The sequence below is a fragment of the Pezoporus occidentalis genome, unplaced genomic scaffold (assembly GCF_034315485.1).
Source record: "Pezoporus occidentalis ecotype Australia unplaced genomic scaffold, CSIRO_AGI_Poc_V1 ctg339, whole genome shotgun sequence".
NCBI lineage: Eukaryota > Metazoa > Chordata > Aves > Psittaciformes > Psittacidae > Pezoporus > Pezoporus occidentalis.
In genome coordinates, this window is record NW_026915366.1 from 44,000 (window position 1) to 293,643 (window position 249,644).

Here is a 249,644-nt window from a genome sequence, read left to right on the forward strand (position 1 = left end):
TATTACTAAAATAAATAAATACATTTTAAGGTTCTTTAGTAGGTTGGTTTTTTTTTTTACTATTGACATCTATTTAGCTTTTGCCTATTATTTTAATTTAAATGGCAATATACCAGCAGGTCACTGCTCTGCTACACTGAATGCCATTTCCTGCTTTATTTTCCCCATACCTTCAGTAAATCCTGGAACATGGCATTTTAATCCCCCAATGAATTTCCAATTCAGTGTCCCTGTCAATCTAATATTTATCTCATACAAGGCTTATCTTTGAAAACATGAAAAAAAAGATGAAAGAGAAAAAGACATTAGAATTCTTTTTAATATATTATGCTATGCCATACCAAGTGTAAGGCTTATAATTTTACTGCTGTCCTTACCGATGAAACAGAATCATGTCTTCAGCTCTTCTTGTTTCATGAAAGTTTCCACAGCTATCTGCCTTAGGGATTTTATTCAATTTTATTTAAAAAAATGTTAAGCTTTCACTAATGATTTTTCAGTTTCTAAGTTTTCTCTGCCAGCTGCAGCAGCAATATCAAGTCTTAGAGAGTTTCCTAGTTAAGGTCTGCCAAAGGTTTGCTGGGCTGGTTTGCTGCTATGTGACCCCAATTCAGCAAAACACTTAAATATAGTTACTAACTTTCTCTATTCACACAGACATATTGACAGACTAACTTAATGTCTGAAGTTAGAGACCTAAATCCCAGCATAAATTAAAAATTCCAGCATAAATTTAGCTCTGTATTTGCAATATTCTTCTAGCAAAATGTGCTGCATTTCAAAAGAAAATTGAAGTGTCAAGAATGCCACTCTCCTTTACTTTTTGTGAAGCACATTTTAAGGGAGGAATTTGGTTTTTCCTTTGAGAAAATTTCCACAGCACAGGTACAAACTTTGGACATTGATGTGTGAAACTGGTGTAGGATTTCAGTTTACAACTGCTTATGCTCTTATAGATAATCTGTTCTTGACACACACATGAGGCTGGCTCATATTTTCCTTCGGGAAATAATTGAAATTCAAAATAATGCACTTTGCTTGTTTATTCCTGTGTCGATGGAATGCAGACTTGCAAACTTTTGAGCAATTCACAAAGCATTATCTCTTTGGGCAATTAATGGCAAGTAAAACCAATAGTTGATATCCCAAAATTGTTTCCTACTCATGTTTTGGTGTCGCTTAAGGAATATGTGGTAAAGCGTAACACTGCTTGTTGTTACAATTTATATTGTGGTAGTGCTACATAATTCTTATGAATAAAGGCCTAGCTATATCAAAAGTGTATTCTAGTTGCCATGCAGCACTTACTTCCCCTAAAGAGCTACAGCTGAAAGAAAAAAATACAGATATCCACTTCCTTGAATTAGTAAGACTGGAAAGCACTGACCTTTGCAGGCATTTTGGCACCTCCAAAAGTGGAGCAATTGCCTCTGGCATTATCACTAAGTTTGCAAGTGAAAGAAGATTCCTTACTTCAGTCACACAGATTTTCTACCGGGCCAGTTAAAAGAAATTATTAATTAATAATTAAATAATACACTAGTCTTCAGCCTGGAATTAGGGTTGCTGCCATCAATGGAAAGCTCACATCACTCAGCATGTGAATTTTATAATTTCTTCCATATTTTGCATACAAAGTGTATTTCTGTGATTATATTGCAATTTTTTTGTGGAATTATCATAGGATCAAGAAAGATCTTGAATAAAAATACTATTTTAATTTATTATTCAAAGGGATTTGTCTCAGTGTGGATGAACAAGTCTTAGAAACACTGAATCACAGAACAATTGAGGTTGGAAGGGACCTCTAGAACTCATCTTTTTTAACCCTCCTGCTCAGGCAGGGCAACCTACATCCAGTTGCTTAGGACCATGTCCAGATTGCTTTTGAGTATCTCCAATGAGGGAGACCCCACGGCCTCTCTGGGCAACCTGTGCCAGTGCTTAGCCACCTTCACAGTAAAAAAAGTGTTTCTTGATGTGCAGATGACAGATCCTGAGTTTCGGTTTGTGTCTATTGCCCCTTGTCCTAACACTGAACACCAGTGAAAAGACCCTGGCTCCTTTCCTTCAGGTATTTACAGACATTGATGACATCACCCTGAGCCTTCTCTTCTTGAGGCTGAACAGTACTACCTTCCTCAGCTTTTCCTTACAGGAGAGAAGCTCCAATTCCTTCATCATCTTCATGGCCCTTCACTGGATTCTCTCCAGTATGCCCATGCCTCTTGTACTGAGGAACCCATAACTGGACTCAGCACTTCAGGTGGGGCCACACCAGTGCTGAATAAAGAGGAAGAATGACCTCTCTTCACCTGCTGGCAATACTTTGCCTAATACAGCACAGGATATCATTAGTCTTCTTTACGGCAAGGGTACACTGCTGGATCATGTTCAATTTGCTGTCTACCAAAACCCAGGAACCAGGACTTAGCCAGATGTCCTTTGACTTTACTAGACTGTAAAATAGATCTTTGTTTTTAAAACAAGTCATAAGCAGTTGTAATATTATTCAGTATTGCAGATGTTAAATTACATTGGACTTCTTACACAGTTAAAATGTGTATGTTACAATTTCTGAATAAACAAATGCTAAAAAGAGAAAGGAGAAAAAAACTACTCTAAGGAAAGTCAGAAACAGCTGCAACATCACGTGATCTAATCAGTGACATGGACCAATCTTATAAATTGACTGAATGAATTTATCATGTAGTGCACTTGCGATGTTCAGCCTCCAGGCTGTCTTCTACTATACAGTCTATCTTTAGATGAGAGACTTTTACTCACCCAGAAATAGCAGTAGAAGAAATTAATTTTCATTAGTAGCTTTTGTGGAGAACCTAAGCAGAATCGTCTATGTCAGATCTCACTTACTTCTTGCTTTCTCACTTTTCAGCAAGCCAAAGTCCACTTAAAAAAAAAAAAAAAAAAGAAAAAAAGCTTGTATTTCCATGTAATGGGGTGAATATTGACCAGTTATTTTCATAATGTCCACATATGATTCTCCTATTAAAACAGAAAAAAATAAATGTTCTCCATCTGTAAATGTGGTTTTAGTCTTTGACCTTCAGCACAATACTCTCTCTTTGACAGTTTAAAGCTGTTTAGAACATAGCATCGAAATTAGAAGCACACCTCCAGGGCAGGGTGTCAGATCAAAAGAAAGCAACTTAAGGTGAAGTCACACAACACTTAAATATATAGCAACACTAGATACACGAGTAATCAGTTTTGCACATCCAGTTGTGAAATAAGGCACCTGCACAAATAGTGGCTTTCATTATTGTCAATTTAAAGATGGCTCTACCTATATAGACACTTCTGGGCAGCTATACTGGTTGCTACTCAATTCTATACATGCTAAACTAACACCCTAAAGCTGGTCCTATACAGCCCTCAAAGGTTTGGTTTTGGGTTTTTGAGCCTAGCAGTAATTATCTATTGCAATTCACAGTTAGATCTTTAAGGCCTCTGGTGTTAGCCCATACTTTCACTCTCATGGTCATCACTGTTATCCCATCCTTGTAATTTTTAGAGTTCCTTTTGTAGTTCCTGTTTTTCTTTATACTGCCTTTAAAAGGTGACTTGCTGATGACATAACTAATGTTTGATTAGCCTGCTTTAATCATATACACATCGTTGCTCAAGGGTCAATGCACAGCTCACCTCACAAACATAGAAGACAATTAGATGATACAGACATTCATATTACTCTGGTAAGCATTAAGAGTTACAGAAATATGGCATGCATGTTATTAATATTTCTCTCCAGTGCAGACAAGCTACCGCACTTTGAAGTCAAGGTTCAGCTCAAAATTAGAAGCTGCTTGTCAGTGGCTGAGCATAATTTACTCACCCTGAGAAACAGGTTATATTATGATTCATTACTAACACATCTCCACACTTGGCAGTTCAGGGTTGACTCCTGGTTTTAAATACAGGCAAAGATAGTGCATATCTACTGTCAAAACAGTGTCATCATACCCTATAATTTTCTTCTTAAGCTGTCTGGGGTCAGAAACAGTTTTCTGAATATCTTCAACATGTTGCAAGACCTTTAGAGGTACTATGAATCAATATCTCACCAGCAGGTATCTTTAGTTGTCTCATATTCAGTGCTCTCGAATTGTTCAGTATTTCTGCATAAATTGTTCTTAATGAATGCATTGAATAAGCTGTATTTTTGGCCTAAAACTTTTAGTAGAATTTATTTTACATGTATGAAAAATTAATTTTCACTGTTTATAAACTGAGCTCACAACAACCATAGAAAAAGAACTTGCCAATTACACCTGGAATTATCTGTGAGCCTCAAGGAATAAATCTTAAGTTACTTTGTTAAAGAATCTTTATACCAGATAACTGAGTTTCAATCACCAAAATGTAGGTATCTGGTGTCATTTGAGATGATCCAGTGTACTGGAAATATCTGCATGGTATTGGCAGATCTGACACAAAACTTCTAAGAGATTTTTGACTTTTTCAAGCTCCATCTGAAAACGATATGGGCAGCTTTTGGCCATCGCAAGTGGGACCAGATGAATGTGTTTAAAAAAATTAATTTAACCACTGTATTTAAACAATGAATTTACACTCCAAATAATCTGACCAGTCACAAAGTGTCTTCTTTAGACAGTGAGTTGAATTACTCTCAAGACCCTGTTGACTGATCCACTTTTCCTTCCAGAGCATTATTATTAGTCACAGGGATAAACAAATGCAATTCTGTGGTTTCTGATTTATAGATAGTTCAGGTTGTGAACATCTCCTCCTAACCTTTAAAGGACTGTGTCATCACACACCATAATTCGTTTCTTCAACAGGTCTCAAAGAGTTCTCAGTGGAATGTATTTCAACACTGCATTATGTACTTATATTGCTATTTAAGCATTCGCAGAGAGGATGGCAAAACACTGCACACCACTGTGAGACTGCCACCTTAGGATTTGAATATTCAGAAATAGAAAATGCTGCATAACAAGAACTATGATCATTGAACAGAATAATCTCTCTATGTATCTAAATGTGGTAACAAAGACTAACTTCACAGCAAGACTGTGAAAGATCTATAAAGTCATTAATCAAAAAACAGATCCCATCTAAAAGGACTCAGACTTGGGAGGAACACTATAATACTATGAGTTGTAATCTCAAAGGGATATTTACTTTTTATTTGAACAACATGATGATGAACAGTATTGACAAAAAACAACATATTGCAGAAAAAGAAAAAACAGTTGAAAGAAACCAAATCACAGCTTTGCAAAGAGTTTTGAGTTGACAAAACTGTGTGAAAGTACAAACTGTGAAATGAGTTCTGGCTTCCTAAACCCTAAAACTTCAGTCAAATTTTACTACCTATGTCTGCTTCAGTCATCTATTTTCTTCATAATATTAACCATAAGGTGCATTTTCTCATCATTTGTTGGAAAGTCATTTATTAACTTGCAGTTTACTAGAATTTTCAATACACTGAATATTCTGGATTTTATTTAGTAGTTATTTGACCCAGCCCTCTGCCACCAAAAATCAAGCTTAACTACAGAACAAGGTGTTAAGCCCTGCCAAAATGTTACCTTCCACATGTATACTACAATAACACAAGACAATGTTGACATACATAAGAAGAAAGAACACTTACCTGCATAATGGGGACAGTTGTTCAACCTTCAACCATTTACTTCATGGTCTAAAAGGTCCTTACTTGATCTTTTGGTGAGCAAGCAGGGAATAATCAACACTGTATTATTGTCGATGCCAGACCACAGTTCCAGGGTTGTCCTCTGGTGTTACTGTGCAGAATAGAAGTCCGTTTAGATGACTGTAGTGATCCTGACCAGAACACCATTGTATATGGTCAATGTAGTGATCCACATAGCAGTTAACCTTAGTAGGTCTGTGCTGCACCTTGAGGTTGCATTGTGCTACACAAATCCCTTGGCTGCACAATAACCTCAGCCATTGCCTTAACACAGAGGAGCCTGCGGGCAGCTCCCATGTGGTACCACAAATTATGCCACATCCATAGTCTTGCCTTTAACTAAAAGTGCAGCAAGATGTTCTTATGTGAACATCTTTTATGAAGAGAGCTGTTTTCTTCTAAGAAAATTATGCAATAGCTCAAATGACAAAAAAAAAAAAAAAAAGAGAGAAACCTCCCTTCATGCAGAGGATCTGCATTGTCCCATGGGAAAATCCAGCTGGGGTCCATTTGAAGCTGCATGAGTCCAGGGTGACCAGCATATGAAGGGAAGTAAGACTTACTTGCTATCTGTATTCTCCTTCTTAATCTGTCTCAGTAAAGCAGTTTTATCAAGCCATTTTTGTCAGGCCTTTCTTACTGAGATCCAGCATGAGCTGTGCACCCTCTCTCTCCTCACCACCAGCGCAGAACATTGATATGATGTCTCACCAGTGCAGATCACATAGGCTCTAAAATTAGTAGGCATAATTTATTTGTTTCATCAGGCACCTTGTATTAAAGCAGCACACGTACTACGTTAGTGTTGCAGAATGGCTCTAAGAGCAAGGCCATGGATCCTTAGAGGCCTTGTGCGAGCAAAGCAAGGTGTAGGCCTCACAGGTAACTGGATACCGGATGTGGGAGGAGATGTGAAGGAAGCTGTGTAGAACTAACCAATACTGTCCTGACTAGTAGGCGTGGCTAAACACCACGCGGATTTAAGCGAAGGGCACCACAAATAAAGTAGGAGTCTGCTTATCACCCGTATTGGGTTGGCATGTCTTGCTTCTCCTCGCCGCTTACACGTTAGAGTACTACAATATTTTTCAAATACTCAGAATGAGTGAATTTTGAGTAACTTTCCATCTCCTCTCTGCATTAGGTTTCTCTAATGTTATGTGCAGCATCTGGGAGCATTATGCAAGGATCTGTCTAAAGGTTAATGGAAGAATATGCTTACAACCCAGCAGTCAGGGTCTGCAAAGTTCAATATGAGATACTTCTTAAATTAACAAAGAAAGATTTTTCCATGGGATAATTAGACTGCTGATGTTACTCACTTCGAAGTGGCACTTAAATAATTGTGATGACATCTGCTAAGTGCATTTTGAGACCGTACTTTATAATTAATTACTTATTTTTATGAATCATGCATCCATCTGAGAGTATACTTGTTACCAGTAAGATGGTGGTGATGGAAATTTAATAGCATTTTTTAATTTTTTAGTACCTTATGGGGTTGAGATTTTTGTCCATCTTTGGTGGACATTATATCTGAGTTATTTCAGACAGGCGCCCTGACTGCCTTGGTTCCCTGAGCTATATCTATGCCTGATAAATCAATGAATGTTCAGACACTGGAAACAGGCTTAAGTTGACAGAGATGCAAACACTGCAAAGCTGTATCAACTTCTCTTCTGGACAAAGGAAGTCTTATGTGCAAAATCACTCCTGAGTATATGTGAAAAAGGACAGAATTATGGTACATTCTGCCTGTGTACCTAGTGCTTCTAGTGCAGTTTCAAATACCATATTGTTTTCAGAGTAAAATGTGTGTATATATTTTTGTCTATTTACATTTGTGTTTTCTTATTTTTAAAACAATAATTCTTTTAAATCCATGAATGTGTAAAACTTGTCTTAAAATTAATATAATTTTTTTATCATATGTGTGCTTTTTGCAGATCAGAGAATGTTTTGTTAACAGAATTATTATCAGTAAGCTATCAGTACTGAGTAATAGTATTTTATATTGAAGGTTATCATATGTAACCAGAGTTTTCAGCTATATAGCTCTTGAAAAAAATATTATTAGAACTTTCCACCTAAGGGGCATCAATAGGAGAAATTTCTGGCTTTGCCTAACGGACAAATAGCTGTGTTTGGTGTGGTGACATGGCTCTTTTTCACCTTTAAGTCGTATATAGGTCTCCTGTATTTCTCCCTTTTCTACAAGTCTAATTTTTTTCTAGATGTAGCCTTCCAGAATAGCCTACTTTTTGCATTTTATCTTCTTGGATGCAAGTGGTCTAAATGGAAAAAGTACTGTTCTGGAGTTCCTACCCTAGAGTCCTTGGTTGTTGAACAGGAATTTGAAAGATTACTTTGCCTTCATCCGTCATAGGCAGGGTTATGTCTGAACAGCAAACTCCATAGTATCTGGAGCTGAGGCACATGTATTTTGACAAATGCCAAGGAGCTACTTTACAAATATAAAATAGAAATCTAAGGCAGTTGCAGTTATTACAATATAACAATAAATAAATACCAATGTGATTACTAGTATCTTACTCTGGTCCTCCTCTATCTAGTAGCAGGACAGAAGAGGTGAATACTTCTTGGAAGTTTGTAGCAATGTGACAAAGGGAAATGGATAAAAGTTGCAACAAGAGAAATTTTGATTAGACTTTTTTGCCCCCAGAAGAGTGGTTATGCATTCACACAGACAGCCAAGGTATTCTCTGGGATCTCCAGATTTGGAGATAACCAAAGCTCAACTGGACAATTTGAATTTAGAATTGAACTTGTCTAGGGATGTTAAAGATAACAGGAAGGGATTCTATAGATACATAGCGAATAAAAAGTAGACTAGGGACAACGTAGGCCCCCCCAGGAAGCTCTCGGAAGAACTGGCTACACAGGATTTGGGGAAGGCTGAGGTTCTGAATGACTTCTTTGCCTCAGCCTTCACTGGCAAAGGCTCTGACCGCACCACCCAAGTCTTGGAAGGTAGACGCAGGGACTGTGAGAAATAAGACCTTGGGCCCAGTGGAAGAGAGGATCTGGTCCGAGACCATCTTAAAATCCTGAACATGCACAAGTCCATGGGACCTGATGAAATCCATCTGCAGGTCCTAAAGGAGCTGGCAAATGAAGTTGCAAAGCCACTGGCCATCATATTTGAAAAATCATGGCAGTCAGGTGAAGTTCCCAACAACTGGAAAAAGGAAAATATAACCCCCATTTTCAAGAAGGGGAAAATGAATGACCCGGGGAACTGCACAGCAGTCAGTCTCACCTCTGTGCCTGGCAAAATCTTGGAGCAGATTCTCCTGGAAGGCATGCAAAGGCACATGAAAAAAAAACAAGGCGCTTGGTGACAGCCAGCATGGCTTCACTAAGGGGAAATCCTGCCTGACCAATTTGGTGGCCTTCTATGATGGGGCTATGGAACTGATGGACAGGGGTAGAGCAGTTGATGTCATCTACCTGGACTTGTGCAAAGCCTTCAACACTGACCCACACAACATCCTTATCTCTAAATTGGAGGGACATCAATTTGATGGATGGACCACTCGGTGGACAAAGAAATGGCTGGATGGCTGCACGCAAAGAGTTGTGGTCAATGGCTCAGTGTCTGCCTGGAGACCAGTAGCGAGTGGTGTCCCTCAGGGATCGGTGTTGGGACCGGTCTTGTTTAACATCTTTGTCGCTGACATGGACAGTGGGATTGAGTGTGCCCTCTTGCCGATGACACCAAGCTGTGTGGTTCGGTTGATAACGCTGGAGGGAAGAAATGCCATCCAGAGGGACCTTGACACACTTGTGAGGTGGGCTGATGCCAACCTCATGAAGTTTAACCATGCCAAGTGCAAGGTCCTACACCTGGGTCGGAGCAATCCCAGGCACAGCTACAGGTTGGGCAGAGAAAATATTCAGAGCAGCCCTGCGGAGAAGGACTTGGGGGTGCTGGTTGATGAGAAAATGAACATGAGCCGGCTTCAGTGTGCGCTTGCAGCCCAGAAAGCCAACCGTATCATGGGCTGCATCAAAAGGAGCATGACCAGCAGGTCAAAGGAGGTGATCCTGCCCCCTTAATTCGCTCTTGTGCGACCTCACAAGTTCTGGTGTCCTCCACATAAAAAGGACATGGAACTGTTGGAACAAGTCCAGAGGAGGGCCACGAGGATGATCAGGGGACTGGAGCACCTCCCGTATGAAGACAGGCTGAGGAAGTTGGAGCTGTTCAGCCTGAGGAAGAGGAGGCTGCGTGTAGACATCATAGCAGCCTTTCAGTATCTGAAGGGGGCCTATAGGGATGCTGGGCAGGGACTCTTCATTAGGGACTGTAGTGACAGGAGAAATGGTAGCAGGTTAAAACTTAAACAGGGGAAGTTTAGTTTGGATATAAGAAGGAATTTCTTTACTGTAAGGGTGGTGAGGCACTGGAATGGGTTGCCCAGGGAGGTTGTGAATGCTCCATCCCTGGCAGTGTTCAAGGCCAGGTTGTACAAAACCTTAGGTGAGATGGTTTTGTGTGAAGTGTCGCTCCCCAAGGCAGGGGTGTTGGAACTAGATGATCTTAAGGTCCTTTCCAACCCTAACTATTCTATGATTCTATGATTCTATGAACAGGTTTTGACCAACCTGCTCTAGCTGACTCTGCTTCAAGTGGGAGGATGTGCTAGATGATCTCCAGAAATCCCCTAGAAATTAAATCAATCTATGATTTTATGAAACACTCTCTGTCCTTCACCATTTTTCCCTAAAAGATCCACAATCTGACTATTGAATTTTAATTTAAATGATTACTCCGGAAAATATAGGAATGCTATGTCATATTTTAACATGTTTTATTAGCTTTGAAAGGGCCTCACCCTAGAATTTACGGTGGTAAAGCTGACAGTGGTTTAAAAGTGCAGTAGAGGTTATTTGTATTATTTTAATTTAAATGCTCTAAAGGCCTCCTATAACATATAATTATGTTTGCATAGATGTAGCACAGATTTTTCCATTCCTGAAATTATATTTTAAATGAAATCTAACGATTTGGAAATGTCACTCATTTTGGCAGCATATTGCACAACACAGAAGATTTAATGCCATACCAAAGCAAGTTGTAATTGAACTGTCCAGAAATTTATTTTGGTTGCATGAAAAGGGATAATAGATCGTGTGTTCACTCTTCCTATAATACAATTTATTGTTCATTCTTCTACTGCCTTGTATTTATCAGCAGCAGCTAATATAAGCTTATAAACAAATCATCAGTAACTTAATTTATACACATATTTTTAGGATGTACAAGAATGAAAGTTTCATGGTGTTTAGTTAACAGGGGAAGCTGCACTGCCAAGTGCTATGGAAATTGAAGTCACCAAAACAATGTTCAAGGCTCTTGTAGATCTATTCAGTGCTACAAATGTTTAGATTTTCTTCTTTTTAATTAATTAATTAGTGCTGCTTTTTATATGATTTGTTATGTATCTCTGATGTGCACCAGAATCCTAAATCCTGGCACTGCTAATAAGCATAAAAAAGTCTCCTCTGAGGCATAGTACCACTTTGGATTGAATGCAAAATAGCTGACACTTTGATAGTGATATTACCTTACCCAATTACGTTGACTGAAATAACTGCACAAATGTTACAAATCCACAGGAATTATGTGGGAAATAATATTTATTTGAAATCAAACTGGATAAAAACTAGCAGATAAAAACAGTTTAAAAAGGTGATAACTCTTAGGAGTTAACTATTAACCATTTTGGTTGGTGAGCAAAGGATATCTCAAGTAGAAAGTTTGTCTTCTGTAGCATGGGGTAAAATCTGTTAATGTAAGTGGAGGTGTTATTTTTGGCATTGTCCAGTAATGACAGCTGTATTCCAACTTCTTAACCGAGTGACTATATGAAGATGCAAGTACTCAGTGGCAGCTCACCTCCATTCAACTGAATGGGCATGGAAAGTATATGTCATCCAAGCAGAAACTTCAGCTTCTTTGCCTTTGCTTCTGCTCTGAGGCAGGGGGCCCATGAGTATTTCCTTTGACTCACATTTCCACCATTCTTCAATTTCTCAGTTCTGCTACAACTGTTGGATGATGCATTCCTTGCAAAATCCTTAGTTATAGCAGGAGCCTCATGAACTTCAACAATAAGGAATCAGGGCTATATCTAACACAGGCAATATTAGAAAAATGAAAATTATTTAACTTCTGAAATTGGAAACTACTTCTGTGAAGATAATGTTAGCAAGGGTGGTCAGTGCTACAAAGCAGACTCTATATGGAGAAAGACCATCAGTGAAGCAGAACTCTGCACCTGGGGGTGGGAGGGAAATAATCTGGGATACAATAAAAATATAGAGAATATGAAAGATGAAGATAATACTAAGGTTTTTTCAACACAAGTAGTAGGTGGCAGTTAATGAAAAGGTCATGCAATAAGCATTGTATTTGCTTTTTTGTTTGTTTGTTTTTTAAATAGGGAATGATTAAATTGCAGAACTCATAGCCACAGGATATCACCCAAAAGTATATATACATTTAAATGGGATGGAACATTCATAAAAGATGGGACTCAGCAATATCTCTGAAGTCTGATGGTCCAGAGAAACCTCTGGATTGAAAATTCACTAAAACGTAATTTGTTCAAAACCAGGAAGATTTATTGAGCACCAAATATCACATAGTTCTTATATTCTTTCCATAAATATTTGCTGCTGAGCAGTATCTGAGGTACGATACTGATTTATTCTGCATGGACAATTGATCTACATATACAGATCAAAGGCTTTAGCTATAGAATATCACTAGAGAATGTAGCCAGAGAAAGCTTGAGCCACAAAGATTTTAGTTCAGTGCCACAGAGCCATACTTCATGTTTGTAGCTCTGGGATCAAAAAAAAAACATTTATTTTCCTCATTTTACTTAAAACAGAAACATACAGTTCTCTGGTTTCCTTTAGAGTTGAGCCTGTTGGTTAGCTTTGAACTTAAGGATATTTGCCATGGGTGTGATATTATAACATATTGGATCGTTGATGTCTAACTGTCCTTCAGTTACAGCAGTAGTATGGTTGCTTTTATTCCATTCCAAATCTGGTTTGGTCTTTTTTTCTCATTTTCAATTGAGTATCATATTAAAAAAAATGCCATTTCTTCTTCCCTTTGACTGTTCACTACCACTGCCAATTCTCACTATGGTGACCTAAGAAATTTCCAATATTCTGAAATTATTCTACTCAAATAAAACAGGAAATGTGTTCTTATCAAGCTTAAGACAAAATAATTCAATATTAAATGTCAGTCATTTAAAACAGATTTGTATGTTCCATTTCATCAACTTGAATTATGCTTTTAAATGATTCTCAACACTTAGTAAATATGCCATTCTGACCATATCGAATTATATACATAAACAATACTGGCAATGAATCTGTCACCATTTGTTTTCAAAGTTATAGAATCATAGAATCGTTAGGGTTGGAAAGGACCTTAAGATCATCTAGTTCAATCCCCCCTGCAGTGGGCAGGGACACCTTACACTAAATCATATCACCCAAGGCCTCGTCCAACCTGGCCTTGAAGACTGCCAAGGTCGGAGCATCCACAACCTCCCTGGGCAACCTATTCCAGTGCCTCACCACCCTAACAGGAAAGAATTTCCTCCTTATATCCAACCTAAACTTCCCCTGTTTAAGTTTTAACCCATTACCCCTTGTCCTGTCACTACAGTGTCTAATGAAGAGTCCCTCCCCAGCATCCTTATAGGCCCCCCTTCAGATACTGGGAGGCTGCTAGGAGGTCTCCATGCAGCCTTCTCTTCTCCAGGCTGAACAGTCCCAACTTCTGCAGCCTGTCTTCGTATGGGAGGTGCTCCAGTGCCCTGATCATCCTCGTGGCCCTTCTCTGGACTTGTTCCAACAGTTCCATGTCCTTTTTATGTTGAGGACACCAGAACTGCACACAATACTCCAGGTGAGGTCTCACAAGAGCAGAGTAGAGGGGCAGGATCAGCTCCTTCGACCTGCTGGTCACTCTCCTTTTGATGCAGCCCATGATACGGTTGGCTTTCTGGGCTGCAAGCGCACACTGAAGCCGGCTCATGTTCATTTTCTCATCAACCAGCACCCCCAAGTCCTTCTCCGCAGGGCTGTTCTGAATCTTTTCTCTGCCCAACCTGTAGCTATGCCTGGGATTGCTCCGACCCAGGTGTAGGACCTTGCACTTGTCACGGTTAAACTGCATAAGGTTGGCATCAGCCCACCTCACAAGTGTGTCAAGGTCCCTCTGGATGGCATCCCTTCCCTCCAGCATATCAACCAAACCACATCGGCAAACTTGCTGAGGGTGCACTCAATCCCACTGTCCATGTCAGCGACAAAGATGTTAAACAAGACCAGTCCCAACACTGATCCCCGAGGGACACCACTCGCTACTGGTCTCCAGGCAGACACTGAGCCATTGACCACAACTCTTTGCGTGCAGCCATCCAGCCAGTTCTTTATCCACCGAGTGGTCCATCCATCAAATTGATGTCGCTCCAATTTAGAGATAAGGATGTCGTGTGGGACAGTGTTGAAGGCTTTGCACAAGTCCAGGTAGTTGACATCAACTGCTCTACCCCTGTCCATCAGTTCCATAGCCCCATCATAGAAGGCCACCAAATTGGTCAGGCAGGATTTCCCCTTAGTGAAGCCGTGCTGGCTGTCACCAAGCGCCTTGTTTTTTTTTCATGTGCCTTTGCATGCCTTCCAGGAGAATCTGCTCCAAGATTTTGCCAGGCACAGAGGTGAGACTGACTGCTGTGTAGTTCCCCAGGTCATCCATTTTTCCCTTCTTGAAAATGGGGGTTATATTTTCCTTTTTCCAGTTGTTGGGAACTTCACCTGACTGCCATGATTTCTCAAATATGATGGCCAGTGGCTTTGCAACTTCATTTGCCAGCTCCTTCAGGACCAGCGGATGGATCTCATCAGGACCAATGGACTTGTGCACATTCAGATTTTTAAGATGATCTCGATCCAGTTCCTCTCCTACAATGGGCCCAAGGTCTTCATTCTTACAGTCCGTGCATCTGCCTTCCAAGACTTGGGTGGTGTGGTCAGAGCCTTTGCCAGTGAAGACTGAGGCAAAGAAGTCATTCAGAACCTCAGCCTTCTCCAAATCCTGTGTAACCAGTTCTCCTGGGGCTTACATTCTCCCTAGTCTGTTTTTTATTTGCTATGTACTTTTAGAATCCCTTCATGTTATCTTTAATGCCTCTAGCTCAGTTTAATTCTAACTGAGCCTTAGCTTTCCTAACCTGGTCCCTAGCTTCCGGACAACATCCCTGTACTCTTCCCACGCCACCTGTCCTTGCTTCCACTTATTATAAGCCTCTTTTTCCAATTGAATTTTCCTCAGGAGCTCCTTATCCATCCAAGGAGGTCTCCTGGCCCTCCTGCTGCACTTCCTTCCAGTTGGGATGCAAGACTCCTGAGCTTGCAGCAGGTGATCCTTGAATATCAGCCCTCTAGGGCTATATCCCATGGAACCTTCCTAAGCAGGTTCCTGAAGAGGCCAAAGTCTGCTCAGGTGACACCTGCTGTGATCTTGGAAAAGTCAGTTAAATAATTCCTTGCACTTCATTCTGCCAGTCAATTAATTATTTGAAAGATCCCTGATTGTCTTCTTATTGTGAGTCTGGCACAAAATGCAGTGGGTAAAGCCCGTTGTGCTTTCTGAGCTGTCCTCCACAGTTTTTTGGAACTTAATGTGTTCTTCATCTAAGAAGAGCCTTAGATGACTGCTTTGATTAATACAAGGTTGTCAGACAACCTCATTTGTCATTCAGGATTATTTTTTTATTCAGGCTCCAGTTTTGCTCATCCTACTTCTTCACAAAGCAACAATGCAGCTAATTAATCCCTGCTTCAATGGAGGTGCTGTTTCTTGTGGTTTTTTGCTTATGTTTCTTGCGTTTTTTTCCTATGTTTCTTGCCATAATGAAAAGGAGGACTCCATAAGCAAGGAGATATGAAGTCATTTATCTCTCTAAAACCTGTCACTGCAAATAATAAATATTTGTGTATAAAGCATACATTTGTGGATTACATTAAAGTAAAATAGAATAAAACCAGGCTTGCTTTCAAAATGGTGACTGAAAAAAAAAACATCAAACTTTATTTTAAGGAACATAAGAGTTTCAGTCTTGCAGTGTGATATGAATTTCATTACATCTTATTCAATCGTTGAATTTAGCTTATTATATTGCAACAACTTATATATTAATAAATAAATTATATTCCCAAGAAACGTGTAGCTAAACCCTTTTGTACAAAAGTCATGCTACCAATCGGAATTTAATGCGGCAGCTTGACACAAAACAGTGATGTGATTAGAAGTGTAAGCTAGGCAAAGCATGGAATGGCAATGATGGTTTTCTGCAGGCAAGAAAAGGAAGGGCCAAAACACATGGACTATTGTGGGAGAAGTGAAGAAGCAGTACATGGAATAACAGGAGAACACACTGGGTGTCAGACTTGGAGGCAGAAAGAGTAGAAATCACTCATTAGGAATAATGCATTCTGTTCAAATTCTATTAAGAAGTTTTCCTATTTCTTTCTGTATGTTTGTTGCTTTCTTCTATTCTCTGCTTAAAATACATTTTCATAACTATTTCTTGTTTGCTTTATTTTTAGAGAATGGGCAGTAGGTAGAAATTTCCTTACATCCATATTTCTGAGTTACTGCTTCAGGTTTAAGTGTTCAGCCATGAGCTCTATAGTTTGAAAATTTGCTGCTTTCATATTGTTCTTTAAAGAAAATCTCACTATTGAAAAGAGAGATACTTTCAAAAATTAGCCAAGGGCATTCACTGAAAGGAGTTGCTGTTTAATATGTCTTTATAAATAGCATTAATCACAGTGTTTCTCTTCTCTAGAGACCAGCTGTTGAGTCTGTTTAAGAAATATACACCTATTATACAAGAAGCTGAATAAATAAATGTTGCTACTTAATGTGGAAATATAAAAATGTAAATATATAGAGTGGTTTTTATAAATGTATTTTGAATATATTCAATATGTTCACTGAATTTGAAATACATATTTGTATTTCAAGTCTGTATATCAAACATATATGAAATATGTGTGTGTGTATATATGTTTAAAAATACATCTCAAATCTGGTGTATAAGGAAAGGATTGAACTGACATTACCACAGCAGGGTTTTTAGCCTGTCACAGGACTTGTACATGTTAAAGAGAAGCAAGCCTCAAAAAGATATTCAAAATCATTCCTCTAGGGCTCACTAGATGCTCACTCTACAGCTGGTCTTCCAGGAGAAAGCGCTACTTAATATTAGTTATAATGGATGAATAAAAGTATGAATATTTTTATGCCACTGGTAGAGCACTGGCATCCTAGAAAGTAGGCTGAACTCAGCTGTTAGACAGACTTATCCAATGACTGTGCTTAAAGAGGTAAAATAAATTGCAATGTAAGTTATGTGAGCAATTCCCACAAGTTTTCTTCAGTACCTTCTCTACTTTCTTAACACATTACCACTAATAATACTGAGGTGACATCTTCAGTAGCCTAAGAGCAACATTTATTTTGTTTCATAAGTAGAGGTTAGCTGCCTGTGTCACTAAAACGTATTTCACTGGAACCTGCATGACTGTTCTATAGGAATTCACTCAAATGCGTTGGCAGGTCTTATTTAGGCAGCAGTAGGGTCCGTCCCCATGGGAACTTCCTAACCCTCAATAAAGTCTTACTGTGCTTTAGTTTTCCCCTTTGCTAAGCATGGATGGCACATGTCAGCACTGAGCCCAGCACCGTGACATGCCAGGACAAGATGTACTGACAGAAGTCGATTGCACTGTCAGAGTTTGTGATATTTGCCTCATTGTGATTAGAATTATTTCACTCTTACAATTTAAATCCTTATTTTTAAAGCTTTTAATACTTGTTTCTGACTTAATTGTTAACATGTGACTATATGAGGCGTTGAAACATCTGAGCTCACACTTTCTCCTGTTAAACCACTACTGCATGTATGTACCACTCTTGCATATAGCAGAGATTTCTGAAAATAGATGCTATCCTGCCATCTATAGCTTCTCCAGAAATCTTAAAGCTGACAAAGCAAAGATTAGAGGAGCTCTGGAAAGATATGAAAAATCTCTGAAAATCACAGATTTTGCCACAGCAGAATCATTTCTATGTTACACAGCCATGTGACTGTTCTCCTAAGAAGGAGGTTAAATGGAAATTAAGAGACTGATGTGAATGGGCTCTTTCCTGGCTTTCAGGAATCAATGTATTTACAGCAGAATCAATTCCTGATTTGGGATTCAGAGGTCACGTGTATACCAGCATCAGAAAATATTCCAGGTCACTGGATCTCTATATGGTGTCAGTAGACAATCAGCTACCAGATTTTAGCAGACTTTTGGTCCCGGTTAAGTAACAGATCTTCCAAAGAATTCATGAGTATTTGAAAGAAGTGCAACTCTGCCATCTCCCCTCCAATTTTTGAGGCTATACTTTTAATTGTTGCTTGCTAACAGCCTCAGTGCCTGAGGATGGTACTTGGCAGATGTAATTTGTTAGTATAGGTATAGCCAGGGTTCTGTAAAGAGTTGCCAGAAGTATGGCAGATTTCAGATTTATCTGAACCACTGTGTTTCTTTAAGCTTATAGGGATTGTAGTACACACGGTCAATAATTAAATGCAGGAAAACTTGAAATATGTTTTGAAAGCATTATACTGATTTATTTTCAAATCTATATATGTTGATTATACACCAGAGGAACACAGCTCTAAAGTAAAACAAAGTAAAGTGTAACACAGCGCAAAGTAAAATTCTGCAGCGAATGTTATAGCATTGAAGTACATATCTTTAAAAACCTGAGCATGATATGTGGGATAAGATTTTTATTGTACTTTAGCCAATGAATTATTTCCAACACAAACACAAAGCAATAATAAAACCAGCAATACGCTTACCAATACTTACAACTTTAATTTTCTGGTAAAGGAATATAAGACCATTAGTGAGCTCTGAGCATTATCTCTCTGGAGTAAAATAAAATGGCTTAATATTTTTGAAGCTGCTTAAGGCATAGAGCTACTGTATTTTACCAGATTTAAGTATTTTCACTTCATTGTGCTGAAGAAATAATCCCTAAAGTATTTATCATGCATAGATATATAACAATTGATATTTTTGTTTAATAGTGCATAGAATATAAGGATAATGGATTTTTTGAAAGTAAGCTTCAGCCGCTTCAGGGACCTGAGCAAGCAATATATAGCTAAAGTGTTTGAATGGCCTCTCAAAATTAGTTTCCTGGTTTACACAAAATGTAATATGCAAAGACATGTTCCACCAATCTTATCTTTCCATTTCAAAAGCTTGCCATCAATATTGGTAGCTTAACTTTTGTACATTAGAGTCCTTTTTCACTCATAAACACCTCAAAAAAAACCTTACTAACTGTGATAGTACAGCAAAAGTGGAAAGGGCAGAAACAGAAGAAAGCATCTTGAAATACTGGCACAGAAGAAAAAGCAATTACAATGGGGAAGCAACTTAAAATTCATATTCAGTACTGGGAATGCAGGTGAATCAAAGACCTGAAAAAACCGACCCCACTGGTCTATCTCTTCATGAAGATGAGAGAAGTCACAAAAAGCAATAGCATGAGTTCATGTTTTGAAGTTGCTAGCTGCGACACATTTAACTACCTTCATTAAGTCAGGAAGAATAAGTTATGAGACAAACTCCACATAAGTTTGGAGATCATTGCATTCCTAACAAGAATAAAGTTTTTGAAAGATCCTACTTTAATTTCATAATGGGGAAAAGGTAAGAAACATCTGAAATGCTTACAACAGATTTTTGTTTTCTTGAGTTCAACATCCTGTTTTGATGAACCTTTAGGACCTGCTTGGGGTCAGGTATTAATGGGACTCAGTAGCCTAAGAGTGACATTAGAAGAGGTTGATATAAGTTCACTATACCACTGTGAATTAGAACCCAGAGCAATTCATTCAGTTTGGATTGTATGTTCCGGCAAGGTAAAAAGGAAGAGTGTGCTGCAGAACAGAAAATCAGGCTCCCACACACCCATTTACTCCAGGAAGTGCACAAAATACTAACAGCTTGGTGTTTTTGGCAAGAGACAATTAATAGATATGCAATAAAAAACTGTTTCACTGTCCTACCTCTAAATAGAACTGCTGTAAGGAAGATTGTTAAAATGTTCAGACTTGAACAGCATAGAAAGAAGCAAAGCACAAGTTTTCTGCATAGAAGAAGTAGCACTGCCCAGAACAGCAGCAGGCTACATAAAGATAGCAGCAGCTGCAATCAAGGGAAGTTCCCATCACCAGGAATGGTTTTAGATGCATCAGCGTCAACAGCACTTGTTCACAGAATTTATTTGTGAAACTTAAAAGAAGAAATATAAAAATCTTAAACTCTCTGTGACAATGCATTTTGGAAATGTCAGATCCGTGCTGCAAATTTTTCATAGGTTTCTTTATGCTTACGAAATAATTATACCCTCCTTCTGGATTATCATGCCTATTATCTTACATTAGTTTAGTTTAAGGACCAGAAAAAGCAGCTGTTGAACAAGCAGGCCAGTGTGTAATGCTGATATCTACTAGACATGGCTTGCAACTTTGATAATGACAGGAAATAAATCATAATGAGATTGTTAAGAGTTTAAATATTTTGCAGTACAGAACGGTTTTAAGCAAAGTACAATGGCTGTGTCCATATCAGCAAGTGAGAAGCAGACTCATAAGGAAAATCTTAGCGCGTTCACCCCATAACACTTCCAAAGTGCTCCTATATAAAAGTATTACAACTGGTACATAAATTTTGGAGAAAAAATGAGTTTAGGCCAGCTGATACAGACTATGATTGCTGGATAATTAATCTTGCATGCTATTTATATAATATTGACTGTGAAAGATATTGTCAAACATCTAGCTGTGATCAGGCATTTGTATGGATAATAAATAGATGGCAGTACATGTATACGCTGCATGTATGAATAGAAAAGTGTAGGCTTTCGTCTGTCTTCCGTGAGAGGTACCTGTGACTGGGAGGTGCTTTTGCATTACTAAAGCTATTTTCTACTGTTTGATACAGAATAACTTAACTCTGTGCTTCTGAACAAGAGGCTGGGGCTGTCTTCCCTGCTGTGCAGCAGCTGGTAATAGAGCAAGTGTGCAAGTGTGCCGGTGCACTCACTGTGTGAGCAGCTGCCCACTACTAACAAGAGCATCTTTGTTTTATTAATAACAGCTTAATGACTAAAGAGGGTTCTGAGAAATTCTGGTTGTGATCTGTGTTTTCCCCCAGCTCAATCCACTATCAGAGAAGGGAGATTACAATGGTCCATCCAACCTACCTTTAGATATCTCAAAGCAACCCCCTAGAGTCTCTGCCAACACCAGACAAATTTATCAACTTCTAATGAGTCTCAGACCTTTGGCATTTACTGTGTCTTATTCTCCTTTAGCTATCAAGAAGGCTTAGATAGGCCTGGAATAGACACTAAGCTTTTAGATGGCTGAAGTAGATATTCTCCATATCTACTCAGTTATTCTGTTACAGTAGGCTTAAGAGTTTTACAAGTCACAGACACTACTTCATCTGTTAAGAGATAATTTTGTTAGCTTTCTGATATATTTTACATAGAGAGGAGCTGATGCATCCAAGATTGAATTTCACCTATGCCCTAAACATGTTAGAGCTGATTTTGTAGGCAGTTTTCTCTGAGATCCAGCCCTCAGTATATCAGCGCAGATGTCTAAAAAGGTTAGTACTTGCAATCACTTCAGTAACTGATTCATATAAATTTGCATGTTATGTGTGTTGGGATAGAAGAAACAATACTAAGAAAGTGCAGAACCCTTGGATTGTTGGTTTGCTCTCCAGCAGGAAAAAAGAACTGCAAAGAACCTCAAACATGTTACTAACTGTCAGGCAGTTATCTTTGTTTGCTGCAGGGTTGGATTACAGGTCAGAAATGTAAAGGTTGCTTTTTCTATTCCTGCTCCAGGTGTACAAAGCTGCCATAAACCCAGCTGACTTTATGTTGAAGGATTATCTTAAAATAGTCTTATAGGAGCTTCTGTACAAGATGTTTATGACTTTTATAGGTCATGTGGACAAGAGAAAAGGAGATAAGTATAGCACCCCTTTAACTTTAGCTAATGTCATACCTATAATGCATTAAGGTCAGCTGGCTTCCTGAAAGTGATTTTTTCAGATAATATGTGAACTATATGAATAGTTTTCCAGTTAAATTATCATTTCAATATCTGTAACAAGGTTTGGATACACTTTTTTTTATCCCTCTGTTTAACATTAGGGAAATTGCCACATGTGTAATTTCAAAAAATGCATAAGCCATTCACTATTAATGGACTTCTTATCCTAAGTCAATTAAGAGCTTATAGAAAGTTCTGTCTGCCAAGACTTTTTCTCCCAAGTCTGTCTGCCTTTTCTTTAAGTTTCAAGAGCAGAATTTCCCCATGTGATGTATATTAAAACATTCCTGTGTATAGGATTGGAAGCTTCTATACACTACCATAACAGAAATAACAACAAAAAAACCCACAACTTAATATCCAGAGTGGTCTGTTACATTGTGGAAAGTCTCTGTACTTAGAGCCAAATAAAAGTTTGTAACTCTGATTATAAAAGATAAAATTAAGCTCCTCCTACATTTTTAATGACAGAGGTATTCATTCCCTTAGTGCAAACATGGCCCCTAACAGGACTTAGCTTGTGTGGGCATCCTTGAAGACAGCTGTCAAGCCAGGAGGCATCTCCAGCAAGGGTCCAGGTCCCCACACCATAACGATGGAAACTATTGCTGCTGAGCAAAGGGTCACAGGAACAGTTCTCATCCATGGGATTCCCAGATGAGGATTCCTGGGAAGAAGGGAAAAGGGAGCTTTTTACTCAGTTGCTGCAGACCTCACAGTCTGCATTGCAGTGGATGGATTTTCTTTGATGAATGTTATCAACAGCAGGACCCCTGCTGAAGATTTTCCTCAGATCTGTGCACCTGCAGTATAACTTCATTACGCAGCATAGGAGATAACCTTCATATATTACAAAGCTAGCAAAAATGTATGAAGTAAACCTATTGTACGCACCCAGTATGTGATTTGCGAACTCTCAGATCTTGATCAACTCAAAGCAAATGTTTACTAGAACATGCAGAGGCACTTTCCCACAGCAAGAGGTCTTTCCATTCCAAGTTTCAGCAGTTGCAGTTGATACCAGCAGCAGCGGGAGTGGTTCTGTTAAAACAAAAACAAACAAACAAAAAAAAACCCAACAACAAAAAAGTAACTGGATTGTTTGTTTTGGTTTTTAGTGTGAGAGAACCATATTTTACTTCTTTTTCACAGTGTTCTACAAATTGGTTAATTTAGGTTCAAAGAGAAATAACAACAAGCCTGTGAGAAGATATTAGGTCTAGGAAACTGTTCCTCAAAGTTTAGAGTTTAGGAAAGTGACAGGCAAGTGAAATATGTGCTTTGAGACTATGTTGCAGTTACTGCTTTCTGCAATGAAAAACTGATTTTGAGCAAACCTTTGTGAAATACATTACAAATTCTGAAAGCGTTAAGAAATCTGTGGATTTTACTTCTTTTATTTAATTTTCAAATAATCTGAATTTATTTAAATATTTTGATATTGATTGACTTACAGAATACGCCTGCACTTTGAGGATACAAATACAAAGGGGTTAGATTTTTCGGTTTATTCAAGGCACACTGGGGAATCTGTGCACAGAAGGTCAGATATTACAGATGTTGTTTACTTCAGCTTCTGTGTACCAAAGGGGAAAAGTAAACTCCCTGCAAATCTTCTCAGACACAAAAATATATGTTTTTGCTACACTAGAGAACAGGCTGAAATTAGAGAGAAACAGAAATGGTTTTTAGTTAGGTGACCACTTTTAAATGTTTTTAACTGATTCTAAGTCTACCAAATGAAATAGATTTAAAATTAATGCAGTCTGCAGCTAGAGGCCTAAAGATTTTGTCACTGACTGATACTATGTTCATCATTAAGCATCTCTACTTGTAATAATACTGAGAAAAATGTTATTATGCTGCCAAAAACAATTAAGTATTATTATCATCATCAGAAGCAGAGGCAACCTCCCATGTGAAAAGGAAAAAGAAGAAACCCCCAACCCCCTGGTGTTTTCTACTTCCTTTGTCCCATGCAAACGTGACAGTGTTTTTTAAAAGGTATTCTGCCATAGTGAAAGATTGCAAGGCTCAGAGACTGCACACACATTTTTAGTGCCAGTTTTACTCATAGCTAAAATTATAGTTGTGATCCTACCTGAATATATCAAGGTGCCATGTATTCCAGAAGGATGGAGAGAAAGTCCTTGGAGGGGCTGCAATTCTCATTGTCAACTGCCCTGACCAGGTAATGGGAGCTAGATGGGTTAGTATCTCCATCCTAAATACCTGCCTAAATTACAAAAGCAATCTTGCTTAGGGTTATTTTTTGGCTATACTAGCTAATATAAAATAATGGTGGGATTTTTTTATGATAGCTAGGTTGTTTTAATCCTGCATAATTTAGTGAGATTTCTGTAAGAAACATTATTTTCAGTTTATTCAAATTAACGTACCATTTCAGTTTAGGCAGGATGTGGAAAATGGAATAATGGTGACTCGTTGTTAGATTTTAAATCTAAATTGTAATTCACACTGAACTGTGATAATGTCAGCAGATGAACACAGAGGCCCAAAAGTATTTTTCAACAATAACACTGGAATTTCAAAGTAGGAGCAGTCTGTTCCTGCTTTTCTTTTTTTTTTTCCTCTCAAGGAAAGGTTGTCTTCAGAATAAATAGAAAACTCATAAGAAATTCTAATACTAATGCAAAGTGCATAACCTATAACATTATGCCTACACTGGGTTTCCAAAAAAAGCTCCCGAAAGGTTTTTTATGTCCAGCGTTAGCACTTACTCAGAATAGTAATAGCACAAATTAGACACAAGACTTCTCAGTTCAAAACACAATTTGCAGATTCAAACAAAGATACTACCAATGGTACACACAAAAGGGCTTGCCAGTTAGAGGCTACTTTTGAAGATCTGGTCCATTTCACAATCTGATCATAGTGAACTGGCTTGATAGATTTTGGTAGAATGGTCCAATATTATTGGTTTCTAATATTGAAGGAAAATATTAGATTCCCCCAAAACTTTTTAAAGAAAATAACAGTTGATCATTGGCTTCAGTTTTTACTTTTTATGTCTTAGTGATCTCAGTGTGGCAAAAGTTGGATCTTTCAACAAATGAGAACACCCTCAAATACAAAGAAATGGGTTAGGGAATCAAAACTTGTCAACTTCAGTTATAGTTTGCTTTGAAGGTCTTGGATTTACATGACCCTGAAATACAAGCAGGGCAAAACCTCATGAATCAGGTTACCATACTAGGTGTGCTGGAACTAGGTTTGGGCTGTCATTTTATGATACAACAGAAATACACTTGACTATGCTAGATGTCCTTACATTAAAGGAAAAACTGGGGTTTTTGGGTTTGTCTTTTAACAAAAGCATTTGACCTCTCTTTAAGAAAACTGTCTTGATGCTGAATCTTAAACCTTCTTTAAGGATACAGAGGCCCCTGTTTTGCTGTGAAGAATACACTTTTGAGATCAAAGATGTCTTTAGTATATCAGAATTTTTTTTAGTTTTAAACTAAACAAATGCTTTTGAACGTATCAAATCACTTGGCACAGGTTGGCAACTCTTTCAGGTAAAATATTTGCCTAATAGATTAATTATGAAAGCACTAATTATTCTATATTTCTGTAAGGCAAAATGTTCCTTTCTGGAAAAGCTTCAAAATTCTGACCATTTCTGTCAGGTACTAAAAATTAACATAAAATGTACTGAATCCTTAGCAAACTTTGATGGTTTAATTCTTTCTGCTACGAAATGGGATATTTTATTTCAGGAGTAATCTTTGATGTTGGCAGTTACACAAATAAATTGGGAAAATCGCAATGACAGGAAAAGTGTTGATGAATTACTAAATTGCATGAATAGATTCATAAAATTGCAGATGACTCACTACAAATAAATGTATGGATCATGTAAATTCCTGCTAAATTAACCCAGACAGACCTGTTGCCTAATTGGTACCCTATAGCTACTGCACAGATGTATGGAGAAGTAGTTTTTCAGGCACAGTTCCTCAAGAGGTGACTCATCATTTTTTCAGAGTGGTGATATATGTTTCATTCTGTACCAATTTTTTTTTTAAATTATAACAAAACACATGCTGCAGATAATACAGAACAAAGTAGCAAGATTATGAAAAATCTTTTTCTCTTGGGTGGTTAAAATTCATAGCCAAACACACTGACCTGGCTTCCAGCTTTTTCATTAACCTGCCCAATTCTTAGAACCCTTAAGTAACAGAATCAGTCCCTCTCTTTCTGTGAAACACTTGGAAAACTGGGGGTAACCTATGGTCAAATGTAATAACAGTGAAAGGACAGAAGGCAGCCCTGTCCTCTCTGGAATTCTCTTCCTAGTCAAGAGGGAAGCACAAACCTGGCTTTTAGGTAATCATTCAATTTCAGACAAGCTTAGAGGTTTACTAATGTATTTAATATTTATCAAAGTTCTTTGAAATGAGATGCTATTGAACATGTGTTAGTTCTCACTGGTGTGCTGTTAACCACATGGAATTGTTCTTGTGGATCTTCCTTCCTACCTTAGGGGAAAGCCCTAAGCAAATTGTAAGATCTTTTGATACTTTCTCATGAGAGAGCTGGAATAAAAAACAGACATCTAAATTAGAGCTGTAGTTTGAATCCATTTCTGAAGTGAATCTTTTGATTTATCATGCCTGGGTCAGCACTCTGGAGTGGTCTAAATGTGCTTAAAATACTTTTAGGTATTCATCCAGGTGATGATGTGTTGGTTGGAAATAAACTGAAAGGTGCTCTCCAACTGCTAGAGTGTTCAGGTCCGGACAGCAGATAAAAATTACTCTCCTTGAAACACGTATTGTGTAGGCATAAGGTCCTCACACCTGTTCTCTATTTCTGCACCATATTTTTGGAACATGCTAATTACATCACTGCGTGTGTAGTCATAGCTGGTAAATTTAAGGAGTGATGGAATATTTGGGAATATTTTGGGTTGGCTGGTTTGTTTTTTTTTTTATTTACAGCACCTCAAAACTTCCATTTCCTGGGACTCAAACAGTTTTTTTTAAAGATTCAATTTATGAAGGATTTAGTAGCAATACTGGCTTTGGAGATTCTCTGTTCTATCCTCTCCCCTAGTAGCTCATTCCCCTTTGCTAGGTAATTTTTAACATTCAGGGATGTGGTCTACAGCAATACAAACAAAACTGCTGTGGCACAATCACATGCACGATGGATATGGAGGTTTTGTAATCAAGAGCTATCATCAGATTGCTCTCATTGTGGAACTGTGGACTCATATCATGGCTACTTAAATAGGCTTTGTCATCTTTGTGTTTTTTTTTCTTTTTCTGATTAGGTACATATGTACATATATATATATACTTTTCTTTTCAGATTAGGTACATATATAGGATACACATTGCTCCTTTCCTTTTGAATCATATGACTTGCCCAGTAAGTCATCCTATTTAGCATTATTTTGTAACTCCTAAATTTTAAACAGCCTGAGCTAATGTCTTTTCACTTTACATAATCTGTTATTGATTTTTTTCCCTATTCTCTCACAAGCATAAAATTGCAGACATTGACTCAGAACAGATTAATTTCTGTACTAGTTAATGTAGCCAGTACCATGACCCAATTCCATTAACTATGTCCTGAGGTTAGTTTAATTCCTCAAAAATCCTAGTTTATTTGTCCCAGTAGCAATCCTTTAATAAAATTAAGCCTGATTGTACAGAGGGAAATAGAGATGATAAGTGGTTTGCCCACTGACACTTAAGAAGTCAATGATGCCTTTCTGAGTGAGGAGATTTCTTCATTACTCTTCTTTAGCTCCCTTTGCCTTGCAATGTTATTTTCTGGAACCACTGTTGGAATTTTAGAATCATGTTTAAATATGTCATTATAGATGAAAATATAATGTACTGCTGTCTATGAGTGGCAAATGACACATGTTGTCTTATACATGACAGACAAAAAAAGTCAGGTCCAAATTCAATTTGATTACTTTTATTACTGTGTATTACTACCTGAATTGGAACTTCTTTTCTCATTCTTCTTTGTAGGTGTATAAAACTGAACTTCATTTTGTCATTTTGAAAAAGTCCAAGCTACATATGGTTGCAGTCTCTGAGTAGATCTTCTTGAACTACTTATTAACCCAGATTATTTCCATAGTTCTATAGTTTCTTAAAAATAATTGTCCTGGGTTCAGCAATAGCAGTCATTCTTTCTCCTTCTTAGTAGCTGGTGCAGCGCTGTGTTTTTGACTTTTGGCCTGGGAACAGCGCTGATAACACCAATGTTTTTAGTTACTGCTCAAATGTTTAGTCTGACCAAGGACTTTGTGAGTCTCATGCTCTGCCAGGGAGGAGGGGAAGCTGGGAGGAAGCAGAGACAGGACACCTGAACCAAACTAGCCAAAGAGGTATTCCATACCACAGAACGTCATGCCCGGGATGTAAACTGCGAGTTACCTGGAAGGGCTAGTTCACTGCTCGGTCAGGCTGGCTATCTGTCAGAGGGGTGGTATTGTATCACAGTATCACAGTATCACAGTATGCTAGAGATTGGAAGGGACCTCGAAAGATCATCTAGTCCAATCCCCCTGCCGGAGCAGGAACACCTAGATAAGGTTACACAGGAATGTGTCCAGGCGGGTTTTGAATGTCTCCAGGGAAGGAGACTCCACAACCTCCCTGGGCAGCGGGTTCCAGTGTTCTGTCACCCTCTCTGAGAAGAAGTTTCTTCTCAAGTTTAAGTGGAACCTCTTGTGTTCCAGTTTGTACCCATTACCCCTTGTCCTATCATTGTTTGCCACTGAGTAGAGCCTGGCTCCATCCTCGTGACACTCCCCCTTTATATATTTATAGACACTTATAAGGTCACCCCTCAGTCTCCTCTTCTCCAAACTATAGAGACCCAGCTCCCTCAGTCTTTCCTCATAAGGGAGATGCTCCACTCCCATAATCATCTTTGTTGCCCTGCGCTGGACTCTCTCCAGCAGGTCCCTGTCCTTCTTGAACTGAGGGGCCCAGAAATGGGCACAATATTCCATATGGGGTCTCACCAGGGCAGAGTAGAGGGGAAGGAGGACCTCTCTCGACCTACTAACCACCCCCTTCTAATACACCCCAGGATGCCATTGGCCTTCTTGGCCACAAGGGCACAGTGTTGGCTCATGGTCATCCTGTCATCCACTAGGACCCCCAGCTCCCTCTCCCCTACACTGCTCTCTAACAGGTCGTTCCCCAACCTATACTGGAACCTGGGGTTGTTCCTGCCCAGATGCAGGACTCTACACTTTCCCTTGTTATATTTCATCAAGTTATTCCCTGCCCAACTCTCCAGCCTGTCCAGGTCTCACTGGATGGCAGCACAGTCTTCTGGCGTGTCAGCCACTCCTCCCAGCTTAGTGTCATCAGCAAACTTGCTGATAGTACACTCAATTCCCTCATCTAAATCATTGATGAATATATTAAATAATACCGGTCCTAGTACTGACCCTTGAGGCACTCCACTAGTTACAGGCCTCCAACTAGACTCAGCCCCATAGACTACAACTCTCTGGCTTCTCTCCTTCAGCCAGTTTGCAGTCCACCTCACTACCTGATCATCCAGTCCACACTTCCTCAATTTAGCCGTGAGGATGCTGTGGGAGACTGTGTCAAATGCTTTGCTGAAGTCAAGGTAGACCACATCCACCGCTCTGCCATCATCCATCCACCGCGTTATTTCCTCATAAAAGGCTAAGGGATTGGTCAAACATGATTTCCCCCTGGTGAAGCCATGTTGACTGCCCCTCATAACCCTCTTATCCTTGATATGCCTTAAGATGGCACCAAGGACAAGGTGTTCCATCACTTTCCCAGGGATGGAGGTGAGGCTGACCGGCCTATAGTTACCCGGGTCCTCCTTCTTGCCCTTTTTGAAGACTGGAGTGACATTTGCCTTCCTCCAGTCCTCAGGCACCTCTCCCGTTTCCCAAGACTTGGTAAAGATGATGGAGAGTGGTCTAGCAATGACTTCCGCCAGTTCCCTCAGCACCCGCGGGTGCATCCCATCTGGACCCATGGATTTATGGATGTCCAGATTGCTCAACTGATCTCTAACCCATTCCTCATCGACTAAGGCAAATCGCTCCGTCGACCTGACTTCATCTAAGGTCTCAGGGGTACAGAGCTCTTCAGGACTGCCTGCAGCAGAGTAGACAGAGACAAAGAAGGCATTCAGTAACTCTGCCATCTCTGCATCTTCTGTCACCAGGGCACCCATCCCGTTCATCAGTGGGCCTACATTGCCTCTGGTGTTAGTTTTGTCTGCCATATATTTGAAAAAGCTCTTTTTGCTGTCCTTGACCCTTCTTGCCAGGTTTAATTCTAAGGATGCCTTAGTCCTCCTAGCTGCCTTCCTACATCCTCTAGCAGCAGCCTTATATTCCTCCCAAGTGGCCTGCCCCTCCTTCCATGACCTGTAAACTCTCCTCTTCCACTTGAGCATACCCAGCAATTCCCTATTTAGCCACGCAGGTCTCTTGGCCCTCTTCCTTGACTTCCTACGTGTCGGGATGCTCCGATCTTGAGCACGGAAAAAGCAGTCCTTGAATATCAACCAACTATCTTGGGCCCCTTTACCTTCAAGCAGCCTTGCCCATGGGATTTCCCCTAGCAATTGCTTGAAAAGGCCAAAGTTTGCCATGCTAAAGTCCAGGGTTGCAATTCTACTTGGTATTCTACTAGTCCTACCACACAAGATCCTGAACTTCACCATCTCGTGGTCGCTGCAACCAAGGCAGCCCTCAACCCTTACTGCTTCAACCAGATCCTCCTTGTTAGTGAGGATGAGATCCAGCAGTGCTCCTCTCCTGGTCGGCTCATCCACCATTTGCAGGAGGAAGTTATCATCCATACACTGGAGGAACCTCCTGGACTGCGGCTGGGTTGCCGAGTGGTCCTTCCAGTAAACATCAGGGAAGTTAAAATCCCCGACGACGACCACAGCCTGTGACTGTGAGGCCGCTCTCAGCTGCCTGTAGAAGGCCTCATCAACTTCCTCACCCTGATCCGTATTCTCTTCCCTTATTATTTCCCTTATTATTATTGGTGGTAGCAGTAGTGGTTTGTGTTATACCTTAGTTACTAAACTGTTCTTATCTCAACCAGTGGGAGTTACATTCTTTCGATTCTCCTCCCCATCCCTCCTGGAGTGGGGGTGGGGGGAAAGGGAGGGGAGTGTACGACTGAGCTTAAACCATGACAATAATAATACTTCATTTTTAATTCAGAGTCCTCTTTCTTGATGCTGCTTTTCTCTGGTCATAATAAAGAGTAGTATCTTCAGGGCCAAACCCACATTTGAGCTTTTGAAGAACGCTTTCTTTTCTATTTCTATCACAGTGGTAATGCAGGTAAAAATATCACTGCATTAATTTTTAAATATTGCAGTAGAAGACTAAAGCCTTTTCTTAATCTATAAAACCTAAATGAGAATAGCTTACTTTCAGAGGAGAAGAAATAAAATTAAATAGAATTAAGAATTCTAGAATCAAGTAAATAAACAAAAAGTGCTGCCAATTTTTTTGCAGCAGGATTTTTTTCCCTTCTTGCTATGTAAATAGCAATCTATACAACTGCCTTTCATTTTTCAGTAAATAAATTCTAACTCAATGCCCCCTTGTTTATATTATTACCTTTTGCCCAAAGTATTTTCTTTCATAAAACATTAACAATCTCTTTTGTAATACACCCTCAGTGAATGGAGAATTCTTCAGCTCTGTGATTTCCTGTTTACAGTGTATGGCCTATCCATATATATCGAATTGTACTGAATTTCAGATCCCCTAAACCCATACATTCTGATTGGTGTCAAAAGTAGAAGGAGGCTAACAGCTGGTAAGAGGATACAAAAGTAGATGATGATTACAAGAAAAATTAGAAAAATCCAACATCATGAGTGATCAATTAAAGTATACATAAAACATCCGATACTAATTATACGCAGGATGTTTTAACTAAATGATTGTCTCTTGCTTTGCAAAACCCGTCTCTGAGTGTACAAAGAAAAGACCACTGACTTGATCAGAATAGTAACAGCATTTTTACACAAAGTATGACATTTACAGCTAGATCTTTGTCTCACTGAAGCTCACTGCAAACTACCTTGGATGTATATGTTAAGAATTCAGAGTAAACAGGTCACATCTAAGAGGAAGAGTAGCAATTGAATCAATGGCTGGTGTTATATACTGTTTTTCAGTGTATTAAAACAAAATTGATAAGAAAAACTGAAGGAACTGAATGGAATAAACCTGTTACTTAAGATGACAGTTTTGTAAAGAAAATCACAGAAAGGTGTGGGGAGAGATGTAGGGGTGGAGTGGAGTGGAGAAAAGCAAGTACCAGGATTATAGTCACAGTTCTTTACATTGATTAAATTTAGAACCTCTGCTGTGATACGCACTTAAAATCGTATCTAATCCCTGCCCCTACTATTTAAATCCTACCTGGGATCTAGAAAGCCCATATGGTTTTACATTCCTCATACAAGATATTTGTGTAGTGGCAGCCTATTAGATACAGGTCTTGCACCTGAAATGGTAAAGTCTGAGAACATAATTTTATATGAAATACTCTGAATTTAAGAGGGCTCCTTCTTCCCCTGAAACTCTTCTAATAGTTATTTTAACTTTGTATAGTTTTGGTTGATTACCTTCACTAGGGTACTAAGATCATTTGGGACATAGTGGGCCATATACTGTTTTTAAGACAACTAAACCAGATGTCATTTTGCTTGCATACAAATTTATTTTGGTAGCTCCACACACGCAACCCCAATTAGTATTATTACAAGACATTTTAATGACTCGCATTGGTGTCCAGCTTTTTGGTCTCTACCTTGTTTTAGAGAAAAAGCCTGCCTTCCAGAACAAAAGCCTCAGGACTGAAATGGGTCATCTATGCGTGCATGTGTGAGTGAAACAGAGTGAATATCCTGCACACTTCTTCAGAAATACTGATCCAGCAGGGGTTTATTTCCTCTTGTGTATGGTGGAAAGGGTGGTTATCCCCTTGAACTTTGTTCCCTCTTTGTACATTTTATCCCCTAAACAGAGCTATAGGGTTTCAATTTATATCTCTTTGAGCTTTGTTGGCTCCTCAATAAATTCAGAGATCCTCTCCTCTAGTGAAGAAGAAGAAAACTGTTTCTTGGCCAAGGACATTTAAAAGGGGTTCCTCTGATTACTCATCACCATCAACAAAGAGCTTCCCACAGATTGATCTCTGCTCTTTGCCCCTCTCAAATTTTCAGCAAATCCTTAAGGGTTGGCCTACATTGCCTTCATACTCCACCATTTAACTGCATTAAAACACAAGCAATTTATTTTGGCTTAACAGAACACTCATCATATGCAGAGCCATGTATTTATTAGTAGTTGAATTAGTGCCTTGGCAGCCTAATACAGAAAAGACATATGTTAATCCAGTTACAACAATTCTAATACAAGCATTCCAAATTATCCAATTATTCGTAACCCCTATTAATTTTATTATTTTACTTATATGCTGACTTTCTGCAATCTAACCCTATTTCCTAATGTTACACTCATACTTTCAAAGACCTTCAGGATCCTAATTCTGACACTGCCAGCCTCACTTGAGAAGAGAAAGGGTTTGCAGTGAGTCACCAGTGACCTAAGGTCTCTGCTAGAACTTGCTTTTCTCTCTGCTTTTGGGTCTGCTGAGGGTTATTTTTATACAGGCCTGTTTGACTGCCCTGCCTCTTCTTGTTTACCTCAGGTTAGTTATACAACGACCACTTTTTCATTGCTATACTTACTTAGACCATACAACTGAAGAGTCAGTGTTAAGCTAAAACAAAACCAAGCTAGGCAATAGCCTCCTAACTCCTACACCATTTTGCTCTTACAGACCCGTAATAGCCCAAGAAAAGTGCTAAAAACTCCTGTAGCTGTTAAGTTTATTAAAAAGCTTGTGATCAGCTGCTTACAGCACAAGGGTGTATAAAAAATCCTGATTGCTTTTGTTTAGATTCACTTAATGTTTGAATTTAAATCATCTGTAATGACAGAAAATGAGCTTAACTGCCACATTATTTGATTATATGAGTATGACTGAATAATGTAGAAACCTAAAATTACAAATAACTTGGTAAAGGTAGCCAAATGTCTTTGGAAAAGTCATTTGGCATGAATATTTGGTACATTTCTTCCTGTTTCTTACTTCTGTATTCTAACTGAATAGAAATTTAGAGTTTAAAAGGTAGAGAAAAATGGATTAAAAAAATAATAATTTGTGGTACCAGAGCAAATAGCAAATTTTTGCACTGTTACTGAAAGTTGAGCAGAAAAGGGATATTACCACTGCAATGAACTTTTTCTTCTATTTCCTGTTTTATTTTACTTGGGGAACAATTAATTATAGACTCTTCTAGCATTTTTCAGGCAAAAAATCCCAGCAGTAAAATTCTTACTTTCTTCTAATTGTCCACTTCTACTTTTTTTTCTTTTTTTTTTTTTTTAACAAAGAATGTCTCTTTCAAATGCAGCTGCAGCCACTTACCTTTGAAAATGAGAATTGATTCAGAGGTATAGTATAGTATAGTATAGTACAGTATAGTATAGTATAGTAATGCAGCTACATGAACAATCAAAGAAATCTATTGCACCCTTGATTCTGCTCATGAATTACCCACAAATGAATCCATAAATCCATAAAAACAATGTCCATCAGTACTGAAATTATTCAATATACAAGGATATGGATTTTTTGGCAGAAGTAGGCCATGAATTATGTACTCATAAGTTTCTGATTTATTTATTGGTCACCCAAACCACATGATTATAGCTTACCAATGCTTTGACTTACAATCAAGTTTACTTTCTTTGTGAAATACATTTTCTTTCTTAATTAAATGAATCTTGGTTACTTGCCTACATTCGTATGATTGGATAGATTTTGGTTAACTACTGTTGAAACAAATAATGAATCTAAGCAAACAAACTGTGATATGACAAATAGCTCACAATTAGGCTTATACATTGGCTACCAAATGTAATGAGCAGAAACCAGAGTGAAAGGGAAAGCTGAAAGAAGCATCATATGCTATCACAGTGAGGCAGGCACTTCCCAAGAAGGACGAATTTCTATATCCTAGTGCCTGTTCTCAGAACTGGCAATTACTTTGGTGCCAAGCAATCACTCGATAAAGCTGAGCAGTGGCAGTAGGTTTCCAGAACTCAGCTCTTACCCCTCTCACAAGCTGAGATTTTTTTTTGTGCTTTCTTTGGCCACAAAAGACTGTACTCCCTCTTGCATATTGTCATAGCTTCCAGACAACATCTTGGCACGCTGCCTGTAGAGAACCAGCGCACACAAAATACTACAGTTTGCAGAACACCAGCTCCTCCATTTGGTAATACAAGGCAGATTTCAAGTACAGAGAAGTAAAAAAAAAAAAAAAAAAAAAAAAAAAAGAAGTGCTTAAGAACAAGTATTTTACCAGCAGCTGCAAGAAACAGTACTAAAATCCTGCCTGGTTCCACAGTGCTGTTCAGCCACTTGCTTGCCACTTACTACTCGCTTCTTTGCCTCAGTTGGTGATGAGCGCTGGAAGTCTACGTTGTTGTCATCAAAACTGTTTGCTTTTGAAGAATACACACTGATCAGTCCAATATCCCTCTATAAACACCAGCTGGGAATACATCTTTCAGACGTCCAGTTGTTCAGATACCCATTTTTCATCATCTTTCACAATAACCTCCTCAAGGCAGTAATGACAAATTGCTCTCTTGAATAGCCTAGGATGCTGAATTCCTGGCTGATGCAGGCAATACCCATTCCTGCAATAGTGACAGCCAAAACAGTACTGGTTTTCCCTAGTCAATCCTTGACTAGGTGTACCTGTGCCTCAATAAGGGGGTCAGGAACCAGAAAAGACAGTTCACCAAAGCTTCTTTACTGTCTTTCCCACCCACTACTCAAGCAAGTACTGCTGTACAAATATGAGATACTTCGTTTCAATCCCCCTTTCTCAGTGAACAGTTGTTCGCAGTAAGTTTCTGTTTGTTTGATTGAAGTAGAGCAGCTTCTTGCTTTTATTTGATGTTACAGATAATTTTACTGCCTCTTTCCATTTTGCTACTGCCTTATGTAGAGTTAGTTTCTTACCCTATGCAATGAAATGAGGAGGGACAGTGAACTACTGCATATTGGATGCACATTACAGATTCATGACAACAAGGAAGTGTTTGTCTTTTGAAACAAAATAACCTACCTGTGAAATATTAGTGATTTATCACTGTACTTTTTAAGCAGCCTCTGGCACATCTAGTCCTCTGATGGGCTATCGAGTTGCTACTCCTCGTAATTTGCCCCTTACATAAGCTTAATACACAATAAAAGAGGCAAGTGGAGAGCAGATTGAGGCAGGGGTCTAATACTGATTGTCAGTGTACTAGCGTCTTCCTTATTCCTTCTCCTAAATCGAGGGATACTGGTAGCTAAATGTCAGCATCCTCATTGAGACAAGCAGCAGTTTCTTCGTGCCATGTGTCATTTTTACCTTGCTGTGTATGTGATTTCCAAGTCAGAAACTTGTAACTTATATTCCTTAGAAAAAAGTATGCCTTATTTCCACATAGCTTTGACCTCTTCCCACAACACAAAATTAAACGAAAGAGCATTTATTTTGGTATTAAAATATTAATTATAATGAAGCTCACAAAACAAGTTTTACAAAAGGGCCCCTTTTCCTGATGAATACAGCAAATATTAACATATACAAACTAAAACTGGAACATCTGCAAATCTTGGAGTTCATATTAAGACAATGACTTGGCTTCAATAGTTGTGTGAATTTCTTTGTACAGACAGAGTAATGTTTGCAATGTCAACATAAGACATACCTATATTTCCTGGAAAATCTAGTTATACTCTTTCATCCACTTCTCTTTAGGGAGCCTTTAACCTTGACATCTATTAAGCTTAGCAAAATAAATTACTTATTGTTTTAGTGGTAATAGTCTTCTCTTTCCATTCTTTAAGTCAAGTATTATCTCTGGATGTGTGTTTGTAAGAATGCAAGCATGTGTATGAAAACAGAAGAAAATAAAAACAGGTCTGTAATATGATGTCTTCCAAATTCAGCAGTTCGTATCTGTTTTCATAAATGCTAATGTTATTCTAGTCTTTTGTGCAATTTGCAATTTTCCTGCTGCCAGCCAAGTCAGATCTTAATGAAACTCCTTGGGCATTATCCAGAGTAATGTGCGAATGTAATCAGTTTGTCTTAAAATTATGGTATATTATTGAAAACATTCAATGTTGTCTTGACTTACTGTCTCTTTGTATGATTATTTATTTGATATTTTGTAGATTTTTACAAAAATGTCAAAGACTAGAAGTTTTCAAGCAATTGCCTTATTCCAGATTATAGGGTTTAATGCAATCCAGAGAAATAAAATCTGTCATCAATTAAATATCTACTTTATAGCTAGCTTCTGTTTGTCATATTTCAGGAACAGTGAAAGCAAAACTTTCTGCAGGATCAGGGATGCAGTAAAATCGAAAAATTACCAACTGAAGAAAGGGAAAAATGCATATGAGCTTTTCACCAGCAACAAGCTGAAGAAGGTATCAATTCCTAAAAAGCTCATAGGTTTCTTAAGCTATAAATCTATTTGCCCCTTGAAATAAATAAATTTATTAGATGAGACTGTCAAAAATTAGCTTAGATCAAATTATGTACAAAATAATGAGTTTATTTTCCCCTAATCCTTACTCGAATCATATGCTCCCACTTACTTTCAGTACAGCAATACCATAGGAAAATATAATTTTGTGAAGGGTACTCATTAGAAAAAGAACCAAGCATTAATATTTCGTTAGTTGATGTTATCCAGTTTTCAGTAAATTCCGTAAATAATTTACATAATTGTCAGTGTTAAGACAAGCTTCTTAGGCAGTTAAATATTGTGTGCAAAACTTATTATACCAAATTGAAAAGGATTTTTAAGTTTAAAAAGTACAGTTTCTAGAGGAACAGAAACATTCTAAAAAATACGGGCTTTCTATTCAACTTATCTCTGTAAGTCATTTACCATATATATTCCCCATATATTAGCATACTGCTATGCTGTTTGTTTTGTATTTATACTAACTTGCATCTCCACTTTTTTGAATCCCCACTTATACACCATGTTTATGAAAGGACATCATGAAGAAGAACCATGAAAAAAAATAAATTTGGATGTGATAACAAGTTTGTAATCACAGCAAATCTATTACCCATGGTACCAAATATCCATCAGGACAGCTACTGTCATTTGTTGGTTCCTGGCAACTCCCAGCCCATGGAGCCTGGGGCAATCCATATCCAAACAGATTCCAGCTCACCTGGGTGGTTTTCCTTTCACTGATGGTCTTTAACCTTAAGCAGAAAGACTTGCATCGCTTACAGTGCCAGCACACCCTGCACACACGTAAGTTTGTATGGTTAGGTTAGGCTGTGGGCAACTCATCTCCTCTAACCTATCATCCTGCCATCATGTCACACAGATTTTTACAGGCATGGAGTGAGATTAATGGCACAGGATGGAATGGGGCAAATTAGCTTGAGGACAAGCTTCACCTCTTTAGGAGAATGACGCTGACTCCTTGCTGCATGGCAAACTCTAAGCCTCTGCACAAGGCAAAGAAAACAACTTGGGCACAGAGAGAGGGCCACAGGCAACCCTGGAGAACAAATGAAACCAGTAGACAGAGACAGCATGTAGTATTTATTTATGGCAAGATGTGGTTTTATGGGGAAGTCAGGTATTTTTGGACAGGGAAAGGAGTTCATACTATGGTAAAGTACAGCAATGGCAGGCAGTGTTTTGTGTGGAGTTACCTCCAAATAGAAGACAATGCATGGTTATCTTGTGATTTACTCTTGTGCTATCTTTACCAAAGCTTTTGAAAAAAAAAAAAAAAGGTAGAGAAAAAACATAGAATTATAGAAGAATCATAGAATGGTTTGGGTTGGAAGGGATGTTAAAGTTCTAACCCCTCTGCCAGGGGCAGGAATACCTTCCACTAAACCAGGTTAGTCTTTAAAACTAACTTCAGAAAAAGTTTGGCCAGCTCCACTCATCCTTTTTGTTACACATTTGTGTGTGATAGCTTCTCATCCTTCCATGCCAAGGCAAAGGCTTCAAGGTGGAGTACAGGTGTATTTTCAAATTACAGTTAGATAAGAAAACAGAAGGGTATGTGTGTGAAACACTGACCTTCTTAAATAAACTAATGGGAAAAGTTATGAGCTCTGCCCTCAGAGAAGAAAAATATGCCTGCTCATACAGTAGTATGCTAATGACCTGACTGAACCTCTTCTTAAGATCAGCCTTAGCACTGCTGCCACAGACCTACACAAAACTCCCCCCCAGAATTGGTGTCTCAGACCGTGGGCCATGATTTGGAACTTGAACGGAAGGTGAAGAGTAAATCTGATGTCAGTGTTCAGGGATGGGGGCTTTTCCTGCCAAAAGAAGGTTGCCCCGTGTTGTCTAGTATCAAGGGTACCAACACTGCTCGAGGGATGACAAATCGCTCTTGGTTTTCACTCAGATCTATGGCAGAGGCCCGCGGGAAGTGAGGGGGTTTGCCGCTTTGGTGTAGCGGCACGCCTAGCCCCACAGCTTCCCGTCACTCCGCCCGCCTTCCCCTGGCAGAAGTTCCCCAGTTCTAAGCTTTCCCTGGAGGAAAGCTGGGGGAGGCCGGAGCCCAAACCCGCCCTTGCCTCGGGCCACCGCCCCGCAGGGAAGCGGGCACCGGGAGGGCACCGGGAGGGAACCCCGCGGGGCGGCGCGGGCGGACCAAGCGGAGCCGAGCCGTACCTGGGAGGAGAGGGGCAGCGCTCGCAGCAGCACCCAGAGCCCGGCTGTCGGGATGCGGCCTCAGAGGGGGGGGAGCGAGAGCAGTGGTGCCTTCCCCCCGGAGAAGAGCGAAGTTAAATAGCAAGCGCGACTCCACCGCCTTTCTCTCCCTGCCTGGCTCCCAGCCGCAGGGGAGTCCCCCACGTCCCACCCTCCGCTCGCTCTGCCGGTGCCACCGCCCCTCTCGGGCCGCGGGGGAGAGCGCGGAGGGTAGCGGTGTGAGCCTGCTCCGCGCAGCCGGGACGCCGGCGCTGCCGGCTGGGGTGGGCGCTGGGCAGCCGGTGCCCAAGGCACCGCGTCCCGCCGAGCTGCCCGTCTGAGAGGACTACGCCAGCTGCATGGGAGGAGATGAGCGTGGCGGGGAAGCAGCCACTTCCAGCACCGTTCGAGCGCCCCGGCAGTCTTCTCGTCCCCACCTGGGCAAGTACCCGCTCTCCCCTCAGCCCGTCCCGGTGCCAACTCCCGCTGCTGGGCTGGGGGTGCATAGCGTCTCGCCGGCGGCGCTGTGCCTGGAGGGCGGGAGGGATGCGCTTGAGGGAGGGGAGCGGGGCGCAGGTCGGCTGAGGCCGGGCTGTTGTGGTGCGCTGCTAGCTCCGCACGGCACCGAGGGGCTCTCGGGCGGACGAGGCGGTCCCCTCCCAGCGCTTAGCTCCCTCAGTCCGTCCCCGGCTGCAGGGCCAGGAGCCGGGCTGGCACCGGCGGCCCGGGAGCGGTGGGGCGGGATTAGTCCCTGCGCTGGGGGGGGGGGGGGGGGTTGTACCTGCTGCAATCGCGGCTTGCAGCCCACCGTGACAGGTTGCAGCCTGAGGGGTCGGGTTTACCCATCGGGGGAGAGCATTGAATCTCTCGGTTTGTCACCCAACTGCGAGCCTGTGTTGACAAGAAAAATGAGCTACCGAGACGTATGTAGCACCTCATGGACTTTCAAGAGAAGCCCGTGAGGGAGTTGGAAAATAACTTGCTACTTCACGGAAGCGTATTTGGAACATCATTTATGAATGATGCCCTCTGACGGCAGTTCTCAGCTGTCCCTGATTTATTTGAAGTGTAGTGGGTATGCTCTGCGTACCTTTCAAAATCATTGCACTCTGTGGCTTAATGTGCTGCTCTTTTTGGCATGTGAAGTTGTTTTGTTGGAGCATAATCACAGTGTTTTTCAGTCACTGTCTAAAAAGTTATTCATTGCATTTATATAAAATAGTTTACCAGTGCTAAAACAACCCTTTAATTTATTCTTTTGTCCTTTGAGCTATTTCTGTCACTGCAGCCTTGCAATTTTTCAAGGAAAACTGTGTTATTTTCCTTATGTTTTATCCCGTGTTGTTCAGAAGGCATCTCCTTTCAGCTGCATGCAAGATGACTTTAAATATGTGTTCCCCCTCACAGTGAATTCCTAACTGCTTTGAGCCTCTGTAATCGTAAAGCTGAGAGCAAATATTTGGAAGATGCAAGTGTAGGAGCAAAGGGTAGAGGATACCTGGCATCATCAGTGTGTATGACAACTGCATGGATGTCTGTGTAAACAAATTATTGTCCTTTTGCACTTTATGCACTGTGTATCTGCATCTCTCTTTTGACTGTGTGTGAAGAGATGCAATCATTTAACGTTTGGGTTTTTAGAATGTCTATAATTCTAAAGGAAGTAATTGAATTAAACCTACTGCAGAATCCTGTGTTTTAAAGCTGTTCCACAGCTCTTAATTTGTAAGACCTGTTCCTGAACTGCAAAAATAATCTGTGCAGCAATTACCTAAAATATTAACAGCTGAGTAGGTTGTATGGCAGTTCAGAAATTTTCAGCATTAAAAGTGAGGGGTAATCACTATGATTAGGTGAAATTTATGACTGGTATTCTCGTAGTTGTGTTAAATGTACACGTTTAAGGCCAATAGGATATGCTGTTCCTGCTGGTGCTCATGGGACTTCTGCCTGGGTCCAAACTAGAAGCTGAATGAACGGTGAACTGACCTTTTGGACAAGAGTGATAGGAGCTAAAGGCTTGTGGCTGTATAGTTTGCCTGGACCCTAAATAGGAATAGTGTCATGAAACTGAAGTTTTGGTAGGCTGGCTGTTTCCAATAAACACAGAAAAAAATCAGCTTCACTTTCCAGAGTATTTTAAGTAGAGGTGTACAATTGAAAGAAGACATGAATATATAGTCTTAAAAAAAAAAAAGCTGTATAGACTTTAAGTTAAACAGGGACGTCTTATGGCAGACATTTATTTAGGTGAGTTCTGCCTGGCTCTGCAGAGATACCACATACTCAATCTCTGCACAGAATTATGCTTCAGACATCATAAAAAATAAGGACTTGTTTTACAATTAACAGTGTGATAAGTGCTTGACTTGCATCTTCTTGAGTTAATTAACAGTATTGGAATCTAGGTCTGTCTGCCTTATAAAATAAAAAAGTATATTTTAGTATTGGTGTATTGACAGTGTCTGTGCCCATTTTTGTCAGAAATAAGATATAACAACACCAGTTATTATTTAACTTCACATATTGCATACTGGGTTCAATTAATTGTTTGAGATTGTGGTAGCTAGGCAGTCTTAATACTTAAATGTACCAGTAATTTTTTAATTTTTTCTTCCTCTTCAAAAGGATGACAAATAAAACACTGCTCCTTGGAAAGTAACTCTTAAATTCAAGACAACATGCTACATTTGAAATCCAATACTATAGTGTTTTGTAGGCTTGTATTTTTAACACTAACAACTCTTTTAAGAATGTTTCTCGTAATGTATCTATAAACTTCTTGAAGTGCAGTTGTTTGTGTTCTGCTCTACAGAACTGAAGTTTCAGTCAGACCGTGTCTCTTATGTTTTGCCAGTCTCACCAGTCTCTGTGTCATTTCTGTTACTTGTTTTCTTTGAGATCAGATGCATAGTCTTATTGAGCTGATTTCAGAAAGGAGCATGTGCTTCCTCTATCTGTAGTGAGATTCTTGTTCTGAATTCTCATATCATTTTTCCTCCTCTTTGCCCTTACAGATGCTCAAGAGGTCAAATCTCTTAGGAGTTGTTACTTGCTATGTCGGAGTGCCTGTGACATGATTTTACATGGATTTTATGGTCTCAATCTAGTATGCATTAGGTACTGTGGTTTTCATTGTGTTGCTAGAAGCATGAAAGAGAATGGTAGCCTTACAGTCACTCTTACTGTTGATATGCCAGGATTATAAATGAAGAAATAAAAGCGAATAGCTCTTTCCTATGTATAAATAAACCTTGCCACAAATTATGTGGTAGTTTGGTTTTCATTTTTTTTTTTTTTTTTTTTCCTCCCAGCAGAAACCCAAAGGAAAACGACGATATAAAACTTTTTTGGGTAGTGCTCTTTTATGGAGTTACCCAACTTGTGTACTCAATAGGAGGAGGAAATGCAGTACATGCAGATTTTCGGTTCCTTTCTTCCTCTTCCTCCCCCCCCATGTCTATGTAACTTAAATACTTGGATAGAGACACTAATGCAACTATTTTCTTTTGTTTGTTTTTGGAAAGCAAGTCCCGGGACATTGCTGGATTTTTTTTAAACCAGTACAGAAGCTTCCTGGAAGTGAACACTAGGTGTCGTGTTACCACAAACATCCGTGTCCGGCCTTTTCCCTGCCTGTTTTTTTAGGGTCAACCTTTAATCTTGCCATTTTCCTCAGACAGAGGACCACCGCTGATATTCCACACCAGTATTTTGGTAGGCTTGGACTGCATTTGGTCATACTGTATGTGGCTGTAAGAACCTTCAACTTTCCTATGTTTTTTTTCTTGAAAGTTAGATCAGCACTAAGGTGGCATGGATTTCAAGATTATTGCCAAGCTTTGTCTACAAGACAAATTCCACAAGACAGATCAATAGGATATACTTATTAATTGAAGCTTTTCCTCCCACACACTCACCTTCTATTAAAATTTCTTACTAGGCAAAAGCTGAGTTCAGAAACTTTTGTTGTGAAGAGGTTTTGTCTCCTGATTTGGGGACAGAAAACACAAGAAAACAGATGGCGGAGCTCCATGACAAGGAGGGGGTGTCCATGTATGCTGTTATGTGAATCCTAATAATTACTGTCCAGGGTAAATTCTGTGGCCTTCCCACTAATTGGGGAAGATATTCTCCCCTCCCCCCCCTAAAAAGTCTGAAAAATTAATAATTTCAAGATTCTATTAAAGAAACTTACCAGCACTTAATAAATAGCAGAGCATTCAAGTGGCTTCCCTACTGTCACAAAACTAATCTGAGTCCTGCTTCTACCTGTATATATATCCATGAAACAATTATTAAACTGACAAAAACCATTCAAGCTTATGGCATTAACATCTTAATGGAAATAAGACTTGTAACAACCTGCTGCTCTGAAACCCAGTGTCTGATCTCAGAAAAAGAACAGCACATTGGTACTCTTTTTACACCTTAGATCTGTGGTTTCTATTGTAAGCAATTTTTTTCCTGATGTTTTAAACATTTTATGAGATGAATATAAATAGAATCACTTTCACTTGGGAGTGCAGAGAGTGCTGAGAGTAGAAATGCTAGCAGAGCTCAGCAGAAGGAACAGGGCATGACCATATTCCTACAGCACTGACATCTAATGCTACTTGTCAGTGGCATCACAATAATAGAGACAGCAAACACAAATCAGGCTCATTCAGATTGAAAGGGACCTTGGGAGGTCTGTGAGCCTAACCTTCCCTGAAAGCAGCGACCATGTTGAACTTGGTCTGAGTTGCTTGGTTTTTGTTTTTTTTTCCCGTTGGATCTTTAAAACCTCCCAGGATGGAGACTGCACAACTTCCCTGGACAGCCAGTTCCCTTGCTGGGTTGTTTTCGTGGTGAAGCAGGGGGCTGCTGTTAGCTCCCCCCAAAGCCACTTTGGTTTCTTTAGGTTCAAGCAAGGCCAGCTTAGCCTCTCCTTACAGGGGAAGTGCTCCAAGCCCCTGATCATTTTGGTGGGCATTGATTGGACTTGCTCCCATTTGTCAATGCATTTCTTGTATTGCAGGGCCTGTAATTGGACGCAGTCTAATGAATGCCAAGTAAAGGGAAAGGATTACATGGATTGCATCTCTGTTGTTGCTTATGCTGTTAGCCTTCATGGCTATTAGTGTGCACTGGCAACGCTGTACAGCCTTCTGTCCACCAGCACAGGAGCATCCATGGTCCTTTCCATTACTACTCTCTTCCCTTCACACTCCTCTGCTCCCATTATCTCAGAGAAAAATCCTAAGTTTTTAAAAAGCAGATGGCTAGTAAAAGTGGCTCTTCTTTTCCTCCATTAGTTAAGAATGAATGCATAACTTCAGGGGAATTTATCAGATCATTGTAGTTGCTTTTTTGTGTGATGTTTCATGTAATTCCTTTCCCCATACCCCCAAAAGCAGGGGAAGGTTATTACTGACTTTCATCTGAAGTGAAGATTAATTTACTATAAAAACGGCACGTTAAAGTAAAGCAGAATCATAGAATCATAGAATCGTTAGGGTTGGAAAGGACCTTAAGATCATCTAGTTCCAACCCCCCTGCCATGGGCAGGGACACCTCACACTAAACCGTCTCAGCCAAGGCTTTGTCCAACCCAGCATTAAACACTGCCAGGGATGGAGCATTCACAACTTGCCTGGGCAACCCATTCCAGTGCCTCATCACCCTTACAGTAAAGAACTTCTTCCTTATATCCAATCTAAACTTCTCCTGTTTAAGTTTTAACCCATTACCCCTTGTCCTATCACTACAGTCCCTAATGAAGAAAGTACTTGGAACAATTCGGTGGATTTGCCCTCCATATGACTGACAAAGCTGACAGTCAAAACCAACAGAGGCCCAAGATTGTGCTTCACTCTAGACACCCTTTGTCAGCGACATTCACATAATACAGATATGATCTAAATTTTTTTTGGTATTTTTTCTTGAAAAATGGCAGGCTCATTCTACCAATTTGAACTCCTGTGTACCTGCTTGTCTGAACTTTCTGTCTGAAGAACAGTGTGATTCCAGTGAGGGCTCTCTTGCTGGAACTCTTCTGCCACTATTTATGTACATCAGCAGGCAAATTTCTGTAATGAAATTTGCAAACTCTCTGAAGGATATAACCTTGAAGAGCTGGAACCCTTTAGCACAATTTAATCAATATTATCTCATTTATCATCTCCTTGTGAAGTTCAGGTTGTAGAAGAAACAAAATGCATTTGTAGTATTTAGAGAAGTTCTGAGCAAGAAAATCAATGCAAAAGCTCAGTTGTTTTGTACTGTATTTTAACAGGCACAGTGTGTGGTCTACTGTATGACACTATAAAGCCATTAGCCTTATAATGCTTCCCTCCACAACATCAAACTTGCATAACTGTTCTATGCCTATTGCTTTGGGATTTTTATCTTTGCCCAGTTATATGAGACTTCTGATTCACTGCGCGAATAAAAACTGAGGAGAAACTTCCCCCTTGCAAAGGCAAGTTCCGTGTAACGTGATCTGTTGTGCAAAGTGCATCCAGAACAGCTTTTTTCAGAGGCGATTATCATCCACACTGTAAACATATTTCCCAGACTCTGATCAGCCAAATTCCATAGCCCTTCTTTGATCTAAAGCTATACCGACTTCTGCACTTAGGGTGATGTGTAGCAGAGAAGCTTTGACTGATTTGTTGAGGACCACAGGAGCAGTCTTATCCAGACAGAGACAGAATCATAGCCTTTCAGTGACAAATCTTCATCATCAGCTCTCAGTGATTCTGTCTTGCCACAAAATGGCATTTTGGTGGATGTACCTTTTGATACGAATTCCCTTTTATTTTTTATTCCCTTTTTCCCCAGCTTTGCAGAGGCTCATCAACAAAAGCAGAGTTCAAATGGGGCTGAGTATAACTCAGTGTATGTTTTGTGAGGGGCTGTTTCACATAGCCAGTGGAAAAACATGCACTATGCATGCTGGTGGACAAAGCTTCCACAGTACAATTATTGTGGTTCATACTAACAGTTTTTAACGTCTAACGCTGGATGAACTGTAAATAGTAGTATACTGAATTGAGAGTACATTGTGAAATGAGTGAGTGCATTATTGTTCCTGCTTTACCAGTGGAGAAGCTGAAAGGAAGAGGTTTTAGTTAAAGTTCTGGGTTTCTTTTTTGTAGATTTGTATGGAGTAAGTTGACTTCCGGTACTTCAACATTTTCTGACGACACAATGAAACTTCCTCAAATGTTATATAGAGAAAGTTTTTTTTTGTATCTCAGTGAGACTTTTTTTTTTAAGGATGCATGCATATTTGAAAACTGTTTGTCACAAGCATGTGTTGCCTTTGTCCTCTTCAGCAAACCTCTTCAATGAACAGGTTGAAGAGATAGATTTTTCATTTGTTTCACTGGCTGCAGCTAAGACATAGATACTGCAAGGAATTCGTAGGCACATCTTTCCCTACAAATCCTGTCTTAGCAGTATTAAGTCATGTTTTTAGAAAGACTTAAGGAATTAATCATAGGTGACGTTGTGTTAATAAAATGCAAATTTCTTCTATTCTGGTAAAATGTTCTACTCTCTTCAAGCAAGGATTACAATCTAATTTTATATGAGGTGTCTTTTCCTCCCTTATTTTTTCAACATATCCCCTGTCTTATGCCTCATTTTTTGTAAACGTAGCATTCAGATGTTGTCCTGCCACCCCTCATGAGCCCTGATGGAATGACAGTTTAAGGATATACAGTAATGTGTACTGTGTGCTTATTTCCAGAATACAGTTGAAGCATTAAGTAAGCATATGTTGCCAGTTCAGTCTGACAGTCTTGCTTTGTGATGTAGCTATAGCTTTTTATAAATCTTTTCCTTTTCTAGTTTTGAATTGTCAGTGTAGTTATCAGTTGCATCAACACACTGGTTTATGCAACTATTTATTGTACTATTCATTGAAAAGATGAATTAATTATTAAGGCATCTGGTGCGTCATATGGTGCATATGCTGGATGTGCTAAACAGAATAGTCTTTTTTTTAAATAGTAAGAGAAAACATTACGTTAATAAAAGGATTAGATTTTGTAGTGTTCTTTGAAGAGTAACTTTACTGTACTAAACCTCCAAGTCGGTTATTCAGGATTTTGTGATCATTAAGGAAATATTTGATTCTACTGGAACACATGTGCATGCCTCTGTGTTTATACTCATAATCTGTGAAAACTAGAGTAGGGAAGAAAGACGCTGTTTTCTGAAAAGACCTTTATTATACATGGGTTAGTTATATGATACTTTTAAGTGATAATCACAGAATAGTTATGGTTAGTACATATAGTTACCATTCATAAGGCAAGAAATTTGTATTTTTATTGTCTAAACAAATCATGTATCCTCCAATGTTATCAAACATTCAGTGGAGATCTCAGTCTTCAGATATCATATAGGTAATAGATACCTTCCAACCACTGTATTTAACTCCACACAAACCTCCCACTTCCTTGGTATACTTAAGACTAACTTCACATTCATTTTACATTAGAAAATTACAGAAATCCACTACGGCCAAAATTCCCAGCTTTTGGGCGAAATTGGATATGGGCCAGTTTATTCACTGTTTAAAGTTATACCTGTTTGTTCCCAGTCAAGTGAAATTCAATCTGTATCACCCTTTTTACTTCTAAAGTTTCAGAAGGTAAGGCATAAATCTACCCAACGTACCTTCCATTTGCAAAAAAAACCAACCAAACAAAAAAATTATATGTTTTAAATACTTTATTTTTTTTTTTGTCTTAAATGTGACGTTAAAGAAAACATGAGATTGTGACAACTCAATTTAAGCAATCCAGGTTGGAGATGTAGAAGAATGTGTTAGTCTTGAGGGACTTTCAAAAGTAGCACAATCTTTTCAGAAAACATACTGAATCCAACAAGAAAGTGTCTTCTTTAAGCATATCTATTTTAGGAATATGTAGCTGCTCCTAAAGGTAGGTGTTCTGTGAAGCAAGTCTGAAGTCTGAATTATCAAAATGCTACTACAACAACCTACTGGTGAGAATTAATGAACTTAAATTTCTTATATCTGATTTGCATGCACAACCCCAAATAGCTTTCTGTTGTTTATGACAGTCAGACAATATAAAATGTAGCTTGGAAAAATGCTTCCTTCTCCTGACTTTTTCTACCTGTAATTGAACCTTTAGAGTAAGAAAACAAAAACTAGATTTCTAATCCCTACCAAGGGCAATCTTGGAGCAATTGGAACCATCTGTGACTACTACCCTCAAGAATATTTCTTTCATATGTCAGGATAAGAGGAAAGAACAGGTAATCTTTTACTGACTTCCAGTCAGGAAAAAAGCCAAACCAACTACAATTAACAATCTGACTATATTTTTTGTCACTATCAATGAAGAAAAAAACCCAGACTTTCTCATTAGCTGAACATGTAGTCATTTGACAGTTTCTCACGCCAGTTGACAAGAAGTAAACAAAAATTAAGAGAGGGGATTTTTTTTAAGAAAACAGTAACATTACAGTGTAGTTATTAAGGGGAATGTATGTGAAAGTGAGTAGGCAGGCAAGTGTTACCTAGACTTCAGGGAAGACTGGCTTTTTTTCTTGGTTACTTGTGGCTGTATATAAGTAGGGAAAGTCCATACTTAAATCTCTGCTAGCTCTGTTTCTTCTTTTCAGCTTTCAGCAGTTTGACAGACTTTTATGAATGTCAGGAAGGTTAACTAATGTCTATTTGCTGTAGTTTTCTTAGCTAAATATAATTAAATGTAGCAAACTTGCTTGAGTTGACTCTGTAATTCTCTAATTTCTAGTGTCATTTTAATCTGACCAGGGTCAATCTAATTCTGTTCCACAAAAACATCTTGCTTCATCAATTTATAACACAAAATGAAGTTAATCTTTTAAAATTTATAAAAATTCCCTTCTATTAGTCCAATATGTGATTCATTATCAAGTGCCACGAAAGAAGTGCCAAGTGTGCTTATTGTGTATTTTTTAAAGCAATTAATGTTAGGGCTCTCTGCTCTGGGAGAGCTATAAAAATATATTTGTATTTTAAAACTTAGCTCCAGACTGTGCTACCTTACCGAAGTTACAAATTAGCCCAGCATATCTAGCAGAAGTAAGATAAATAAACCTAAAACAAACCCACCAACTTATTGCCATGGTTTAATGGCAGTGAAGTGTGAGATGAACATAATGTAGTTCTATAATACTGTTTTGGATGGAATTTGTAAGTGGTAAAAAGTAGATTGTCTTATAGAGCATGATTATTTTTCAAGTACTTTTGTGAAACTTTGGCAAACTGAGGCCAGATGAGAATATTATCAATATAAATTGAAAAACTCCTTGGGAGGAGTGAATTTTATTTAGGTGTAAGAATAGTGCTTCTCTGTGACTGACTTGTCTGACTATAGTCTCTGCTTTTATTTGTGGTGATGATGTTTCATTAGGAGAGCTTCTGCTCACTGAGAGCTAATTCTCTATCTTGTATTTAATTGGATGTGACTTAAAAGAACAATCCAAGTAGTAGTCTATGTACTCTATATTTCCGCAAGAAATACCAAGAAGTATTTTCTTTCTTAAATATAATGGAAAATTACTGTGTAGAATAAAGATTTAGATACATTAATTGTAAATTGCAATCTTTTGATATTTACAGATCAAATATCTCATGGAACTGATTTCATATTCTGATGTGAAATTAAGGTGTTTTCACTAATGAGCTCTACAAATACTTTTTTGACTGTTTCAGTTAACTGGAATATAACAACTTGTCTTAATTTTTAATTATTTTTTTTTTTTGTCTTAATCATTCTTTCAGTCTCTCCACTGCTGATATGGGGTAAGCGGTGATTTAAAGGTACAGCCACACCTCAGGGACTGGGAGTTTCATTGAATGTGGTTGAGTAACTGCTGCAGAAGCAGAATAATAGTCCATTCAGACTGTACCCTTCTGAAGATGATTTTTGGTATACTTTCCCTTGTGTAGACGGGAATTACTGGCTACCACTGGTACTAAGAAAGCTGTGGCTTAGTTCCAAGCACTAAAATTCATATTTGATCATATTGTTAAACTGTTAGCATTTCCAGCATATTGTTAAACTGTTAGCATTTCCAGCACTGTTCCCAGGCTGAAAGTCAAAACACAACGCTGCACCAGCTACCAAGAAGGAGAAAAATTGACTGCTACTGCTAAACCCAGGACATCCTTAGCTTTACTTATTCCTAGGCAAAAGAGCAGTCTTCTGGACCATATCCGGACTGTCACTTGGGACTATTCCTGCAGGCATCGAAGTTGTGGTTCATGTCTTCAAGGAGAGCAGAAGCACTTAGATTCACTAATAAGAGTTCTGCCAGCTGACCTGCGGGAACTCAGCTGCTTTATTTGCTTGTATAGATGCTACTGCTTAGACTTGTCCACTGTAGCTGTCCTGTTTGTTATTTTATACTAACCTGATGTGGTCAGGCGTGTTTGAGAGTTGCTGACCCTTTTGTTCAGGGGAATTTACCACCAGTGAACTGAAAAAATGACTTGCATAAAACAGTGATGGAAAATATTCCATTCCAAAGAATCTTTATTTCCTCCTAGGACATGTGCATTGATATTTTTCTTTGGATTAGGGACATCGTTTTCAGGTGAAGCTCATTATTATCCATATTTATTGCCATGTAGTCTGTACTGTGGTTTGGAGTGCACCAAAGATATATTCTATGCTGGTAAGGAGCAAAGCTGAATATGAGAAGATTTGTGTGGTAGGACAGAGGGACTGAACAATTTAAATTATATGGATCTCTACAGTTTTATTTTGGATTAACTGTAACCTGATCCTGTGGACTGAATGCCTGTTAGTGGCTCTCTAAGTTTGCCCTGGAGCATACCTCCACCTCATGTGCCGAGACTACACTACAAAGCAGACCACAGCATGAAAAATGGGAATGACTGGGAGAGAGTTGCTTCAAAAATCTACTCCTAGTGTGAACTAAAATGCTGATACACAAGCTTCCAAGCTGAATTTCTTTCAGATGGAGCTAAATTGAAATGCGTTTCAAAGATGCACCTGATTAACTGCAGCAACTAGTGAGGGTTCAGTCCATGAAACCATGTTATAGCAAGTACAAAATAAAGCTTCCCCAAAACACCCATGCTGTAGGAGTGTGGAGTCCTTTACAAAAGCAATTTAACTCTGCAGATCTACTTCTGTGGTAATGCATTGCTATTCTGTCTGGATATAGGCTCAGTAAATTAAATTCAATGTTTTTATATTCCAGGTGTGATTAAAAGATGCAGCCTTCTTATTATCTTTGTCCTCATTATCTGCACTCTTTCTCTATCTCTCTCTCCAGTAGCGTACAAATGAGGAGAGTACCTATCTCTTTCTGCCTTCCCCTGCTAAGCCCTCACTTTCCTTAGAATATTTAGGCCCTAGTGTAATAAGTAGCACTGTAGATCAGGCTGAAAGAATAAATGGTGACAGCTCTTTCTCTTCCTCCTTCTTCCCACTCCTTCCCCAGTTCCTCAGATTTGAGAGGGTGTGATTTGATTACTCTCAAACGTGCTATGAGAGCTAAGATGGAAAATACTCCCTCACTGCAAATTCCCTTAGTTACACAAAGCAAGGAATTCTGTAGAGGAAAGAACTTCTGCTGCTTGTTTTGCTTCTCTTCTTCATGGACTGCAGAGTACTCATCATTACTTGGTTCTTTTAAGAAATGAGGCAAAGCAGGTTAGTGAAAAATACTCCAGGCCATAGGCATGGGTAGTCTTTGAGCCATGCAAAATACCCTCTTTTTTTGCTAGGGAAAATTATTCTTCCTACTAATTCATCAGGAGAAGCTAGAAAATAAACTAAAGATTGGGGTGAGATTAGAGTTAAAGAAAAAGACTCCACAAACCTTTTGAAAAGAATATTTCAGGTGCTTTAATTCTGGTTTAAAGCATCCTTGAAAAAGAGATAACACCCACAGCCTAGCAGTAATAGAGGGCTTTTACTGCCTACAAAAGCAGTATAACACAAGTTCCCAGTGCGCTAATCACTTAATTTCTGGTTATTCTTAGTTTCTGTTACAGGTTGTCGGGTCTTGTTCTTCGTATCTTGGGTATTTTAGGTCTTAGTCTGCCAACAATTTGATTATAATGTTAGTGAAGGGAAATATCCACTGAATGGTAGGTGAAAGGACATCTCTAATTTGATCAAGTTTAAGGAGAATATACATTTCTTCTTCATGCATTGGCTGTATCTGTTTATGTACATTCTTCTTTATTTTGTCAAGTTTAGTATTGTACTTTGGTTAGTATTTTGCTCTGCTATTCTTGTTTGTGTACTGTGGGACCGTACTCCTAGTGGGTAAGGACACTGCCCCTGCTGCCTCACAGCCACCCTGAGCTCCCCACTTACCTTCCCTGGTGGAGCAGCCCACTCTTGCTGCTCCCTGGCACCTGGAGATGCAAGTTGACCAAGATCAGATTGAGTTGGTTAATTGGCGTTTCTTCACTCCTTTGACTTTACTCCTTAGAGGCTGCTGTTACTTCACGTGATCTTTGCAGTAAGATATTTGTTTTTTGCAGCAGCATTCTGTGTATGGGAAGACTGTCAATACATCTTCTGTAGTATAAGCAGCATCAATCTTCTCACTTTGAATCATACATTTTCTTTGCTATTGACTTTTTCTAGTTGTAAAAATGTAAAAATTGTTTATGGAATTCAAACTGTGGCCTGGTCAATATGCTAAATTGAGCAGGATTACTCTAGATTTATCTCATGAAGTACTCGTAATTACACATCCTGGAGCATGAAATAGATGATTGACTTATGTTTGGCTTGTAGTTTTCTCTAATCCTCCAATTTCTTTTATGAAAAAAAAAAGTTACAATATTTTTATATCTGTTTCTGTTAAAACGGTTTTGTATGCTTGACTCTGCTGTTTTATTTAGCATCCAGATTTACTGCCTTTTTGATAGCAGAATCCCTTTATATAATTGCAAAATGAACACTATTCTGTGGCTAATCATCATATTCTGGGTATTATTAACAGGTTCAAAACTGAAGTGATCATGACAAAGTTTAAACACTTAATCATTAATTCTTTTTATAGCAGCGATAACCAGTTAAAATGTGAGTTGGAGCTACTTGTGTGATTTCTGTCTAGCATGTTCTATGAAGAGTATTCAGAGGTATAGGCACCAAACAAGCCCACAGATTTCTTATCACTCATTCGCTTGTTATATGTGAGAGGAATGGGATTATTAATTGCTGTTTAGTTTATTTCATGAATTGTATGGGAGAATTATTCTGTTTAAATTGCTGCTTAATTTTCCTGCAGCAAAGTACACTGGGAAATTTATGATTCAGGAATTGGAAACCTTTCAGGAGTCACATGCCATATAGCATGCTATGTACACCCACATATATGTGTATGAGTATATTTTATGTTTTTTCTGCTTTGCCAGGGTGGAGCTAAGTTTCAGTCTGATCTGGGAGAGTCTGCCTCCTAAAAGTAAGATATCTGAAATGTGTAGATAGTATGTGAGGTTATGATTCCCAGATACAACGTTCAAGTTTAGAATCTCTATCCTTAGCAATTATTAACATTTCTACAAAACATTTCTGCGAAAAGAAAAAAAACTGCTTGTACACTATTTCAGAGACATGTTTGTTTCCAAAGTACTGTGTCATCATTTACATTCACATGCCAGGATAAAACCTGAAAAAATGCATATCTTTATGTAGGGCTGCTTTAACATCCTGATGAATTTAACTAAACTTTCAATTTTGTAATGCAAATTAAGAGGTGCAGTAAAGCAAAGAAATTTGTCTGGAAGGTGCAAGATGATCTCTGCAAGCGGGGAGACTCTTACAACCTGGGGAAGAAAAAAAAAATCAGTCTGTATAATGAAAGGGTCTTGAAAAGGGTGAAAGGGTCTTGAAAGGGTCTTGAAAAGGGTGCGCTACACTCTGGGTTTGTTGGCAGATTCTGGCACAGGTTCATGATGTTGCTCATATGAAAACTGGATACTCTCTGTTCAGTATCTAATTTAGATGACTCTTTGGTTCTACAAAGAGTATTGGTAGTGAAATCTTAAAACCATCACAGAGTCACTGAACAGTTTGAATCACCCAGTTCCAAACCCCTGCCACAGGCAGGGACACCTTCCACTAGACCAGACTCACAATTTGCGTTAATGACTAAAGTTTAATTATTTCTTTTTTCGTATTCATACTTACAATAATGATCACACCACATGGATCTTTACACTGTTGTGGCAGCAAGTTTTTAGATCTGCTGAATCTCATTAATATAAATGCAATTTCTGGGGATGCGTTAACTTCAGTGAGGGTGCACAGTATATAAATCTGTATGAATTTTTGTAACTAAATTGTCAGAGTAACTAAAAGGTCTGTAACTAAAAGGTCCGAGTCTTGTTTTCCTTTGTGCATGAGTGTGCATATGCATATTTTGTTTCTTTTCTGCCCACCTTACCCCTCAGTAGTACAGAGACAGATTGTGCTTTGCATTTATGAAGAATTTCAGAGAACATGTTTTCATGTTCCATGAAGCATATGTAATGCATATGAATGCAATCATTTGTAATGCATATGAAGGCTGAATGTAAATACCTTAAAGAGCAGTTTATTTTCTGGGCTCAGTTTTCTAGAATAGGAGTAAACAACACTTAACAAATTCTGAAAAGCTACTTTTAAAAAAAAAAGTTGTGCAATTCGGATTTTTACCTGAAATTACGTATAATTTCAAAAAGGAAAAAAAATCCTCATCTTTTACTGTTGCAAATGATAATTAATGCTTAGTTTGTTTGGAGGTTTTCTTTTATTGGATATGGATTTTCCAAAGCTCATTGGTTCCACAGAGTGAAATACAAACTGAAAAGTTAAATTGTATGATCATTATATTCCATTAATTTGTAACCAAAATAGACAAACCTCTCATTCTTCCTGCTTCGAAGGACAGTTTTAAATGTTCTACAAAGTGCTTCTCTTCTGTAAATCCTAGATGAGAAGGCTAATTTTTTCAGGATAATTTTAGTATGTTTTTCTGTACCAGGAAAAAAGTGCTGTTAGATTTGGATGGGGACACTGGGTTTTAGAGATTCGACTTTTTAGCTGTAGACATCTACTAGTTAGATGTTAGACATGAGATCTCGCATCCCAGATGGCTGAGGGTAGCTATGGCAGTAGCTTAACATCAGGTTTGGTGACCTGTTCATTTAAATGTACCCTCATAACCTGAAGTGGTATATATAAGTGGTTTTTCTTACTGTTTGGCATTCCTCAACCTTTGCATAACAACTGTTGATTTTTTTTTTTCTAAACTCACTGTTTATGAGGTGGGCTCATACTCCAAGAATCACTATTTTTTTTTTTTTTTAACATAATTTTAATTTTTAAATTTGGTTGAAAGAGTTTGGAAAATGAAACAGTTGTTGATTTGCTTTCATTCCTTCATTCACCCTTTCAGTAAAATGTCTTGCACTCTTATGCTCTTAAGATTGTGTCATCTTTTCTCTCAAAGCCATGATTTTGGCTTTGATCCCTGATGTGAACCTGAAATTACAGTTTGTTTGGTTTTTTTATATGTTTGGGCTAGACTCTAGCCAAAATAAGCTATTCCTTGTGTTTATAAACATAAGAGAAATATTTATTAGTGTTCAAAAACTCTGAACTGCAAACAGTGGAGGCTAGTGTTTGTTAACTACTTCTTCCTCTGGGAACCTCTTCCTTGCTGGGGATTAGCAAAGCTTGACTCTCAGTGACTCCATACTCTCAAGTGTTAGATGAAGTCACTGGGCACCAGAAAATGGAGCTTTACACAAATAAATATGTGTTCCTGCATTCCAGGAAGTCTGGTTGGCCAGTGTCCAAGAGTGCCCATTTATTAATGTCACACTTAGCACCTTCCCAACTACATTAAAAACATTTTAAATTCAATATACATTTTGACTCTTACATTTGAAAATAGTAATTCTATATGTATATATTCATAGGGTGTCCTATTCTGCAGCAAGTTAAACATTTTCAGATATAGGTATCATGGGAAGACAAAGCAAGTTTTTGGGTTTTGTTTTTCAGTTTGTTTTACCTAATAAGTTTCATTTGGTCCGTTAGTGTTGTGCAGACAATGTCACAAATAATTTCTATTTTAGCTATTGCATGGGCCTACTTTGCAATGTAATTTATAATAATTGGATTATTGAATGACTATAATAGTTATCAAGAATTGAAGTAATAGATATAGGCAGAGTAATTTCATGCATTTCAGATGAGATTATATTACATTTAGGATAGGTCATAAATGACTCCATGACTTCACCAGTTTTAATTAACTTTAATACCTAAGACGAAAAAAGAACCTTGGTAAATAGTCAAACCTTGTAACTTCAGTTGTTATTTTACAACTAGAGGTTATCTATGCAAAAGATTATATCTTTTAATTTTTTTTACATATTTCCTTTTCATGATCTTTTCAAAATGTTATTCTGGGCTGTCCTTGAAACAGAAGTGAGTGCTTTGCTGGACAGAGATCAGTTCTTTGCCGATCTGCCAATGACTTTTCTGTCTGGGAGATGACTTGTGCTGAAGATTTGATGTATGCATTTTGATGTTTTGCCTGTGAAAGCTATTTAATGTGTGGCTTGAGATCTATGTAATAAAACTGATGATTTTTAGGGTTAAATAACAGGTCTTGTATTCCCTCTCCTAAACCATGGAAAATTGGCCAAAGGTAGTGCTTGCAAAGTAGACCGTGCAGTGCTTGTCACTGCTGTAGTACTAGTTACTGCTCATGCTAATATCTTTCCCTCTAAATTAACATGTGCATGCTACTAAGCTTAATATTTTCACAGTTCTTTGTTTCTTTTAGACTTCTGTGTCATTTACTTAAATCACTAACGTACTCAAGAAAACTCCTCCCAACATGGCAGAAGTCTTCGGAGATGATCATTTTAAGTCCAACATGTCTCTGTACTGCAATGGCTGTACCATGCTGTCAGAGGTTATCCTAATTGTGCTGAAACAGTTTAATTTTCACAACTAACAATTTATTTTAAATAGAACTTCCTTTAAGATTGAGAGAAAGGATATCTGGATTCCAGTATGGCATTTCACAAAGCCTCTGTGCCTTCAAAACCAGCAGCAACACATTGTGGTGGTGGCAGTTGAGCATCTGAACCCTGAGGGCTGAGCTGGGATGTTCCTGTCCAAGACTCATGAGCCCCATTTGGGCCCAGCGCAGCAACCTCTGTCCCAACCTGGGCCATGCTGGCATCAGCTGGTGCCAGCTTTACTTCTGACTTATTCTTTGGGTTTCTTGTCTTGGCCTTGGCTTGCACCTTTGCCTGATGCTGCTCCCCAACACCTGCTGCCCACTGTGAGGGAGCTGGCTGTGGCACTTGGCCACCTGCCACTGCTGCAGTAGTCACTCAAGGTTGCGTTTAGTCCTGTACCAGCTGGTGGTTTTCCTCAGATAAGGTATAGAGTGGGAATGGCAAGCAAGTGGTATTGATTTTGTTTACATGTATAGAAAATAGATGCAAAAAATGCAGCTGAAGGGATGTTATTTTCTGCCCCAAAGTGCATTATATACTCTGAAGTCATGAATTTCAAACAGTAAGAAAATAAGTGAAGGTTTATAATGCAGAGCTTTATTAAATAGACTGCCATTTGAGTAATCTTTCAGGAAGCTGTTTGCTGTAGCACTTCTCATGTTCATTATTCCTGACTAAATAAAAGAATGCAGATTGTAATAACAAGTAATTTTTGTAACCTAATCAAACCATTTCAATTTTGGAATGTGTTTCTTTTGGAATTTATGGACAACCCATTACCATTTTGGCAAGATGGATTTATTATTTCTGGCTCCTCTGATAGGTGTCATGTTTCAAGTGATAATGAGTCTGTAACTTCACTTGGCAATTTGTTTAATGATCTGATGACTGTAATTTTTTCCTCTGCTAGGGATGGTAATGTACCCTACAGGAGCTTGAAGTGATGCCTCTTGTTCTGTCATTAAGAACAAATGAAATTAATCGATTCTGATTTTCTTTCAAATCTGTAATGGTACGTTATAAAATAGTTGTCAACTCCACCATAAAAATTTTCTTTCTAATGCCTCTGTGCCGTCCAGTAAAGGTCTGATAAAATGACAATAGTAGTTGGAGATGAGGAGTCAAATTAGGAATATTTCATCTTTATGTTTCCATAGAGAAGCTACATTCCTGGTTGCAAGCCTCCTGTGTTCTGAAGCAAGATTGACCAAAATCTAAGGGAAAGCACCCTCTACGGTTTTTGTTTGGTTGGTTTTGTTTGTTTAGGTTTTTGTTTGTTTGTTGGTTGTTCGTTTGGTTTTCCTTATTTAAATAATGGAAGTTGTGGAAATTGTATTCATTAAAATTTACAAATAACAGAGCATGTCTGTTTTGATTATTTCAAGTTGTTTTTGTAGGCAGTAACACGTTGAATTGAAAGTTCACAAGTTCGTCATGAAGTAGGTTGGGAGATGGAAAATTTGGATGAGAAAATTTAGGGCAAGTATAGGGTAGCGTTTGGTTTTTATGGGATCCCAAAGTTAGCATCATAACAAAAAACTGTGCTATAGTGTGTAATATTACTATTTTTAGCAGGAAATTAATTCTGAAACCTAGTAATGTCAGTGATAATGTTGTATTATTAACTACTCTCTCAGTGAGGGGTAGTCGTATGAACAGCAATTACAGTACAGGCTTGTATGCTTTTTTCAGTCTTCTTTTTTAAGTCTTGTTATTCAAAGAGCATCCACATTTACACTGGAAAGACAGATGTTCCTTAACCATAACCACCATAACAGATGTAGTGCAGAAATCTTGAATCTGAAGCCACAACTGTTCCATGTGGTTGCAGTGCCTGACTAGCTAGTAGTATAGAGGTCCCAAAAAAGTCTCGCCAAATACTAAAATAGTTATTTTATCCTGTGTGGAGGAGCTACACAGTCCTTATTTTAAAGTTAATTAATATTTTGAAATCAGTTATGTATAACTATGACTAATGTTTCCTGTAATTAATAATACAACTTTATGCTGAGCATGCATGTTTTTCAGAACCCCTGTGATCAATGAAACTTGATTGAACACTCAACCGAACTATCGTGCTCTTGTCAGGCTCATAAGGCTTTAATACTAAAATACAGAGGAGAAAGTAGGAAACTAGCTATAATAGAGGAGAACTTGAAGCTGCTCCTCAGAACTTTTGCAATAAGTGACAAATAAAGGGATTGTATAATTTTTGAAGGCTACACTTTCTATTAGCAGGGCTCTGCAGTCCTGATGTTATTACAAGCTGAAGACTACACTTAGCACTGAGCATGTACGAGCATCTGTAGCACAAATAAGTGTCAACTAGAGGCTCTGTGATGACACTAATTTATGGATTTCAGGATTACTGTCCCACATGTTGCATGTAAAAGAGGCTACAGAGCAAGGAATACGGTTAAGTAGGTGCAGGTGTATGAAAGGCATCTGAGAAGTCCTGTGATACTCCTCCAGTGAAGGTGATGAGAGACCAAGAAAGCTTTCTGAGCTGGGTGTTTGTATAGACCCCTACTCTCCTTTCTTCCAAGCTATTTACTTTTTAAATAGTGTCATAGGATCTTATTATCTATATTAAAATTCAAATCAGAGGAATACGTTTATCTTTTTCCTGTTCAGTATAATGTAGCAGATGCTGTTTTCTCATCTGATTGAGGAGAGAGACTTTTCTTGGGTTCCTGGCTCTAGGAGAGGGCTAGCAGCTCAGCAGTTTCAGCTTAGTGTATGCATGTACCTGTGTATCCACCCTTGAACAGACCCTATCCACCCTCTTGCGCAGACCTTGTTCCTCAGTGTTGCACTTCGTGCTTTCAGCTACATCGTATGCTGGGTTTGCAGCTGCCTGGCAAAACCTAACTTGTCATTTTGCACTGATGAGAGATTGTGGGGTCCCCAGGGTTCAAGAGTTGTTTCATGGCAGGACACTGCTAGGCTCAACTTTCTTATATTAGGTTGTTTGCAGACTTAACAGCAGTCATCTTTGTAAATCCAGGTATATGTGTGTGCTTTCTTTGAGCGTACCAAGCGTATGTTTAAATAGACTAGCACATTTGCTCCAAGTGTGTTGGCCTTTGGAAGCCAGGGTATTGTATGATGTTACTGAACTACCAGGAATCATTGTACTAGTGTTCTTTTAAGCTTTTTTTTTTTTTTTTTCAAACTTAGATGTGGCTGGTTTAATCATTTAAAAATCATTGTCTCTGTGTGTGTATGTGTGTGCTGGGGGTGGTGTTGGGGCATAATTACAGAAGAGGAAAAAGGTGAAGAAACCTCTTTCATTTTGGAAATAATGTGGAAAAATCAAACTACCGTTATGTAAAGACAAAAAAGAATCCGTCTCATATTTTACTTTTCAGTTATACAGTGGAATTTTCAACATTGATATGAAATGCACTAGCACAATTTTGAAATAGCGCCTTCTTTTAGCTAAGAGCAAAGCTGAAGTTGTTAAGTTCTTATGTCTAATCTACATGACTATTCTGTCATTATATATAGTCTATTGACTTAAGGAAGAATTGAAATTGCTACAGAATGAGGTCTTTGTATCAGAATGTTACCAGTAAAAATCTACAGGATAAATGTTTCTTAGGATTTATTTCTCTTTAAGAATGACATATTTTGGGGACTAATCAGCTAGTGTCATCTTAAAATGCCTGATTCATTTGAAATATGACTCATTTTGAGTCTTAATTCAGATTAAATGCAAGTTTGGGGATATACACTTGAGTCTCTCATTTAAGCTTTTAAAGATCAAAGTGTTGCTGTCTAGCTTCAAAGTGTGTTACTAAAACCCTACATAAACAATTAAAGCTAACTCAGTGTCTTTGGAGAGAGACTCCTTAACATGTATGCAACATAGTAACTAACACTTTTAATATTAGAAGTATTTTAAGGATGGTTGCAGTGCTTATATTTTGTGCTTGCAGAATAGTTGCAAGATTTACTAATGCAGTTAGGTAACAAATACTGAAAGAGACAAAGTGAAGATTAATATGTAAGAATAATTTATTAGGAATAAAGTCAGTCAACTGAATCAAGATATAACCTTTTTCTTTTGTTTTCTATTCCTTGTGAGATGCTGGGTAATTGCTTATGCTGTAGGCTATCTGAAAGAAGGAGGGCATTTTTTTTAAGCTGTTTCCCGGGAGCTGTTTTCATTTCATAATACGCATAGCTGAGTTTGACTTGATTAAATTGAGTAAATGTATATCCATAGATTAACTTTATTATCACGTCAGGGAATAAGAGTAGGCTGCTACTCACACAGTCATTTGGGAACTCTACTCAGAATCATTTTTACAAAAATAATATCTGTTAAAGTAACATTTATATAAGCCCTACATGTATATTCTATTTAAATGTTTTGAGACATGATTATGACACTTTATTCCTTTCTGTTTGTCATGTAATCTTAATTTCAAGAAAATTATATCTGATTTAAGGTGATATGCATTGAGCTGCTTCTGTTTCACTATCAGATACTCCTCAGTTGACAGTGCTCATTGAAAACTTCCTTGGCGAGCTATGTCATTGTCTCCTTGCAGGAGTCCTCTTGTGCCATTAGGACTGCCTTTATTGTTATCTCTCACCTTGACCATGTACATCTATAGATTTTTCACCTGTTGTTTAAGAAATATGCTGTAGACTGATTGTATTAGGTGTCTGGGGATGCTTCTCTGTGATACAGAGGTTCATTGGCACTATCACTAGGCACTGTCACATTGGCACTATCACTATTCTGTTCATGGCCCCACCAGCAGCCTATGTTCTCCTGGTCTTGTTATGCACAAACACTAAGAAGCAGCAAGGAGGTAAGATGTAAATGTCTCCAGAAAAGCTCTAAACAATGCAAAAAACTGTTAATTCACATCAATCCACATTACTTTGAGAAAATGTCATTAATATGGGCATTGTGGTAGTTTGGATTAATGTTATGAAAGACACAATCTTTGTGATACTGTGGTGCTGTGAAATGACTCAAACTCAAAGGTGTGTGGAGTGCATGCTGGGACTTCTTTTATTTACTGGAACTTGTTTGTCATGAAATTGCCTGTGTCATGGTTTAAGGCTGCCACTGTCATGTATGCAGCATGTATAAGGCAGTATCACATAGGTATGGTTTTCTTACTAGCACAGAACTTGTGCAGTAGTGCTGGGCTTGCTGGCCTTCAGCCTGTGCATGGCAGAGGCAGCAAGAATGAGTGGCTGTGCAAGAAGCCCAGGGTGATGGCCAGGCTTACCTTTTCTTTGTCTGACTGCTAGGAACATGTACAGTTTCTGTAATTGCAGAGTCTTATAGAATGGTGTGTTTTGCTTTTTTCATTTTTCTTGCATCTTTCATTGAAACACTGATTGTAGTAAGTGTGTGCTATACTGGGATATGTAGTACTGAGATAAGAGTACATATACACTGTTAGCATCCTTTAGGATTAGCTTTTCTATAGTGATATTAACATAAAAGACCTTTTTATTTTTGTCCCCAAAACAAAATTAAAGACAGAATAAACATTGAACATCATATCTTTTACTTATGAAATCTCTACTCGTAAAATTGGATTTATAGCCCTCTGGAACTTGTGATCAGGATTAATGTGGAGAACAAATTTTTAGCTGCCATTACAAGCATCAAAAAAAAGATTTTTATGTTTAACCATTGGTGCCCTCCTCTCAAGCATTTTGTATGTCTTATCAGAACATGTGACTGATACACAGTAGCCATGAATACCTGATTAAAAGAGATGAGCAGTGGGAAAATTTATGCACAATCTGTGCAATCTTGATTTAAATATAATTGAGTGAATTGACTTTTGTAAAAGTGGAATAGACCATGAAAGTAAGTGCCTCTTGTACAATTGAAAATTCCGGTACTTCTGGCATATAATTTTTGCCAAATGATTTGGGATAGTGCACATCCAATTTCTCACTCTGAACAGTTATGTCAGTCAGCTGCTTACCAGTCTTGTGTGTCTGAAAATCATGCAAAACAAATTTAAAAATCAGACCTGATAATAGTTGTGTAAGGTTCATGAGTCTTTCTACTTACAAGGAAGTGAGAGCGTTGTCTGCTTGGTGAAGGTATAGCCTGGGTACTTCAGAGGACTGTGAATTAACTGCTTTATTCAGCACAGAGTTTTTTTCTTAACAAAGTTAAATTTTAACACAGAGCTGTGTTAGTGCTTGCGCTGCATGCTTCAACTTGCTTGTGATAGGTCCTTCTGGAGCAAGGCAGAGAAAGTTCATGTCTGACTGCCCAGTAGCTGGCAGTCCTCCTTTCTTTCCTTGTCAAAGTGTCTATACAGCCTGCAAACAGTGCTCTGCTTCACAAGCCTGTTGTGTGTAGTGTTTCCAAGACTGTAGAACACTTAGATGTTGTGTGAAAGGGGTTTATAAAGTACTGTACATGAGGGATTGCTGACGTGTAGTGTCACGTTTGTACTTTCTCCACATATTTTAGGAACAGTGTCTTTCTTACTGACTTTTCTATCTCTTTGCCCTTTTAATCATTTTTTTCTAATAGTGAACTGTTCTTCTGATGTTGCATAGACAGAAAAATAACTGAGTGTGCCAGGTATGAGTCTTAATCAGCTTAAAATAGAAAATATTAATTTTTGATGGGTGAGTCTTACTTTTCCAAAAGATGAAAAAGTATGAATGTTTCAATTTCTGTCATGCTATATTATTGTGGCTGTCACTCAGGCTGTCCTTGCTAATCCAATGAAAGGCTAATGTGTTATGATTAAGTACAATACTTCTGGCAATCCTTTGAGGCCATAGTATGATTATAAGTAAATTAGTTATTAAAATATTCTATTTTAATAAAAAGGCATTCCATTTCATTTAGAAAGAAATACCAAATCTCAGTAGTGAAGAATGCTTTAAAGAGATTTTCTTTTATATCTAAATTAGTTTTTGAAAGAGAAAATCACAATACTTTTTGGGAGAACAGAGCAATAAAATCTTAGTGAAACTTGTTTAGTTAATAGGCATCTCAAAGGATTATGAGGTATATCTAGATGCTTGTAACAACATTTTTATAGAATCATAGAATCCACCAGATAGGAAAAGACCTTTAAGAACATCAAGTCCAACCTCCACCCCAATTTTTGTATTGTTTAATAGTGATAAAATAGGAAAATACACATTTTATAGAAGGGAATATATATTCATGCTGTTAATGTTTTCTATATGAAACATTTTGGGATAAATTGATAACAATTTGGTTTTGAAAAATAGACTTAAAAATGCATATCCTAGAATAGAATCATAGAATCATAGAATAGTTAGGGTTGGAAAAGACCTTAAGATCATTTAGTTCCAGCCCTCCTGCCATGGGCAGGGACATCTCACACAAAACCATGCCATCCAAGGCTTTGTCCAACCTGGCCTTGAACACCGCCAGGGATGGAGCATTTACAACCTCCCTGGGCAACCCATTCCAGTGCCTCATCACCCTTACAGTAAAGAACTTCTTCCTTATATCCAATCTAAACTTCCCCTGTTTAAGTTTTAACCTGTTACTCCTTGTCCTGTCAACTACAGTCCCTAATGAAGAGTTTCTCCCCAGCATCCCTATAGGCCCCCTTCAGATACTGGAAGGCTGCTATGAGGTCTCCAGGCAGCCTTCTCTTCTCCAGGCTGAACAGCCCCAACTTCCTCAGCCTGTCTTCATACAGGAGTTATGCTCCAGTCCCCTGATCATCCTCGTGGCCCTCCTCTAATCTATCCTAATTCATTGCTTTTCTAGTCTTCCATCAACAATGTTCTTATGGAAGAAAGAGATAGAAGAAAGGCTAAGTATCATCAGTCATTCTGGGTTCCTAATTGACAGAGATCCTGGATGGCTACTTAATAACTAAAAAGGGGAAAAATATACAGAGTTAAAGTGAAAGCTGATAACATCTGCAACTTGCTACCTGGGAGAGATCTTAGTTTCACTGGAGTTAGGATTGTTCCTCCTAATGATAGTGAGTTTTGTTCATCCCTGTTAGCGCACCCATGAGGACAATTCTGCAAAGTTAGAACAGATACTCCCACTCTGTCATAGTCACTGTCAAGGGTTAGATTTGGACTCCTTAAAGTTTGTAAACAGAGGTATTCAGCATGAGTCAAAAAGCTGTTATGAAGTCCTGTATTTTACACCAGCTTTTCGCAGTGTGTCAGAGAATTTTCCCAATTAATGCACACCAAAATAGTGCCTTACAACACATTCTTGATGCCAGGAATAATTTCTCATGATATTTTGGTTGTAGAAACTAGTGCTTTTTTACATTTTTCAGATGTGTTCTGTTTCTAAACTATTCAGTTCACGCCAGCAAGTAGCTTTTGCAGTTTTTTGCAAGATTTTTTTTGCTTTTCCTCAAAAAAAAAACAACAACCTGAAAAATCAATCTCCCCCCTCCCCCCCCCTTTTTTTTTTTTCAGTCTGGCTCTGTTAGGAGAATGACATGACAAACAGCTGTGTTCTGTCACTTTGTGTCAATTTTGTTCCTTCTTCTTCCTGGAAAGGAAAGCCTTTGTCATTTTAGGGAGGGCTGTTGACAATTTTTCTTTCATTAATGATGAATTAAAATTAGTCGTGGTAGGTCCTGTGTTAAGTTATATGAAGCTTCATAAAAATATTAAACTTTTGGCTAGAACAGAAGGTGTGGAGGGGTTTTTGTTTGCTCAGTTCTGTTTGACTGATATAAAACTTTGGCAACTCAATGACTCTAATGAGAAAAAATTTCAGGAGTATCTTTTTTCACAAGGCAGGTTTTGGGTTGTTTTTTCTTTCAGCTTGGACAACTGCAGAAGCACTTATGTTGTTAAATGGTGTCTAAAGAGGATATTTTAGTTTTATTTATGTAGTTTCTATTAAGCTTCTGTTTTTTGTAGAAGAAAGGGAAAGCATGGTTAACATTCTACAACTTAAATATTTTCCTTTTCTTTTACAATTACAGTTTCATGAGAAAAAGATTTTTTGCCAAGGTACTCACAAACATCACTGAATTTGATTTCAGAATGGCACTTTGGATGTGCTCAGTTGTCCTTTAAAAATCTGAAACACGCAAAATGCTTTTGCTTGTGAATGTCGGACAAGCACTTTATTATTTAGTCTGGGTTGTTTTTTTTTTATTTAAATGCTCATTTTAAGTTCATTTAAGTCTATTAAAACATAACATTGGTGCAAATTGTAGATTTAGATTAAATCTTTGAAACATTTTACATTTCTACCTAGCAACTTAAAAGAATGAATATTGCTAATGTTAGCAATTTTGTTTAGTTGTGTGGTGTTCTTTTTTCTTTTGTAATATATGCATATTATTTTGTCTGCTTCCTATCGACAGTAGTTCTGTTACTACACCATGAGCAACAAAGTTAAAGACAGGATGGAACACGAAATGTTCTAGTTTTTACAAATCATTATGCTTAACATCAGGATTAGATATCTGAAGATGATGATGCTTAACAAACTGGACATTACACACTTGGTCTGAAGCCAGCACACCATCAGTATATATCTTCCTGTTGACTCCAATAACCACTGAATTTAGATTTTCAGAAAACATAGGTATATACAGATGTTTTCAAAACGGTTTCTGACATCTTGAACAGGGAGGAGCTTTGGCCATCTGGCTAGGTGTGGAGGTTTCATATAGGAAATTTGGCTACTCTGTATCTGCATCAGATCCATTGGAGCATTAAACATTTCAGTGCATTTTTGTGTATCAAATGTCAGGAAGAATTCATTAATGTATACTGCTGTGAAATCTCCAGAGGTCTCTATAAACCCATTAATATGTCATTACACATTACATTTAAAGATGCTTGTGGCTTTATCTAATTCTCTAAATGTAATAATTTGGGATTTTTTTTTTCTTAAATGATGAAGATTTATGCATGTGGCAGAGACTTGCTAATTTGCATTTGTCATTTGCCCAGTCTATAATTCAGACACAAAATTCGACATTTTCGTTCTTTCTAAGAAAAGATTTTACCAAAGTGCTCTGCTTTTAAGACTTCTGTTACTGAATTTTCAACATTTTGTGAGACGGATCATATATGCTGACTGCAGAATATAATCTTAGGTAATTAAAATCAAGAAGTAAATTCTCACATATTACTCCGCTGTTTTTCAGAGTTTTTAAGTCAATCTGAAGCTATTTTAGATTGCATTGAGAAATCTGAGTTACGGATATGTATGCTTATTGCATAAAGAAATTGTTAAAAATGAAAGTAGTCCAGATATCTAGAAACTCAGTACTTAAGTATGAGTTAGAGTGACTTCTGATGACAAGATTTTTGCATCCAGATACAAAATGAATGTGTATTCATATCTATTTGCATGTATTGAGTTATACAGCAACATCTTCATGTTGTTTGTTCAGCTCTGTTTTTGTTTACATTTTGTCTTTTTTCCTTTTATTTTTTTACATATAGTTTCTTTATGTGCAAAAGGTATAAACATCTGTTCTTCACTATCAAATGATCAGAATGTATCAAATGATGCATTCACACATTAGAAATTAAATTGTACCATAGAAAGGAAAATGGCTGATGATACAATTATAGAAGTTTATTTTTTTAATCTTATTGACCTGCAAACTAAACCCTCTGAGAAGACAAAGGAAAAGAATAGAAGATGGTGTAGAGTCTGAGGAATTAGAAGTGTTGTAGAAAAAAAGGTGTGTCAGGAGCTCATTGTAGAAATTTGAAGCCCATGGGAGCCAATGGGTAGACATTCTGGTGGCCTCTTTCAGGCTGGCTGATGTTCAGGTTCTCTTATTTCTTAGAGTTGGGTTGAGAAGGCACTTCTGGAGATACTCTATTTCAATCTCTTGTTCAGAGTAGAGTCAGCTGAAGGAGCCGAATACTGAGTGTGTGCAAGGCTGTACACTCCACAGCTTTTCTGATTAACCTCTTTCTGTGCTTGACCACTCTCAAAGAAGGCTCTCAGTGTGACCAGAAGTAGGGCAGAGGAATTTAAGACTTGACTTGATACTCGTCTTATATCCAGTAAGCCTTTTCCTTACTTGCTATGTCCAGTTGTAATTTAAGTAGAGCGCTAAGGTGTGGTTTGTCACACTGCTGCATGCTTTTTGCTCTTTTCCCTGAAACACAATGATGGTTTCTCTTCCATGTATCATTAGAATCCCTTGGCCTTACTGCAGCTGTCCTTTTAAATCCTTATGGGAGTGACTGTGTTATAGATTAGCTCAGGGTCTTGTGCTTGATTTCATGTCCACAGTGATTTCAATAATGTGAAACTAGTCAAATATTCTTGGTCATTGACAGAGGAGAGCAGCTATGCTAGGAAAAACCTTCTTGTACATTATGAATAATATAGGAAAATGTATGGAGATGGTTTTGTGCTGCTGGATAGAGTGTCTTGTTGCTAGTGCTTTGGCCGAGCAGATCAGAAGGGGAGGCTGCACAGAAGTCTGAGTGGCTAAGTCTATGGAGGAAAAAAAAAAGGACTGTAAAGAATAAGGGCAAAATGTTTATACTTCTCCAATGAAAAAGGAGTTTGGAAGGCTTTAATGTTACTTGGAAGTCAGAATGAAAGGAAAACAAGAACCTTTAAATGCAGTGTTTCTAACATGCTTGGGGGAAGGAATGTGGGTGCCAAGAACCTCAAAAAGAAAGAGGGCTGCAATGATCATACTATATAATTATTTTAGTTAAGATAGAAGAGGAAAAGACAGAAACTTGCATGATATTTTTTTTATGTCTTCAAGCATTATTCATATCCCTGGGGTCTCCTATAAAATCTCTGGAAGAAGAAGGATAATGGAAAGTGACAGGAGGGTAGTTCTTCATATTCATTTCACAACTTTCACACTGTAAGGAACCTCACAAAGGTACCAGCTTTCAAAGCTCCATTATTTTTCAAGAGCAACTAATCACAAAGGTGAGTGGTATCAAAAAAGAGCATACCTGTGACATACCTACTTGTAAGCCTGTTGCCTGGACAGGAGGTTGAAATGCTACAGGTTAGGGTGAAATACTACAGGTTATGGTGAAATTCAGCTAACCTTGCTCATACAAATATTCTATATATGTTCAGAATTTCAGGCAAATGTGTTTGGGATTTTTTTGAAAACCAGAATAAGAAAAACACCTTTTTTTTTGTTCCTTTCAGCATGGGAAAACCCTTCTATTAAGAGGGCTGCAATGGAACCTGTTAAATCTGTGTGTCACCTTGTAACTGAGCATCGTGTGGGATTGTTGTGAATGTATGTAGGATTGAAGAAGCTGAGAGAGCAGCCTCAAAGGGGCACTGAGCATGACCACAAGGAATATGCATTTTTGATCTGTTCTTAGCTTTTGAATCTGAATCTCTGAGGATTTTCTGCCTGTATTTAAAATGAAATTTCAGCACGATTTTGAAATAATGCAGTAATTGAAATCTAGAAATATTTTTTTTGTGTCAGTTGTTGAATGATATTGTCCAAAGTAATTCCTATGGGCTTGATTAATGTAGTTTTTAGCTTTTTAGGTAAAATATATTCTCAAAGTCTGTTTAATATTTTCTTTCACCACTTTTATCCTGGGTGAAAATTTCACTGTATGCCTAGCTTGGGACTCTTGATCTGTGTCCAGTATTTTCAAGTGATCCTAATAGAAATGTCTTATTTAATGTATAAATTTTGTTTCCATTTGCATTTCTCTTCTGAAAACAGTCAGAGAGAAGAGTAAAATTAGTCTGTTAATAATCTAGGATTTCTAAATGTAATAAACTGAATAAGATACAGTCATGTACTATTTCTTCAACTATTCTTGGCTGCAAAGTGAGACTGAGAGTATGTAATGGCATATGTTTAACACTGTACTGTAGTACCTGAAAGGGAAGCTGTGGCTAATAGGAACATACAGGGAATAGTAATATAGATATAAATATGTAGAGAAAATAAGCACAATGTTATGAGAGAGAGAAAATAAGCATAATGTTCTAAAATAAAGAGTTAAACTGTTATGCTGTACTTTTCCTTTCCAAAGAATTTTTATTCTCTTATATTGTATAGATCCCTTGTTTATAAATACAAAAGATGTTAATGAACATATACAGGAAAAATAATATTAATTTTAAAATAAATTCTAAATGCAAACTTAAATATGCAAAATTATCAAATGGTATAACACAAAATTCATAGAATGGTGAATACTAATTCCTGGAATCTCAGAAATAAGCTCAGACACATATAAAATTGGAAATGAAGAGGATGACTGCACTATGAACAGGTGCATCATTTCATAATGACTGAATGAAGTTCTTATTCAGTATGCAGTTAAAAGCAAGTACCAAATGTGTGTGGGTTTGTACGACATAGTTGGGAGTAGATACGATAATGAAATTATTGACTTCAGGAAATGTTTCTTTCTGTCTGGAACTGTCTACAATAGATTAGTCCTGACGGACTAGTAGCTGGACTATATTTGGGTAAACCTGATTAGAGCCAACTGTAGTAAGGGGAAAGATTTTTGCTCTTTTGAAGAAATAATTAAAAATACACTGCAAAGTTGATTATAAATACACACTTGCTCTACATGCAGAAGGAATATAGGGAAAAACTTGTAAGTGAAAAGTCAGTAATTCAGCAGATAAGATTATTATCACTGATTTTGAGGAAAGTGTTTATTTGAATTTTCATCTGGATGTCTGATAAAAATATGAAGATGAGCATGGTAGAGAGAAAGAAAAATGATAGGGAAAAGTAGATAAGTAACTGGGGATAGATAGAACTATCAATTAAAAAAAAAAAATTGTGCCATTTATGTGGTGGTTTCTTCCAGGTGAAAAATTGTTTTATCTAAATAATTCTTAATCTGAGTCTGTGTGAGCATAGCTTGCACATCCGTGTTTTTCAAGTTAAGATTCTTGTTTCCACCAGTTCAGAACTGTGGGTTCAATATGTTACTGACCATAGGTTTTCTTCAGTTTTCTCTTGGGATCAAATGACTCTGTAATTGAAGGTAAGGAAGGGCATTACAAAGGTTGAAATTGATCTGGCTTTAGGGGTGGAATAGTCTTTCACATTTATTTGTGAATGTTAAAACAACATATTCCAGCATCTTGGTGTACTCAGCAAAGCTGGTCTGGACTCTACTTCTGAAGAATTTTTGATGGAAAGGAAGGCAACTTAATGAAGAGATACCTGATTGAGCTGTACCAGGTATTTTAGACCCAAAGCAATACAGATTCAGTAGTGTCCTTCAACCAGTTATCCTTAACTGAGAAATGTAGTACTTCAGGCATTTTGGAGCCACTCTAATATTGTGCTGCTTCTCAGAGCCAAACTAGCTGAAGTACCTCTCTCCTATTCCACTGATAGCTTAAGTGGTGACTTCTGCTTGTTCCAAGGCACCATTTTTGGCTAGAATACCAAATACCTGTTTTTAAGGGGTCTACATACAAAAGCAGGCCTTACATGCTTAAAATGTGTGTTTTGGAAATCTTTTCTCAGTCAAACACGTTACTCTCCATAATTATGAAATTAAATTGATTCCCTGGGATATATTCCAATAAAGCAGACATTAAAATCAAACAAATCCTACTTGACTGGCATGTAGAATTTTAACTGTTTTCTGATCTTTACAAAGATGCTCAGGAGAGTTTGCTTACAAGCAAGTTTGCAGTAATATTTTATCCTGCAGAGATTTAAGTGGGCTTTTCTGTCACTGCAGTACAGTGAATATTTTTCTCTATATGGCAGAATTATATACAAAGTGTTTTTATGAACTGATTTCAAACCTTAAAAAAAATAGGAAAAACAAAATGCAAAAAAAACAGAGATTTACAGAGATTTACAGAGATTTTAGAAGTATTTATTTGGTCTTCTGCTCCTTACATCCCAACACAACTGAGAGTTTTATTGTTGTTTTCATTCAGGGATCCAAATACCTTGTCAGTGTCAGATGGATGTGATTTTTTGTTGCGTTCACACGTTGCTATATTGATGGTTTTAAAAGGGATGTAGAATGTGTTTCTGCTTCGATGTTGATGAAGGTATGGCCAAAGTTGCTTTCATGGTATGTTTTAGATTGCAGAACATCAGTATGAAAATCTGTCATTAGGTGTATATTTTCTTTTATACTAGCGTTCTGTTGTTTTTTTTAATGACTAGTCATTATGATTTTAGTCTTGAAAAAAACCCTGTCTGGAATAATGGATACAACTTTTTTATTATTTCTAGTTACAATATTAATAATTTATTCTCTGTTTTTGGAACTGTTCCTTAGTTTTACTTATTCCAAAACAATGCAAATCTTTCAAGATCATTAACCCATGCAACCTATGTCTGTATTTCTGACAGCATACCTGCCTGGAGAGCTGAAACAACTCTTAGACCAAAAACTAGATTGTGATTTATTTTACAATGACATGTAATATCCCAAACTGAGATCAGGTGTTCTCAACCCTGTGGTTCATGGTGAAGTTCTCAGTAATGCTGTTGTATAAGGTGGAAGACTGGAGATTACACACCATGGACATTTGGGGACTAAGAGGAGAGATGATGCCATTGCAACTCTAGAGGAGGCCAGGACACAGAGGCGATGCTCCCTGAAAATCCAGAGCTGGAGTTAAGGGCAAGTAATTCTATTTTGCATTCATTTGGTAACGTATTTAAATGCTGTGCAAGAAGCTACAAGAGAAGGACAAGCTTGAGGGGTTACTTAGGCTACATGTCTGCACTGTCGTCAGTTTCTATGTAAACTTGTGTGTGGAGCACCCCTGCCTCCTACGGCCTTGGCCATTTTCTTCCCTTCCCCTGCTTCCTCTTCAGAATGGTCTCTGACCCAGGTCACCCATTACCCTGCCCAGGGACTGGCCACTGACAAGGCTGCCTGTCAAGTTCATTAGACCCTGGATGTAACACGATTACAAGTTAACCTGGACAAGTGGGACACTAACCACCTGGATGCTAGATGACAGTGAGTACAGGTAGAACAAGCTCAAATAAGCTCAGGCCAAGATCAGTCCAAACCCTTAGAAGTGCAGAGGCTCACCACCTTCAGGTTAGTGCAGACCCTGTGACCTTTTAAACTAAAGACAAAAACCCATTTCCTGGGCTGCCCCAGAAAACCCCAGAATTTTGTCTTCTGGGTGTTTTCTAGGAGAATTAAGGTTGCTGGAAGGGTCTCACACAGTGAGGGTCTTGTTTTGTCCTTCTGCAGCTTATGACCTCTCAGTGCAGTGGGTTGGGGCCAGAGAACAAAGTTGTTCAGGTGGCGATGCCACCATATCTGATGTGGAGTATCCTTCTTTCCAAAGCCCTGTGTTTCAAGCCTTATATATGACCTTGAAAAGCGCTGCTTTTCTATGTATCTACTTGTATTTCTAACAGTGACTCGGTAGTAAAGGAGCCATAACAAAAACACCAAACAGAATGGCAGTCAAGGTTAAAACTGTAAGGTAGCAACTTTGTCAAATAAGGTTTATTTAGGATTTTGCTTTTTTTAGTATAGTAGTGTATGCAGAGTCAGCATCTTGGTATCTTGCCAGATCCTACATAACTTTCTCCTTTCTTGGGTACAAAGGTACAGCATCTTGCTGTAGTGATAACTTGACAGTCTGAACTGGGATGTGTCTGTGTGAAGACTAGCAGTGTTTGACACAATCCAACTTATGTTGACTCAAAACCTCCTCAGGTAGTCAAAGGTTAGCAAAAGCCAGAGGAGTTTGGGTGAAGCCCTTGTGGTTGGGACAGAGAGCAAGAGCTTAATAATAAGGACACAGACTTTCTCAGCAGGGCTACAGGCCAGAGAACAGTCCTAGCATGTTTAATTTGTAAGTCTAGACATAGTTTTTTGGACTGAAGCCACACTCTGGGCAGCAGCCAGCAGAGTAGATAAGGAATGCACAGATGAGGCTTCTGCAGTGTCACTCCTGCTTTGAATGAGAGCTGACTGCACTCTTCTTCACCTTGCAGAGTACTTTGCTGTGGAAATGGAACAAGGAAGGGAGCTTCTACCTGCTGAACAGACAAAACGTGTGCTAGGCAGTGGTGCATAGCAGTCAATGAGCTGGGAAGCCAAACATTATCCTTTTTGGCACAGTAAATTTCTCAGTAATGTGTCTGGTGGTGTTCTCTTCACTGGTTAAAAACTCTTGCTTCCTCTCAGGACAGGCATAGAAGTGCTTAGGCACCCTTCTAATGCCATAACCCTGCCCAGTTCTCCATTTGATGCCATCTTCATGAAGAAACATGACTGCTGACACTGCTATTTTAATGTCAACTGTTACTCGTTCCAGCTAACGGAGGAAGTGGGTTGGGCAAGATAAATACTTAAGTTCTGAATAAGGAAGAGCAAAGTTTTTCAGCTGTAGCTGGTAGAATGTGATTTTCTTGCAGGTTGAGGGCTCAGGCCTTCTTGTGAGGAGACATAGAAGCTTGCTGGTGAGGCAGTGATGCTGGAACCAGGACAGACTGGGAGGAGAGGCTTGAAAGGGTGGCATTGCTCCTCCAGTTCCCTTGACCCAGCCTGGCCAGCCACCAAAGACAGGCTGATGTGTACCTGCAAGAGTGTTCTCCCTTGAGGTCTATGTGTTTCTCTTGTACTTAAGTGAGCTACTCACAGTAAAACTATACCAAGTAGTTGACTAATTACTTTGGGTAAAATGTTCTTTTCTTTAAAATCATGTGGACTAAAGGTATCTGTAGGATATTCTGAGAAGTCCTTCTGAATGTGCTTGCAAATTATTTTCTGACACTGGTAGCAGCAAAAAAATTGACATATTTATGGATTTCATAATCCCTCTAGCAATATAATAAGGCTTTTCTATCTTACGGACTTACAGTTTAGGTTCAAGGTATCAAGAGAGGTCTTTAAAGTGCCGTTCTCTTTACAGACTTGTAAAGGAAGATACAGCAGATGATAATAGGAAAGTCCTATAGAATTAGACAACACCTATAGTTGAGTGGCGTAACAACGATGGGAGAATAATACGTTAGAATGGCAACTCTGTCCAGGCAGCTGTAGTATGCATAAACAAACATGTGTGGCGCTAATTAGAAGTGGCATTACGGTAAATTAAAAGATTTGCGTATATCTTGTTTTAATGGGATGCATCATTATATTAATTGTTTTTCAGCAGGCATCATCTGTTTCATTAATGTTCTTTAATTTTGAAAACATAATGCCTGTGCCATATGTTATGCTGTCTTGCTCAGAAAATAAGTGGACTGGGAAGACTTCTATATTTTGTCTCAGATTGCAAATTCCATTTTTTTTAATAATTTGAAGGGCCACTTTTGGAAGTCTAAGATTGATGGGGGAAATTTGTGATGTATTTTGTATTGTTCAGGGTACAAGAGTGAAATTCTTAGCCCCTTTGAACTAAACTCTAAAAGAAATGTATGGGCTTAATTAAGAGAGGTTAATAAATATTTTGTAAGGACTGTCTGAAAACTCCACAGAGTCAGACTAAAGGATGACAGAATCTAGGTCTTAATTGGCAAAGGGACATTGCAAATAAACTTTTGTACAGCTATTTGGCAAGACGAGTTCCTTTCTTGTCAAAAAGCGCCCATCTCACTTTTCTTTGAGAACTAAAAATAATCCTTGCTTACAAAGTGGTTTTGTAATGAAATAGAAAATAGGAGCTGGAGTTGTCCTCAATAAAACATTAATTACAAATGAAGCCAACATATGGCAGTGCATTCTAGCCTGATTCTTAATTGTGGTTTTGAGAAATGCGTTTGTTAATTGACTATGTAAAATGTTTAACAGTCCAGACCTGCAGTGACTTTGGAACAATTGGCATATATTAATTAATAGGGACTGTTTTTTTAAAGAAAACCTTGGGAGCCATTAAAAATGCAAGTGGATTCTGTTTTGACTGACATTCTTTGCTATGTCTCTTTGGAGTCAAGTACGTTCATGCTCGTACTTGAAAATTGTTTAGCTAAAAGCATTATGTTCATTTTTATAAGATTTAAACATGATATACTTTCTTAATATGTTGCAATGAGATTTTTATATTCTCTGATGTGATTATTGCCTAACAAGGCGTTTTTATAAATAAGGACAATAATATTTGTTAAAATTTAATGTAAATGCTAAAATATAAATATTATTGTGCTATATTGTCCTGGGTTCAGCAGTAGCAGTCCTTTTTCCCCTTCTTGGTAGCTGGTGTAGTGCAGTGTTTTGACTTTCAGCTCGGGAACAGAGCTGATAACAAGGATGTTTTGGTTTGGCCAAGGACTTTGTGAGCCTCATGCTCTGCCAGGGAGGAGGGGAAGCCAGGAGGAAGCAGAGAGAGGACACCTGACCCAAACTGACCAAAGAGGTATTCCAGACCACAGCACGTCATGCCCAGGATGTAACTGGGAGTTAGCCGGAAGGTCTGGGAGACGGCAGGGTTGGAGGAGGTATCGGTCAGAGCTTGGTCGGGCTGGGGGGGGCGAGTTATCGGTCGGCTGGTGGTGAGATGATGTATTCTCTTCCCTTGTTATTTCCTTTATCATTATTCTCATTGGTGGTAGCAGTAGTGATTTGTGTTATACCTTAGTTACTAAACTGTTCTTATCTCAACCCGTGGGAGTTGCATTCTTTTCGATTCTCCTCTCCGTCCCTCCGAGAGCAGGGGGAGGGCAAGAAAAGGGGGGGAAGTGAGCGAACGAATTACCTGACTGGGTTTAAACCACGACATATATACTATCCTAGAGATTGTAATTCCAATTTACTTCTATTTCTGCCTTATTGAATGGCAGTATTCCTAGTATTTCATAGTGTTACATATTTTTTTTTTATTCTCTTTGAATAGCAGGTATTTCATAAAAATTTGGGAAAATGGGTTAACTGTACAATTTATTAAATTAGTGCACAATTTTAACTTGTACCATCTTTCATTTCTGATAGAAATTGTATTTAATATTTTCTGTGTCATGCTTGAGGCTGTTGCAACTCTGTGTCTGAATTTTTCATGGTTATGAGGTACAAGGGAGACTAAGTACCAACTAAAAAATCAGGGAGCAAGGGATGAAGAATTTTGTGAGGCTGCTACCCAAGGATGAGTGACAGCATGCCTAAAAGCTCTGTTTTCCATTCCTCATGTAGCACTCATTAGATGCAGTTTTTGGTCAGCACTGTCTCCTGACCTGTGCTGGGGCACTTGGCTGAGGAACGCTAGTTAGCGTAGCCCAGACTGTGCCAAGGAGGAAGCTAATATTTAATTAGTATGGGTGATTTCTATCCATGTCCCAGCCCCAGTTTGTTTGTTGGAATGACTATGCTGTGGGGAAAGACATAGATTTTTCTTAGAATTTGTCATCACTTTTAGCACATATATGACTCGGATTGTTTCAGCCTCTTGTCACTGTCTGATACTAAAGCCTTGTCTGTTAAAATGACCGACCTTCTGTAACACACTAAATCTTTGTCACTTTAAACATACTTGCTGTTACTAGATTGCATGGTTAAGAACATATATTCTCTTGAATTCCAACCAAATCTGTAAGAATCGTTTGGTAAATGGTTTGCTGTGGGCTTGTTCTTGTCCTCAGAAACAGCTATAGTAGTGATGCCTGATCACTAGACATTTATTTCCTCCCTAGACATTAATTTACTTCATTGGTTGATAAATCTATGTCCTTATTGTCTCCAGCAGATTTGTATTTAGAAATGTCTATATGCAAAAGAACAAACTCTCCCTGCAGATATAACACTCAAACATCTTTTAAGGTCAGTCTAACGGGGGATTTCAAATTGTACAGTTAAATTCTGGTATCATGATTTTTTAAGATTGCAAGTCCCAGTAAAATATTTTAAATGAATATTTAATTATTTTTATATAAATTAGTAATAGTGAATATAAGCAGTATGTGTTCCACCTCAAAATACTGCAGGTACTGTAGTAAAAAAATCATGCTTCCAGGTCCAAAGAAACTACTGCTTCTAGCTTAGGTATAATTAAGTTGAAGCAGAATCACCTCTCCATGCTTCCACCTATGAGATACTTCTTTTTCTTGAGTCAGTCCAGTCAGGAGCAGCTTGTTCATCCATGAGGGCATCTTGCCATCTTTTTTGACTTCTTGCTTCTAAGGATCAACCATTCTTGAGCTTGGAGAAGGTAATCCTTGAAAATTAATCAACTGTCCTAGAGTTCACTTACTAGGACTGTATCAAATTGGATCTTTCCAAGCTGCTCCCTGAAAAGGTCAAAGTCTTCTTGCCTTGAAGCCCTGTGTTAGCATCCTACTTTTTGCTTTCTTCCCTCCTTTTAAGACCATTAACTACCATCTCATGGCCACTACAGTGAAGGCTGTCTGTGGCCTGTGCACACCCAACTGAAGCATATTTTTTCCAGAGAGATTATGCATAAAGCTGTAGAAGAAATCTGTTGGAGCTGCAGCTTACTAAAGCCAATAAAAATAAAAAACCCTTAAAGGGTCCATGTGGCATATGATCGAATCGTATTTCTATAGAGATTTTATTAAGTTGTGTTTATGCAGAGATTTCATTATTTTTTAAGTTTATTGGTTTGTTTGGTTTTTTGTTTGTTTTGCTTTGTTTTTGTTTGGGTTTTTTTAAACTGTTTTAGTCTATTTTGCCAGACACTGACAAAAGTACTACAGCTTTCTGACAGAGTTATTTCATTAGTTAAGTGCCTGACATATATATTGCGAACTCTCTCATTTTGATACCCCAAATTATTGGTAAGCAAAGAGAATTTTTAAAAATTGAGTATTGCAAGAGGAGTTCCGCATTAATTTTCTGTTGCTAGTGGAAAAGACTACTTGTTACTACAAGCTTGGAACTCAGGATCTGCATGGCAAATTTCACTTCATTTCAGTTAATACCACTGCTTGTAATTCTGCACAGCTAATTCTTTTCATTGTTGCCCCTGACCAGACCAGTTTGGGCCTTATATTTTAAAAGATAATGGGAAATCATAGACTCAGTTAACAATAAATTCTTATAAAGTCAATGAAGCTTTAGCCAGTGATCTCTATTGCCACATTTTTAGTAGGCAATGGTCTATATGTATTATCTCAAGTTTTCTTGCATCTTCTCAAATATTTACTTAAGTTTCAGAGTAGTGTAGATAGTGTGAGGATCTCACTTAGTACAAGAGATACTCTTAGTGGATTAGCATTGTTTCTGCCTATTTTTGGAGGTGAAAAATTTTGTATGCACTTGCATATTTTCTGAGCTAGGTTTTTATGTATTGCTAAACTGACCAAAAATAGATAGTAAAATTTCTTAAATGAAGCCCAATTTTTTTTTAGTTGAATGACAGCATCTTTTTGAGACAGTTTCTTAGGAAAGGATTGTATTCTTTGAAGTCAGTTAAGTTCTACTTTCTTCTTAGGAAGATTTGTCTGATTTAGCTTGTTGCTTTACAGTACTGGTATTGATCACAGGCTGTGTAATGTTGGAACATCTTATTTAATTCCTGATGCTGTCAGGTGTTTTATCTAGCACACGCTGAATCTACGTTTTGATACTTGGCATTATCGAATTTGTGTCTTAATAACTGTGAGGAACTTGAGGCAACCACTGAACTAGATCCAGAGTGAGCTCAGCATATGTAAACATATTCATAAAATCTTCTCTTGGCTCAAGCATACTATGACATCAGATGTTGTAAGATCCGTTTAGGAAACCCTTGATCATTTCTGAGGAGAGACATTGTGATTTTTTTGGAAGATCAGATTTCAGTGCTTATCTCAAATGTTTTAGTACTCAAATTTGCTTATGAAAGTAAGAAAACAATTTGAAGTGCCCTGGAAATAGAGGTAAAGTTCCTCTAACACCTGTCATGTTTTCTAGACTGCTGTGTTCTAGGCAGATTAAAACACTGAGCAATTTCCTTCCAAAAAGTAGTAGATTTGTAATGTGCTGAAAGTTGTATGTAGTAAAAATTCTGAAATTTTGAGTCTTTATGTAGCTCTCTTGGAGATGTTAACTTCTTTATTTTCAGTTTGGAGACATATGCATGGGTATATGTGTAAGGTTATGAAGACTGACATAAATGCAGAGGTATATTTTACTAATGTCCTGTATTTGCACTGTTGCTTAGTTATACAATAGTGCAGTGACAGTGAATGAAACAGTTCTGGGGCTTAGACTGCAGACAGTTCCAAGTGTAGGAGTTGGCACTGGCTAAGGGCTGTCTACACTTGGCAGTTTGGGTGTGCCTCTTTCTTTTAGGGGAAGGAAAGGTTTTGGAGGAACAGATGTTGCCACGGTATGCCCTTTGGTTTCCTGGTCAGAGAAGGACCCTTGGAAGTTAACTGCTATAGAGATAACCTAACACTTGGGTGGCATTCCTTAAGGAATGGGGAAATATAAATGTTTTGGTGATTTATAAAGGTAAATAATCACATGAAGATTTTGGCAAAGATGGGAGGGCCAAGGGTTTAAGAAAGGCAATCCTGTGGGAGAGCTGGAAAAGAAACAAAGCAGGAACAAAAGATAAGCTCATGCAACGATTTGTTGTATTTCTGTCACTGAAGTCGAACCCTAGGAATAAATGAGAACTTTTTGCTATGTTTTTTTGTGGGGGAATGGCACTTGCTCATAGGCTGCAGGCTTAGGTTAACATTCAGAGCTTTCTTTAACAAAGGAAGAGTTTCTGCATGTGATGGGGAAATGGAAAGTTTGGGAGGATTTCTATTTTAGTTAAGACATAGCCCTAGTCTCAGTGTCTGCTTTGATCTTTCCCCAGGGTCTGTCGAATGCCAAAGTCTAATTCAGTTAAAGTGTAACTGTGGAAGGAAAATACCTTTTAATATTTTCAAGTGGAAAAAAGATAAAGAAGTGTATATGATTTAATTTTCATTGAGCTTATCTTCTGTGGGGGAAGGTGTTTCCCTGGTGAATGATTGGTATGGAGATCTTGCATTAAGAGTTCAGAAGGCAGCCGGGTCTCAGTGCCAGTGCTTTTCTGCTTTCAGCTAAAGAAAGCAGGAGTAGGACAGGAGAGGCCGAAAAGAAGAGATGTATTAAAGAGGGCTGACTTGGTTTCCCAGATTTTGATAAAAGGTATTTATAAATCTTCAGTTAATGTTTTTTGTATCATGTGGTTTCATATCAGAACACACTGATACCTGTGTCCCTCTTAACTGCTACATAACACTACATTTTTATAAATGAACATGATGAACTTGAGGCAGAATATACATGTGTGCGTTAGAATTTGTCTTTATTCCTCTGCTTTTATCTTCAGTTTCAATGCTTGAAGGTTACTGAATTTGCTATACAGGGTAATTTTAAGTGTTGAGGCCACTTTTGAGGACGTGTTTGGTAAATGTAAGCAAATATTTAAATTCTCATAACTTCTTATGGTTTGAGATCAATGTACCTTTTTAATGGGGAAAAGGTATAAATGAAATTAAGAAATCTTCAGTTATTAATATTGCAGTTTTGAAGGGTTTTTTAAGTGGAAAAAGGGGATAAAAGCAGAAAAATTTATGCTGGGGAAAGGCTACAAATTCAAATTTCTAACTGTTTTCTGTTAAAAGCTTTCTTGCGTAGATTTTGTGATGAATTTCTGCAGAAGAAACAAAATAATCTCTCACCACTTTTATTTTATTATTGTAGTAAGATCAAGGTATGATTTCCTTTTTCAGAACACATGCAAAACCAAATTAGCTTAATTTTTAAGATTTTCTTCCTCCGAAGTTGCATGTAAGTTCTATGACATGGTAGAAAAGACAAATGGATTGACAAAGAGAACACAAGCTATTACTGTCGTAAAGGAAAATTGTATAAATAATGGAAGTTGTTGCAAACCCCTGCCAATCAAAGTGCTTGAATGCCATTCAGTTTCTGCCAGCGTGTCACCTCTCTAGCTCCATTGATGACATCTGCTGCACGAAGGCGAGCTGGCCATGAGCTGCTCCTGGACAGATGTGTCACCTTTCTTCTCTTTCAAGCTGCTGGAGAAGCCTCAGGCTTGGTCTTTGCATAGGCCGTGTGTCTTTCTCCATCTGTTGTTCTATGCATGGGAGTTCACTGGGATGGGTAATGCTTCCAGTAGGCAAAAGGTATGTTTTCTTACTCTTTTGGGGGATTAAAATAGATCAGCAGGCTGGACCTGAGCTGTTCATTGACATTTGTTCTCAGTGACAGAGGACAATCATGGCGCCATCAAATTAATTTGGGTTTTGTCCTGTTGTGTCTGTTAGCTTGCTATGGAAATAGCGGGGAGATCTCTGACACCTTTTACTCTTTAGGCTTAGGGAGATGTCAATAAATATGAGTATTTATATTTAACCTAAGTTATGGTTTTTATGAAACCCCTGATGAGTATAACAAATCTTAACAGTATAACAGAATTTTCCAGGTTTTGTATTATTTATGTTCTTAAACAGAACAGTTGTGATGCTAGAGTGTGAGAGCAATACAAATTCACATTATTAGCTTCTGACAACTGTTATATCCAACTGAAGAATTTGATTACACTGTTAAAATAATATTTATTTTCCCAGTAGGTTCTGAATTGATCTTCAGTCATACTGTTTATATGAAATATTTCCAGACTGTTAAAGGCCTATTTCTGTGCTAAGCAGATTTTTGTTGACACACAAGGGTGATGGGTTTCCGATCATACTAAAATTCTCAGTTTAATAGCCAGAACTCTAAGAAGCCAGTTTGAAATGCTGGTGTGTTTGTTTTCAGTAAAAATCAATTCTGAAAACATTGTACCCTACACAGAGAATGCTGCTGAGTTCTTGACACCAGCCTTTCTTTCTGGCATAGTTTAAAAGACCAATATTTTAGAAGATTACATTAACTGGTAGAGGATTATTTGGTTCAAACAGAAAATGCTTGCTTTATTTTACTCCAGTCTTAATCTTCACTATGGCATCCCACAGAACAGCAGCAGGGGAAAAAATGTTTTCACCTTTTGCCTTGGTTTGACGTTTTAGAGGCACTTACTTGATGCTCATATGGGGGTTCTGCATTAATGTGAGAATGCCTTGGTCCTGTGTTTTCGGAGATGGAGAGGATGAAAACAAATAGATCTAATTGCCAGCTAACCTTTATTTATTCCTAACTCCTTCAGAAACTTTCCTACCATGGAAGAGATGGCTGAGGGATCACTTCCCTCCAACTAGGAGTGGCAATATTTCCCATAAGAGCAAATATTGGCGTCTATGCTATGCAGATTCCAGTTTTTTTGGGTGTTTCTAAATTTATCTACAAACCATTCTTTGCCATGTAAATAACCTTCTCATGAAAAAGCAAACCACTGCCAAATAAAACTTAAAAAATAAAATTCCTTTTCCTGAACTTGTTTGTACATGCCATACAGTTGATCCTGTATTAATTTGAGTTACATAAAGTCAGCTTAGACTTGGAATTTATATCTGTAATTAAAAAGTGTTTTCAGCAAAAATGATCATTTGGCACTGAGTTTATAGACTGTTAATTATATTGCAGTAACTCATTCTGCCACACTTTGTGGCACAATACCCTGAAGTATGTGCCAACATAAAAACATGTGCTGAGTCTTTTGTTTATACCTTGGCAGAAGTGTTCTCTCCTTCACAAAAAAAAAGTTACAGCTCTGCTTTAGATACATCTGCTACGACCACTAGTTTAAGCTGTGTGCCTTTATGCTCCTCAGACAACTTTTCTACAATGTTTAATGTTGTCTGTTTATCACAATTATTTATTTATCCCTTTTTACTTTAGGAAAATTACCAGGGACTCCAGTGGAAAAGACTGCCTGAAGGCTTTACAGTTTCTGTTAGGTACAACCTTACTCCAGCAGCAGTGATGAGACATATCTTTGAAGAAGATCTCAGGAGAGGCTTTGTAAGGTAGTGGAAATCAGCAAAAGTTTCTCCATTACAGAGAGAGTAAGCTCACAAATGGAGATAGATAAAACCTTGGTGGCTGGAGAAAATTGTTCAAGTAATTTATTCTGTGTCTGATCAGCTCAGCTGTCATGTATGTACAACCACCTGCTGTCATGGTTCACTTAAAGCCTCCAGTTATGCTACTGCTTGTCTTCATGTTTTCAAATGGCTCTGGCATGGATATCTTCCAAGACTGTTCAGCCTTACTGTGAGAGGTGCTTACTTCCCCTTTTTTTTCTGGTGTCTCAGGCTACTAGGCTCAATGTAAAAGTTTCCAAGTCTTTATAAACAACTTGTTTGTTCCCAGGGTCTGTAGTGGACTGATACACATTTAAGGTTCTGAAGGGTCTAAGTTCAGGTTTCTGGAAGTGTTGGTTGTGTTGCTTTTCTACTTTTAAACATTGGTGAAGGTGAACCAAAAGGGTTATCTAGTAGCTGCATACAGGTATTTGAGGAGCAATTACAATGTCGATGGAGCCAAAATCACATTAGTATGCTAAGTATTATAACAAGAGCACAAAGTGCAGCTTGGTTTGTTTGGGTTGAGAACAAAATTCCTTCTGGAGGGTGGGATAGTGCAGAACGAGAGCAGGTTGCATAAAGGCAATAGAACCTCTTTCTGGGAAAGTTTTTCAAGACCTAGCTAGACAAAACAACAACTGAATTGGTAATTTCTTGCTGGACATATTGCCACACAGAGCTCAAGTCCAGGAAGGAGACCTCCAAAGGTTTTTATTGGTGTTATCCTGTATCCTGAAGTGGATTAGTCAGACTCCAATCATGTGGTCACTCAGTTCAGCCTCTTGCTTAATGCATAACCATGGAAGGAGTTGGCTGATCATGGTCATTCTCCTACTAAGCCATGTATTACCAGGTCCTCCAGTATCAGGCCTGATCTTTAAAGGCATACAAAGTTTCCAGTGAAAAATACTTTTTTTAAAGATTTATTTTCAATTTACTAGTGGTCTGGTCTGACATTCCCTTGTTTGCTAACGTGTGAGCAGTAACAGGAATGTATGGGTAAGGCAAAATGGGGCTTTTAGATTGGGAAAAGCCACCCATGGAAACGTGATGCAATTAAACAGGAAGGGGGGAAGGGAAAGAAATACCATTCTAGCATTCTTAAATATAGCTCTATCTCATGGTGACTGACAATTCATATTTTGAGCAAAATATCCTTCGCTTGTTTAAAAAACTCCATGTACTGAAGAATGCATTTACCTAACCAGTAGCATGCAGACCTAAAGGAAAGAGGTAAAGAGAAGACACCAGGGAGAGATTCATATTTATTTTATGGTTGGATGATATATAGGCAGTCAGATTATGGCTTCTGATTATGTCAGCAAAATCCCTGAATTACAATAAGAAATCAGATGAAAAAGGAAGTGTAGTTGTGTAAAAAAAAAATAAAATCTTTTAATAGGAAATTGGTTTTGGTGGGGAGAAGATTTTAATTAATCTTGAAATCTGAGGAACTATCCGTATTTACTTTTGTGGAATCTGTATCTACTGGCATGCAGTACTTGTATACGGACAGCACAAAATTAAGGCCTTCTGCAACCCATTTAGAGTTTCTTTTTAAACGCTACTGGAAAGATGCCTGTTTTGGGAGGATGCATTTTTTCAGTGATTTGGTGTATGGGAAAGGTGATACCTGGGACAAATGTGCTTTTGCTTTCCTGTAGAACTGAGAGCAGGAAGGCTGTCTTCTGTGCTGAAAGAGCTTGTTTGGTCATGTGGAGGACTAGATTTCTAAAACATTTCTCAAAAACATTTGCTTCTGAAAATAATGTAACTTTTTGTGGACATTCTGCTTTTTCTCATCCAAATTCATGGACTGTGCACCTTCTCAGAACCTACTTTTTTTTTCACGTATGCAATGGTGCATACCACTGACTATTAAATAGTAACTCCTCTGTATAACAGATAAATATAGAAAGGCTTCAGGCATTCAGTAAAATACATTTCATTTTATGCTGAAGAAAAAGAACTTAATCCTTGGCAAGTTGCATGGTTCTAAAAGATAAAATTAAAGTACTTAAGCATTATTCTCCTTGTGAAAACCTGCTGTATTAAGAGTAGCCTTTAAAAATTACTTTCTTGAACAGTATTTTCATGTGGGAGTACGATCCATTTAGCAGTTGCTCATGCGTGTGATTACTGACCTAGTAATTGATCACTTAATCTGTAAGTTTATAAGCGTGTTTATGTTTTAGTTTCACAAGTATGTTATCTGGCTCTTTGAATACCTTAACAAAATAGTCAGGTACATGGAACTAGGTGTTTTTGTTACTTTGCTTTTATTGAAGACATAACTGCTTTAAAAATGGACTGTGAATATTTAAATATTCAGAACAATAATCTCTTTGAAACATGATTTTGCGTTCCTTGCAGAGCAACCTGTCAGTGAATTAATAAGATTTTGGCAGATTTGTGATGTGTTGAACCAGGTTTCTGATTAATCCCTTATTTCTAGTTAGAATGAGTACTCTTCTATTTTTGTAAAGTACATTGCTCCTTTAATTGAATGATTACAAAAAAAAAAAAAAAAAAGAGAGGGAGAGAAAGAAACCAGAATCCATGCAGCAAACATCACTGGTATTCAGCAGAGACTGTGTGGAGAAACTCTGGATATTTCTGGCTTTGTAATATAGACTCATAGAATGGTTAGGGTTGGAAAGGACCTTAAGATCATCTAGTTCCAATTCCCCTACCATTGTCAGGCACGCCTCACACTAGACCAGGCTGCCCAAAGCCCCGTCCAACCTGGCCTTGTATACTGTCAGGATTGGGGCATCCACAACTTCTTTGGGCAACCTGTTTCAGTGCCTCACCACTCTCTCAGTAGATAATTTCTTCCTTATACCTAACCCAAATCTCCCCTGTGTCTATCTTCACCTGAAATTTAGCATTCTCCTTGTCTACTGCTAGTTGCAAAAAATATATAAAATATAAATGTTATTTTTTCCCATGTAATTGGTTGAAGGCAAAAAAGGGTATTTTTTATATTACTTGCTTTTGAACAAATAATAGAGATGTTCATCTCCCATAACTGATATCTTTTTTTCCAGAAGCCTTTTCTGTTGTCAGCGCTTTCCAATAGGAATAGGGAATAAATTAGTACTATTAGTAAGGAAATGTGATGTTCTGTCTGTTTGGCAAGAAATATTTCATCACACTTGATGTGGCTAGTTCCCTCCTAGTCAGATAAATATCTGGCTAAAAAGTGCATCAATCTGGAAGACAGTGGTGGTACAGAGGACATAGGAATGGACCCTTTGTTATAGAAGTATTCCCATTTTAAGCATTTAAAGTCATATAAATTTCAGATGAAGATTATTTGTGGGAGCGGTTTGCATGTTAATAGCTCACTTGGAAGAAGAATGGGAATCCTTGCATGGTATAATTATCATTGTTTATGAAGTCAAATGTAGTGGAAAATGTTTATTATGGGATGTGATAAAGGTTCCTCCTTGTGGGGACTCCAGTAGTGTCTTCTCTGTATTCTGCGTACTGTAAGATTACAATAGTGAGCCAAAATGGGTATCTACAGAAACATCTCTGTAACCTTGTACAGCCTTGCTTTAAGAACTGAGTGGAGCATGGAAGTCAGGTTTTTGCTTACTTTTTTGGTTCATCTTTAGGTTTAATCTCTGCCTCATACTGGCCTTTATCATACCTGTTGCTTCAGTGGGGAATACGATATCACTTCTTGGTAATACATATTGAATGCTAGTGAAAGTGAAAAACTTCATGTACCCATAAGTATTTTATAGCTACATTTATTACACATGTTGCACATAGTGTGCTTTGCAGTAATCGGAAAAGAATAATGGATTTTGTATGTTATTCTGTGTTAACGATACCATAAATATTCTTTTAGGAGAATGATACACATAATATGTAAGACACATAGTATGCAACTTGTCAACACAAACTTTGGGGAGAATAAAATGACTGTATAACATCTTTATTGTTTCAGTGAAACAAGTGGGTTTGTAAACAGTATCCTTCAGGGCTGGAATATTTGCTGAGGAAGGAAAGTAATCTGTGCTCTGAACATTCTCAGAAATACAGATTTCTGAGAAAAAGAAGAAATAATCCATCTTCTTAGTGACTTAATTGCCACAAGCTGGAGTTACTGTGGAGACTTTTCGAAGTGGATTACAAATCAGAACAAAAATCCATGTAATCATATTACCTCTAGCTGAAAGAATTTGGCGTTACACTGTGTCCCTTAAACACAAGTGGAAATCTTAAAAATGACTTTTACAGAAGGGAAGGCACTTCAGCCCAACTCTCATCATCAGCTTTTGACAATGGTCCTCTGATTATCCTGAACTTGGGAGTTTGTAAGATCTAAGAGACATCCCACTTACTGGGAGATGCTGGTTGCAGCCCACTGCAGTCCAGAAGAGTTCAAAGGGCCTCACTTAAGGCTGCGTTTATAGGGTTGTAAGATGGTTGTCATTAGTGAAATTTCATCCTGGCTGCAACCTGGGTCAGTAGTTACTAGAAATTTAAAACTTCTAGTGATAATGGTACAATTCCACTTGTGCATGATCCAGGAAGGGAATGTTCTGAGGCTGTCAGGGAATGACTGAATATCCCTATTCTTGCTTACTACCTTAGCCAGATGACCCGAGTTCGTGGTACAATCAGTGACTCCCTCCTTAACCATGCAGATGTGCCTGGTACAGTCAAGGGATGCTTCACCACCCAGCTCATCGCACAAAAAACAAGGCCTGACGTGAAGTCCTGAGGCAGTGGAGCAGCCCAGAGGATTGGGGTGGGAGGATATGCATCACCACAGACAGAAAATTGTATACCTCAAACATTTAATCTTGTATACTAATAATGGCTTGAAAAATATTATTCACAGCTGAGTATGCTTTAGAACATTTGTATTTTCTTGCATTATTGGTTTGAGGGTTTGGTTTTTTTTTGTTGCTGTTGCTTGTGGTTTTCTTGTTTGGTTGTTGTGTTTTGTTGTTTTTTTTTTGTGGTTTAGGAGGTTTTTTGAGTTGGTGTAGGGTTTTGTTGGGTTTCTTTTTTTATTTGTTTGTTTGGTTTTTTTGTGTGTGTGCTTGTTTTTGTTTTTCTGCTTTTCTTTTTTATTTCCCCCCAAGGTGTCTTTGTATTGCTTTTTATTTTAGTCAACTCTCACAGAGTTGTACTTGGCTTTTCCCCAGTAGTAATCCATATGAAACCAAGTGTTTTTAATTTTCCATACTGAATACTCTGGAGCACAAGAAATGATTCTTCTAATTTCTTCCAAATATTTTACTTTTTTCATTTTATGTGTGTTGTGCTGATCCCATCAACGTTTAATTCTGATAAACCCATATCAAAGAAAGTGTCACTTTTCGTTATTTCCCACTGTCTGGAGGCTTTTTGGTGCCGTAAGCTTAGTTTTTTTGAAGGAATTAAGAATGTAGTGACCACATAAGCTTTCTCAAGCCTTCATCTTTGCAGAGATTTGGACAAGAATCAGACTCTTCCTATCTTCTATTGCCATAGAGCCCTAAGATAAAACCGTGGGGAGAATGCTTTCCTGAGATTAAAAGGTTATCTGGTAAGACAGCTTGGAGAACAGACTGAGGAACAAGATTTGATACATAAATTTCTGTGTGAGGTAACTTGAACAATGGATAACATGAATGCATATACAAACAGATCTGTTTCCTACAGGCTTCAGCCTGTGGTGCACAGTTGCCATACAGTTGGTTGAATGACTCCTGTTAAAATCATGTGGAGGAGAATGAGGAAGATTCCTATGAGTTGGCATAACAGCACTTGACAAGTGGAGCTAGTTGCAGCTAAATGCAAGCTTGAAAATAATTTGTCTGGAAGTTGTGAAGAGCCTCTCTCAAATACTGTGGTGGTGTTTTTATGCTTAGGAAAGATTGATGCAGATAAGCTGTTTGATTCTTTACTGTGAGCTGCAGAGTAGAATGACGTCCTTCATATAGCGATGCTCACTTCTTAAATAGAATCTTCTTTATTTGTAATAAAATGAATCCTGTAGGACCTTGCTGGCACTCTCCCTGCAAAGAAGACCAGAAGTGAAGAATGAAAACTGAAGCATACCTATAGGTATTCTTCAAACACGAGATAAGAATAAAGAAGTTAAGAATTTAAACAAAATAAGCTTCTTACTGAGGTCAGAACAGCAGTCTATCTTAGCCTACCAATCTGTTTCTGGTAGTGGAAATACAGGATGCTGTTGAATATCCTATCCTGTGAAGACAGGCTGAGAGAGTTGGGGTTCTTCAGCCTGGAGAAGAGAAGGCTCAGGGGAGACCTTAGAGCAGCCTTCAGGAACCTAAATGGGTTCATAAGAAATCTGGAGAGAGACTTCTTACAAGGGCATGTAGGAATAAGACAAAGAGAAATGTCTTTGAACTAAGAGAGGGAAGATTTAGATTAGATATTAGAAGTGCTTCACTATTAGGATGGTGAGGCACTGGAACAGGTTGCCCAGGGAAGCTGTGGCAGGGTTCAAGGCCAGGCTGGATTGGATTTTGAGCAACCTGGTCTAGTGCAAGGTGTCCCTGCCCATGGCCGGGAGGTTGGAGCTAGATGATCTTTAAGGTCACTTCCAAGCTAAACCTTTCTATGGTACTCTAATTTTGAAAAGTTTTTAACTTACTGAATTTCTGTTTTCAACTAGATAAATGCTGTCTGCCTAAAGAACACTTGTGATGACAGATTCCCCAGGATCACTACCTGCTGGCTAAATGAGGTATTTTAGTTTGTTTTGAAACCAATCTAGTTGATGCTGAGTCTCAGCATCATTGCATAGGGCTTGATGGAAAGGACTTTTGTATTAACCTTACCCATTCTTTTCATGATCTTATAAACCTTGCTCCTATTCTCCCCAGACTTTCACCTTTTAAAGTTCCACATTCTTTATTTTGTTTGAAGGGCAGCTGCTCCCAGGTGTAGAGAACTTGGCTCTACACTTTCAACTCTGCTGTCTGTCCTGAGATACAGAGGCTGGAACTATACACAGGACTTGTGTCATGGGTGCACTGAATTTTGTCATTAGAAGTTGAAGAATGATTCCTGAGTAAGACTGGTGTGGTTTGTTGTGTGCTTTATTATGCTTAGAGAATATGGGCTGGAGGATGATCTTAAATTTAGTGTACAGAAGTACAGTTTCTGTATTTGAGTAATACAGCACTTCAGATTATGTAGTGAAGATTTTTTTCACATGCATTAATTTTGGAACAAGTCCAAAATTGGAGGAGATAGTGCAGCAGTTCATTTCTAGCTTAATAGCTGTGACTTCATAAAAGAGTAAGTGGAGAGCCTTGCAAGTTTTTTGCCAAACCTAATTTTATTAATTTCTGTTCAGAACTGATCAAGGGATTTCGTACAAAGCAATTATTCATTTATGGTAGTTTCATGTCTGTTACTTTCCTATTTTTAGTAGAGAAAATCAGTGTAAAGAAAAATACAATTACATTGTGATGCTCTGTAATTAGAGAACAAACTTAACGTTTATTTCAATGACAACTTAAGTGTTAAAGATTTTGAGGCAGTATAAGTGTAATGTTTATTTAAATTATTTTGGTGCAAAGTACATTTGAAATCACTTTTCAAAGAAAACTTATCAAGAAAGATATCAATGTAAGCAATAAGAAAGCATATGGGTTGTTTAACTAATTACATTAATTAAATGTACTTAACTGTTTTTTGAAATTGCCATGCAAAATATCTCTTTTCTATTAGAACTGTAACCTATTATATATTGTACTTTATTTAGATTTATTATGTTTTGTGTTATTTGTGGCTTTTGTCTTTTTAGGGGTTTTAATACCTTACCGGAAGTTAAGACGATTTTATATTAAACCACTTGTTAGAGTTTTGGTTGTTTCCCCTTTTCTCTCCAAAATATCATATCAAGGGAAACTTTTAATAGTTGCTTGTGTCTAGGTTTATTAGCTTAAAGATCTTAGGCTTTTTGTCTTGTAGAGAGAAATGGTGTCGGCCCAGTACACAACAGTTGCCAATGGAAGCATAGCAATTTCGGTGTATTTATACCTCTGCATAATGTCTCCTTCCATCTCTGGAGCAGCTAGTTCATTTACACATCTCTCTGCCAGCATCCCTTTCATTTTATTATGCATATTCATGTCATTTAAAAAAAAAAAAAAGTGCTTTGAATGTTTAAAATGTGTGTGTAAATATATATATGCATGAGTACCTGCAAATATATCAACTTATGGCTCAACAGAGGAGGAAAATTTTACCCTTTCATTGTACTGAAATCAGTCTGTTAAGTACCTGTTACAATCATAAAAATAACATGTGATATTAAAACATAGATTTTTGGTAACAATTTTGACAGAAGCACTTAGAAATTTTCTCCCATCTTTTATATCTTGTTGAAAGAATAATCTGAGTTTATTTCTTACCTTTCAACTTGGTGAAAATTTTTGCATTTAGTGTCTTGTAGTATTTTATTATGTGCAGACAAAAAAAATATTTTTATGTTCAAGTTTTGTGGATTTTTGTTGTTTTGCTGTTTTTTTTTAAAGCAAGAACGGAGCATTGTCCAGATGCTTCTTGAACTCTGACAAGCTTGGGGCTGTGTCCACTTCTCTGGGGAACCTGGTCCATTCACTAATCACCCTCTCAGTGAAGAACCTTTTCCTAATGTCCAGTCTTAACTTCCCCTGACACTTCATTCCATTTCTATGTATCTTATCCCTGGTCAGGGAATAAAGAAGATGGAGCTAAGCAGTGGCTCTGCAGTGGTGTTGACTGATAAGCCACGGGCACAAACAGGAGCACAGGAAATTCTGTTGAAACATATAAGCTGTCTGGACGTTATATTGTGCAGCTTGCTCTATTTTATTTTGCTGTGAGTTGGCTGAACCTAGTCAGTCTTCAGTGGTCCCTTCCAGCCTTACCTCTACTGTGATCACTATGGTGGGGTAGAGTTACACATTATGTGTCTACATAAATTGCCACACTTTGAGCTCTGTCTAGCTGTTATTTTTTGCTTAAGTCCAGCACCCTCTCCTGATCACGTCTTACAGTGCCTTGCTCTTTTGCCAAATTTCTCAGATGTTTTTCACGTCTTTTAACTTGTGATACCCTGTCTGAGATATGTCAGAGAACTTTGCTGAACGGAAAAGAGGGCAAAAATTGCTGTCTGTGAGCCACTTGATGCTAACTCCCACAGTCCTTCAGATGCTTAAGATTTAAGAAATGCTGCTGAAGTACAAAAAGGACAGAAGCTGTCTGGGAGAACTTCAGTAGTAGTGGATTATTTCTTCAGCCTGTAGGAGGCAGTTACTGCTGATTTTCTTCTGTCTTAAAAAATGGCAGTACATGGTTTGATATAGTTAAAAATGTACTTTCGTAGTACGTTGGAAGTCCAATTACGCAGATATCCTGGTAGGAGTCTGTTATAGACTACTTAGCCAAGATAAAGTTACAGATGAAATGTTCTTCAAATAACTGGGAGAAGTTTCACGATCGCTTGCACTTTTCTCATGGGGACTTAAATGTACCAGATGTCTGCTGGAAGTACAACAGAGCAGAAAAGAAACAATTCAGGAAGTTCTTGGAGGGTGTGCAAGATAACTTCCTAACCCAGCTGGTTAGTGAGCCAGCTAGGAGAGATGCCTGGCTAGATTTGCTATTCACAAACAGGACTGGTGGGTGATGCAGTGACTGGGGGTTGTCTTGGACAAAGGGATCATGAAAGGATTAAATTTTCAATCCTTGAAGAAGTCAGGAAGAAGGTCAGCAAAAACTCCACCTTAGACTTCTGGAGAGCTGACTTTGGCTTGTTTAGGATGCTGGTTGGCAGAATTCCCTGGGAAACATTACTGAAGACAAAGCAAGGCTGGACACTCTTCAAGAATGAAATCCTGAAGGAGGAGGTGGTCCCTATGTGCCAAAAATCAAACCAGCAGGGAAGACCAGCCTGGCTGAACTGGGAGATATTGCTGGAACTCAGGAGAAAAAAAAAGAATTTATCACCTGTGGAAGAAGGGACTATTCCTACATGAAAAGTCCAAGGATGTTGTTAGGTTATGTAGAGAGAAAGTTAGAAAGGCGAAGGTACAGATGGTACTAAATCTAGCCACTGCCATAAAAGATATTTGAAAAAGTACTTTTTCAAATATATTAGCAATAAAAGGAGGGCCAAGGAGAACCTCCGTCCTCTACTGGATACTAGGGGAAACCTAGTGACTGAGGATGAGGAAAAGACTGAGGTACTTAATGCTGCCTTTACCTCAGTGTTTAATAGTCACACCAGTCATCCTCAGGGTACTCAGTTGCCTGAGTTGGATAGCAGAGATGGGGAGCTGATTGAAGTCCCCATAATTCAGGAGGCAATGGTTAGTAATTGCCTGCTCCACTTAGACATATAGAACTATGGGGCTGGATAGGTTACACCAAAGAGTGCAGAAGGAGCTGGCAGAAGGGCTTGCCAAGCCATTCTCTGCAATTTATCGGCAGTCCTGGTCTAATGGGCAGAGGATTGGAGGCTGGCCATTGTGAGTCCTTTACAAAAAGGAGAGGAAGGAAAACCCTGGAAACTACAGGCCTGTCAGCCTGACCCTAGTGCCAGGGAAGGTCATGGAGCAGATAATCTTAAGTGACATCATAAAGCACATGCGGGAAGATGGTGGAATCAGGCTCAGTCAGCAAGGGCTCATGAAGGGCAGGTCCTGCTTGACCAACCTGATCTCCTTCTATGATAAGATAACCCTCCTGGTTGATGGGGTTGATGGACTTTGTCTATTTGGACTTCAGTAAAGTGTTTTGACACTGTCTTCCACAGTGTTCTCCTGGAGAAACTGGCTACTCATGGCCTGAATAGGTGTATTCTTCGCTGGGTTGGAAACTGGCTGGATGGCTGAGCCCAAAGAGTGGTGGTAAATGGTATCACATATAGTTGGTGATTAGTCACTAGTGGTGTTCCTCAGGGCTCAGTGTTAGGACCAGTGTTGTTTAATATCTTGATTGATGATCTGGATGAGGGGATCAAATGCACCCTCAATAAATTTGCAGACAACACCAAGTTGGCTGGGAGTGTTGATCTGCTGAAAGATAGGAAACCTCTGCAGAGGGATCTGCACAGGCTGGATCAATGAGCTGTAGCCAATGGTACAAGGTTCAACAAGCCAAAATGCCAGGTCCTGCACTTGGGTCACAACAACCCCATGTAATGCTCCAGGCTTGGGGAAGAGTGACTGGAAAACTGCTTGGCAGAAAAGGACCTGAGGGTGTTGATGGATGGCCACTGAACATCAGCCTGCAGTGTGCCCAGGTGGACAAGAAGGCCAACAGCATCCTGGCTTGCATCAAAAATAGTGTGGCCAGCAGGGCCAGGACAGTGATCATCCCCCTGTACACAGCTCTGGTGAGGCCACACCTTGAATCCTGTGTTCAGTTCTGGACCCCTCATTACAAAAAAAGACATTGAGGTCCTGGAGCAGCTCCAGAGGCAGGCAATGAAGCTGGTGTAGGTTCTGGAGCACAAGTGTGATGAGGAACGGCTGAGGGCCCTGGGAGGATTTAGTCCAGAGAAGAGTAGGCTCAGGGGAGACCTTATCGCTCTTCACAGCTATCTGAAAGGAGGTTATAGTGAGGTGGGGGTTGGTCTCTTCTCCCAGGTAGCAAGTGATAGGACAAGAAGAAATGGCCTCAAGCTGTGCCAGGGGAGGTTTAGATTGGATATTAGGAAAAATTTATTCACAGAGAGGGTGATCAGGCATTGGAACAGGCTGTCCAGAGCAGTGGTGGATTCACCATCCCTGGAAGTGTTCAAAAAACGCGTGGATGAGGCCCGCAGTGCTATGGTTTAGTGGTGGTCTTGGCAATCCTTGGTTAATGTTTAGATTTGATGATCTTAAAGGTCTTTTCCAGCCTATTTTATTCTATGATTCTATGATTTAGCCTGTAGTCTGTTTCTATTTTATGTTCTTGTCAGTTAAGCTTTCATTTTCAAAAATGACATCTAAAGTTTCCCGAGGGGTGTTGACTTTAATGTCACTTTAATGCACTGTTGTGATTGGCAATAACTTGCACAAAAAAAAAAAAAAAATTCTCAGAAAATATTAAAGTATAGATTTTATTGGAGAAAGAAATGGTGTAAATGTCTGCTGTCTTCAAGTTTAGTAGTTATTAAAAAGATATGTTGAACCTTTACATCACAGCTTGTACAGCAGCTACTTTATTGTTTTCTCTTAAGTTCTTTTTTAACATTCTGAAATGGTTTTAAGCACACGATCCTATAATTTCCAGTGTGGAATCCACATGAAGAATAAAATAAAACTCCTGAAAGAACAACTTTATTTTCTGTTTTTGTTTTTCTTCTTGTTCCGTGTCAGTTCAGTACTATATATCTCCAAGCAAAAGAGAAATGTAAAACTTTTTTTTTTTTTTTTAGAAAAATGAACTTTATTCTTTCCAGTTTCTAGTAGTAAATGCTAATTTCATCTTTCTAAGTTTAGTGGTGTGACTGTGTACTTTTAATATATCAAAGTAGGTATTTTTCCTTTATAAAGGAAAAAAATAGAAATTTTAATGATGTTGCGTTGTTCTAAAAACCTTCTTAGTTTTTGAGTAAAACCCCAGTTTTCTTGAAGTCAGGTGAGGTTTTTATTTCATTTCTTGGACTTTACTGTAAGTTTGTAAGTTCTTTTAAGTTTACTGTAGTTTTAGTGTAGAGGTGAAATACCTTTTTATTGGGAGCATATTTGCATATGAAGCATTTATAGTAGGGTAATATCAGATGTTTTAAAATACTATAATGTATGGAAAGTGGAAAATTGAAGGAATATTCAAAGCAAGCTGGTGATATTTTGTTAACTGAACTGAAATATTGATGATTAAGGGAATGCCTGAAGAATCCATGAGTGAAACTTGGAGTTTCTGTTTTATTTTGCCAACTCTAGGCTTCATGAATATGTATTTAAATTTTTTCTTTAGTTTTCTTCTTTTAAGCTCAAAATAAATACTAAAAATTATATTTGATTTATAAATCCTTGTAAATAGTTTCTAACTATTCTGTATAATTCTTTGTTCTTCTTAGAAAATGGTGTATTTGATGTTGCCTACTGTTACATCCGTTCAATGCCCATAGAGCCTAGTTCATTAAAATGTTACTATCAACCACTGTAAAAAAATAGAACTTCTCTCTATTATCAGATGTTGCATCTTCAATTTAAATAGTAACTTAAGAATGTTGCACTGTGATTGTATTTAAGTCTTTGAAGATGGTGAAAGAAGTAATACACATTTTAGTTAATTTGAAATCAGTTCTTGCTGTTCATCTGAGGAAAATACTGGTGAAACTGAAGAAGTCTGAAAACAAGTTTTGTGAGAGTAAAAGCCGAAACAAATCCATCAAAGTCTTCAGTGACACACACTGCTCTGACCACCTCACCGATGGCTAGTGAGAGATATTTCTGCATACTAGAGGCAGATCAATTCCCTGCCAGGGAATAGAAGCACTGCAATGAAGTTGAGAACTGAAAGAAGGGAGATTCAAGCTGGATATGAGAAAGAAATTTTTTACAAAGGGTGGCAAAATACTGGCACACATTGCTCAGAGACATGGTAGATGTGCCACCCCTGGAAACATTCAAGGCCAGGCTGGATATTGGTTCTGAGCCACCTGGTCTAGTTGAAGATGTCTTTGCTCATTGCAGGGGGTTGGACTAGATACCCTTTGAATGTCCCTTCCAACCCAAACTGTTCTGTGATTCTGTGAATTACAGAAATATTTCTTTTTGAATAAGTAAGAACATTTATCAAAAGGAAACTTCCTAGTCAGGGGGTCCTCTTCTATTGCTGTTACTTAAGTGTTAAACAGTTTTGATAGGTCTATTTGGAAATAGAGTTGGCTGCTTAATTTTGCTTTTTTGTATCACTCATTCTGATGAAAATGCTGCCTTCAGCTTGTCTAGGTCTTACCTCCCACATGTTCCCTCAACCCGAGCCATGTTTGACAGCAATCCTATTATTTTCCTCTCCCTCTTCTTGCTATGCAAAGCACATTATTTCCTTGTAATGTTCTTATCTTTAATTCAGTCCTCCTTGAACAAAAGTGACTAGAATTGAACATAATTTTGAATCTTTGTTGTGCTCTAGTTGAAATCTCTTTCTAGTTGAAATTTGTGACATTCGTTTATGCTGTGGTTGTGCTATATTGATGGTTCAGAGTAGTTCAGGTTCTGTGAGCTCTGTGCAGCATTCCTTCTCTTCTAGCCACAGAGATCTTAATGTCTCTAGTCTTGACATTCACAGCCTTAACCATACTACCAAATCTTAACTATTACCTTCATGAAAACCAGCAACTATACTTCCTTTTTTAACCTTTGTTTTTTTTTGTTTTTTTTTTTTACTGACAGTGTATCCTAGTCTTGTGCCATAATAAATTTTCTTTTATCAGACCCTTAAAATAATTATAAGTATGGTATCCAGTACATTTGGACAGACAAATATCCTTTGGGGAGTTCTCCAGGTTCTGTGCCTCTAGTTTTGTAACTTTTTCCTTCAGTGCAGCACGTCATTATCTTTTTTCCTGCTTTCTGTTTTCTGGTTTTACTGACATCAAGGAAAGGTTAGATCTGTCAAATACTTCTCATCTATAATGAGTGGGTAGATAGCAAATTAATTTGTATAAGGTAGTTGTTGTTATAATGATAATGCGTTTTATCAAGTTTTGTGTTTACCCTGTCCTTTAATTATTGTCTTTATAAATTGTTCTGTCTACTTGCATGATCAGTGAGGTCAGAGTAAGGTATTATTCTTGCCATTAGCTTCCTCTGAAACGTAATATAGGAGCTTTACATACAAAGTAGTCTATCCAGATCTTTATACAGGAAATACATGATTCTATAACAACTAAGGTCTGTCTTTACAAGTAAAGTATGAAAGATTATTCGAGGGAAAGCATAATTTGTGTTTCTTGTAATTATCCCATAACATCCATTGATAATTCAAGCTTGCCTGTGAAAAGAGCTGTTACCTGGCCTTGTGAAATTGCAGATGCAGGACAGGTGATTAAGAGTCAGATATTAATTTCAAATTTCTTGACATGGTATTAAGTTTGCATTACAATACGCTGACTGAGCAAATATAACTAGAAAAACATCAGCCTTTCTGCTTATTAACACTGCCATATATGTACAATGTATTTGTGTGCACGTGTGCATGTGTACCTGCGCCACAGAAGCATGGGTATATGGATAAAGTAATCTGAGTGAAACTGGCTTTTTATGTATTTATTTTTACCTCACCTGCTCTTAACATTACCAGGAGAAAAAAATAAGCTCATATTGCTCCAGAGAAAAACAGTCTTCAAAATATTTTTAGTAAATTGAAGGTATGCGTAAAGACCCATTGACCCGTTGCAAGACTTGGAAAGCAATGTTCTGTTACACAGAGTAGAAGCAGAAACCTTGTGTGTAAGCGTTGCCTGACTGTTCCATCCACTGCCCAGCTCCTCTTAAGGCTTTCAGTCACATTGGAATATGTAACTGGAAGATAAAGCATATGTAGACCAAGAATTTGATAAACTCTATAGGAAACAAGCTTTTACCTACATGAGTACAATGAATCATTTGAATAAAAGTGGTCAGATTTGCATCTAAACTGTGTTTTATGCTTTGATCTTACTGGCTTTATCTGTCTTGATCATGACTAGGTCCTGTGAAAGTAAACATATTGGAAAAAAATATTTTTTGCTTAATGCCTTTTCTAATTAACTCTTTGTCTGGCAACTTCAGCAGGTTGCAGTATTGAACTAAGATGCAAGTTTTGTTTACTGTCTGCTCAATATCTGGCTGCTCTTCCTCATTCAAAACAGTGTAATTCAAAGATGGAGCCAGGAGAGAGTTTGCATACTGGGCTCCATTAGAGTGCACTGTTAGGAAAAATATCTAAATGAAAGGTGACACAAGTTAAAATGAAGCTTTCCAAACCACTTACTCTGTGAGCACAAGCCAATGGTTTTATAAAGTTACATTTAGCAGATGGGTATAAATGTGTGTTGCTGTAGTCTGTGCCAGCAAGTGAAAGCCTATCTTCATTGTGCAAACAGTATAATTTTGTTAGCAAAGAACAGTTTCCAGTTTGCTGAAAGGTTTTGTGTACAGCACTTTACTTAAGTAGCCAAATGCCCCACTCAACCAGGGCTGGCTGCTGTCTAGTCATCATCTTGGCAAACTAGCAATAAAATAACCTTTTGTGCATGTTTGAAGATCCTAATTGTCATGAGTATAATTAGAGGGAAGACAGTCTGGAAGAATAAGTGCTTCCTCAAGTATGACAGTGTTCTTGTAATGAAGGCTATTTCTTTTATCACTTCTGTAGTAATAGAACAGTCAGTTACAGTGATTCAGAAGTGCTGGTAATGAGTCCTTAACATGAAATGCTAGCTTCCTTTAACAGAAGTTTGATTTGCCTTCACAAGTAGATACCTGACACTCTGATGAGTTAACTGCAAGCCTTTAAAGTTCCTGTGCTATAGATAAGTAATTTAGAAGTGTATCTTGTATTGATTTACCATACAGCTCCTGTCTAGGAACATAATGTGGCTGATGTATAATGGGGATTGTTACTGGTCATGTTATAGTAGGTGGATATTCTTATAATAATAATGTTCAAGAACTGTGTTGAATATTATTATGATAATGTGAGTGAAAGCTGAGTTTGATAATTCACATGTGGAAATCTGTAAGATGGAATAGGAATATTAAGGGGAAAATAAGAAATAGGTAAGAGTACTTAGAATATGACTCAGGATATTTTTTATTAAATGTACTGTATATTGAAGTAAAGGTCATAAGCAGATTGAAGAGATTGACTGTGGTCATCTGCTTCAATTTTATCAGTCATTTATAATTGGACTTAAGTATTGTGCAGAACTTGAGTGTTGAAGTATCTGAGGCTTCTTAGGTGAAGAATTCAGTCATGTGTTATCTCAGTGCATATTTGTGTACAGGTCTAACGCATATGATATTTTAAGGGTGTAGGACTGATTCTGTACCGAATTTGGGACTCTAAAAATACTCTTCTCTTAAATAAAACTTGCATGTTCAGAGGGATGTATTTTGACAGTGTTTTCACTGAGTTATCTCAAGTGTATGTATAAAACAGTAATACATACGTGTAATTACTGGACAGGAGTTAGATGTTAAGTTGGTGCATATACTCTGGTGTTTCTTTTGTCTATTACAGGCTCCGTGTAAATATACATAAGAAGAAGACTTCTCAGGACAGTGTCTGAACTTCAAAATAAGTTATTTATAGTAAGCCAATCCTGCTCAAAGTGTATATCTAGTGAACAACTGTTGCATGTCTGACAGTAACTAATAATGAGTATTGCTTGCAATCCTTCATTATGTTGAAGATTATTTCCATTCCTTCATTATGTTGAAGAATTATTTGTGTAAGTTTCATAAGTATTCTGTGGAATTGTACCAATTTATTTACTGAGACAGCATAACTTGGAGATCAGTAATAAAAATTAGAAATGTTACTGAGGGTATTTTTATTTTAAAACCAGGGAAAGACCATTGCTGCATTTTGGTGAGTACTCCCTTGAAACAAAGCCAGGAAAAGAAATACTTATTTTTAAGTCCTAGAAGTTTTAAAGAACAAATGTTTCAAGCCACAGTTCCTTTAAATAGCCAATTACTAACAACAAAAGAAAATAAACCATTAGAATAGTTCTTAGTGTTTTAAGAACTTTCTTATCTTTTCATTTGAACATGATACTACTTTTTGAACTGAAAATTCTTCAGACCAAGCATGAAATAGAGGTACCAGTTTTCTATTCCGTATCTTTTGGGAAAACTGTGTAAGATTAAAAGGGGAAAAATAGTACCTCATTTTGCTCCAAATAAATTTGTTTGCAATCCTAATTTAGGAATCTAAATGTTCGTTTTCTAAAGCTAATCTAGAAATCCTCTGTATCTTTGGAAGATAAACTGCCATATGTAAATATACCTGGTCTGCCATCTCATCCTGTAGCAGCAACATGAGTCTCATTTTGTATTGGTGTATTAGCAGCTGCAGATATCAGAATATGGGATGCTTTCCTGATCTGCATAAATTCATGTATTTTTTCCTTAATTTTTATTTCTTAAAGCAATTGAAGTTTTTTAAAAGACAAAATCACAATTTAATAACTTGAATCTAGATTCTGAGAATACCATATCTCATTCAATGAAGTTACTCCCTATTTTCTAAGATCACTTTTGCAGTCAAGTTGTACAACTTCTTGTACAAATTCACCTGGTTAAAAATTAAACCTAGAAAAACATATGAGTGTTCTTTCATCAGTCTGATGCCAAAGTGGTAGTGTTAGTGTGAAGAAGGAGGTGGAATATGGAAGTGGAAAAGAACTAATGATATCTCTTGCTAGCTTTAAGCAAGCTTAAATTGCTTTAGATTTAAGTTGTAGAGCCAGAGTTCGGTATTTTGAGATGCAGTTTCGAAACAGTGCAGACAAAATGCTAGTTTTAAAGAAGTTCTTTATTTCTAGAACATCAAGAAACCAGAATAGGCCAGTAAATACAGCTAGTTTATGCTCAGAGGAAGATTTCAGCTTCTATAGCAAGTGCCCAGGGCGGAGAAGGGCATCTTTGGGGTGAACTGCTTCCTTTTGCTGGTGTGAGAAACTCTGGCTTTATAGCTAGTTACTGATTGGGATGCCCTAAGCTGTGCTATGTGTGCTGTACATAGGATAAGAACCTAATTTATAAAACATATTTAGTATGTCTTATGCTTAAGGCTTTTCTGAGTTCACTTCTCCTTTGTTCATTGTACTGTGGCTCTTGTATCTGCTTTAGAAGCTTTTGAAAACTTTGAGGCTCTAGCATTAGTGGAAATTACAGCAGACATATTGTATGAAGTTAAGTAGTTCTTTATTCCTCATATATTTAAAAATAAAATTATAAGCTTCATTCAGTTTGAATATTTATAATTTATGCTCTTGCTTCTTTTGCCATAGTTGAGTAGTTGCCATGGTTCCTATTATTCTGTCTGCTTTGGAGTCAGACTTTATAAACAGGCAATAAATGGAGATGGGCTTCTGAAATGTACTACATTTTTAGTGCCCTCAGCTGCATCTTGAATTGATCTGCATTTTTCACTGGCTGCCATTAATAGCATGGAATTGGAGGTCAGATTTTAAAAGAATTACAAATACTAATAAATAACATTAATCCCCTTAATCGGTTTTACAAATAAAACAGCAACAAATTATTTAATAAGACAGTTTAAAGGATGTGTATTAAGAAGCAATTAATTAAAAAAAAAAAGCTAGTGAGGTTCAGTTCAATATGGGTGACAACATACTCTCTGGGCATAATATTTCAACTTATTCTTAATCGTGCAGGGCCTGTTCTTTCCAAAGCGGTGTGGATGGGGATAAAGTGCTAATGTAATTCTCTTTTTCAAGGATAAGAAGACTGGGGCAATTTGCAAGATATAAGCTTAAAGGAAAAAGATTGAAAGCTTGGAAAGGGAGCAGATCTATATGCCCTGATAGTATATTTACATCCTGTGTAAATGGTGAATATGTGTGGACATCCACGTATCCAGTCCACTTCTCATGGAGAAATTAATTGCAGGCAGTTTTGGTGTCCTCAGCATAAGAAGGACACGGAACTGTTGGAGCAAGTCCAGAGGAGGGCCATGAGCATGATGAGGGGCTGGAGCGCCTCCCCTATGAAGACAGGCTGAGAACATCAGGGCTGTTCAGCCTGGAGAAGAGAAGGCTCCAGAGAGACCTTACAGCAGCCTTCTAATATCTGAAGGGGGCCTACAAAGGTGTCAGAGAGGGACTCTTCATCAGGGACTGTAGTGACAGCGCAATGAGTAATGATTTTAAACTTAAACAGGGAAAGTTCAGGTTAGATATAAGGAAGAAGTTCTTTACTGTTGTCGTGGTTTAAACCCAGTCAGACAGCTTGTTCACTCACTTCCCCCCCTTCTTGCCCTCCCCCTACTCCCGGAGGGACAGAGAGGAGAATCAAAAAGAATGCAACTCCCACGGGTTGAGATAAGAACAGTTTAGTAACTAAGGTATAACACAAATCACTGCTGCTACCACCAATGAGAATAATGATAAAGGAAATAACAAGGGAAGAGAATACAACACCTCACCACCAGCCGACCAATAACTCGCCCCCCAGGCCCGACCAAGCACCGACCCATACCTCCTCCAACCCTACCGTCCCCCAGCCCTTCCCGGTAACTCCCAGTTACCTCCTGGGCATGACGTGCTGTGGTATGGAATACCTCTTTGGTCAGTTTGGGTCAGGTGTCCTGTCTCTGCTTCCTCCTGGCTTCCCCTCCTCCCTGGCAGAGCATGAGGCTCGCAAAGTCCTTGGCCAAACAAAAACATCCTTGTTATCAGTTCTGTTCCCAGGCCGAAAGTCAAAACACTGCACTTCACCAGCTACCAAGAAGGAGAAAAATGACTGCTACTGCTGAACTCAGGACAGCTGTGAAGGTGGTGAGGCACTGGAACAGATTGCGCAAAGCAGTGAGTGCTTCAACCCTGGCAGTGTTCCAGACCAGGTTAGGTGGAGCCTTGAGCAACATGGTTTAGTGTGAGGTGTCCCTGCCCATGGCAGAGGGGTTGTAACTAGATGATCTTAAGGTCCTTTCCAACCTTAAGCATTCTGTAATTATATGAATGGAAGTGCAATATTCCTGTGAACTCAGTACACACTTCAGGACCAGGCTGTGACTTGAACTGAGAAGTGATTATAAGGACAACAGACACATTGAGTTCATGGTCAAAGAGCAGAATCTTTCAACATAGTTTCTCAATGACAAGTATAGCAGTTAATTTTTAGTGATTTACTTTCATATTAATTGTGATGGTTTTTCTGTTCCACTGCAGTTATCTTACAAAGGGAAATTACTGGCTCCAATCAATTTAGTCAGCTGTCCATGTCTGACTAGAAAACATTGCTAAGTGTTGGATTTCTTAGCCAGAAGCACTGTTAGATCCTGAAAATAAATAAATTTCTATAAAAAATAAATTTCAAGCAGTTTCTTTATACCACTTTGTATGAAAGGGGTTAATGATGACTAACCAATTCAGATTTTTTATAAGTTTTAGTGTTTTTAAATTTATCTTAGATGTCTTCATATAGTACACTTCAAACATTGCTCAGAAGTTGTCCATAAAAGGCTGATTTTCAAACAAAACTGCATGCACCTGAATGTATTTTTTGGAATGAAATAATATGGTCTGTGTTATTCAGAGAAAGTAATTAGTATATTGACTTTGTTTTGCATTTCAAAGAAGTTGCAAATAAAAGAGCAGTGTACTGGTCTTTCTTAGTATCATATGCTTGATATTTGCCTACCTGATCCTATGTGAGGATTTAAAGGAGACTGCTGGAGTCTGTGTTTGAAACAAGCAGTTATGAAGATTGAATATGGCAGCTACAATCCAGGAAATGCCAAGGGGCTGGAGAAATAGCTGATAGGGGAATACTCCTGGCCTTGCTCCAGCCAGGCTGGCAAGGCTTGTTCTCCCTACGTTTGCTCTAGGACCAAAGAGGACAATAAAACCTTTAACACTGGTGATGCATAAATAGGACTGAGCAGATTGTTACCATGATGGGAAACAAAGACAGACATGGAAGCAGAAGTACCCCATTGAGCAGTACTACTATAAAACTAGAGCAGTTTTTAACTCCCTTGGGAGTTAAGACCACCAGACTTGTGCTCTTAAGGATGTACTTGACAACTGACTACTTTAGGCTTACTTTATGAATTAAAGTATAATTGCTGTCTCAGTTTAATTATTTCATACAAAAGTGAAATAATTAAATAGATACAGAGGGGTCTGGTATGACACTGCTGAGACCATTAGAGTCATAATACAGAAATATTTTCAGCTTCTTTGATAAGGCTTCATTTCAATAGGTGAATAACTGTCTCAAACACAAATGTGCCTTTGTGTTGAACCTCTCCTTTCTAATTTGAGTTTTGTAATTTTGTATTCATATTGAGCTGCTGTAGGAAAAATGATCTTAGGTTTCTGAACTACTTGTTTGTACTAGTGGACACTGCCTTCAATTGTGTGTGTGTATGTGTGAGTACATCTATATATAAAAACAAAATCTGAAGTAAAAGACTGATTTTTTAGAGAAATGAGATTCAAGTGGGCTGGGGAAGTAAAAATTATTTTGATTAGAGAAGTCGTTAATTGTAGACTTATAAAAGCACATTCCTATTTCTAGAGTAATATTTTGTTCTATGAATTGAATAGCTTTTTTCTTTTTATGATTAATAATTTCACTTAAAGCACTGAGGAATTTTTTTCATAGATATTTGAGATTCACACATGGAAGTCTTTCAATGGCAAGTTTTATCCTATATTCAACTACGTTATCTTTTTTGTACATAATGTGAAATAAGCATTAGACTACCATCTAGGCTCTTAAAAAAACTGATTGCCATTGTATTTCGTTACCTATTTTCTGATTTTCGTGTTAGTGTAAGTTAAAAATTTGTGTCACATTTAGAGTTTCAGATTCTGGATCATTTTCTCCCTTTTTCAGGTGCCATCTGTAATAGCATTATCGTTACAGTTGCAAAACAAGTTCTGTTCATCACAGAAATCATTAACAACCTTTGTATTGCAATTTTTATAACGATACTGGAATTACTGGTTTTGATATTTGGTAATAACAGTATTATCCCTTTTGGAAATCATCTGGAATAAGAAAGAATCTTCATAAGTTTCATAAAAATCATGTTAGATTTATGATATTAGGAAATTTCCTCTTCCCTTTTTAGCCACACAGACTTTGTTCCCTGTACACGTATAACAAAACCTAGAATTATTTTCACTTCCCTGTTGAGGAGTTATTATAAAAGGCTTTAAATGAAGCTGACTGAAGAAAAATATGAAATTTATGAAACCACTGATTGTTACTTCTGAGACTGTTTTTCTCTCCCTTTACTTAACTCTCCTTCAGTAAAAATGGCACACTTCTGAATGTGTTATTTTTGTGGGAGTTTAGAACACCTTGTGCTCTGGAAGTCCTGACCTAGTTTTTATGTCAACACTTCATGTTCACTAGAGAGTCCTCAGGTTGTTCTGAGAAGGGTCTAAGGCCAAAATATTTCTTGCCAGGAAAGAAAATAAGATGTTAAATGAGCAAAATGGGAAGGTAGTGGGAAAATGCATACATCTTTACAGCCATTTCACCAGCTTTGTTTGCGTTCCTCTGGACACATTCGTATCTTCATAATCTTTCATAAATCGTGGGGCCCAGAACTGCACGCAGTACTCAAGGTGAGGCTGCACCAGTACTGATCACAATGGGTTCAATTCTTTTGACTCCCTGTTTATACTATGTTTGATGTATCCCAGGTTGCAGTTTTCCTTATTGGCTGCCAGGGCACACTGCTGACTCCTATTGAGCTTGTTGTTTACCAGCACCCCCAGATCCCTTTCTGCAGAGCTGCTCTCCAGTCACTCCTCTCCTAGTTTATACTTGCTTATAACTTCTTGGCATTATTCCATTGCAACTGGAGAATCCAGCTTTTGGACGTGTTCCATTTCATGCTGGTGGATAGACTGATTGGACACAAGCTGACAATGTGCTCTTGTAGCCTAGAAAGCCAGTTGCAAAATTTGAGCAGCTTGGCCAGCAGGTCAAGGGAGGTGATTCTCTCCCTCTACACAGCTCTTGGAGTGCGTCCACTTACCTGCAGTATGTCTTTGAAGGTCCCTTTCATTCCAAACCACTCTATGATTCTATTACATGAACAGTGAAAATAATTCTCTGCCAACTGTATAGTTACTACACTTAGACGATGACACTTGTTTAAAATGGATTAAGAGTATAAACAGAAGGAATAACGACAAGCTGAGTCAAATGATGGATTGCTTGTAATGGAATATCTTTTTGATTTACAATTAACAGGTTAGAAGTAGGTTAAAAAAAAAAAAAAAGAGGAAAAGCCAAACCAAAACTATCACTGTTTCTGGCTTATGACAGCTTAGTTTCTTTGTCTTATGACAGCTGAAACCCAGGAAGATCTTCCCAGTGTAAGCTTCAAAAATGAAACAATTTGTAGTATTAGAATTCAGTGTTCAAAATAATGGTGAAATGAGACTGACTGTATCTTACTGCATCAGAGAAGCCAGGCACATCATTTATAGGAGAGAAGCAACAATATACTTTATTGAGATAATAAAATTCAATGGTAAATGTGACAGTGGTTTAATATGATTCTGGGGCAAAGTTCACTTGACTACTCATGGCATAGAGAACAGGGTTAGATAGAACAGTCAGGGAGACCCTTCCATGGAATCATGAGGTTCAGAAAGGACCCCCTTGCATTATACATTCCTCAAAGAGGTGTTTAGGTGAGGCTGGATCGACTCTTATCCCAGATACAGTCAGTGTTTTATGTCTGAAGAAGTACATGTATATTTACACAATCAGCCCTTTATATCACATAGACAAGATTTCAGATTAGAGCATGCTATTAGTAGTCACTGTCATGGAGGCCCACAAAATTGACTTAGATAGGTTACAAGCCCCAAAGGAAATCTGTTCTAATAAAAGAGCATTTAATGCCCCAGTCCATTAGTAAATTAGAGGTCTGTGATGTAAAGCAGAATCAAATGCTACATGACTGACTTAAGCTTAAGTTTTGAAGGGAATTAACCCAAAATATGTTTCATTTGCCAGTCAAGATGAGGGCTGTCAACCTTGAGGAGTTACCTCGGGTAGTATTCTGACCTTGCTTGTCTGTGACTTGTGTTCATAGGTTAATGTGGTTAGGTACATTTCAGTCCATAAGTGAATGTATAATTTTTGTGTTGTTCTATTCTAAAAGATTTACTGGATTGGTCATCTGACTGTTAAGGACAGTGAATGCAGTCATATCAGAAGGATTAAGTCATCAGGTTACACATGGATTCTGACTCAGTGGACTCCAAGGATTATCCAGAGAATTTCTTTGGCTCCTGTTTCTTTGGCTGTGTAAATTGTGCGTTCAAGGTACCAAAACTGTCATGGTTAGCAGCAGGAAAGCAGATAGTTTCAAATTGATAGGGAACTTACAATACTGTAAGATATTGGTATTATGTAGGTTAACCTGACAAAGCACTTATATGTCTTGAGTTACAGAACTTGTGTATCAGCTGTACAGGAGTCCATTTGATAATGCGCTAGATGGAATACTTTGGGTTGAAAAGTTTGTAATTGAATTTTGTAATTCAGAAGGATTATAAAAATGCTAAGACACTAGCTGTGAGGGCTGAAAGGTTAAGTACTCTGTAAGGGAGAAGTATTTGAAGTATTTATCTTTAAATGAGTGTTTTCATTAGTGAGCTAAGGAGAACTTTGAAATCTGCCAGTGCAATCAATAAAATTATTGATGGTTCAAAATTAGATGGTAATAAATCTGTATCTTTGAGAACTAGAATAGCATACATGGCCTTGATGACCAAGAGTCACATAATGAAATTAGGTGAAATTTAATGCTAAAAAGGTTCAAGGTCATTAATGAATTTTAAGGGAGGAATATATCTCTATGAATGTACATTGCTATGGGCTTGAAACTCAGAAATTGAAAACGCAGAGGTGGAGAAAATGTTTTTTATTGGAAATTGCAGGTTGTTTGTATAAAGCACATACTGTTCAGTGTTAATTGTGTGTTTTGGAAAGACTGATTCCACTTAAGGTAAAGAGCAGCCATCTCATGAGATGTGTAAGTCTCATGTTGCTTTTCTGCTTAGCAAAAGTTCTGAGGCAGGAGGTGGTAGTTCTCTATACATTAGCTACTAGGCTTGGATAAAAAATAGCTCTTTGGAGAGGCTGTTCAGACACTAAATGCAGCTGTAGTAGCTGGGGGGAGCTGTTCATATCACTATTAGAATAATCACATCCTGTGATGAATGTCTGGGTTTTGACAAAGAAATGAATCACAGGTACCTACTTGCTGCTGAATAGTGGTTTGTGCTTGCTTCCTACAGAAATCGAGGAAGACAATGTAGAGCTTAGTGGAAAACGTCTTTCAAAATGGTAAGACTATTTGCAGAGGAGGGTGTACTGATTCAGGATTTTTTTAAAGGCCCTAAAAAATAACATAGACCACCTTTTGCTCTGGTAAATTTAATTGTGTTTCTCTGAAGTGCTGTAGGCTGAAGGCAAACAGTTTTTAGCAACTTCATTTATTAAGCAACTATGTATTTTCATCATCTGCCACAGATCCAGTGAGGCCATTGATACCTGAGATACAGGAGAAAATGGAAACATGCTTTAAACCTCACTCTTTAGAGGCAACAGCAATGAGGGGATGGACTGGATTTACTGGTGGTGCTTACAACGATGAGAAGGGTTGCCCGCACATAACGTGGAAAGGAATAATGAAGCAGTGTTTTGCTTCTGTGGTGGTTTCTGTATGGTCATAACTCCCACCATTACACGATTTTTGTGAAGCACTGGTGCTGTTATCCTGTTTGGGTCTATTTGGTATCAGATTGTAGTTAACAGGGCAGTTGATCTCCTCTGCTCACTTGCAGAAAACCTGCAACTTAAATTTAAGATGCCTTTAGTTGTTAGATTGCGAAGAGCTCAGTGCAGTGAGGTTGTGCTTGACTAATTTATTTTCTGATAAAAATACCCAAATTATATATGCCAAAGTTACTAATTATATGTATATACACACACCTATATATATCAATTTACTGGTAGGTTAGTTTAAGGATAACTTTTAGACACCAAAATATTATAAAATATTTTATAATTTTTTTCAAGTCACTTGAATATGAAAGAAGTTTCTGTGGGTTTTGATTTTCTTTTAGTATATTTTCACAGAAACATCTGGAAGAGTGCTGCCTCAATTTTTATAAGTCGGTAGCATAATTCAAGTTGAAGGAATGTTGGCAGAGGGTATAGTCCAAGCTTCTGCTTGAAACAGGGTCAGCTCTGAGATCTGGCCAGATTTGTAAGGTCTTCCTTTGTAAGGCCCAGCCACCTCAACCTCTCCTGACAGGGCTTTCCCCAACTGTTGCAGTGGCCTTTGCAGAATTCATGTTCCAACTGAATCTCTCCCAGAGCAATGAAGTAAAAAATAAATTTCTACAAACAGACTGTTTCTTCATGAATTGATATTTCAGAATATATAAAGAAAACCAAAAAACAAACAAAAAAAACCACACCAAAAGAGAATATACTTAAAAACAACAGCTAAAAACCCCTTAAACTTCTAGCATGTCTTGAGAACGCAACTTGAATCACTCCATGATGCCACTAACTGCCATGTAGGTTAGTCAGACATCACAGCATATGCCTGTCAAATAGCTTTTTCCTCTTTCTAAACAGAAAATTTGACAAGATTTTTCGTTTTCTTTTTTTTTTTACTACATTTCCAGAAGCCACTGGCTGTATATATATTTTAAGAGTCACATTATTTACAGGAAATAATAAGTGAATTCTTTCAGGGATGGAACATACACCTCTAAATAAAAAAACAACAAAAACAAACCAACCAAACAGCACCCTGCCCCCCCCAAAAAAAACAAACTTTCCAAACCATATGTCTTACTTCATTACCTTTTTAGTCTCTCCTTAAATAAGAAGCACCACTGAGATCATTGGAATATAGAAATATAATCCTTTGTATCTCATACTCTTTGAGAAGCCTACAGACAAACATTTAATGAACACTTTGCAGCTCCTGTAATTACAGAAATAAATTCATTAAGTGCCTTACCATCTCAATCTGAGTAGTCTCACCAAAATTAAACACCCTAGTAGAAGAAGGAGGATCTGGGCCTAAAATTCTTTTCATGAAGAAAAGCTAATGTTGAATTTATTCACAGTAGATCATACAGGCAGTTCATATCCAATAATGTACTGGAAGAAGCAAAGGCCATCACTGTTTCAAAGGGGTGGAACATTCTGTGAAGTAAGTTCTTCCTTTTAATTCTTATTCACTTCATTATTGTTGTAGTGGTTTCATTTTAGGTAGTCCCATACTAACAGTTTGTAATTTTTGTGTTTTCTCATTGATTTTCTCCTCTTGTCAGATGAAGATGGCAGAAAAATTACAAAATTTGTAAAAACGTTTATTAGGTAGAAGCCATCTAGCACTACACTACATACAAGTGCAGCCTGCCATGAACCGTAATTCCGAAAGCACTCCAGGTACAGATGACTTAATACAGTCACTTTAAGCAGCCTTCTGTACTGCAGCTCCAATGGTTCTCCCTTGAACTTTAGTTAATTTTCCCCTAGTCTCACCAAAAACTTCCTCCATTTGGCAAAGACAACCAGAGCGAAATTATTTTATTTAGCAAGCTTTTCCTCCTGCATGATCATGAATGGTAAAAGGTAATGGATGTAATAGGAGGTGTGCTAGGATACAGATATCAAGGTATATTGGCATCAGTGTAGTTTCCTTTTGTTTAATTGCTGGTGTAGAAGTTGTGGTACAGCACAAACTAAGTCACACTTAAAAAACAGGGGATAGGGGGAATTTGTGCTGTGGACTTTAGCAAGCTTATTTTTCAGATATGATCTACCAGAGTTCCCTTAAAATCTCTTCAGGAAGTCACCCATACCAATTCTGTTTCACATTTCCTAGCAAAAATGAAAAGTCAGGATTTTATTGTTGATTGGAGTTTGCAGATAAAGCTAATGGCTCACACTTTTGATGGAAAGTACCCTCTTGTGAAACAGCAAAAGTAAGGGGTGGGAGTAGAGAGGCAAAGCAGAGACAGCAAGGCAAAGGATAGGAAAAATAATAGGCTGATGCAAAACAGGTAGAAAATCTGACCAGTGTAATTCAGAAAAAAAGAATTCTGTAATATAGGAGTATGCAACTGAGAAATAGTAGAAATAAAGGGAAGTAGGAATGCGAGACAAGGCAACCAACAGAAGCCATGAGCAGGCATGGGTGCACCTTGTCAAGTTTGCTGTGCCCCTGTTACACAGAATAAGCAAATGAAAGCTTAAAATGAGAACCAAACTGAACCACCTTGAATCAGGGTAGTTGGGAAGAAAAACAGACCCCAAGGAGACCAGTGCTTTCTTGAATTGATGCTTTTGGCATAGCACTTGTTCACAACTTCCAGAAGATTTACCATGCTTAAGCATACCTTCTCTCAGAGTTTCCATTTAACTTCTCTGCTGTGTCACTGAGTTAAACATGTTCTGAATCTCAAAAAGGAAAGAGGTCTGCTGCACATAAGCATGTAGAAGGGTCACATTCTGGTCTAAAGTTCTTCATTAGTTCAGTTTTTCTTAATGAAATATATTCTGTTGGGGGTGTGAATGAATATATACACATAAATACATAAGTTGAATAGTTATGTGTTAGGGGTTTGAAACTTAAAATCAAGGCCTGAGTGGGGGGGACACACAAATTTAATAGGTCCAGTTTAGGTATTTTTATTTTTATTTTCTAATAAGATGACCAGCAAACCAAACTAATCTGTTTATAGCAAATAAAACCTAAACCCAAACAGGCTCTCCAACTCTCCCCTGGCAAAATCTGAACTCTAGCAAAATAAGTACTAAAAACACAATTGTGACTCATGAGACTACTGCCATTGACAATAGTGGTACCAATATTTAACAGCAAAAGTGAAAGTTAAAATTTCAAATGGTCAAATATTTCTGTAATTTAAACAGCAAAACTACTTGCCATGTGCAGGGACCTTAGCCCTCAGTGTACACTCAATGAAATTTTTGCACTTTATTTCCATCAGGGATCGTGAAGATATATTGATTAGTCATTTTAAGGCTGTTCTTTGAAGTGAAACTTCATGTGTGTATTATGGTGTTTTGCTTTATAAGGCTCTGCAAGAGTCAGGTACCAGAAACAGGATTAAAGCTACTTGTTAGTCCATTCGAGTATGGATTGGGAGAGTAGAGAAAAGATCATGGTTATGCAGAAGAACCTCTGCATTTTTTATGCTGTATTATGCAACCAAATGTAATTCTTACAGCTTTACATTTAGACATGCTTTATATAAAGTAGTGATTTGAAACCTCTTAACAGCTTCAGTGTGTGTAAAAGATGCTCCCATCTCTTGACCTTGAAATGTGATGATTTTCGCTGTCTGTTGCGCTGCTCTGTGACTGCTGTTGTTCTCTTCTGTCAATCACCTTCTCACTGATGCTAATTAGGATGATAGAGCATCACATTATTAGGTCTAAATTAGGTAACTTGCTGGCAAATCCAGCAAATGCTGAATAATGCATTTCTGTCTGGCTTATGGAGGCTTTGGAGGCTGACTTTTGGAGGCTGTATGAACATCTGTTACAGGAGAGGGGCTCCACAGGGTGCATACACCTGCCTTCACACCTATGGCAAAAAATATGTTAATTATGGTTTATGGAGATGTCAGATATAAACAAAGAGCTGTTTTGTTCATCAGTTATTGTAAAGTAGTGCCTGTTATGGCATTGCTACTTTTGCAAAGGGTAGTTACAGTGGAATGATAGAGGGCTTAATATTTGAGACCAGTGTCATTGGTTGTTTCAAAAGTGTAACAGTGAACTCAGAAATACTATTTTCAGCATTGTTTCTTACTGCAGTATTAACTGTTATACAACCAGCTGTTCACCATTGAACATACTTCTCAATTTTTTTATCTATCTTGAAGGTGCAAACATTATGTGAATTTAAAATAGATGATTTATTCCACAGTAACTCTGCCTCATCATCATTGTGCACTGAGATGAATGTATGATGGCTTATCTCTTTTTATAATATATCTCTGTTTACTTAAGGACAGTGGCATACCACAGTGAGCAATCTTCTGTGGAGGAGCTGCTAAACTGTGAGACTCCTATCTAGGCTTCCTTGTGGTTTTGTATGCTGAGAATAACAGCTCTCAGGTTGTGGCTGGGAGGGCAAAATTTTAAAGTAATTTTCTTTTTTCTGTTGAGATAAAAAGCAGTAGAGTTGAAGGGGATACCTAACGCAGACATAGCAGAGGAAGACTTCACAATGAGTTGGAATGTTTATTCCTTTATTCCTGAAGAACAAGACTTTTAAAGACTGTGGCTGAGTTTTCTCTGCTGCTTTTTAGACTCTCTGTTTTTGTTTTCACCCTACTATTGCTTTAGTAGGGCTGCAAGTATATTTAAATTATGCTTTCTGATTCAGTAGGTTTTAATTTGGTAATATGGATGAATACATTAAAGACTTTCCATGTCCTTATTCCAGTAATTAAAATGGTGATGAGTTTGGGAGGGGTAATATATTTAGGAGATGTTCTTGATAGGTATTTAATTAGTTATTGTTTGTTATTTTTCTTTCTTCCATCTTTAATGATGGTGCAGTAGTATGTTTTCCAGAAGAGAAACTGTTATGTATGCATTTGTATGACCTGTAACAAGGTAAAATCTTGAACTTTTTGTGCTAGAATTTAATTTTAAAACAATCAGGTAGATAATACCATCTAATTGGGCTGTCATGGTAGTACAATTTTATCAGACACACCTCACCCTGTTTTAGAAGAGCATGCTGGATTTTTTGTACAGTGGCACAGTGGAGGTCAGTTTTGGCAAGGGAGGCAAAGCCCGATGTTATGCATATTGACCAGCACATGGTAAGCAATTGTACTGTGTATCACTTGTATTTTCTGAGCTTTCATTTCTTCTCTTCTTGTTTCCTGTTATCATCATTATTCTTATTGTTGGTGTTTGTTCTATTATCACTATATTTTAGTTAATAAACTGTTCTTACCTCAACCCATGGGTTTTACATTTATTCTCCTCCCCATACAACCTGGGGAGGGGAGTATGGGGAAGTGATCAAGGGACTGCGTGATGCTGTGTTATCAGCTAGGTCTGAACCATGACAATTATAGAGAGGCTTTGTAAGACCAGGTTGGACAGGCCTTTGAGCAGCCTGGTCTAGTGGAAGGTGTCCCTGCCCATGGCAGGATGGGTTGGAACTAGATGATCTTTCAGGTATCTTCCAACCCAAACCGTTCTATGATTCTTGGGTTTCATCCCTCTCTCTCCTTTTGTTATCTTATCATCATTATTATTATACATTATTTCCATTATTAAACTGTTCTTATCTCAACCTGTGGGTTTTACCTTTTTGTTATGTGCCTCCTCATCCTACCAGGGGTTGAGGGGGAGAGTGAGTGAGCAGCTACATGATAGTTAGTTGCCTGCTGTGATTAAACCACAACGGGTGACGTTGCCACCTGCCCAAATGATACAACTAGCTTATAGTAACTTTTTTTTTTAATAAATCCATTATAAATTTCTAATATATTTTAAACAAAGTGCTAATGGTTGTGCAAATGCAGGCAGGCAGGCACAAGGGTTTTATGGAGCTGTTACCATGTATGGATATGAAACAGGGGAATCCAAGTGTTTTATTTTGGAAAGAGGAAGATTAATGGAGTGCTGATAATTATAGTGCTGCTACAGTGTCAGTGAAGTATTTGATGTCTTTTTTTCCTGCTCTAATATCTTCATTATATTTTGTGGATGACTTTTTGATTCAGTGTGGTATTTTACAAATTGATCAAGGGACAGAAATATGAAATCCAGTTACATTCCACCATTGCATACCAACAGTTCTTTCTTGACCCTGTTATGGGGATATTGTGTTAACATTCTTAATACATATTCTGTGTTTAAAGGTAAAGCAGAACTGAAACCTGTCTCAATACACATTGGATTGCTCTCTTCCTTTTTTTAATGGTTCATTATAAATATGGCAAACTAATTATTGAAAAGAAAAAGTAAAGATGAGCCGTAATGAAAATTCTTCCAGAATAAATGCCTTCAGTGCAACAAACCACTTCCTTTTGCTAACAGCTAGATTTATCTGACTAGTCTCTTCTGAGTGTATCTGTCATAACCTACTTGCCTAACCCAGCAAATATCACATGAATAAGAAAACACAGGTAGATGTAAGGAGACAAATCATAGAATAAAGCACTTAGCGCTTTTTTTTTTTTTTTTGACCACTGATGGATTTCAGATTATGCTTGATTATAATGTTCATCAATAAAAAAAAAATTTTCACTAAAACTTTTCAGAGATTGATGCTCCGCAAAGCTAATGGATGTGATCTGGGAGCATCTGCAGATAGACCCTAGTTGCTGTGCTTTCTGTCCTTGTGAATACCTTAATAGCTGTAAATGGGGTGATAACGCAATTATAGTATCTCTTAGCTCCAAAAGAAAACTTTTTTTTAAAGCTAGTCACTGGAGTATCAGTCGGCACCCAGTTGCAGCACACGGAATTGTAGAATCAACTAGGTTGGAAAAGACCTTTAAGATCATCAAGTCCAACTGTTTCCCTGGACTGCCAAGCCCACCACTAAACTGTATCATTGAGGCCCTCATCATCTACATGGTTTTTGAACACTTCCAGTGATGATGATTCTGCCACTTCTCTGGCATCCTGTTCCAATACCTGATCACCCTCTCAGTGAAGAAATTTTTCTTAATATCCAATCTAAACCTTCCCTGGCGCAGCTTGAGGCCATTATCTCAAGTGAGAGGTTCCCAGAGTACTGCAGATAAGTAAGAACTGCACAAAGGTTTTCAGGGGATGTGGGGTGTAAGAAAGGGGCTCATTTCTTGATTTTTGTCCTTTTACAGCAGATTGTTGATTTTGGCTTTGGGTGTGGAATCTTGCTGTCTGCACGAGGATATCTTGGAGATCTTGAGGGGTGAATGTCAGTGTTTTATATGCAGAGTAGAAAATTATAAGTTAAAGGAGTTTCCTTTTTTTCTGCAGTTATAGGATAATGCTCCTCATTTAATTAAAATAATGGAAAGAACAACATTAGCCATCCTTTCACTTTGAAATATTTTGTCTGCCCTGCTAAGAGAAGGCAGTGAACAACCCATCCAAGTGCCTAATTTTATTCTACTGTTTGGGTTTGTTTTGTTTTTTTTTTTCATTTTACTGTCCTGCTCAGTTCCAGGGTCCCTTAGTCCATCCATATTTACTACAATGCACCTTTTGGGATGAACGTAAATGAAATGCACATGACTGGCTATTCAATGTGTTTTTTTGAGGAACTTTTGGCATATTTCGGTTGTTCTGTAAACAAATTAAGATCCATGAAAACATACATAGAATCATAGAATCATAGAATAGTTAGGGTTGGGAAGGACCTTAAGATCAGTTAGTTCCAACCCCACTGTGGGCAGCAGCACCTTACACTAAATCATGACACCCAAGGCTCTGTCCAGCCTGGCCTTGAACACCACCAGGGATGGAGCATTCACAGCTTCTCTGGGCAGCCCATTCCAGTTCATCACCACCCTTACAGTTAAGAAATTCCTCCTTGTATCTAATCTAAACTTTTCCAGCTCTTTTTCATACTTTGCAAAAAATATATGTCTATAAATCATAATAAGGCTTAGATTATTTGGCACAGTATTGTTCTTACTTTTTTCTTCTTTCTAAGGCAAGATCTTCAGTAAAAGTTTATCTGTATTTAAATAAAATTAATAATTTTCCATGAAACCTCAACATTGTTAAATGCTAATGAACAGCCATATTTTGTTTCCCGTATGTCTTGCTAATAATAATCGTAAAAGTGTTCTAACAAGTATGTGTCTGTTCCATTCACTTGTTTCTATTCTTCAGTCCCTGAATATGTATTTTGACTGCAGGACTGCCCTTTACCTATCACTTAAAATTTAAAAATTCCATCTTTATTTCATATTTAGTTTCTAAAAATGCAGCTCACATTTTCAACACCTTGTTCAAGTAATACACATTTCAAATACCTGTTACTGAAAATGGCACTTGTCAACTTTGTCAAGGTATGGCTTATATTAGAATTGACACCTGGTGGTTGGAAATATCCTCCAAATTGGTGATGTACTCAGTTTGAAAATTTGATAACAAAATACAGTCTTTATTTCTGAGTTAAGGATAAATAAAATCTAATTTACTTTTTTTGTTTCAAACACTAACTTTCTATTTTTCATGGGAACAATAAAGATTAATTGAAACAAAAAAGAAAAAAAGATTAGGAAATAAGGAAAAGATTACAAAAAATTAAAATTATTTTTCTAAGGAATTCAGAAAATGTAAAATATAGCAATCCTAAATTACTTCATAGGGATATTTACTGAAGTATTGCCAAAACATTGAAAAATCTGTTTTCAGTTTTCTTATTCGTGGATATTAGTGAGCTCTTCAATGTGGGGGTGGTTGTTTGTTTGTTTGCTTTTAAAAACTCTGGCATCCTTTTCATATAATGTTAGTTAGTATGGTTTCCCATGATTGTATCATTGCATCTCTGCAGTCAGCTAAAAGAATGCTGACATAAAGTCTCCATTAAAAATCCCCAAAACCAAACAATTCCACTGCCTGTGTTACAGGAAGAGAGGATAAATTTCCTAAAGGAGGATACTGCCATACCAGCTCACTTTAGGTGGTTTATACTTTTACACATTCAGCATGTTTTAGCTCTTAAAAGAAGGAATTTACTTTCCCTGTGTTTATTAAATAGGACATTCTTATAGTACATAAGAATGTAAATTTTTGCTCTGTAATCCAATTAAAGAATGTTCTTCTGAAAGTACAGAGCTAGTGTATGCAATAGCCACAGTGTAAACCCAATGGATGGGCTAACAAACATTTTGAAGTAAAACTAATCTGGGCTCCAAAGAGGGGAAATAATGACCCCTATTTATCAGCAGTATGTATAGAGACAACTGAACTCATAAAATCAAATTAAATTAATCCTTACTAGAGAATGCTGTACAGCTTTACATAGTGCTGGCAAATAAGTGCTGTGGAACAGTTAAGGGACAATTTATGTATTCTAGCCTTTCCTCTGATTAGCTTATTTTGGAAAGAGATGGCTTGAGGTAATAAAGACAAAAATAATGCTAATGGAATAAATAAGGTTAGGTAATTGTCCAAACATACATTTTGGTGGTATGTCCAATCAATCAAATAATTTGTAATTTCAAAACATCTAGAAGTGAAGCAAAGTAATTCCAAAACATGCATTTATCGTTTTTACTTTTTTATACTGTTTAGGTTGCTTTTTAATATGAATAATGTAATGGTTTAATTAAGCAGAAGCTACATGAAAACAGTTTTTGAGGGCTTCATATGAAATTCAGTCTTCTCTAGCTAGTATTTTTAATCTTGTGTATAAGTGTAAAAGATTGCAAAAATCTTGTCCTCTGATGCAATATAAGCATGCATAGGTTTATTATCAATTGTAATGAAGCCTCTTTTTTAATATGTTTTTGCTGCTGTCTATTGCACCTTTTCGTGCCTGGTGCTTTCAGTTGCACAGTGGTCACTATTTTTTTTTGTTCTTTTACATTCATGCTGAAATCGCTTTCATCATTCAAAGTTTCATTTTCAAAGATTTATGAACGTGTGTAGTGTTTCTTTCTTTGAGAAATGATTTTTTTTTTTTGATAGCTAGATGAAGAGAAAAATTTGCGGAGCTTCACAAGGTAGAAGATGCAAATGCAGAAAAAGAATTAGCAGATTCTGGAAAATTTTTTGGTCATGAAATCGGATGTTTGACATTTTTCAGGTGTCAGGAATGAAGAAAGAACTTACAGAATTTTCATATGAACACTAAAAAAATAGGAGACGTCCATTTTGGAAGTCAGCTCTATCTTTTTATCTCAGCCTCTTGACAGGAGCATGTTTATGGGGATTTGGAGCTTGAATTGCCAAACCTCTGATCTTCCAAAAATTTTGTGAGGTGCATTTGTATATAAAGTCAAAGAAAAAATATAAAGTGAAAATATAGCTGAATAGCTTTCTGAAATACCATCTCTCAAGTTTATTAAATTAAAATTTTTAGTGGTTACAAATTATTGAGTCTCGGATGGCATTGGAGTGTGTATTGAGATAATATGAAGGCAGCCCAGGAACTTCTGTTTTCATGTTGCCAGAGATTAGAGAATCCTAGAACGTGCCAACATTGCTGATGTGGTAGGTCTATAAGGAAATCAGTAAGGTGCTTTATACATAGGAAATAAAGATGAAAGAATAAGTTACACTTGAGAGAGTATGGCTTTTTCAAAAAAATGTCATGATAGTGACTTAAGGATGTTATTAGAAAAACATTGAAGTTTCAAAGTGAAAAAATGAAATGGTTTGCATTACATTCTGCTCACACAGAGTGACCATAAATCTGGACAACAGTACATTATAGTGGTGTAGTTCACATACACCCATGTACAATCTGTATAAGGACTGTTTCATCATATCTGTCTGAATCGCAACTTTAGTAGTGTGTTAAAAATAGTATTTTATAAATAATAGTATTTAAAGGACTGAGCCGAGTTCATTTGACCATTTTGTTAAGTATAGAAATATCAATCCTCTTTTTTAGAACTGCAACTATAAATGTAACTTTGATATTAAAATTTACTTAAAGTAGTATCTTCCTTGCTCTTTTTTACAGTATATATTACAAGGAAACTGATAACTATAATCTAGTGTGTAGTGATCTATTATTTTATTTTCTGTAGGTTTCTGGATTAAAACTGCTAGTAGAAAATTAACATAGGAGATACTAGTTACTTTTGGTATTTCATAGCATTTAGGTGTAAAGGACAATTAATAATTAATTCTGATATCACACATATTACAGCATTTTACTTTACCTACTTACCTCTGTTAAACTCTTGTTTTGTGGTTGGGTACAAGACAACCCCTGGAAGAAAAATCTGTGAGCACATTTCAGTTATGTACTGTCAAACATTATTTAATTTACTTTTAAATGTCAACCACTGGTCTTGCTGTTCCTCTCACCTTTGAAGATACTTAGGGAAAACAGTCAGGATCTCTAAACTTCTTTTGATTAGTAGTCTTAAGATTAAATGCCAAAAGTTTCTCATGTTTTTCTCATTCTTCAGTTCTTTAAGGAATGCAATTTTTATAGATTTTTCCTGTTTTTTCTAATTTTACTTCTTTTTTAAAGATATCACATCAAGGTAAATTGTGAATTCGAGACTGACAGTTTCTGTTTTCCAGCATGTTAATATCAGAGGACAGTGATTATTTTACCTGTATATAATAGCTGCTAATCAGTTTGTAGTTACCTGGAGCATTTACTTGTTTATCTAAGGGTGACACTGTGCTTTCTCTAGTCATTTGGAATTTTCCTTCTATTCTGTGATTTCTTAATAATCCATTCTTCTTCCAGGTCACATGATAGAGAGGGCTTACAATCGAACTGTAATTTGGGATGTGCATTATCCAGAACCCCACAGCATCCAAGAAAGCTTGCGTTTCTTTCTTATTAATTAGTGGAGACATTGTTGTCATCTTGTTGATCACATCTGTGGGGATCTGTCGACGTCCATCTTGCCATTTTATTCAAAAATTGTATCTCCTGTGCAGGTCCCTTGACCTTACTCCGTTTTATGGCAAAACCGGCTTTCAGCAGGATTTGGATTATTTTCCTCCCTTTCTCAAAGACTTCTTCCGCTGTATCGCCCCACACAATAATGCCATCAATGTATTGCAGGTGTTCTGGAGCTTGCCCCTGTTCCAGTGCAGTCTGGATCAGTCCATGGCAAATGGTAGGTCTGTGTTTCCACCCCTGGGGCAGTCGGTTCCAAATGAACTGGACACCCCTCCAAGTAAAAGCAAACTGTGGCCTGCACTCTGCTGCCAAAGGAATTGAGAAAAATGCATTGGCAATATCAATCGTGGCATACCACTTGGCTGCCTTTGACTCTAGTTCATACTGAAGTTCTAGCATGTCCGATACGGCAGCACTCAATGGTGGTGTGACTTCATTCAGGCCACGATAGTCTACTCTTAGTCTCCATTCTCCATTAGACTTTTGCCCTGGCCATATGGGGTTATTAAGGGGCGAGCGGGTCCTGCTGATCACCCCCTGACTCTCCAGTCAACGGACCAGCTGATGGATGGGAATCAGGGAGTCTTGGTTGGTGCGATATTGCCGCCGGTGCACTGTTGTGGTCGCGATTGGCACTTGTTGTTCTTCGACTTCCAGCAACCCCACACCAGAAGGATCCTCTGAGAGACCAGGCAAGGTGGACAGCTGCTCAATTTCCTCAGTCTCCAAAGCAGCAATACCAAAAGCCCATCGGTACCCTTTTGGGTCTTTGAAGTACCCTCTCTTGAGGTAGTCTATGCCGAGGATGCATGGAGCCTCTGGACCAGTCACAATAGGGTGCTTTTGCCATTTCCTCCCAGTCAGGCCGATTTCAGCCTCCAGCACAGTGAACTCTTGGGATCCTCCTGTTACTCCAGAAATATAGATGGATTCCACCCCTTGACAGCTTGATGGCATCAGGGTACACTGTGCACGGGTATCTACTAGAGCCTTATACTTCTGTGGGACTGATGTGCCAGGCCATCTGATCCACACAGTCCAGTAAATCCGATTGTCCCCTACCTCCACCTGGCTGGAGGCAGGGCCCCTCTAATAGTCATCACAATGTTGGTCACTTAAGTCTTGTTGAAAGGGATTATTCTTCGTTATTACAGGAGCTGGAGTAAAATCAGCTCTTCCACTCCATCTGGGAAACTGCTCACCAGAGACTGAAGCCGCAGCTCTCATGGGATGATCAGTCTTGGCCCTTGCTCCCCTCTTCAATTCACTCACCTGTTCCTCCAAAGCTGAAGTAGGTTTTCCATCCCACTTTGTCATGTCTTCTCTGTGATCCAGCAGGTAAAACCATAGGGTACCCCGTGGCGTATACCTCCTGTATCTCCTCTCTCGAACAATAGGACGCCTTTTGTTAATAGCTGAGATGTGTGTTGGTACACATGAGGAGGTGGATAAATCAGATAGATTGTCCCTCAATTGTCTGAGGTCCTGGGACAGTTTTTCCACAGCTGAGATGATGGAAGGGGTGAGATTGTCTTCGAACTCTCGGAGTTTATGAACCATTTCATCCACTGTTAGTGGTACTATGTCATTCCAGGTTACTGTTGCCAATGAATGGGCATATGATGACGGTGCATTCCGTGTAAGTTTTCTCCACATGGGTCGTGTACATTCAACTTCATCTGGATCTATGGGTATATCCCCATTATTCGGCTTGATGTGATAGATCACCTCTACGATAGCTGATTCCCTCAGAGACTGGATGCCTTTGTCTATAGTAGTCTACTTGGCCGAACGACTCATAACATCGTCCTTGTATGGAAACCTTTCTTTCACAGCTGCCAAGAGCCGCCTCCAAAGACTGAGGGACTTTTTCTCTCTTGCAATTGCTTTGTCAATTCCCCCTTCTCTAGCAAGTGATCCCAGCTGCTTGGCTTCTGTACCTTCTAGTTCGTGACCATCGGCCCCATTGTCCCAGCATCAGAGCAACCAGGTGATGATGTGCTCCCCTGGTTGACGGGTAAAATCTTTTCACATATTCTGTAGCTCGGATGAAGTCTGAGGCTGAGAAGTTACCTCTTCTTCTTTGTCATGTGATGATGACTCCTGATCAAATGCTGGACCGGGTGGTGAATTCATTGCTTCTTCATTTCGCTTCCCCCTTCTTGCCTCTTTTTTGCTTGTTCCCTCGCGTACGGGGCAACCGATATTGGTACGAATTGGTCCTCTGGTTTGGCTGCAGTGATTATCACTGTGGTTTGAGTAGCGACTGTACTTGTTGCTGGGGGTTGTGTAGCTGCTGTGCTTGGAGATGGGGTAGCTGCACTGTCCATTGCAGTCGAAGTTTGAGCAGCTGCTGTACTTGCTGCTGGGGTAGCTGTGCTGTCCATTGCAGCCAAAGTTTGAGTAGCGACTGTACTTGTCACTGGGGGTGGTGAAGGTACTGTGCTTGGAGCTGGAGTAGCTGCGCTGACTGTTGCTTTGCCCTCAGATCCAGGGACATTTTTTTCCTTTTGAAGGTGCTGGATAGTGTTGAACAAGGCCCTGTAAGCATAGGCCAAGCCCCAGCACGTTGCCATGATTTGGGTGTCTCTGGTATGGCCAGAATGACCACACACCTCATTTAAGTGTTTTACTAATTTTTTCCGGATTTTGCACTTGTTCGGTGGTGAAATTCCAAATTACTGGAGGCGCCCCTTGACCTAGATACTTGCCCATACTATCCCACACTCCCTGCCACTCATGGCTGCCTAGCCTTGGGGAAACTTCTTGGTCCTCCTATATCATCGTTTAACCCCAGACAAGACCCAAACCTGACTCTGCTTAACTCTTGAAATCAGACAAAATGGTCGTGGGCAAAACACACTCTGTATGCATGCCAACATAGTGATCCCCATCACAATCACCAAGCAGGTCTCAACAGTATTACAAGGACATTCAAAAACTTCAAAACTCTCAAATGATGCTGTAAACGGTCTGGCTTGAGATGATGTGAGTTGTACTGTATTGCTATCAAATTTGGCTCCTGTCATAATTTTTCAAGACTATCTTTATTATGGTTTTATATGTCTTTCTCAGGTTTTTGGCAATTTATGCAGTCTGATTTTTGCTAATTTCTATTATGTTTTTCCTATTTGTTAGAATATAAAAAAAATAAATCTTTAATGGATTGACAAGATAGACTTTAACATTATTTTCTTTCCTATGTTGGTCTTTTTTCATTAATTTGATTTCTTGACCTCTCAAATCTGCCCTTGTTAGGCTGGTGCTCTGCTATTTGTATTCTCTCGTTATTGCTCCTTTCAGCATCCTTCATTTCTCCTATTCAGCTATTACTCTCTTATGCTTTAGCATTATGAACAATCCATCAAGTGGAGTGCAAAATTGCAGAACAGGAACTCTGAACACCCTGAAGTGCTTTATTGTCAATTAATTTGTTCTTGTATTTTTAGACAGTATGTTCTCTTTTATAAGACTTGTTTTTTTTTCATAAGCGTAGTTTGCTCTTGAGTGTTCAAGCAAAGCAGCAAAGGCTGTTCACTTTTGGCTCTCCTTATCCTTTGCCTGACAAAGAGCCATCAGATATTGAGTTTGGAGAGATGTTGCAGGAAAAACTTTCATTTACATCGTTTAAATCAAACCAAGAATGAAACAATTTATTTATTACTGATTGATACATAATTAACTGATGCATAGTATACTGCCTGTTCAGGATCAGTACCAGCAATACAGCAGATAGACCACAGTGGTGGACACTTACCAAAATATTGAGACCCCCAAATTTCTGGACAGCCCTTATTTACACGCCATTCATTCAAATCTCTGGCTGGAGGTGTGGGTGCTCCAGCTCTTTGTGTGGCCCACCGCTCTCCACAGCCTGCTGGGGCTTGTCCCAGTGCAGAAGTCCCATCGAGGTCCTGCTGGCACCATGAGGTAGAGGTCCCCACTCTGCGATGCCCTGCAGTAACCTGCTGATTTTAGTAGCAGGACTAGACCTACTTCTAGTAGGACTAATCTATGCTCCCTTTAAATCCTGAGCACACACTGAAAAGGACTCCTAAGTTAATGAATGAGTTTTAAGTCACTGACAGGTCACCTAGTTTATTTGGTCACCTTTTCCCATTCAATCTAAATATACTCAAATTGTTGTATTTTTTAGGTCGGTGACTCCTCTGTGTTTTAGCCATTATGTATCCCCATAAGAACTGAATTAACTACCATGATTTTACAAATTTGCCTGTCTGTGAATATGGAAAGATTTCTACTTGACTGTAAAACTTGACCTTACTAAGGTTAGTGTTATATAAAATTTATAATGCCTGCTGTGTTTTTAAATTAATCCTCCTAAATGATTTAAAATACATTTGTCAACACATACTCAATCTGACCTCCAGTCTGACCCACACCAGTAAGCTACCGGTACATTATAATTTAACTGCTGAAACAAATCCATGCGACTGCTTTTCAGAATTCAGATATTCAGGCAGCATGTGTGCTGTGTCTTTCTATTCCTTTTGCACATCAGATCTGAGCTTTGGCTCAGTGTCTGATGAAGACTCTATGAAATTTTGTCACAGGAATGAAATGTACAGGAATGAATGGTGAAGGGGTATCAATCACACTGATATGCTTTACCCTATGTGGAAGTTGGTATATGGAAAAGAAACTGAGGATTGGGCATGTAGGTGACGTGAGGTGGTTTTCTTCTCACTGTTCTAAAACCATATGTTTCAGTTTGTTAATTTATGTGCAGAGTGTATCCTCTCTACCCTGCTTTGCCAAAAAATGTTGTAGTGTGTGAATAAAAATAATCCATTTTTCAGCTTGGTGCTACTAGTGTAAAAGCAGCTATGGAGGTGTTGGCAGACATTGGGGCTCAACGTAGAAATTGTATGTTGGAGTGTGATTCAGATTCTCTGCATGTTGCTTAAAGTGGAAATCAAAATGAAAGGTATACTGAAATGTTAGAAACTAACCTTAATTTTTGTTGCATTTTCTAAATTTCTATGTGTGCTACTGATTCCCTTTTTTATATAGAATTTATAGCATCTTAGATAATTTCCCTCCATCCTTTAGCTATTGTTTTATGCCTCATTAAATCTTTTTTTATCAGTAGTTGGTGATTCTGAAGGCACAGAGGAAATATTGAAGGTAGATCCCTTTTACATAGGTAGGCAGTGGTCACTGATGCAAGGCAGCTTGATCATGTTTCTGTGATGATGGTAATTTTAGTTCTTTTAGTATTGCAGAGTAGGAATTTTGAAATGAGAAATTAAATAGACTCATGTCCCATTTATATTGTGTACAAGAATGACTCACAACTTGTTTCTTTTTGTCCAGTAATTGGCCATCCCACTGTATTTTAACATGAGATACTGAAGTTTTAAGAACTGAGTAATGTGTAGTGCCTTTTGCTAATAAAATAATTTCTTAATAATTAATTCTTAGAAAACTAGAAGTACTTCAAGTAGGTTCTCTGTTGGTGATTAGGAGACATTTTAGACAAAACTAAAATTTTTTTCAGGCTTCCTGAAAGTTTTGCTGTGTATAGAGACTTTCAACTATAGCAAATAGGCAGGGGAAAAAAGTGTTCACTGTATGTATAATGATTAATTTTCTTATAGGTTAGAAATTAAATAATAAATACTTAAATTCTATTATGCAAACAATAGGTAGTTCTTCTATAGTAATATTCATAATCAACTCCTTATTGCTATGGAATGCTGCTGTAGACACTGCCGCAGTTTACCTTGCAAAGTGGTTCTAGACAAAAAGAAACAGAACAGGTAATTAATGAAAGCAGAAGAGAGTTGTTAGCTTCATTTTCAGGAATTTTGGCCGTGTGCTTGCAGGTGCAGGTATTGCATGTTTCTCAGTTGCTGTTGGTCATCCTGCCATGTAGGAATGTAGGTGTCATGGATACTAATTAAATCTGAGAAATCATTAAACTTAGGAAATTTATCTAGCCATTTTATCTAATGCTGTTTTGTATGTCTCACTTTGGAAAGCAGTGTTAGCCCAGAACAGAACACATGAAAAAGAACACAGATGGAAAGGGCCAAATCCAACTGCTGCTCTTCCAAAACCTTTTTAATATTTGAGAACAGGCTGCAGAGCAAAGGATATTTTTCAGTATTCTAAAGCTATTCTTTCCAGTCTCAGATGTTTTGGTGCTAATGAAATTCACATTCAAAATTGTGTAGCCTAAGATAATACAATTCATGTCTATGTTTATGTTGTTTATTAGTATCTTTTTTTTTTTACCTCACATAAACATCTTTAACAGAATCAGCTTAAACTTACTGATTACAAGTAGATATGATTTGTACTTCCTTTTGGCTCTGTTGCCAACTTAAGGATGGTTACTCTTTCTTAAGTAGAGACCCCTTTGCTGTGTTATCAGTATCTTCAAAAAAGAATTCTGTCAGTTCTTTGTCTGTGAAGGAGTCTCCCCTGGTTGTAGCCTGTGTTACTGTTTCAGCAGTGAAGATGTTTCTCTTTTCTCTGTTTATTTTTGCTTATTTTTTTCTTGACAAAGTACTTCCCATCTCAAAATACATGAAAACAAGACTATAGAAAGATATCAAAGAAGCACATAAAAAGATATTGTTTTCCCTGGAAGAAACAAACAAAACCTGTAAGATGTCCAACTTGAGGCAGTATGAGTACTGTAGAGAGAATGATGCCAGATGACCCCGTCTGGGTACAGTGGGGTAAAACAAACAAACAAATAAGTAGGAGTATGACTGCTTATATTCTGATTTGGCACTCCTGTTTTGGAATTCAGTGCTTAATTATATGAATAACAAACTATAATAAGATGTATTTCTGAATTCATGCATGACAAATATAAATATTCAGAAGAATGCTCATACCTTTATTTCTGCATACGTAATAATTTGGGATGCTTTTTAGGTGTAAACAAGACTCAATTACCCAAAATAATATCCTGATTGAAAAAAAAAAAACAAACCACATGCTTTTTCTGTGCTTCTGAAATATGAATTGCCTCTAATTTAACATAGAGAAGCTGAAGTCATAAATATCAGCATGCTAAAAGTCAAATAAATGTATCCTTTCTTAAATAACCTTGCTTTTACAAACTGTAGAAAGAAGTCTGCCAAAAAAGGAAACCCACCCTGTGTGGGTGTCACCTCACTCCAAAGTGACAATTTGGGATAATTTATAAAAACAAAACAGGCGACATTGGGGCAGGTGTTGGTAACTATGCAGACACCTTCCTTTAAATGAAAGACAGGCTTTGGTAGAGAGGTGTTAGGAAAAGCAGGAGAAAATATGTTATTGGAGCTCATCAAGGTGAAAACTTGCTGCTTTCTGGGGAATGCTTATTTTTATTTATGACACCTTACAGCATCTGACTCCATCCCTTTGACATCTTAGATTTCATTAAGTTGGGAAGTTGTATAAGCAAATCTAGTACCAAAATCAGAAATATATAATGGTTTAACTCATAGCTAATTTCTGAGAAATTCTATGAACACTTGCACCTGTAACGTACCTTTACAGCTATAAATGTAAGCTACATTTCCAGTAGCCTGTGGCTATACATATGTGTATCTAAGTTTCAGAAGATTAATGTCTACTTACTAATTTTCATAGTATTAAAATTGTTTTTTTGTATGCGTTAGGATGTGTGTTTATGATACTGGTGATGGCACGGATGTCACATCTGGGACAGTACTGAGCCTTCAAGTTTTCACTGGCATTTCAATGCCCCCAGCTAAAGCTTTTTGGGGATTTTTGTATGAATGCCGAGGAAATTACTACTGAACACATATGCGTGGAGAAAATGTGCTGCTGGTGGAACTAGCATAGTTATATCAGTTTAACGAGTTATGACAGGGTTTGCAGCTACCCTGGGAAGATTTCACTACCTGATCCTTCACTGTTAGGAATGTTCAGCCATGACAGACCCATGTAAGACGGACGCTATGTGAAAAGGACACACAGTGGTTGAGGTAAGGAGGCCTGTGATTTGTGAACAGGCTGTGAGATGCCATTGCTTTCTTCTTCCCTTTTCTATTCTTTGCTATTTCTACCTTTCTGTACCATTTCAAGCACAGACCACTTTTATCTTTGTTCAATGCCTGTTGCTGTTTTACCTGCTTTCTCTAGCTTGGTAATGAGGCTGGCCTTTGCCTATTGTCAGAGCATAATGCCAACTTCTATTTTCTTAATGACTGTATATTTTCAAATTATATTTTCTGAAGCTTTATTTTTGACTGGCCTCATTAAAAAAAAAAAAAAGCTTCCCTGAAGTTCAAATCTTTAATGTTTGGGAAATATTTGTCCAAAATTTTTATTACAGCATTTCTCTGTTGGATTACTGGTTTGGAATCTGTCTTTACCTGACTGAGAGGCACCTTTGCAGGGTAGTTAACCTCTGAGTCCTTTGGAGATCCCTACCTCTGCTCACTGGAATCTCAGGGGGGATAGTACAAATACATTCTTGTCTTAGGCATCTCACCAAAATACCTAGAATTTGGTGTGACAAATTCTGTACACGTGGAACAAAGATTTTTAGACCATTATTAAGGTTCCAGTTACAGCATACAATGTACAGTCATTAAATCCACTTAGCAGGATGATTAGTAATCCCTTTTCTACCTCCATAACTTTAAAAAATTTTGCTTTTAACTGTAAAAGCACTGAAGCTGTTCACAAACCATTAACTGTTCCAGTCCTAAGATGTGTTGAACACATATAATGTAAAATCAAAAATTAATTTTGTAACTGCAATTCAATAATGTCTTCCCTAAGAATTGCATTTTATGAAATATATACTTACAAATCTGTTCCTAGATATTTTTAATAATTTCTCACTTTTATCACATTTCCACCTTTAATAAATACTCATTTATGCTGAAAACCCTTTTTCAAAAATGTACGTAATTGTCTGTCAGAAGGGCAAATAGTTCATCAAGTAGATGCCACTGACACTTTGAATACCATTTTGATACCTCTTTGTAGTCTAGGAACCTGCAATTTTGTCAGCTGTTTTAAAGCTGCTGCCTAACAGTAAAAGAGCTGTTCTAAATTCTCCCTCAAGCAAGTTCCAAAGCCTGATTTTTAATGGGTGACAGAATACATTTATGCCACAGGGGTTGTTTCTATAAGTTCTGCGTTTATGCTTTGTATGGAGACACCTGGTTGAAAAACTGAGAATAAACTTGCCAGTTTTTCGTAGTGTGACAAAGTGACTAGGCAACCTGAATCTCCTTGCAGGTTTATTTCAGAATTTTACCCTAAGTTAACTTGAGCAGGTTTCTATTATTTGACTCCCGAAAGTCCTCTTTTATTCACTTGCTTAATTGCATACTTTCTATGAAAAACTTGTGTCTAGCCTGGAGTGTTCTCTTCCTGCCAATGAGTAAGGAATTGGTCAATAGGAGTTAGGCTGCTTAGCACAAATGAGGACTCTCACAGGATCTTCTAGGATTTAACTGTTGGGTCCAATCTACTCTTAAATAGCTTATTCTTTACTACTGTATCTTCCAGTTTACCTCACAGTCTGAACTATTACTTAGTGTAAAGAAGACTCTTCAGGCTCCTGTTTTGCCAGCTGGTTTATCCTTCAGCTCATAGGACCACAGTGAGCCATTTCAGCAAGCACCAATTACCTGTCATATCCATTATCTTCTGTATGCTGTGAGCCAATTTTATGACCCTTGGAAGAAAGCAAAAATTGTGCACAGTTTTACAGTGGTATAACACGGAGGAAAACCTGCCTTCTTTCGCTTACAGACTGGCAGGCAATTTATGAACTTCAAAGTGGCTTTTAGAAATAAAATCTAAACCATTTTAACAGCTATATCATAATTTGCATATTTTGAGTAATTTCAAAATTATTTAAAACAATTATCTGATGCATACATTGCCTTCATATGAAACATGGAAACTGAAACATAATGCTTAAAAATGTCCATAGGAGCCTGTAGGACTGATTTCAAACATGGGAGTTCCTGTCCCCACATACAGTCATGCAAAGGTCCCTACATGAAAAGCTGAAGTAACCAACTTAGTTCAGTTGTAGCAATATGGTTTTCTCAGTGGACGGCATGTTTAACAAGATAAACTGGTGCAACTGAGCCAATTTTTTTCACCATCATAACAAGATCATATAAAGCTTAGATACTTTACCTTATATATATATCCCATATATGTGTATTTTTGTCTGGGGAAAAAGGTATATGCACCTCTCAGTGTGTATGTATATGCATGAATTAGAAATGTTATAGTCTCTTTTATTGAAACAGTAGAACTACTCCTATCAGTATGTTCATTGCTTATTTCCTGATGAAGAATGGAAAGGGTCGGTGCTTATTTTGACTTTCTATTTCAAAATTATGGTATAACCAAACTTATTAGAAACTCCTTTGAGGCTTCAGCTGGGAAATGAATTAATCCTATACGTACTCCCCCCCCCCCCTTGCTTTTTGAAGTCAGATCTTCAATATGTCTAGTTTCTCTTCCATAATGGTATAAGAAGATAATCTCTGAAGTCATGTATTTGCATCCACAATTTTAGCATTCTCACAGTTTAACTTTATATGAATGACTTTTTCCTATGTAGGAAGACCCTTACCCATAATAACCATAAATTTTGGCTGGAGTGGAAAACGCCATTTTCACAGACAACCTGGGAGTATACGTTAAGTAAGTCATCAGACTTTAGACCATTATAGTTTATTATGCACTCTACTGCCTATACCACTGGTATATATGTCTATACCACTGGTATATTATAGAGTAGACATACAGTCCTGGAGAGAAGAGTGGTCCAGAAGAGATCCTTCATTGATTTAAACGATCACCTTCTCCAAGCTCAGGAATAGTCTATCCCAACAAGCAAAGGCAGCAGGAGGCCTGCCTAGACAAACAAAGTTCCCACTGAACTCAAATACAAAAAGAAAGCATAAAAGAGGTAGAAGCAGGGGAAAGGAAATTTTACCTGGCTAACTTCAAGACTACCATAATGAATTTATTGGCTTTCTGGATGAGGGTTGAGATTGGATATTGCTTATCTTGACTATAGCAAGGCTTTTGACACTTTTTGCCATCATATCCTCAGACAAACTGATGAAGTATGGACTACATGAATGAAGAGGTGTATTGAAAACTGGCTGGAGCCACAGAGTTGTGATTAGTGGCATGAAGTCCAGTTTGAAAATAGTCAAATTTAAAATTATTTACTTAAATCGTAGCAATTTAAGATTTTTTTTTAAATATAAGTTTAATTTCTAAATAATGAAGATGCATATGTTTATAATTTGATACTGTACCTTTTACTAGTTCAGGAACTTGAGGGAATAGTTAATGAGGTATGAAAACCAGCATAGTTTTTTGTGTCTTCCTATGAGCTGACAAGGTCATTAAGATGGATTTCATCTGAAAAATTTGCAGAATCCTGAAAGATGTCCTTTTCCATGAATTTTTATAGTTATGGTAATAACTACGGTATGAAAGTTAGAACTTGAAAAGCTGTCAACATTTGTGACAAAGTATAAACTAATTATTTTTACAATGAAAGGCTGACTTGACTGAGAATTTTCAATAGGCTTCAAGTTCTTTGGGACTAAAGTTAAATCCCTAAAATATTTTTTGAGTATTTGCGCTAGAATGTTGTTTCTCTTTTATAAGAGGAAAGAAATAGCTCAGTTTCAGGTACAAGGGAAAGAGAGAGATTATTGAAGATTACTCCTAGGATTTTTAATGGCCCATTAACATCAGTGTGAATCATCTGAATACAAAAAAGGTGTATCCCTGTAGCACAGAAATCAAAGGAGGGTAACAAAGGCTAAAGTAAGTCTTTGAAGTTTATGAAATGAAGAAAACTTAAGCAGGAACAGGGAAGGTTCTCTGTACTGCCCCTTCTAATAAAAAAATCCTTATATGCAAACCAGAAAACCTTTACATGAAATGCTTTATGTGCAAAGGGGTTGACAAAAAAAAAAAAACAAAACCCACAACACAGTAAGTTTTCAGTTGTAAGAATACTTAGGTCTGAAAACAGTGAGTCAAAACAGAAATAGATGTTTACAGAAAAAATGAAATGGTAATATTCACACTGCTTTTCCTGTTAATGTTAGCATAAAAAAGTACATTGTTTTTCTACTGTGCAGAATAGGGGTAATAGAAAGTATGACAGTAGATAAAAAAAGGATATATAACATGCATGTAAATAGTATAGTTGCAAAGGGTAACTGGGGTTAGATAGCTGGTGATCAGCTGTAACAGTGATTCTTATGGTGGTGGGTCCATCTGTTTGCTGGCATGTGTCAAGAAGGATGTTGCAGAAGTGATGGCACAGTTTACATTAATGGTCATCCCAGTGAGCCTGATGACTGAGAGAAGCAGTGGTAAACTTAGGCAGGATCCCCGTTACCACAGGCTGTGCTTTCTGAGCTTGTTATTTAGCTGTGCTTTTAATTGGTTTGGATAGCACTTTTGCTAAGTACACCTTTTTTAAATTTTGTTTCCATTTTTCACACAGATTTTAATACTCTGATCAGAGTTAATATGTCAAATTTATCTATGGACTAGTAACCTGTGGTGATTGTTCCTTGCCAAAGATCGATGTGTTTGTCCATCAGCAGCTACTCTTAAACATGTGATTTTTAAACACTGCCTTTTTTCATTTCCTCCTCAGTATTCCTTTTCTTTTTTTTTTTTTTTTACAGTTAAATTCCTCTTACCTTTTTTCTGTTCTAATTTTAGTTGTCTTTTCCTCTATTTTAACACTGTGTTATGATAAGAACCATTCCCTTGTCTTTCCACATCCATACTTTTACTTTCCTGCTTTCTTTCGCAAACTGTCTTGTCTCTTGACCTGAAAATCTGACTTTTATTACTTGTATAAAAATATGAAACTGTTGATAGTGTGCTTAAGATCATATACCTTTTCCAATACAGGCTTTTCATAAATATGCTTCAAATATACACAACACAGGATTTTGTATTCACACTGCCCCATCACTGAAATACTTGTGCACACATGGCCATTAACTCTTTTGACATTTGCACTGTGAAATAGAACTAGGATAATCTGCTAATGGTTTCACTACAGTATGGGTATGACTTCATGACGTTGTCAGGAAAGGAACAGTTAAAATATCTGCTTTCTCTCCATCTAGCTCTAGGTTTTTGTCAGTTTCTGACTGGTTTAGTTCTTTGCTGCTATTTTTTGAACTTAAAGTAAATCCCTTCAGTACTTTTCTCCCCTTTTCTCCCTGCTGTTTCTCAATAATGCAAGTTTCCTTACTTGTCCTGCTCATACTGTTCTGGTGAATGCCTTTCTCTGACAGCAAGAGTTAACAACATTTTCTAAAATCCTGGAGTTAAAAGTTCTTGAGCCATTTGGCTAGCTGACTTATGTTTAATGCTCTTCCCTGCTAAGCACTGATTCTTGCTTTACTTTGTGCAGGACCTCTCTTTTTGCCTAACTCACTGCTGTTTCAATATGTTTTTAGTAAAGCTGATGTACTTCTCCCTTTGTTGTCTTTCTTCGTGCTGTCTTGCTTGCAGGCCCAGCAGAATGACTGCACAGTCCCTAATGTACTGTGCTGACTTAGGTATCCAGTCAAAGCTAATTTGGTGATCTTTGGCTTATAGGTCCAGATGCTTAAATGTACCTCTATGGGCATAAGCCAAATGGTTACATTGGTTCTGTATCACAGTCGGTTGCTTGCACTGGTGGTCGATCAACAAAATCTTGAGGCTGAGCAAGATATGAAGTAAGTTTCAGATGTAACTGCCAAAATCAAACTTAGCACCAGTTCCAGAATACATTTTTGTTTCTTTTTTAGCACTAATCATCTTGTTTATCTTGATGCTCATGAGACTAGATGGTGCATGCTTTGAAAATAGAATTTTATTTGAGTTCCAGACATTTATTCTTCCCAGAGCATTTATTATTTTCAATATTAGGGATGAACATACATCTCCACTTGACACCTCTAATTATATGTTTTTATTGCCTTTGAAGAGTGGTTTAGAATACATGTCATTCATCTTAAGGAATCTTTGAAGAAGCGTAATTTGGAGAAATCATTTGAGTTTCAATACTTACATAACCTGCATTTTTTCTTCAGTTACTGGATATTCCAGATCACCTTCAGTGCTTAAACTTCCTGTGTCTTTTCTGATATGTTCTTTATAATCTTCCTCTTTACGAAGGATACCTGTTTAAGATCTTGAATCTGTCTGTTAATTCTATTGACATTATTCCTACGGATTCTCCCTTAAGAACAGAATGTAACTGTAGGTTTTTGTCATAAATACATTTTTGTTAAAAGACGATTTGGTTTTGAAATTGAGGTGTAAACAACCTGTTTTATCTTTTTCCATGGCATGCCATGGCATGCAATCAGCCTATAAAGAAGGCTCTTCTCTACCTGTCTCTCTAGCTGGTGCTTTGCTTTTTGCTTTTGAATATGAGATTGACATCTGAAGTGTACTGTCTTAGAAATTTTCCATCATCCTGCCTGTTTATGTCTTACTTGGTCATTCATCTTTACGTTCCATTCCAACCCAAACCAATCTCTGATTCTATAAGATGAAAAATAAAACCAGATTGAATTTGTATGCCTCTAGACCTCTAGAAAAAGTAGTGGAATTGGCAGAGAATAACCAGTCTTCTGGATTTATCTGAACAACCATCCTGTAAAATCAGTAACTACAGATGTAAGCAAAAATTGGGAAGCTGGGGGCAGAGTTTTTGGTGGTCTTACTGGTTTTGGTTTTTTTTCTTAGTTTTTGTTTGGTTGTTTGGTTTTTGGTTTGTTTTTTTTTTGTGTTTTTTTTTCGCCTAGACTTCCAGAATGTTCTCATGGTCTTTTTTGTCTGTTGTTGTGGTTTAGTTTGAAGTGTGGAATTTATGATTTCTTGTTTAACTGCTCTGAACCTGCTGTAAACACAGGAGCATCTTTATATTCTTAGGCTTTATTTTCTTGGGCTGTTTACTTAAAGATATTACCAAAATCAAAGTAAAACTAGACAATTGTTCTGTTAGTGCCTTGGCTGTTTTCTGGGATAGAATCTGTATTCTAACATATTTGACTGTTTTTAAGGAAGCAACTTTTATTCAGTGTGATATCCTGAAAGTTCATTTCCAGACGTGTTACAGGATTCAAATATTTGCGTCTGTTTTGAGCGGTGCATGAGGATGACAATAATCAATCATATCTAATTAGCTCATGACACACTGAGCTTGCAGTAATTAAGACATTGCTACTTACTTTCTAATGATTGAGATCACACAGATTGAGAGCCAGCTGTTAATCACTTTTGTTGCAAGGCTAATGTCATTACCAGAAAATCCCAACAATCTACAATCAGATCTTTTCATGGATAGGCTGTGATGTAAGCAACAAAATAGTTCCAAATTTTGTATTTTGAGAGCATCTTTTCAACCTTCTATTATCATGACTTAATATTCTTGCTTGTAGATTTGTATACGCCACTTAAAAATTTAGGAAGAACTCTGTTCTGAATTGGTAGAAAGTGATACTGTTGCACTGCAGTTAAAATATTCTGAAATCTTGTAATGACAATATACCTTTTAGAACTATATGTAATGAAATGTCAATCCAAAATATTATCATTAATAAATGCAGATGTAAAAAAGTGGCAACAATCTTTATGAAAACAACAATTTCCAAGGTGCATATTTCAGATATAATCTGTGTTTTTAGGAAAAATGTGTTCAAATGTTTCTTAAATATATGTTATTGACTATGTTTATTTCTGATGCTGATTCTTGCCATATACTGCATTGAAAATCTACAATATATTGAAAGCCAGTGTCTTTAGTCTTAATTGATCTACTCTGGAATCAGTGATGTCCATCAGGTGCATTCCACTGGCTTTGTTGTGAATGTGAATCACCTCCTTAGTGTGGGTTATCAGTAATTTTTGATCTTCACTGAGAACAGTGATTGTGAACACTATGAAACAGGGTTACAGCTCTAATAAAAATGCACAATGCAATGTCAGTCTTTAAATGCTCAAGAGTGTGTAAGAAACAGTAAGGTAAGGACTCCTAGTAACTGCTTACTGAGGCTACAACTCAGATGGTTTTATTTTCCTTCATTTTTGGTCGGTTTGGCTTGAGGGTTTGCTTGTTTTACATAGGAGCTGAAAGAAGATGCATATGTTCCAAATGATGCATATTTTCCAAATGCATCTTAAAAGCTAGGCAGCTATTAAATCAATTTTGCTGTATATTATTCTAGATTAAAAGGGGTACTAGTGTTGATTTTGCAATATGGAAAATAATCCGCTGTTAAAAATTAACATTGGCAGCTGCTTTCAACCTGGAATGAAATTCAGACTTGCCTTGGTTTTACTTTAATTTTAAATAATTCTCTTCAAGCTACTTTAAAATATTTCCCTTCAGACACAGGTGAAAGCTGAAGGACTGGACTACTGAGGCAGCAACAAGATTCATCAGCTGCAACAGTGCAGTGAGGTGCTCGTGCTGCTGCTCCCACTGCAGTTCTCCTTGTTGGGGAAAGAGGTGGAAGCAGCTGGTGGTGGGCTACATGTCTGTGTGCATGTGGAGGGTGGGAAATGGGGGTTGTGGCCCCTGCTGTAGCTGTAGGGTCCTGGCCCTTGGGTTCTGTGATGGGGTAAGCAGGACTGCTGGACCTGGTGGATATATTTGTATCATGGCCAGGCCTAATGCAATGGCATTGCTGCATCCTTCTGTAAATGGCAGTTGGACAGTGGTCCTGGTACTGGTGATGGTGAGCAGTACTTTAGAGCAGAAGGGTGCCTGATGCAAAGTACTGACCTCATCCAAACCATTTCTATCATCTTCAGAGGTGTTTACTATAATGAATGTAGTGACTATAAATAGTGATAATATGACTTTTTCCTGATTATTCTATTTTTTTTTTTTTAGATTACCGTGTTCAGTGTGTATTTACATGAAGATAACACATTTTGTTTGTTTATAAAGAAACAAAAAAAGTCAGTTTTGTTATTAGCATTATTTTTGGTTTTATTCATATTTTGACATAAGGAAAAGAATATTCCCATCTGCTACTTTATTGCTTTATCAGGATGAGGCTAGTGGTTAATGGGTTGTCCTCTACATAGATTCCTGTGGCAAGTAGTGCCCTTCAGGGGTCTATCCTGTGACCTGTCCTCTTTAACATCTCTGTCAGCAACCTGGAGGAGGTCACAGGTAACTTGATTGTCAAATTTGCTGATGAGACCAAATTGGAGGGTGCAGTCAGTACACCACTGACAGAGATCTAGGCAGGCTAAAAATGGGCTGCTAGGAAATTCAGGAAATTAATGAACTAAACTCACTAAATTCAACAACGTCAAATGCCAAGTCCTGTACTTGGGAAGGAAGAGCCCTGGCAATGATACAGGCTGGGGCCAGCCTATGTGGCGAGCAGATGTGCTGAAGAGGCCCTGGGAGTCCTGGTGATGGCGAGTTGCACTTAAGCCACCAATGAGCTCTGGCAACAGAGAAGGCAACAGCATCCAGGGCTGTATTAGGAGGAGCACAACCAGGAGATCAAGGGAAGGGATTATCCCTCTCTGCTCAGCACTCACTAGACTGCATCTAGAATTCCATGCAGTTTTGGTTCCCCCAGTACAAAAAAGACATTGATGGGTTGCAGCAAGTTCATTGCAGAGGCACCAAGCTGGCTGAGACTGGGGCTGGGAGTACTTGCCCTGTGAAGGGAGCTTGTCTTGTTCAGCCCAGAGATGGCTTCGGCAGGACCTAAAGGCAGCCTTTCCATGTCATCAAGGAGGATATCAAGAAGATGAAGCCAGGCTTTTCACAGTGGTGCATGAATTGATGAGAGACAACAAGCAGAACTTGAAATTGTATAAAAACAAGCTTTTTCTTCTGAGGATAGTCAAGCTGTGGAACTGGTTGCTCAGCAGAGTTGAGCACTCCATCCTAAGAGGCTTTAAGCCTGGGCAGATTGCATATTTGCCTTGCTTTGAGGTTGGGCATCATAGAATCATACAATAGTTAGGGTTGGAAAGGACTTTAAGATCTTCTAGTTCCAACCCCCCATCAAACCTCTCAAGGTCCTTTCCTACCTGTGATGGTAAAATTATCTACTCCTGTATGTCTCCTGATCTACAGTCTTCAACTACTGTGAGACAAATCCATACTATTTTGTCCATCATAGCATTTTTACAGATGGTTCTTCTGACTTCTTTGCAGAACAACTTGCCCTTTTAGTACTGGAAAACCCTAGCTTGTCCAAACAATCTGTTTAAGGACTTTATTATCATCAGAACTTCTTAAGGGAAAGAGTATTACAGTTAAGGATTTTTGTCTCGGCAACTGTGAAACTGTCAGTAGGTGTAAAAGCTTAGAAAGCTCAGTGTATATTTACAAGAAAAAAACATGCGCTCTAAGGGAGCTCCATATAACTAATTTTAGAAAGTTACTGTTAATCTCTGTCTTGTATCTGCTTTTTGTTTTACTGAATGGATTTTTGTATGCTCACAGTGCTAAGGAAATGATTAATTTTCTGCATTCCAGAGCTGTGTTACTGCTCTCACTATGTATCTGCTGTCCTTATCCATTTGTATTGGCCCATTGAAGAGCCTGTATTTGTGTTCTCAAAGCCCCTTAAACCTGGTATTATCTTCTTGTGAAAGACAAAGGTACAGTTCTTAGAGTTTCAGATTAAGTGCTAGAAGAATTATGATTGTTAATGAATTTTATTGTAAATGTCACTCATCCTGTGTTAAGGCTCCTAAATGATAAACTCCTTCAGGTCTTAATAATAATTTTTCATTTCTCCTATGGCATTTGTAAGTTGTTTAGTGCAGGTGTCCTCCTAAAGGCAGTCAGGCTTTCTCCTGGATGCAGAGGTTCATACGCAATATGTGACAGAATTCTGAATTACTGGCATCAGAGACAAATAGATCTGATAGAAATTCACTTTTCTGGGATTTTTCCCTGTGAGAGGATTAGTACCTGTACCATTTGGACAGATGTGTGTTCATTTTTCTCTGTAATCCCTTAGCTATGGATGTCTGTAATCTGTACCAGCAATCTGTTCAAGGACTTCAGTTTCCTTGTATTTGGAATATGTTAAAAGAAGATTTCTGAATTATTTTCTCATCTGACTGTTCCATTTGTCTTTGCAATAGGTTTTGAAGTACTTAAAACTGTCATTATGTCCTCTTGTATTCTGTCTTTTAACTAAGCAACCCAAATTCATGCAGAATTAGTTATAGCTCCTATTTTGCAGATCTCTGATCACTTCTAATTATTTTTGCATTTCTCATGAGCCGTTTCAGTTCATTAAGTCTTCTGTGTAGTGTGGCCATGAATCAAGCTGACATAATACTGTATAAAAGGAAACAACATACTGGGATGTATTAAATGCTATGCTGGTGATGGATTATTTCATGGGCATGAAATTATTCCTCCCTCATATTCATCAGTATTTAAGGAACCTCCTGTACTAACCAGCTGAAGAACTGTGTTTATTTTTGGGCACTGTCTTGTGAGAGTGATAAAAAACAAATCAGTAGGGAAGAATCCAAAGGAGAGCAGTCAAAACATATGCTTGCCTTTATTGCAGCCACAAGATATTGATGCCAATATTTTCCTGTCAATCCTCACTGCTACCTACCTGTTTCCTTTCCTTAACAAAGGGTGATGAAAAATTTTTCTTCTTCCATGCAAGTGATTGTTCTTCCTTGCATATATTTTTTCGTTACACTTCATCCTGTTTTTTAGATTTTTCTTTTTTTTTTTCTTTTTTATGTTAGTGAAGGCTATTTTAAAGTTCAATTCTGTCTTTCTGTGATCTTTTGATCACGATAGGAAATGTGGTGTAGAAAACATATCAAACCAGGTATGAGAGAGAGTAAATTTGAGTCTGCTGTAACTGAAGAGATCCGAGTACTGGCTGTGTGTGAAAGAGAGTGCCTAAGTTCTGTGTCTGCTAAATATGAAGTTATGTAGGATGAAAATCAGTGACTCCAGTTCTCATGTGTCTTCAACAAGTGTTCCAACTGTCAGTATACCACAGATATGGAAGTTCAACAAAGTTGTTTTAATGAAAAAAAAAAAACAATGTTGAATTAGAGAATCTTAACACTCTGAGACCTATGAAGTGTAATAGCTGCTGCTGAAATATTTTTCTGGAAGTATAATGCAGAATTTCAGTTGGGAAAAAAAGTTCACATATAGTGCTGAAAGAATTTTATTTACAAATTAAGAAATGTCATTTATAAATGCATTTTAACAGTTAAAAAGTGAACTGCTATGCCACTGAAGGTATGGATATATTTATTAAGTATGAAAATAAACAAATGGTGATTTCTGCTGGAGGAGCAATGTAACTCAATGTAGAGGATTTTTTTAGATAAGATATGGGAAATACCAGCTGATCCATTTTAAGGGTCAAAGACACTAATACTCTATTTTGTTGCCAACAGTAGTTGTGATCACTGATAAAATACACTTAGGCAGAGGGAATAAGAAAGGTTTGGAGTTACTGAGAGCTTTTCAGTTTAAATCAAAATAGGACTACTGCAGTGCAGACTCTGATATCTGTTCTGAATTCATACAAATATATTATGTGATTTCATTATGAATCTCATCTGAATTTCATGATCATCTATCTAAGAGTCTTGAATATTTTCTGCCTCTCTTCAAACAGTTCCTAGCATGAGTAGCCTAACAAATATTGCTCTGATACATTTGGACATAAACAAGTAAATAGTTTCTAGAGGAAACTGAGCACACCTCAACAGTACTTTTAAAGTCTGCTTCATCTTTTTGCATGCTTTTTCAAAATAAAACTTACAGCAGTGATGGCAAGTGTTTTATGCCAGTAAGATGGAAGTTTGGCTTAGAGGTGCCTACTTTGAAACAGAATTTGCAGCTGTGAGCTTTAGGTTGCAGACACAGTGCGCTGAAAGAGTTCTAGTACTTTGAGTAGGGTCCCAAAACTTCATGCTGAACAGAGACCACTTTAAAGCAAGTACACTGGCTAAGGACCTGCCTTGAGTAGACAACAATAAAACTGATTAAAGGATTCATCTGCAATTCTGGATCCCTCTTGAGAGTGATTTTTTTCTTCTTCGTGGTATTGACAGTTTTTGAGTTTGCTTGAGAAAGTAGGTTTCAGTGTTTTTTTTCTTTTTCTTTCAAAAGCTGCAGTGACTAAGCTTTCTTAAAAACCACAGCTCCTGTGATGTTTGTGATATTGATCTCCTTCTTTCTTCCTCCCACCACATATGTGGACATGCATATGCACACCACACACACCTTTTTCTGAGGCCAGTGTCTATAAAACTGTCAGAGATATGAAAATCAACTTTTAATTTCCTCATCCACCTAAGTAATTTTAAATTTATATTCCTCTTAAATCCTTTTGAGATGTAATTTCTTATGCACTTTCCACATGTTTTGTTTTGTTGTTTTTTTGTTGTTTTTATTACAAAACACCTGTAAATTTGGTATAAGATCTCCAACATTACTACATCATTCTGGTGAGTTATTTGCACTTTTCAGTCCTCAAGTTCTGATACCAATTATTAGAACAGCTACCATATAAACAGGTTTTAAATGAGAAATCGAGACCAACATAGCATAGTTAAAATGCTGGATATGCATGTACATGCAGAGACTTACATTCTTATTAAAAGTTCCTTGTTTGAAGAAGCATTTTGTGTGGACTGAGATTTACCCTCTGGAGTTACATATGCCGTCTCTTTAACACAAAGAGAAAACAAGGGATTGTGCTAACTCTGATTCAAAGCCATTTATAATGGTCTAAAAAGAGCTGACTTGAAAGGCTGAAAGAAATCTAAATGAATCTTATTGATTCTGAAAGCAAATTGGATCACGTCAGGAGTTAGATGGAGCATGAGGTAGGTATTGGATTTTAATAGGACTAGATGAGATTCAGTGAGACTTTCAGTTTAAGTAGAGTGATGGAAAATGGTAAGCTATTTAATCAGTTGCTCTACATACTTAATTCCTTACTTGTTCATCTGTTAAAAATGAAAATTCAGGTATTTTTATATTGTGTTACTTCTAAACATATGTAATGATTACTAGCCAGAGAAAAGTTCCAGGTTTAGGCTGTCTGAACAGCTCTCTAGAGCTCTGTTCTCTCAGTGTTTCTGTAAAGCAGGCTCTGCTACGTCAGCTAAAGTAACAGCAATTGCCAGTCTGGGTGGTATAGCAATACACAATTCCTGAACAGCAGCAAAATGCAGAAATGGTGGTTTTCAAGGCAGTTATTCTGTCTGAAAATACTTGGTGCTATACAGAACGGCTTTTAAACAGATGATTTTAGCACAGTTTTAATGTGTCATCATTCACAAAATTGTATTTCCATGCATTCTGGAAATCTAAAAAAATTTCAAAACCTTGGGAAAAGGGAGAAATGTTGGTTTCCAAATAAGTGAGAATGATTAAAGCTTTGCACCCTCACTGATCTGTTTCCTTTAGGCATTCCCAGCAAACACTAAGGACAAGATTTATCTACACAGTTAGGCACTTGTGTCTGAGTTGAGTTGATTTTTATGTTTAATTTTTAAGTCAAAGTAGAGAGCTGTGGTGCAGTTTGTTCACTTTTAGATGGATGTATAAGAGATAAAGTAAATCATACTTCAGAGGCATCTGTTGCTCACTACTGGCTTGACAGTGTCTAGGTGTGGATTTCTACACTGTAAACCTTTTGCAAGATCCATTTCAAGCTAAAGATACCTACATGTGGATGTCTGCTGTCATGGCTGATGTTTGTATCCCATTGTAATCATAGAAATCTTGTAGAGAAGGGCCTAAAAACCTTGTGTCAGCCTTACATGTGTGGAGTCCTTAGATATCCTAAAGTGTCTTAAGTGGCAGCAGTCGCCTACATGGGGACAGATGCACTGAAGCCAGGGATAGAACCACCACATGAACAATTCAGCCGAGCAACTGCTGTGTATATATGTCAGGGTAAATTGAATTGCTCTCTAGGCACTTTCCATTTCTACTGTAAGGGAGGCTTTGACACTTGGTTGTTGCATAGAGCCACACCACATCCAAATTTGAAGTGTCTTCAACTTAAAGAGATCCTGCCTTTAAAGACCAAAAGGTTTTATTGACAATCACCACAGATCTTTCTCCTTAATTTTGTTATGAAGGTAATGATCCATGTTTAATTTAATTTTAAAATCTCTTCAAGCATTCATTTAGTGCACAAGACATGTTTCTTCTTGAATTCCATTACTGTTCTTTACACAGTCTACTGTTTAATAAAACATCGATGAACAACTTGATTTTAAATCACCATTAAGTAACAAATGCTACAGCTAAACCTTGAATTATACCTGGTTATTTTTCAGTTGCATAGAGGAAAGTACAATTTTGTGATGATGCTGTTAAATGCGTTCTAAATTAATAAGAAGGTATTACTTTTACATATAATAATCCATTTCAGAATGAGTGTTTTTCTCTTCTGTGTAATGGTAGTAAAGCTCTGGAATTGTGTTAGTCTGCTTATTTTAACAAATATCTCTAAACAGTCCTAAATCCACATTTTTTGTTTAAGGAAATATCTGACTGAATATTAGTGGGAAATCTGCATGTAAGTAAATAAATCAAAAATTAAACTAAAATTTCTTTTTTACTACTCATGGAGAAAATGTTGCTTATACCTAATACTTGACTGTCCTATAGAGTTTACTAGTTATTTGTATGATGTAACTTCAGAAATATATGTCCATCTTGACATAAACAAATAGAAATTCTGTAACACCTGTCCTTATTTCTATTTTTTCTAATGTCAAACCAGCTTTCTACTGTAATAGGACTCTGTATCTTAAATCCAGTGTTTAGGAAGGGTACAGGTCTTTTTCTGACACAGTGGAAGGAATGTCTCTAAGTCTGGAACAATACTGCATTTCCCCACTTCTTGCTGAAACTGGAAACTGTGTTCAAATTTACACGTACCTGTCTGCTACCAATACAGTGTCATAATAAGATATAATTAAGAACAAACAGGACATCATTGAATTGCAGCATTCCTCTGTGGAACAGCGCAACAAATATTTTTTTTTTTTTTAATATATGTTAATGTCTACTTCAAACACCATTTAGACCATATTTTACTGTACAAAAGAGGCTTCTTATATCTAATCCATTTGAAGACTGAAAAGCAGGCCAGTTTTCCACTTTGTGTAAGCAGTGCTCATTTAAATGCATTTTATGTATTGCATGGGATATAGGTTGTTATTCATCATTATGAAGTGTTCATATTCTTAAATTTTTTTTTCTGTGCCTTGCTTTCACAGACTAAAACTGGCATTGCATTGTTGTATGATGAAGTATCCGAAAATGCTTATGACATCCGACTGAAGCTTATGAAAGAGGTATTAACAATTCAAAAACAAGATGTCGTCTGTGTTAGTGGAAGTGATCACAGTACAAATGTAAGTGCTTCTATATCTCTGTGCTTTTGACTGCACACTTTAATGTCTTCTGCAGAGATCATTTTATGGTGTTGTAGTGCAGGAGATTTTGTTGGGTAATAGAAATACACATAATGATCAGTTGTTGGGGGTTTTATGCATACTTGTGTGCAAAACTTTTTTTGGCCATTACTATATGTCCTTTATTTTGACATACACAACCTTAACAGGAGAGGTATATCTGTAAATACTGACATTACAGCATTCTTCCACCAAATACTGTTAGGCCATTAAATGAAGGAGAAAGAAAGTGTTTTCGATTGAAAGCATTTTCATACACCAGAGTTTTCTTCATTTTTATATAAAGTATTGGCAGGATGTCTGTTCAAGGGCATAGAGCTGACTGAGAACACTTGAGAGGCACTTATTTAATTCTTTTTCTGGCACAGATGGGGCTTAATCAGTGCCAGCATGTATGTCATGCTTTTTCCCCCAAAAAAATCAGTTATGCTGCTTTTTCAAAACATGTGCTACCCCTAAGCTATAGAGGAATCTTCTGTATCAACATTTATTAATGTCACTAGAGAAACTGGTGGCATTTTGCATAAGCAGTAGAGCAGTGATGTCTAGGTTATGGACATCCTTAAGTAGTGTACTTTAGTTCCTCATATAAACAGTATTCCTCTTAAAATTAAGTGTAATTATCCCAAGTTTTACAGAGTAGAATGTATTTCATGAACTGTGTTGGTATTTGCTAGAGTGACAACTCATGGCAGCCTCCTCAGAGAGGGCAAAGGCAGGGGAGCTTTTCTGTCTGCCTGCTGTATTCCACATGCCATGTAAACATAGAATCTGGCACTAGGGGACACCAAGTGAGTTTGTGAATCTCTGCTAAGAATTAGGAGCAAAAAAAAACCATGTAATGGTACTCATATATACATACCACATATATACATATGTGGGTATATCAGTGAGAGAGAGGTCTGCTTATGTAGCACAAACCCATGTTTTATTCCTGCCATAGTAAATATTTATCTAAATTGTTTAATATCACACAAAACCTAATTTGAAATAGCTTTTAGAAGTCAGAAACATTAGTACTGGTTGCAAAACTTGTCCATGGAAATCTGGAACATAATTTGCTCTTGAAATGGTCAAAAAGCTTGCATCACTTGGCAAATAGAGCGAGGCCACTCACTGAAGTGAAAGGTGTGTTCATTTCTGGTTGGTTTACTGAAATAAATATAAGCCTCAGTCAAAACCCACCAACTTGCATATACTTCCTACTTCAGTGGGAAGCATGATAAACAGCAGATTTTAACTGCAGGCATTGCTGGTAGTTCTAATAAGTTGTATGCAAATTGTAGTTGCAAGAGTCACAGTAAAATGTCATGTGGCTGCAATATATGGTGTCTGTGCATATAAGTATATATGTTTGGTTGGGACTCAATGGTATTTAAATTAAATGCTTCATGTATAAGCTTTCATAGAAAAAGAATCAAAATTCTACTTTACCTAGTCTCAGATTACTTCTGGATTGAATCACTATGGGCTGACTGCATTTCAGAAAATGTATCAAATCTGTATATCTATCAATCATCACTCTTTGATCACTTAGTAAAAAAAAAGTGTGTTTGTGTGGGGAGAGACCACAAACCAAACACACACCCAAAACCCCAGACACCCACTAAAATGAAAGCATTACAGAAAAGAACCCACCCCAATCAGCAACCCACCACTCTTAATATCACATTTTGGGTTAATTTTGATTTTGATACATTTTACTCCTACATTTTAGGTTACCCTAAATAGAATTTCCTGATGGAGACAGGACAGGAAGACAAGCTCTGATAATGGTTGAGGAGCCTTTCCTGGATTGGCCTTTCCTGGAAAACATTGTTAACATTATCTCCTTATTTTCCTTAAGTTTTTTCACTAAAGACTCTGAAAACTAAATTTTAAGGCACTGATCTATTTTTCTGTGTCCCTTGCAAGATTTTCCCCAGATGTTCCTTTCTGAAAGTGTTGTCTTCAGTCCCTGTGGGCTTCTGTTCACCAACTCTAATGACAAAAATCCGCTAAACTATGTCGTCATGTCAATATTTTATTTTTCCTATTATATTTAGAACCAAATAAAAACTTTGAAATGCTGACATTTTATATAAAGGCCAATTAAGTGTAACATGAAAACTGCCTTTTTTACAGTATGTAAATTCCTAGTATATAGAGCTCAAAACCAGAATTTGAAATCAGGCTGAAATAGCTGGTAATTCTCTAGCACTCTTTTTGATAATTCTAAAGTTTTACATTTACAGCTACACAAGATAAATTCCAAAAAGATAAATGCTTTAATTTTCAAGTGGTTCAAGAAAATAATTTCATCCCTGTGCTATATGATTCAAAATATTAATAGAAAATTATAACCTGAAAGTCAATTCTATAGTAGTCATAAACTATCACATTGTCTTACTGATTTATTCTTTCTTTCTATACTTTTTCTTTCTCAGGTATTTGTAGTGAATCTTTGATACACACGGCCATTCGTCAAGCTAGTTCATTTGCTACAAAAATAGAAATAACTTCTTTGCCTTCTTTCTGTAGTCACCTCAAACACATAGGAGGGGGGAAAATGTTTTTGTTTTAGAGTAACTTTTCTTCTTAGGTGGGATATGTAAATGGAAATATTGAAAAAGAAAGTTCTGTATCTACTTGGAGTAATATTTTGTTGTCCCACCAGTTTTGTGGGACAGAATTTGTGGGATGCATTTGTTTCCAGCCTTCCTTTCACTGACAGGTTCATTGATCCTGAAGAATGCTGAGGACAGGATTTGAAGCCATGTGTAATTAGCCCTTCCTGTCCCATCCAGTTCTGAATGCTGCAGTGAGGACTGGCAAAGACATCAGTGATCACTAGTGCTACTGTTGTGGGTTGGACATTGAACAGTAGAGATTATTCCCAAGCATATAAGGCTTTCTCTATAAAATACCTTTCAGTACCATCCTCTAGATCTATTTTGTTTCATATTTTGCTATCTGCCATTCATTTAGGTGCTACTTTTAAGAACTGAGAAATCTTCACCTTTTATTAGAAATTGTAGAGCCGGATTTCTGAAATTTAATGGAAATTCAACCCGTTTCACTGGTTTTTGCTGTCTTGGACATGGATGTACAGAAATAGGGAAAAGAGCATGCTTTGTGAAATTTAAGATATGCATAAAAAAATAATGTAAATGGAACTTTTCCTTAGAATTCAAATATTTCACAGTAGACAAGGTGGCTTTTAAATATCTGTAAAAATATTTAAGGAAGTGGGAAATAATATTTTCCTGTGTTTTATTATATACTGTTACTGTTAATTACTGTAATTTTTTTATATGACTATATAGAATATTTGTATATTTTACATGTACGTGATTAAATATGTGATCTTACCATCATACTGTATTTCAGAGCTTCAGTCTTGGCAAATCTAAGCATTCTAAGCAAGTCTTCATGACTTAGTGTTGCGTTTTGGGTGTTTTGATTCTTAAGGAAAAGGAGAATTAATGGATGCATCAGAATCAGTGCATACTCACAAAAGCCAGGAACAAAGTTATTGAAGAAATGATGTACAGAAAATAGACTTTTTTTAAAAAAAAGGTATTTTTTTCCCCCCCATATTTATCATTACTCTCAAAAAGGAATTAATTGTATGACAGACAGGGAGAGATCCATTTTCAGTTAAAGGAAAAACAGGGAGGAAATAATTTTTATACTTCATTATGGTATGGTTTTCCTTTAGCTTTTTGCAATTCTGCATGCTAAAATTAATTTCTTACACACAGCGCCTCACCTTAATATTCTCTGGTTTTCTTCCGTGTATATTTCTATCATCCTTCTCCTGTTGTCAGCCCACAGTTTTACACCTCTCCTCATAAGAATTTTTTTTCTTTTACTTTGTATTATATTTCTGTATCTCCCCTCCCCCCCCCGGCTAATTCCACTTGCAAAGTAAGAAAAATAAATGCATCTGTTTTTTTATCACAATCATTCCTTCTCACAGAGCTGAATTGTCTCTGATTTGGTCAGTGGTCAGGCAAACAGTTTTCTAATGCAAGCTCCTGGCACCTCAATTGGAAGAGGACTCCTCAGAGGCTTATGTAAGTCTAATAGAATTAGAATAACAAAAACCTTTGCATCCTGGGTACCCAATTGTCCAGCTTCACAAGCTGCGTCTTAGCTGGACTTAATCAGAATGAGACAAGGTGGGTGAATAGGGAAGAAAAATAGCGAGATTAGCTGTTGTATTGATTCAAAAAACAGAAACAGTGCCTGAAAGTACTGTTTAAATCCCTATAAGACTGCTGTGGCTTTTTTTTTTTTTATAACTCAGATACTAATGACAGAGAAGAATGTTACTTTAGCAAACCCCTAGGGAATGGGTCTGCATTAAAGTCTAAACTTTAATTATTTTATAACTGAAGGAAAATTCTGTCTAGATAACTACTAATACAAGTGTTTGCCCAGTGCCTGTTCTACCATTACTGGTACGGTATTTTAGTCTAAAATTATTTTTTAAAAAGCTAATAACATTTTATCTTTTTTGAAACATCAAGTGGGCTACAGTTCCTGAGAGGGCAGTATTAAGGACTTGTGGAAATGCACAGATGTGGTACATTCAGTCTGATCAAAGTGGCAAACTGTGAAGTTTACATTTTTCTAATGTTCCACTGATTTCTGAAGATTTTTGTATACTCACAGATTTTAAGAAAGGCTGGGGACATAGAAGTAGTAACACTAGTGAGTAAGGAAGCAATCAAAACTCTGCTTTCTGGTTTCTAATTAAGTATTCTTTGACCCTGGTTTGCCACGTACTTGAAGAAGGAGTATGTCACTGTCCTAGGTGGTGGCACTACAGTTCATCTGACATGCTGTGTGATTAAGTCCTATGATATCTTTGCATATCAGCATAAGGCTATTTATAATAAGATTTATTATGTAGATGACTGTATCATTAGACTTGGTGATTAATCATAATCCAGTGGCATCTCTTGTTAGAGTGCTGCATGCACTCTTCCCTCAGTATGGTGTTTCTTCTAAATTCCATCTGGAAACAGTTTGATCAAGAACAACCCTACTTTAGTTTGAATTCCATATTTCTATGAAGAGAGTCAGTCAGTAGGTGGGCTGCAGCCACCAGGTAGGTGAAAGTTTGCTGATGATCAATGAGAATTGGGAAGTGGAAACCTCTGTATGTGGCAGAATGTTAAATAAATGTAAAACAATTTGCTGGGGAAGATCTAGGGCTGGAGAGATAGAGGGTGAGAGCTGAGAAAATCCTCATCATGAGAACCTATCTTGAGGAGAAAACTCCCTGAAGGATTTCATGTATGCTTGTGCACCACATCCTCTTTTGTTGTTTCTGGATATGTAACAAAGAGCAGGATGTCTGCATTTTATGATATATTTTACCGCGTCTCACATTCTTACAAGATCTGGTTCTTCAATTATTTTTTTATCTTATAACTTCCTTGTGGTAGCTTCAAGAGCTGCTGAAGAAAATGAAGATTAGATATGGCTGGTATGTTAAGTACCTGTCTTTATTTTCTTACTCCTTTTGGTGTCAGACTGTTTCTTCCCTTGTGTCCATACAGGACAAGTTGCAGGCTTCTCTTTTAACTCTTCATATTATATTTTCTTGATTTGCTTTTTCCTTTCCCCTGCATGTTTCCCAAGGGCCTGGGTGGCAGGTTCTGCTTCTATTGCCATCATTGCCTAAGACTGGCTGTTATTTTCTGTTAACCTGCCGTGTAGGACCTGTTCTAAATTTGACATTTTATGCTGAACAAAAAAATGAAGCCTTTTGAGGCTGCTTTCCAATAAATGACAGATGCAACTACAGTAGTGTAGAATAAAATGTGTGGATATATACACATATATATATATATAAAAAGTGCTCTGAATGTTGCAGCAATAAATGATTTCTTTGTGCTGTTTCTTATCTCCTGTTTACCCACTTACTTTAATTAAGGAATAGTCTGTATGCTTTGATGAGATTGCAGACCCACTGGTCATACTCTGGTCCTCCTACAGAGTAAACATTTCTCCACAGGGGTGATAGTGACTGTGAGGAAGGCAGATTGATCATGCCTAAATATTGCTTCTAACCTCAAATTTACATTTTATGCTTCCACTGTTGCAAATATGTGAATTTTATCCCTAAAAACTGAGTTTGTACATGGCTAGCAGCTCAGTGTCTATAAATCTTAGTCTTTCACAGAGAGTAGGCTGGTTTTTTGAATGCAGTTTGCTTGTCTTTGAGCATATGGAAATTTTTTCAGTCAGCAGCTATATGCTCTAGTGTTTTCATGCATCAGCACAAGACAGAAGTTTTACTCAGATGTGCAGTTGGACAATATGAATTTCCTTTAATACTTAGAGCATTACAAAAATGTCCTTCTGAGCTTTGTGTTTCTTGTTCAGACTGAAAATACATTTCCAAAATAAATATTCTTCCACTGTAGATTCAGTTCAGATGTGATGGCCAGCCTGCTTGCTGAAAGAACTGCTTGACATGCAAGTAGATCAAACTGCCTGTCAAACAGCAGGTAAATATAGCTTCTCTTTCCATTGCTGGTATGTTTGACACTAGTCAATGCATTTGTTTCTTAGAATTTATATGCTAGGTAATATCATGGCCAAGTTGTTACTCCAATTTTTAAAGCAGTAGCTATTACAGAGCCAGTATTTCTTTGAGAAACAAACAATCCTTGAAAACTTGAAACAATAAAAGGTCTTATAAAGTTAGGAATATTTCATGTTGGTATCCTTGCCCATTACAGTTTTAATAATTACATTCTTTCCATTCAGATGTACCCTGAAGTTTCATGCAGGGCATTTATTCTTCCTCTAATCTTCTAGAAAGAATAAACAAAACAGGCCTACTATGTGGTATGCTATGGGGGATACATAATTACTTCCACTTCGCAGCACAACTGGAATGAATGATTACAGTATACACATAGCCTTCAAAATGAAGAGTTTTAATAAATTGTAGATATTATTAAAAGATGTCATTAGCAAACCAAAACATTATTTAAAAAGAAAAAAAAGTATTTCAAGTTTCCTGTTCAGATTGATAATCAGTAAACTTTCTAGTTTTCCTTGCCTATAATATAGCCATCATACAGTCAACTTTAGCTCTGTATTGTTTGTTAATTTGTTTTTGGTCTTTAAGACTGTTACAGATGTCTGCCTTACTTTAGCCTCAAACCATAAATAAATTAGTTTGGAAAGAAAAATTGTGTCTAGCCTGAAGGCAACTAAAAAGTGAAGTTGTATGTTTGACTGAGACACAAACACCGGGTTTTCAGCTGCATATGAGCATGACGTTATCATTAATGTAAAAAAAAAAAAAGATAGGGTTTTTCCACAATTATTGCAGTACAGTTTTGGCAAGAAGTGCTGGAGTAGAATTTTCTTCTGTAGTTGAATTTTCTTCTGTAGTTGCTTGCAAAACTAGTGTGGGTTTCTGTCCACATTTTGTAGTCCTGAAATTTTGTAATTGCATTAGTTCAGAACTGAGTCAGACCTGAAATCTACTAAGCCCACTTCTTCCAACAGCAGCTGCTGACATTTCCCTAGAAGAGCAGGGCAAGAATATGTGATGCTTCTTTTAACGTGTTTCCTGCCCTAAGTTTTTCAGTGCCTTCCTGTGCAAAATGCAGCTTTATATTGGCTCTTAACAGATATCTTTTTGCTACAGCTCTCCAGTATCCCCTTGAACACATGTAGACTTTCAACATCCAGATTTTTTATTTCTTACCAGACTCCAGAATCTGCTATACATTGCACAAAGAATCATCTGGGGATTTTTTTGTCTAATGGAACTCTTTGTTATAGTTTTTCTCACTGTCTGCAGATTTTATTCCCTCCCCTTTCCTCCCCCAGTTCTAATTTATTTAGTGCAGGCCTTAAGTTTCCTAAGCCTTAATTGGAACCTTTTATTAAAAAAATGGGATTTTATTTTCAGTGTTGTAGTCTTCATGTGTCAAGGGTTTATTGAGAAGTATCACTCCAATGCGTCTGCTTTGTTTCATCCATGCATTCCTTTAATACTAGGGTGAATGCTACGTGACCCTGGTGATTTGCTACTGTTATTTACTGAATTGACTTCTAAAGTTGTTTCAAATTCATACAGCCCCATACATCCTTTGTGCTACAAAGCATGTTGGAAGAACATCTCTAGTTTTTTTCATGCTAAAGAAAAGTGTTCATTTATCTTCCCTCCAGTAGCCTTATTAGCTGAGTATGCCTTTTATATCTTGATCATTAATCAACCCTGTAGTTTTTTGGCAGACCTCCTGCTCTTGGTAGATTTGAAGGTGTATTATAAACTTTTATTCTTTTTGGCAGTTTTTGGAACTCTCTTTTCTGTTGCTGTCTTATTTTGGTTTTCATTTTTTTTTGCTTATATTTCTTTTTATTTTTTTTGTACAAATAAAACGTCCATCACTCTACATGTAATAACCTCTCTTAACCTCCTCTTTAGCCATGCAGTTTTCCTTTCCCTCTCTATTAAGTCCTTTTAATAAGTGGCATTCATTGTCTCTGTGTTTCCTGTGTGGTACCCTTAACTACTTTTCACACTGCCTATAATGTTTTCATTTTCTTAGCTGCCCTATTCATTTTTCCTTTCAACAAGCATCTTCACTTTTTCATAGTTCCCCTCTTGGGTTTGCAGGTGACTGTTGAATGTAAAGTACATAGCAGTTGCTATTGCACAGTAGCTTTTCATCTATAAAAAAATTAACTAGATCCTACATGCTATACTCAGGACCAGGGCAAGTACTTAGTCTTATCTTGTGAGCTCCATGAAGCAGTGACTGATAGAGAGACGTGGTGTTTGTTGACTGCATTATATGCTTTTGTGTATCTCTGTCTGATCTACTAGAAGTTAAGTCTTACCACCATTGCGTTTCTCATACCACCATTGCGTTTCTCATTCCACCATTGCATTTCTCATACCACCATTGCATTTCTCATTCCTGTTGCTTTTTTGCATATCTCATTGTTATCAGCCTAGTTGAGTGGTCACTAGTAAAGATTCTTTCTTGTCTTTAGCCTGGATTCTGTTGATTTACTTGTTGAAGTAGTTGCAGTATTAGTTTTTATTTGAGCCTTAAGTCCTTCGTAGCATAAGGCATTTACTCTGCTGCTTATGTAGCCTATTTTACCTTTCTTATATACATCCCATAATCAGAGATTTTTGTACATCTCCAGAGTGCTTATACCTTTATTTACTTCAGATTTAGTACAATTTTGGTTTTGTTCCTGGAACTCTGGTTTATATTTCCCGTTTGCATTTTTCCCTTCCCAACCTGTACTTCACTTCAAGATACAGAAAATCTCTGTTTATACCCATAATAGAAATATCATCCATGATTTTACTCTCTTCTGTACCTGTCAATGTTTCCAATACTGCAGTTTAAAACTTTAGGTGTGGCTTTCCTGAATCTTAAGTACCAGCAGCTTTGGTTCCTTTACAGTTCAGATGTGACTGTGCCTCCTGCACAGGTTCTGTGTTTAAAAAATGGCTTCAGCTTCTGATAAACCTGAATCCACCTTCCTTAAGCCTTTTTCTGTAGGAATGCATTAAGATCTTCCCTATCTCCTCAACCCTACAGGGACTGTTGGAAGATTTTTGGAGAACCTTACTGTAGAAGTCCAGGTCTCTTGCTTCCTTTCTTCTTACCTAATTTTTCTATCTAGGACTTAGTTCCTGTGTTTCCCTACATTTTTGGTACAAATTCAGACCAAACCTGCCTAGTGTTTCTTGGGCTAAGCAAGGGTTCCTGTTGGATGTCACACCTTGTACATGTCCAGATATCCATTTTGGAGTCACCTCCCTTGAGTTATAAATGTATCTGTCTATTTGCTTAATGGTCATCTACCACCATTACAACTGTCTGGGATGTCCACTTTAAGGAGGGCATTCGCCTTTCAAGAAAGTACACTGACATGATCTGTTATGAGAAACTACTAATGGAATTACTTCTCCACTAACACAGACATCTGCTTCTGTCATGGCTTTTGCCTCCTTGCTTCATGCCTGTGGCTGGGCATTAGCACTATTACAGATTTCTGTTCCCTATGGATCACTTTAATTTCAGGTTAATTTCAGTGTACATGCCTGGAATCAAATATTTGGTGGAAACTTTATTCTGTCACCTCTATAAATTGAAAACAGGTTTCTATTTTATACTGCACTTGAAACATATTGTATGTGCACACAGTTCTGTTCTCACAGAGATCATCTTAACCATGCTAAAACCTGTTGATTGGGTATTTAATCCACAGTTGTATAGCAGGTTAGGTTCTAAGGCAAGTAATTCTTGATAACATATTGTCAGTTAGTCTTGCCCTTCCAACTTTGTACAGCTGATAGCTTGAAGGAAAAAACAGAGGCAGGCAGACAGCATTACCTTTAGTAAAATAGTCCACATTCAGGAATTACGTTACCAGTAGTTGCTCAAGTGTGCACCCAGAAAATTCTGTTTTGGCAGATAGTGTTGTCAGTTGGACTTGCTTTCATGAAACCTGAATTTGGCTAACCTCTGTTCGTACCAGCATTAGTATATTTATTACATAGTTTATAAAATGATTTATTAGTGTGATGCTATTAGAATTGTACCTGTAGTGCCAGGTATAGAAGAATCATCATTTAGAGTATATTAAGAGATTTATTTTTTAACTGTTCTTTGGACTTTGTCTCACTATGGAACAGCTGTCAGAATGTTACATGCTTTTCTATCTGAATTTAAATAAAATCTACTACTAAGATGTATATTATTTTACATTTATGCTTTTATTGTACATGACTGCCAATGCCACCAGTACTTGTAGGGATAATTAGAAATTTTTAATTTACATCTGTGTTTGTAGTTAATGTATATTAGTGTCCTTTTCCTTTCTGTTTATGGACTGCATACTATCATACACAGGTCTATGTGACTTTATCTCTTCTAGAAAATAAAACACATGCTGTAGCACACGTTCAACATTGGCCCACAGTTGTCTATGTGAGAGCAGTCTCTGGCTGCATTTTGGCTTGTGCCAAATTGCCTATAACGGGTGTTGGTGTGCTCTGTGTCTCAGTTTTGGACAATATGAGTTGCAGCTCTCTTAAACAATGCCTCAGACCAAATCAGGTGATGACATGTGTCATGTAGTGTTCCAGTTAGGCAGTATTAGTCATCATGTTTTCAAGGAAAGAAAATTTGGTAGTGTTGGTTGGGAGTTTTACTGTGTTGCTTTGCTGGGGAAAATCCTCCAGACTGCTTTATTTTAGCATAGGCATGGCTTGTGAGACATGAATTGTAAGACAAACAGTCTGTTCTTTGGTTTGAAGAAATGAAAAATATCTTCCTGAATTTTGAGTTGTGAGATCAAGAGGAACAAAATTAAATATAGGTCCTGAAAAAAGAATAGGATAACAGGATAAGTTAGAGGGGACAGAGTGCAGAGGTCAGATAAAAGAGAATAATTACTGTTTAGCATACTTTCCTACAAAACCTGAAATTTAATTCAGCAGGTAATTAATGTTGAATCTCCTCTAAATCTCTAAATTACCCAATTACCCACAGATTTTCTTCTCTAAATTACCTTTTTTTTTTTGAGTAGTGAGCATCTATTTTATCAACTTAATGGTCCAAATGAAGGACTAAATGGAAACTAGCCTATAGCGAGCCATGTGAATTTGTAGGTTTTAGCAAAAAAAAAAAATTAATTTCCTCCTTTAAAATGAAGTTGCAAAGTCAAATATTAAAAAGTTAGAATTATGCCAAATTAACACTGTCAATCAGGCATTATGTATTAGGTGCATCCCTTCTAATCTGAAATTATAATGGGTTAAAATGCTGAACATTCAAAGCTAAGGCTGAAGCTGGTCAACAAGATACTTTGAACAAATAAAGTTCATACAAATACTTAGAAAAAATATTAAGGCATTTCACGTCACTAGGACAGAATAGTTGTCCCTGGGTCTTTGTGTGCCTGCATTCTTGCTCTGCAGAATGAGGATATATATGCAGGCTGGGAAACTAATTTAATTATGTAGATGTACCTAAATATTGTACTGCTTACTAGGACAAAAAAAGCCCTAAGTATTTGAATAATACTATGTTTAGAACTAAATTAAAGTTGTGTTCATGAAATAGTATGACAGATTATGCTTTAAATAAGGATGAAGAAAGAAATAGCTGTAAGGTCTCAAAGCCACGTTACTACTAGAATAGTGTTTCTTAAAAAGTCTGTGGTGTGTCAAGTTCAAAAGCTTGTCTGGGTGTGTCTGTTTTCCACTTCAACTCACTGAAATTTTCACTGTATCTGTCTGTAAGAGTTACTTGTCTTCTGCCAAGGAGGATGCTTTAAAACTGTGCTTAACCACCTCTGAAAAGTGCTTTGAAAAAGGTAAATATATTTAACTCCTGGCATCTTTTTCACTACTACACAACTCTCTCAAGGTATTTGGTGCTCCTGTGGCTCTTGCCTGCTACCTCTTCAATTTCTTTGCATCATTTTCAAAATAAGCGTATCAGAACTACCTGCATTATTTAAAGTGGGGATCACTGCCAGGTGCAGAAATAATTTATAGTCTTTGTGTTCCTTCTTAACAGTCACCCAATGTTGCAGGATTATACTAGTGATTTTGGCCATGGCTTTCAGCGGGAATGGAGGTTTTTCTCACAGTCTTCATGACTCATGTTTAGTTTTTTTTGGAAAACCAAATTCTGCAGGTCGATAGAGTGCTTTTCTCTATTTGTTTCAGCTGTTTTCTTAATTACAAGGATGACCTTAAAGTTCTGTATGCTTGGAGCCTGTCCATCATTACCCTTATTACAAGTATAGTCCCTAAAAATTTATTGCAATTAATGTAGATTTTTTTTTTCAGACCACTGGTTTTAATTTTTTTAAAGGTAATCTATGTACTGTCATTATCCCTCAAGAAGCATAGCAACTAAATATTTCCTTTATCTCAATTACATTTTGAGTTGTTTGTTGTTTTTTTTTTTAGTTAGCCAATTTACATGTGCTTAAACTACGCAATATTATTTTAAATTGTTTTACATTTTTGATCAAGCTTTTTTAGGGTGTCAGATCAATGCCTTGCTAGGGTTATTACAAGGCTGGTACTCTGTTATCAAGATTTTAAATTTCATAACAAGTATTCATGTAAATTGAAAAGGTTTTTTCCATAAAACTTTTCCTCTTTAAAATTATTTCTCTATAAATCCTTGTGACTTGGTTTTACCATTAATCCATAATGGAATAGGTAGTTCATTGCCAGATTTATGATCATCTGACCTTAAAGTATTGTAATATAATGAAAATCTATGGCTCTATTTATATATTTTCAATATTGACCCAGTATTAATTTTCTTCTAATATCCTGGAATTGTACACTGTTCAACTTGTTGAAATTCAAAATCAATAACAAAAAAAAAATCTGTCTCTGTCAGCTTGTGTAGATGATTTTAGTTATGACACTTGATGATCCTCAGCTTTTGGCATTTTACTTTTACGTATCTTTAAAGGAAAGTTTTTTGCATTTTTCAAATGTAGCTCTAGTTAAAAAATCTGTTACAAAGGAAATGTTGAGGTACGTGATAAGTACCTTATTTCAAAGGGTCTTTCATAGAAATATTGAAGCTCTGAAATAAGCAATGCTATGAACTATGAAATCATAAAAATGATTATTACAATGTTATATAAAGAAATTGCTTCATAGGGCTACAATCTCAATTATATCATCAGTATTATAATTTGAAATGTACCTATCAACCATATGAAATACATGTTAGTGGCAGTTGAATATGTAAGATGCCAATAAATAATACCTTGCTTGTCTTTCATAAAATGGCTAAAGCTATCCACGTAATGGTTTTGTATTTGTTGTTTGATAATGCTAAAGCAATCTAAGCTATCAAAATATTTATTCCATCACCCCTGTGTGATGGGATATATTGGGATAATTTTTTTACAAGGTATAAGCATATGTGAAAAGAAACATGAATTAAACAAGCAGACAGGATTTATGTCATAGAAATTTTTTTCTTGGAAATGAGTCACTGAATTTAAAGGTAGAGTCATAGAATCATAGAATCATAGAATAGTTAGGGTTGGAAAGGACCATAAGATCATCTAGTTCCAACCCCCCTGCCATGGGCAGGGACACTTCACACTAAACCATACCACACAAGGGCCTGTCCAACCTGGCCTTGAGCACTGCCAGGGATGGAGCATTCACAACTTCCCTGGACAACCCATTCCAGTGCCTCACCACCCATACAGTAAAGAACTTATTCCTTATATCCAATCTAAACTTCCCCTGTTTAAGTTTTAACCCGTTACCCCTTGTCCTATCACTACAGTCCCTAAGGAAGAGTCCCTCCACAGCATCCTTATAAGCCCCCTTCAGATACTGGAAAGCTGCTATGAGGTCTCCACGCAGCCTTCTCTTCTGCAAGATGAACAGCCCCATATTCTAATTCAGATTGAATCAGAGCTTTGTCAGTGAGTATGATAATTTAGATAAAAAGTTTTGATGCGATTCAAAATGAAGAAAACCTACAAAACAATCTGAATTAGCACAGATTTCAGTAGAGCTGAATATCATCTGAAATTTATGGGCTTGACTACTGAAATAATAATTTATATTTAGTAGAATTAGTGAAATTGTAAAATACCCAACAGGAAATATACATATAGGAGTAACCTCACATATATTTTCTTATCTACTGAAAAGGAAAAAATAAATAATCATAGAATCACAGTGTGGTTTGGGTAGAAAGGGAACCCTAAAGATTATCTATTTCACTTTCCCAGGCACAGACACCTTCCACTAGACCACATTGCTCAAAGTCTTGTCCAACCTGGCCTTGAACACTGCCAGGGATGGGGCAGCCACAGCTTCTCTGGGCAACCTGCACCAGTGTCTCACTAAGGTTAATTCACAGGAATTAACCTTTTCCTAATATCTGATCTAAATATAACCTCCTATATGTTCAGGAAGTTCTGTAAAAATGTCATTCTCTGCAGTGCTGTTCATCATGTTGCGAAAAAAATTCCCCACAACTCTATAATTACTGTCAGCCAATGAAGTGCTATTATTACGTTGTCAGGCACCAAGAGTTACATACTAATGAAATGTCAAATTCAGCATACTGTTAAACATATGATAGGTTGCTGTAGAAAAATATTGATAAATGTTTTCTTCTTTATGCACTTAAATATGAAACACAAGAAAATAAACATTTGAAGCAGACTTTCACTAAAAGTCTTTTGGCATATACTGGAAAAAATGGTAAAGGTCTGAAGATGTGGATTAGAAAATGTTGGTATTTGTGATTGAAAAATGAGACTAAATATCATGCATACATGATAACTATGAAAATGCATATCTCAAAACAAAAGCATGTAAAAAGTTTCTGTTTAGGAAGAATATTGCTTAAGACATACAAAAAAAGAATCATACTGAAAGTCTGCATACAGAATTCACACACAAATTCTTCTCTCTATGGTAAGGAATTAAATAAGTGCCTATAAATTGGTGTTGAATGAGACTTCAGAACTGGATCACTTAGATTCTAGGCTATCGCTGAGAAAGAATTTTTTAAAAGTAAAAAAAGAAAGTTTAAAAGCATCTTCTATGCTTATTCAGATATTGTGTTTTCACCTAAATTTATTTTTTCTACAATTTTTTAAAGCACAGAACTGTTACACTTCATAGACAACCAGTTGGTGGCTTGGGCTTAAGCATAAAGGTATGGATCCCTTCTCATTTCTTCTTTTAATTTTTCAGTACAGCTAATTCACATCAGTCTTAATTGAGATCTCATGGTTAATACATGTCTTTTACAGGGTGGTGCTGAGCACAAAGTGCCTGTCGTCATATCAAAAATATTTAAAGACCAAGCAGGTAACTTATTTATTTACACAGTACTGTAGTATATATGGATTGTTTTGAAAAATTAAATTCTCTATAAACTGAGAATTAAAACAAGTGTGGCTCACTCTTTCAGCCTTACACTATCTTTAAGATATCCTGTAATGTCCAAAAGGTCCATGTGCCTTTGTGCTGAATTCAAAATCTATTATCTTTTCAAGTCTTTAGGATCTAGACTTGCAATTTTACTGGTAAGTAATGGTTTCTGAAAACATATTTTTTTACTGCAGTAAGACAGTTGTGTTGTAAACAAAATATTGGATGTTACTTTTGGAAACAAAACTGTGACATAGGAAATCTACTGATATACTTAATTTTAATAACACAGCAGATAAAAAAAATGCAAACCAGACATATTTTTTTCCCCACACAACAATTCACTGCTATGTGGTATGACTAACTGCGCCTAGTTGCAAGCAGAGAGTGATTTGTAATGTTTATTATGGTTATGATATCACAAGTTTTAAATCAGTGTAGTCTATCCCAGTTAAGTATTACACTGACATTTATCTAGCAAGAGGAACCTTTGAGGGAGTGTGTCAGATCTTAGACTGATTTTCATAAGTTGAAGAGCTGCACTGGAAAACAAAGGGGCTCTTCAGTAAGTTTCATGTGGGTGGGCAGTGCCTTGAAAAGTGAACTAAGGGTCTTAGCTGATGAAAAACAAAGTCATGTTTTCTTCTCTGTTAGACATGGATGTGGAAGCTAGTTTGCTATTTTCTTTGCTGAGGCATTCTTTTACATATTTGAAGGTTCACTGTGTTTGTGTTATAAGCTTCTATGTGTTTCCTCTCTAGAGTAAATCTACGCATTTCATCTAACCTTTCGTGCAAGAAAAGACACAGCAGTGCACTGTGACCCTCAGTGTATGCCCTGCTCCTCAAACAACTCAGAGCCACTGGCACAATCTTTTGAATTCATCAGCCTCTCTTCCTGCTTTGCTGCAGTGGAGATTAAGCACATTTGCTTGGCAAGCCTCTTGCTTCACTAGCTCACAGACTGTGCTTGGTTTTCTCCTCTGCATTTTCTTCAGGGGGTCCTTATTTTGCTTGAAAAGTAATTACTTCAATATTATCATATTAATTAGTAAATAATAGTAATGAAGAAGAGTATGTTCAAATTTATCTCACGTATGAACTTGAGGGACTATTTCTGTTTTAAGATTCTAGTGCTTTAATGTTAGAGGAAATAATCTGGTAATATTATTTAAGGGAAAATAAGCATTTTAAAAATATATGCATTCTTTCTCCCTACTTATATATATATTATACATCTGGGAAAATATTTATGTTGTATAAAATGAGAGGAGATGTTAAGCATGAGGGAAAGATGAGACTCATACAGAGTTATCTCAAACCAAAGTTTGGACTGAACTTCTGTATTTTCCTAGTGTGAATAAATCACCAATTTTCACTGGTGATTTCATTCGACTTTCACTCGACAAGGTACTTATAACAGTGAAACTGATTGGCTAGTTTCAAAGGTGGCTTTGACTCAAGCAATGAAATCAGTTGCTACTTCAAGCAAATATACTGAATTTAAAAAAAAATAAAGTTGTATCATGGAACTTTTGTTTCATGTATCATGTAACATTTGAAAATACATCAGTTACCTGATAAGAAGTGATTTCTTATCAGGAATTTTACTATGATGGATTTTAAAATTCTTACTGACTAAAGTACTGATTTTCTGAAAGTCTGATAACTCCTGATAGTTTTGTGAAATGCAGTGCCTGTTATATGAAAACTCTGCAAGATCATGTTTGCACCCTTACTTTGTTGGGATACAGTACTATTTTATAGTTCTAAGGCTAGAAGTATAAAAAGGAGTTGCTTGTCTTTTATGGCTGTATAACCTTTGTGCTATCCTAAAGAATGTAGTCAGCTAATTTTGTGTTCTTTAAATTTTTCAGATATAGGAGAAGTAATTTTGTTGGTATTGACCTGAAGCAGCAGCTGAAGGCATTTGCATAGGATGAATATTTCAATTGGATTTTATTTCATTATTCAACATAAGCACTTCTGTAGCACAACACTAATAAATATTATTCTTACAGTTTTTGACTGGCTTAGAGACCTCTTGGCTGTGATCACTGTGTTTATAACTTCCAATTTAAGTTATCCTAGTTCAGTCTATTCAATAAGACTTTCCTTGAATGAGTTCACTGAAACATATGTAGAAACTCTATTCAAGAGCATAACTTTTCATTTCTGAAAGACAAGATTAAGTGATCATTCAGTGTTGGAGACTAATGTGCAATGTATAACAAATCACAGGAAGAATGTCTTGAGATTTTCCTGAGCAGCATTAAGAGCAAGTTTTGGTAGTGCCAATGTCTCATCACTGAGTTTAAGCCTTCTACATTTTTCTGTGGATTCTGTCTTCCATTCTAACAAAGGTTACATTTTTTCATACCACCAAATCTTTTGGTAAAGTTAGTTTCTGAGGGACTGTGACAGGCAGAATGAGAACAAATAAATACAAACACATTACAAAATCAAAAGTAATGTCAAAAATTAACTACAGAATAATTTTAATCCTATTGGTTATTACTTCACTTCAAAACAAGGATTTTTTTCTCATACCCATATATAAAATCATCCAGTTAATGCAGCATATTAGCAACATGACTTATAATCCCTCAGATGATGAAAAGATAGTATTGATGTTGGAGCATTTCAGTAAGATTTTCTAAAACTGATTTATGCTTTCTTTATATTTTTTTTTAATATTTTTTAATACAGTATTGTTTTTCCTGTATTTTCCTTTGAATCTGACTTAAGATAGAGCACATTGTGCTCTATCATTGTACAATAGTTGTACAAACATTGTACAAGAGTTGGTGACTTGCCAAGAGCTTCTAGGTGTGTGTTATTTTTATGTATGTGTTAGAATTAGTATTAACAATTTATTTGTGGTAAAGACTGCAGAAGGCTTACAGTCAAATAAATGTAGAGTCTTATTCTCAGAGATGTGTAACTGAATATTTGGACCTTTGAAAGGCATCAGGTCAGGTTTACTTATACAATGAATTTGTAAGAAATTTTGTCAGATCCACTAAATAGAAAGAATCATTAAACACAATATATGGGTAAATGAGCTTTCATTTTTTACAGCTTTCTCAGATCTGTTACTCCCATTTGTAATTACTAAAGCATCTTTATGAACTTGTGGAACTTAAAGGGTGGGGACTGTAAAAAAAAAAAAGAACATTAAAATCTAACCTTGTCATACATTCAAATGACTTTCTGCATATAGTACTGGAAATTTTAATTGTATAACCACTAAGCGATCATATTTCTGATCTGTGTTGCAGAATTACCAAGTTAGCAGTCATGTTTTGTCACCCTGATGCAAATTTCCATTTTCATGAGACATGCTGCAGTAATCTGGCTACTGCTGTGAGCTCTGCTCATCTCATATAACATGTGGAGCCAATACAAGCAGCAACAATGAAACAGTACAGTGGGCTCAGCTCACTTAGGCGTGCTGAAAATACTTAAGTAAAATTAAATAAAACTGGGTGGAATAGGTACAGTTTGCATTTTGCCAGTTTCAAAAAAGGTCTTAAGAGCTGAAATTCATTAAGACCTTAACTTGAAAGCATTTTTCCACCCTTTGTGATAAAATTTGACTTATAGCTCAGATTCTGCTGTATTGAACAATCCTCTATTTTATGTTTAGTCCTTTCTGATGGGGGATGCTATATACCCTGGCAGGACTGGAATGAACTTGGGACATTCAGCCACTGAAACATTCTTGGCTTAAAACCATGTGCTCTGAAAACATAGACTGTGTCCAAATATCACATCCTGGCTGCCTGAATTCAGGACCATCTGTTTGGAGGACATGGTGTCAGTTTGATGAGGGCTTTTAACAGTTTCATTTACACTTAGATGCCAAGCAAAGATTGTTTAGTATGGAAGCATATGTGATACTTCCCCTATAGGTATTTTTAATGTGTTGACTACAGTTATCCTCAAGAGTGGTAGAACTGGGGTAACCAAGCCTAGTCATAAATCGGTGGACATGATGTGAGATTACAGTCAATATGCACAGCATGGTCTAGTTTATAGCTGATGTTCTTCATCCCTACAGTTGCTTTGGCTTCATCAGCCTGGGAGATTCATTCCACTGAGCCAGCAAAATCGAGATTAAGGATGATTTAAACCCAAATGGAGGCATTTGCATTTGAAAGGGAGTCAGAATAGATCATAAATTTGCATTAAGCCTTATGATAATGAAGGTGAAGACTGAACACAAGGCCACCTTTGAACATAAGAAAGGTCTTATTTCAACACATTTAAAGCTGGATGTTATTTAATATCTGTACACTTGTTTCCTAATATCACTTACAAATTTCCTCAGGGTGTTTTAGTATTATTCATATTTTGTCTGTTTTTTAAAACTGCATTTGCCAATGTCATTACTGGAAAGCTAAAGAAGAAAGAATCTACTCACTGTTCTCTCCCTTGGACCAGTGCCTCCAGTACTGAATTTATTTTCAGAAGTCATAGAAGAATATTCTTAGCATATTGGATTTCTTTTCTTATTGTTGCCTCCTCAAGAATAGGCAGGCCATAAAAGTCAGTACTTCTAAATAGAAATGACATCTTAATGAACTGTTAAAGATCAGTCAGCAAGTAAAAAGAAAGTATTTTGATTCCTGATTCAGGAAAGAGTTTTTATTTAACCTGATAGTTGAGAACATACTTGAGGTCTGGTAGCATTCATTGTATATTTGGTGAGAAGCAGATAGGTAGATGAATTCTTGAGGTGAGGTTCTAGGATGCTTTATACTATCGGAATTTGTTTTGAGGGTTAAATGCTACAGCAAGACATTTAAATTATTGACCTACATCAAATTAATTCTTTGGGTAGAAGAATGCAAAGGGTTAATTTTTAGGTGATTATTTAACTGAACAGGCATATACTTAAAATGAGGTAGTAAATGTTTTATTAGATGGTAATATTTTCATTGTTACAATGAAACAAATCATTCATAAATAATTCCTAAACAGAAGACAATTTGGGATGAAATATTTTTAAGTTTTGCTTAGCAGTTTTGTTTTGTTGTAGAATTTATATTATTTTTTTTAATAGGATTTAAGAGCTTGAATCCAGAACTCACCTTTACAGAGAAAATCAAAGCATTCCCATTTAGGTCACTTTGAAATTTTATTTTATTCCTTTGGTTTGGCTAAAAATCAGAAACAGCTCTAGAATTAAGCAGTTGCTTAGGTACTTTCCTAAAATGAGGCATTATATATGTATACATAGATACATGTTTCTGTCTAGAAATGTGTGCATTGAGTCCCTGATACTGAAAAAAATATTGCATTCAGAGAGTGTATTAATGGTCAAATTCTTCTCCATGCATGTGAAGATGATTAATCTTCAATAATTAGTTTTGCACAACAGCTAAGTCAAAATATAAAATGTCAGTTCTAAAGGGTTTTATGATGAATGCTTTCTTCAGAGGGTGCATTTTGCAGTTTATTAAACAAAAAGGTAGATATAAAATCTGAAAAACATTTGTAATTTCAGTGGACCTCTAATATTATGGTTATCATTCTTATACTCCAGACTAAATAGGAAAAGGTATAAAAAATACATTCTTTTTTCCCAGTTGTCATCTGTTCCAGAGTTGTCATCTGTTGAGGTAGCAGTTGAGTGAATCAGCTGTGGCCATAGGATGCCATTGATGTGTAGAGTTTCTGTTCTTTCTTCCACTCACCTCCCTCTGATTGACAATGTAGTTCCCTTATGAACTGCAGAAATCTAATGAAATATTACCAAAATTGGCTATTTGAATTTATTAGCACTACAGTCCAGGTTGAAAAAAAAAAATTAATGGTAATTATTCCATGAAAAGAAATTAAAGAACTGTACAATATTTTTTGATTCAGATAATATGCTCAGGAGAGAATTGCCTGAAGTCCCTTCGAGGATGGATGGTATTTTTGCACTTTGGATTTGGAGCTTGCTTTAACCACAGAAACTGGTACAGAAACTGGAGAAGCAAGCAGCTAGACAGAAAACATCTTTTAACTGTGACAGAGGTTCCCATTGCATTGAAAGATAATAATTAAAAGAGTAAAACTTATCCAGCTGAATTTAAGGCTGAAGCAGTCAAGAGCAGTACAGAGTATTTGATGGAAAGAGAAATGTAAGAGCCCTTCTGCTTGGAGATAATGTCACATGGAATAATATGAGAAGTTTAATAACATCCTTTGGCAATTTCAGAAAAATTCTATTTTTGATCTTTCCACTGTTTTTATCTTTCCCTTACTGGTATCTGAACCAGAGACTTTTAAGGCTATTTTAGGAACGACATCTCTTTTTTTCTTGTAATTTGTTTAAAGCATGTGTTAATGCTACATTTGGCATCCAACCTTAGTCTCCAAGTTTGTTTTTCAGCTATCATCTCTACAACATTTAAGACTTTTTGGAATACTAGAATATAATTTAATGGAAACTTAGTTTCATAATTTAGGAAAAAAAGAAAGATTGAAGATGCCAGGTTATAATTTATTTCCTCAGATAATGTTACTTATTCATAAATTGTCTAACTTAATATGATGTTATTCAGCTCAGAAAGCCTTTTACATATTATATTAATCATATATCTTAGAGCTAACCTTATGCCTTAGAATATTGCAATTGTGTGATCAGATTCATCTTCCTTTACGTTGTGCTGCATTCCTTTGTCAATTTATTCAGCTAGTCATGAATTAATTTTGAAATGCATATGACTATCTTTACCTGAAAAAATATTGTAATAATTCTGAAAATATATACTTATAGAATGGCTAGGGTTGGAAAGGACCTTAAGATCATCTAGTTCCAAACCCTCTACCGTGGGCAGGGACACCTCACACTAGACCATGTTGCCCAAGGCTCTGTCCAACCTGTCCTTAACACTACCAGGGATGGAACAGTTACCACTTCTTTGAGCAACCTGTTCCAGTGCCTCACAGTAAAGAACTTCTTCCTTATATCTAACCTGAACTTCCCCCATTTAAGTTTGAACCCACTGCTGCCTGTCCCCACAGTCCCTGATGAAAAGTCCCTCTCCTGCATCTTTGTAGCCCCACTACAGATACTGGCAGGCTGCAATGAGGTCTCCATGCAGCCCTCTCTTCTCCAGGCTGAACAGCCCCAACTTTCAGAGCCTGTCTTTATATGGGAGGTGCTCCAGCCCCTTTATAATCCTCATGGTCATTATCATGTTTACAAGTTTAGATTGTTTTTACACATAGAGTACCTAGAGTTTCTAACACTACTGACCATATTCCCAGAAAAAAAGTACTTTTGCAATTTTAAATAGATTTTCACTGACTCTTAAGGAAGTGTTAGTTGTGCATGGCTAGCAGAACTCTTTTTTTTTTTTCATAAAATATAACTTGCTCATAGTCATAATGATTGCTTTTGCTTCTCAGTTATTGCTACCTATTTCTGAATTCTGTCCACGTAAGATGCATGAGTATTTTTACTTTTATTTTCAAACTCGAGGGAATTACAGCTGTGGTTAAGCAAGTATCCCAAGTAATAAATGACAGTAATAAAGCGTCACTTTCAAATTTTCAGATAATACATTAAAAAAAAAAGGCTTTGCTTTTCTTTTAGTCACATCTTAGTTGTCATGATTTTTTTTTAAAAGGCAAAACTTTACTTAACACTATTAATGTTCCAATTTTTCTTCCTTACTTTGAGTATTTTTCTATAAAGGTAAAATCAAATGATGAAGAACTGAATGTAAAACTGGAAGTATTTTTCTCTAGTACAATTTTATCTTGATAACCATTCCTGTGGGCTCTCTCTGCTGCACCATCTATAAGCTAATCTGAGCTATAATTTTCCTGTTCTATATTTTCCAACTCTTTTAGAATTAAAACATTTCATCTGAAAAAAGGTTGAAGTTATAGCAATTCATGTCTCATGTTTTCAGTGTGTTTTACTACTAACTGTAAAATCTCTATAAAATGGTCATAATTCCAGATGTAATTATACACTTGATGATCATTTGAGAATAGAGTTCAGAATGGGGAGAGAACTGCCCTTAAGGGCCACTCACACTGAATGAAAATTAATGGAGAGAGAGAGAGATAGGAAATCACAAACATAAACAGATACAGATAGATAAAGTGTAGGAGAAGAAAAAACCAGTAATGGAACAGCAAAAATCATGTTTCATTGCAGCACAATACTAGATGTGACACGAAAAATGGGAAGTATATATATGGCTAGAAATGTCCATCACTTCAGGGTTTTTCCACAGTGGAATCTGACTTGATTACCTTTTTTCAGCTGGGATTCTGCTATTCATATGTAATTTTGGAGGATGATTCTTCTTAATTTCCCTGCCAATTTTTACTCAAAACTTCAAGGAAAATTTGTCTGCTCCCAGTCTATGGTTCTTTCCCTCTCATGATGCTTAGTCTTTTCTGTGAATACAGTTCCTGTGTCACAGAGCAGCAAGAAATCACATTTAATTAATTGTGTTTATTTCTGTAAAGGATTTGGATTTTTTTGGTATTCTCCCAGTTTTCCCATCCAAAACAGCATGTTTTTATATGGAACAAAATAATAATTTTCACTGTTGAACACAGGAGTTCCAACATATTGCTATAAATCATGGTTTCCCAAATTCTCTCCTATTATTACTTCTAAGTGGCAAAAGGAGTTGCCTTTTGACCAACACACCTGTTTGGTCTTTATCACTGTCTCTTGCACACATCAGATTTTCCGGATAGGATCCCTGCCATGAATTTATCAATCATTCCACTGTTACAAGAAAAACACGGCATTGTTTTGTCTACAGGGTCTATCTGGTGCAGTAGATGGAACACATTGCTAGCTTGTACATTGTCCTAGACAATTCTTGGTATCAATTCCAGTCATGTGTTGCGATATGCCAAACTGTAAAGAATGCTATGTCCAGTTCTCACTCAGATACTTGGGTAAAAGATATAGTCTTTCCTGGCGATGCTTCTGGTGCCTGTGCACTATTACAGTTCATGTCATTCTTTGTATAGTCCAAGCTGAAGAGAAAACAGTTCTGACTTCCCAGGCCAACCCATATTTATCTTAACTTTGTAGATACAATGCTGTAGATTATGCAGCTATGCAAAGTGCCAGCTAAAATACTTTTCTGCAGGATGGCCTCAACAGTCCCATAACCTATTCTCAGAGTAGCATTTTTATTCACTGATCTTCTGTGATTCAGCAGGAGATTCATTCTGCCATTAAGGCATTCATAATCAGGAGGATCAGCGGCAATTTCTGTAGCACCACTGGATATCCTTCTTATTAATTCACATAATGCCAATTTTTATCTTTCCAAACCTGCGTTTCCTGCCTATATAATGTTTGTGTGGCAAGCTTTTGGTAGCAAGGAAGTTAGGTTTGGCTTCTGTGAGAAGCTGCTAGAAGCTTCCCCCATATCTGACAGAGCCAATGCCAGCCAGCTCCAAGACAGACCCACTGCTGGTCAAGGACAAGCCCATCAGTGACAGTAGTAGTGTGCCTGGGGTAATTTAAGAAGGGGAAAAAGTTATTGTGCAACAGCAATTGCATCCAGAGAGTATGTGAAAGAAACAGCCCTGCAGACACCCAGGTCAGTGAAGACTGAGAGGAGGAGGTGCTTCAGGCACTGGAGCAGAGATTCCCCTGCAGCCCATGGTGCATCCCATGGAGAGGCAGCCTGTGCCCCTGCAGCCTGTGTAGGTCCATGGTGGAGCAGGGGGATGCCTGAAGGAGTCTGTGAACCTGTGAGAAGCCCACACTGGAGCAGGCTCCTGGCAGGAGCTGTGGCCCCATGGAGAGAGTAGTCCACACTGAAGCAGGTTTGCTGCAAGACCTGTGACCCTGCGGGGGACCCCTGATGCAGTAGTCTGTTCCTGAAGGTCTGCACCCTGTGGAAGGGACCCATGCTGGAGCAGTTCATGAAGGACTGCAGCCCGTGGGCAGGACTCATGTTGGAGAAGTCCATGGAGACCTGTCTGATGTGGGAAGGACCCCATGCTGGAACAGGGGAAGAGTGTGAGGAGTCCTCCCCTGTGGGAGGTAGTTTTCAATGTTTGAGTTAATATAGTTGTGTTTGAAACATAGATTAAAAATGCCAAACTGCCTGTCTTAGATAAACAGAGCAAGTTGGAGCCGGTCTATCTTTACAGTCATGACTATAGTTACGTCTGGTTAATGTGCGAAAAAGGAAAAATACATCTGGATGACTTTGAGAAATCTCTTGCATTCTCTATTAATTCAATCTAGTTTCTTAACCAGCCTTTTAGGTTTTCTTTATGCACTGAAGTGCATGTATTTAAAATTAAGTTTATGAATGGAGAGGTTCCTGAAGTCAATGCATCTCATTGTGTGATTTAAGCAACTTTTTGTGCATCACTAATAGTGTCACAGGACATAGTACCTGGTATGTTTTTTTGTGTGCTTCAGGAATTCAACAAAAATTGAGTGAAAATATGTATTGTGATTAATCTTGAAAAATATAAGGATGCCATATTACTTACAGACTCATTTCTTCAACATAAGTACCTTTGGGTTTTCCTGGTGCTTTCATCCGACTTCAGTATCATCTGTGAATGTGCAGCATTAAACCTTTTTTAAAGATAATTAAGATACAGAGGAAAAGTTCTGTAGGACTAAGTGGTGTAGCATGCACTTCATTTCCTTTCACAGCCTGGTACATTTCTGCTTATTACTACTTTGTGCTTATTTTCCTTTCAAGCTTTTTTTTGTGTTCAATTCACTGCTACTAAAATACTACTTCAAGTAAAACTTCAAGACGCATACTGGATTCTAAAGAAGTTATATATGCTGTTTCTCTGAATAAGGTTATATGCTTCTTAGTATTCTAAAGCTCTTTCTTGAGTGTTTTTAGTACTGATTCATTTTACACATAGTAAATGTGACGGATAGTTGCGGAGCAGCCTTTCATAGACACTTTTGTATATGAGGATGTTGCAACTGGGAGAAAAAAGTCCCACATAGCCTGGAACCTTTTACTTAATATTTTTGTCATGTAAAGAATATATGACTTAATGAAAACATTAGTAGATGTCTTCAGATTTAAAATATGTCTTACAGAAACAAGACTACCTCTTTGTCTCTTTTGAAGGAGTTTTTCCAATCAATTTATTTCTAATATGCAATATAGTAAGCCATAATGTAACTTCTGCATCATAGTGACATGTCCTCTATAAATTTGTTTTGTGCAAAATATTTTTCTTTAAAATTATCGATTTTAAATTAGCCAATTGGCTAAACCCAAAGTGTTACATTGCAGACATGCAAACATAGTTTCCCAGAGTACCATCACTGGCTGTGATGGCAGCAGCTATTGAGATGTCTACATCATTTGATTAGTTTGCAGTATAATGTACTTTTGGAGCAAATGCCATGTTTGTCCTCATTTTCTGTGCTTTGTTTCAGTTCACAGAATGTTTGGCACCAACCACACAATGCTTCTTCTCTTGTTTACTTATCTGGACAGCTGTGATTGTGTGTAGAGACTTTGCAAGCAGGATATAATTGCTTTGTGCTCTTAAGCTATAAAATTTATTGGCTAAGACACACAGTAGGTATCTGGGAATGTTGCAGTACTCATCATCCCTGTGGAATTGCCAATGAGTCCTTACTAACCTGGCAGTCAACAGTCAGGTGGGAAAGGTTCAATCTCTATTGCTCCCTGAAAGAGATTTGTCTTTGGTGCTGCTGAGTTACCATCCTCCAGCTCCATTGATTTCTTCCTTGAATTTTACACCTTGTCATGTCAGTGCTTTTCCTCTTCAAGTCTTGAGCTGCTAACTAGACCCATCTCAAGAATTTCACCTGTGTCTGGAATTGTTCCTTTCCTGTTTTGCATTGATACCATTCTATGTATTTTATTATAACTTTTGTTAAACTAAGCGGTTTTCTCAACAGATTTAAACAAGATTCTGCAGCTGTGCAATTGTGTCATTATGCAGCGGGTCATGGACAGCTGAACATCCAGGTGCATGGTGATACCTACCTACCTGCCTACAAATCTTCATGATGCCCTCTTCCATCAGGATCTCATCTTTCACTCAAACACTTTCTGGCACAGTACACTTTCCTTTATCACCAATCCTACATTTTTCTATTTTCACCTCTTACAGAAATTCTTTCCAAACATCTCTTGCATCCTCACCCTTTTTTCTTTTATGGTGCTTCTTTTTGCAATATTGCTCTTTCCATCTTATCTTTCCAATGGCAACAGCTGCTTTGGCCTCCCAGAAGAGCCAATAAGACAGGGCCTCAGGAAAACAGTGCTGCCTGCAGTTCGTGTGTGCCATCCTCATCACATCTGTGGATCAGCTGTCTGATACTTGATCTGGAAATACTTGAAGTATAAATAAACACATCTGCCTTCCTACAGATTGTTGGAGTAAGATAAGTTGGAGCATGAGTCCTACTGCAACCCACACACAGAATAATAGCCTGGGACTGGCATATTGGGGGTGTCCTCCTGAAGCAGTTTGGGAACCCACTCTCCCTGTGTTAGACCTCATTCAGTTGATCTCCAGGCTCCGCATTGATTGAAGTTGCAGGGTTTTGTTGCGTATACTTTTAAGCAGACATACTCAAAACTTCTTCACTCAGTTCTGACTCAGTCACTCACAATAAGCAAGGCATGCACCCTTTGACTTTATCCTTTTGTGTTTTCCCACAACTGGAATTTCAAACGCACCCTCTTTGTTCTATCCCAAATTAAGCTATGCTCCCACTTTCCTAAAACAGCCCAATGGCCCCAGTATAAGCACTAAATGAAAAATTACTATATTTTTCACTAATGGCATATGTATTACTAACATCTTAAATAGAAGTTTAGCATTGAGATGCCCAAGCTTATGTTCAGCACCTCTAGCTATGCATGTACTCAATATAGGCTACTTCCCATTGTTTAGTGATGCTTTTCAACTGCTTTAATTCAGTTGCATTTCTGTACATAGATCTCTTTTGTCTACCAGCCATTATAAATTGTGCACATATTTTTGAGTATGAAGCAGCATAAGAAGTGGGTAAAGACCTTCAATGTAACTTCCAGGTATTTAAAATAAATAGTGAAATATTTCCTAAGGACTGATAAAAGTATGACTAATGAGCTCTTATCTTTTACCTGCCAAAAGAGTGGTGCTATATCTATTAGAAAGGTAAGTTTTATATGAAAAAGTTATTTTGTACCAAAGGTACTTTTGTAGTGGCTACAGGTATATTGCAGAAATGGTAAAAATAGTCTCTGAAGTTTTTTCTTTATTTTTAAACTCAATTTCCATCTCTCAATACTGTTAACATTTATTGAATCCTTCAAAGCCTCGAGCTGTGACCGTGTAAGATCATATATAAGATGAGTATGCCTTATTTAATTATATCAGTCTTAGCAGGGTCGGAGGCTTACTTTCAATTAAGAAGTGCATTCTAAGGGATAAACATCCTCAAATTCCCTTAAAAAGTAAACAATTGACAAGTTATAAAAATCACCTCAAAAATGTCATTGCTTGTACCTGCACAGAATCGTTTGCAGTTTCATAACTTTATTTCCAACCAGTCTATAAGGCAGGAAGCATGCCAATTACAAACTGGAATAATGTATTTTGTTATTCTCAGGAGCAAAGCTAACTCCAACTTCATGTTAAAGAGTCGTACTAAATTCTAGGCACAACCTCCTTAATTATACCGGTCCCTGTAAATTTGTTCAGTGGGAAAGGAACTGATAAGTAGTTTCAGGAATTGTTATTTCCTTTTTGTGAAAGAATAATAAAAAGTGTGAATCACACTTTCCACATAATTTCATGAAATCCTTCATTAGTGAGAAATGACATTTTAATTCCATTTTAAATAAGTTATTTGTGCTTGGAAAGTAGCTCTATTAATTTGTTTAAAATTGCTAAGAATCTATTACCTTTGTAGGATGAGTACTGATTGTTGTGCCCTTGGTATCTTCACAACCAAATCATTTGCAAATGAAGGTTACAAACAGCATGCTAAACCAATTGCTGGAAGACAATATAGCATTATTTTTCAGTACTACTTTTAATTAAAATGTATTCCTTCTGTAATCCCACAGCTGACCAAACAGGAATGTTATTTATAGGAGATGCAATAATACAGGTCAGTAAATATTCATTTTTTTCCACAGACATTTGTTTCATACTTGCCTTTATGTTTATTTCATTAACTTACACATTACAAATAACTTTCTCCCTATCGTATCTGTTTTTAGGTTAATGGTATAAATGTAGAAAGTGCTACCCATGAAGAAGTGGTAAGTCATTCCACTTTTTTTTTTTTAAGCGTACAGTGTCCTGTGTCCCTATTGTTCTGTTTCTAGCCTTGTTTCATATGGGTTTGCTCTTTTTACTATAAAGACAAAGTGCTATAGTCAGGTTTTTCATATGGTTTTGGCTGTTAGCATTTTGTCCTGGGTTCAGCAGTAGCAGTCGTGTTTCTCCTTCATGGTAGCTGGTGCACTGCTGTGGAACAGTGCTGGTGGTACCGATGTTTTCAGTTGTTGCTAAGTGATGTTTACCCTGACCAAGGACTTTGTGAGGCTCATGCTCTGCCAGGGAGGAGGGGAAGCTGTGAAGAAGCAGAGATGGGGTGCCTGACCCAGGCTAGCCAGGGAGGTATTCCATACCACAGCACGTCATGGCCGGGGTGGGGGGGGTAACTGGGAGTTACCCGGAAGGACACGGGCTTCCGGGTGGGACTCGTTTCTTGGCCGGTGGTATCGTATTCTCTTCCCTTGTTATTTTCTCTTATCATTGTTGTCGTTGGTGGTAATGGTGGTGGTTTGTGTTGTACATTGGTTGCTGGACTGCTCTTGTCTCAACCCGTGGGAGTTGCACCCTTTCGATCCTCCTCCCAGTTCCTCCGGAGCGGGGAAGGGGAGAGCTCCGGGGGGGGGGCTCGATTGCTGTCAGCCCAGCACCACTCACTGAGAGTGAGTGAACAAGTTACCTGACTGGGTCTAAACACATTTGTTATAGTTTCTGCACTCTTACTGTGACTGTAAGATACGCACTTGACACAGATGTATTATTCTGAAGTTGAGTATTCATCATTATAGTTTTTACATCCCTTAGATAGCATAAGTTTTCAAAGCACAAAATAAAGCAAAAATGAAAAATGCTGGTTGGTTATTTCTGTTCAGTGGAGTGCAACTGCTTTTCCCAGAATATAAGCTTTATCAGTTTTATCATATGATCTTTTGTTTTCCTGTATACTGGGCTGCTTGCCACAAAAATTCAATAGAATGCAAATTAAAAATTAAAAGGCCTTTCCGATTTAAGAATGAATGGTGAAAATATGAAGAATGTGCACTACCTTTTTTTATGATGCTATTGTCCTTTGGGTGATCACAATCAGTCTTTCAGGGGTTGAAAATAAATTGAATAGTCTTTTTATATATATTTATATTATACATATGTGTATATAGAGATGTGTTTGTGCACAGATACAGTCTTTATGGATTATGCCTTAGGTGTAGTGTCTGATCTACTGGGATTGCAGGTACTCCTAAAGGAGGTGCTTGCTACAGTAGTACATTTAAATGGCAATAAAATTCTCACCTTCTTAGCACTGCAGGAACAGGGATTGAATTAGTTTAGAAAAGACAGCACTTAAAAATTAGAATATGTGATGTGGGTGTCACGATCCTGCTCAGTATTTAAAAACCTTGATTCCCATTTCCTTCAGTACAATTGAAAGGGACTCAACTTTTGTAAGTCTTATCCTTTCATGTACTGAGAAATAGAAAATCTAATCAATGTTTTGCTACCTATTTCTAAATGTGCACTTGTGTGAGAACATGGAGATTCCTTATGGGTAATGTATAAAGGAACACATTTTATTTTATTTTACTTTATTTTATTTTATTAAATTTAGCTTTTGCCCTAATTATATTTATGTACAATATACATTATTATTGTGGACTGTAGCGCACTGCACAAGTTTTCTGTTTCAGGTTAAGAATTCTCAAGTTACAGAAGTATACACAGCAATAACAGTAGCGTACAATGTTAAACTTTCTAAATGCTTTGACAAGAATGGGAGGAATCGAGAAAGCAGAGGTGTTACATTAAATCTCACCTCATTCTGTAAGTGATTTTAAGATGCTATTTATCAGACTTTGTCTAAGTTTACTAGGAAGCAAGAAATGCGTTCAAACACTGGCTCTTTTTGATGGTATACATAGGACTAAGATGCGCTTCATGTCTTCAAGACAGAGTGCGCGTGTTGGAGACATTCAAATCCCTAGTTAGTACTCCCAGAGTTTATAAAGCTATAGATAATAAACAGCCATAGTAAAGAAATGTCGTAGCTAATAAGACCATGCCCACTTGCAAGAGAATTAACAGAAAACAAAGATCTCAACTTCAAGCTGGGAGGGGATTAAGGCACACATCTGTGTCTTGGTTTTCATGGGAAAACCAGTGCGTGTGGATTGCAGTGACACACTGAAAAGGCCCCTTGCCACAACATGCTGTGGAATGCAGTCACAGTTTCTGCATAGCTTTTGAATCTAGTGATATTCAGTTTAGAGGAATCTTAAGAGTGAAGAATGGAATTATGGTCACCAGTTCTAGCACAATATGCTGACTACTGCTAGTGCTTTCATTTTCATGGTAATGTTCAAGAAATGCACTGAGGTCTTCCAGTGAGTTTTATTTGCTTAAAAAGGAAATTACTAAAATGCTTTTTATGTTGCTTTATAGAATTAAGATGGCAGGACTTCTTTTGGAAAAGAAATAAAATAGGGAATTACTTCTAAATACTGCTTCTGTAGCATTTTCAGTGCTTAGATGCTACAGTCAAACCTGAAATAAAAAAAAACAAACAAACCCCACATATCAATAGTTACTCTAATTACCTATCAGAGCAGACAAGAGGTAAGCCAGAATTTGCTGGCTGAATTTCCATCCTTCTCCTGTACATCACTTCCAACGATTCTGTACCACATAGCCTTGATAGGCCACTACCTCTGCTGTAGTGGTGAACACTGACTTGGTAATGGATGGCTTAAATAAGGTTTACGAGCTTCAAGGCTTTTTCTAAGGATTCATACCTAGACTTACGATTATGAAAAATTTATTGGATTTCATTTGAATATTTAGTGGGTGTTTCCCATTCTCACTTACTTTTTTCCTCTCATTGACTCTTCCAGTTATTTCTTGCAGTTGTGAAACAGTTTACCCCAATGTTTGGTCTAACCTGAAAAAAAAAAAAACACCGAAAACTCCACAGTAGTGGTAAATTTTTAACTGGTTTATTTCATTTACCAGATTGACTGTATGGGGATAAAGCCAGTTCACACTCACTCTATGTGCAATGTTTTTTCTGTCTGCAGTGCAAGACAGGATAGATAAAAATTGTTACCCCTGTTGCCTATTTATTAGGAGTTATCAGTCTATTCATTAACAGCTGTGTCTCAGAATAGTATCTGTAGCAACCATAAATGACTTTGACAGTCTTATCAGCGAGGCAGAAATTACCTGGGCAGAGGAGCTAAATTTGCTTTTATTACTTGGAGGTGATCTCTCTATGTCAAGATAAAGTACAGCTGCATGATATTTTGGTCCATTTTTTGTGTTGATTAATAACATCAGGCTGAATCTCTAGAATAATTACAGACAGTCTCAGTAAAGCACAGAGTCAGGTCTATTCTGTATTGGTGAACTGACCTCCTGCTGCTTGTATTGTTATTGCACATACAGAACTCTAAACTTCCTGAAAGTTACTCCCCACAAAATGCAAAGTTACATCTCTTAAAGATTGTTTTTAAGTACCAAGAAGTGCTCCTGACCTGTTGATGTAACACACTTATGCTGCAGTGGTGAGGCATGACAAATACATAACAATGCTTTTTGCTCTGTACATGGGAATCCAGTAGAAGCATTAAACAAAACTGCCTGGAACAACTGTAGGCTGTATGGCTGAAAGAAGCTCCAGAAGGAAGAGAGATCTCTATGGTCCAAGAGATAGGTCTGCAAAGAGACATTTCTACTACTGCAACCTGCTATCATAATCAGAGTGCAGTTAATAAATGGTTAGAGGAGGGGCTGATTCTGTGGGATTTGGAATGAGGTGGGCTACTGCCAAAGCTCCTGAGAGAATGGGAGTTGTCTGATTTCTTATTTTTATCAAAATTATGTCATTGCATTTTTATGAAATAATAGTTGAAATTTGTCATCCAAAATAAAAACTTCCTTATTTGAACATGGTGGTTATGTAATTGAAAAGAAATGCTTCAGAAAGAAGGGTTCATTTAATGTCTCTAGGTTTTCAGGTTATAGGAAACAGTATTTGCTATTTGTAGATCGATCATGTTAGTAGTGGTGCACTTGTCTGCTGTCAGCTGATAGCTTTGTGTTTGGGCACCTAGAAAAAATACTGAAGTGTTTCAGTGTATTAAACTATTAATATAGTATCTTACTGATTAAAGCTATTTGTCCAGAAAGCAGGACTTTAAGGATGGAGGACTCATCTAACTTAGGGAAGTCATACTACCAGTGAAAGAGCGCCCTATTTTCTAAGTGTGTCAGTCAGGTTAGGTGAGAAGCATTCAAGCAATTCTGTTCAGAAACCTCAACAATGAAGCCTGCATAGCCTAAGTTCACACTGGGTTGCATTTTACACTTAGTATTATTATCATCATACTAAGTATTTAATTAACGGAAGCCCATAAACGTTATTGAATAATTCTTTTAGGTTACTTTATTTTCATCTGGCACCATGATCTATTCAGTTATCTGCTTCAAGATGTGACTTTTGAAATGTCATCCTCCCATATAGTTTGAACCTTGCAGCTGGTATTCTGGGTAGTGAAGCCTCTTGCAAATACCTAACTCAAAATTATGAATCGTACAATGTGATCCAAGGGACTGCTTACTGGGTCTGTTTGGGATGGAGTTAATTTTCTTCATAGCAGCCAGGATGGTGCTGTATTTTGGTTTGTTAGTAACACACCAGTGTTTTCATTGATGCTGAGCAGTGCTTGCATGCCATCAAGGCTTTCCCTTTTTCCCATTCTTCCCCCTTTCAATGAATAGGCTGGGAGTGGGCAAGAAGTTGGAAGGAGACACAGCCAGGACAGCTGACCCCAAGTGACTAAAGGGGTATTCCATACCATATAACATTATGCTCAGCCGTAAAACAGTGTGAGGAGGTTTTTCTGGGGGAAGCAATCAATGCATGGAGGCTTGTAAGCGGCGAGGAGAAGCAGACAGGCCAACCCAATATGGGTGATAAGCAACTTCTACTTTATTTGTGATGCAGTTCACACATATATAGGAGTGGTATTCAGCCACTCCTCCTTGGCACAACAGTATTGGTTAGCCCCCCACAGCTTCCTCCACATTCTCCTCCCAGGTCCGGTCTCCAGCCACCTGTGGGGGCCACCCCCTGCCTTGCTTGCACAGTCCTCCAGAACTCTATGGTCCTGCTCTTAGAGTCATTCTGCAACAATTCCCCCCTTTTTGTTTGTGCAAGCAAGGCATTATGGGTTATTCTGTTCACCTGTTTTATCACACAACTATAAACAAATCTAATAGCTACGATGATTAACCTAATCAATGATACATAAGTGTATCATTTAAAGTGATTTAAAGTGATTTAAACAGTGTTTGACTCAACCTGTAATGCCCCGTGAAGACAACCATCTAGTTATTCTTAGGATATTGCTCATTTACTATTTCTGGGTAAGCTGAGCCAGGGTTCTCAGCTGTGTGTGCATAGAATTAGCATAATCAGAGAGACTCATACAACACATTCCATCAAACTCTTCACATCCATGTCCCTGTTCCAACAACAAAAGGTTCTGCAGTGTTGCATGTCTTACAGAGTCAACATTAAAACAAATCAGGAATTGCCTTCGATGTAGAATTGTCTGCTTAGCAACTCAGCAACCCAGTCTGCTTAGTTAAGCCAAGGCCCCGGCTGAAGCACTTACAGTGATTTGGCATATTATGATTGGATACATGTTTTGAAGACCCTTAGTGACTAACATATAATTGATTAAACACAGGTGTGAGAACTCAACCTTGAAAGCTTGCCAACAGTCCACAGTTCTCATTAACTTGGTGAATTCCAGCCTCTTATCTTGCTTGCTTAAGCTTCTTCAGGCCTCCCATGGCCTTGCTGTATCTTTCAGGACTATTCAAAGTTTATGTACCACTTATGCATTCTCCTGTGAGAACACTGTCTCCACATCTTCCCCCTTTATGTTTTATATATGGTTTGGGTGGCCCTACTTGAGCAGGGGATCTGGGCTAGATTATATTTCCAACATATGCCAACTAGAGGCTGCCTGGCCCTGCCCCTTTTTTCTGCTGTATGGCTCTCTGATAACAGGCTGTATAGCTCTCTGATCCTTCACATCAAGGTCTGGCATGGCATGTGTCCCCACCGCTCCACGCCTGCTGGGCTGCAGCCAACAGCGGAGCTAAAGGTTCTTCTTGGTGGCAAACACAGAAGCCAACCCAGTCTTGCCCTTGATTGTGGTAGCAGGCATTTCGTCAGCCTCAGTCCTTGCACCTTGTTGTCAATGCACAGTTTCACCTGCTTCATCCAGTAACAAGTCGCTACTACAGCAAGGCACACACAAATTTACATTAGCAGAGTAACTATTACAGGGTGCAGCATGTTGAAGATGCTGATGGCAGTGAAGGACTAGCCAAAGAAATTTCTTACCAGTGGAATTCTCCCCCCCTCTTAATTTGTTCCATCACCTGCTTTATAACACTACCATTGTATTAATTTTTTTCTAGCTTTTGCCTTAGCATTTTCTAGCAGCTACTGCAAATTTCCATACTCTAACATCTCTTTTACAAGTGACAAATCTATACAATACAAGGTGCAGTTTCTTATTAGCAACTAGCTAGTAAATACAGGTGGTTTTATACACAAAATCACAACCTCTAATAATAGCTATTTTACAAGCACACATATTCAGGATGTTACTTTTCTGTTGTTTTGCAGTTATTTGTTCTTTCTCTTCCTCTATCTCATTCTGCTTGGGGTAATCACGGTCAGCTCCTGTAGCTGAGGCATCAGGTTTATCCATTCGTCTGTCCAGCTCACGGCAAGGCTTGACAAACTTTGCAGGCAGTCACCATGGACCTGTAGGCAGGAGGACACAAATATACCCCCTCCCCCAGGTTATCAGTTCTTCAGAAGTAGACAGGTTAAAGTTAAATGTAACATCATTACTCTCTCTCGCCCCCCCTTTTTTTTTTTTTTTTGTTTTTTAGTCCCTGCAAAAGCCATCATTACTCCCACTACAGTCCCACGTACAGAACGTGGCACAAGGACCCTGTGGAGACTAACAGCAAACCAGCTCCGAGAAGCATCATTGCAGTGCGAGGTGGCAGGCTCAACCTTAGCAGGCATCCCCGCAGAGGCTCTCCCTCCCCCACATCGTATGAGGCTTGGGCTTTTATACTGACCAAAATGCACACTCATTCCGACACAGGTGGCCAGCCTGTGCTGGAAGAAGTGGCCAGCAGTACCTACAAAGGTCTCCAAGGGTTGATTAGAAACCTGGACATACTTATATTTACCAACTTCTAACACATGAGTATCACAGAGAAACTGTATGGGCTCCCCCTGTCAATTGCAAGAAAAAATCATAACATATACAGCTTGAGTATAAGAGGATTTTAACGCATACGTGGTCACTGTTTGTCAGGCCTCCTTAACTATTTTGAGATCAAGAGCTTCCCACTCTTTAGCCCCCTGCTGTGTAGCAAACACAGGATATGCAAAGATGCCCATTGCAGAAAATTCCCCAGTAATGATCGCATCCTTGGTTACCCATTGTTACAACTGAGCGTCTCCAGGGCCAGTAAGTCTGAGCAGACCGACCCGGGAGACAAAGAGTCAGGGTCTGGAAGCAGAGGATATAAATCTGGTTCGGATTCAGGGGATTCGGGGGCTGATCCTGGACCGAACTCAGGGTCTCCGTTGCTCGCAGCTGTGTCTTTCTTATCAGATGTCTCCCGTTCGGTATGTGGCCATCTGCAGACCTGGCTCCTCCGTGACTGAGTTAAAAATTTTTTTCACTCTAGGGCATAGTGGGTTGGAGAAGCTCGTGGTTCCTTTAAATCTCCCGCTCGCGCATGATCCCTATTTTCTACTGCGTTCTTCAAAATGGCGCCACCATTGATCCGGCGCCGAGGCACCGCCCTCTTTCTTTCGGATTCCTCGGCATTTAACATACGTATACCTTCTAATATACTTTCTCTGTCCTTTTTAAAGTCCCTACTTTCAGAACTGGGGTGGTGGGGGAGCAGGGGGTTACACCTCCTCCACGGCACCTTCTGATGGAGGGGGAGAAAAGGAGGGGGGGGGGGTGGGAAACCCTGTGCTCCCGCGAGTTGGGGGGGTGGGGGGGGAACGAGTTGTAATCTTCCCCCGGTTTCAACCGACCGGGGACGTCTGTTTCTAGTTTCTCCGTTGCTACCGCGGCAGTTTTCTTTTCTGCCTTGTATCTTTTTATACAGTTCATTACTTCCTTCCGTGGTTTACCGAGTTTCTTTGCCTTTTTATGATCATTAAGCACTGAGTCAAATAGTTCATCACCAAACTTTCGCCACTCACTCTCCTCAAATATTGTATTAGGATCTGCAAAAAAATCCCTTAGCCTTCCCTACAGCCACTAGACCCACTAGCTGCTTTAGAGTCTCAGGCTCAATTCCCTGCTTTTATAAAAAGCACTGTAAAAAGTTCAGGGCTCAGTTCCCTGCTTTTATAAAAAGAACTGTAATAAGTCCAGGGCTACCTCTTGGTCCATTTTCATGGCCAGCCTTTTCCGGATCGTCTTCTTCTGGATCATCCTGTAACCTCGGTCTCCGGATTGGCCTCCCGACACAGCAGTGTCTGGTTCGCCCCAGCGGTGGATTCCTTTCGGTCAGTCCAAGCACCCGGGTCCGTCACGCCACCGCAGCAGCATTGCCTGCGCTTCCCAGCCGCTGCCGCCGGCGCCGCTCACTCGCCGTTCCGGGTCCCTGATACTCAGGGCCCTGTATCCAGGTCCCAGTCGACCAGGGCCCTGTATCCGGGTCCCCGTTAAACCGGGGCCCTGTGTCCGGGTCCCCACTAGTCGGGGCCCTGTATTCCGGGTCCCCGCTAGTCGGGGCCCTGTATCCGGGTCCCCGTCGACCGGGGCCCTGTATCCGGGTCCCCGCTAATCGGGGCCCTGTAATCCGGGTCCCCAGCAACCAGGGCCCTGTAGTCCGCATCCCTGTTCGGGCGCCATTTGTAAGCGGCGAGGAGAAGCAGACAGGCCAACCCAATATGGGTGATAAGCAACTTCTACTTTATTTGTGACACAGTTCACATATATATAGGAGTGGTATTCAGCCACTCCTTCTTGGCACAACAGTATTGGTTAGCCCCCACAGCTTCCTCCACATTCTCCTCCCAGGTCCGGTCTCCGGCTACCTGTGGGGGCCACCCCCTGCCTTGCTTGCACAGTCCTCCAGAACTCTATGGTCCTGCTCTTAGAGTCATTCTGCAACAGAGGCTGGCTGGGGATCAGTCTACTTGTAGGAGTGGTGAGTGATTGTCTTTGCATCACTTTTCTTGTTTTTACCTTTGTCTTTGCTTCACTTATTAAACCATCTTTATCTTGAGGGGTTTGTTGCTTTTGTTCTTCCTATTCTTTCACCTAATTCTGCCTGGGGGGTGGGGAAGTGAGCAGGCTGCTGTGTGGATGCTTAGCCGCTGCCTGGGGTCAACCCACCACAGATTACTAAAAGGGATGCTGGTGGAAAAGGTAAAGATACTGAATTACTACACTAGTCCCAGCCATAGCGATAAGCTATTAAGGAGCAGAAGCAGGCATGTGATTCTTAGGCTTTTTGGTGTTGGACTGTTGTTTTTTTCCTGTTTTGTCTTTTGGTGCTTTGATTTTTTTTTTTTTTGTCTTGTTCTTCTAACAGATGTTTTCACAAATTTTCATTGGGTCTTTTATTTTGTTTTATTTCACAATGGTATATCTGGATTCCTTGGTGTTAAGACTTTTTGCTAAATTAAAGATTACATATAATCATTTGCCAGTTTAAAAAAGAAGGCTACAAGATGTGGGAATTATAGGAAAAATTTGTTCAGACTGCTACCTACCATCTTCAAAACTGGCACTCTGGAGATGCTTATGTATATGGCTGATCCCCAGTTCTACCCAATATGCAGTTTTCTTTCTCGACCCTTGAACTGCCAGCAAGGTTAAAAGGTGATTAGCTCTCTGCAAGACAAACAACCAACTGGTCTGTCAGCAGCGATTTCACAACAGAATGGCTTTCCAGTTTTTCACTTATAATTGCTAGAATTTGCTTTCCTCTACAATTCTGCAAGCTGCTACTATCAGACCTTAGTTCTGACTAACAGTATGAGTAGAAACATAAATAACTCTAAATAAGGACTGAGGAAAATCCTGCTTTTACAGTAGGTAATAGAATAAACTGTGGAAAATTGAAAATAATTTCTTTTCCTTCAAAAATAAGAGTATTTTTAGAAATAGTGTATTGGTGTGGAGAGATTGTGAATACAAATAATGTTAATTCAGAGATTAATATTGGGATTGTATTACTCATCTGAGGGGAAAATTAATTTTGTTTTCCTGGTGGCTAATCAGGTTATCACCTCCTATGACACAAAAGGAACAATCAGATCTCCTGAGGGGAGAGAGGGGGAAGCAAGGGGAAGATTAATTCAGTTGAGCTTCACAATGAAGGGATACCACCTGATATCCACTTGGTTGGGACTTTGGTTTTCAAGATATTCAAAATAAATTGTGAAGGGAAATGAAACACAAGGTGATTATTTGCTGATTCAACATAATCTTCCAGGTCGGTAAGCATCATGGAATCATAGCCTGGAAAGGGAGCTTAAATATCATATAATTCCAAAACCCTTGTCCACTGCTCCTGGCCACTAGACCAGGTTGCTCAAAGCCCCGTCCAGCCTGGCATTGAACATTTCCAGAGATGTGCCATGCACAGCTTCTCTGGGCAGGCTGTTCCAGTATCTCACCACCCTAACAGAGAAGAATTTGTTCCTAATGTCTAATCTAAATCTATCCTCTGTCAGTTTAAAGCCATTCCACCTTGTCTTATCCCTGCATGCCCCTGTAAAAAGTCCCTCTCCAGCTTTCGTGCAGGCCCCCTTTAGGTACTGGAAGGCTGCTTTAAGGTCTCCCCAGAGCATTCTCTTCTCTAGGCTAAACAACCGGAAAAGATTAAATAGAAAAAAACTTTGAAAATGCATGCCTAAAAAGGTACATAATGCTTAACTGCTCAACAAATATGTAAAATTCCATAGGGTAATAAAGCCCATAGAATTATAGTTATAAATTAGTAAAATCAATAAAATCATAAAAAGAGTTATAATTTTTCAACTCAATAGATGATTCTAAAGTAGCAGAAATATATGCTTGTGAGTTACTAATTTTACTGAGTAGTAATATTTCAAAGATATTAATGAGTAGATTTTGTTAATTCATGCTGTGTCTAAAATCATTAAACTTATATCAAATTAAAATACATATTTACCATATGAAAACTGCAGTGTTATGTTCTCTAGGTTTAACTACATGTTAATACTTGAGTATGTTATTCAGTAATTATAGAATCATAGAAGCATAGAATAGTTAGGGTTGGAAAGGACCTTAAGATCATCTAGTTCCAACCCCCCTGCCATGGGCAGGGACACCTCACACTAAACCATATCACCCAAGGCCTCGTCCAACCTGGCCTTGAACACTGCCAGGGTCAGAGCATTCACAACCTCCCTGGGCAACCTATTCCAGTGCCTCACCACCCTAACAGGAAAGAATTTGCTCCTTATATCCAATCTAAACTTCCCCTGTTTAAGTTTTAACCTGTTACCCCTTGTCCTATCACTACAGTCCCTAATGAAGAGTCCCTCTCCAGCATCCCTGTACCCCCCCTTCAGATACTGGAAGGCTGCTATGAGGTCTCCACACAGCCTTCTCTTTTCCAGGCTGAACAGCCCCAACTTTCTCAGCCTATCATCTTCATACGGGAGGTGCTCCAGTGCCCTGATCATCCTCGTGGCCCTCCTCTGGACTTGTTCCAACAGTTCCATGTCCTTTTTATGTTGAGGACACCAGAAGTGCACACAATACTCCAAGTGAGGTCTCACAAGAGCAGAGTAAAGGGGCAGGATCAACTCCTTTGACCTGCTGGTCACACTCCTTTTGATGCAGCCCAGGATATGGTTGGCTTTCTGGGCTGCAAGCCACACTGCTGGCTCATGTTCATTTTCTCATCAACCAACACCCCCAAGTCCTTCTCCACAGGGCTGCTCTGAATCTCTTCTTTGCCCAGCTTGTAGCTGTGCCTGGGATTGCTCCGACCCAGGTGTAGGACCTTGCACTTGGCACGGTTAAAACTTCATAAGGCTGGCATCAGCACACCTTACAAGCATGTCAAGGTCCCTCTGGATGGCATTCCTTCCCTCCAGCATATCAACTGAACCACACGGCTTGGTGTCATTGGTAAATTTGCTGAGGGCGCACTCAATCCCACTGTCCATGTCACCAACAAAGATGTTGAACAAGACCGGTCCCAACACTGATCCCTGAGGGACACCACTCCTTACTGGTCTCCAGCTGGACATTGAGCCATTGACCACAATTCTTTGTGTGCGTCCATCCAGCCAGTTCTTTATCCACCGAGTGGTCCATCCATCAAATTGATGTCGCTCCAATTTAGAGACAAGGATGTCATGCGGGACAGTGTCAAACGCTTTGCAGAGGTCCAGGTAGATGACATCAACTGCTCTACCCCTGTCCATCAGTTCTGTAGCCCAATCATAGAAGGCCTCCAAATTGGTCAGGCAGGATTTCCCCTTAGTGAAGCCATGCTGGCTGTCACCAAGCACCTTGTTGTTTTTCATGTGCCTTAGCATGCCTTCCAGGAGAATCTGCTCCAAGATTTTGCCAGGCACAGAGGGGAGACTGACTGCTCTGTAGTTCCCTGGGTCATCCATTTTCCCCTTCTTGAAAATGGGGGTTATATTTCCCCTTTTCCAGTCGTCAGGAACTTCACCTGACTGCCATGATTTTTCAAATATGATAGACAGTGGCTTAGCTACTTCATTTGCCAGCTCCTTCAGGACCTGCAGATGGATTTCATCAGGTCCCATGAACTTGTGTATGTTCAGGTTTTTAAGATGGTCTCAGACCAGATCTTCTCCTACAGTGGGCCCAAGGTCTTCAATACTTGAGGCAACATACTTGTGACACTTGGAGAAAGTAAAAGTAAAGTTTTCATTTATTATCCATAGAGGGCTTAATACTTTTTGATTCCTGACAAAAATAATCAGCAGTACAGATCATAGTTCAAGAGTAATGCTCATTGGTTTGCTAGATTGCCCAGGTAGTTGCCACATTAATATGTATAGATATCCTTACAGACATACACAATTCTCTGACCCAAACTGACACTTAACTTCAGGTTATCCCTTGACCTTTTACAGTTTTCACTGCAGGAATCTTTTCAGTTTATAGGTGCTCTTTCTCCCTGTAGAGAAAAAGATTTGAAGTAAAAAAGAACAGTGTAATTGAAATACAAGTATAAAATGAGAGTTTGAGCTGTTAAATGAAGGAAAAGGCAAGTATTTTTCTACAAAGACTGTGCATGTTTCATTTGTTGGAGATCTATATTAACACTGCTAAGATTAATGTTCACAGTACTTTGGGCAGTGATCTGCGTATTGACCTGAATAGTTAGTTGTTTGTACTGCAGTTCTGTCATTCTGTTAACATAGAAGAAATACTTTGCTAATATTGGAATGCTGATTCTACCAGATCCAGAAGAACCAGTAACTGAGATTTTCTCATATCACATAACAATTGTCTGATTCCTTTGAATATCATTAAACTGTTTGAGGGGAGAGTTGTGTGCTTTCCCATTTTATTGGTGCTTTATAAAATTAGCTTTTCAATTTCTCAATTTTAATAAATTATTTCTGTTGAGAGTTGTGTTCCCCAAGCCCTCACACATGTCCTAACAAAAGCAGTCTGTTCTTCTAGTTCTTTAGACACACTGTAGTAATAACAGGTTGATGCTACTTACAGAGCATTTTAAACATCAACGGTTACCAAAAAGAAAAAAAAAATAGACAATAAAATTGTACACACTTTCTGAAATAGTCTGTATCCATTACTGCAAAGTTTAGCTGGAATTGCTGTATTAATTAATTACTGTATGAATGCAAGTTAAAAAAAAAGTGTGTGGAATTGCACAGAAATTTACCAGTGTCTTAAATCACCTCAACATCACACTATTTCCAGGAACTGCAATGTGTTCAAGTAATGCAGATGCAGTAGAGTGGAAATAAGAAATCAATCTCTGTAAAAATTATATTGAACACATAGAGAAAAGTGTGTTCATTTTTGTGGGGGTATATGTTTTGTCATCATATCCCTAAAGAAATTAAATAGAATAATCAAACCAAACAAGCTTTGTGGTTGCAGAGAGATGACAAACAAGTCTCAGGAAAATGTCAGAGAGGAAACAAAAGGAGTAGCAGTAGGAAAGCATAGGAAATCTGTTCAAGTGACTTTCTGAAAGGGCTTTTGCTGGTGCTTTTCCTGATCTCACTCAAGTATCTTTTTTTTTTTTTAAAGTAAAAACTTAAAATATGTAGTGACCAACCTAGAGATAAAATGGTTTTCTTTCTCATATATATGATTTTAGAGAGCTTCGTTAATCCAAACTTGTAGAAAAAAGGAAAACAAGATACATATTTCCACAACCTTAACATTACCACTTCCTTTCTCTCTGCTCATGACAGCTCAGGAGAGAGGAAGAGGAATATGATGGAGATTTCACTAGAACAACATGGAAGGGATATGCTGTAAAATATCTTAGGGAATCCATCCTTACAAGTACCCACTGTGTCTCCCTTTATTTTTTCCAAAGTATTTTTACATGAAATGCTTTTAATCTTTGGAAGATAGTTTGAACATTTTCTGAATATTCTTCTTTGATAGTTTTACAATTGTTTCCTAAGGAAAAAAAAAAGTGACAAGAACAAAGCCAAAACCTTTAGCATATTGTACTTTTTTACCCTAGCTGATTTTGAACACTGACTGTCGCTGGATATTGGAAATGTAGAGATTTTTACATTTCAGCTTTTCTATATGTAGTTTCTGTGTATGAAATCTGTTTTATTAAGTTTGTTGTCTTCCCAATATGTTGCTGTAAACTTTTATTTCTTTAAGCAGGTAATTTGAGGCATGGAGTAAGGTGTATTTTGACTGGCATAAGGTTTTGATGTGCTCCAGGCTAAGAGGCTATCCCCAGTTACACACAGGCATATTAACAGAAACAACATGGCTAGAATCCATCAGCCCTATATATTACTGACAGGGAGCTTGATGAAATTATCTCTGACCACTTGCTTTCCCCATTATTGGGATATTTACTTTTGTGATCAGCCAAAGCAGGCATGTAGGTTTGAAAGCATTTGTAAGTTACTCAAACACAGTGCAGTTTTGAGACAGCTGCAGAAGACACTGCAACATTTCTATAAATAACTTTTCATGAAGAAACTTTAATCATGAAACATTCACTAAGTTTCTGTTTAGTTAAAGTATTTTAATGTATTTTTTGGACTAGAGATACCAAAAATTAAAGATATCAAGCTTCTGAAGATTTTACTTTGTTAACTTCATCTCATAGTTCTCATGGAGTTCCTTTGTAGTCACTTTAGTTCTAAAAGAATGCTTTAGTCATCTATTATGTGGACCGCAAATACATGTCACGGTGGGTACATAGCTGCAAAACAGCTGCATGCATCAAGGAGCCGAAGCAGGAACTAAAACAAGTGAATGCACTATTTGGGATCATTTATTAGTGGTTTAACATAGTTGCTTTCACTAGTTAAGACTTACCACATGTTTTAGAAAATTTGCTACTGCTATGTAAGTGGGCAGAGTGGGCAGTAGCAGAAAGAGTGAAAAAAAAACATTAATAGCAAGAATGCTAATTTGTGATATTAGCATGCAGAGGAAAGTTCTGTTTTTCGTAGTTAGCCTGTTCTTTCAGCTCCTCTATAGAATTTTTCTGAGCTATTTTCTTGGACCTTTGGTCATAGTAAACCAGCAGCTGTGTTAGACAGTGAGACAGATAATTAAAAAGTGGTTTTCACCTTGCTTACATGAAAAAGATCAATTTCATTTCTCTGGGTGCTTATTTGCCATAAGTATTCTGTACCTCAGCACTGCATAAAAATAAAGCTATGTAAAATCAGCAAATTATAGTATAACTTTAAAATTTTGTGGGATGTACAGTTCAACTTCACTGTTTCCAGGTGCCGTAAGAAATGTGATTGTTTCATCAAGGAATGTATCTGGCAGCATTCCTCATTAAGAAGCAAGTTATAGTATATTTTTTGTCTCCAGTGTCTTTTACATGTAAATGATAAAACTTGCATGCTTTGAAACACATTTTTTGCCATTTAAATTTGCACCCTGTTGCACCTTTATTGTGCTTCCACAAAGGATATCAAAATTTCAGAGAAAGCTTTAAAAACATGCAGTAACATATTATGGTACCCATGTTAAATGTATACCTAAAATATTACACAATTTCCATAACATACTTGTGGAAATCTACTTCTTTCAAGCTTTAATCATGTTAAGAAAGCATTTACAATTAAGTAGTTCAGATTTCAGTACTACTATTTTACCCCCATCTATTTCACAATCAATTACCTGGGTCAGAGAAGCAGCAAGTAGTCTCGCATTATGAGCATTTATGATGTGCATAATCTTTGAGCACAAAAGCAGAATTACTATAATTAAAAGTGATGGAAGAATTCAGCCACCTTGCACAAAGGAGCTATGGGAAGAACTGAAGTCTTTGTTAAGCTATGGACACAAAATCTAGCATTTTTTAGGTAAAGCACAACAGAGAGTGCAGCTGGGCAGCTGTACTTTTAATCAGTACTTCCTAGTGATAAAAGGAGTTAAGATTTAAAAAAAAAATAAAATAAAAATTCTGTCTCTTAATCTTTTTTACTTAGTATTTATTTTATTTATAAATGTTGAAAGACCTACAAAGGATTTTTAAAAAATTATACTAGCTTTTTAGTCATAAATAAAAGAGTTCTCTCTTCTATCTTCACCCACCTTTATAAAACTGAGCACTGTGGAGAGAGACCAAATACTTAAGCTAAAGGAGAATGTTCCAGTATGAATAAAAGTATGTAAACTACCTGTGGATAAGTCTGGAGGGTCTTTGAAAGGGCTGTTAGGAAGAGAAATTACCTGATTTTGAAACAGAACTTGATAGATTTAAGAAACGTGCTGTAGGATATCCCTTGTTTTATTCCTGAGGATCACTAGGAAGACCTGTCCACTCTTGGTTCCTTTCCTTCTCATTTCTCCCTCCCAACCTTCCTTTTTCTATCTAAACAATGGTTTGTGCTTTTTACTTATTCACTGCCTTATATTGGGTGACTCAGTTTTCATCAGGGTATAAAGAGATATATATGGCTGCATACTCTAGCTCAGTGTTAATAAGAGGACCAAGCTGCAAGCTAAAACAGTTAGTGTACACCCTTGTGATATTGAATAGATTGTGTTTGTAAAAGATTAGACTTATGCTGTTTACAGAAGGGAAACAGGTTTTTTGCATTTTTGCAAATTTCCTGAATTGAAAAGGGAAATGTAAGTTATATAGAGGACTTACACCCAATAAAATTAACTCATTACCAAAATTGTATTTCTGATCACAATGGAGGTTAACTCCTTTGAGATCACTGTATGAGCTGCATGTAAGTATTGTTTGTCTTCAAACCGCCATTGACTTAACGGGAGTGTTATCTAAAGAGTGAATGTCTTAGCACTCACTAATCTTAACAGTCAAATTCTTAGCAGCTGTCACTAATATTTCAGGCACATTTGTTTAGCCACTGAACTGAGGCTTGATAATTGCACCTGCTCTTTTTCCTTATTGTAGATAGCAGACAAAACACTCAACAGAGCATGAGCATGGAGTGTATTGATACACTTCAGGTGGCAAAAAAGCTAGCACATTGTATCAAAACTATTAACTGGATCAGGAATTCAAAAGGTTTTTGTTGTTGTTTTTTGTCTAATAGACAAAATTAGACAGCAGCAAGTCTGATAGAAAAAAGTGTAGCCCTATACTTAAACAAATACAGCTTTAGCTGTATCCAGCCATGTCAGTGTGGGGGAACAGAAATTAATTCTTCAGAAGACTAACATGTCAGATTTGTGTAATGTTCCCTGCATCAATTAGAATGATTTTTTTCCAGTATAGGAAATATTCAGTTCTGGATAAAGGAACATACTTTATGGTGACCTGTGCTGAATAAATATCGACCTGTACAGTAACCCAATTGCAAGGAATGAAGGTCTGTGGTCCTGAGGTAGTGTGCAGAAGGGTCAGGTATGGGACTTCACCAATCACAATTTTTTTCCTGATGTGTGCTGAATATTGCAGGTGATCTGCTGTTTTATGGTGATAGTAGTAGTTTCATGCCTGGGGAGCTGTGGAAACAAAAGCATTGCATACTGACGTACAAGGTTACTATTACTATGAAACAGAGCTGAATTTTGTCTCTAGGTATTCTTATTATCCTGTTATGTTCTGCATGTTGTAAATGTAAAAGAGGAATGTTTTTTATTTTCTAGGTGCCCCAGTTCTTTAAGCCTGAAACAGTGAACATATGGATGATTACAAGTAAATTCTGTACTTGAGCCAGAGTGAAGTGTGGTCTGTTGATCAGCCCACAGGTCTAGGACTTCTGTCTTGTACTTAAGCAGTGAATGTGTAGACAATAAAAGTAGTTCTTGGTGCTTCTTACATTTAGCCCTGTATTAACTCTGGATGTCTGTGAAATTTCTGTTAGATTAAGAAGACTTAGTACAAAAGGGTCATTATGGAAAAGTTTGTTGTAAGAAAAAAGAAACAGTGCCCGAATTGTCAACAATTTCTAAATTGCAAATGCAGCATCTGAGCTGCTGGGTGCGATAACTTCAAAAGCTTCTGGTTTAACTTTTGCACTCAGTAGCACAAGACAGCCTTCAATAAATGCTGGTCATCATTCAAGTGAAATTACCTTCATTTAATACCATTGCCACTAAAAGATGGTAGAAATTTTCTGACTGATACTTTTCTCCTCAGAGACACTTTTAGTCAGATAAAATCCTTTTCTGGGAATGCTGCAGGTATGTTGTGAATACAAGAAAAAACGACAAAGAAAATTGAAGCAGTAACAGATACATGAAAACCTGTATTTAGTCTTTTTAATTCAATCTGTGCCAATTGGAGCCTATATAAACACAACCATTTAACTATCGTCTAGAAAGATTTTCAAATATATTTGAAGAATATGAACCTGCAGGGTTAGATTGCTCCAATTTGTTTGCTTGAAAAGGCCTGCATTTGGGATAGAGGTGTTTGCGTTTCTACAGATTCTGATTTCACTTAAACATATGTGTTTCCAATCATACTCAGATAGATACGTGTTGTGCATTTGAACTGGAAGTGGCAGCTTGATACTATAGTGTGTGTTGCTGACATACGAGACATACAAGATATGTCAGTAATGATTTAATAAAGTTTAAATTAAGAATGTTATGTTTGCTTTCTGTTAATTTGGCCATTTCTGTCTGTGTGATTTTTTGATACCTGAGACAATTCTTTCTTTTTGTAAGTTTAACACTAGATGAGTAATAAAACATACTGCTTAATCTAAAATCGTGAGTTCTGTGGCTTTCAACTCTTTTCAATTATAGTACACTGGTAACAGTTGAGACTGACTTCAATTTCCAGTGAGAAGTCCCTGTAATGCTCAGATATTCTTAGAATTTTTTGAAGGATAGCAGTGTTACTTTCTCAGGGATGGGTCTTCATGTTTCAGGTAATAGTTAGCCGTGACTTTTTGTTCCATTTTCATTCTGAAGGTTTAGGAATTTTTAAAAAACTTTTAGTTCTCTAGATTTCATTATTTTTTTAACTATTATATGGTATACTCTAATTCATATGTTTTACTACATCTTTTTGGTTGTTTGCCTGTTGCATTACAAGCCTGTACATAATCTTGCACCCAGGTGCTTGTCAAGGTCAAGACTTGCACATTGTTGAATTTCAAGTGTTTTATTTGTGAAATGCATATACCTCAAGATCAGACATTTATCTGGAGATTCACTTTCTTCTACTTCAGAACTTTTGCTTCAGACTTTTAATCTGACATAGGTATTTGACTTTAAATTTTCATCTGTACATGTGAAATAGGATTTGTTTCATCTAACTTTAGATATTATAAATGTAAAATTCCAGACTCTCCATAGTTAGAGATAGAGACCTGTGGGTGATGATTCCTGCTTATCCAAAGATTTTTACTGATTTCTAGAAAAAATATTAACAGCTACTTTAAAGTTGAGTCTTTTAAATGATCAAAGTTAAATTATGTGATTTCTGCTCTCAAAACAGGGCCATATCGGTGAATTCATTCAAAAAAGGCATGCTCCTTTTCAGTTTTAATTTCTGTTACAGTTCTGATCTATAATAAGGCAGAACCTGATTGAAATGGCCAAACCCCTGTCTAAACCCCTAATCAGTGTGAATATTAGTGATCAGATATGCCTGAAGGGTTAGAGCAAGCCACAGTAAACACAAGGCACCAGAATTTTAAAAAGAATGCACATCAGATATGAATGGTGACATTGACTTGTTTGCCTATAGCTATACAGATTGTCCTTAAAATGTGTGTTGGCTGTAAAAGTGAGGCAGCAAAGGATATTTGGTTTTCCTAAAATGAGAGTCATATTTTTCCCTGCACACTCTAGATTGTAGTTAGCTAAGTGAGACCTAAAAACTCCCATTTATAACATTCTCTCTGTTCTATGCTTGAGAATTCCATATGAAAAACAGAAGCATAATAAACCCTGTCTCGATGAATGCATTTACGAGATATGCAAAATCTGTACGTGACAGTATCGTGGTTTAAACCCTAGCCAGACAGCTTGTTCACTCACTCTCAGTGAGTGGTGCTGGGCTGAGAGCAATTGAGGCCACCCCACACCCCCCCCCCCCCAGGGCTCTCCCCTTCCCCGCTCCCAGAGGAACTGGGAGGAGGATCGAAAGGGTGCAACTCCCACGGGTTGAGACAAGAACAGTCCAGCAACCAATGTACAACACAAATCACCACCTCTACCACCAATGACAACAACGATAAGAGAAAATAACAAGGGAAGAGAATACAATACCACCGGCCAAGAAATTAATCCGACACAGAAGCCCGTGTCTTTCCGGGTAACTCCCAGTTACCCCCCCCCACCGCAGGCATGACGTGCTGTGGTATGGAATACCTCCCTGGCTAGCCTGGGTCAGGCGTCCCGTCTCTGCTTCCTCCCAGCTTCCCCTCCTCCCTGGCAGAGCATGAGCCTCACAAAGTCCTTGGTCAGGGTAAACATCACTTAGCAACAACCGAAAACATCGGTATCACCAGCACTGTTCCCGGGCTGGAAGTCAAAACACAGCAGTGCACCAGCTACCACAAAGGAGAAAAATGACTGCTACTGCTGAACCCAGGACAGACAGCTAGCATGAAAAGCAAGGATTTTCCTTAATGCCCTTTTCTCCTTCACACATATGAACACCCAAGTAAGTGCAGGCACACACAGCTGCAGTAGATGTATTTCATAGAATCATAGAATCAGCTAAGTTGGAAAAGTCCTTTGAGATCATCAAGTCCAACAATTACCCCAGCTTTGCCAAGACCACCACTAAAACAAATCATTGAGGGCCTCGTCTGCACAGTTTTTGAACACTTCCAAGGACAGTGATTCCATCATTTCCCTGGGCAGCCTGTTCCAATGCCTGATCACCCTCTCTGTGAAGAAATTTTTCCTCGTATGCAACCTAAACTTCCCCTGACCCCTATTTGGAACAAGAGACTGACCTCCACCTCACTACAACCTCCTTTCAGGTAGTTATAGAGAGCAATAAGGTTCCCCCTGAGCCTTCTCTTCTCCAGACTAAACAACCCCAGTTCCCTCAGCTGTCCTTCATAAGACTTATTCTCCAGGCCTTTCACCAGCTTTGTTGCCTGATTTTCTCGACCTGCTCCAGCACCTTAATGTCTTTCTTGTAGTGAGATGCCCAGAAATCAACTGTTTGTTTGTCTGTTTGTTTGTTTGTTTTTAACACTTTTACAATTCTCCTTTTATATTAATACTACAGTAGGGAAACAGTGAAACAGTAAATGTTACTCAAAAGCTATATTTTTTTTTAGTTTTGGACTTACTGGACTTGTGCAAAAGCTTCAGCACCACAAAGCAGTGCATTAGTATATAATGTTTATACCTATTAGGAAGCTAAAATTATTTATTCTTATTATAGAATCATAGAAAAGTTAGGGTTGGAAAGGACCTTAAGATCATCTAGTTCCAACCCCCCTGCCATGGGCAGGGACACCTCACACTAAACCATGTCACCCAAGGCTCTGTCCAACCTGGCTTTGAAAAGCGCCAGGGATGGAGCATTCACAGCTTCCGTGGGCAACCCATTCCAGTGCTTCACCACCCTCACAGTAAAGAACTTCTCCCTTACATCCAATCTAAACTTCCCGTTTAAGTTTGAACCCATTACCCCTTATCCTGTCATTACAGTCCCTAATGTAATTCCATCCCCATCCTCCTTACAGGCCCCCTTCAGATACTGGAAGGCTGCTATGAGGTCTCCACGCAGCCTTCTCTTTTCCAGGCTGAACACCCCCAACTTCCTCAGCCTGTCTTCATATGGGAGGTGCTCCCGTCCCCTGATCATCCTCGTGGCCCTCCTCTGGACTTGTTCCAACAGTTGCATGTGTTTTTCATGTTGAGGACATCAGAACTGCACACAATACTCCAAGTGAGGTCTCACGAGAGCAGAGTAGAGGGGTAGGATCATCTCCTTTGACCTGCTGGTCACGCTCCTTTTGATGCAGCCCAGGGTACATTTGGCTTTCTGGGCTGCAAGTGCCCACTGCCGGCTCATGTTCATTTTCTAATGACTGATCCATAGTCATTAGTTACCCCTCTGTGCTACTTGTTGAATTTTTTTCAGCCATACGTACTTGGCCTGAGCTTGGATTTTACATCAATTACATGAGGGGCCTTAAGAAAATAAAGTAATTAATCATTCACTAACTTTATACCTATACTCATAGAAAACTTTTCCAATTAGCTTTGTTGGTCAATGACTCCAAAGTTCAGTGGTTCTATCAGTACAGTGTGGCAAAAAAGATTGATTTACTGTCTTTTACAACCATTTTAATAACATTTAAAAGAGCGTGATGTATTTGTGAAGGCTCCATTGCAATTTAGTTTAGCATAAATAGTGCAAAGTCATTAGGTGGTGTGGCAGGGCTAAAAGAACATCAGTTCATTTCAAGGCCTAATGCTGATATTAATGAAGTTTGGGAAGACAATCAACTGGAGACTGAAAAGTTACTGCAGTCTAATTTAAATGTATACAAGGATACACTTACATTTTCTTCAATTTTTATCATTCATATTTTTCATCTCTAGATCAGTTTATTTATACATATGAAAAGCATGCAAATTTTTGTGTCTGAACTGTATTTTCACATATGATCCAATGTGACTATTGCAAAAATCTATTTTATCTTTTTAACATAGCAAGCATAACCTTTATATGTATGTGTACATACACATACATACATATGTAGCTTAGCTATATATGCCATAATGATAGTGAAGCTCTACAAGACATAATGGTTTTTAGTTCACATTCAGCTCATCAGTAATGTATTGCAAAACAGAACTATATTCAGTAATACTAATTTTGAATCTTGCGGCTGAAAATATTAAGTGGCTATAGAACTGAATGAATACCCTAATAATTAAAGTATTACTTTCAAGGAAACATTTATGTAAATTGACATAACTTTCATGAGTTTCTGAGCATTTTGTGCAAAATAGCTGATATAAATCCACAAAACAAGATTCTATTTTAATATTCTAAATCTATTCTAGTTTAATTTAATTAAGCTACTGAGCTTACCTTCACTTAAAAATAGTCTAGAATTTATGATTAGATGTAATGTAGAAATCAAGAATCTTCAAATCAGGCAAATTTAAAACAAAGCATCCAGTTACAACACAATTTCAGAGGAATTTTAGAATGATGTGGTAGCTGAAATTTGATTAAAAGTTTTGCACGTGTATATATATATAGGTCTATTATAATATATATATAAATACCCTTTGTATATATACCAAAGACTTTTTATGTATATCATATATGCATAATATTCTGCAGATAAAGGGAGGAACTATATTTGTTAGAGAAAAGTAGCAGAGGTACCAATAATTTTCAGTCCTTTAGTAAGTAATAGTCTATGCTATTGCAGGAGAGAAGGGGCAGAGGATTTCAGGAGACATAGAGTTCTTATACATTAGAACTCAAAACACATTTGTTAGCTTGGCAGTCCTGACACACTTTTGTATTACCTTAAAGAAGGATTCTAATTTTTCTGTGCTTCAGTTCCTGGTTATTCCTATTGTGATCATCCTGAGGTGGTTTAGTGAGAAATATTGATTTTAATGGGATTTTTTTTCCATAATGAGACATCAGGTACTCTTATAGTCAATTGTTAACAAAATCGTTGGAACACCTCATATCAGAATACTGGGTGTGAGTAGGTAGCACGGTATCAGTAGTTGTATTTTTGGGTAGTAAATCATTTAAATGTGGATTAAGCTGGGGGGGGGGGGATGTTGGTGTAAAAATACTTGAACAGAGAACAAGAAAAGTCAAGAAATGGGGCTTTTGGGGAGAGTAATCGGTCTATCAGGGAGGAGGAACTTGAAAGGAAATGAAAGTTCTTTGGGGGAAACTTGCTGAAGCTGATGGCACTTACCTTTTCTTCTTTTTGTTCTTTTTTTTAATATTTCTCTTATGCATCCTCTACCCATTTGCCTCTGGACCCTCATTCCTCAAGCTCACTAATCTGATTGGACTCCTTGTTAGGTGCTTTCTCTGACCTTATTGAGCTCTTTCTTCTCCACTGCACAGCTGGATTTCCTAACTTAATGAGTGGGAAGTTATTGTTCCCTCTCAGGGATTGATCTGCGGTTATTAGGGCTACTGCAAGTTGTTACCAGTGGAGGTCACTGTTTGATGGACTGAAAGATGGGTGGGGAGGGTGGAGGCAGACACTGTAAGTCTTTGTTAAAAGATACGGATTTTGCAGGTACAGTAAACAGTAAGGTTTTAGCAACAGTACTTTATATGGGTGATTCATATGTCACTCAATCAGTCAAACCAGAACATGTCCAGATAATGTTTTCTTCAGTGTTAGTGCTAGGCATTTTACAGTCACTTCTCTTGCTCACACTTTTCCAGAATATTTTTATATCCTAAAATTCTTAGCTTGTGTGACTGCTTACTTGATTTCTTCACTTGTCCTGGGTTTTCATATCCATCAGGCATAAGATTGATGTTTTCATGTAGGTCATAGAATCATAGGATGGTTGGCGTTGAAAGGAACTTTAAAGATCATCTAGTTAGTGCCAACCCCCCCCTGCCTTGGGCAGGGACACCTTCTACTACATCAGGTTGCTCAAAGCCACATCCAAACTGTCCCTGAACACTGCCAGGAATGGGGCATCCACAACTTTTCTGGACAACCTCTTCCAGTGTCTCATTACCCTCACAGTAAAATGGTACAAGCATTACTTCAGGTGCACAAGAGGAAGAGTTACAAAATTGGAGGTGATTCTGCATCTCATAATGTTGGCACTGTAGTGTCTTGCTAAAATTGTGGAAACGACACAACCACCAGCATCTTCCAAGTACAACATTAGGCCAGTAAACATGTAGTTTGTGGTTAGTTTGATGCAATTACTTTTCTGCTTGATACATGCATGCTTTGATTGTGTTCAGATTAGAGGCCACAAGCCTTAGCATCCTGTTCAAACAAACAGGATCAGGGTTCTGGACCCTGCATGCAGGCCACATGTAAAGCAAATGCAGTACCTGTTTCCTGAGCTCATGAATATGAAACTAGAGAATACCTCTGCCCTTAAATAGAAATCAAGTTCCATTCAAGATTTTATTTGAAGTTCTGTGTTTAAAAATGCTCCTTACGCAGTATCAAGCTATGCCTTTAAGTTAATTCTGATGTGTTAATACATGTGTCTATACACATATGTGTTTGTGTGTGTGTGTGTGTTCCCTTCTGGTTAGCAAATGCGTCCAGATAATGAAGACAGTCACAAAAGTCAAGACTGTATTTGAAACAGAAATGTGCTTCATGTATTACCTAAATTGATCAAATCAAATACTTATATCTTTTTGTGTCTTTTTATATGTATACACACACAATTAATGTATTATCTTCATAAACATGTTTCCCTACTACTTTATGCCAGTTTTATTACATCAATTTGTTTTTTAAAAGTTGTGTTCAGCTGGTACATAAACTCAAATTGCCCACCAAATTGTTTATTCGGATTGTTCCATTGGTCTTGCCTACTCTTATCTGTTGTTGGTGTGACTTAACCCTCAAGATATATTTTTTGTTCCCAGTCAGAAATGTTCATACTGAGTTTATTCTAGATCAACAGAGATGTTGATTTGATTGTAAGTAATGTGCTTTTCATGACTGGTGATTCTTTGTTTTAAAGTAGCTGTTATTTGTCACACTGACAGGTACACCTATTGAGAAATGCTGGCGATGAAGTTACCATCACTGTTCAGTACCTCAGGGAAGCTCCATCATTTTTAAAGCTCCCATTAGGTAAGAGGAAATTAATGAATAAAAGTAATTTGTTTTCCTCTTTGCAGTATTCTTATAATAAGATGACAGTGACAGAAATAGGAATTAAATCCTTGAGTGGTTTACAGGAAGAAACAGAAAACTGCATGTACTTTGTTGCTTAACATGTAAGGATCTAATGCATACTGCATGACTGCTTCTGTATAGCTTATTCAAAATAAAACTGAACAACTCATTAAAATGAAGTACAATCATGGGTGATATCTGAAAGCTGTTCTACAGAAGCTTTGCCTGAATACAATAAAATAGTGTTTGCAAACATCTGAATCATACATTCACACTGAAGAGTATTTTCAGGACATTTTCCAAACAAATGGATAACATTAATTATGTGTATTTCATACATTTTGATCATTTTTGTCAGAGAGTAGAATTATAATGTGACAACTGAGTAATTTAAAGGTAGCAATAGTAAATTGTTTATGAAAAATGCAGATGAGGGAAGTTGTTGGTTGTTCTGGTTAGCAAATAAAAATATCCAAGACACTCACTTTTAATCCGTGTTGCAAGTAGAAAATTGCACATAATATATCAGCTAACTTAGTCAGACTGAATAATTTTGTACTAATTTATCTTACATATGATTCTCTTCCCAAATTAAGCAAAACAAATTTAAACTATGTCTAGTTCTGGGGATTTATGTAAGTTGTGCTCAGCTATGTGCATGTTTTTTTTTTCTTGATACTAACAGAATTATAGTTCTCATAGGTCTAGCTCTTGTCATTAGATGAGGTCTGTCATTTAATCTAGATTCTTAGACCTATTAAAAGCAAACCTGACAGGCCTCTACTAAGCTGAACTATACATTTCACGATAAAACTTTTATTTCAGATCTTACTATGTGTAATTTCCAGCTGAATATGTAATCTAAATTCAGAGAAATCTTATGTTTAAATTTGGAGGTATTGTCTGGTTAGGGTTCCTTTTAATGAAACTTCAAATTTTGTCTTCCTGACCTGCCTGCTAGGTAATCAGATGACTATAGTTCAATATCTATAATGTCTTGGATAACTGTGTCCAAGCTTAAATATGACTCTGGCAAGGTAGTGGGGTCTTAACCACTAAATTTTGTGTGGCCACATTCATTTGTGGTTATGACAGTCCTACAGGTAATTTTATCTCATCTTGTTGATTGCCATCACATACACATTTGGATTCTATCACTTGTGGTTGGTTAATCTTAGCTAAGAGCCAAGCTCCCATGCAGCCACTCTCTCACTCCCTCCCCTCAAACAGAACATGGGGAGAAGATACAATGAAAAAGCTCAAGTCAAGACAGAAACAGGGATACCACTTATTAATTACTGTCAGAAATAGTTCACACAGGTCCAGAAATATTGATGCCCTCTTGGTACATCATGGCTGCATTGGCTTTCCCACCAGGAGGCATTGCAGCCATTCTTGTCTGGGTGGCTGAGATTACGGCACTGCTTCCATAAAGTGCGACTTCTGGTAAGAGAAAGCAGTGATTAGCAGGGCGACTAGATCACCTTCTATCTCCATGTGACCAGAGGTGTATGCAAAACTTCTGTAGATTAGTAGCTTCCATGAACACTTGAACCAGGAACTTTCACCTTAGAAGACCCATAACTCTCATTCAAAGGGCCTCTTTCATGGCCTGTGGCCAACTAGCACCATTTGGAGTCTGCCCCTGATTACTGTTGTTCAAAGAAAACCTGTTTGGAATAGGGAAGACAGTGACATTTTAGACAAGCTATCACAGAGTATCAAAAATCACAGCAGAGAAGCAATGCTTCTTAAAGACACATCTTGGATACAAATTGCTCATTTTTGGTGGGTTATTAGGCTTGCCTCCTTTATGCAGAGCATGAGGAAATCTTTGGCAAGCATTATACTACCCTGCCCAGTCCCGTGCATGATCCCACACCTTCAGTCCTATACTGCATGCTCAAGAAAACGACTTGTTAAGTATGATTAGACAAGTGAAGAATTTAAATGACCCTTGTGAACTGAACCTGGACTTCAGCACAGAACTCAGCTGCTCCTCTAGGATGTTCTGTGCAGCCGTCAAATGCAGGCTAAAACCAAGCTCAATGAGTCAGATACCTATGGTGACTTGACATAAAAATTCATTTTGGTGTTGAGGAAATAAGCAAATAAGGTGTAGAATGGAAAATAGGTCTGGTTTTGGGCTGTACACTGAGAATAGTCGTAGGACAAACCACCCTATTTCTGGAAGAGCTTTTCACAAGCCCATGCACAAAAGGGAATTCTGGTCATGAAGCACCAGTGACACATATAACAAGCTAAGCAGCAATTCTACTCTGCAATAAAGTACTTCCCAAGTCACACTGCAGGTAAGATTTACATGCATACATTCATAATTTTGAAGTCTATTGGCTTTTCCAAGCATCCCAGAAGACTCAGGCATATAGTCCTCTACTTTCAAGCATTCAGTCATACCAGCGGCTATACTGGCAGTTTTAGTACTGTGGTGTGTTTACTTCAAATACAAACAAACCGTCTCTTCCTATTAACCCATATTATTACTATTTCTGTAAGTACATTGACAGGGGTAGTATCTGTCTCCCCTGCTTCCTCGTCATGCCTCTCTCTTCCCTACACTATCTCATGCCATGGCTAGCAAAAGCAAAAGATGTCACAACAGGAAAATACCTGCCTACAGGTCTCACCAATTTTTCTGGTTGTTTCTCTCTTTCATTATTGCGAGCAACAGATATAGGATTTGGCATGAATACTGATGAACTGGCACTTAGGAATGAGACAAAGACTACTTGTTTCTGTTTGGAAGAGGCCCTAACTCAGGGTGGTATGCCAGCACTGATTGTTGTATCTTTCACAGCTGCCTGGGAATCTTGGCCCTTACTAGACTATTATGAGACTGTCCATAACAGTAAATTAAATTATGCCAGAAAATATCCTTTTCCACAGGAATTTGATCAGCAATTTTATAAAATATTTCAGAATTCTTGGCATAATTTTGCATAGGGCAAATACTTCCTCAAAAAACTCTCAGGCCTAGATGAGAAGGTAGCATGGGCCAGTAGGGTTATTAACTGTCTGATTCATTGGGTTGACTGGCTCCATGGCTAGTGTAATTCCTTATCCCATGGCCTGTGGTTTACTCTAAGGTCACTGTCAGCTAGAGAGAGGATAGATTTGTGATTCTGGAAAACAAAGGAAGAAATCCTGGGTTTTTTTGGAGCTGGGTCAGGCAATTAGTGGCTATATGGGTTATTGTATTAGTCTATGTTACAGAATAGATACAGCATCAGCTCTTGGTTATTGTCATTAAGAATTCTCTGGAGCTAAGTCTATTACCCATCCTACAGCTGAGGATGGCTTGTAGGACCCTTTTAGATAAGACTCACTGCTGCTGGGAAGACTCTTCAGCACATTTTGTGGTAAAACAGACTCTTCAGAGTTTTTCTTTTTTTGATAGTTATACCAAATTATAAGAATATTCTGAAGTTGCAAAGCCTGCAGTATAATTAAAAATCACCAGGAGTGTTTCCTTTGATTTTAATTTTGTGGATGTTCTGGAATGAGCTTTGTGTCTATTGGAGGTGTTTATGACATAATTATTAAGTTGGATAAATGAGTTTTTATTTACATACAGGAGGTCTCCAATATCATTCAACAATGTTGATCATAAGACAGATTGATGTAAAGGATAAAGTCTTGCTGGCTACTTGCTGGACATTGATCTGCTGACCTGTGTTTTGGGAGTTTTATTTGTTATTTAGTGATTTAGTGTAATTCATTGACTGAAATAAACAACCACGTTGATGGGACTCTTAGTTGACCAGACACCGTTCTAGGCCTTAAGGCTTTTAAAGTTAAAAGTAAAATCCAGGCTTTATTAAAATAAGTAATAAAATGCCTAACTTTTAAAATTGTAAAATCTCAGTCATTTTGTTAATATAAAATGATTTAAAAACAGCTCCTACCTGTACCACTGCAAATGAGTTCTTGCTTTAGTTGTGGTGTCAGGTAGCTTGGTGATTTGCTCTGCAAAATCCCCTGTGATCCTTACAGATTTTCTTTCCCTCACCTCAGAGTTCTCTCTGTCTTTTTCCTGCTGTCCCCAGGAGCATATCAGTCTCTTTTGCAAACTGCAGTCACCTATATCCTTGCTATCTCTCTCTTTCTGTGAGCCCTTCTCACCTTACAGGGTAAGGTGTTGTGATTTTTATTATGAGCATACTCAGCTATTGCCCAGGTAATGATCAGGCAAAGATCACCTCCTTTCCCACAGGATACCTTCTTGACACAGCCTTCTCAAAATTTAAAAAAAAAATAAAAAAGCCAGAATAAGCTGAGAATACACACATTAAAGAGATGAAGCCTGTCATAGTGTAGGTTTGCATTTCTCATAAGCTGGCTGTCTGTCTATTATTTGGGTGGGTAAGAGGGCAGCTAGGCAATAACAATTGCTGAAAATCTCACAATATACCAAACACCTTTCATCAGTACCCATCAGGATATTGTATTGTGGCCATGGAGTGTAGCAAACTATTCTCAAACTATTGTTCCAGAGTTTGGACTGGTACCTAACACATGATTTGGAGTCTCAGCTGCTTGGGCAAGAGCTACAGTAGCAGACAATACAAGCTTTACTTTGTGTTAGTATATTTTGCATCGTGTATGTTTTGTTGTAAGAACAGGGAGGAAAGACTACCTGATTGCTCTAGAGCTGCCATGTAGGGAGTCAGACCAAGCTCCTAGAAGAAATTAGAGCACTGTACCTTCCGTGGGATCTTCTATAATGCTAACAAGACCAGGAAGGAGTAGTCCATGGGCGAGTGAGGCAGAATAGGCAGTGAGCAGACTAAAAGATCTGTGAACTTGTTTGCAGTCAGGTGGTGAAGGTGACATAGTTTGAGAAAGGCTTGTAGTTTCTTGTGACTCAGAAAACCAAAGAAAGATGCTGAACTAAAAGGAAATCTGCAGTGATGGTGTGGGAGGAGGGAAATTTGTTGCTTAACCTTTTATTCTTAGTTTTCTTTATTTTTCTATTCTTATTCTTATTTTCCATGTAACAGATGTCAATTTACTGACAAAAAAAAAAAAAAAAAAATTCTAATGTAGCATTTTTAATTATGGTAAAACCTGGATTTAGAGATTTGAAAATATCTAAATTAATGTCTTTTGATATGCTCAAATTGCTGAAGAAGTGAGATAATTCCACTTTAGGAATTTGATTCTTGGATCTCCCATAATTACCCACTGACCCATTCTTCAGTGGAGAATTTAATGCCAACTTTTTTATTTTAGTACTTTTATTACAAAAAAGTTACATGTTATCTTCTGTTCTAGCAAGTCACCGTGGTCATCAATGAGTATAAACATAGATTTTTGTGGTCTACTGTACTTACATGGTAGCTACAAAACATTGTAGCTAGCTACTGAAGTCAGTGCTTGGGTAAGAACCACACAAGCAAAGCATAATTCTTCCTTCTGCTGCCATCATCTAGCATTGTACTGAAAGGACTCCAAATGAAAACATGCTGAAATTTCAAAATTCAGGATGTAATTGCGAGACCTCAGCACTGAATTGGCAGAGATTTGTTATGGAGAAAATGAGCTTTTGTTGAATTTTGCTAAATCTTCTAGATATGTGGAATAGATACATACAAAAACATGTGACTGACTCTCATGATGTTAGACTTGACAGGCCTATTAATGTAAAATGATTTACAGGCAATTTCAGGTGACTTCTTCAGACGGAAAAATGAGTTTTCAGTGACGATGAATATAATGCTGTGAAATTGATTTTATGTGCTTTATTGATAAGACCAAGTGCTGTCTGAGAGTAATTGTGTATTATTGGTGCTGTATGTTAACATTTTACATTTAAGCAGAAATTACACAATGATGTGACTTTGTGCTGTTTCCATTATTGTATGTTACAAAAGTATTAAGCTTTCTTGGAGTCACCTAAACTACTAAAGCAGGATCATGATGCATAACTACTAAAGGAAGATATGTATCAATATATATGTGTAATCTGAAGATATTAACATAGAATCAACATTTCAAGATGACTGCTTTTAATTTCACAGTTTGAGAATGTGCATCATTCATGAAATTAATTAGCATTTTAAGAAAAAGATATATCCATTAATAAAGTTTATTTATGTGTACAGTTAGTACTTGCCTGGGAACATCTTATTAGCTTTGTTTATAAATACAGTCCACAGTTATACTCTAAGATGAGACTTTCAAGACTCAATAGGATTTATTTTTAATTAAATTAATAGGATTTGTGTAACTGAATTTATTTGCTTTTAAATATCTCATTCTCAGTGAAAAAAGGCTATATCCTGCAAACAGCTAAGCATAAAAGTAGTTCCCATGAGCACAGCCTCTATAAAATGACATCTAGCTAACTTTTTTTCCTTTCTAGACATAAAGTATAGCATATCAAAATTTTACTGATTGTCATTTTAAAATGGAAGTAGTATTTCTGGCTTGGCTTGGTGATCTATATTTAAATTTTTTAATGTGTTTTACAGGTGGAATAGATACCAACTTACATATGCATACATTTTTAATATAAGCAATTATTTTTTATTATCTGATTTCTAGGTTCCCCTGGACCATCCAGTGATCACAGCAGTGGAGCTTCATCACCTCTCTTTGACAGTGGCTTACATTTAAATGGAAACTCAACTAACACTGTAAGCAGATGGTTAATAAATGGTGTAAGCTATGTGAGTTTTCTTCCCATTCTGAGCTTCAGAATGCTCGTGTAGGGCTGTAAGACTACCCTAATTTTATTGGGCTTGTTGTTTACTTATTTGTTTGACTGATTCTGAAGTGCACATACTGTAAAATTCTACACTTACAAAACAGTCAACATGAGGCCCTGGTCTGCTAGTTTCTTAATCTGAGGCAACTGGGAAGCTTGTAGGAATGAGCACAGTAAGATTTAATCATTGTTTAGACATGAATTCCTGTGATCTTTTGTCATATTTTGTTGAATTGTGGTATAGTACTATCGAATTTAGTCCAGCTAGAGTTTCTGAAATGTACAAGGAACTCAGAAAAGAGTGTAAAGGTGAATTACTGAGGCAAACTTTTCTGACTGGTAAAAGGGTGAGAAAATGAGAAAGAAATCAAATGGGAAAGCAGACATAGGGGGAAAAAAAAGGCCTGCTTTTTTAATACAGAAGATATTCAATTCTTTTTTTCTGCAGTCACCAGCTGTGATTAAATTAATTGCGGTATCGGGGGGGGGGTGGGGGGGGTGGGTTAGGGAGGGGAGATATTACTCTGGGAAAAATACTAGTCACCAAAGCCAAAGAAGATAGGTTGTCTTAGTAAGCAAAATTTTCTTTTAAGACTGAAGACTGAAGATGTAGATACTAGCTGTACAAGGACGTGGACCTTCATGTTCAAAACTTCTTCAGCTCTGCAGCTGTAGTTTTTCAGTTGGGTATTAAATTTTACAGTAGGAATGCCCAGTGAATGGAGTGAAAGTTTCCTACTCAGCAAGTGACATCAGGTCTGCTTATTGCTCCACTTCTCCCAAGCTTTGCACTCCTTTGAGCACTGTATTTCTAAACTTAAGACTTGTTTTCATCTGATTATACATATCTATGAGATAATATAAATATATACATACAATAAATGAATAAAGAGAAATAAGCCTTTCTGTGCTACCTATACCTTAGTGCTAGGCGTCCAAACTGAGCATAGATACAGAAGGTTTCATGCTTATTTGGTTTTAGTTATGAAGATAATTATTACTTTTAATTACCTTGTACTGTAGCCTTACTAAAGAACTCAAATCTGTCCTCAGAATCCAGCATTCTGCAAGACCTGTCTACTAGGTACTCTGCAGACAAAGTGCTTTCTGCAAATACCTTGTGTTATAAGAACAGGGCTATGGTCAGATGATTGGCTGTGACTGCATTATCATCTTCTAGTAAACCAATGCCTATTAAGTGCTAGAATGATTGTGCCATAAGAACTTTTAATAATCATTATGACTGTACTGTGGGAACTGCACACTTTGAATTCTACGCATTATAAAAACACAAATAAGTGGCTGGAGTTTTGTAGACTTGTAGCAGAGTAATTTCGAGTTAGTTGCCAAGGTAACACACAAAAGATTGTGCATAAACTTGAAATATAAGTGGAAAAACAGAAAGCAAAAAGGGAGAATACTAAGGTACTAGCTTGCTTTTATACAACACTTATTTTTTCTGAAGCTTGACATAAAGTCACATAAGGAGCTACGTATGTACCAGATGCTGTGAAGCAGAACAATCTACCTTATATCTAGCCTAATAAAAAAGTCATGATCTCCCTTCATAGGAAACAAGATGAAAAACTGACGGATTCTTATTGTGAAATACAAAAGCAAGCTTCTAAGTATTCTGAGCAGGAATGACTGGCTTTTGAGATGATCTGCTGGAGATGCGTGGTCAAACTTATCAGAGTAAACTATGAGTGTAACTAACTGAGCTCTGGGCAGACCTTTCATAGTGGTTATAAATGTATTTCAACTTCTAGCTAGTGAGTGGTTCTACTTTTTTTAATTAGGTATTTTCATTTTTTACGGTGAAGGAAGAGCTGAACTGACATTTCCTATAATTGTATTGCCCAGTAGGGATAAGAATATTTAAATCCTTAAATATCCATTTAAATGTCACCTTGTTAGGGAAGATCTGACTCACTTTGAGTATTGTGTCTTGTAGGTTTGTGTAGCATTTGTATGTATCTTCCTAGCCACAGTCAGATTCAGAAATACTGACTGGAAATACTGCTCAGGAAAGCATCAAATGTAAAGGAACGGATGGGAATGCAAGGAATTACTGATACACCAGTTTTACCAAGCTATCATTCAGCGTGTCTGTTCTGAAAAACAGTTGTATAGAGACACTTCAGCTAACTTGTATCATATAGACAGTAGTTCAGCCATCTTAACAGCAAGCTGCTTCTGCCTAATATGATTATACCATTTTCAGTTCTGGTGCTATCTTGCCTCTGTTAGATGTACCTTTACCACCTTGGCCATGAAACATCTGTTATACGTGATGAAGTACCATCTTCAGGATATATGTACATCCTCACTATAATAGCAGAGCAGTTTGCATTGTAGCTCTTTAACAGGGTTCTCTGGAACACAGAAATGAGCTGAAGTGCTCGCTTCACACCTAATTATTTTGTGCTTGGACACTGTGACAAATGCTTTAGAGATTAGTAGTGGCAGATACATTCATCTGTATTTTATAAGTGGTTTCTTAAACACAAAGTGAAATTTCAGAAGGGAACATTAAAACATTCAAAGGAGGTGGTCTTTACGCTAGTGATTACAGGTTGTTTACCCAATGGATTCTAACTACAAAACAACAAAAAAAATACTGTAGAGAGATTCTTCCAGATGTCCATATATCCTAAATGTCCAGGCTAGCTCCCTGGAGTAGTTAGGGGGTATAAAAAACGAATTCATGTTTAAGACATCGAGTTATCTGATAGTTACAGTGTAAAGTGAGAATGAAGTAGGTTTTCATTTCATTGAAAATCCAACTTCCCTGAGTTGTCTAAAAAGGATGTTCTAATAAGAAGTGAGACCATTGTAAATCATTATTTTACATGTGTTCATGTAATTTAAGAACTCTAATTTAATTTTGATAGTGCACATTTAGTTTAGTTGGTTAAATGAAACTAAACAGGCACTTAAATTTTTCTAAGTAGGCTTAAAGTATTTTTCCTTGGGGGCTTTCTTGCATCTGTTAAATTAAAAAGTTTTGCTTTAAAAAAGACATTGCCTACTTTATCACCAAGTTCAGGTTTTTAAGAAGAAAAAATACAGATGCTCAACTCTTGGTGGAACTAGTAGGATGCTAAATCTTTAGTATCTATTATAGTCCTGGTTCCAGGGTGAGAGAATGGCGTGACTCAAGTCTCCAAGCATGTAAAGGCAAAAAGGGAAGAGGACCCAAGAAAGGGGGTGGACCTTCTCTGACAGAGAGTAAATGCTATTCTGATGGATACTTTTAGTGGAGTGTGTGACCAGGTTATTGCATTGAGATTGAACTGATGCCCTACATCTGAAAGAGTTTCAATAGTTTTATTTTTTGAATATTCCTGTAGTGTCTTCCAGTTCAGTGTACCATTGATCATTCTTAAGCTTTATTTTATTCTTCATTTTTATTATCCTGTAGCTCATTTTAAAGAAGAAAAGTTTCAGGATTTCAGATCAATACCTTTTCTATTAGAATGGTTTAGCATGTGATACCGATAGACTCTGCCAACTCTTGATCTGAAAATCTATGTTTTTCTCACTGAATATGAAAGCAATGTAACTTTAAATTGACTTCCAATTCACAGTGTATCATTTGAGAATGTACGCGCATAAAACATAGTTAATGTAATAAATACAATAAATAGCTCACTTAGAGGTACAGCGCTGGTTACTCTGGTGAAAGTAATCATCACCATCTCTTCCATTTATTCACTAAAGAGAAACTCAAAATAGATGAACACAGCTAGCTACACTTAAATATTTTGGACTGCTGCTGTGCTGAAGACATTTATGAAATGAGATAAACACCCTGGAAATAATTGTGCTTCTTTTTCTCAATTAATAAAATATGAAGTGACTGTTCCCTTTCCACCTATGGGGAAAAATATTCCAAATTTTCTGATTACACCTTTCAGAAAGCATAGCAGTAGAAGCTGAAAAAAGCCTATCAAATAATACCTTCTTACTCCACGACTGTAGAATTGTTAAGGAAATGCATTTGATATTGAGTATTGAAATTTTTTGGTTTAGATATAGCTATTCAAAAGTGCTGTATTTTTCTAATTCTGATTAGAGTTGATTGGGACTTTCACTATGAGATTAATAAAGTGAATAAAATGTATCTTTAAAAGTCTTATCTTTTAGTTGTATTGATCCCCACTGTTACTGCTAATCCTTTCAGCAGACTTATTTCTTATAGTATTTAATATATGATTGATCACGTTGGTCATTTCTTCTGCACAGAAATTAATATGGCTTTAGGATTTCCTTAACTTAAAGCATTAACCAAAGCTGGTGAAAGTTAATGTGGTATTGAAAATACAAAGAAAGTCTTACTAGCTGCTAAATAAATGAACACAGAACAGTATTTACTGTTTTATCACACCTAATACTAGTTTTAAAAGTATTCACTTAGAATGCTGAAAATTAATCTGATAGTCACACACCTTCAAAGAAGGCAGCTTCAATCCAAATCTGTTTCCACTAGAAAAGAAGCAGAAGACCAAGAAAGCTCAGATAAAATGAACTTTATTATTTATCTTTCAGAAAAAGGTGCAGCAGGATCAGAATAGAAATATGTTCAGTAGAAAACAGTAACTCGCACTTGTTAGGTATCTGGTTTTATTTTTTATTTATACATAATTTTGCCATACATTGCCATTTCATAAGAATGCATTGTTTCTTATAGTTCATACGAATTTGGTCATTGTAGTTGAAGCAGCAGCAAAAACAAAATTACTTAGGAGATAAAAAAAAATTTATTACACTTTTTAATGACTCCTGGTAGAAATTGGGTAATATTTTCTTTATCCTTATGCATTTGCATAAGTTGCTCTAAGTGCATTGAGTACCTTTCGTTTGCACAGGTAGGCAAACAAATTATTTACTTATTAATGATGCTTTCCTGTTTGGCCTATGATATTCAAATGTGCAGAAAAAGAGCTGTGGAGAAATTTAGTTAATTAATTTGCATTTGATTCTTGGACAAACTCATCTATTTTTTTTCTCATATCTGTTTTCCTGTCTATGACTATAAAGGTGCAAAATGAACAACCTCAGCTCAGAGCTAGATTATAAAGGTAGAATTTGAAACTCCGTTCTATGAGTAAGCAAAATTATGACCATTTCTCACCTGTTGCAAATGTGGTGAACAAAAAGAGCAGACTTCTTTCACATATTTTAGCAGGGATTATTAGAAGTCCTTGGTTAGAGAGAAATAAATATGGTACCATTCATGAGACCGATGACTAAATGAGGAAGGTGAAGTGTTAGAAGAAATGAATACAAGCTTTTTCCATTTTTTTATTTTCCCTTTTTTTTTTTATTTTTATACCAGCAAGATCCATCTACTGTTGCCAAGGTATTTTCAATTACTGTTACAAATGCTAGGCTGTGGTAACGATCAGCATGGAAACAGAGAGGCATATAGTGATGGTGTATTTCTAGATTTGATGTTAGCATAGATGAAGTCCAGCAGTTCAGGTATATGCTAGAAATTACTTACAGTGAAAACTGACAGTGAAATTTAGGCAACAAGTTCTCCCACAGAGTTTCATCCAGTGTCATTCCTGCAACAAATTGACACTTACTGAGTTTCTAGTTAAGGATACAAACAACAGTTAAGCCCCAAATTTATCCTGAGGGGTGTGCAGACTTTGTGGAGTTCAAAGAATTTTCCACCCTGAGCTAATTTTTCTAAGCAAGGACAGCATGTCCATTTGGGGACATGAAAGGCTACCAAAAGCTGTCTGTAACACTTGAAGTTTGGGTACATTTGCATTAATAGTGTAATACCATAATGTTGGGGTTTGATTTCTGACTGCTGTTATAGTTTGAGAAGAGTCATAATTACTTCCTGCTTTTTATGCTGAGATGTAATAACTCTGGCCCCTATCCCCTTTCCCCCAAAGGAGGAATATATCTGGAATGATGTTCCAGGAAAGGTTGTTGAGGTTATTCAGGAACCAATTACAGACTAGCCTGAGGGAAGCAAATTAAAGGAAAAGGTGCAAGATTCTGTCAAACAATACATTTATATTCTCTAAAAATATCTTAGTCAGGCTTGTACCTCATTGGTTCATTAAAAAAAAAAATGTAGTAGGACCTAGCAGCACAGCTGCAATGAAATATTTATTAATATTTCCATTATAAATCACTTCTAGAGAAACTTACATAATTTAAAGGTTTTTAATTTGTTCCTCACTGATGGAATAGCAATCCCATTGACTTAAATGCATAGCTATTTCAGTGAATAGGGCAGTTTAAGTTCCTAACATGTACTTCTATATAGAGTGGCCATGTAAACACCAAATACAGGCGCTCAGTGTCTGCAAAACTATCCATTAATTAAAAAGCATTAAATGTCTTCAAGAGCAGTCATTAAATTTCAAAAGCATGCATCTGATTCAGCATTAGAATTTAAAATGTTTCTTTTTCTGTGATAGGGAGTAGTATGCTTGTTTCACATGCTATTTCACCTTCCTCCCATTTAATTAAGCAATGTCTGTCAATTAGAATAATGTAGAATAGAGCTGTATAATTATAATTTGCTGCTTTCACTGAATTTTAAAGGCATCAAATTCCTTGTCCAAATTGTTACTTCATCTGGAAGAGCTTGTTTCCTGTATAGAAGCCTTTATCTATTAAATGATTTGGTGATGCATACTTTACCAGGTAATTACTGTCTTCTTAAAGCTGTCATAGAATTGTGCACCTGCATCGAAGAATTCCATTAAAAATAAATAAACACAGATTCTCTCCTGAATTGATGCTGCATCAAAGGAATGCACAGGTATCTTGATAATCATCATTAAATCCTTCTGAATTCAGAGACAAGCTGACTGCTCTAATTGACTTCTCTTTACAGTAGATATCACAATAATGGGTTTCTTTAGCTGGGCATCACAAGATTTTCTCTCATGTCTCTAGTACCAGCTGAACAATTGTTAATGGTGGTTTTCAAGGATTAAAGTAAGCTAATGTAAGAGTTTTTTAGTGTGAAATGGAGTGGTCTTGTGCTCTTCTCCAACTAGTTTACAGCCTCTGTTTCCTCTCTGTCCCTGGAATAAGTATTAGCAAATGCTCAGCCATATGTTGATCTGATTGGTTCACTTATATACTTGTATAAGTAACCCCGCTTATATACATAAATATATATATGTATATATAATATATACATGTATTTCAGTCACAGACTGGAAACTATAGAGAGAGCTCATCCAATTCACAGTGAGTTGATGATTGCTGGTGCTGATGCAAGAAATTGTAAGACTCTCTAATTCGCTTCCCCCAGAATAAGTGCAAGACAAATCTGCCTTCTTTGAAAATCAGACTTGCCATGGTTTAAACCTAGCCAGTAACTCAGAACCATGCAGCCGCTTGCTCACTCCCCCCCTTCCTCTCCCAGCTCCCAGAGGGATGGGGAAGAGAATCAAAAGAATGTAACTTCCACGGGTTGAGATAAGAACAGTCCAGTAACTAAGGTATAATACAAAACTACTACTGCTACCACCAATAATAATAACGATAAGGGGAATAACAAGGGGAGAGAATATAAAAGAGGAAAAGGACAACAATAAACACAAGTGATACACAGTACAAGTGCTCACCACCCACTAACTAATGCCCTGCCTGACCGAAGCAGCTATCTGGGCCTTCTGGTAACTCCCCCCTGTATATATACTGGGCATGATGTGCTGTGGTATGGAATACCCCTTTGGCTGGTTTGGGTTAGGTGTCCTATCTCTTCTTCCTCCTGGCTTCCTATGCGCCTCCTCACTGGCAGAGTATGAGGCTGAAAAGTCCTTGATCAGAGTAAACATTACTTAGCAACAACTAAAACCATTGATGTGTTATCAGCATTGGTCTCAGACTAAAGTCGAAAACACAGCACTGCTACCAAGAAGAAAACACACCAGCTACTAAAAAGGAGAAAAATAACTGTTACAGCAGAACCCAGGGCAAGATTATATTGAGGGTTTTCTGTTGAGTATGCTGTAATACTTTTAGTAATGGACTTCTGACAAGATGATCCACTCTAGTTTATACCAGAGAGATGCAAGAAAGATGGTATCTACTAATCTAAAAGTTTTCACCAAAATCCATTAATTGTTTTCAGTTATAGATTAAGGAAATAAAGCTATGCCAAGCCATTTTTTAGCATTTCAGATTTCAGAGACCATCTGGATGATGCTCTTAGTCATATGATTCAGTTTTAGGTAGTCCTGCAAGGAGCGCAGAGTTAGACTCAATACTTATGTATTCTTTCCAACTTAAAATATTCTATGATTCTATGTTTTCAACCTCAGAGTTGTTTTTACTAGGAAAATATTTAAGTATATAAATATCAAATATATTGCAAGCATTTTTGTACACATATTTTGTGGAGGAATGTTTTATTTTATTCTTAGGAATTCTCAGCAAAGCTAACTAAAGTGGTTATAGCAAAAATACCTCAAGAGATAGATAACAGCTTTATCATAATCATCTCCTTTTGAACCAGTATCAATAAAGAGAGTAATCTAGAATTAGTCATATCTCTTACAACATATACATGTGCTTGGTAGAGATACCAGTTTACAGAACAGGCTTAAGACTTTAATGATACATTCTGAAATAATAAATCCTCTAAAGCAAAAAAGGGATAAATATAAATGATCAGTAAAAGGGTATATTTTTTCCTTGTCAGTATCACAGGATTCTTATTTCATAGAATCATAGAATCATAGGTTGGAAAACACCCTTAAGATCATCAAGTCCAACTCAGTGTTAACCTAACACTATCAAATTCACCACTAAACCAAACAAAGAGGAGGTGAAGCAAAAATGCCATAAGGTCTGTGCGAATTAACAAGAAACTCCTGGGCAAACTTCAATACAAAAAGGAAGCCTGCTCTAGGGTGGAAGCAAAGAAAGATAGTCTGGGAAGGATGCAGAGAAATTCAGCAGCCAAGGATCAGTTTAGTAAAGCTAAAGCCCTGATAGAATTAAATCTGGCTAAGCACATTAAGGGCAACAAGAAAAGCTTCTGTAGGTACACTGGTGAAAAAAAAAGACCAGGGAAAATGCAGGAAATGGGAAACCTGGACACCCAGGATATAGAGAAGGCTAAGGTACTCAACAACTTTTTTGCCTTGGTCTTCACCAGCAAGTGCTTCAGCCCCATGGCCCAAGTGACAGAAGGCAAAGGCAAGGACTGGGAGCATTAAGAACTGCTCACTGTAGGAGAACATCAGGTTCCTTCAGGTTCTAAGGAACCTGAAGGTGTACAAGTGCATGGGTCCTGATGAGATGCATCCACAGGTCCTGAGGGTAAGTTTAGATTAGATATAAGGAAGACATTCTTCACAGTGAGGCTGGTGAGGCACTGGAACAGGTTGCCCAGAGAAGTTGTGTCTGTCCCATCCCTGGAAGTGTTCAAGGCCAGGTTGGATGGGGCTTTGAGCAACCTGGCCTAGTGAAAGGTGTCCCTGCCCATTGCAGGGGGCTTGGACCTAAATTATAAAATCATAGAATAGTTAGGGTTGGAAGGGACCTTAAGATATCTAGTTCCACCCCCCCTGCCATGGGCAGGAACACCACACACTAAACCATGTCACCCAAGACAGGTAGGGTTGGAAAGGACCTTAAGATCATCTAGTTCCTGTTTTTTGAACCCCTCCAACAAGTTGAGAAAATAACTGCAAAAATTAAGGAGTTTCAATAGAAGATCAAACCCCTATAGCACACAAGTCTTTTGTGAAATAATTTGCACTGGCTACATGTACAGGTGAAAGCTCAGATATTTATAAGAATTTTTCCTGTCCTCTATTTCCCAATGCTGGTGACAGCAGCAAGGCATCATAGTAAAGAAAAAGTAGTGTGTTTTGAGGGAAGAAAGCATTAATGCTAATTAGCTTAGTCTCCTAAGAATAAACTGTTCGATTATTGTTGCCTCTTCACTTTAAATGTGGTATGAGAATGCTTGCAAATGATATATTGCTGCTGCAGGTATAGTCCTTCATCTGCATCTGCTATGAAGATTATGCAAAACTTGCCTTTCTGCAAAGCAGAAAAGTATATTTAAAAGCAAGCTTAATCATACTAAGCAACATCACCCTGCGTATTTATGACTCCAAAAGTGAATCAACCCAGTTTCAACCTCCCTGAAGCCCATGTTTAAGAAAAGAGCAATATGTCAGCCTAAAATATCACTTTGGAAGCTTTCAAGGTGCAGCCTAGCAGAAATTGCAAATCACATTACTAGGGAGGATTCAGAAACTGTTCTTTCTGAGGACATGATATTTTTCTTGCTGAAATCTAGAATCAATGGCAGTTAAAAAAAAAAAAAATAAGGTGAAATAAGTTCCCAAGCCCTGCAAATTGTACAAAAAGTTGCAAATATTGACAGTCCCAGCTAGCTGTGCTCTTTCACCATCCTTCTTATGTTCTTAGGGAAAACTTAGAGATGTGTCTCATTATGTCTCACTTAGCGAAGGACTTTCTGGTCTCATTTTACTTCTGTGAAGACTTCTTGGTTGCCCCATAATGAGTTGTTATATAGTAGTTTTACAAAGCAACAAAGCACTTGCCTACATTGTCCTTCATATGTCAACAATTGCTAATGGGAGAGAGAATCAGACCCTGCTCTAGATCACAGCTGTCCCAGGTGGGTAGTGATTATGTGTTATTACAACCTGATTCTTGTTCAGTGTTCTGTCAGAAATGAGATTTTTGTGTTCAATCCATTTCTTAATGGACAGGTGTGACAAATAAATTGGCATTAATCGGCAACATTTTTGGCAGTCTCAGCGGAATGCCAAAGGTGTGAAATGAACCAGAGGATAAAAGCTGTGACTGCAGAGATGATCTCTAAACAGTCAACTTTTTTAGTGCTTTGGAGAAACACTGTTGAGAGTTTTCAACATGAGCAGCAGCAGCTGCTTAGTAGACAGAAGGCTTGAAGGTCAGCCAACTCAGTACACTGGGTCAGACCAAAGGACCATCTGGCCAAATAGCTTGTTCCCAGCTGATGCCCTCCAGAGAATACAAAACAAGAGGAAATATGTACAATTACTTACAGGGTTTATTTCCTGCACCTCCAATTACTTCTGCCAGAGGGACTTCCTGAGCCAGTTTGTTATATAGAGGAAAAACAATCTTTGTTTTTATCCGACTGTTTTTACTTCTAATTGATACCCCTTCTGCTTATATGAAAAGGGCAAGTGAACCACTGTTCCCTAATCCCTTTCTTTGTTATTTGTTATATACCTTTGTCACAATTCCTTCAGATGCTTCTTTTCCAGATTAATGAATCTTTGTTTACTTAATTATTTGTGTGAAAATGATTCCATTCCTTTCAACATCTGCTTTTCCCACAACAGCAGGATCTTATTTTTGAGTGTTAATCATCTGTTCACATCCTATTACAGTATGGGGGAAGTTAATATTGTCTTTCTTCGTGTATTTACTGTATTTTCAGAAGTCATTTTATCTCTCAGTTATTCAGTATCATGAGCTGCTTCTGCAGATATTTGCAGTTTGTTTTTCTTTTTATTGTTTTTTATTACTTATTGTGTCTAATAAACTTGCTCAGTCTGGTGTTCACCATCTTGTCCAGATGGCTTTTGACACTGTCTCTGATAACATCCTCATAGGTAAGCTCAGGAAGTTTCAGTTAGATGAGTGGACAGTGGGGTGGACTGAGAACTGGCTGAACAGCCAAGGTCAGAGGGTTGTGATCAGTGGCACAGTCTAGTAGGACACCTGTGACTAGAGGTGTTCCCCCGCGGTCACTACAGAATCCTGTCTTGTCAAATTCTCAGTGACCTGGATGAAGGGACAGCGTGTATCCTCAGCAAGTCTGATGATGATACAAAATTTGGAGGAGTGGCTGATGAACCAGAAGGCTGTGCTGCCATTCAGTGAGACATAGTATAGAGAGCTGGAGAGGAATCTAATGAAGTTCAACAAAGCTGAGTGTAGGGTCCTGCACTGAGGGAGGAACAACTGCATTCACCAGTACAGGTTAGGGGTTGAAATGCTGAAAAGCAGCTCAGCAGAGGAGGACCTGGGGGTCCTGGTGGACAACAAATTGCCTATGAGCAAGCAATGCGCCCTTGTGACAAGAATGCTGATGGTATCCTGGAGTGCATTAGGAAGGGTATGATCAGCAGGTTGAGAGAGGTGGTTGTCCCCCTCTACTCTGCCCTGGTGAGGCTGCTTCTGGGATATTGTGTTGAGTTCTCAGTTCCCCAGTTCAAGAATGACAAGGAACTGCTGGATAGGGTCCAGCGGAGGGTTATGAAGATGATTAGGGGACTGGAACATCTCTCTTCTCTTATGAGGAAAGGCTGAGATCTGGGCCTGTTTAGCCTGGAGAAAAGATGACTGAGAGGGGATCTTATCATCATTACCTACATTGAGATATATTTTGTTTTGCACTGGTATCTTACTAAAGCATTTGACTGGAGTGTAAGGGACCAAATGGAAACATGAAATTGCCAGTGACTCACTCATAAATTTTTTTGCTGCCAAGTCCTCTTAAATCACCTAGATTATTACAGAATATTGTTCAACAGCTTGCTAAAAGAAGTACAGCTAATAGTTCACAAGAAAAAGACAGATTTTTAAATGTTTAAATTGTCTAGATGTTTTCTATACCTTAAGAATTGAAAGAATAGGAACAAGAGGTAAAGAAATTAACAGCTAAACAAAGGTGTTGCAGAAATTTATGTTTGTTTATTTTCTGATCTTTGGTTTTAAATTCAGTGATCATATTCAAGCATTTATGTTTGACTGTAATAAGCTACCTTCTGCTTTATTCTTAGACATTTCAGTTTCTAGACAGGCATATTAGATTATGGTGATCATTTTAAACTTCAGATTGCATGCGGTTCTGTCAATTATTTTAATTTTTACAGCATTCTAAAATATGTATTGGATTTTTCACTATGATATTATTATTAAATTTATACTAAACTTTGGAGCTTAGTATAAGGTTTTTATGTCAACTTAGCTTTTTGTGGCTAATTGTATGTAATAGCATTAGTCTATGGACTTGATGATGAAACATTCATACCACAATACCACCAGAAGATCTCGGTGAAATGAAAGCTGGATTGTTCTAGGGATTGCAAATACTCTAAATTAAATTCCTTTCCCCAAACAGATGGCAGTCTAAAAGATTCTTTAGTGTTACCAACACTGCCAATTTCATTACAAATTTTTCATTTAGCTGGAAAGTGTCCCTCGATCACCAGTTCTCGGTCATCCTGTTAGAATGTGAAACTCACTATTATTTATTTAACGAAGTAAATAGAAAGTTCAGCCCTTGCTGACTGTAAGAAGGAGATTTAGGCGGAGGGGGAGGGGGAAATGAACCCTAAATCCTTATGAACAAGAAAAAGAAATAGAAATAGAACCATTCCCAGCATGTTCTTTATTTTAAGTAAGTTAAATGGCATTTTAAACACCTGGGCATAACAGAGGTCATTCCGTGGTTTATTTGCTTTTGTAAGTACTACTCAGTGCTTGTATAAAATAACTGACTTTCAACTCCCTTCTCTAACAGAAAGTGCTCTGTACAATATGGGACAAATAATTTTGATTCAGAGACAGCACAAATGCCAAACTTTGACCTAACTATCTATGGCTGTGAATCCTTCTCGGCTGCCTCTCTGTAAATAGTATTACTAGCTTTATTAAAGTGAAATGCTCAGCTGTCATGTTAATGAGGAGATATAAATGCCAATACTTTTCAATTTATGATTTTTATGCTTTCTGTAAGAAACTCCCCGTTTATTCTGTTGTTTAATAAGCATTTTTTTAAGCTCGTAATCATGCTCATAAATCTCAGGTGGTACACTAAGCAGTGGTTTCCAGCATTTTCTAATTTTTGCCTGTGAAAACAAATAGTTAACAATCTTTTTTGACAAATTGGGCATAGTTCTTTATTTCCAGTCATGGATACAGTGATGGAAACCTCTGGATATTATTTCACAAGGAACAAACTACATGATCTGCAAGTTTATATCGATTAAGATACCTATCTCTGCAGTTTCCTGAATGTTTTAGTGCAACTTTATGGCAACTTGTAATATTTCATAAATATTTCCTTTTATAATGTTTCATTCTTTGTGCTTTTATGCACTATTTAGTTGCAATACAAAAGAATGCTACATATATGAGCAGGCTGAACAGTTTGTAGATAAGCTCTGGTTTAGGCTATTCATCAATAGCTATATATCCAGGCTAATTCCCCTAACTTAATTTGCATTTGCAGACATCTGCTTTAAAGTTTTCTTTTCTATGCCATAGTTACATGAAATGAGTAGATGATTGTAAAATTTTATATTTTCACTATTCTGAGATTTGGGCAGCCTTTACTGCTTAGACAGTATCTACAATCTTTCCTTTCTAATAGAAGCATTTGAAGGAAAACTTCAAAGATAGATGATATTTCAAAATTCATCAGTCTGTATATGGATAGAGATAACACAGAAATCTACTATTAAATAACATTATGGATAAAAGTCACAATGCACAAATAAGAAACCAATATTCTCTAATGTAGTCTTTACATTAGGATATTATTCGTGTCTTTTTCTCTGATGATGTAGAAAAGTTGCAAAGACCAAATTAATTTAAACCAAAAATGCATTTTATGTTACATTTAGACAAAATTAAGGATGCTTATGACTAAAAACTATTTCCTTTTTATTGTCAATTATAAGTATTAAAAATATGCATATATTTAATATTAAGGCAATAATGAAATTAAGTCACAAGTATAATATCAATATAGGTAGCATTCCTTTCTACATGAATGCTTCCTTTTAATTCTCTACTAAATTCTGAGATTCTTGAATAATTTTATTGCCATGATTACTCACTTCGGAGACAGGCAGAGCTAGAGATGCATATTAGTGTTTTTTTTCGCTATGTCATCTGATAAATTGCACTTACTGATTCTCATTTATTTTGCACAGGCTCCATCATCACCTTCTTCACCCATAGCTAATGAACCAAAATATGAGAAGCGCTGGCTAGACACCTTATCAGTTCCTCTGTCAATGGCTCGAATCTCAAGGTACAAAGCTGGAACAGATAAATTAAGGTTTGTAATCCAAAAAGGGAAACACTGAGTTAGCTAACTGTATCTAATATTTTGCTGGAGAGTATTAGCTCTGTAAGAATTCTTTGTGTGGAGATATGAATGTCATCTTATTAAAAAGTATGCAGTCCATCTTCTCTTGAGATTAATGGGATGCATGGTGGCTACCAAAGATACAGTAAAAGAGGACAATATACTTAGCTCTACAAGTATGTTTCTACAATCTGTTGTATTTTGGGAATTCAGCTAGCATCAGGAGCTAGTACAGAGATTAAGCTTGGTGTTAACTGAATTAATTTTTAAGCTACTACATTTCATTCCATAACTTTTAATAGAATACTTCTATTCCCAATTTCTAATATTGTCAATTAATTCTTCTTTTTCTTTACAAATGATAATTTTTACACAATCATCATGACTATGCTGTATATCACTGTCATATAGAAATCCATATTGACAAGAGTTTTTGGCAAACTGCATGGTACAAAATATTGTATTTTTAATTGTAGAATCTTTTTGCTGCTCAGAGATCTAGACCTATATAATGGTTCATAAAGTAGCCTTGGAATAGGATGGCAGAGGTGATTTTCCTGAACTTCAGGAAACATGAAAGCAAAAGTGAAGTTTAATAAAGCTTCAATAAATAATGTGCTTGAGAAAGGTTTAACACATCACAGCATGCATCAGCTTTTTTCTGCAAAATATTCTGTTATGGTAGGAGTACTTCCAATCTACCAGTAGTTGTGGCCCAAGTAGTCCATAGTTCTCCGTATATATGAGGATCAAAGTTTATTCACTGTTAATATTGTCCATTTTCTTTATGGGTTGCTCTATGTTTTTTGCTTCTAATTCTTTTTAATGCGAGAACTGGAAGCTGTATTTAGGCATCACCTATATAGGTTATATGCTACCAGGAGGTAGCAGAAATTCATGTGTATACCTTTCTTGACCTATGTCAGATTTGTTACCTGTTTCCTGAAAATTACCTAAAAAAAAATTTTGTAGTAGGACAGTTACACTGCTTTAACTTGGAGAAATTAGTCTCCCAAATCATTTGGCAGCTCCTCTCCTAAACTTTGTGTTAAAGCATCACAGGTGAATAATAATAAATTGTCCAGAAAAGTTTTAGCCTCTTCTGCAGTCTGAACTCTTAATTCCATTTTATTTAGTCTCTCATCACTTTCTCCACCACTTCCTTCCTACTTCAACAGACTAATTCATGTGGTCTGACCCTTTACAGTCTATCACAGGCCTCCAATCATCCAAGGCTCAGAATTTCTTCTGGAATTAAGAGAACAAATCTCTGCATCCACATTTAGACATCAGCTCATCATCAACTTATCACTGCTCTTAAAGGATACTAGGAGGAAGATAGAAATTTAAATCTCTGAGTTCAGTTATCACCTTGATAGTTTGAAGCAGTTTCACTCCTATTCTGTGCACTGTACACATTAGATGGAGCAACCCCAAGGGATTCCAGTTTCCAAAAATAGCATGTGCTTTTTGAGAATTCTTGGAAGTAAAACACCTGGTATCACACTGTGTCTGGCTGAGACGGATTTAGTTTTATTCATAGCAGCCCATATGGTGCTGTATTTTGGGTTCTGACTAAACAATATTAATATCATACCAGTATTTTGGTTGTTGCTGAGCAGTGCTTTTGAAATATCAAGACTTTCTGCTTTTCCTGCTCTGCTTCCACTCAAGGAGTAGGCTGGGCTGAGCAAGAAGCTGGGAGGGGGCAGAAGCTGAGCCACTGGCCCAAACTGACCAAACGGATATTCTATGCCTTGTAACATCATGCTCAGGAAGAAAAACTGAGAAGAGGGGCTACGAGTGAGCTAGCCATTGCTTGGAGACTGACTGGGCATCATTCTGCTTGTGAGAGATGGTGATTGGTTGCCTTTGCATCACTTGTTTTGTTGTGGGTTTGTCTGGTTTGGGCTTTTTTCTCCTCTTCACTTTGCTTACTGAAGTACTTTTATTTCAACCCACAAATTTACTTGTTTTTCTTATTGTCTCTGCTGTCCCACTGGAGAGGTGTAGGGATGTGAGGGGCAGTGTGGATGGTTAGCTGCTGGCCCAGGGTCAACCCATCACAGATATATTTTTTTCTTGTGAGGACTGGGGATTTTAATGCTTTCAGTTTCAGTCTTGGAGAGAAGTGCTCTTTTGTGATGTGTCTTGCTTCCCCATGTATATTTAATATACACAGCACTCCTTTATTACTGGTGTTGGGTTTTTTTCCTTTTTGTCATAAACAGTCTAAAGGAAGATGAAATTGTTCCATAAAGCCTATCACTATCCCATGATACTTTAGTGCTACTAAATACTTCTTGTTTATTTTGGTAAACCAACAAGCACATCTACATGAGCATTAAAGGAATACCGCCTTGAGACTAACTGTGGATGAGGTGTTTCCCATGTTCTTACTAAAGCTGTTTATTTTGCCTAAGGGATACCAGACTGCTCTTACCCTATTCTCTCCTTCTCTGAAATGCATGTACATATTTTTACTATTATCCCACTTGTATCCTTTCTTTTACATTTCCCAATGTTCATATAAACATAAGTTCCAACATTTGTCTTCAGTAATTGCTCTCTAAAATCAAGTGTCTGTTTTCCACAAAATAAAACCTATAAGCTATTACAAGTATAAATGATGACATCAGTCTAGATAACAATCCTCCTTTCAACCATATCTACACATCTCTGTTCCCTTTCACATTTCAGCCATCAGCCTAAATTAAATTTAATGAGTCCATGACAATTCCCCTGAATGTATCATGGATCCTGCTGACCAATATGCTAATGTTGCTATTCTCTGAATATTCACTTAAAGCCTATTTGCATACATTGTAGACAGTGTGGCTGCTTTTTAAGTATTAAATGAGTCCATGAGTCTATGTGTCATCCTTGTAGTTTTTTATCTCCCTCATGTTCTTTGTCATAACTTTGTTTTGTTTCAATGCTTCATTGTATCTTACTCTCTGACTTACCTCAGTTGGTCACAAGAAGATGCACTGGCACTAGAACAGCCAGGTTACTTTTTAATGTTGTTGAAGTATTGGAACTATCTTCTAGAGTGTCACATACACAGTTGTGTGCCTTTTCTTCAGCTAGATGAACTGTATGAAAGATCTTGTCCCTGTTCCCTACCTGAATTAAATTCAGAGGGTTCTGTATCATTCTTTCTATAAAAATTATCTACATCCCTCTGGCTTTTGACATTGGCTTGTATCTATGCAAAATGTTATGGCTTGTGAAAGGAAAGTGAAGCCTGTATGATTATTTTGCTGTCTGTCCACTCACAGGTAATGCACACTTGGCTTTCTTCCATCCTTCTTTTCCCTGATAGAAAGATAGCTTTTTCACCTTTGAGATTCTTGTAGTTGACTACAGCAGACTTAGCATACTTTCATTAACAAAATCAATCACAGAATGATATTTCTTTTTTAATACATAGTATTGTATATTCTGTGTAGAGCATCTGAGAGTTCAACTGCTCTTGCTGTTCTGATGTGCTAAACTGCTGTCAGCCAGTCTGGATGGCCCCCCTGATCTCATTTACTTTTTTTCTCCATCATATTCAAGATTATTTCATATTTTCAGCATTAATTTTCTGGTGGTGTAAATAAGCTCAAACTTTCACGACCATCTATCTTAAGGTTGAACAGTCTGATATATTACTGAAGGACATCTTTTTGCTGGCTCTATTTTAAAAATACAGAGAGTATTACAATGTGGCATTTTAGCATCATCATCATTTGCTGAATATTTTTGACCATTTTTCAGTTAGAAACATATTATACATCTAGAGTTGTCTGTTAGACTGCAGTATACTTAGTATGGTTTACATCAAATCTAGTTCAGTTTATAGAATCATAGAATACTAAGAAAGGACCTTAAGATCATCTGGTTCCAACCCCATCCTGCCATGGGTAGGGACACCTCCCACTAAACCATGTCACCCAAGACTCTGTCCAACCTGGCCTTGAACACCGCCAGGGATGGAGCATTCACAACTTCCCTGGACAACCCATTCTAGTGCCTCACCACCCATACAGTAAAGAACTTCCTCCTTATAGCCAATCTAAACTTCCCCTGTTTAAGTTTTAACCCGTTACCCCTTGTCCTATCACTACAGTCCCTAAGGAAGAGTCCCTCCCCAGCATCATTTTAGGGCCCCCTCAGATACTGGAAGGTATCTGAAAGACACCATGAGGTCTCCACACAGCCTTCTCTTCTCCAGGCTGAACAGCCCCAACTTTCTCAGCCTGTCTTCATATGGGAGGTGCTCCACTCCCCTGATCATCCTTGTGGCCCTCCTCTGGACTTGTTCCAACAGTTCCATATCCTTTTTATGTTGATTGATTGATGGCTTCACTTTGCAAACAAAAATTTGTGAATGGTTTTACCCACACTTACTACAAGTGTGAGTAAACCCTTCCAGCCTGCTCAGTGGATTTTTTTAGGTGAGTCACAGCATGCATGGAACTGGCCCCAACCTTTGCACCTGAGGTTTATCTCCCAGGGCCTAGTGAGGTTGGACAGCGACAGCAAAGTCCTCAGGTCATAGGTTTGGTTAGAGTATCCTTCTCTTAGATGGATGGCCTTACAAGGCTAAACGAGCTCCATCTGCCCAGGTTTGAAGTTAGAGTTGTCCTTCTCCTAGGACGGTTGCCCAAAGGCTAGTGAGTCCATCCTGCCCATGGACAAAATTTGTCTGCCCCTTCAGTTGAGACCTGCCTGACATGGGAGACCCTAACGGAGGCCTGTGCCACCACCAGCATACCTCTCAATCTCACAAGGGCACACAAGCTCTTTCACTATGAGAAGGGGGTATCCGTGAAAGAGCCTTTTTATGTTGAGGACACCAGAACTGCACACAATACTCCAAGTGAGGTCTCACGAGAGCAGAATTAAGGGGGCAGGATTACCTCCTTCAACCTGCTGGTCATGCTCCTCTTGATGCACCCCAGGATAGGGTTTGGCTTTCTGGGCTGCGAGTATACACTGATGGCTCATGTTCATTTTCTCATCAACCAACACCCCCAAGGTCTTCTCTGCAGGACTGCTCTGAATCTCTTCTCTGCCCAACCTGTAGCTGTGCCTGGGATTGCTCCGACCCAGGTGCATGACCTTGCACTTGTCATGGTTAAACTTCATAAGGTTGGCATCAGCCCACCTCACAAGCGTGTCGAGGTCCCTCTGGATGGCATTCCTTCCCTCCAGCATATCAACCGAACCACACAGCTTGGTGTCATTGGTAAATTTGCTGAGGGCGCACTCAATCCCACTGTCCATGTCACCAACAAAGATGTTGAACAAGACCGGTCCCAACACTGATCCCTGAGGGACACCACTCCTTACTGGTCTCCAGCCGGACATTGAGCCATTGACCACAACTCTTTGTGTGCGGCCATCCAGCCAGTTCTTTATCCACCGAGTGGTCCATCCATCAAAATGATGTCTCTCCAATTTAGAGACAAGGATGGCATGCGGGACAGTGTCAAACGCTTTGCAGAGGTCCAGGTAGATGACATCAACTGCTCTACCCCTGTCCATCAGTTCTGTAGCCAATCATAGAAGGCCTCCCTTAGTGAAGGCTCCCCTTAGTGAAGCCATGCTGGCTGTCACCAAGCACCTTGTTGTTTTTCATGTGCCTTTGCATGCCTTCCAGGAGAATTTGCTCCAAGATTTTGCCAGGCACAGAGGGGAGACTGACTGCTGTGTAGTTCCCTGGGTCATCCATTTTCCCCTTCTTGAAAATGGGGGTTATATTTCCCTTTTTTCAGTTGTCGGGAACTTCATCTGCCTGCTATGATTTTTCAAATATGATGGACAGTGACTTAGCAACTTCATTTGCCAGTTCCTTCAGGACCCGCAGACAGATTTCATTAGGTTCCATGGACCTGTGCACGTTCAGGCTCTTAAGATGGTCTTGAACCAGGTATTCTACAGTGGGCCTAAGGTCTTCATTCTCACAGTCCCTGCATCTGCCTTCCAAGACTTCGGTGGTGTGGTCAGAGCATTTGCCAGTGAAGACTGAGGCAAAAAAGTCATTAAGAACCTCAGCCTTCTCCAAATCCAGGGCAGCCATTTCTCCTGACAGCTTCCAGAGACAGCCCAGGTTGTCCCTAGTCTGTCTTTTATTTGCAATGTAACTACAGAATCCCTTCCTGTTACCTTTCACATCCCTAGCCAAGTTTAATGCTTTTAATTTCCTAACGTGGTCACTAGCTTCATGAACAACATCCCTGTATTCTTCCCAGGCTGCCTGTCCTTGCTTCCACCTTTTATAAGCCTTTTTTTTCCTTCGAAGTTCCCTCAGCAGCTCCTTATCCATCCAAGGAGGTCTCCTGGCCCTCCTGCTGCACTTCCTTCTCATCGAGACGCAACACTCCTGAGCTTGTAGTAGGTGATCCTTGAACAGTCTTGGGCCCACACTGCCCTCTACGGCTATATCCTATGGAACTTTACTAAGCAGGTTCCCAAAGAGGCCAAAGTCTGCTCTCTCTTGAAGTCCAGGGCAGTGAGCTTCCTGCACATGCTTCTCAGTGTCCTGAGGATCTCAAACTCAACCATCTCATGACTGCTACAACCAAAGCTGCTCTGGAGCGTCACATTTCCAACTAGCCCTCCCCTGTTGGTGAGCACAAGCATGGCACCTCTCCTTGTCAGCTCCTCTATTACTTGCAAAAGGAAGCCGTCTTGCGCACAACTGAGAAACCTCCTGGATTGCTTGTGCAGAGCTGTACCATCCCTCCAGCAGATATCAGGGTGGTTCAAGTCCTCCATGTGAACAAGGGCCTGTGAGTGTGAGGCTGTTCCTATCTGTCTATAGACCACTTCATCCAGAGTCTTCTTGGTCAGGCAGTCTGTAACAGATCCCCACAGTAATGTCTCCCATCGCTGTTCTCCCTTTAACCCTGGCCCACAAACTCTCTGTTGACTGCTCACCTGTCCCCAGACAGAGTTCCATAACCTCCAAACTATCCCTAATATAAATAGCAACTCCTCCTCCCCATCTGCCGGGCCTGTCTTTTCTAAAGAGCCTGTAACCTTCCATTCCAACACTCCAGTCATAGGTGCCATCCCACTGTGTTTCTGTGAAGCCTATTATATCATACCCCTGTAGATGTGCACACACCCCTAATTCCTCTTGTTTGTTCCCCATGGTACAGGCATTTGTAGACAGGGATCTGAGCTGAGCTCCAAATGAAGCCAGCACATTGGCTGGAGCGGCTAGAATATCTATATTCCTCTGAGCATTTAGTATAGGTACTGGCAACTGAGTGGGAGTGCTGGGATGGAATGATGCCTATCCGTCCCCCAACACCTCTATTTCAAAGTTTTCTTGATCGGCCTGGTAAGCCTTCTACCAAAAGACTAGCTCCACCAGCCCCCGGTAGACCTGGGCTCCTAAATTGTGTCCCATGTTTTAAATACCCAAACCCCTGACTATGGCACCACCCTTCCAACCATTTATTAACCTAGCCAGTCCACCTGGCTTTTTTTAGGTCCTCCCCTGTATTGTGGAGAATTGACAAAAAGAAAATCTGAGCTCTAGAGCCCCTAATCACCTCTCCCAGGGCTCTGCAGTCCTTCTTAAAGATTCCCAGGTTACTGCTGTCAATATCATTGGCACCCACATGAATCAATAGAAGTGGGTAATAGTCAGTGGGACTTACTAGAGCAGGCAGCCTCTCTGCAACATCCCTGATCTGTGCTCCTGGTAGGCAACACACCTCCCCTGAGACCGGGTCAGGCTGACAGATGAATGCTTCTGTTCCTTTCAAAGTAGAGTCCCCTGCTACTATGACCCACCGCTTTTTCCTGGCAGCACCAGTAGTGATCTTCTCTAGCAGTGCATCCACTGGCTGTTCATGGTGCGAGTGTGTTTCCTCATTAAAATCCTGCAGGGCAGCAAAGCCGTTCTGGGTGGGGACAACAGATTTAGGAGGAAACCTCTTGCTTTTAATTGTCCTCTTCCTCCTTTTTTTTGTTGGGTTGCTCTGTTTTTGTTTTTGTTTTTTTTTTTTGTTACTGTTTCCCATCTTCCCAGGTTAACGGCCTCCTTCTTTCCTTCATGAACTACAGGGGACGCTTGAGGCCCCTGCACAGTTTGGGCCAGGAGCAAGCATTCCTGCTCCCTCTCAGCTTCTCTGACATTTCGCAGCCTATTGACAGCGTCCCGCAGCTCAGCCCCTGCTGCAGGAGGACCTCCACCAGGGAGCACCGAGTGCAGCCCTGCCCATTGTGCACCCTCCCCTCACCAGACCAGTGCAGGCACTCTCTCTACACTCCAAGCTCTGCACCTTCCCCTCTCACCGGGTCTGTTTGGGTGCCTTCGCTGGCCACCGCCGGGGCAGCCAGAGCAGAGCTCCCAGACCAGACCCTGGTCATAAAGCAAACGCTCACCGTCCCTCTCGCCCGCTCAAACTCCCTCGCCGCACCCCTGATCGCTCGCGCTCCCTGGGGCAGGTTTTTACCCACTCATGGCTGGTGCCGCTCCTACCTGGCTCCGCCCCGTGTGAGTCAGCTGCTCGCTCTCGTCAGCTGAGCTGCCGGCTCTGGGCAGGTCCTGTCGAGGACTTGAGGCTCCCTCGGTGGCTCTTGTCGCTCTGAGTTGAGGTTCCTGGACGCTGAGCTTCTCCCCCGCTCTGGTGTTGAAGGCGCCCTCTCTCGAGCTACTCACCTCAGCAGTTCTAGCCTAATTTAATCAGATTAGGCTATATTATTTCTTCAGTGGTTAAACTTTGCATTTTACATTCCAGTTTTCCAGTAACTTTGGCAAAAAAGGGGCATACTTCTAGCTCTTATGAGATGGCAAGGACAACTTGAATCTGTTGGATTGTTACTCTTTTTTTCATTATAAGAGAAGGGAGTTACCATTTACTTTTCATTTCACTTGACTTTTATTTTTCCCAGGAAGTTTTATGACTGGTGACTTAATGAGAGAAGGCTATATTTTTCATATATTTTAGATTCTGTCAGCCCATGTTGACAGAAAAAAGAGGGAATTGGATAGATTTTTTTTTTTCCTTCCTTATAAATAGAGGAATGAATGAAAATACTGCAGTGTGGGACTGTGAAATGTATTTGTATCACAAAAAGAGCAAAAATAATCCCCAGAATATTTTAAAGGAAAGATAAAAATTGCAGTATGTGTCATTTGTCTCCTCAATGGAAGAGAAATATTGTATTAACTACTGAAATCAACTTTAATTAGTGCGTTTCATGTTGTTGACACCATTGGAGTCTATCTGAATATATATATAATGATTAGTCTTTATTTATTAATTTATCAACTTTTTTATTCATTTGCCTTTATAATAATGCATCATTACTTCTATCATTCTACACTTCTCACCAAATTATCAACTTAATTTTTCTCTGTAAGAAGTAAGATATACACGGGGAGGACTGTTCCTGTGGATACTCTAAATTGCTAGGTTGTAATGGAAACATTTTTTAACTGTTGAGGATAGAGTCCATCATTAAATGTGATAGAAGTTTAACAGAAATAATGAGATCAGTAAGTCTTTCTCACCAAAAGGAATTTATACTTCACGATATAGTTCGGGGTGTTTTTATTTTTAAGATAGAAAAGTGAAGATAGGTAGTCTTACAGAAGGTGGAGAACATATTTCGCTCATTTATAATCTTCCATTTTTCCTATGGAATGTCTAAATCCTTATTTGGAAAATGTGTAGGTAAGTGTTTTTTGTCCTTGACAGTACTACATAATAACTTTTATTTTCTGTATTGACAGGAGCTTCAAGTGAAGGTACAATAGCTATAACCTCTTAAACATTTTTAGTTTAGAGACTGAAAAAAAAATGCTTATTTGGAAGATGGAAGTTAAATTGAAGAAATGAGTGGTGTGAAAGTAATTCAGGCCCAGTAGCTATAAGCCCATGTGGCTATGATCCCAATTACAAAACAGCTTAATTAGATGTAGGTGTTACTGTCTCTCTCATGGTATTCTGGCCATTGCAATTACTACAGAATATTGTGTGATTTGTTAATTTTTATAATTTTTTTTTTTTTTGGGGGGGGGGAGGAGGGGAGGGTTAATTGTTGCACTGGTTTCTTAAGAGAATCTTTCTGAAGGATTCTGTTTTCCATTTTGACTTTCCAATGAGTTAACGAAATGCCTTTAATTAGATAAATAAATTGGAAAGTAAGAAATGGAATAAACCATCTTGAGAAAGGTATAGGAATTAAAATCTCTCTTGAGTTTCAAAACCTGAATGAGTATTTGCTGACAGTTTTCATTAACAATTATATTGAACATGAGGATAAGAACAAGTATGTACCTGAAAGCTCTCACAATCAAACTATTATGGTGGAAACAGTGGCAAAGATTAATGCCTGATGAAAGGTAAGATGAAAAGGAAAGTATAGATTTGGAGGGATATTATTAATATTGTGCCTTAAGGGCTATTTGACTGATGATGCAGAGAACAGTACACTAATTAGAGTTAGTGGTGACAGAATCAGCGTCATCAGTACAGGAGAAAAGCACAATATGTCATGAAAGAGTGGAGCTATTGGAGATGAGATGCAACATAATAGTACAAAGTGTGGGGGTGACATTAGGGATTGTTACCACAAAAAAAAAACAAACAAAAAAAAGCCAAACCTATGAAATAGGTTTTTTTGGGAGCCTGGTGAAGCCCATTGGTAGATGGCAGCAGAGAAAGGCAAAGACTGGGTACAGAGTTAGGCAGAGAATAACTCTGAAAAAACCACTGCCTTGCAAACTTATAAAGGAGGAATACATATTTTAGAATGTAGCAGAAGTGTTTCCAGAAGTAAGAAGCATTAAAATCATTATACAAACACTACTAAAGCCCCATATAGGATCTATGTACAACTCTGATTATTCAAATTAAAACAAAATTTTATATTGGAAATTGTCTCTTCTCTCAAAAGGTTTTGTACTGTCTCTTGCCATTCTTATTTTTAGCTATAGTATTTTAGGATTCAGCAACTGGGGTTTCCTTTGGCACTTAAGGAATTCTAACTTTTTTTTTTCATTTTGCATACAGTTGGAAAGTGACATTCATTTTCAATGGCTTTTAGACCTGATAGCCATGTAATAAAATTGATATATTTCATGTAATAAATATTGATATATTTGATACATTTTGTGATTTCTACCATGCCTATTGATTTTTTGACTACAGTTATAAAGTACTAAAACTAGCTTGGCATCTGCCTGTATGAGAGCCTATACTGTAATGTTTGCTCTGAATTTGTTGACCTTTGGAGCACTCCAGCAAGCATTTTATTATGTCTTCAGGAATCTAAGGCACAGAATAATTTAATTTTTCTACATTGTTCAGGTGATATGTGAAAAGAATAAGCCACGAAGTTGGTGGATTTTTTAAAGCATTTTTGCTAGGTACAGTTTTTAAGGACTGCCTGAAGACTGCTATGTGTGTTTTTCTTTAAAAGCATCATTAAAATGTTTCCAATGTGTTTGTCACAATTCTGCTCAAGCAGCAAGACATTCTGGAAATCAGTTGCAAGGGATCAGGTGAATTCAGGCTACAGAGTATGATCTGCTCAACAGACTGTAAGCAGAAAGTTGTCCCAAGCCTGACCAGGCATTGTGCAGATCTTGTCTCAGTTCTAGCCACTTACCCTTGGCTAGAATAAGCCACTAAATCAGAGATAAATCAAGGTGTAAGCAGGAAAAAGAAGCTAAAACGGAGCTATGGCACACATAATAAAAGATTAGCACCAAATATTGATTTTTAGAGACTAGAGCTGCATTAGTACCTGTTCCTTGTGTAAGAAGTGATGTAAAATATTTTGGCCAGAAATCAGACATATTTTTGCATACAGTGTACTTGCAGCCTGAAAGCATGTCAAAAATTAAAGATTAGATTTCAAAGAAACCCTCTACATTACTAAGTGTAAACACATGGCCATCTCTTTTTCCCTAACAAACATATCTGAATGTTTATAGGCAGTATAAATTCAATATTTAGATCGTGTGGAGAACTGAACATCTTGAAGAAGTAATCTTTTGCATAGAACATAATGACACTGATGATCTCTCTGTAGTAATGACAGAGATCTATTGTCATGAGCTATAGACATTCCTCATGCCAAAAGACTTATAAAGCTTGAACTTGAACACAAATCTAAACTGGCATTACAGTGGCAGGCAGTCAAATAATTATTATCCAGATATAGGTCTTGTTAGCCATTTCAAGTATATAAAAAAACTAATGAGACACTTAGGTATTATAGTGGAGACAAGCCATTGACATATCAAATCAGCTCTGATCACATCATTAAATCAAGTTTTTACAAGTGTTACTGTAAAATACAGTTGAGAGATTTGTTTTTTAAGATGGTAACCTCTCTCACATACTTCTATTGTGCTTAAGGAGCAAATAGAAAAGCACATACATGTTTAGTATCCTAGTGATTAAAATAAATTGTAAATACTTGCATTAAGACTTTTTAAAAATACAGCTGAAGAGTTTTTAACTTTGATAATAATTATATGCCAATTCATTCAATAAGATGGTGAAACTAATCATATTTAATTTGATAATTTATATTTACTAGTATTTTCTTACAGTTCCTGAGTAGAATTAACAAGTGACTTTTATACTCCGAATCTAAAAGGACATCTGCGTGTCAATAACTGAAGGCAAAATTACATTCTACCTAAATGCTGTGGGACCATTCACAAAATTCTTGTGGGATTGGAGTTTAATGGATGAGATTCATCCCCCCGACTGTAGACCCCTAATAGTCATTAACCTATCAATGTGCTAAATCCCCAGCCTCACTTTGGAGTAAATGGAAGGAAATAAGCATCTCCAGAGAATTATCCAGTTCAGCTGTCTTATGCTCTTGCTTATGGTAAAACAAAATAGTTCCTGAGTTTAGCATAACTCACTATAAAATAATCAAATAATTCAGACTGGAAGGGATCCTGGAAGTCAGCTGGTCCAGCACCTTGCTCAAAGCATGTCTTGTGAAAGCAAATTGCTCAGGGCCATCTCTTGTCAATTTCTGAACACTTCCCAGGATGGAGATTCCACAGCTGCTCTGGGCAAGCTGTGCTAGTATTTGATCACCTCCTGGGTAAAAAACAAAACAAAAATCTAATGTTGAATTTAAATTTGCCATATTTGTGCTTTTGTCTGCTGCCTGTCATCCATATACTTAGGCAACAGCACTTTATATGCTCGAGTGGGGTGAAATCCATCTCACTTGAATTATTATCAACTCATAATTGTGCTGGAATTATAAAAAGGAAATTAATAATTATATATACACTTCATTCTCCAGCTCATCACTGGTCCTAGTGCACATTCTGCACTCAAGCGACAACAATAATACACTGATACTGCATATAGTTTCAGTCATTCAGGTTGTTCCTGTTTCCATGCAAAACTTCTGCCTCTTCCATACAAATAAAGCATGCTAAGACTGGAATTCCTCAGATATTTTCTGTCTGCAGCAAAGTGAAATACCTCACACCTGCATTCTACTCTCTTATGTTTCAGCTGGTGATATTAACCTTGTTCTTTTTCCTCAGTGTGCCAGTGTAACTATTTGTGACTTCAAAGGGAACAGAATAAGAGGTTTCATGAATGCTAACTGTTCTGCCTCCCACTATCACTTTCTTCTGCACAAGTTCTTACAAATCTAATGGAATACAGCCGCTTCTACTGCCACATCAGTTAAAAAAATACCTGTAGAAGCATAATGCCTGTGTTACTTCAGTTATCTTACATCATTACTCTAAGTTTAATTCAAAATAAACCAAAGTGAAAATACTGCAGGAAAAGCTTGGGGATCTTGGAGGACACCACGTTGAGCATGAGTCAGCTGTATGCACTTTCACTGGTGAAGACCTACACTTGAGGATGCATTAGCTACACTGTAGTCATCAGGGCAAGGGAAGTGATTATTCTCCTCTACTTCGAATTCCTGAGGCCACATCTGAAATACCTGCATCTAAAATACTGTGTCCAGTTTCATCTCCAGTGGAAAAAAGATGTGTATTTTGAAGCAGTTAGTGAGGAGGCTGGTCCTGAGGACTTGCAGGATCCTTCACACCTGATTAGATTCTATGCAAATATCCTGTCAGTAAGAGTTCAGATCCCAGATGTGTTTGTTTGAGACTTATTAATTGTTTTTTACAACTGATCACTATATTTTAAGGTAAAGGACAACAGGGGTTTTAGTGCAATATTCACTATTACCAGAACCATGCTTCAAATGATAAAAATTGGTTATTTTTTATAATAAAACTTCTTACTTTTTAATCTTGATTGCCTGTGTTGGTTGCATTAGTTGCTAGCTGGGGAGTTCCCTTCTGTGATCTCTCATCAGCCTCTTGTGTAACTTTGTGCCACTTGGATAAGGCATTCACACTGCATGCCTTTATGAAGTGAAGCTGAATTAGTATCTAGGCACCCTGTGGATTCAGGGGAGAGCATTTCTTGGCTCTGTTAAGTGCTCTGGATTGTCTTCTCTGTTCATGTAAGGGCTCTGGCATTTTAGCTTTGATACTTGAATTTGATGTCCAAGTTAGGTATTGTGAATGGCTTCTCTTCACAGCACCAAATTAAGTCTGTTTCCATTCTCCGCTGTGTGTCAATGCATAGGGGAGGACAGATCTTCACTGTCTCAGTGAGATGTTGAAAAGATCATACTGTAAGTCAATCCATTACAGCACTATTGGGATCTTTGTCACAGCCTTAGGTAAAAGGAACAGTGTGCTTGAGAGGTGATTATTTCACTCGGTTTACTTGCAGACAATAAAAGGATTTGTTTTGACCTTTTCTTTCTTTCTGAAGAGGTGAAACAGTTTTACTGAAATGAAAGTGACACAGAATTGTGCCATCACCATCGAGTTTTAGTAGTTACCTTGATAATTCAGTTGTGAAAAGAAAACAAAGGAATCTGTGGTATACATTTAAAAAGTTCAGGCCAAGAATGTTGATTTGGGAACAGCAGGTGTACCCCTTTCTGATTCTTTTAATACTTAAGCATATCTATTAGAATACTTTGTCTTGTAAATATTGTGTGTGATAAGTATTTTACATTACATTTTTAGCAAGTGTATAGGGTTCAGTATTCAGGTTCATCATCAAATTCCCTACAAGCGACAAATGTTAGATTACTAACTTTTTCAGTAATACATGAATGAACAACTGCCTATTAACCTCTGTGTGTTATTTTGAATGTTTATATTGACATGTATCATAAATTAAGCAGAAGACTTTACCTCAGATCAGAGAATCCCAGGAAAACCCAGCAGCTTCATAGAGCAGTTATCTTCATTCAGTATTTTGCTTCCTTCTAGGTTAGTACCAAAAAGAAAGCAATACAGCATTTAGGTATAAATACCTAATTTTTGAATGTAGAAGGTAGCAGTGATATTCTCCAGATTTATATACAAAACAAACATTTGCACAATCATTCAGAAAATTATAATTGTCTTTCACAATAGTGTATGACTAAAATCTAATTCTCATGTCATTCATGAGCACTTAAATGACCTATGTAGGTTGCCAAAGTTTAGTTGCTGAAACTATTGCATGTCACGTTTTAAATTTAGGCTTCCATACTGCTACTTAAACTTTTGTTGTTCCTGTTGAAAAAAAAAATAAATCATCATGCATATCCCATCAGCATCTAAATATGGGATTTCAGAGTTAGATACATTGTGCCTGACTTACTGCAGATAGTAAGGAAAGCATTAGCATTTGCAGAATAAACTATATACACTTAAAAGTATATATAACTATATAACTATATAAACACTTAAAAGATGAGTAAAAACCACATTAAATGGCAATTGCATGTTAGCACATCAGTGCTGTTTTGAGAAAAGGCCCTACATTCCAAAGTTATTTAAAGAAACTTTTAAGTACATTATTTTCCAAATTTCTGTGTCATAAAAGAACTTAAAAGAAATACTGTTTAAAATGTTATGTAGAAAAGTGTAGGAATTCAAGGAATTAAAGCTAGGGAAGTCAGTCCTTGCAACTTAATACATTACTAGTAAGTGAAACTAAAATGCAATGAGGAAAATAATAATTTTGGTTTAAAATAATATATGTTTGTTCAAAAAGATGTAATGCATACTTCCTGAATGCACTATCATAAGTTCAGTAATTATGAGCATAATATATACACTCCAGGGAAGTAAGTGATCAGCACATATATGGTGGTACATAGAAAGTACTTATTGTATGTGTTGCTCCTGGTGCTGCCCATTATTATTCTTCTATTTGTTGCCTTTCTTTTGATTTGTAAAGCTAAGACTCAAAACTTTTCAAAAGGTGTAAAATCACTTGAACACTGAGAAATATTGGGCAGTTTCAGAAAACTGATGTATTTTCCTTTACAGATATATTTCTTCTTACTGCAGATCAAATGCATTTGAAGTGCTGGCACTCGATGGAGTTAGTACTGGGATACTTCAGTTTTATACAGCCCAGGAGAGTGCTGACTGGCTGAGAGCAATGTCAACTAACATCAGTGATTTGACACTTCAAAATGTATGTTACTTCCTACATATTTTTTTGTCTGTGCTATTGTAAGATATTTCTAGTTTTCCAAGGGTAGAAAATAATTCACATTTAAGTTGCAATATATAAAACGCATCTATGTGGAGGAAAAGGAGAAGAAAGAGCAGGGAGAGGTTGTGTGGTCAATCAAAAGTATCGTGACATTTTCAAGACTTGCAGTGTTATTATAGAAAAGAGAATGGTAGAAAATCAGATTGCATTTATTATTTTAAAGGTTTTTTTAATGCAAAATATTTATCCTTTCTGGTCATTTCACAGATGTGTACATGTGACCAAATACCTAATTTTTACATATTTTTAATTAAAATGTGCTTGAAATTAATTTTGTTGATTTTGAAGTAGGCATGTGGAAATCCTGTGGCTAGTAAACCAAGACTTACAGAGGTTTATTGGGAGACAGTACTTTTACCTCTATAAGTTGACTAGGAGTCGATTTACTTAAGGCTGTCTTATTCCATCTTTCTTCCTAGAAGTACAAAGGTGCTTACACTGCTTTAAGTTATTCCTGTAAATTCATAAGTAGTGCTTGCTAATGCAAGCAGAAGTATTAAACAAACCTTGGAGAAACATAAAATTATTAGTTGGGCAGCACATTACTATTCCAGGAAAAAAACAAATGAAAACTATTCAAGATTCTGGAATGAAACATGAAATTATATTGATTCTTGAGAATGTACAATATTGAAAATGTATTTCCGTGTATTTGAATGGTAGAAATTGATGGCAAAAGTATAAGAGCACAGCTGTTCCTGGAAGAATTGCCTGTGCAGCTTCTTAATCTTTTTTTCTTTCAATGTGTTCAGGCTGCAACTTTTTTTATAAATTATGATTTAGTAATGTCTTTAATTTATACTTTATACTCGGGTTAATTTTTCCTTAGATCTTCAAATTATATTGTGTAGAATTTGTACTGGATTTCAACATAGATATTTGGTAGAAACAGATTATAAATTAAATTTATTTTTCTAGTCTTCAAAAGTTATTTGGAATCACATTTCCTAGAATCATAATAGTTCATTTATTAGGTTAATCCTTTTTAAGTATTCAATTGATTAAGCGATGTCTTTGACAGAATTGATGATTTTTGCTTATGATGCCTTCTTTATAGATGTTTGCTGTTCTCTATTTAGTTATTTTTATAATTTACAGGGTATTACTATTTGATTTTACATTACTTCATTTACATTACTAAGAAAGTAATATAAATTATTCATGGAATTTCATAATTCCTTACATGTGAATAGCAAAAAGAAGTGTACGGTAATATTTTTAGAGTGATTCCAGTTCATAGTTACTAAGCCAGATTCTTTTGCCTTTTGAAGAAATCTACTCAATAAAAGCCACTCCAAGGATATAGGTGAATAAGTCAATAAAAAGTGGCTATAAATGCAAGCAGGTTTTATTACTCATAGAGTTCTAGTCTTTTTTTTTCGAATTCACTATATGCAGTAGCATATGTTCTAACATAGTGTCTGACATAGTGACTGTGTTGTGACCAGTCTGCAGCAATATTTTATTACATATTGAGTACTTGCATTGGTCTTCTCCATTATCTATTGCAATAGTGAACTCTATAAATAAAGTAGTCCACTTCGTGTTCATATAAGTGGGTGTTCTGGGTAAGGGTCTAAGAAACAACAGCTAGGATAATAAATTCCCATTTTGTGTTCTTGGTGATGAAGAGAGTAAACTATACAGAACATGATATGTTCTGATAGAGTCTTCTGATAGCAGTAAGTGAATGTTTTGCTTGTACTTAGACCTTTACGGATTTTGTCAGGTGTGCAGCCTGTGTATTTTAATTACTGATCATCATAACAGGAGATGCAACAGTCAGTGAGAATCCGTTTCACTGCAAACCATTATTTAAGACCAGGAGTTTGAGGCTGGAATGCAACTGAAGTGTACAGCAAAAGGTGCCTGAAGAAGACTTCCTGCCTCTTGGCCGTTAGAAGACACATACAGTTTGAAATCCACAGTGCTTTGAGCAAGGCCTCTGGTTAAGATTTCTTAAAAACCCATTTTGAATTACTTTTATTACCTTACTACTACCATTTCACAAAATGATTATTTTCTTATCATACTTCTGAAATTGATGTTAGGAAATGGATCTGTAGTTCTCAGAGTTTTTTCCTCTTTTTGCACTTCTACACTTCTGTAGCGTATCTCCTCCATTCTCCAGGAGCAACTGAAGATAATCACTACTGGTTTAGAGATTATTTCAGATAATCCCTTATCTACTTCAGGGTTATTTTCATGAGTCCTTGCTGACTCTAAGTTCAATTGCTTCTCCAAATATTTAAACTGTTAATTTCCTATCCTGTCCTATGCCATCATCTCTATGTATAAACTAATTGCTAGATATGTGGCCACAATGGAACTTCTTGCTGATACTGTTGGCAGAAAAAATGTTGGCATTTTTACCTGACCTATTACTATGTAAGCAATACTTGCAACTGTTCACTTTAAACATCCAGATATTTTTAGATTTTGTTTGTGCTGATATTTGTTTCTTGACTTTAACAATTCTTGCTGCATCTTCTCTATTCGTATTTCATCTGTGCCTATTCATGCTACTCTTGCATACATGCTTTCTTTTGCATGTTTTGCATACTATTTTGAATTTCTTTTAGACTTTTAGTTCTTAAAGAGCTCCTGATACAGATTGTTTTCTTACGGTGCACTCTGTCTTTCACATATCACTTTACCTAATATACTTTATTTTACCATACTACAGTCTTGTTTAGCAACTTGCAGCTCTTTGTCAGACTTCCTGCTGATGCCAAGACACTCCTAATGTAGACAGTACAAAAATAGCTCTGCCACAATGTGACACTTCTGCTAATGTCAGACTACTCTTTTGAAGTACTGAAACATCTAACTTCCATTTAAAGACAAGTTCTCTGGGGACCAAGTGTAAAGGAGGAGTCATCTTTCAACAGTGAAGATGTGCAAATGCATCACTGCATAAGGAAGCTACCCCAGGATGTTAGCATATCTAGAAAGTGTTACTTGGTAGATGAGAAATAAAAATACTGGTACTCACCTAGAGAGAGTTAGTTCTCAGAATACAGAGGAGCACAGGGAATACTGTAACATGGAGAAAGATGTAAGGGTATCTGCTTACTGATATATGCCCTGTACATTTAGTTTGGAAAATCTCCGAGTAATAATCAGCTTTAAAAGCAGTATGGATCACTTTTTTTCCTTACCCCAAAATATTCATTCCTCTATTCATATTCTTGTTTTTCACACGCTTTTCTACCAGCGTGAAACTTCCCTACCATCTTCCTTTGTGATTCAATTCCCAAACTTCTCAATGCACTCAAAGCTCTTCACATTTACCTTTGACAGAAATAAATAGAGATGAATCAGCACTCACACATTTATTTCTTCATACACCTCTTTTCTTGCAGAAGGAGGTAGAGCTGAAGAAACTGAGGGGAGAAAGGGAAGAGAAGCTGGCAGTGAAGCTGCCAAGATGAAACAAGAAAGACAGGAAATAAGTTGATCTGTGTGTGTTTCTCACTGCTCCTGTTCTTAATTTGTTCAACTAGAGGCTTCTTTGCAGGCTGAAGTAGCAATGCTGTGCTCGAGATGTTTTTTTAGGGGAAAGTTCTTTAGAATAATTTATACTTCTCTCTCTGTTTCACACCATTCAGATAGTCAACTATTAAGTATATGCAGCTTTTCTCATGGATCATAATTGTTTTCTTTGAAACATAACACTGAACATTAATGAAGTCATAATCAGTAGACGCACCTAAAAGTAATGCTGCCAGTTCATTTCCATTATAAAGACTTATTTCTTATATTTCTCAAGGTTGGTTTTGTTGTTTTTTTTTTCCTCAGTATCTTTTAATGGTGCTACTTAAAATAAAATTTAAAATAAAAATAAATACATAGATAAGCAGCTCATAAGCAGGTAGGAGATCAAGTTAAGATGCAGTTTTTCCACTTTGAACATTATTTATGTTTTTTATGAGTTTTTCCAGCACTGTCGTTGGAGCATGCTAGAAACTTAAAATTTTTCTTCAGAACTGGGTTATTAATCCAGATCATATTTATGCCTTTGACATCTTTTTTAATTGCATATGTCACAATTTATAAACCTTTTGTTTTATGCCTTTATGTATATTTATGTATATTTAAGTGATTATCTGTATTGCAGTGCAGTGACATTTCTGTATGAATAGAGAGAAACCTATGAAATAAGAGTTTTGAAGATGCATATAAAGAAAGGATTGAGAAGGACTTTCTTTACACAGCAGAATTTGGGGTACATGCAGATGGAAACAAAATCCTTGTGTGTAGGAAGTAGTATGCAAATTTAACTGCCTCTGTGATTATGAAAACCATTCTATTCCCAGAGTGAAAACACATGATAATATTTCTTTGCTGCTGCTTTTTTTTTTTTGTTGTTTTTAAGCACAAAAAATTTCCATTTGAAAGTACCACAGTTCAAACCACTGAGGTTGCAAAGGGAAGTCAATAAGGGTAGGAATCACATTACTTAATTACTTAAATTCAGCCAAGAAAAAAAGCAGTTGTATAGGATATTCTTATAGCCAGGAAAATAACGTAGGTGCCTATCAAGATCCTTCTGTTTCTTTGCTGTCTAGAAAGAGTATAGGTGTATTAGATGTATAACTCTCTCATTTTTTGGCTTGTCAAAGTTAAGTGAGATAAACCCCCTCCTGGGAGGTATTTCAATTTTGGTACATGGTTCTGCATCATTTAATTCCCATCCTGTTCTTGACCCATATGTATGCATTTAGAGTATAGGAATTACAGTTGCTTAATAGTTCCTTTTCCAAGTTTCATGCAGTCTTTTTTCAGATCCAGGTTTTTGGTTTAAGTAGTTCCCATGCTGTCTCCAACTCCCATTGCTGTACTGCATTACTGAAAGCTCATGCACTACCAGCAAGGTGTAGCGTATCCCATTTGTATTCCTGTCTCTTTACCAGCTGTAGAGGCAAGTAGAAAGTATGTGATGCCAGGTGAAGTGGAGAGTGAATACTTCTCTCTCTCTGTCTTACGTGATATAGGGATGTAATGTGATGCAGGAGATCTTTCCTCTCCACACAGTTATGTCAGGGCTGCAGCTGTCCCTGCTTTGAACAGGGGATGAGCTGAGTGAATAGCTGTGGAGTCCAAAGCAATCTTCCCTATTGCCCTTACTATTGGGAAGTGGTACTGGCTATGAGGATACTCTTCACAATACTGAACCCTCATTCTGCAGAAAACCTGCATGGCCAGTCTGACATACATTTTTCCAGGCACATCTGAGCACAATAAAATAAAAAGTAGCATAACAAAAGTTCTTCCTGTCATACAGGGAGCTTAAGTATTTTGACTGAACCAAAAAGAGTGGTGAGACAGGATCCCAGCTAGTCCTGTTTATTTGCCCTGGGTTATGCTATAGTAATCTTTTTATTCAGCATGTCTTTGGCTCCTGCAAGGAACTAACATTTTCTGTATGTTTAACATGGCTTCTGTATACTCTATGTGTGTATTTGTGTCTGAACCATGAATAAAAGTTGTTGCTGAATACGGGCAGGGTGTGACGGCATTTCTACTAACCTTATTCAGGGTGTCTTTTCATCATGTCATGCACAACTGCTCAGATGAAGCCTGAGGTCTGATCACCAGTTTGTTTTATCCAGTTGTCGTGGTTTAAAACCCAGTCAGGCAACTTGTTCACTCACTCCCAGTGAGTGGTGCCGGGCTGACAGCAATCGAGGGCACCTCCCCACTGGGGTTCTCCCCTTCCCCGCTCCTGGAGGAACAGGGAGGAGGATCGAAAGAGGGCAGCTCCCACGGGTTGAGACAAGAACAGTCCAGCAACCAATGTACAACACAAGTCGCCACCGCTACTACCAACGACAACAATGATATGAGAAAATAACAAGGGAAGAGAATACGATACCACCGGCCAAGAAACGAGACCCACGCGGAAGCCCGTGTCCTTCCGGGTAACTCCCAGTTACCCCCCACCCCGGGCATGGCGTGCTGTGGTATGGAATACCTCCTTGGCTAGCCTGGGTCAGGCGTCCCGTCTCTGCTTCCTCCCGGCTTCCCCTCCTCCCTGGCAGAGCATGAGCCTCACAAAGTCCTTGGTCAGGGTAAACATCACTTAGCAACAACCAAAAACATCGGTATCACCAGCACTGTTCCCAGGCTGGAAGTCAAAACACAGCAGTGTACCAGCTACCACGAAGGAGAAACATGACTGCTACTGCTGAACCCAGGACATTATCCACCCCTTATTCCATACCATTCACATCATGCTCAGATCCCACATTTTCAATACACTATCACTCTCTTAGTGCATGGACCAATCTCTATAATGCTGCTGAGTCCATTCGGTCCATAATGTCAGGTTCCATCTCTTGTAACAATTTTTCAGGGCAGGATAGGCTGTGTGCAGTATTGGATCGTTGCCTGCTGATGCTGGTCGTTCCTTTACTGCGGAACTCATCCGGTTCTATCAAAGTTCATTCTCTGTTGGGATGATGGTTGGAGAGAAGTCAGGGCCAGTCGCTGGTGACCTGGAGACATCTAGTTGATGGGCTATAAAAGTATTACACAGCAGGCAACAGCATACAATTAAGTTCATTGGCTGTTTTCCCCTAAAATCAAATCCCCTTGAGGTATACATGGGACTTCCCCATCTTCCCGCATTACCCACCAAGTATATCCAGGTCCCTGAGCAAAAGCAATCCCACGAGTGCTGGTGCGTGGTAGGGGATGTGATATACCCACTCAACACCATGCTCTTTGGCCCAAATATCTATAAAGTTATTCCGGAAATTAGCCCCATTGTCTGACTGAATTCTCTCTGGGGTGCCGTGTCGCCACAAAAACTGTTTCTCAAGGCCCAGGATAGTGTTCCGGGCAGTAGCATGGGGCAC

General features: G+C 37.8%; 1 protein-coding gene across 1 annotated transcript; it reads left to right on the forward strand.

Moving 5' to 3' along the window:
* Positions 1 to 82,798: 82,798 nt before the first annotated feature.
* LOC134169171 (gamma-2-syntrophin-like) lies at positions 82,799 to 242,700 on the forward strand (the record flags this gene model as incomplete). Its single annotated transcript, XM_062629460.1, has 10 exons — positions 82,799 to 82,852; positions 147,320 to 147,457; positions 163,183 to 163,239; positions 163,337 to 163,394; positions 177,529 to 177,572; positions 177,685 to 177,726; positions 204,185 to 204,272; positions 210,885 to 210,976; positions 226,020 to 226,147; positions 242,571 to 242,700. Coding segments are annotated over exons 1-10 (804 nt in total), but the record flags the coding sequence as incomplete, so codon positions are not given.
* Between the last annotated feature and the right edge of the window lie 6,944 nt (positions 242,701 to 249,644).